General features: G+C 57.6%; 3 protein-coding genes and 1 long non-coding RNA gene across 21 annotated transcripts in view; 2 read left to right on the top strand and 2 right to left on the bottom strand.

Annotated features, from left to right (window-relative positions):
- The window catches only part of CFAP46 (cilia and flagella associated protein 46), an 89787-nt gene extending 7753 nt beyond the window's left edge, over window positions 1–82034 (top strand). Inside the window, exons 9-59 of one of the 4 annotated variants that reach the window (XM_082408567.1) lie at window positions 2354–2453; window positions 8308–8406; window positions 10193–10383; window positions 13653–13881; window positions 14045–14165; window positions 15423–15546; window positions 15757–15887; window positions 16413–16540; window positions 17555–17688; window positions 18933–19145; window positions 20374–20539; window positions 21249–21398; window positions 22263–22370; window positions 22892–23058; window positions 29681–29812; window positions 30187–30349; window positions 32157–32241; window positions 34414–34552; window positions 34927–35110; window positions 37805–37964; window positions 38811–39016; window positions 39872–40045; window positions 40660–40809; window positions 46024–46172; window positions 47085–47183; window positions 47818–47950; window positions 48671–48817; window positions 50483–50683; window positions 50789–50895; window positions 51993–52169; window positions 53048–53183; window positions 56456–56644; window positions 57382–57570; window positions 59129–59263; window positions 59344–59523; window positions 59916–60086; window positions 64675–64772; window positions 65253–65329; window positions 65490–65620; window positions 65940–66064; window positions 66868–66947; window positions 67918–68079; window positions 73929–73999; window positions 74101–74161; window positions 74232–74267; window positions 74759–74861; window positions 75391–75503; window positions 76823–76904; window positions 77557–77693; window positions 77793–77873; window positions 78895–82034. In XM_082408567.1, the coding sequence (XP_082264693.1) occupies window positions 2354–2453; window positions 8308–8406; window positions 10193–10383; window positions 13653–13881; window positions 14045–14165; window positions 15423–15546; window positions 15757–15887; window positions 16413–16540; window positions 17555–17688; window positions 18933–19145; window positions 20374–20539; window positions 21249–21398; window positions 22263–22370; window positions 22892–23058; window positions 29681–29812; window positions 30187–30349; window positions 32157–32241; window positions 34414–34552; window positions 34927–35110; window positions 37805–37964; window positions 38811–39016; window positions 39872–40045; window positions 40660–40809; window positions 46024–46172; window positions 47085–47183; window positions 47818–47950; window positions 48671–48817; window positions 50483–50683; window positions 50789–50895; window positions 51993–52169; window positions 53048–53183; window positions 56456–56644; window positions 57382–57570; window positions 59129–59263; window positions 59344–59523; window positions 59916–60086; window positions 64675–64772; window positions 65253–65329; window positions 65490–65620; window positions 65940–66064; window positions 66868–66947; window positions 67918–68079; window positions 73929–73999; window positions 74101–74161; window positions 74232–74267; window positions 74759–74861; window positions 75391–75503; window positions 76823–76904; window positions 77557–77693; window positions 77793–77873; window positions 78895–79019 (6949 nt within the window). In that variant the 3' untranslated portion in view covers window positions 79020–82034. Of the gene's footprint in view, window positions 1–2353; window positions 2454–8307; window positions 8407–10192; window positions 10384–13652; window positions 13882–14044; window positions 14166–15422; window positions 15547–15756; window positions 15888–16412; window positions 16541–17554; window positions 17689–18932; window positions 19146–20373; window positions 20540–21248; window positions 21399–22262; window positions 22371–22891; window positions 23059–29680; window positions 29813–30186; window positions 30350–32156; window positions 32242–34413; window positions 34553–34926; window positions 35111–37804; window positions 37965–38810; window positions 39017–39871; window positions 40046–40659; window positions 40810–46023; window positions 46173–47084; window positions 47184–47817; window positions 47951–48670; window positions 48818–50482; window positions 50684–50788; window positions 50896–51992; window positions 52170–53047; window positions 53184–56455; window positions 56645–57381; window positions 57571–59128; window positions 59264–59343; window positions 59524–59915; window positions 60087–64674; window positions 64773–65252; window positions 65330–65489; window positions 65621–65939; window positions 66065–66867; window positions 66948–67917; window positions 68080–73928; window positions 74000–74100; window positions 74162–74231; window positions 74268–74758; window positions 74862–75390; window positions 75504–76822; window positions 77458–77556; window positions 77694–77792; window positions 77874–78894 lie in introns of those variants that run through there. The other 3 variants (XM_082408568.1, XM_082408565.1, XM_082408566.1) reach the window with 3 other exon arrangements.
- Window positions 82035–95826: 13792 nt separating this feature from the next.
- Window positions 95827–99372, top strand: NKX6-2 (NK6 homeobox 2). Of its 2 annotated transcripts, XM_082407096.1 has the most exons (3): window positions 95827–96264; window positions 96355–96527; window positions 96798–99372. In XM_082407096.1, the coding sequence occupies exons 1-3, from the start codon at window positions 95859–95861 to the stop codon at window positions 97050–97052; spliced, it is 834 nt and encodes a 277-aa protein (XP_082263222.1). In that variant the 5' UTR covers window positions 95827–95858; the 3' UTR covers window positions 97053–99372. The 2 variants fall into 2 exon arrangements, with proteins under 2 accessions (XP_082263222.1, XP_082263221.1); XM_082407095.1 differs by having other exon boundaries at window positions 95827–96527.
- INPP5A (inositol polyphosphate-5-phosphatase A) lies at window positions 99073–280648 on the bottom strand. 14 transcript variants are annotated; one of them, XM_082407087.1, is made up of 17 exons: window positions 280275–280646; window positions 278894–279013; window positions 217505–217546; window positions 198352–198452; window positions 194767–194881; window positions 161661–161724; window positions 153452–153555; window positions 147214–147266; window positions 145701–145820; window positions 135280–135364; window positions 120104–120199; window positions 119937–120011; window positions 113980–114053; window positions 104160–104271; window positions 101465–101533; window positions 100595–100631; window positions 99073–100457 (listed from the first exon to the last, which is right to left on the bottom strand). In XM_082407087.1, the coding sequence occupies exons 1-17, from the start codon at window positions 280347–280349 to the stop codon at window positions 100348–100350; spliced, it is 1452 nt and encodes a 483-aa protein (XP_082263213.1). In that variant the 5' UTR covers window positions 280350–280646; the 3' UTR covers window positions 99073–100347. The 14 variants fall into 14 exon arrangements, with proteins under 14 accessions (XP_082263213.1, XP_082263215.1, XP_082263206.1 ...); XM_082407089.1 differs by having other exon boundaries at window positions 194794–194881; window positions 280275–280645; XM_082407091.1 differs by having other exon boundaries at window positions 100318–100457; window positions 100544–100631; window positions 280275–280645.
- Window positions 209984–217498, bottom strand: LOC309635601. Its single transcript, XR_014248927.1, has 2 exons — window positions 216515–217498; window positions 209984–216332 (listed from the first exon to the last, which is right to left on the bottom strand). It is a non-coding gene; the product is annotated as an uncharacterized lncRNA (long non-coding RNA).
- Window positions 280649–281153: the final 505 nt, after the last annotated feature.

Raw genomic sequence — 281153 nt, 5'->3', positions numbered from 1 at the left:
TTCTATTTCAAAATTTGAGCCCTCCAATTTCAGTATAATTATCAATTGTGTCAGTATGTTTACTTTTTAGGTCTTTTAAAACAATTTTTGATGTACAGATGTGTTTTATTTTTATTTTATTTATTTATTTATTTATTTTTGGCTGCATTGGGTCTTCGTTGCTGCGCATGGGCTTCTCATTGCGGCGGCTTCTCTTGTCGCGGAGCCTGGGCTCTAGGCGCGCGGGCTTCATTCAGTAGTTGTGGCGCACGGGCTTAGTTGCTCCGCGGCATGTGGGATCTTCCGGGACCAGAGCTCGAACCCGTGTCCCCTGCATTGGCAGGCAGATTCCTAACCACTGCGCCACCAGGCAAGTCCCCAGGTGTGTTTTATTTAAGATAAGAATGATTTGAGCTGACGTTCATCCCCCACCATCCTGGACCAGGCTCCATTTAGACCGTCAGGGAGTCCCCACACTCCTGGCCCAGCAGCCCGGTTGGTGGGCACTGACCCGGCTCCCCCAGGAGCCCCGGCGTGTGGCCCACACGGAGCCAGCTGCGCCCTGCTCCTGACCCCCCGCACCCGCCCCGGGCCTCTGTGCCTGCGCCCGCCACACGCCCCCTCTCCCCCCGCCTGTGGGTCTGTGGCTTCGCTGTTGCCAGTTTACTGTGTTGTGGCTCAGAGGCCAGCTGGGTGGCTTGTGGTGCGGCTTCCCGAGTGCTCAGCCCAGTTGCTGCTCCCAGGCCTGGAAGGGGCGTGTCCCCTGCTGCCCAGGGTCACAGGCTCAGCCGCTTGGAGATGCTGTCTGTGGGGTCAGGTCCTTCCTCAGCCCCGAGGCTCCAGCCGTCAGTGAGGGGCCCCTGGGCTTCTGTATCTGGAATTCTGGGTAGAAATAAAAGTTCTGTGAGTTTAAGACCAAAACAGGACTGAAAATCAGTGATGGCTCCCTTTGTGGGTTCTCCCTTCTTCCCTGCACAACAGGCCCAGGCGGCCGGAGCTCGGGGAGGCCAGAGGGGCTGTGGGTCTGGAGGCCCCGCCAGGGCCCTTGGAGGTCCAGGCTGCACGGGTCGGGGCAGAGGGCGGGGACCCTCACCCACCCCAGTGAAGGGAGAAGGGAGGGTGCCTATTACAGCGGACAAGCTGCTTGCTGCCAGCGTGAGTGTCGGGAGGCGGAGATACTGGACAATATTCTCCTGGCTGAGAAGTGTCTTTGAGACTGAAAAACGAAGCAGCAGCTCCATAAAGTACAGTTAGGAAGTTCATCAAGGGGACTGACACACAGGCAGGAACGGTCTGCGGACGACAATCCAGAGGCATCGCAGCTGTGCTCCGAGCCACCAAAAGGGGCACAGGGGACTTAAAGGAGGACTTAAAGGGGCCAGAGCTAAAAATGGCACCTGGCTACCAAGTGGGACCGAGGGTTTACCTCCCCTGGGGGTCCCGTGACCACTGACAACACAGGGCACTCTTCAGTTTTCATGTCAGGTGAAGGCAAACGTTAGCGTTGCCGGGGCTCCTCTGGCGGGGACGCGTTCCTTGTGAGTGGGCGGAAGCTGGGTCGCGGTCACGAGAAGGGGGTGGGGGTGGGGCTGCAGGCCTGAGAGGAGCTGACAAAGTGCAGTCCATGTGGTTCCGGCCACACTCAGATTGTGACACCTGCCTCGGAAAGAGCAGGGGGGTGTTGGCTTATCCCCAAGGGAGGCTGGCATGTCTGGGGACGCTGCTGGTGGCCACTGTTGCTGGTGACCAGGGGTGCTGCTAAACACTCCACCGTGTAGGACGGGTCCCCACCCAGCAGAGAATTGCCTCATCAAGACGTGATGGTGTCAGGCTGAGAAGCCTGGCCCATCTCCCACCAGAACCACTGCCTTGATTCCTGCAGTTTTATATTAAGTCTTAAAATCAGGCAGTTTAGTCCTCTGACTTTGTTCTTTTTCAGAGTTGCTTAGGATAGCCTAGGTCCTTTGCATTTCCATACACAGTTTAGCATCAACCTGCTGATTTCCACAAAGACCCCCATTGGCGATTGGTGACTGTGAATGCTCTGGTCACGGGATAGGAAGAGCCAGCCCCGAGGAAATGCGTGTCTGTCTCTTGTCACCCCTGCCCCCCACCAAGGGCTCAAGTGATGATGCCCAGGGCTCACAGCCCCTCATCAGGCTGCACCTGCACCTGTCCTGAGGCAGTGGAAGTCCCTCCACATCCTGTGTCAGGGCCAGAGGGGGCTGGGCTTAGGGACCCTCACCATGATTTCTCTTCTCTTCCATTTTATTCCTGCCTCCCCCTGAGTGACAGCTGAAGGCTTATTCTACCCACAGGTGGGTGTTTCTTGTTGCCTCCTATTGACCCGATGCTGTTTTGTTTCTGTTTCCAGAATTCTTTTGCTTTTTGAATTAGCTCATCTTTCTCTGATCTTGAAGTGTGGGGAGATCGCCTCTGACTGCCTCTCAGACTTGAAGAAGATGGACAGCAAAGTAGGTGGTCAGGGGCTGGGGGCACCACCCCCGCTCGCTGTGACCTGGGCATGAGAGGCAAACAAAAAAAAAAACAAAACGGGAAAGGAATTCAAAAGCCCCTCACCAGGAGGGCCTAAATTGTTGTGTTGGTAAATTTCCTTTCAGTCTTTTTTAAGTGCAATTCATACAGTTGAGATGATGTGATTTTTGCAGTTTTGCATCAATAATATCATTAATGATAAATGGATCAATTTGTCAAGAGAATATAACAATTGTACATGTATATGCATCCAACATCGGAGCACCTAAATATATTAAGCAAATACTAACAAATCTGAAAGCAGAAATAGACAGCAATGCAACAATAGTAGGAATCTTTAATACCCCACTTTCAACATGGATAGATCATCCAGACAGAAGATCAATAAGTATGTATTGGGCTTGAACTACACTTTAGACAAAATGAGCCTAATAGACATGTGTAGAACATTCCATTCAATGGAGGAAAATACACATTCTTCTCAAGCACACATGGAACATTCTCCAGGACAGATCATATATTGGATCAGCGGTACCCAACCTTTTGGGCACCAGGGACCAGTTTTGAGGAAGACAGTTCTTCCACGGACGGTGGGTGGGGGTTGTTCAGGCGGTAATGCGAGCGCTGGGGAGCGGCAGGTGACGCTTTGCTCGCTCGCCCGCCGCTCACCTCCAGCTGTGCGGCCTGGTTCCTAACAGGCTGTGGACTGGTACCGGTCCACAGACCGAGGGTTGGGGGCCCCTGTGTTAGATCATAAAACAAGTCTCAACAAGTTTAAGATGATTTTCTGACCACAGTGGTGTGAAACCAGAAATCAGCAACAGGAGGAAAGCTAGAAATTCAGAAAAGTGTGAAAATTAAACAGCATACTCCTGAACAAAGAAGAAATCAAAAGGGAAAAAAAGATTTTGAAACATAGGACAATGGAAACACAACATACCAAAACTTATAGAATATAGCAAAAGCAGTCCTAAGAGGGAAGTTCATAGCCAAAAACACCTACAATAAGAAAAAAGAAAGATTTCAAATAAATGACCTATATTTATACCTCAAGGAACTAAAAAAAAAAAAAACCAAAAGAACAGAACAAAGCCCAAAGTTAGCAGAAGGAAGGAAATAACAAAGATCAGAGCAAAAAACAAATGAAATAGAGACCAGAAAACAAATAGAAAAGATCATTGAAACTAACTGGTTTTTTGAAAAAATAAACAAAATTGACAAACAGCTAGACTAGGAAAAAAAGAGAAGACTCAGAATCAGAAATGAAAGAGGAGACATTACAACTGATAACACAGAAATACAAAGGACCATAGAGACTACTATGAACAATTATATGCCAGGAAGATGGGTAACCTATAAGAAATGGATAAATTCCCAGAAGCATACAACCTACCAAGACTGAATCATGGAGAAATAGAAAATCTGAATAGACCAATGAGTAAGGAGATTGTATCAGTAATCAAAAAAATCTCCCAACACGGACAAGATGACTTCACTGGTGAATTCTACCAAATATTTGAAGAAGAATTAATGCTAATCCTTCAAAAATTCTTCCAAAAAATTGAAGAGAAAGGAACACTCCCCAATTCAGTTCACAGGGTGAGCATTACCCTGATACCAAACCAGACGAAGACACTATAAGAAAAGAAAATTACAGGCCAATATCACAGATGAACACAGATGCAAAAATCCTCAACAAAATACTAGCAAATTGAATTCAGCAGAACATTGTATAGATCAAACACCATGATCAGAGAGATTTATCCTGAGGTTGAAAGGATGGTTTAACGTAGGCAAATCAATAAATGCGATATATCACGTTAACAGAATGAAGGGTAAATATACGATCATCTTAATAGATGCAGGAAAAGCATTTGACAAAATTCAACATCCTGTCATGATAAAAACTCTCAACAAATTGGGTATAGAAGGAATGTACCTCCACATAACAAAGACCACATATGACAAGCCCGCAGCTAACATTATATTCAATGGTGAAAGACTAAAAGCTTTTCTTCTAATATCAAGAATAAAACAAGGTTGCCCACTCTTGCCACTTCTGTGCAACATAGTACTGGAAGTTCTAGCCACAACAGTCAGACAAGAAAAAGAAAAGTCATCCAAATCAGAAAGGAAGAAGTAAATGTGTCCCTGTTTGCATTTGGCATAACCTGTTTATACAGAGGAAACTCTAAAGACCCCTCCAAAAACCATTAGAACTAACGAGCAAATTCAGTTAAGTTGCAGGATTCAAAATCATCATCCAAAAATCGGTTACGTTTCTGTTCACTAAAAATGAACTATCAGAGAAATTACAAAAACAATTCCATTTACAATAGCATCAAAAACAGTAAAATACTTAAGAATACATTTAACCGAAGAATTGAAAGACTTGTGCACTGAAAACTAGAAGACATTGATGAAAGAAATTGAAGAAGACACAAAGAATGGAAAGATATCCCATGTTCTTGGATTGCAAGAATGAAAATTGTTAAAATGTGTATACTACCCAAAATCACCAACAGATTCAATGCAATCCTTATCACAATTCCAATGACATTTCTCAAGAAATAGAAAAAAAAATTGTATGGAACCACAGAAGAGCCAAAGCACTCTTGAGAAAGAAGAACAAAACTGGAGTGGAGGCATCACACTTCCTTATTTCCAACTATACCACAAAGCCATAGTAATCAAAACATATGGTACTGGTACAAAAATAGACACATAGACCAATGGAACAGAATTGAGAGCCCAGAAAAAAGGCCACGCACATAATGTCAACTAATCTTTGACAAGGGCAACAAGAAAACACCATAGGGAAAGGACACCATTAAATAAACGGTGCTGGGAAAACTGAATGGCCACATACAGATGAATGAAATTGGACCCCTACCTTTTCACCACTCACAAAAATTAAATGGATTACAGACTTTAAGACCTGAAATCATAAAACTCCTATATGAATACATAGGGCAAAAACATATTGACATTGGTCTGGGCAATGATTTTTTGAATATGACAACAAAAGCAAAAGTAAACAAGTAGGACTACATCAAACTAAAAAGTGTCTGCACAGCAAAGGAAACAACACAATGAAAAGGCAACCTATGGCATAGGAGAAAAATATTTGCAAACCATGTATCTGATAAGGGTTTAATATCTAAAATATATAGGGAACTCATACATCAGTAGGAAATTATCATCATCCAATGGGAAACAATGGGCTAAGGACCTGAATAGACATTTTTCCAAAGAAGATACTCAAATCGTACATGAAAAGGTGCTCAACATCATCAGGGAGATAAAATCAAAACCTCAGTGAGTATCACCCCACACCTGTTAGAATGGCTGTTATCAAAAAGATGAGATAACAGGTGTTGGTGAGGATGTGGAGAAAAGGGAACCCTTGTGTTCTGTTGTTGGGAATGTAAATTGATACAGCTATTATGGAAAACAGTAGGGAAGTTCTTTAAAAAATTAAAAGTAGAACTACCATATGATCTAGCAATCCCACTTCTGTGTGTGTGTCCAAAGGAAATGAAATCAGGATCTCAAAGAGATACCTACACCCCCATGTTCACTGCAGCATTATTCACAAAAGCAAGATGTGGAAACAACCTAAGTGTCTGTTGATGGATGAATGGATAAAGAAAATTGTGTGTGTGTGTGTGTGCAATGCAGTGTTATTCAGCCATGAGAAAGGACATCCTGCCATTTGTGACTGTGGGTGAATATGGAGAGCATTACGGTCAGTGAAAGAAGCCAGACGGAGAGGCAGAATAGCATGGCGGTTGCCGGGGCCTGGGGCGCAGGAAGTGGGGAGGTGCTGATCAAAGGGGACAAGCTTTCAGCTGTAAGATGGAGACGTTTTGAGGATCTAATGTACAGTGTGGTGACTATAGCTCATAATTCTGTAGCGTATACTTGAGATTTGGTAAGAAAGATCTTAAGCATTCTCACCGAAAAGAAAACAAAACAACAATGAGGTGAGGTGATGGATGAATTAATTCATTTGATTATGGGAATCATTCCACAATGTATGCGCTTTTACACTTTATACATTTACTCTTTAAATATATACAATTTTATTTGTCAGTTATACCTAAATTAAAATTTTTACATAAAAATAAAGCAGAGCAGACTTTTCAGAAAAAAAGATTAGCAAACTTTCGAAGGTATAGTAATGCAAACTATCCAAAATGAAACAGAAAGGAGGATATAGAGAACATCAGTGAGCTTGGGACGACTGCAAGCAGACTAATGTGGATGTAATCGGAGTCCCTGAAGAATAGAGAAAGGAGGGAACAGAAAAAAATATTTTAAGAAATAACGGCTCAAAATTCTAAATTTAATCGTCTGTAAAGCGCAGGAAATTATGTCCTGAGGAACAGAGAGAAGAATGACAGCAGACTTTCTGTAGGAAATAATACAAGCCAAAAGACATAAGATCAACATCCTTACAATATTAAAATAAAATTAAAAAAACTATCAACCTAAAAAATCTACACTCAGAGAAAATATCTTTGAAAATCAGAGGCAAAATAAGTATTTATTAAAATATACAAAATCTGAAAGAGCCTGACTTGCACTACAAGAAATTTTAAAGGACTTTTTCAAGCAGAAGGAAAATGATGCCAGGCGGAAATCTGGATCCACACAAATAGTGAAGAGGACCAGCAAAGGGAGCCACATGAGTCACACAGAGACTGAAAAATATGTAAATCTCTTGAAAAGATAATTGGCTATTTAAGTCAAAGATAATAACATGGATCAAAAGACTCAATATTGTTAAGATGTCAGTTTTCTCCAGATTGAACTGTACATTCAATGCGATTCAAAGTCCCGGTGGGAGTGTTTCAAAAATTGACAAACTGAGTATAAAATTTACATGGAAATGCAAAGGATCTAGAATAGCTAAAAGCAGCTTTGAAAAAGCAGAACAATGTCAGAAGACGAGCATGACCTGATAGAAAGGCACCGTGGTTAAGACAGGGTGGCCTTGACATGGAGACTCACAGAGACTGAGGGACAGGACAGGGTCCAGAAAGAGACCCGCAAACTCGGGGCCTCCAACTTGGATGAGGTGCAGAGGCTTCCGGTGGGTGACAGAGCATCTTGTCCCCAAATGGTACCGGACAAGGAAACAACCACACGCGAGAAAGTGAGCGTCGGCCTGCGCTTCATACCGTGGACAGAAATTAACTCAAAATGCATCATAAACCAAAACGTGAGAGTTAAAATGATAAAACTTCTGGGAAAAACGTTAAGAGAAAAAAAACAAGAGGAAACTTTGTGAGCTGTTATCTCACAAGCACACACCTAGTAGATGGCTAGACTGGAGGCTGACCGTCCCAGATGGCCAGGAGTGGGATGGGAAATGGCAACCCCTTGGGAAAACAGTTGAGCAGTTTGTAAAAGTTAAGTGTGCCCCAGCCACCCACCCAGCAAATCCCAGGCCCCTGCCGCCCCGCCGCCTCCAGCAGGACGCCCTGTCCAAACCCGGCAGGGATTCAACGAAAGAAATTGCTGGCCAAATTTCATAACAGAGCGTTCGTCTGAAGTTGGTGTAGTTATTTAAAAGTTCTGTGTCCAGTGAAATTAACTATCAAAGGTGAAAAACAATTTTTTTTCTAGCTTTCTCATTTAAATCTTTGCATCTTTTGGAAACATTTTAAGTTTTTCTTATATATATTTGTATTATCTAGTTTTTATTTGTTAAATTTCTACCTAGTACACGAATTGTATTTTTAAATGGTCTTTGAAGTTAATGAACGTGCATGATCGCGTTCGTTAAAACTCTCCATCTTACACAACAACTCCTGTGCCCCGCAGGATCCTGGGAAGCTAATTGAAATCGAATGCCTGGAGTATGAATTGGAAGCTGTAGGACTTGCAAATAAAATTAAAATCTACACCCGAGAGGCTGTAGAGGTAAGTCCTCGACTAGGAGCCGCAGCAGATGCTGAACTGTTGTGCAGGTTCCCTGGACCCTGTGACTTGACTGGTGCCAGGTTTGCGGGGGAGACCTGACAGGCGCGGGCCAGCCCCCGTGCCCTGGTTTCCCACCCGCGACTGTGGCCTCGCTGGCAGGAGCTCCAGGGGCCTGGGTGGCCCTCAGCTGCCGAGGCCGGCTGCCGTCCTCCTCCGCGGCACGGAGCTGGGTCCCCCACGGCTCCCAGGGCCACCTTGGCCTGGCGGACGTCTGGGTTCATGCAGCCCATTCTCTGGGCTGGAAGCTGGGGTGAGACTGTCCTCTGGCCAAGCCCTCCTGCGGCCTGTGTGGAGTGGCCCACCCCAGCACACTGATAACGCTTGCCATTGGTGAACGCTGAGCCCCCATGAGAGCCCTTTGCCATCCTGACTCAGGTCCAGGAAGGCAGACGTTGCCCTGGCTCTAGTGCGGGGCTGCCGGCCTCGCTGGGCTTGGGAAACAGAGGGGCTCCAGTGAAGTGGTGAGGTCATCACAGGGGCTGGGGCAGGCGGGACCCCGGGAAGGGGGAGGGCAGGTCCAGAGGACCCCCACGAGCGTTCCTCCCTTGCTGCCCCCTTTGGAAACCCCTGACTTGTCTAGAATATTCCACTGGTACTTAGTGAGGAGGCAGCTGTCTCTCTGAGGAGTTGGCGTGCGGCAGCCTGGTGACAGACCACGTGAGCTCAGCGTCCTGTGTAATGCAGTCAGAGCTGGTCCAGCAGCCACCGCCAGAAGAGGAGTCCAGCGGTCATTTACGTTCTTTAATAAGAATCCTGCAGCTGAAAAAAGGGAACCAAAATACACTGAAGCAGAATGATGGCGGCTGGCATTTCTTTGGGGCCCAGGTGTCCGCCCCCTGGCTCAGCTCCTGGGACCCACGTCCCCGCCTGGCCCGGGGGGAGCGGGAGAGGCAGCGTCGGCGCTGTGAGCTCTGCCAGAGGACGAGCCGCTGGGCCGGGGCTCCGCCAGTTCGAGGCCACCTGGGGCATGTGCGTGTTCCCTTTGGCCTTGCCCAGGTGGCTGCCCCTGCCGGCGTTGACCTTCTCGAGGGAGGTCGTGGGCTACCTGTGGGCCGCGTGCTGCTGCTGGCAGGTGGTGGCACTGGGACTGCAGGGCTGTGTCCCTCTGCCTTTGTCGGCCTCGCACCTCGGGCCAGGGGCCCTTCAGTGGCACCGGTTCATGAGACTTTGATGGACGAATCTTGGCAGCCAGGAGGCACCGGGTCTGAACCCCAAGCCTGCGCTGGCCCCTGTGGCCTGGGAGCAGCACGAGGGGAGGCCCCCGGGTGCCAGAAGCCAGGGCCCACGGACATGGCTGAGCTTGGGAGCCCGGGCAGCCCTGGTGGGCGCTGAGGGTGGCGCGGAGCTGGTGAGGCCCCTTGCACAGGCTGAGGCCGGCCAGCGCCTGTCTGCTGGGCAGGCCGTGTGGGGCACAGACTGCAGGAGCTGTTCACTGGGTAGTGGACGTAACTGGGCGTGGGCCCCATAAATATACAGGGCCAGGAGATCAGCAGCCTCGCCCAGATGGGCTCACAGAGGAGAGACACACCCAGAGGGCGCAGAGCCCGTTCTAAGCCGGGCCCTTCTAGAAAAAATCACACAGGCCATTTCCACTGACAGACTCAGACTGTGGGCCCGGGCCCCACCTGCGGCCTCCTGGGCTCAGGGTCGGCCGGGGCTGCCCTGGCTCGCCCTGTGGTGCGCGTTGGCCCCCAGCCTCACACATGGGCCACTGTCCTTTGTGCAGACCCAGCTGAATATAGTACGGAGACTGGACACGGTGCTCCAGCGAGCTGTGCGCCTGGGCGACCCGCGGGTCATCCACGTGGTGTGCGCCACGCAGTGGGACACATGCCTCCCGCTGCTGCAGCACGACCTGCGGCGCCATCTGCGGAAGTCGCTGACCGCCATCGCGGAGGTCCTGGAGAAGGTGGACAGGTGGTGGCCCTGGGCTGTTCCCCCGGGAGGGGGACAAACGGGCGGGAGACCCTTGGGGTAAGGACGACGTCCGACTCATTTTCCCAAAAAGTGGGCAGGAAGGGCAGCAGGACTCCACGGCTCCCCGCAGAAGTGCCGGCTCGAGAGGCCGGCAGCCCGTGGGGGAGGTGCGTCTGGAGTGCGGGGGGCAGGGCCTTGCGGGGGGAGGCTGGGGGCACCCAGGCGGCGCCCATCTGAGGTCGAGAGGGTCCTGGGCTGCGTGGCAGGGGGGTGGCAGGGCACAGGGCCTGTGGGCACAGGCGCAGGAGGGAAGGTGGGGTGGGCGGTGAGTCGGTGAGGCCCCCAGGCTGGGGGTCGCAGCCCATGGGGACGCTGCAGATGGTCCCCGGCAGACAAGGGGGCTGGGAGACGGGGACTTGGTGTGTGGGCAGAGAAGAGGTGTGGAGGGTCACCCAGGAGGGGGGTGCAGCCTCAGGGAGGGGCAGTGGGGAGAGCTGCCCTGCCCCGTCTGCTCCTGTGATTAGTTAAGGTTGGGTTTCGTCACCTACTTGAGCCCTCGGAGCAGGGGTCTCGGCAGGGGAGCCAGGGGCCTGGTTGTCAGCCTGAGGGTGGGCAAGGGGGGTCCCCAGGCTCTCCAGTACGGTTCATTTCCTGCCGGCACCTGGGGGTCTTGGCTGTGAAGGGTTGCATCTCTCTTCAAATCTGGGATTTTTACCCATTTTAAAAGTAGTTTCTCCTTCTGGAATCCCATGGGGATGTATGACGGGCTCCTAGCCAGCTCCCGACCCTCCCCCTACCCCCAGCGAACCTTCCACACTCATGGCCCCACCCCCCGTGTGTGACACGCTGAATTCTGACCGATTTCCTCCAGGCCATTAGTACTCTTTTATTTTACAAATTCTCTAATTTTCCTTCCTTTCTTTAGCCTATATTTTAAATTTTTAATGACTATTCCTTCCAAAATATCCTTTTAGTTTATTTTCATATTTGCCTGATTTTTAAAAATAATGTCTTCCAGTTGCCCTCTTTTTCTCTGACAGTTCTTTTTCTGATTAACTTTATTGAGATACAATTGCACACAATAGAGTGCACACATTGTTAATGTCCCTTTGCTGTGTTGTTTTTTAATCAGGGGTGGGTGTTGAGTGCTGTCTAATGTTTCTTCTGCATCTATTAAAAGGTCTGTGACTTTTCTCTTTTGTTCTTTAATGTGGTGAATTACGCTGATTGAGTTTTGAGTGGTGAACCAGCCTTGCATTCTCTGCATGGTCCTGACATATGTCAGCGTGTTGTTAAAGATTTTTACGTGTAGGTTCATGAGGACGTTGGCCTGTGATTTTCTTCTTTTGTAATGTCTTTGTCAGGTTTTGACATCAAGGTCATGCTGAATTTATTAAATGAATTGGGAAGGTGGGAAGGATTCTTTCTCCTTTGCTTTCTGAAGGAGTTTGTGCAATACTGGTGTTTTCTTCCTTAAATGTTTGACAGAATCCAGTGAAACCACCTGGGCCCGTCTGAAGCGTTTCTTTTTCCATCCTTTCAATTCTCATCCTCTGTGGATCTTTCAATTTAAAGTGTAGAGCACAGCTTTTAAAAGCATGTAGTCTGCTGTTGGTCTCACTTCTTTCTGTCTAGTATGATAATCTCTGCCTTTTAACTGGAGTGTTGTCCCGCCTCCAGGGACCCCAGGCTCGTGCTGCCCACACCCAGTGCTGTGTTTGGTCCAGCTTTACAGTGGCTACTCATGGCAGAGACTTGATCACAGTTGGAAGCAGAAGGAACTCTGAAAATTACTCATTTCTAAGTCCTTTTCATCTGGTCCCATTCATCCTGTTTTGGCAGGGACGGAGTCTCTCATTCGAATCTGCTGTGCTTACTCACCATCGTCTCCTTGGCTTTCCTTGAGCCAATGGTTTACCAGGTTGTTCCTGATACTGGCTGTTCCGCTGTGTAGACCTCTCCGCCTGGCAGGTTGTTCCTGATGCTGGCTGTTCCGCTGTGTAGACCTCTCCGCCTGGCAGGTTGTTCCTGATGCTGGCTGTTCCGCTGTGTAGACCTCTCTGCCTGGCAGGTTGTTCCTGACCAGGGCTCTTCCACCGTGTAGACCTCTCTGTCTGGCAGGTTGTTGTTCCTGATGCTGGCTGTTCCGCTGTGTAGACCTCTCCGCCTGGCAGGTTGTTCCTGACCAGGGCTGTGCCTCTGTGTAGACCTCTCTGTGTGGCGTCGGCTTGCCTCAGCTCGCTCCTCGGGTGGTCCAGCCCTGGATGAGTCTCGCATTATGGATTCAAGGTCAGGCTGCCCAGAGCACACAGGTCGGTGCTGGTCCAGCTCCCATTCTGTGGGCCTCCTCTTCCCCTGCCTCAAGACAGAACGAAGTGCCCCTTTACTGGCTGCTGTCCAGACTTCCAGGCAGAGTCCGTGGAACCTGGGTCCCTGACGGGAGCGCAGACCTCACGCTTGGCATCAACCAGGTGTCCTCTCCCGCCCGCCACTCCTGCCCCCCGAGCAGCGGAGCGCCAGCCTCCAGGCGCCATGGGCACTGCATCCTCTTCCCTGAGGTCACAGGCCTAGCGTGTGACGCTCATGCCTTGTTGTGGCTGAGGGTCGGCTCGTGGGTCCCCTAGAACTTTAATTCGACCAAATTTGTTGGCTTCTCTGATGCTCGCGTCCAGGGTGGAGGCGTGGCGCGGGGCTCTGCGTGCTGCGGATGAAAGGCTTTGAGGAGACTGTATTACCGTCTTAGACAGGCCGTCTGCAGCCCCGCCCAGCCCAGGAGCCTCCAGCAGAGGCACCAGCAGGGGCAAACGCCAGGCAGGGCCCACGGGTCCACGGGAGGCGTTCTGAGCAGGGGTGTGTGTGCTTCGGCCGACGAGACGGAGAGAACTCAGAGCAGGGCCGAGAGGGCCCATCCCCTGAGGCGAAGCCTGGGCTTCGGTTGTACTAAATTCACTTGCTTGGCCACGCCAAGAGCCTCCCGGGGTGCTGGACGAGATGCAGCGTCGGGCGCCCCGTGTTTGCTGAGCCCGCCACCTGGCTTTCGTGTCACAGCTGGTCTCTGTAGCGTGGAGCCCGGCTGGGCCCAGCCGCTGCTCCTCGGCCCTGGCGCACCAGCGGGCTCTGGGGTCTCCTGTGGTCTGCAGGGACCTCCTCTTGGTCCTCCGTGGGTCCCTGGGGGAAGGCAGGGCAGAAGGCAGGGCTGGAAAGCCAGGCGCCGGGGGGCGTCCCGCGACAGCCCGGCCGGGCTCTTGTAATGCTGTCTGTCCCCCCAGCCTCATGGTCCTGTTCCGTTGCCAAGTGCACATGGAGATGGCGTACATTGAGGAGGATGAGGGCCGGCTGGAGGCTGCCATGGCGCACCTGAAGAAGGCCATGCTCCTGGACACCCTGGGCCTCCACCAGGACAAGCTCAAGATGGCCTTCAACCGCCTGCAGCTCTGCGCCACGCTGTACCAGGTCCCCGAGCGCGCCGAGGACAAGGCCACCTTGGCCATTGAGCAGGTGCGCCCCCCCCCCCCCCCGGACCTGGGCCCTGCGGCCTCTGCGCCTGGGGAGGGCAGGCGTCCTGGGCGGGGCCCCGTCAGGCCAGGAGCGCTCGGGAGAGATGGGCAGCGGCGCTGCTCCGGACGACGCGAGCGCTCATCACGCCGTCTCCCCTTCGCAGGCGAAGAAGGCGATGCCCGAGGACGGTGTGCGCAAGAAGCGGGCACTGCTGGTGAACGCAGGCCTGGCCCTGGCCCCTGACACCTTCCAGATCGTGCTCGACAGCGAGAACGAGGCCAGAGGTGTGCAGGCGCTCTCAGCAGCGCACACACGCCTGAACCCCCCCGCCCTCGACCTCCGCCGCACGGGCCTCAGGTGCTGGTGTGCAGCCTCGGGTCCCCACTCTGCGCGACAGAGCACCTCCCGTGGCGCGGGGGAGGCTCACGCAGCAGCGTTCGCCATCACACAGCCTGGAGGCCCGAAGCCTGAGACCGAGCGGCTGGAGGGAAGGGCTGCCTGGGCCTGCCTCCCGGGCCTGCACGGCTGGCTTTCCTCTGCGCCCGTTTCTCTCTGTGTCCAGCTTCCCCCTTTAAGGACACCCGTCATAATGGATTAGGGCCCACCCTAATGACCTCATTTTAACTTGATTTTTCCTGGTAAGATCCATCTCCAAATAAGGTCACATTCTGGGGTTCTGGGGGGTTAGGGCTTCCTCATATATTTTAGGGGGCACTCCCCCCATGCCACTGTCCCCCCCGAGGATGGGGTCCTGGGCTTCTCTGCATTACCCCCAAGTATATCGAACCCTTGCAGATGGCAGATGAGCGCCCGGCTCTGGAGCACCCCGGCGCCCTTCCTCTCAGCGTCCCCGCTGAGGTCGCCCAGGGCTCCCTTCATGTTGGCTCCCCCGACAGCCTTCAGCCGGGGGAGCCCCAGCCGTCCGCAGACAGGAGCCGCGGAGGGATCCCACGGTGGCCAGTGTGGTGGATCTGGGATGGGGACTGGGGGACGGCTCTAGGATGTGACCCTTGGCCTCGGTGGGCCACGGACCTTGTGCTGTCTCTGTGGCCGCCGCACGTCACCAGGTCCTGTTGTCACCCTGCCCGGGACGTGGCAGTGTCACCCCGTGCTTCCTTCTTGTCCCGCCGGGTGTGAGGGGCACGGGCCCAGTGGGCAGTCGCCCCGGACACGCTTGGGCTCTCTTGGTGCGTTTCACTCGGCGAGGGGCCGGGCAGGAGCAACTGGCCAGGCGGGGGCCTTCCGCGGGGTCTCCGCCAGTCGGCTGCTGAAGGCCGCCACTGTGCTGGGCGCGGGTGGGGGCTCTCGGGGCCGGCCCGGCGGGTGCAGAGGGGGGTCGTTCTGCGCACCAGCTGCCCCTGGTGCCCGGCGCCCCTCCCCCACAGAGGCACAGCTAGCGGGACCTAATCTTCATGAAAAGGTCAAAAGACGCCCGGGAGGCGCCACCACACCCGTCCAGAGTCCTGCGTGCTGGGGTTGCGGGAACGTGCCCTGACCCGAGACCCGCCGCGTCACTGCCCCGTCCCGCTGTCCACCCTCAGTTTCCACCGGGAAAAAGCGGGGCCGCTTCACCCACCTGTACGCGAAGGCGCGGCACCACTCCCTCAGCGTGGACGAGGCCGCGGGGCACGTGCGGCGCCTGCGGGGCCGGAACGACAAGGAGAGGTGAGCGGGCAGTGGCCGGGGGGTGTGCGGGGGCTTCTGGGTCGTCGCGGCGGGGGCACCGGACCGCTGCCCACCCCCTCGCCTGGCCCCGGGCAGCACCCCCGTGGGTCGTCCCGCCGCCCCGCGTCCGTGCTGGGGCGTCTGTTGGGCTCGCGGCAGGAGCGCTGCGCTGTTTCTCCCGAGCACAGAGCTCATGGCGCACCTGTGCAGGGTACAGATCTGGGCCGAGCTGGCCACGGTGGCCCGGAAGCAGGGCGTGTGGGACGTGTGCCGGACGGCCAGCCGCTTCTGCCTCGTGTATGACGTCGGCAAGGTGCAGCGGCAGGCGAGGCTCAAGCGAGGTAGGCCCCGGGCCACTGCTGGGCGCCCGCACTGGCAGGGTCTCCCCAGGCAACCTGGGGTCGCTGCGGGGCCCGCGGGGGCTCAGCGAGGGGACCCAGGGCTGCAGGCGGGGGGGCCTATGGGTGGAGGGTGGGCCTGGGCTGGCTCCCCCCGTCAGTGCTGGGTCCGCACGAGTCCGGCCTGCAGGTCCCTGGAAGAGGTTGGTCTTGCGGACGGTGAGGATGGGGGGACCTGCGGGCAGTCCCAGGAGGCCCGGGGCGTGGGTGTTGGGGGCGGGGCCGGGGCTTCTCGAGGGGCAGAACCAAGAGCCCAGCTGTCAGGGAATCGGCGGGAGATTGGCCGCGGCCGAGCTGGCTTTGGGGACACCTCGCCACCCCGTGGGGCCCCTGCGCTTGGGAGGTTTCTGCCAGCCCCTCCTGGGCACAGTGCCGCCTCGCAGAGACCCCGCCGCCGCACCGGGGCTGCGCCGCGTTCCCTGAAAGGCTGTTCGGGTTCCGAGCATCCTGCGGCTCTGCTCTTTCCAGGGAAGAAGAAAAAGGGCGAGGATGGCGCGGGGCAGGACTCCTCGGGCCAGTCGGACGCCACCCTGCAGAGGCAGGCGTCCCCCAGCCTGCTGCGCAAGTTCGCGGAGGTGGGGTTCATCAACGCCGAGGTGCGTCCCTGCCCACGGCCCCTCGGCCCCCGTGTCACCTCTGCACGGACGTGACCCTTGTACTCCAGCCCTGCTCCCAAAGGAGCCTGTCCTTTAGGGAAGTTTTCCCGGGTTCTTGGGAGACTTTCTGGGAGAAAAATATAAATCAGAACGTATCGTAAGGGGTGTAGATGTTAATTTTCCTTAGAAGTCATGTTTGAATTGTGAATCCACGGTGACATAGGTACTGCAGGCTGATGGTTGCTGGATTTGGGAGTGCCCTCTGCATGGGAGTCGCTTCAAAAGCACTCTGGCCCCGTTGTAAGGGAGGGGCGTGTGTTCTGACCCCATCCCCTCAGGGACCGCTGAAGGCTGCTGGGGACCATCCCCCTCAGCCCGACCTGGGGTCGCTACCGCCCCTGCAGTGAGCATGCAGAGACCCCAGCCTCGGCCAGGTGGCTTAGCTGGGTCCAGGCTGGCACTGGGATCCCTGCACCTGCACGTGGTGGTGATTTTGGTGATACTTTGTAACTTCGGGATTCTCGAGGCCATTTGAGGTTGTTTATTTTGGGGGTCGATGGGGTAACCCGGCCAGAACTCCCCGGCTCGTTCAGTGAGGGTTTGCTGAGCGCCTCCTGAGGGCCAGGCCATGCTGAGAGCTGGGGGCAGGTGACCGCAGAGCCAGGGCTGGAGCCGGCATCACCCCCGGGAGGCAGGCAAGGCCAGCTGCCCCCCATCCTTGGTCCTGTCAGCCCGCAGGGCTTCAGTGCACGGCCGTGGAGGGGCGGGGACCGGGATGCCGTGGGCGCCTGAGGTGTGACGAGGGGACGTTTGTGTCCCTGGGGGCTCAGGCTGTGCTCTCAAAAGGAGCCCGTCTCTCTCTGAGATGCCGCGTGTACGGGTGAAGCAACGGCGTGGGGCGGGGGACGTGTCGCTGCAGGCGGGGAGGGCCCAGGGGCCGGGAAGGCCCTGGGGGCATCGCGCTGGGTCTGTGCTCCCGGGACCTCTCCTCCACTCCACTCACTTCCTCTGCAGGCCACCGTCCACCTGCTGCGATCGGAGGGCGTGCAGCTAAATGACCGTCCCACGCCCCCCGACGACCTGAGTCAGCACCCGGTGGGCTACACGCCCGAGTCCCCAGAGGACCACGCCGAGTGGATCACGTACCGGTAGGGGAGCCGCAGGGACGCGTCCTGTGCGCCTGGCACCGCTCACGTGTGGCGCGGGGGCACAGGCCGGGACGGGGGCCGCACCCAGACGTGCGAGGGAAGCGGCCGGCTGTCCCGCGCGGCTCCCTAGCTCACGTCGTTGCTCGCTGTGGTTGGTCTTCCTCGTCATCGGTGGAAACGAGACGTGAGGGAGTTGGTGTCCGCGGAGGGAAGCGGTAGTCGGGGCTGGCCGTGGGACACAGTCCCGGGAAGTGTGTGAACGGAAAGAGGGTCCACAGGGAACCCCCCCAGAGACTTGCCCACGTGAGATGCCGAGTGCAGTTCAATCATGAAACCGAGGTGCTGTGGAAACAACCACAGTTTTTAGCCGTTGTTTCATCTAAAATTAAATATTTGAGAGGTGAACACGGTGGGGAGTGAATGTCCGCGTCGCGGTGTCGCAGGAGCTGAGGCTGTTGGCTGCTCCCCACTGAACGTGGAGAGGGACCTGCTTTCCTGTTTGTTGCACCCGGTGGACGGGCCCTCACACCCGCCTGCCGTGGAGGGAGTCGGGGACGCCGCCGGACTCCCTCTGCCCACGAGAGGCACAGGAAGGAGGGCCCTGACCTGGTGCAGATGGGGTTTGTCTTGGTGTTTTACGTCACCTGTGAGAGCGCAGCCCGGGGCCTTCCCCAGGGGCCGCTGCCGCTCCCGTCTGGGGCCGGACTCCTGACGCCTGGAGGAGGGCCCAGGCCACACCTGACCACTGCTTTTGTACAGCCCACCAGCTAACAGTGGTTTTGATGGTTTTTAAGTTTATGAAATTAAATAGCGAAAAACACACAACGGAGACTCCATGTAGCTGTCGAAGCCCAGGGTACTAACTGCCATCTGGCCCTTTAGAGAAAGGGCTTGCCAGGCACTGGCATCCACATGGCGTCCATGTGGACGGAGGAGGGCAGCCTGGGTGCGCTGGGCCGGGGAGACGGGGCACAGGCAGGTGCAGAGCCGGGCTGGCAGGGGTCCGTCGTCGGCCGGGGAGGGGCGGAGTGAGGGGCGTCCAGCAGGGAGATGGGAGAGCCAGGCGGATGGGGTGGAGGCGGGAGGAGCCGGGCAGGCCGGGTCCTTCAGCGGGAGCGGCGGGCAGCCCCGAGCAGGGCAACTCTCTGACCCCTGGGCTCTCAGGACGGCTTCACACTGGTGTCTTGGTGCTGGTTTGGGAAGGGTCTTGATCCCGGGGAGAGCCTGACGCACGCCTTCTGTAGGACCTGGATAGAGGGCCTGTCGCAGTACGCCATGAACAGCTGGCTGCGCTCGGCCGACATCGGGCAGAAGCTACAGGAGGCGTGGATCGTGCAGAACGCCGTGGTCTACGTCCTGAATCATAACCAGCACCTCCTCACAGCTGGGCGGCAGAGGGAGCTCGTGGACGCCTTGTACCACCTCCTGGGCACCGTCAAGGCCGTGGGCCACAGCGGGTGGGTGAGGCTGGCGGTCGCTGTGTGCATCCTGGCTTCCCAGGAGGGCCCCATCCTGCCCCCGCCAGAGACCCTGGGATCGGGCCGGGAGCTGTGGGGTGGGGCGTGCGGGGCCACCCTCACCTAGCGCCTAGCAGTGACAGGGCCTCTGTGTACTGGCCGTGCGCCCCGAGCAAGATACTCCCCCTGTCTAAGCCGCAGGGCAACGTGTGGGGATGGACGAGGTTGTCAGGCGCCCTCGGGCCCGCACACGGATTCCCAGCAACATCACTGCCACGCGGGTTCCCAGCCTGTCACACTCTTGTTTCAAACAGCACGATTCTGAGGGAGGATGGCTGAGGCCCAAGTCTCGTAGGAACGGGTGGAAACCGACCTTGGTCTGACTTGGGGCGGGTTGAAAATCAGTGTCCGCGAGTTTTCATATCCAGGTGGTGTGGACTCTTGAGAGACCGATGTTCTCACTCCCCGAAGTTAGAAATGTGAAAGCGTCAAGTCAGGTCAGACCTTTACGTAATGAGCGTCAAGTCAGGTCAGACCTGTACCTAATGAGTGTCAAGTCAGGTCAGACCTTTACCTAATGAGCGTCAAGTCAGGTCAGGCCTTTACCTAATGAGGACGACTTTTTGAAGCCCTCTTTGTGTTTTTTGTTGGTTGGGCTTTTAGTCTAAACACTCAAATTTAAAATTTGTCGCCAGATCCCGAAGCAGAAAGGCTTGAGTGAGTCAGGACGCAGCTACGTGTGCACATGGGGATTTTTACGCTGCGAACAGGACGGAGCAGCCGTGGAGGACGGGCCTGCCAGTGCCCTCACCTCTCCTCTGGGCGCGAGGCCCTGGCAGGGTCCCCAGGACCATAGGGGTTGCGGGAGCACCTCTCCTTCTAGGCGGGTGTCCGTGTCTCTGTCGTAGACACAGGTCGGACCGCGTTTGACGGTTTTAAATGTTTTGGTGCTGAGACGTTTCAGGAAGAAGCAGGGAGGTTCTGGTCCAAGCCCACTCCATCCGACGCCCAGTGGAGGGCCTGCTGGACGGCCCGGCAGCGGGCACGGTGGCCAGGTGGGCCTTTCTGTCCAGGCCCCGCGGGACCCCCTGAGGAGTCCAGCCCACCTGGCACAGGTGTCTCCCAGGCGTGAAGGCCGCCTGGTGGGGGACGAGCCTCCACCGCAGGCAGTCCCGTCACCACGGCTTCCTCCCGGGGACGGCCTGGCCCGGACCTGCTTCTCTTCCAGAGACTTGGTACTGCTGGCAATGCTCTGCGGCAGCCTGGCGCGAGGCCTGATCGCCGCCTGGATCCCAGCCCCGCCGCCGGAGAAGTCTAGAAGACAAGCACGCGCACACCCACTGCACACGCCGCTGGACCCCGAGGCCGCCTCTGAAGTCAGGACCGCAGTGGAGGTGCCGCGCCCGTGGGGGGGATCGGAGCCGGGGGGTGGCAGACCCCGGTCAGTGCAGGCGTCAGTGGGAGAGCAGTTGAGGAAGGGAAGCTGCAGGCATTCTCAACTGCCCGGAAATGGGGCGCGGGGTGGGGGACACGCTTTCTCTAAAAGCAAGGAAACAAGACGAGGACACCTGGGTGTCAGTGGTGGGGACATCCCTGCAAGGCCCAGAGCTTGGAAAAATGTGGACATAAGGCCAGAAAAATAGGACCAATGCCTGTTCAGAACAGGAAAGCCACAACATCAAATAAAAGATGCACAGACCAGGGATACGGACGGCTCCACGGTGACCGAGTGGGGTTGTTTGTCCCCTGATTGCGTCTCCCGGTGACGTGGACTGTGTGGTGGTCATCGCAGTCAAGGAGGAGGGATGTTGACGGGTGTTGACAGGCATCTGATGGCCCGTCACCCACTCCTAGTACACGTGAGAGAAAGTGAGTTCTGTAGTGAGTCTGAGGCACGTGCAGAGCCTGCGGCTGCCCCCAGTGCGGCCGAGAGCAGTGCCTCCTTCCTCCTGAGGCTGTGCCTCAGCCCCAGGACTAGTGCGTGTTTGGGCCACCTTCCCTTCTGGACCAAGAGCCAGGTCTGCTTGTTTCTGCAGCTTTGGGTCTTGGCTCGGGTTCCCTGTTTGGATTCAGGTGTCACGAACAAGGACACCGCCGTTTCAGGTCTGCGAGTTCGCCCTGAGCCTGACCAGCGGGACGGTGCCTGAGGAGGCGGTGCCCGTCAGCGCCCGGCAGCAGCTCGTTGCCACGTGGGTGAAGGCCAAGCAGCTGCTGCAGCAGCAGATCGGACCGCGCCTGGGCACGGACGAGCAGGTGCCGGCCGGGGGGCGCCCCCGCTGACGCCTTCCCCACCCGAGGGCGAGCAGCCTGGGGGACAGGGCAGCGGGGCTGCGGAAGCAGTGCTTCCCTTCGGGAGGGTCCGTCCTTGCCGAGCCCGACCCCCGAGAGATGGGGCACGAGGCCTCCTCTGCCCGCCTGGCCGCTGGAACATGTCCTCGTTCCTCCAGCCGACTGGCCACGGTTCTAACTGTCCACCAAGAGCCGCTGGGCCTCTGGGGGTGCTGTCCACCCTCGGTGACACCTTGCTGTGGCTTCATCTGGAGGTGCGTCTAGGCCAGAGGGGGGCACCTCCCTGGCAGGGCCCCACGGGCCACCTGAGCTGTGAACGCAAGGCCGTCGGGGTGAGGGGGCAGGGGAGCCACCAGGGGCCCAGAGGGGAGGGGGCAGGGCCAGCCCCACGGCTTCTGCTCCTGCAGACGTGGGCCGTGGATGGAGACCAGTGGGAGGTTCCCCGGGGCCCCAGCTGGGGCCAGGACACGTGGCTCCGGTGGGAGGTGCGGCTGGCAAGGCGGGGACCATCAGGGAGGGGCATCTGAGCCTGTCAGGAGTGAGCACGGGGTGGAGCAGGACCGGGGGAGGGGCCTCCAGGCAGAGGGCCGCCCGCCGCGCCTGGCCACCTGCCCTCCCCCTCGGGCCGGGTCAGCCAGCCGCCGGGCCGCCCTAGGGGCCGCCGCGCCTACTCCTCTTCGTTACGTGAGGAGGCAACGTGGAGACAAACAGCTACACAAATAGCTCCGATCGTTGCCACAGAGCTGATGTTTCACAGGGTCGCTTCCCGCTTAGTCCAGATCCTCCAGCCCCCGGGCTGACGGCCCCTCTGCACTCCCTTCCCACCAGAGCACCAACGAGGACGTCAACTCGGTGACCAGAGTCCTCGTTGCTCTGGAGATGTACTCCTGCAACGGGCTGGGCCTCATGGACTTCACTGTGCCCCCCTTGGCTCAGGTAGCTGTCGCTCCCTCACCCCACAGGTGTCCCGGTCCCCCCCATTGTCACCTCCCCCCAGAAGTCGCCTTCCTCCCCCTTGGCCCACGTAGGTGTCACTAGGCGCCTGGTAGGCATTCCAGGGGCTGTGCCCCGACAAGGCTCCCCACCCAGCTCGAGGTGCTTATTCGAATCCCGCTGTCGAGACAAGGAGCCCCAGGTGGCCAGAGGCCCTGCCGCGTTCTCAGCACAGCGCTCCCAACAGAGCCGCGCGGTCCCCTCAGGGCCCCTGAGCCTGGCCTCCCGGCTCGTCAGAGGGCAGGGCTGCCCGTGTGGCAGGAACGCGGTGTGGACACTGGGACGTTTGTCCCCGACCCGCCAGCCCCACCCAGGCTTGGCCGCAGTTGGCAGCTGGAGCCTCAACCTTGCAGGTGACTCAGCCTAGGCCGGGTGACCACTGGACCCGTCCATGTGATGTCAGCCGTGAGCTGGCAGCAGAGACGCCCCCCACTCACAGACGCCCCTCTCCCCGCCACCGGCAGCTGGTGAAGATGGCCTCGGAGTGCAGCTGGTCGGATCCCCTTGTGGAGGTGCAGACCCTGACGCGGCTGGCCCACTTCACCTACGTGGCCCGGGACCACGAGGCCACCGTGGCCTGCTCGCAGAAGGCCATCCAGATAGGCATGAAGCACCTGCAGGCCTGCAGTCCGTGAGTCACCCCAGCGCCCGACCTGCGTCCCTGTGGTGCGCTGCCTCCTCCGAGCCCACCGGGGGGGGCCCGCAGCCTCACCCGCTCGGCCCTGTAGCCGCCCCGCCAGCCCCGCGTCGGCCGGGGTGACGCCTCAGCTGCGGCCCCTGGAGAGCCGTGTTCAGCAGGATCCCGAGGCCCCACGAGCCTCGCCAGCTGTGGGCGTGACGGGGGCACAGAGGCGGAAAGGGCCTCAAGGCTCAACCATCGGCAGCTCCCCACAGGCAGGCAGCTTTGTTGAAAGTAGTTTTGAGCAGGCGACTTAGGAGGCCAAATAAATTCAGAAGTAATTGAAGGGTGATTTCAGTGAAAGGAAAATATCCCCCCACCACTGGCTCCTCTCCGCCTGAGCGCTGCTGGCGGCGGCTCTCCAGGGCCCCCGGACGGCCGCAGACGCGCCAGGCCACTTGGTCCTGTGCCTCGGGCCCCACTCAGCTCACCAGTAATCGGGGCTCCTGATCCTTCCCTCTTCCTGAACATGAGGCTCTTTTAAATTTGTTTCTGTTGTAAGCATTTCTGCTGTAAAGACTGTTTCCCTTGAGGCTCTTCTCTTTGCCTTACTTCTGAGTCTATTTCCTGAAAGACGGGATCCCGGCCCCCAGGCCAGGAAGACACCCATCGTGGCCGCACAGCCAAGCTGGCCGCTCGAGGCCGGATCCCAGGAGGCCTGGCCTCCTGCCTCTGGGTGATGGGAGTGGGAGCCTGAGCCTCCCTCGGTCAGGACCCCGGGGCCAGGTGCGGGAGCGCGGCCGCCATATCCTAGCGGCTGCTCTGGGGCCTGCGTGGGACACCCCCGTGGGTGTTTGGGGGCTGACGAGTGACCACGACCCAAGCTGTGGTCACCTGCCCTGCACGCAGCCAAGGCCACAGGCTGCTCAGAGCTCCCATGGAGGCCCCCCCACCTGCACTTCATCTGTCCCTGCAGTGGCTCCTGGGCAGGGGCTGCGGTGCCCCAACCGGGAGCAAGGAAACCAAGGCAGGCAGAGGCTGAGGCTCAGAAAAGCCAGAAGAAACAATAGGAGGTCCTACACCCAATTATTGGAATTCCAGAAAGAGGGAAGAAAGCGTTCTTAAGAAAGGAGTGAAACGCAGGAGCTTCCCTGAGCAGAGGACACCATCTCACGATTGACCCTCCCGCCAAATGACCGGCGAGAAGAATGAAGAGATACTCACATCCAGATACATCATGGGATCATCAGGTCACGGCAGATAAGGAGACTATCCTACAGCATTTAGAAGAAAAGAAAAAGAAGAAGGAAATCGAAACTCAACAGTCTTCTCAGAAACTATCACTAGAAGCTAAAAGCAAGTGGGACGTTCTAAGTGGAAGTAGTTTTCAACATGTAATTCTAACTCACCCAAACTTTCAAGTATCCCGGTAAAGAAAGCTACTTTTAAACAGATGAGGACCTAGAAAATGTATTTGTCACACACCTGTTTTTAGAAAGTTAATTGAGGATACACTCCAGAAAAACAAGGGAGTAACCCAGAAAAGAGAAAGATGTTGGATGCTGGAAATGGAGATGCAATCCAGAAAAGGTGCCGAGCTGCACTGCAAGGATGTAGGGGAGGGCCCTGGGGGTGCAGGCAGGGCCAAAGGAGGACCCAGTGTTGTGGAGAGTTTACAGGTATTGTGGTAAAGGAGGGAGGGAGAAAAGCCAGTTGGAAATGCCAGGAGATAACAAAGGTAATAGCTTGCCTCTTCAGTGAAAAACACAGACATTATCATGGTGTTTATTGATATGCCAGTGTTAGGATTAGCATTTTGACAAAGAAGACTTATTTGTGGTTACCTAATAAAATATCAGTGTTACCAATTTTGACAGTACAAAAGTAAAGTAAAAGCACAGATAACATACTTTAGCAGCGGGAAGGGGGAAGAGGACAGGTGGCGTGAGACCCTCATCTGAGAAGCTGAATAGTCGGGTGTCACTTGTTGAGGGTCCACAAGATATTCTGAGGTACAAAGATAATAAATAGGGGAATTAAAAGTAATGCTAGGACCAGCTATATTCATAAGTTGGGAAAAGGGACTTCTATAGGTAATGTTTAAAATTCATAAATTGGGAAATCAAGATAGAAGCCAGTTTTTTGAAGGAAAGCATATACCTGCTGGAAGACAGAGCTGAAGACCTAGGAGTCATTCCCTCTTGGGAACAGGACTGGGAGCTGGGTAGGGGAGTTCCTTTTAACCATGCGGTAGGTGCCACTTTGATAAAAATTACAAGGTTAATTTTAAAAGAAAGAAAAAGACTACATTCATAAAGAAAGAGTCGGCGTGTGAGGGCTGCTGCATCGTCTTCCTGTAACGGAGTTAAGGCTGATTTCACTACTTGTTGCGGGCACAGCAGAGCTTCTCAGGGGACGGGGTGGCAGGGTGCCCGCTGCGGTGACGGGTGTATGCCCCAGCTTCGCCGTTCTTTCCTCAGTGATTCTTAAATTGACTTTTATTTTAAAACAGCAATTCTTATAATAAAATAGGCTAAAACCATAAATGTTTACATATGGTAATAGGGAAAGGGGAAGTCGTACAAGACTATGTAAAAGTTTGGTTTTCACCTTAAGACCTTTGAGAACTCATTTGTAGACTGCTGCTGTCCTCTAGTGGTGATCGGTGTCACTACTCTCAGTGGGGTCACCCCCTACCCGGGTTTGACTGTGGACCTGCCCCGTTTCCTCCCCCGCACTGAGGGCCGGCTGTGTCCAGGCCTGGAGCTGGGCGCTAGGAGGCTGGACAGGCAGAGGCCAGCGGCCCTTGGCTCTCTAGGGGACGCCGACTGCACGGTGGTCTTGCTGGCCCCTCAGAGCCTTGGACCCTGTCCCCAGTTGGCAGGATCCACGGTCAACTTCAGCCGCGTGGCGTGTACTGCAGATGATTCACCTTTTTTTAAAAAAATTATACATATTTCAAATTTTTATGCTAATTTTTTCTATTTTGCAAGTTATGTAAAGAAACTCAGTGTGGAATTGGTCACAGAGTAATTTTTATGATAGCATTTCACAGTAATAGTGAAAATAGTTTTCAGATCTTGGTGAAAAATAGTGCAGTTACTAATCAATTAGTATTCTCACCTCTGAGTGTGTAATTACCAGAATCAGTTCATATTTATAGTATTAATGTAAAGGAATATATATTAATAAGGAATTTCATGTAGATCCCTAAAACAGACCCACAGAGATTAATTACCTTTCTGCTTTGTTTAGCACTTTTATTTAACATAATCATCATCGCTGCTGGGTTTTTATGTGAACTTAAAAGTCATTTTTTCTGCCAGTTCTGGCCATGACACACAATGGATCTCATACTCTTGTGCTATTTTAAAAACTGTAAAACGTGACAAAATACATGAAACAACCGCTTCCAGACATTGGCCAACAGATGGCCCAAGGCCGCGCTTCTTGCAAGAAGAGGCCGTCAGAAGTGAGCCCCACCTGCACCCTCGCGCTCTGCCTGGGGCCGCGGGGCGCTGCCCAAACTGCAGCACCGGGAGCTGGAGCCCAGACAGAAGAAATGCGTGCGGGAGACAGAGACCAAACCCCGGGCTGCTGGGGCCTCTGGACTCCACAGGATGCGAGACGAGTGAGGAGGTTCCTGGGCAGAGAAGGGCAGATCCCGCAGGCCGGCCAGAAGCGGGTGACAGAGATGCCAGAGGCCCCGTGCTGGCCCAGGAGAGTCAGGGAGCCCTCGCCGAACCGCCGGGGCATTCAGGAAGACCATGCCCTAGGGGCTAGGCTATAAGGGCCACGCGAGACTCGCCCTAAGACGCCTAATCCAAATCTCAGTAGGATAAGGATGAGCCACAGGTGAATTCACTGCCTGCCAGAAGGAAACCCCACCTTCCTTTAAAGGAAGGCAACATAATCCACACTCTCAGCAAGACAGCCCTCCACCCCCGCCCCCCGCCCAGTGCCCAGCATAACAGCAACCATCACCAGGCATGTGGAAAAACAAGAAACTGTGGCCCATACCAGGAGAAAAAGCAGTCAGCCGACTCAGACATGACACAAATGTTGGAATTAGCAGACGATGGATTTAAAACAGTTATTGTAAATACAAGAAAGGAAAGGAAGGATTTTAATGGGCAAATTACAGGTGGTGAATTCCAACAAAGAAATGGAAACTCTAATTAAAGAACTAAGTGGAAATTCTAGAAATGACAAGTACAATCTCTGACATGGAAATATCACTGGGAGAGCTTGACATTTGAACACTGGAGAAGTGATCAGTGACTCTGAATGCAGGTCAGCACACTATGGAAACTGAAGCACAGGGAGAAAGGCCTGAAAAACAGAGGAGCAGTGCCTTGGGGACCAGTGGGCTAGTGCCCACGGGCCAGCACAAGTGCAGGTATGGTCTCAGAAGGACAGAGGCCAGAGGGCGAGGTGGGAATACATATATTCAAAAATGTAATAGCTGAAATTGTTTCAAATTGAATTAAAAATATCAACCCAGAGATCCAAGATTTTCAATGAACTCCAAGCAGGCTATACACGAGGGAAACCACACCTATTTTTATTGTAGTCAAATCGCTGGAGACCAAGGTGACAAGAAAACCCTGGAAGGAAGGTGGAAGGGGAAAAAGATGCATTACACACAGGGAAACAGGGATGAGAGGCGAGTTCTCAACAGGAACAATGTAAACCATCTTAAGTGGTAAAAAAGAAAAAAACCCTGTCAATCTAGAATTCTATATACACCAAAAATAGCCTTTGAAAAATGAAGGCAAAATCAAGCCATTTTAGATTAATTAAAACTAAGAGAATCCATTCCCAGAAGACCCACAGAACAAGAAATGCTAAGGGAAGTTCTTCAGCCTGAAGGAAGATGGTACCAGCTGGAAACTCAGTTCAGGAAGTAGTGAAGAACGCCCCAAGTGGTGACTGTGTGGCCGAACGTAAAAGGTTTTTCCCCCTTCGGTTCTTAAATTCTGTAAAAGACATACGCCTGTTTCAAGCAAAAATACATTGTATTGTGGGATTATTAACAAATGTGGAAGTACAATGTATGAGAGTGATAACACAAAGGATGGGAATGGGAGAGATAGGGGTATATCGAGAGTTCTTACACCGTCTGTGAAGTGATATAATATTAATTCACCGTAGACTGTGATTAGTTAGTTAGGAATGTATGTTGCAGTCTCTAGAGCAAGTACTACAGAAACAATAAAACAAAGAATTATACCTAGACATCCAATGGAGAAGATAAAATTGAATACTAAAAATATTCAATTAGTCCAAAAGGGGAGGAAAAAAAGAAAGAACATATGGGACAAAAGGAAAGCGAATAGCAAAATAGAAGATTTAACCCAACCACATCAACAGATCTATTAAATGTAAATGGGCCAACACTCCAGTTAAAGTGCAGAGTTTATCCAACTGGACACAAAAAGCAAGACCCAGCTCAAAGCCATTTTCAAGAGACACTCTTCAAATACAAAGACACAGGTGAAAAGTAAAAGGAGGGGGAAAGATGGCGTCTGCAGCACCAGTTGCAAGAACACTGTGGGGGCTGTGGTAAAGCTCCCAGGATGTGGGATCAGAGATAGACATTTCACAATGATAAAAGGGTTCAATCAGCAAGAATCTTAAATGTGCATACACTTAACAGCAGAGCTTCAAAATTCAAGAAGCAAAAAGTTAGATACAGCCACAATTATAGCTGTAGATTTCAACATTCCTCTCTCAGTGGCTGATAGAACAAAGTAAGCCGTAAGCATGTAGATGGTCACCATCAGCAGATCACCCAGTGGTCATTGACAGACTCTCCCCAAGGACCATGCCCTAAAGATCCAGGTCTCCAGGACAGCAACGCCAGGGCCCAGGCAGGGCTCGGCTGTCCTCCACCTCCCGCTGGGTTGGCATGCCCATCCTGGGGGACGGGGCCAGCCTCCGATTCACCCCCAGAGCATGAGCTTGACCGTGCCCTGCAGATCCTTGCAGGCCGAGGGACAGCCTCTTTCTCCCCTAGACTCCTGACGGGCAGGGTGGTGGAGCAACGGGCTCCCGCAGGCAGGTACCTGGCTTTGGGGCCTCCCGGGCCATGGCGGGGGGTGGTCTACCCAGGAACCAGTGCTTTTCTCCTAGAGTAAGCCTGGTGCCCCCTGAGCCGAGTTGCGGGGACGTGCGTGCGGTTGTTATGTGCACAAGCCGCGGTTTGGCTGAGAGAAGAGAGCTCACGGCGCCCTTGACGTTGCTGAGTCTAAATTGTACGTTCTGAGCTCTCAGCGCAGAGCCTCGGCCCCCTGAACAAGACGTGCTCTGGGGCATGGGGAACGGGGCCCCATTGCTCCCGCAGGGCCCGGCCTCGCTTGGGGTGGGCGCCTTGTTCTGCTACTGCTGCTGCCGCACAAGGCACCCTACGTATTAGTCATTCAAACATCAGCTTATGATTCTGTCTCATGGTTCTGCGGGTTGACTGGACTCAGCCAGTTAGTTCTGGTTTGGGGACTTTCATGACGTTACTCTGGACTCCCCAGGGCTCTCTCCAGGGGGCGGGGTGGGGGGTCCCCAGGGCTCTCCCCTCTCGGCAGCACCTCCCTCCCCTGGGAGGCTCCGGTGAGCCGAGGCGCTTGTCTGTCTCCAGGGTGGAGGCTGAGCTGGTGGCAGAGGTGCTGAGCGCCGCAGCCTGCGTCCAGGGCAGGAGCATCGTGGACGACCTCAAGGGCCGGAAGCAGCTGCGCCTGACGGCCGCCGAGGCCTTCACAGAGAGTGCGAGGTGGGCTGCGGCCCCCGGAGGCCAGGGTCATGGTGCGCGCGGCGCGTCTGGGGTGCGTGTTGCGGGTGGGGATGATGGCGCCTGCGGCCCATGGTGCTCGCTGGGGGCTGTCCCCGAGGCCGGCCCCTCCCCCAGTGGCCCTGTGACCAGGGTCATCGCCTGCCCCGTGCGGTGACACCCACCTCACCCCCGGGGGTTCCCGGCAGCCCTGAGCGTCTGAGCCGGGACGGGCCCGAGGAACGGGGAGCCGAGGCCGTGAGCGGGTCACGGCAGGGCTGCCTGAGCGGAGCCCGTCCTGGTCCTGCAGAGCCGTCTTGGGGCCCCACCCCTCCCCTCGGCACCTACACCTGTCCAGGTCAGACCTTCCCTTCCAGGTTTGGGGGCCTCGCGGGGAGCAGCGCCCTGGTCATGCTGGCCGCCCGACACTTCTGGAACACCTGGCTCCCGCTGCTGCCCTCTGCCGTCAGCAGGAAGAAGTGCAAGAGTGCCACTCGGAGGGTCATCAGCATCATCAACGAGACGGAGGCCAGAAAGCAGGTGCGCTCCGGGCCGCCTCTCACGTCCTGCCTCCAGAAAGGCGGGCGAGGTTCCCGAGGAAAGACGGGCCCCATGGGACCACGCAAGCAGTGAACACGACGGCTGCATGGGGGGCAGGGGACGGTGACACCCGTGAGATCCCAGCGGGGCAGGCGGGGCGGCTCCTGGCTGCGCTCAGGGCTCAGCTCTGTCCTCCCCCATCCCCGAGGGAACCCTAACTCAGACCTGGAAAGCTCCGGTAGGAAAGGGGAGAGGAGGGAGGGGGCACAGACCCACTCAGGGCCCAGGGAGGTTTCGCCTGACGGTGGACAGGCATCTGGTGGGCCTCAGGGAGTAAGGCCCCCTTCCCCCTCCGCCGTCGCCCAGGAGTGCGGTAGGTCGTGGCCCGGGGACCTCCCTTGATCTGAGAGAGAAAGCGTCAGTCTGTCACCTTTGAGTATCACGCTAGCTGTGAGTTTTTCATAACTTTATTGTGTTGGGGAATTTTCCCACCACTCCTAGTTTTCTGAGAGATTTTGTGATGAAACGTTTTTGGATTTTGTCAAATGCCTTTTCTCCATCAATTGAGATGATCGTGTGGTTTTCTCCTTTATCCTATTAAGGTGATGTGTTACACTGATTGATCTCCTTATGTTGAACCACCCTTGTGTTCCTGCGATAAATCTCACTTGGTCATGGTGAATAATATTTTTACTGTGTTGTTGGATTTGATTTGCAATTCAGCAACTTACTTTGTTGAGAATTTTTGCATCTATATTCATAAAGGGTATTCATCTATAATTTTCTTTTCTTGTGATGTCTTTATCTGGACCCCCTATCAAAGTAATGCTAGCCTCATAGAATGAGTTAGGAAATGTTCCTTCCTCTTCAATTTTTTGAAGAATTGAGAAGGATAAGTGTTATTCTTCTTTTTTTTAATGTTTGGTAGAATTCACCTGGGAAGCCATCTGGTCCAGGAATTTTCTTAACTGGAAGGTTTCTGATTACTGATTCAGTCTTTACTGTTAGAAGTTTGTTGACATTTTTTATTTCTTCTTGAGTCAGCTTAGGCAACTTGAGTGTTTCAAGGGGTTTTTCCATTGCTCGTAGGTTATCTAATTTGTTGGAAGACAATTGCTAATAGGATTCTATTATAGTTCTTTTTATCATTGTAGGGTTGATAGTACTGTTTCCACTTTCGTTTCTGATTTTAGTTATTTCTTTCTTTGTGTCTTCTTTCATCTTTTCTTTGCCAGTCTAGCTAAAGGTTTGTCTATTTTGTTGATCTTTGCAGAGAATCGATTTTTGGTTTCATTGATTTTTTTTCCTATTATTTTTCTATGCTCTAATCCTTAACATTCCCTTCCTTCTGCTAACTTTGGATTTAGTTTGTTCTTTTTCAAGTTCCTTAAGGTGTAAACTTAGGTTGTTGGCTTGAGATCTTTCTTCTTTTTCAATGTCGGCATTTGCAGCTATAAACTTCCCTCTGAACCCTGCTTTTGCCGTGTCCCATAAGTTTTCCTAATATGCTTTTGATCCTATTGACTCAAAGCTATAAAACTGACTTGTCTGCTTCGTGTCATTAAAAGCCGTAGACTGTGTTGGCAGGGCTAGTCTGTGCATGTGTGTGTGTGTTTTAAGGTAGTGAACCTTGAACTGGAGTGCCTTCTCTTACAGGGGAAATGTGATTCCACGTTTTGTGACTTAGTATTTCAGAAATTTAGCTGCAGTTTCCGTAATTCAATGCTGAACCAAATGAAAAACAAACTGGTGAAAGAAGAAACTGCAACTTTCAAACGTCTGTATTGTTGATTTGTTTTTGCTTTAGGAAAAAGGGAAGACGCTGCTTCTGCACCAGTGGCCCACAGCCGACTTCCAAAGTGGAGAGACGACGGAAGGGTGTTTTCGCTCAGGTTTGTAGATGCAGGACAGACAGAGCGCCAGGCGTGAGGCCGGGCAGGGCCTGGTGCTGTTAGATCCCGAGCCTTGTGCAGAACAGGTGAAGTTGTGGCAGTGAACACGGGAAATGCCTGCTCAGCACTGAACTCGGGCAGGCACGGTGAGGGTGAGGGCTCCTCATGAGCAGTGAGGGACCCCCACTGTAAGCATGAGGAAACCCCCCAAGCCTAGATGGCCCCCCAGTTCAGGGCCACCCTGCGCCCTCCCAGGCAGCCTTGAAATCTAGCCTCTGGGTTTTTCTGACAGGTAAATCACACTTTTCCATTTCCATAAAGATGTGGAGATATACTTCTGCGAAAAAAAAGTAGTGACCTTAATAAAATAAAAATATATTGTATAATTTATTTCTAAAATAAAAAATGATCATCTGCTAAAAAATAATCATCCCTGTTAGTGTAAGGGCCACGGTGTGTACTGGGAAGCGTGCATGTGTGGATTAGAGCCGTGGCCCCTCCTTTGGGTGCCTCAGAGTCTACGAGGGAGAGAAACTCGATTTAAAATAGCGAACAAAGATGTGACCATGTGTAATTAAATACTGAGTTGCACTCTAGACCCCCGCAGGGAAGATCGTTTGCTGGTGCCAGAGGGAGATGCAGACGGCCGCCCAGACCCGCAGGCCTGCGAGGCCCGGTGAGGAGCCGGCTGCTTGGGGCCCCGGCGCCGCCCGGAGCGCGTGGAGCCCGTGACGCTTTGCTCCACGTGCTGAAACATACTCAGATAGCTAAAGGGGTTAGCAGCTTGAGCAAGTCAAATCGTAGGAGAAAATGAGAAAGTAGAATTGAGCAAAGCAATGTTTTGAGGAAAGATTACTGCCTAAAGTTTAGAGTGATCAAAGAGGCACACTTTCAAAATACATGGAAATTTAAATAATGAGAAATGCAGAAAATTAAAAAGTAAACACTGGGAAAGTACTGGCATCAAATTCGGCAGCTAAATGATCCATTTCTATAATGCATGAGCAGTCGCATTAGTCAGGTTACGAGATGCCACACTGCAGTAACAAATGACCCCGAAGGCTCAGCAGCTGAACTCGCACGGGCAGTCTCTCCCTCCTCGTCTGAGGCACCGTCTGGAATTTCTGGCAAGCGGGGTTGCCACGTCCAGGGGCATGTGCCCCTGCTGCCAACCAGGGGGTGCAGAGCCCTCACCACCCCGGCGTGTGGTTCCGAGTTGGCCTGGCCGAGATGAGAGGAGGAAAGCACGCTACGGAACCCACGTGGTTCCCAAGTGTCAGACGTTGACCAGTGTATCTGGTCACGTGCCTAAATCCACCTGCTCCTGGGCACCTGTATCCCGTGCCAGCGCTGGCAGTGGGGGGCCGCAGTGAGCCCTCAGGCCCCGAGTGGTGTGAGCTGGTGCTATCCTCTTAGCCAGCAGCCGGACAGCCTGCCGGCAGGATCCATGGGCGTGTTCGCCCCTTTGCTATAACGATTCAGAAACGGGAAAGAGAGCTACACGGTCAACGAGGTAAAACAGGACAAGCTGAGTGTCTGGTACCAGGGGCAGGGGCTCTGCTTTGATGGACGGTGGGGCTGAGGCGGCCCCCTCGAGCGGCCTGGGCGAGGGTGGTGGGGAGAGGCTTCTTCTTTCCTGACGCTCCCATTGTTTATTTTTAAAATTACGGAAGAGTAACGGGAGTTTCCGAAAGAGAAAGGGCTTGGAGGACTGCGGGGCCCGAGAAAGCCTGGCGGGGTGGGGCTGAGGGGCAGCCGGGGGCACCTGGTGCAGGTGAGGCAGGTGGGGGAGGGAGGACAGCAGCGCAGGTGTCGCTCAGGAGGAGCCCCTGAGCCTTCAGTCCCAAAAGGACTGATGTGTTTCCCACGATCAGGAGTCATTCCCGCTGCTCGAGGCCCGGCCCTGGAAGGGCAGCTCTGCATGTGTCTAAGGGACGCAGATGACGAGGTCACGTGGCTGGATCTCCACGCGGTCCCACCTGCTGTCCGGCTCTGCGGCAGGAGGCCCGGGGCGTCCCAGACAGGCGGCCGTGTCCCGAGTGCTCCCTGGGGGGACTCCCGGTCCTGTGGGCCTCAGGGTGGACCTCGAGCTGCCAGCACCCCCATTCCCAGACCCCCCAACCGGCGTCCCCGCGTTCCCAGGCCCCTCCTGAGCCCCCTCTCCCACGGCAGGGGCCGAGGATGACCTGACGCTGAGGGCCGCGCTCTACGGCCTGCTCTTCCACAGCCATGCCGACCAGGACGACTGGGAGGGCTGCCTCAAGGTGCTGGATGAGGCCCTGCAGGTGCTGCCGCGGACGGCGCACCGCCTGTGAGCGCCTGAGGCCCCCCGGGGCGCCTCCCCTCCCCGTGCCTCCCCCCCCCCACCCCCGGTCATGCCTCCCCCTGCAGTCCCCCAACAGGGCGGCTCCCTCCTCAGCCCCCCACCCTCCCCTTTCCCCTGGTGACTTTACTTCCCTACCAAGAAGTCAACACAAGAAGGGAGGGGATTTAAGCCCAACACACACAAATGATAAATGAAAAAAACAAAACACAGCACAACACAAGACCCCCAAGATACTCAGGTTTCATTTTGTTTTCTCTTTGTAAGTAGGAACATGCACAAATACTTTAGTTTGTGTGCATTCTATATAGTTACGATTTTTACCATTCAAGCATTAATTTCTCTCTTTTACTTTTCTTCAGCTTGATTTTCAAACATATGGTCATCGTGAAGGCTAGACTCGGCCAGAACTTTATGATGGAAATTCAGAAATTCAAAGACCAGAGTGAGGAGTATCTGGCACACATGTGGCAGCGCCTGGCCCTCAACTCCAACAGTGTCCCCGGGGAGCTGACCTGCTACCACCACGCCATCCAGGCCCTGCAGGTCTGGCTCTGACTGACCGTGTATCTGCGGATGAAGCCCCCGGGGGCGGGAAGGCGGGGGGGCGGTGCAGAGCGAAGCCCTGCCCCTCGGGAGGCCTGGAAGGAAGATGGGGGCAGCGGGACACGAGCCGGGGCGGCAGACGGACCCTGTCCTCCCACGTGAGGGACGTGGGCCTCGTGAGACTGTGTGGGGAGGGCAGGGGGTGGGCCGCGGGGCTCTGCAGCCTCTGGGGTTTCAGGGTCTTGGGGACAGCCCCCCCCCGAGAAGCTAAGACACATGTTCCTCTCGACGCGCTTGGAGATTTGGGGGAGGGCGGGCACCTTGATGTGATGCAGAGCTTGTGGGACTTGCCTCGGGGCAAAGAAGGCCCCTTGACGGTGGGACTGAAGCCGCCCCAAAGACGTGCCCTGCGGCAGGCACCTGATGGGCTTTTCTGTTGAGCAGAATGTCTCCCCTCGTGGAGCAGATCCCACCGAGGTTTCTGAGAGCTCCAGGGTTGGGGTGTCACCCGGGAAGGGGTCCAAACACAGGCTCCATCGCTGGCCCTGTGGTCATCACCCAGCGGTCAAGCAGAGGCCTGGGTCCACTACAAGTGGCCGTGGGTGCCCCTGCATCTCGCGCCTGGAGCCCAGGCCAGGATTCCTGGGGCCAGGCAGCTGTGCCGGGGAGCAGGCGGTGCTGTGGACAGGGCGGCTGCTGGCCGAGCCGAGCTGCCGGAACCCTCTGCCCAGACTCCGTGGAAAGGCTCTCTGCCCCTTCCTTCCTTCGTTTCTTTTATCTTAGGGGTACAAGGTGCTTTATAGTAAATTCACAGGGTTATGCAGCCATCATCACAATCAATTTTAGAACATTTCACCAGCCCCCCAAAACCCAGGTCCGTGGGCACTATGTCCCTCCCCCCACCCCCGCCAGCCCCAGTGAGCCAGCGTTACACGGATGGAACCAGACGAGGTGGGTCCTCTGCGTCCGGCTGCCCTCCCTGGACGTCACGTCCGAGCTCCATCTGTTGAAGCGCATGTCAGGGCTTCACTGCTGGTGGTTGAATAATCTTCCATCGTGTGGATGGATGTTGTGCCGATGGGCCTCTGTGTTGCTTCCACTTATGAGCTCTTGTGACGGGACTGCTGGAGACATCCGTGTGCAAGTGTTTGCACGGACACGTTACCGCTATTCTCTTGGGCACATACCTGGGAGTGAACTACCAGGTCATGTGATGGCTCTGTTTAGCTATTTGAATCGTGGTTTGACTTGCGTTTCCCTAGTAACTAACGCAGTAACTAGTAGCATTTTTTTCATGTGCTAATTGGCCATTTGTGCATCTTCTTTGGAGAAATGTCTATTCAGATCCTTTGCCCTTTTTTAAAAACAATTTGGTTTCTTGTCTGTTTATTGCTGAGTTGTAGGAATTCTTTATGTATTTTGGATACAAGTCCCTTATCAGATATATGATTTGTACATATTTTCTCTCATTCTGTGGGTTGTCTTTTCAACTACTTTCTCGTATTCTTGATGATGTCATTTGTAGCACAAAAGTGTATAGTCTTGATGAAGTCCAACTTACCTATTTCTTTTCTTCTGCTGCTGCTTATGCTTATGGCATCGTAGCTGAGAAACCAAAGTGTAATCCAAGGTCACGAAGACTTCTACGTTTTCTTCCAAGAGTTTCATAGTTTTAGCTCTTACATTTAAGTCTTTGATCCGTCTTGAGTTCAGCCTTGTGTTTGGTGTGAGGTAGGGGTCCTGCTCCTTTCCGCAGCCTGTGGCTGCCTGGTTTTCCCAGCACCGTTGTTGAAACGATGACCATTCTCTCTTCCACCTACCTTGTCCCCGTCATCTCTCTTGCACAGCTCTTGTCAAGGCCACCCGTGACCACATGGTCACAGTCATTCTGAGGCCGCATCTGACCCCTCCTCTGCACTGATGGTCATCTGTCACCTGGCTTCCAGGCCCCCACCTCTCAGGGCCGCTCCTAATGAGGGGGGAGGACCCCACTCAGGGCTGGGATGCCCCGTCCACGCCCCTCCCTCCCTGGTGACGTCAAGCAGTGTCCTGGGGAGAGTCCCCCCTGACCTTGCGTGTCCCACCGCCACCTGCCCCTTCCCTCACCTCCTGCACCTCCGGCTGCACACCCTCCTCCTCCTGGCGTGTGAGGCGTGAGGTGTGGGGCGTGGGGCCTGGGGCCCGGCAAGTGGAAGGCAGGCCGGCTCCGCTCTCGGGGGGGCGGGGGGGGCAGCGTCCTCCCTTCGTGCGGTGATGACTGACGAGCGATACGGGCTCTGACTCGGGACGGTGCAGCATCTTCCCTGCCCTCCGAGCCCTGGGAGCCACAGAACCGTCCACACCTCCGAGTGCCGGAGGAGACCCGGGGCTGACGGTGGAGTGCCGGCAGAGAGCCCCTCAGGCCGGCGTGCCCCGGAGGCGGGAGGGACACGCGGGGCCTGCGAGGGGCCCGGCGGGCAGGCGGCGGGGCGTCCACGGGGAGCAGAGGCCGGGGACACTCGCCTGGCTTTGGTCTTGCTGCCCGCTGCACGTGGGAGGTCTTGCTGAGCCTGGTGGTCTCGTGACGGTAGAGACGGGTGAGAAGGAGCCCCTGTGTTTCTAGAAGGTGGAGGCACACAACACCTGCACTGTGGTTCTCGGGCTGCTGAGTGGCAGGTGTGTGTCTTTACCATCCTTTTCTGTTTAACCCCAAAGAAGCCAGAGAGTGAGTGGCAGAAGGTTGACTACATCATGGAATTCAGCGAGTGGCTGTACCACAAACAGTTTCCTCTTGAAGACGTGATCTTCCACCTGAAGTGGGCGATCGACATCCTGCTGAGGATGCAGCCCGACAGGGGCTCCCCTGAGCCGGCAGGTGCGGGGGCCACAGGCGCGGGGGCCACAGGCGAGGGGCACAGTGGCTGGGGGAGGGGCCGCCCGCCGCGAGGGGCTCCTGGGCTCCGCTGTCCCTGCGACGCCCCCACCAGGCCAGTGCCCTGTGGACTTGGCGAGGTCAGGGCCCCGCCTCCCCGGGTGCTGGCCCTCCCCCTCCATCAGAGCACATCCACCAGGAAGGCCCAGCCCAGGGGTGATAGGGAGGTGGTGGGAGCAGCTGCCAGATGGGCGGAGGGAGGGCGGCAGCCGCCCGGCAGCCCCTCTGGTCCCCTGTCTGGGTCCGGCGTGAGAGCTGTCACCGAAAGGCGGGACAGAACTCCAGTCGGATGGGTGCTCCGGGCAGCAGAGGCGCCTCGGAACAGCGGGCCGACCTTCCCGGCACCGAAGCAGCCTCCTCCTGGGCCTGCAGAGCTCAGGGCCCCAGGAGAGGGGCCGCCTCCCTTCCGCACGTGCCGGAGGCTCGAGGACACGTCCACTCGACGGCCAGCCCTGTCTGGGTGCAGCCAGACGCCCAGCTCAGACCGGCTAGGGTGACCCATGGTGGGGAGGAGACTCTAAGTAGACCCCAGAGCCCAGGCCCCCAGCCCGGCCTGGGGCAGCGTCTCCTCACAGCCCCGACGGTGGGCGCGGCGTCCCTGTGGGTGGACCTGTCGTGTCCGCTGGGGGAACCCTGGGAGGCCCATCCCTGATGGTGCCCTTGGCCCCTGTGAGGGCTGCGCCCCCCCTGGAAGAGTCTCAACCCCAGGCCGGGTGACAGGGGCCTCTGGGGACCAGGCGGGCGCAGGGGGCGGGCAGGGAGGACACCCAGCGGCACCCTGTCTTCCAGAAGAGCAGGTGTCCACTCCGGCGGCCCCGGAGGGCCCGGGGGCCAAGGACTCGGGGCCCCCCTCCCTGGAGAAGCTTCGGAATGTACGGCAGCTTGAGACGCTGGCCCGCGCCTACACGCTGCTGGCCCTGGTGGTGACCCCGAGCGCCGCCTGCCACCAGGACTACTGCCTCATGGCCTACACCTTTCTCCGCCGCATCTGGCAGGTGAGGCCGCGGGAACCTGCACTTACACAGGTCCTGCGTCTCTCCCGGCACAGCGTCCCCCTCCCCTCCTTCCCAGCAGCACCCGCCCTGCTTTGGGGACTCAGGGGAGGAGAGAGGGCCTCGCTGCTCCCTACGAAGTGGCCCCTCCTCTCCAAGACTCACCCCAGCGCCTTTGCCCAACCACCCCCAGAACCCTGTCTTTCCACCGCGCTGCCACTGGGCTTCCAGAACCTTCTCTATGCCCCCTCCGCACGGCCTCCGAGCTGCCCTCCTTCTCACCACCTCTTTACGGGGCCCCCGGGGCAGCTCCTGGTCGACTCTTGTTCTCAGGGACCTCCCGCCGTCGGTGCCCGCCCCGTAGGACAGTGTTGGCAGGACAGGCCTTTCTTCTGGGGGCAGGTTTGCACCCTGCCCCCGGCCACGTGCTGGGGACAACAGGGCCATCGCCCTTTGGCAGCAGGAAGGGCTGGGAAGGCCGTCCTGGGACTTAAAGGTGCCCCAGGCCACTACCACCCACCACCCACCATGCAGCGACTCTTTGCGATTCTTTGAGAACCGCTAAAAGTCACTTGAGTGTGTTCTTCATTAGAGACATTAATTCATTTTATGGTGCTGACAAGCTCTTCTTAAGGGTCAGCTGTGCGTCCCCGCAGGCCCAGGGTCCTGGAGGAAGCCCCTCGAGTGCAGAGGAGGGCGGCCGCGTGTCCACCCACCAAGGGGCACTGCCGCCACCTCTGCGCCGGGTGGCTCATGGCCTGGCCACTCCCTCCCGACCTGCCCTCATATCTGAGTGCATGGGAGGAGGGGGACCCGCTTCTGTTATCAGTGCTGCAAATTCGGATTTTCTTTTCCCAGGTTTCTTTATTAACAGCAGGAAAGTCAATTTCAGAAAGTAGAATTCCAGCAGCAGCGAGTTCACATTCGTTGTTGCTTCAAAAGGAGAAGGAAAAGAGCAAAGACAGAGAAAAAGACAAGGACAGAGAGAAGGACAAGGGCAGAGAGAAGGACAAGGGCAGGGACACGAAGCAGGTGACGTGCCCTCCCGGGGGGCCAGGCTCTGCCCCAGCCGCCCTCGAGGCTCCTCGTCCCAGAGGCTGGGCAGCAGAGGGCAGGGCCGTCCCGGCTGCTCCGTCCGGTTTCCCCCCCGGGAAGTGGAGCCAGCGGTTCTGGTCCCCCTGCCCTGGGTGTTAGGAGGTGACACGGGGAGGGTCTGGCTTCTCCCTTGTGATCTGTCATCTGCGTTCCCAGAGCGGGTCCCTCCCTCCGCCCAGGTGCATCTGGGCCCTGGCCATGCGGGGCGGGACAGCACCTTCTCTCCATCCACTGGGGGCCTGTGCTGCACGTCACCTTGTCACCGGAGGAATTGCCCGTGTCCGGGGCTGTGCTCGCGGCAGCACCCCTCCCGGCTGTCCCGCCTCACTGTCCCCACTGGGGACGCCCCCGCCTCCCTCCCCCAGCACTGTGCTCTCCGGGAAGTGGAGACACGTGTGGCTCCGGCGTGGCTCGCCGTCGGACTGGCAGCCCAGGGAGGGCGCCACGCACGTCCCCAGAGGCGCTGCCGACCCGTCCTTTCCCGTGGGGCCACCTGGGTGTCTGCTTCCAGCTCCACCCCCTAAAGCAGAGCCTGGCTTCCTGCTTTGCAGTTTCAAAGCCCCACTCCTGGCAAACGCCTTGAAGACGTACCAGCAAGCATAGAAGAGTGGGCTTCCTACGCTTGCCCCGAAGAAGCCATAGCAGTATTTAAACAGGATCAGAGCAACTTTGCCGTCAACCCGTCAACTCTCCAGAAGCCGGTGAGTGGACCTGAAGATGCCGTCCCAGGCCTGTGTCCGTGTCCTGCCTCCTGGCTTGTTGTCACAGCTGACGCTTCCCGGTGTGAAGTGGGACCAGAGAGGGACGCACAGAAACAGGGCTCTGGTCGGGGAATTGTGAAGAAGGGCCTCCTGGGCATGAGCCCCCAGGCCCTCCCACAGGCCCGTCCCTGGCGTCCTGCCCCTCCCCGAGCACCTGCAGCGCCTGGGGGACTTTTCCTCACGCTCACGGGTCACACTCCTGACCATGAAATTCAGCCGTGCCTGGGAGTGCCCCCCGGCTGTGACAGGCCACTGCAAACCAGCTGCTTAAAGCAGCAGGAAGGTGTTCCCTCACAGTTCTGGAGGCCACAGGTTCAAAGTCAGTATCACTGGGCTGAAGTCAAGATGTCGGCGGGGCCACATTCCCTCTGGAGGCCCCAAGGGAGGGTCCTTCCTGCCTCTTCCAGCTCCTGGGGGCTCCTGGGCTTGTGGCCGCGTCAGCCCCGCCCCCCGCCTCCGTTGTCACGTGGCTTCTCCGCTGTGTCTGTGTCTCATCTCCCACGTACAGGGGCCCATACGATGACACGTGGGGCCCGCCTGTATCATCCAGGGCAACCTCCCCCGCTCGGCACCCTGACCTTGATCACACCTGCGCGCGGCTTGCAGGGCTAGCGCCGGGCAACTTCGGGGCTGTTTTCCAGCCCCGCACCTGCCTGGTTTCTGTGCTTGTGGAAATAGAGACCCTCGGCCTCTAACCGCCCGTGGCTGGCTTCTCCCTGGAGCGCGGCGTCTGCGGGAATCCTCCGCGCTGCCTCGTGTGTCTGGATGTGTTCACATTGTCGGTGTCGAGTATTCCGTCTGGTGACTCGACCACGGCCTGTCTGTCCTTCAGCCACGGGAGGCACAGGGCTGTTTCCATCATGCCTGTTACAGATGTCTCAGGGCCCACGTGCCCACGTGTCTGGAGGGCACACCAGCAGCGGGGTTTCTGGGTCACGGAGCACGTGTATCTCCAACTACAGCATGTTGACAAACTGCCTTCGGCAGCGGTCGTGCCAGTGAGGCCCGCCTTCTCACCTGGCCGTCTGGGGGGCGTGGGCCTGTCACTGGGCTCAGCCGGACACTCCCTGACTACGGCGAGGCCGAACGCCTCTCAGCGCCTTTGGGCCACTTGAGTGTCCTCTTTCGTGGCCTGCCTGTGCAATCGGTCGCCCACATTTTATTAAGCCTTCTGTCTTTTCCTTGTTGAATTGAAGGAGTTCCTTATCTCTCCTGGAAAAAACACTTTGACAGTTTATGACAGCAGGTCACCCTCCACTCTGTGCCTTGACTGTCTTGAGGTCTTCTCGTGAATACAGATTCCAAGTTTTAGTGTACTAAAAAGTATTAATCTTTCCCTTTATGACTAGTGCCTTGTTGTGTCCTGTTTAAAAAAAAATGTTTTCCTTCCCAAAGGTCATGAAAATGTTCTCTTAGGATATTTTCCCAAAATCTTTATACTTCTACATGTCAGATTTCGATCCACTTGAAATTGGTTCATGTGTGTGTTGTGAGGTGAAGGATCCGGGTTTGAGCGCTCCGATCTGGATATCTGAATGTTCTGACACCACTTATTGAAACATCGTTTGCCTGGCTTCTTTGCCACGCTTGTCATGAATCAGGCGTCCACACCTGCACCAACACCTCCCTGTCAGAGCTGCTGAGGTTCGTCACCTTGACTGCTTGGGAGAGAGCATGTCCCGACCTTGTTATCCAGGAAGGTCTCGGATGTCCTTTCCATCGTCCATGTGTTTCCATGTGTCTCTTAGAGTCAGCTTGTTGGCTTCCACCGGAAACCCTGGTGGAGTTTTGGCTGTGATTGCATTGAATCTCGAGACAAGTTTTAGGTTAGGGGGAGAACTGACGTCTTTGCCACGTTGAATATTCCAATCGGTGAGCACATTCTAGTTCCCTGTTGATGTAGGTCTCCTGCAACTTCTCTCGATGATGGATTTGAGCTTTATGCGTGGAGGTTACACACATTAGATTTGTTTCTATGTATTTGACGTTTGTGCTGCTGTTATAAATATACCTTTTTTGTTTCATTTTTTTAAACTCCAGACGAAATCTAGAAATATAATTGTTTTCATCTTGACCTTGCAGCCATCAGTTTAGTTAACTTCTAGATAAGTTTGGTAGTCGATCTGTAGATTCTTTTGATTTTATGTGTATACACAGAGTCTGCATTGCGTCCGCAAACATTTTTCCTCATTTCCGATCATTACACTTTTTATCTCCTTATTCCACTGGCTGCCACCGACCCAGTGCTGAACAGAGACGGTGATACCGCCGTATCTTGCTCCCTGTCTTAGCAAGGGGGTTTCAGCATGTCACTCAGTGTCACCGATGTTTGCTGTAGGTGCTTATAGGTATTCTTTATTGATTAAGGAAGTTCCTTTGTTTCTATTTGCTAAGAGTTTTAATCACAAATGGCTATAGATTTTTATCAAATATTTTTCTCCATCTATCAAATAATGGTTTTTTCTCTTTCCTTATTTTAATTGATTTTTTTCCCTAATGGTTTGAGAAGATTTTAAAATATGGATCCAATTTACTTAATAGTTACAGAACGCTTCAGATTTTATATTTCTTTTGTAATGTTGGTGGGTTGTGTTTTTCTAGGATGTTTCCAGTTAATATAAAATTTTAAATTTATTGGCATAATGTGGTTCTTAATATCCTATTATTATCTTTTAGTGTCTGTAGAATCTATAAATATTTCTGTGTCTCCCCCCACTCTCTTTCTTGAGCAGCCTCACCAGGAATGATCAATTATTAGTCTCTCAAAAAACCACACGCTTTCCAGGCCACGCAAATACCACTGGGCTGGGATGTAAGCCCTGACAGGGCTGTTTTACTTCATTGCCCTTAAGCCTCAGGTATGGGCTCTGGGGACCCAGTCGGGGCATTAGCCTTCAGTGGGCCCTCAACTCCACCTGCAAAGGAAAAGCCAGAGGTGCCGTTCAGGCTCTCAGCTGCCTCTGCTGTCAGCAGACATTCCAGGACACGTGTATCCCAATATGCCAGGTTCACATCTCTCAGTTCACATCTTCTTCCATGTCTCGGCCCAGGCGTTTTTGCCTGCATTGTTCACTCTTCAGTGCTTTTAAGCAGATTTTTTTTTTTTTTAAACATCTTTATTGAAGTATAATTGCCTTACAATGGTGTGTTAGCTTCTGCTTTATAACAAAGTTAATCAGTTATACATATACAATATGTTCCCATATCTCTTCCCTCTTGCATCTCCCCCCTTCCCACCCTCCCCATCCCACCCCTCTAGGTGGTCACAAAGCACCGAGCTGATCTCCCTGTGCTATGCGGCTGCTTCCCACTAGCTATCTATTTTACATTTGGTAGTGTATATATGTCCATGACACTCTCTCACCCTGTCACATCTCACCCCACCCCCTCCCCATATCCTCAAGTCCATTCTCTAGTAGGTCTGTGTCTTTATTCCCGTCTTGCCACTAGGTTCTTCATGGCTTTTTTTTTCGTTAGATTCCGTATATATGTGTTAGCATACTGTATTTGTTTTTCTCTTTCTGACTTACTTCACTCTGTATGACAGACTCTAACTCCATCCACCTCATTACAAATACCTCCATTTCATTTCTTTTTATGGCTGAGTAATATTCCATTGTATATATGTGCCACATCTTCTTTATCCATTCATCTGTCGATGGACATTTAGGTTGCTTCCATGTCCTGGCTATTGTAAATAGAGCTGCAATGAACATTTTGGTACATGACTCTTTTTGAACTATGGTTTTCTCAGGGTATATGCCCAGTAGTGGGATTGCTGGACCGTATGGTAGTTCTATTTGTAGTTTTTTAAGGAACCTCCATACTGTTCTCCATAGTGGCTGTATCAATTTACATTCCCACCAACAGTGCAAGAGAGTTCCCTTTCCTCCACACCCTCTCCAGCATTTATTGTTTCTAGATTTTTTGATGATGGCCATTCTGACCGGTGTGAGATGATATCTCATTGTAGTTTTGATTTGCATTTCTCTAATGATTAATGATGTTGAGCATTCTTTCATGTGTCTGTAGGCCATCTGTATATCTTCTTTGGAGAAATGTCTATTTAGGTCTTCTGCCCATTTTTGGATTGGGTTGTTCGTTTTTTTGTTATTGAGCTGCATGAGCTGCTTGTAAATCTTGGAGATTAATACTTTGTCAGTTGCTTCATTTGCAAATATTTTCTCCCATTCTGATGGTTGTCTTTTGGTCTTGTTTATGGTTTCCTTTGCTGTGAAAAAGCTTTTAAGTTTCATTAGGTCCCATTTGTTTATTTGTGTTCTTATTTCCATTTCTCTGGGAGCTGGGTCAAAAAGAATCTTGCTGTGATGTATGTCATAGAGTGTTCTGCCTATGTTTTCCTCTAAGAGTTTGATAGTGTCTGGTCTTACACTTAGGTCTTTAATCCATTTTGAGTTTATTTTTGTGCATGGTGTCAGGGAGTGTTCTAATTTCATACTTTTACATGTATCTGTCCAATTTTCCCAGCACCACTTATTGAAGAGGCTGTCTTTTCTCCACTGTATATGCTTGCCTCCTTTATCAAAGACAAGGTGACCATATGTGCGTGGGTTTATCTCTGGGCTTTCTATCCTGTTCCATTGATCAATATTTCTGTTTTTGTGCCAGTACCAAACTGTCTTGATTACTGTAGCTTTGTAATATAGTCTGAAGTCAGGGAGCCTGATTCCCCCAGCTCCATTTTTCGTTCTCAAGATTTAAGCAGATTTTTAAAATAGCTCATCCAACTTCTCTAATTTTCTACTGAAGAATAATTGTTTTATCAAACCTAGTCTGACATTATAAGAAGTATTAGTTTGTCTCTGTCTATATTAAATTTGAAAGCAATTGTATGTGTATATAAAGACATGAAACAAAGACATTAATTTGAATGAAAGCAGATGGATTTTTCTTGTGAGCATCTTTATGCTTGGGTGCTGAAGATTCCAGGAGGTTGCACACGACAAGCTGAAAGCCATGAACTGAAGGAAAGGAGGCAGAGAGCACATCACTCCTTCCCTCAACAGACACCGGTTCAGCACCCGTGTGTGCGTGGCACTGTGTGCACGGAGTTCCTGTAGGGAAGACCCTGGGAGCTGGGGGCCTACCCTTCCCCCATCTTTGACCTTACATGTTTGCTGTGTATTGATGTAGACGTACAGTTTATACTATCTGGACCACTTGGTCGAGGCCCTGCAGAAGGTGTTCCTTCACGAGCTCACCATCCCGGTCCTGCAGCTGGGGGCACTCATTGCAGCCTCCGTGGTCGAGAGCAAGAGCCTCAAGGACCTCTACCACCTCCGGTTGGTACACCTGCTTTATTTTCCAGGGAGCTGGGAGACATTTAGTGGCTAAAGTGAATATTTCCCAAAGCAATATAAAAACAAATAAGATTTTAAAATATTAATTCTGTAGTTGACTATTTATATAAATAATAAAGTCCCTAAGATTTGTAAAGCCAAATAAATCAGAATACTTAAACATAAAAATAGTATTTTTAGTTTTAAAATTTCTACCTGGTTCTTAAGAGAATATGATTATTCCAAGGAAATACACACTGAAGTAGAATAAGTAGAAAAAAGGAGCATTGTGTCTTCAGCTTACTCTCAAATAGTTCAGGAAAACATTTTATGTATATAAATTTTATATAAAATTTATGTGTAAATAATTTTTAATTATTTCCTGAACTATATATGAAAGTTTATATATAGTTCAGGAAATAATTTTTATATATACAATTTTTATATTTTTATATAAAATTTTAATAGATTTTTACATATATAAAATTGAGAGAGAGAGAGAACCTGGGTGGTGAAGGATGTAGTAATTCTTTGTAGTGTTTGTGTAACTTCTCTGGAAACTTGAAATCATTTCACAATACAACTGTTTTACACAAGAATCAAAGCAGAGCTTGTTTGCTTAAAGTTGTAATGGGTCAGAGCCCCACCCACTGTGCCTTGTCTTGACCTCGAAAGATGACCCTGAGACTATAAATGTGTATGGAGTAAAATATATGAATGAGTGTAGAAATGTGCTCTACCTGAAAGTTGATGGAGCCATCTGTTATTTTTCCCTAGTAATTTGGCTTAGCTTTACAACTTATAGAAAATATCCTCAGATTATCCTTTCCTTTTCCCGTTTACCAACTTGTATCAAGTTGGCTGAGCCCAGGGCAGCCCGACTCAGGGCTGATGCTCCTCTCGCCCCCCCCCTAGACTTGCCCTGGTTTGTTCTGATCTGAAGTTGAGGGAAGCGGCCGCTTTCCACGAGGAGGTGGTCGGGCACGCCTACATCTGCGCAGTGGAGCAGGCGAGGTAAGTCAGCTGGGGCCGTGGAGCTCCCCCTGCTGTGCTCAGGCACCCACCCTGCTCTCAGCCGCGTCTCCTCGGGCCCCAGGCCCCGTCTCCCACCACGGCTGGGCAGCAGGGGCAGTTCATTCCTCACTTGCCCTCCCGTGTGTGGGCATCTCCCGGGCTGGGGCTGCATGAGGGAGGGACACGGAGCACCAAGCGTGTGCAGGGGTCCAGGTGGAGCGGGAGGGGTGAAGGAGGTGGCATCCTGAGGGCACACGGGGAAGGAGGGTCCCACAGGAAGCAGGAGCTGGGCAGGGGCCTCTGTGGGCTGCCTTTCCAGATGGGGTGGAGTTCTGGCCTGGACGTAAGTTTGAGATTCATGTTAAACATCCAGGTCGGGATGTCAAATGAGTAGCTGGATGCATGAGCCTGGAGTTTGGAAGAGAGAATGGGCTAGGAGTGGAAATTTGGGAGTCATATATGCTGCTAAACCATGGGAATTTAAAAAAAATCTTTGTAAACACGTGAGTGAATAGAGGCTTCTTGTAGCTATTTTCATTTGTATTTCTTTGATTACTACTGAAATTGAACATTTTCAGGTGTCTCTGGCCATTGTATTTTTTCTTTGGCATAATGCCTGTTTTACTTATATTAGCTGCAGAAAAGAAATTGCCTTGAAAAAGGAGAAAAATAAGGAACCTCTACTAGAAGAAAGTCTGCCAACACTGAGCGAGCCCCCCACTCCAGCCCAGCAAGCAGAGATGAAGCCCCTCGTAGCAAAGGATAAGGTAGCCTTGCTCTGCAGAAGCACCTTGGTTCCTAGCCCAGCGGGGGCAGTGACAGGCCACGCTCCAGCCACTGAGCTCGGACTTGTCTTAACTGCCTGCTGCCTCCAAATCCTGGTGCCAGGTTTCCTGGGAAATCCAGGGATTGCTGGGATGTGTCTCCTCCCTGCGGGCCCTGGCAGTCCCCAGGGGGGATGGGACTGTAGGGCCTGAGCTGCAGTTCAGAGAGGACGGGCTGGGAGCAGCGGGTGCCCCCCCGGGGAGAGCTGCCGCACCAACCAGAAGGGGGAAAGGGCGAGGCCCTCGCAGCCAGGGCGGCCAGGAGGTCTGAGCGCCCACCGGCCCGCCCCCGACCCCGTCCGGTGGTGGGCTCGCCTCGCATGGGCTTGCCCGTAAAGGAACTAACCATCCCCACCGCCATGCTCCGAGGTCAGGAGCACTTGTTACCATGGGAGTGCCACACCTGGGACCCCCTTCGTGGGGGGAGATGGCCGGGCCCTGGAGCACGCAGAGCCCTCCCGCAGGACAGGCCAGGCGAGCCACCTGCACCCGGGGCTGCTTGGTGGGCCTGGTGGGTGAGGAGAGACAGACCTCCCGGGGACAGCCCGTCCACGGGCACCGGAGCGGGGGCTGGGCTCGGCGGGTGCGGGGCCGGTGGGCAACCTTGCTCGACAGTACGGGCCCTGCACCCACGCAGCACCCGCGGGTCTGCATGTCTTACAGACTTTGAAGATAGACGGAGAGACCGGCAGGGGCCTGGATGGAATGTCCTTCCCGCAGTTGTGGACCCTCAAGGCTGAAGTCCTGCTGGAGATGGACCTGTACCAGCCTGCGCGGCTGCTCCTGTCAGAGGCGTACCTGGCCTTCCAGGTGAGGCCACACCTGCCCGGCCCACTGCACCTGTGGGGCCTCTTCCCCCGAGAAGCAGCCCCCCAACTCCGCGCCCCCGCTGAGACACTTCTCTCCGGGAGGCAGGGACCTGTCTGTGCTGAAGCCTGTTCTAGAGCGCCCGTCCAACTCCCATGTGCAGATCCAGCTCTGCTGGAGGTCTGTCCTTCACGTCCTTTGTCTGTCTGCTCCTCTGGTTTCTCGAGCTCCTTCATCAGAGTGTGTTAGAGCCTCCGTTTCTCATAACCGCTGGCTCTTTTTCCTCCTGGGCTGGGGGGCCCCTTCTGTTTCTGAGCCGGCCTCTCGATGTGCGTGTGGACGGGAGCCCTGGAGAGGCTGGGGGCTTCGGTTTTGTTCTAAGAGGCAGACAGATGGTGCCCCAGGGCCCCGACCCGCTTGGTTGTTTGGTTCCCGCTCCTCGGTGTGGGCCTTGCAGGTGTCTGTGGCCTCTCCGGGGTCTCACTGGAAGCCTGGGGTTCGCCCGGCCCCCTCAGAGAGGCTTGACTCCAGCCTGGAAGCTCAGCTCTCAGCTCAGCCCCTCAGGCCCCTGCTACTGGCTGCTGGGTTCCTGAGCCTGCTCTGCCCCTGAGCACAGGTCTTTGGACCCTCCCCCCGGCCCCCGCCCCCTCCAGTGCCAACTTCTGGAAGCCCCAGGCTCCTGCCTCCTCCCCCAGCTCAGCTGTGGCTTTCTTCCTGGGCTCTGTCCCCCATGAGGACGGATGCCCTCGCGAAAAACCCAGGACAGAGCGGAGCCACCCGTGTGTGCGTCCCTCCCTCCCCAGAGGTGGCAGCTCAGCTGCAGCGTCAGCGGCTCCCAGGGCCTCAGACGGGTGCTTCTGTCTCCGGGCGGGTTCAGAATTGTTCCCTGGGAGGATGGGGCAAAGTTACAGAACCAGACAGGCTGGCACTTTCTTTGTAGAACTCCAGAGAGAGAAGCAGCCCTAATAAAGGTATAAAAAATGCACAGCCTTGGGAGGTTCAGCTCTCTGTCTTAGGCGGGGGGACAGGTGTGTACAGACCAGACTGAAGAGGGAGCGCGGCCTGGGAGGGGGCCGAGGAGGCCGTGTGGCTGCTGAAGGGAAGCGGCCAGGCTGGGCCCCAGGGGGATGCAGAGGCGCACGGGCACAGAAGGGCTCCCAGGGGCCGGGAATGGGGCGCCAGAGGGTGCACAGGTGGCCGAAGGAGGTGGGGGGCTGTGAGCGACACCCACATGCCACAGGCGCCGCAGTCCCGTCTCCTGGCCCGTGCCCGTGCATCCGTGGCCCTCCCTAGCCTCCCCCAGACCACGAAAGAGCCATCCACACGCTGCCCTCACCTCCCCCCGGCCGCCACCCAGCCCTCCTGCTGCCAGGAGCGGGCTTTCCAGGGCGTCAGTGCTTTCCAGACTCAGGGGAGTAGGTCTTAACACATGCCCGGGCACCCAGCCCAGCCCCTGTGCCCTCACACTGCAGGCATGTCGCCAGACAAGAGCTCACACAGTGTGTGCAGAGGCCTGGTGCCACGGCTGCCGTCTCTCTGTCTCTGTCTCTGTCTGTTTCTCTGTCTCTCTGCCTCTCTGTCTCTCTGTCTCTTTGTCTCTGTCTCTCTCTCTCGCTCACTCTCCCCCTGCCACTCCCCGTCCTATCTCAGCACGCACCTCTTTTTCAGGAGCTCGACGATCCTTGTGCAGAATCGAAATGCCTGCACCTGTTGGCACGGTTGGCAAATAAGGAAAAGAAGTACGGGCAAGCTAGGAAGATGATCGAGAGGGCCCAGCGCCTGGGGGGGAGTGAGCAGTTCTGGTACGATTCCACCCTGACCCTGGCGGACACGCTCCTGTCCACTGAGAACGAGAGGAGAGAGGAAGTGGTGAGGGGCTGGCCGCGTGCCCGCCCAGCGGTGCAGCCTGCGGGAGGTGTGGGGGGAAGGGGCGGGACAGCGGGGGCCGCTGTGACCCTGCTGGGCCTGCCTCAGGTCTGCCAGCTGTTCCAGAAGCTCATAGATACCTTCAACGTTCTTAAGAAGGAGAGACCGAACCGAATGCCCATACTGGAATTCATGACCGCAGACCTAGAAGCCAGGTAATTTTTTGTAAGAAAAAATGTTAATCAACATGAAAATAGTGGTTTACTTTTTTCCATCTATTAATTTTTAAGCCAAATTTCAAGCCTACGAAGTTCAGAGACTCACAGGACAAGGCCCTGTGCCCACAGCCTCCGCCCGCATCCCTTCCTGGAAGCAAGCATTTCTCTCGGGATGCGGCGGGTGGCCTTGTTTGTCCCGTGGATTCTCAGCTCCCGCGGAAGTGGCTCCGTCTCCGGGAAGCCTCTAGGCTGGGGCAGGCCCGGCCTCTCCTCTCCCCACGTTGCCAGGTGGTCAGACGTCCTCCTGCGGTCTGTTGGTCTGTCTGCTCCTCTGCTCGCCAGTTTTCCGGGCCGCGTGTCAGGTCCACAGAGACAGCACCAGGGTCTCTGCAGCTGCCTGGGAGGCGGGAGGCCACAGGAGAGAGACCCCAAGTAGGATCGTTAGCTTTCAGATCAGCAGCTTATCTTCGAGCCATCCTCCTGGTCGCTTATCTTCTCCTAGAAAGTGGTTTCCTCGCGGTTTCAGCACGGATGTTCATGGGTGCCTTTCTCGTAACTGTGCAAAGTCTCGAGGTCTGTCTCCTAAGTTGGATTTGCAGATTCCAACTGAATCCTCCTTCTCAGAGCAGCTTCTGCTTTACTGACCAAAGAATTGTGGATTTTGCCTGATTTTGGTTTTCTATATTCTCTCTTGGTCTTTGCTGAGTTCTTCCTGTGCTGCGAGAGGGCTTGTTCTGTCATGGCTGTTCTGTCTCCCCCTCTGGGGTGGGTTCCTTGGTCCCCGTGCTCTGTCTCTCCCCCTATAGCAAAGGCACTTCTGTCGCCCCCTGCAGCAGGGTTTGACCTGTGAACAGATTTCATTTCTGGTGGGTTTTCTTTTCTGCCCCTGAGTGTTTTAAGAGAGGGGCGGGGTGGGGAGTTGTTACTTTCTAATTTTATGGCATTGTGACCAAAGAACATGGCTTGTAGGATTTCTGGTGTCAAGAAACGCTGGGGAAGGTGTTTCTCCCTGCGCCCAGATGGAAGCTAGAGGTGGGCGGTGGCCTTGACCATGAGTCTCAGGGAAGCGCCTCCCCCGCCCCGCCCCCCCTCAGGTGTGTGAGCCTCCAGATCAAAGCCATCCTGGAGCCAGTGGGCTGTGAGCCCCTCCAGAACTCGTTTCTGCTGATGGAAATGGATGATCGCTTGTTGGAAATTGAGGAAAAGTTTACCAACATTGGCCACAAGGAGAAGTGTGTGGACATCAAGCTGGAGCGCGCCAAAATGAAGAGGTGGGTGGGCCCATGCCCCCCTCCCCGCCCTTCCGCTGCGCTTCCCTGCTTCCCCCACGCGCCCAGCCTTCCTCCTGGGCCAGCCCCCTCTCGGCCGCCAGCAGGGCCTCCACGCGGCTTGGCTTGGCCGCGGGGTTCCACGACCCTCCCCCAGAGACACGTACTGGGGTCCACAGTCTCTGGGGGGCGTCTGCCCACGTCATTCCGGCCCAGCCCTGGCCCCGGGCGCGCGCGTCTTCCCACGGCCCACAAGGGCGCAGACATGCGTGTGCACATGCGGCCACACACATGTCACCTCGGGAGGCCCGGGCGCTGACCCCGCCTCAGCGGGCCGGCACCCCTCCCATGTGATCCTCCCCTCTCCCCGCACCCCGCCCAGGGTCCCCACGCGGTCGGGGCCACGCAAGCGTCCAAGACACAACAAGCAAACCAAGGGCAGGGTATTACAAACAGACTTTATGCGGGAAAAGCAACCTGACACCTGTGAAACCTAACCTAACACAGTATTATCATAGAAGCAGTATATGTAGAACTTTAAAAAATGCAAAAAAACACAGACAGGAATATTAGGTGATTAAACCAGCACAACTAATACTGTGGCATTGCTTCACCTGATGTATCAAGCACCGATTTAATTATTTATAAACATAGTGTCATACTGTGTTTACCGCATTACTCCAGATCTCTCCTTTTTTTTTTTTTTGTCTGAGATATATTGAGAATATCTTTCCAGGTAAAACATCTAATTATAAAATTTAAAGTACTAATAAAATATACATCATAATTACAAGAAAATTACATGCTACACATTTTGTTAGTACTGATGACGTAATGCTTTGACATTTTTGTTCTAAATTCCACTCTTCCATCCAATAAAGGTTATCTGCCCAAAATGAGAAAGATGAAGAACGGAAAACTGCATGTTACTTGGAAGCATACGACCTGGTCCAGAGAGCTGCTGCCGAAGAGGAAGAGCAATTTCACCGTATTCAGGGCTTACTGTCCCTTCAGGGTGTAAGTGTGTTATGTGATTTTTACCTCAATTTAAAAAAACCTAGAAAGCTATGGAGGAAATGCCCAAATGTTTGGAAAGTAAGTAGCATACATCGAAATAACTATGGGCCAGAGAAGAAATCAAAAGGGAAATTATTTTGAACTGTAGTGCTGCAGGGGGTGCATACCAAAGTGTTTAAGGTATCTCTAATGCAATACTTAGGGGAAACTTTGTGCCACTAAACACCTGTATGAGAAGAGAAAAAGATCCCAAATCAGTGATCTCACCCTCTGCGATGTGAAAGGAGAAAAAGAGCAAATCAAACTCAAAATAAGTAGAAGAAAGGAAATTGAAGATCACAGTACAAATCAATGAAATAGAAAACACAAAAATTAAAAAGAAAATCAATAAAGCCAAAAGCTGTTTCTTTAAGAAGATCTGTAAAGTGATAAACTTGTAGCCAGACTGATCAAAAAAAAAAAAAAAAAAAAAGAAAGAGAGAGGACATAAATAAGCAAGATCAGAAATAAGAGCTGTGGCATCACCATAGACTCTACACATATTAAAAAGATAATAAGGGAATATCATGAACAACTCTATGCCAATATATTTGACAACTTAGATGAAATGGAAAAATTCCTTGGAAGACACAATCTACCAAAGCTCACTCAAAAAGAAATAGATAACTGAATAGCCTTCTATCTATTAAATAAATTGAATTTGTAGTTAAAAGATTTTCCACAAAGAAAATGTCAGACTCATATGGCTTTAATGGTGAATCCCACCAAACATTTAAGGAAAAATAATACCAATTCTGCACAAATTCTTTGAGAAAATTGAAAAGGAGGGAATACATCCCAACTCTTCTATGAGGCTGGTGTCACTATGATACCAAAACAAGGTAAAGATATTTAAAAAATTAGAAAAACCTACAGGCCATTATTCTTCATGAATATAGATGGAAAAAATTTTAAACAAAATTTAGAAAATTAAGTGCAACAATGTATAAAAAGGATTATATACCAAGTTGAGGTTATCCCAGGACATAACATTCAAAAATCAATCAATTTGGTTCACCATATATTTTTAAAAATTAAAAATAAATTATCATCTTAATAGATGCAGGAAAAGCATTTGGCAAGATCCAACATCCATTTCTGATTTAAAAAAAAAAACTCTTAGCAAACTATTAATAGAAGGGATCTTCCTCAATCTGATAAAGGGCATCTATGAAAAGAACTAGAGCTCACATGTTGAAAGATTGAATGCTTTCCCCTTAGGTGAAGAATAAGACAGCAATGTGTCCTCTACCACTTTGATGCAGAATTTTATTAGAGTTCTAGCCAATTCAACAAAGCAAGAAAAAGAAAAGCGTCCAGACTGGAAAGGAAAAAGTAAAACTGTCTTTGTTCACAGCGAACATGGTCGTCTGTATAGAAAATCCTGTGTAATCTACAAAATAATAAAGCTATTAGTACTAAGAAATGAGCTTAGTAAGGTTGCAGGATACAAGAACAATATACAAATATTAATTGTATATTTCCATATACTAGGAATGATCAATTGGATATTAAAAATTTTAAAACAACACCATTTATGACAGCATAAATATGAAATTTGACAAAAAAGTGAAAACTCGTACCCCGAGAACTACAAAACATTGCTGAGAAAAATTAAACAATACCTAGATAAATGGAAAGATCTATCAAGTGCATGGCTCAGAAAACTTGACGTTATTAAGATGTCAGTTCCCCCCTAAATTATCTGCAATCCTGATCAAGATACTGTGGGGGTTTTGTTTTGTTTTGTTTTGTTTTAGAAATTGACAAAGTGATTTTTAAATTTATATGGAATTTCAAAAGACCTAACATAGCCAACACAACTTTGAAAAAGAAGAACAAAGTCGGAGGACTAACACTACCTGATTTTAAGACTTACTGTAAAGCTACAGGAATTGAGACAGTGTGGTTTTAGTGTTAAAAATACACAAACATCAGTGGAACGTAATAGAGAATCCAGAAATAGACACACGCACATAGACAGAAAACTGACTTTCAGCAAAGGTGCAGAGAGTTCAGTGAACAAAGTCCCATCATTAGAACAGTGGTGCTGGAGCAACTGGACGTCTGCATCCAAAAAATAAACTTCAGTTCTTACCTCACACCATATGTAAAAATTAACTCAAAATGGATCATAGGCCTAAATGTAAGAGCTAAAACTATCAAACTTCTAGAAGAAAACAGGAAAATACCTTTGCGGCCTTAGGTTTAGCAGATGAAGATTTCTTATGTATGACACCAAAAGCATGATCCATCAAACAATAAATTTATAAATTGGACTCTGCTCTTCAAAGACACTATTAAGAGAATGAAAAGACAGTCGACAACTGGGAGAAAACATTTGCAAATCATTTATCCGACAAAGGTCTTGTCTCCAGAGTATAGAAAGAACTTGCAAAACTTAGTAAGACATAAACAACCCAATAAAAACAGACCAAACATTTGAACAGACATTTCTCCAAAGAAAATATGTGGATGGTAGATAATCAGGTGAAAAGATGGCCAACGTTATTAGTGAGTCAGGGAAACGCCGATTATAACCACAGTGAGAAGCCGCCGCACACCTGTTAACATGGTTACAACTTGAAGGACCGACCACACTGAACATTAGCAACGACCTGAGGAACTGGGGCCCTCCTACGCTGTTGTGTTGGGGACACAGCGCGTGCAGCCACCTTGGAAAATGGTTGGGCGGTTTCCTGAAGAGTTGAGCACGGGCCCGCCGTATGCCCCAGCCATCCCGCTCCTAGCCGTTTACCCAAGAGACATGAAAGCACGTGTTCACACACAGACGTGTGCGTGAATGCTCACAGCAGTGGTATTTGTAACAGCCCCAGACTGCGAGTGGGTAAACACACTGGCGCATCGACACGACGGAACACTGCTCAGCTGTACGAAGGGAGTGACATACAGGCGACAACGTGGACGGACCCTAACATAACCACGCTGAGTGAAGCACGCCAGGCAGAGAGCACGTGCTGTACGATTCCATTCATGTAAAATCCGAGAAAGTGCAAGCTAACCTGTAGACCCAGAAAGTAGCCACACGTTTGCCTAAGAAGGAGGAGGTTGAGGAGGAGCAGGGAGGAGGGTTTGGGGGCGAGGGTGCAGCCGTCATCCTCGTGGGTATGGACGAGGATGGACGTGGGTATCCACACATCAGGACGCGCGCGCCTGTCGGGGCTGAGCCTCGGCAGGAGCGCCCGCGCCGTGACCGCCCGCGCGCGTCTCAGTTGCAGAATGTCAGCACCCCTCGGATGAGGAGGCTGGCGCACCTCAAGCTCAGCCTCGTGGAGGTGTGTCTGGACACGCTCCAGCTCACGTGGGAGGAGACGCTGGAGCAGCAGCTGGAGCAGGGCTCCGTGCACAAGCTGCTGGCCGACTACCTGCACAGCCCCAGCGACTACACTTCTGTCGGCCTGGTAACTGTCCACGGACACTCGCTGGTCCCCCGGGGCCCCCACCCATGGGGGCTGTCGTGCTGTGGTGGGGTCTCCACCTCCGTGTGCCTGACGTGCAGACCAGCCACTGGGACTCCAGGAGGCCAGGTTTCACAGGCCTCCCCCTGAGGTCTCTGACCAGGGTGGGCTCCCTGCCCCGGCAGCTTCCGGCAGCTCCCAGCAGCCCCCAGCAGCCCCCAGCAGCTCGGTGGGCCTCAGAAAGGCCCCGTCTAATTGGCTAATGAAAGCGGGGTCGTACTTGGCGGGGGAGGCCCCCTGTGCACAGACGGCTTCCCTTCCCAAGGCGCGAGTTTGCTCTGACGGTTATGTCGTCACAGTAAGGGGTCCATAAAGGTCAACTGCAGTCTGTTAAGAAAATAAGCTACATTTGCGAAATACTTGTTTTAGGGAAACATGTCCTGGCATTTTAGACTTTGTCTTAGATTTCATGAAGTATGAATCTAATTAATTTGATGTAACTCTAAATGGATCAAATTAGTCCTAAAATGGAACTGCATACAAACTCATGTCCTTGTCAGTCAGCCCCAAATTAAGGTTCTATCAGCAGACTTCAGACCCTCCTAACACCTGAGGCTTGGAGACCCTTGCCACAATGCATGGGGTGTTAGAGGGTGGGTCCCCGTGGGGAGGGGCAGCAGCGGTGGGCCTATTGCGTTTCCGGGCGGGGATGAGGTAATCGAGGCGGTTTGTCCCTGAAGAAGTGGTTCACCCTGAAGCGGACCCTGGCGCACACCGTGCTGGCCCAGCTGGGGAGCTTGCAGCCACTGTGCGCCGGCTGCGTGGAGCTCCGCGCCCAGCTCCTGGGCCTGGCCGGGAAGGCCCTGCACCTGTTGGCCGTGCACGCAGACCCCCTGCGCCCCGCCTTCTACTGGGAGGAGAGCCTCTTGGTACGTGCTTCTGCTTCTGGCTGGTTCACAACCTACCACCTACGCTTAAAAAACAGAAACAGGATATTCAGAGCTCACCTGACCTCAGTAAGAACTGAGGTAGCAAACAGGTCTCGAATCATCCCCGTCAAGAAGGGCGATGTGGGCTATGGCAGGAAGGAAAGGGCAGCAGCAGCCCGGCCTGGGGCCCGCAGGGAAGGACAGAGACAGGGACTTCAGGGACAGGCCCGAGGAGGGGTGGCGAACGGGTGGGAGAGGAAGGGCAGGCACGCGGCTGGTGCTGGTCCGAGGGCAGGACGGACCCATCCTAAGTGGGGCATCCCACCCCACCCCAAATGTGTCTCCCTCACCCTGGCAGCTCTGCATCTGGGCGTCTGGCCTGTACCTGAGCACTGGGCCTGCATCCTATAGCACAGTGGGGGGCCCCGCCCCCCTCGCTCCCTCCCCTGCCCCGTCACTCCCCTCCACCCCCGCCCCCCTCACTCCCCTCCCCCGCCCATACGGTCTGGTCTGGTGAAGCCCTGACCCCAGCAGCTGCTTCAGTGCACGGAAGCCACACGCTTCCCTCCAGCACTCCCTACCCCCACAAGTCTGCCCAGCAGGCCCGGTGCGCCTCGGAAGGGGCTCTGGTGGCAGCCGCCACCCCCGCTGGCCGTGGAAGCTCCAGGTCACGGTCCTAACCACCTCGGCAGATGCCACCTCCTCCAGCTGGAAGGCACCTGCTTGGCGGTGCAGCCGGGCTCATGCCCGTAGACGCTGCTCTTTTAGGAGAACCCCAGCCCCGAGCAGCCAGGCGCCACACCCCTGTGTGATTTGGGGCTGGTGCTTCCACTTCCCTGACCCAGCTGGGTGTGCAGGCCCTGGGGTCAGCCCGTGACTGTCTGTCCTGGGTCTCCAGGCCGCAGGACGTGACTCCCATTTGGGTGAATTGATGGCGTTTGGCCCCTTGTCCAACCAGAGCAGGTGTCTCTGAGTTAGGCAGACGTGGACCAGATACACAGCTGCTTTCCACGCGGGCGTCCCGTCTACGAAGTGGCCCTCACCACACCCCGACTCGGAGGCGCCGCTGGGGAAACGTGCCCCCCAGGCCCCGCTTTGTGTCGTGTCCCCTCAAACCCAGGGCTCCCCTTCAACCCGAGTCCTCCTGGGCCTGCTGCCCCCTAGGCAGGTTCCCTTGGCATCCTGAGGACCGCGTCAGGGTGGCTGGTCCTGCAGACAGGAGGGCCTCGTTTGTGCCTTTGTCCCCCGGGCCGCTGGGGCAGACTGGCAGCTGGCTCCCCGGGTCCTGGCCGGCCTGACGCCGGGGGAGGTGATTTTCAAGGACTGAAGGGGAGTGAGCACAGAAGGCCATTGACCTGAGCCTGCCGAGGCCCCACCCTGGCTGCACCTGCCAAACGCCAGGCTCTTGGGCCAGGGTCCTGCTGGTTACCTAAATCAGCGAGATGCCGGCCCAGCACCCACAGCGCCCTGACCCAGGGATCCTACAGAGACGCCTGGCCTTGGTGGGCACTGCCGTCCGTGCCAACGTGCGGGCCGACCGGAGGTGCGTGTTCCGTAGGGGGGCGCTGAGCTGAGCAGCCTCAAGTGTCTGGAGGTCATCCAGGAGGATGAGGAGCGCGAGGGGCCCTACGGCGACCTGCTGGCCTTCAGGGCCACCCCCGAGGAGCACGGCGGGAAAGGCTGGGATCTGAAGGTACCCCTGCCCCAGCCCCAGCCCCGCCCCGGGCGCGCCCTGCCCTCAGAGCCGCCCTGAGCCTGAGCCTCGCCCCGCAGAGGAGGATGGCGCTGGCCCGGCGGTACCTGGCCCAGGCGTCCGAGGTGCTGCTGCAGAGCCTGCAGGTAGCCCTGGGCAGCAACCTCCTGGACATCGCCGCAGCCGCCAGCCTGGAGATGGTGGGGTGCGTCGGCACCCTGGACCCCGCGACCACCTGCCAGTTCCTGGCGCTGTCTCAGGTGTGCTCTGCTCTGGGAGGGTCCCCAAGACCCCAGTGCTCCCTCCATTGGTGGCCCCGCCAGCCAGGCTGCAACTGGGCTCTGCCTTAAGGATGGCACTCATTGGAGGAAGCACCGTGGGCACCAGGAGAAGGGGTCCGGCCCCCCGAGGTTGCCCGGAGGCTCGTGGGTGCGCGTGCAGCGGAAGCCCTCCAAGCTCGTGTTCCTGAGACTTAGGGCAAGAGCGCCGAGCCCTCCTCCCTGCGTCCTGAGCTGCAGGCCTGCGGGCACAGCGGTGAAGGTCCGGCCTGGCCTTGCCCCGCGGCTGGGCCGGCTGCCAGGAGGAGCACCTGGGCGCCCACCCGCCCTGGACGGCGCCCGGGCCCCTCGGCAGCCTCCGTGGTCTGTTTCAGAGCTGCTCGGCCTCGGAGTGGATGCGAGATGTCCTGCTCACGGCCACGGCCAGCACCAGCAGCTCCCAGCTGGCCGCGCTGCTGCAGCTCCGGCACAGGCTGAGGCGCCAGGAGAGGACGTCCACCAGCCTGTTTGCCAGCGTGGAGCAGAGACTGGCCGCCACATCCAAGGTGCCCAAGCTAGGGACGCCCTTGACCCTGCCCCTGGCCCCACGGCTCTGCAGACACACTCGGGCCGAGTCCAAATCCTGGCTTGCTGTGTGGTTCTGGGAGGGTCACTCAACCTCTCTGAGCTGCAGCTTCCTCATGGGCCCGGTGGGGGGCTAGCAGCCCACCTCCTCGGTGACAGCGACAGTCAGCGAGCTCGCAAGTACAAATGCCCAGGGGCTGCAGCAGGCCGCGGAGGGGACGGTACCCCGGGGCTCTGCTTTCAGCCCTCGCTGTGTTTGAAGAAAAGTTTTATACTCAGTCAAGTCTTACAGTTTAATTTTGAAAGAAATTTGCAGAGCATGGTAGCTAATAGCACCTCTGCTTTTATTTGGACTAGCAAATATGAATTGAAGATTTAAAGAAATTAAACTTGATGAAACTCAACAGAGAAAACAGGCCCGGATGCTCTGGTCAAGTCCACCCTCCTCCTTCATGGGGCTTCCATGGTTACTCGCATGGGCCGACCTCCTATCCCTTGACCCAGGCTGCTTTCCTCCTCTTGACCTCTGAGGACGGGGTGACTGTGGCGGGGCCGTCCTGTGCGCCGTGGGTTTTATGAGGACGGGGTGACTGTGGCGGGGCCGTCCTGTGCGCCGTGGGTTTTATGAGGACAGGGTGACTGGCGGGGCCGTCCTGTGCGCCGTGGGTTTTATGAGGACGGGGTGACTGTGGCGGGGCCGTCCTGTGCGCCGTGGGTTTTATGAGGACGGGGTGACTGTGGCGGGGCCGTCCTGTGCGCCGTGGGTTTTATGAGGACGGGGTGACTGTGGCGGGGCCGTCCTGTGCGCCGTGGCTGTTTAGCGGCAGCCTGGCCCCCAGCACCTCCCCAGGTGTGACAACCAAAAACGTCTCCAGGCCGAGAGCCAGTGCCGTGACCCAGGGACGGGAATCCTCCCTCCTGCGGGGCGGAGGCAAGACGGGGTGCAGGCTGCTCTGGGCCAGGCCAGCCTGGAGGAGGCGAGAAGCAGTGCGTGAGCCGTGAAGACACTAACAGGTGAGAACCCGTGAGCGTTCTGCTCAGATGCCTCGCTGGAGGGAAACGGCCCAGGAGCCGGTCAGCGCCGACCACCGTCCTGAATCCGTGAGCACCAGTGATGCAGCTTCAGAGGCACAAGAGAGAACTGCCAGAGGCAGAACAGCCGCAGACAGACCCCCGGCTCTGCGGGGAGGCTGCAGCCGCCCTCTTGGCTGCTGGCACCATGAGCAGATGAAGAGGCAGTGGCCTGCAGAAGCGTGTGGGGCGTCCGCGAGTGCAGGAGGTGTGGACAGACCCAGCCTGGAACCTGCGCCAGCGTGACCAGCCCCGGGCCACGAGAGGCCTCAACAAGTTCCAAAGCACTGAAGTCATTCAGTTTGCTTTCTAACCACAAGGAAATTAAAACAGAAATGAGTAACTAAGAGATACCTGTAAAACACACAATTGCCTTGAAATTAACCAGTATGTCTATCATCATCAGTTGGTCAAAGAGGAAATCACGATGGAATTTAGAAAATACTTTAAATTGACTTAGAGAATAAAAATACTATATATCAAAACCTAGGAGACTTGTCTAAAACAGCGCGTGGAGGAAAAATACAGCCTTGAATACAAGAGAGTCTTAAAAACAGTGATTTAAGCTGTAATTTCAAGAAGCTAGAGTAAAAAAACACCTAAGAAAAATGGAAAACAAATAAGAACGAGAACAGCAGAAGCCATGAAATTAAAACACACTTACGGCAGAGGAAATCAGTCATGGCAAGTGTTGGTTCCAAAGAGGAGACTAATAAAATTGATAAACACTTAGAAAGACCTGATAAAGAAAAAAGAGAAAGAAAACAAAAATTTCAGTATCGGTAATAAAAAGACATCACGAGATCCTTCAGACATCAAGAAGCTAATAAGAGACTATTTTTTTATAACCTTACTCTAATAAATTTGACAATTTGGATGAAATGGACAAATTCCTCCAAAAATATTACCTACCAAAGCGGACAGAATGGAAAATCTGAATAATATCGCTTCAAGAAATGGAAGCTTTTATTAAAAACATTCCCACAAAGAAAATCCCAGACCCAGCTGGCTTCGCCAATAAATTCTTCCAAACATTGAAGGAAGAAATAATCCTTCAAAACACTTCCAGAGGATAGGAATAAAAGGAATACTTCCTGTCTTTAAAGAGGCCCAGTGAGCCTCGATACTAGAAACCTAGCAAGGACGTTACATGGAAGGAAAATCTCTCTCATCAACGTGGACACAGAGTATTAGCAAGTAAAATCCAGCAATTATAAAAGGGATAATACGTGAGGATCGAATGGCTGTGTTCCATGTGGTTTAATACTTTTAAATCATTCAATATAATTCACCGTATTAACAGGAGGAAAAGGAGAAAATCACAATATCATTTTGATAGATGCAAAAAAACCATTTGTCAAAATTCAGCACCAGTCTGTGATTTCAAAAAATCAAGATAGAAGATAATTTTCTTAATTTGATAAAGAATGTCTTTAAAACTCCATACCAAACATCACACTATATACTAAAATTTTGAAAAATTTTCTCGAGTCAAAATGACACAAGAACGCTATCACTGCTTCTATTCAATGGAACAATAAGACTCGAAAAAGGAATAAAGGGCAGAAGCACTGAAAAGGAAGAAGTAAAACGGATTATTCACAATCAACATGATTGTGGGCCTTGAAAATCATACTCTCGATAACAGATTTAACATGCAGATTTGGCAGGTCACTGCTGAGGGCTGTAAACATGAGTTGCATCTCTACATGCCAGTTACAAACAAGCAATGACAATGTCTGAATAATACCGTTTTCAGTAACATCAAAAACAATCAAATACCTAAGGAAAATCTAACAAAAGATACACGTGACTTCTACCCTGAAAACTGCAAACCTTCCTAAGGAAAATTCAAGAACTATGTAAGCACAGAGGCAGCTGTGTTTGTGGGGGAAGGCTCCGTATTAAGATGTTTGTAAGGAAATGCCAGCTTACTATACAAGATACCAAGACCTATTTAAAGCTGTAGAAGGTAAGACAGCGTGGCATTGGCACACAAATGGAGAAAATGACCGATGGGACAAGAAAACGCCCAGAAACAGACCCACCACCCACACCTGACAGATGTCAAGCGCGACACTTAGGGCAGAAGAGCGGATGGTGCAGCCCTGCACGAAGGGCAGCTCTACCTGAGAAGGTAACACAGCAGAGCTTTCAGAAGAAGCTTTAAGGGGACCTCTTCATGCCTTCGGAGTAGGTAAGACTTACTACGCAGGAGACAGAGGTGCTAACCATCAAAGGGGGAACGATCAGTTGTACTGCGTTGACAGGAGGAACTTGTGTTCATCAAAACCATATACCCAGGAGTCAAAAGGCAAGCCCCAGAGGAGATACAACACACCTGAGAGGCCAGGGGCTGGTGTCCTGTGTGTAGACAGGAGGTGTCCCCTCTCGGCAGGAGAAAGACTGACTCTCCCACAGAAGACAATCACAAGACTGGAATTTCACAAAAGATACTCAAGTGGCCAGTAAACTTTTTAAATGACGCGCAAGTTCACGGGTCATCAGGAAAATGGAAAAATTAAAACCCCATTCACGGACTGCTAGACATCCACCGGAAGGGCTGAAAGGGAACAGGTGCCAAGCCCCAAGGGCGGGAGAGGAGGCGGGGCCCTGCCGGGGGTGGGGCCCGGCGGCCCCTTCGGAAGCGACGTCCCCCAGCAACTCTCGCCTGCGGCCGGTGGTCCCCAAAGAACAGACGTCACAGCAGCATTTGTGGCGCTAAAAGGGAGGCCACCCGGGTGCCCAATGGCCACAGAAGGGATGAGAAGTGGTGCCCTCCCGATGGGACACTCTGCAGGCAGCAGAGGGCAGCAGGGCCAGCCGCCACGTGCGCCAGCCCGGAGGGGCGCGGGCCCCGCACAGCGGGCCGCCCGAGCTGCGGAAGCCTGCGGCCCCTCCGAGCAGCCCGCAGCCTCCCGAGCGCGGCTCCCACGGCTTCCTGTGTCCGCGCCGCCGGGCCGAGCGTCCCAGAACCCGCTCCGCACCGCCGTGGGCTGGAGCGCGGACGCTGGTCGGCTTCGGCAAAGCTGAAGCTCATTTCATCCGAAAGTGGGGAATGGGCTTCTGAGCAGCCGCTCCTCTTTGGGGAGGCGGCCCGCGGGGTGCTGTGCGGCCCCCGCTGCGGACCCTTCCCCCGCAGAGAAGGGGGACCCGGGTCAGGGCAGGGGGAACCGCCGGCCGCCCCCGCGCCCCGCGGCCTGCGGGCCGGGAAGCGCGGGTCCTGCGCCTGCCCTGCCAGGTGTCTGCGCGGGGGGCGCCGGGACCGCGGGGAGCGGAGAGGGCGGCGGCTGTGCTGCCGGACGTGCCGGGGCTTTTCCGTGCGCCTTTGGGCTCGGTGCCTTTGCCGGTGTGCGCGGCGGGTCGCGCTCTGGCGGTACCAGCGGAGACAGTGTCCGGGGCAGCGGTGAAGTCCGCGTGCGTCTGCTGCCCCCTTGTGGCGGCGCCCGGCCCCGCAGCCGCCGCACGGCGCTGACTCCTGACTCCCCCCTCCCGCAGGCTTGGCAGAATCTCCGGGTCACCGAAGAGCATTTTAACTTCTTGAGTGAAATCCCTCCCACTTTTCGGATCCTCTTTCTGCACCACTCACGGGACAGGTGAGGCCTCCTCTCTCGTGTTCTCGGGCCTGCTACCCAGGCTTCTGCCCGCTAAGGTCCCTGTGGACACAGAGCAGGGGCTGCCAAGCCGAGGGACAGACACAGGCCGGCGGGGGCTGCCCGCTGGGAGGTGGGGGGACCGTCCCTCTGCCACGATGGCCAGGCTGGCCCGTACGACCCGGGGAGGGGAGAGGGCACGGTGCCAGCTCCCGCCAGCGCGTGGCCGTGGTCTGAAGTTCACTGCTCAAGTGGGGCAGAACCCACGGGTCTGGGGAGAAGCCGGTGCCCCAGCCTCCGGCAGCGCCGCACACAGAGCCCCCAGGGGCCTGTTTGAACCCTGTGTCTGACTTGGCCGGGGCGCCGCAGGGAGGGGGCTCCTGCTCCCGGCAGAGTGGGTACGTGGCACAGAGTCGGCCTGGCAGGGGCTCCTCTGGGACCCCCGGAGCTGGGCTTTGACCCCACCCTGCGTCCTGCCGACAGGACCCATCTGTACGGCGCTGCCTACGAGAAACCCAAGCTCATCCCTGCAGCCAAAGGCAAAGCGCTCCAGGTCGGGGGTGAGTTCTGCCGGAGCACCGCCCTCGGGGTGCGTGCAGGGGTGCGCCCACCGGCGCCAAGGCCGAGCGTGCGCACGCGTTCCCACCCGCGGTCCCCTCAGCCCCGGGGGGCGTTCTGCGAAGCCGCGTGTGGGGACAGCGGCGGCGTCTGTCTCTGCAGGCTCCTGCAAGGTGGCTCGGGTGGCCGTGAGCCCGGCCGCCTTCTCCTCCCTGTTGGCCAGTGCCCGGCGGTTCCGGGAGCACGCCCAGGCCGAGGCGCACAGTGAGGACACGGCCCCGAGCCCAGGCTTGGTGAGGCCCCGAGCCCGGTGCCAGGGCTGCTCCCACCCGGCAGGGCAGGGTGGCGAGGCCTGGGCGAGGCCTGGGCGAGGACCCCCCCCCCACCAGGCGCTGCTGGACCCCGGGTCAGGCTCCCCGACCAGGCACGGGGCCAATCCTGCTCTGAATCCTTGAGCCAAGTGTGATGCAGACGCCTCCACGATGCTGGCCGAGGGGGCGGGGAGGGGGGCGCCTGGCTGCTGAGCTGGGCCTGTCCTGGGGGGTCGCCGGCAGGGTCCCGCCCCTCTTCCCCTCTGACACCTCTGACTGCGGCTGTCTTTGGGTTGAGGAGGAGTCAGAAGGCGTGCCCCTGAGAAGGGAAGAACACTCTTTGCAGAGGTTCGCGGAGGTCGTGAAGCCCATGGAGGAGTATCTGAGGCCGCTCTTCCCGCTGCTCAGCTGCCCCCCGGAAGCCAGGTACCCACCCATCAAGGGCTGATTCCTGAGGCTTCAGGGACTGAGGGTGCGGAGAGCGGGCGCCGTCTGGATTGCCCGAGCCCTCGGGGTGCAGGGTCGTGTCGTCTCTCTGTCCCCACAGGTGCACACAGGTACAGGGAGCGATGGGCGTTGTGACACCCAGGGTTGGGGTGGGCGGTCTGGGGGGCGTGGCCTGGAAGCACTCCCTGAGTCCCAGGGCCAGCCGAGCGACTGGCTGTGGGCGTGTGAAAGTCAGAGCTGTTTCCTTCGTGGAAACTCGCATCTCTGAGGCCACAGCGCCATAGGCTTAGTGGGCTTCTCTCTGCGCTGAATTGGACCATTCGATTAAACGGGAGACGTGCACAGGCTCTCTGAGAACAGAAGCCCGGGCTCTGTCCGCCTGCCGTCGGGAGGAAGTCTGGCCCTGCTTGAAACCTTTTCTGGGGGTGTCCCCGCCGGGCAGGCCCCTGCCGCCCTCTGAGCCGCTGGCCTGGGTGTGGGAAGGAGGGGAGAGCACGGTGAAGCGCCTGGCCCCTTGGGTCTATGTTGGTGGGAGAGAAGGTAGAGGGGTCGGGCACGTGAACTTCCCTGATTGGCCGGCAGGTCAGAGCATCCTGAGTCCTGTGTGTTCACGTCCTGCGTGTTTTCCCTGCCCCATCTCCGGAGACCGGTCCCCAGCAGCGGGCCGGGAGAGTCTTGTGGCCCTCACTGCCCTGGTGGGAACAGCCTGAGGAGATGCTGTCCTTGTTCTCAGTGATTCTCATGGAGTTTTTAAAACCTGAATCTCTGCCTTTGCCTTTCAGAGCACCGATTCCCACAGTTGTTGGGGATTTGGGAAAATACAAGGGCAAAGACAAGGAGAGGAAAGTGTCCCTGCCGCAGGGTGAGTGGGGCCCCAGGTCCGCGTCTGTGGGCTGGAGGCCGGCAGAGCTGCGCTCTCTGTGCTGCAGCGGGGCTAGCGGGGACAGCCTTCCGGAAGGTTCGCGCCACCCCGCCGCTGCCCACGCGGCCACAGATGCCCTGCCCTGCCGGATGCCCAGGTGAAAACCATGGTGACGTCCCCGTCACCCTCCTGAGCACGTCAGACGGCAGGAGGGCAGCTGGGCCTCCCGGGTCAGCAGTCTGCTGATTTCCTCAGTGGAAGGTGAAATGCCCTTGTTTTGCTCCCCGCCACCCGCCCCGTGGCTGAGGCACCCAGTGCCCAAGGTCCCAGCGCCGTGCCGAGTGTGCGCAGCTGTCAGGAACGCAGTGACCACTGGGGTGACCTGAGCTTCTGCCCTAAGAGTTCCCAGATGAAAACCTGCTGGATTTTAAGTAACTCGACTTGACTTTGCAAACACATCAACTCCATTGACATGTCTGGGGGCCTCAGCCTTTGCACCGGTGTCCCGATGGCTGGAGAAGCCGTGGTGTCACGGGGGCACCCCTACCCTCCCCCTAACGGAGCTGTCCCCAGAGGCCGTGGCCCCTGTCTGGGCAGTCCTTGGGGAGGGGGGTTAGTGCAGATGTTCGTCCCTTGGAGGGGCTCCCTGGTGAGGGGAGCTGTGGCTCCAGCACCTGCTTCCGGAGTGGCCGCGGAGCCTGGGCGGCCCTCAGAACCACAGAGGACCCGACGTCCCCATGGCCTGGGCTCTGTCCAGTCCTGGCTGTGACCCGGCCGCTCCATCAAAACCAGCGTGTACCCCCAAGACGGCGCTGGCATGTCTGCGAGCGGTGCCCAGTTCAGACTCCTTTCCGCGTCTCCCGCCGGGCGGGGGCTGCACAGCGGCCAGACGGCCTCAGTGGTGAGGGGCGGAGCTTGGCCACCAGGTGTCTGCCGCTGCCTCGGTAGCCGCTGGCGTTCCCGCCCACAGTGCAGCCCGAGGTCGCAGACGACGTCATCCTGATCGCTGACAGGCATCTTCTGGAGCTGCCGTTAGAAGGTCTCTCTGTGTTCGATGAAGGGATGGTCTCCTCCGTGTCACGAGAGTTTTCCCTCCAGATGCTGTGGAACCGCCTGCATAGAACGGAGACGGGTGAGAGCTGCGCTGATACTTGACTTCAAAATGCAGATATTTAAGTGACTTTCACGATGAGAGAATGTAACTCTTGTCAAAAAATAGTTAGCAGATGTTGCCATACTTTTCGAGGCCCTGGTTCATTCAGAGAACACCTACTATGTGCCGGTGCTCTGTTAGGTGCCAAACGTGCCCTGAACAGGAAACTTAACTTTGTTCTTGGCTTCACATACTTCTATTTCAAAGGAGGGGACTGGTGGTCGCCAACCGACTACACAGTTAATCATCAATCAGATGGTGAGAGGCAATGAGGGAGAGGACGAGGGGGACCTGGCTTGGCCTGGGGGCGGCTGGGGACTCAGGCATGATCATGTTCTGTGACATGGATGTGCCTGGGGTGTGAAAATTCTCCAGGCCGTACACTGGTGCTGTGTGCAGTTTTCTGCGTGTGTGTTGCACTACGATAAATATCAAATTACGTTAAAAGTAGATAGATTGGACTTTTGTTTTCATCCAAGATGAGGTGACAGGGACCAAATTTGCCTTTCCAGCTGGAACAACAAAAACTCAGACAAAAATACATGAAACAGGGACTTCCTTGGAGGTCTAGTGGTTCAGGCTTCACCTTCCAATGCAGGGAGTGCGGGTTCAATCCCTGGTCGGGGAGCTAAGATCCCTGGTCGGGGAGCTAATATTGAATTGTAACAAATTCAATAAAGACTTTAAAAATGGTCCACATCAAATAAATAAATAAATAAATAATTTGAAAAATATATGAAACAGCGGTTTTCAGATATTGGAGAACAGGCAGTGGGGGACAGCAATCCCCAAAAGAGAGAAATAAGCAGGTGAGCCCCAGCTTTCTGCCTGGAGAGAGTCTACAGGCTGCAGCACATGGTAGGGGGGGGACCAGGCAGAGCCTGGCGGTCTCCCTGAGGTGAGGAGACGAGGGACTGGGGACCCAAGGCGGTCCTGGGAGGAGAGACCTGCAGAGGGTCCCCCTCAGTCTTCTGCTGGGAGCCGGTCAGTGCAGGCATGCGTGGAGACTACAGCCAGAATGGAACATCTTATAATTCACAGGTATCAGGTACAGGAACCAGAGGGCATTGCCTCTCTGCACTAGGGAGACTGGCTTTCGTCCCACCAACAGAACTTAAAAATAGGCCTCAAGGGATCAACCTATTTCCAGGTAACTTAACTGCATCTCAAAATAAAGCTCAAGATGTATAGAATTTTTGTAAAAATCCAGGACCCAACAAGGAAAAATTCATAATGTCTGACGTCCAATCAAAAATCACCTGGCATGCAAAGACCCGTGGTTAAGAGAAAAGGCAATCAAAAGCAGACCCAGAGGTGACACAGGTGATAATTCCTGTAACTATAATCCACGTGTTCCAGGAGGTGGTAAGCAAAGACACGGAAGATGTAAAACGGACCAGAACTGAACTTCTGCTGAGAAGGGACATGCCCTGGGCAGCATTAATGCAACTCGACATGACAGGAGAAGAAACTAGTGAGCTTGAAGAAGTAACAGCAGGAAAAAGCTGAAAAAAAAACAAAAACAAAAACAGAGCATCAGTGAGCTGTTGGACAAAGTGAAGCGGCCGAATCTGCCTGTAACTGGAGTCTTTGCAGGGGGAACATTTGAGTTAAAAATGGCCAATTTTTCCCAATTTTGATGAAAACTGTAATCCTGCAGACCCAAGAAGTTCAATGAATCCCAAACACAAGAAATAAAACCATACCAGGGGGCTTCCCTGGTGGCGCAGTGGTTGAGAGTCTGCCTGCCAATGCAGGGGACACAGGTTCGAGCCCTGGTCTGAGAAGATCCCACATGCCGCGGAGCAACTAAGCCCGTGAGCCACAATTACTGAGCCTGTGCGTCTGGAGCCTGTGCTCCGCAACAAGAGAGGCCGCGACAGTGAGAGGCCCGCGCACCGTGATGAAGAGTGGCCCCTGCTTGCCACAACTAGAGAAAGCCCTCGCACAGAAACGAAGACCCAACACAGCCAAAAATAAATAAATAAACAAATACTTTTTAAAAAAAAATCTCTTTAAAAGATTTTGACAGCTTAGAGCGAAAAATAATAGCAACGTGTCGTGGAGTATGGGGTACTGGACCAGCACAGCCACTGAAAACAGAAACAAAGAGGTACAGCTAGTACACAATGAGGAAGTCCAAATGGAATCATAAAAAAAAATACGATTAATCAGAAAAAGGCAGAAAAAAGAGGAGACATGGAACAAAGACCAGACAGGACAAATAGAAAACAAACAGCAAGATGGTGTGTTTCCACCCAACCACATCAATAATCACAGTCTCCGTACAAGGTCAAAACACCCCAGTTAAAAGGTAAAGATCACCTTTGGGAATGGAAATGCAAGGTCCAAAACATGCTTCTTTAAGGAAATCGGCTTAAATAAAAGGACGCTAATGGGCCAGATATAAAGCATGGGAGAGAACAGGCCTTGCGCCTCCAAGAGGCCGCGGTGCTGGGCCCACCAGGAGCAGCTGGCGGGGCCTCGGGCTCAAGCCCCACTGATCTGCACCCCCTGCTGCCGAGGAACCCAGCCCCTTTCACATTTTATGGGCCATTTGATGTTCTCACTTGTGAAAATCCGTTCAAGTCTTTGGCCAGTTTTTCTCTTGGGTTATCTGGCTTTTGTTCTTTAGGTTTGTATAAATTTTCCGATCATTTTATGAACTACAGATCTCCTCCAAGTCTGCAGCTGGTCTTGTCACTCCTCTGCGTGGTACCTCTTGGTGAACAAAATATTTGACTATAGTCCAATGTATCCGTCTTCTCTTAACAGCTGGTGCTTTTGGGGTCTTTTTAAAAAGAATATTTTCTTACCTGAAGATCATGAAGATGTTCTATGATGTCTTCTAAATATGTCTCTCCTTTTTTGTCCTTCACGTCTTTACGTACCTTCCATCCGAAATCGGCTTTGCGCACAGTGTGAGACAAGGGGCAGGTCTCTCTTTCCCCTGTGAGTCCCCCGCTGTGCGCGCCCCATTTACTGAAAGGGCCTTCCTGTCCCCACCGCTCTGTGCTGCCAACGTTGTCTGGAAGAGCAGACCCACCCCCTGGTGGGGTTAGCAGAATAGCAGCTGCAAAGGCGCCCACACCCTGACCCCAGGCCCAAGAGGAGGTGCCCTGATGTGACAAAAGGGCCTTTGCAGATGTGATTCAGTGAAGGGTCCTGAGATGGGGAGACTGTCCTGATTGTCCGGGTGGCCCAGTGTCATCGCCAGGGTCCTGAAAAGAGGGAGGCAGGAGGGTGCGGAGGTAGTGGAAGGAGCTCATGGCGCCTCTGGAGGCTGGAAAAGGCAAGGGAGCCGATTCTCCTCTGGAGCCTCCCAAAGGAAACAGCCTCGCTCACACCTGGATTTTAATCCAGTGGGACCCCTTTCGACTCCTGCCTCCAGAACTGTAAGGTAATAAATTCGTGTTGTTTTAAGCCCCAACATTTGTGGTAATTTGTTACAGCAGCAACTAGACCCTAATACAAACTCTCACCATAAAATAACAAAAATACTGCGTAAATGTGAGTGAAGTCTTTTCAATGCATTACGGAGTGGGGATAAAAAGAAGGATTCTGCAGGTCCCAGAGTGAAGTGTTCTCAGAGCCTTGAACCCTTCAGGCTGGAGGAATGCCCTTTGAGTGTTAAATATTCACGGCAAACCTTTAAGGATAATCACGAAAGAGCATAACTGGTGTATAAATTCCAAACCAATAAAGAGGGAAAATGAATAAGAAAAACAAGTGAACCAACCCCTCAGTCGAGTTACAAAGAGCCAGTGATGGAGACGCACACACGGAACAGGGAGGGCGGAGAACCCACGGGCAAGGTGCTGTGGCCCATCCATTAGATCAGGAATCAAACAAGTGAGTGCACCACACCTGCCGACGAAAGACACAGTAAACAAGAGCATGTCAATAGGATGCCGGCCACGTGAGACTCTCCTGAACAGAAAGAAGGCACAAAAGCCAGAAAACAGAAGAACGGAAAGAGAGGTGCCGGGCGGGCGAGCCACCAAAAGGGCCTCCATCTCACCGTCCGCCGGAGTCGACTTTACAGCCATGGGCATCAGTAGGGCAGGGTCATCACACAGTGATAACGGTGAAGTTCGTCGGGAGGATCAAAGAGCCTCAAATACGGGAAGCAGCAAGTAACAAGCACCTGGGGCGAGGCTGGTGGGCACACTCCCACGATGGGAGACTCCAGCACGCCTCCACGACTGAAAGGTCAGCCAAGCAGAAAGAGCACAAATAGAGAGAACTGGGGCAGCACACTTAACAGACTTGGCTTATTGGACACATGGGCCCTGTGCCTAAAAATTAGAGACTCACGTTCTTTTCAAGTACACGTGAAACAGTCACAGAAACTGGCTGAGGCCACATGTGATTAGGTTAGAAACCAATTCCCAAAAGATGGATTTTTTAAATTCCCATACATTTGGAAATTTTAAACCACTGACTTCTAAAAACTCATGGGACTCAGAAGAAGCGATCATAGAAATGTCAAAGACTGTCTGGTTGTTACTACAGCAGAATCTAGAAGGATCCTTTAGCTTTAAAGGCTTAAAGGATCATGAACAAATCCCAACAAAATAGGAAGCAAAGACAAAAATTAGTTGTTTGGGAAAAAATAACCTCATAAAATAGACACATTTGGGTGAGAATGATCCAGGGAAAAATAGACAAGGCACAAATAAACAATATGAGAAATAAAAGAGACACCAACTCTAAAGAGCCTCAGAGATTTAAGAGAATAAGAGAATATTATGAACAACTTTTTGACAATATATTCAAAAATTTAAGCAAAGTGGACAAAGTCCTAGGAAAAAAAGAACTCGGAGACTCAAGAAGGAAAGAAAACCCAATGGCCTCATAGTGAAGAAAGGAAGATCAATAGATTTACATTTCCCCACAAAAAATACTGGTTTTACCATTTTTCTGTTGAATTCTACCAAAATTTTAAGAAACCGTTCATGTCAGTCTACACATCTCCCCAAGTAGAAGAAAAAAAAAGCCATCCTTCTGCTGGCCAGTCCAGACCCTGACACCCAAACTACTCAAGAGTAGCAAAGAAAGAAAGAAACATGTAACATTTCATCACCCAGTCTGACCTTAAAAATTTACAGATATCACAGAGGAACAGATTAAAGGGAAAATGAACTTATAAACATCTCAGATGATGCAGGAAAAAAAGCATTTGATAAAACGCATGCATCCGTAATAGAAATTCTTAGCAAACCAGGAGTTCTCCTCATCCTGGTGGAGCAAGCCATCCAAATCTAGGGCAAGCTGCTTCCCAGTGGTGCCCCCGTAAAGCTGGGACATGGCAGAGAGGCCCACATCAGCGCTTACATCTCTGAGGCAGCCGGACGGGAATGAAGGAAACTGGCATTATTTTCGGTTACCTTCACCAGAACGGGAGTGCAGCGGGGGCAGGGTGTAAATCCTCCTGCAAGAGGGAGAGGGGCCAGCAGGGCCCAGCCCTCTGCGACTGGGCCAGCTCAGCAGGCGCACCGGTAGGTGCCCAGCGGCGTGTGTGACTGGGCAGCCGCGTGGGCCCGGGAACCTCTGGCAGCCGTTCCTTTCTTGAGGTCTCCTGGCCCGGGCCTTTCCCAGCCCTGTGAGCCTTTACCTTTGAGAGATTACTGCCATTTCAACTTTACAAAAATGAAAATCAACTGTTCACACCACTTCTTGTTTTTTCATTGAGGTGAGATTCACATAATATAAAATTAACCATTTTCGAGTGAACAATTCAGCGGCATGTAATGCCTTCGAACGTCGTGGACCACGGCCTGTGCCTAGTTCCAGGGCGTCACCACTTCTCGTTATTGTCTCAACAGAAGGGAGCGTGAAAAAGGAGAGCAGAGGTAAAGATCACGGAAAGAGAGGCTTAGCAAAGAAGGGAGCAAAGGTAGGTGGTCGAGGCCCCGCTGAGGCGGAGAGCCGGAGGGGGCCCGAGGTCCGGCCCCGCCCCCAGGACGCATCCCCAAGGACCCCTGCCTGTCCTTGCAGGGCACCGTGTCCCAGATCATCCCCCCCCACTGCATCACGGTCGATGCGGACAACTTCAGATGTATCCTTTGCTGCCGCTTCTGCCCCAGACAGCGAGCGTGTGGTCCTGTCTCTCCTTAACCAAGGCCCAGTCGCTGTGGACCCCTACGAGGAGGCCCGGGGCCCGGGTGAGCCCTCCCGCCCACGCACAAGCCGTGCACCGCCCACAGCACTCGGAGCATGTGGACCGAGTGCCTCGGCCTCTGCTGCCTCCCGGCCCTCCGTCACCTCCTGCTACGCTGACGGTGGGCGGGAGAGGGACACTGGTGTGCTCCGAGACCCCGCCCTCACCGTCTGCAGCCGAGTCAGCGCGAGGGCTGTGTGACATGGGCCCTGAGGCGGCACCGCTGCCCCCTCGGGGCCTGCAGGTGTGGCTGAGGGCTGCCTCTGCGGCTGCACGACCGGATTCCTCGGCTCCGCTTTTGCTGAGCTGGTTTTTTCATCTCTCCACAAAGGAGGGAAGGAGCACGAAGATTTCCACGCCCCCGGGGCCCCCGTCTGTGCGGGGCCAAGGCCCAGGCCGCCCTGCCACGCCAAGGGCCACCAAGGGCACAGGGACCACCCGTGCCCACACGCGCAGTGCTCCTAAGTTTTGTCCACCATCCGATTCTGGCTGCAGAAATGCTGACTCCTGTCTCCGTGACCCGGGAAATTTTGGAAAGATTCCGAGACACGTTCACTGCGAGATGGGCGGGGCATCTGGGGAATAAGCAGTTTCCCAGGTTGGCATCTGGGTTCCCGGGACGCGGTCCTGCGGTGGCTGCGTTGCGCCAGCCCGAGGGGCGCTCCGCATGCGGCCCCTTCCCCCCTCCCCGTCCCGCTGAGGCTCCCTCCTGCCCTGACCCCCACTTCTGTCCTGTCAGACCCTTCCCTCTGGTGCACGGAGGCGCCTAGATCCCCAGATCCTGGATGCGGACCTGGGCCCCTGCGGCGTGTGCGCCCCTGCACAAGGGCCGGGCCCGTCCGTCGCGGGTGTGCGGGCTCAACCTCCAGGAGGGGCCTCGCGGAGGGGGCGGGGCCCCCAGGAGGGCGGGGCGCGATGGAGGGGAGGGGCTCTGTCGGGGTGGGGCCTGAAGGAGGGGAGGGGCTCTGTCGGGGCGGGGCCCAGGAGGGGCGGGGCCATCTGGGGCAGGGACCTGGGCTCCTTGGCCGGATGGAAGACCCTCTGCGGCTTTTTAGCCCGCGGCTCCAGCAGACGCGGGGCTGTCCCCGCCATCTTCCCACCCCGGGTCTCTCTCCTTCCCTTGGCAGCCAGGCCGAGTGGGAGCAGCTCCTGGGCAGCTGCGGAGGCTTTTTCTTCTACGGGATGGAGAGCTTCCTGTCCCACATATTGGTAGAAAGGTTGGCCGCCATGAACTTAGAAGGTGAGACCACCCCCCCCCCCCCGCAAAAGCCCGCCTCTCCGCCAGACCCGCCGGCACAAGTCGAATACACACGGGGACAGAGCAGGGCGCCCCTGTGTCTTATCAGGTGTCTCCCCTGTCCTCTGATGGAGGGCAGGGGGGGGGCGGCGCTTTAGGAAGGCACAGTAGGGCCTGGGTTGGGGGGCCGGTGTGGACTGAGGGCCCCTCCTGCCCTCAGTCCCCCTCTTCCGTTTCTCTGAGAGGCCTGGCCAGGGTCAAGCGTTGGAAGGGTCACCCCTCGAGGGCTGGGCCTGCAGAGTGGAGGAAGGCTGGGCCGGCGTTTCTGGAAAGTGCTGGTCACAGTCCCTTCCCACCAGTTCTTCTACTTGAGTTGCAGGCACTCTGGCCCCGTTTTCCCTCTCATTGTCTGCTGGCCCCTGTGTCACCCAGCCCACCCCAGGGTGCCCGTGAGTGTCGTCTGGCCTGCCCTCACGTGACCTTTTCCTGAGGGGATTGCTGGGTAGCTGGCCACTGTGCGTGGTTGAGTGGGGGCCTTTTCAGCGATCCTTCAGAGAGGCCGCTACGCTTGGGGTGCGTGGCACAGGCGGACACTGTCCGTGGTCGGGATACCTGAACCCAGCCCGTCACCCCGTCTCCTCCCCAGGCCCTGCCGATATGGGTGGGGTCCGCACGTTCTTACCCCAGGAGAAGGTAGAAACAGGCTTCTTTGAAACTTGAATTCCAGACCTCAGACGAGCTGGTGAGTGACGCTGAAGAAATCATAGGCTCCCAGGCACCTGTAGGGGTGACAGCGTCGCTGGGTGCCCCCGCCGTTCCCAGCCAGGACTGTCCTCACACAGCTGGAGGCTCTGCCCCCTCTGGGGACGGCCCCTGACGCTTGGCCTCTGCATCTGTGGGGCTTTCCGCACACCCACATCCAAGAGCTGCATTTCGGACATTGGCCCCGTTTCAGTGGGCACACGGGGCCAGGGCCACCGACGCCCAGCCCCTGGCAAGCCGGGGTGCCTCATGGGTGGCCTCTGGGAGCCAAGACCCCTCTGCGAGGCAGGGAGAGCCGTGGCAGGCCCCGGGGTGGGCTTCCCTCCCTCGCCCGGCCCAGTCGCCCAAGGAGGATGTGAAGGGTGTGGGTCCACCGAGGCAAATAACGGCCGGCTTGCCCGTGCAGCCCACGCGACCCGGAAAGGGGACTAGTGGATTCGGAGCCTCGGTCAGGTCGGGCTGAGTTCCCGCTATCCTCCCTCGCCCTGGGCGACACCCCGCCTGCACGGCGCCCTCACCCTGGGTGCCCCGCCTCTGAGCCGCCCCTCCTGTGACCACAGAGTGCCAGATGGTGGTCCTGCTGGACCTGGCGCGGTCCTACGAGAGCATGCGGCGCCACGTGGAGTCCTCGGAGAACAAGAGGTGCCCGGGTCCCCTCCGCTCGGTCTCAAGCCTGCAGCCTGGCCTCCAGCAGCTGACGAGGAACCTGGGGGCGGCATATGAGCCACGGCTGTCCGCCTGGGGCGTCGTCCTTGCACCCCCTGGGCAGCTGGGATGCCGTGATCCGGCCCCCAGACCCTGCCCTGGCAAAGTCCCGGGGTGGGGGGATGGAGAGTGCCAGCACAGACCACGGGCCTGGCTGGAACTTCAGGCAGCTGGGCTTGGGCCAGGAAACAGACGGCTGGCAACTGGGAGGACACCCTGGCTTCAGGGCTCCCCGCGTCACCTGTCACACACACCCCAGGGCCTCTGTGGGCTGCAGGCAGGCAGAGCAGAGGACCACCCTCTGGGGGGAGGGGGGAGGTGGTTCCAGGGGGTTCCCCTCCTGGCTCCACACCCCATGGCTGGGAGCGTCCAGAGGGATTTGGCAGTACTCTGAAATGACTTTTCTTGTTAAATGGTATTTAATTGTGTGTGGGGCTGGGGCGGGGGCGGGGGAGGAATTCTTGGTTCTTTCGAGAACTCTAAGAGCTCTCAGTCCAAATACAACACTTGGTGCTCCTCGTGCTGCGGGTGGAGGAGGGCTCGGACCGGGCCCTTTGGTGCCGGCCCACGGGAGCTCGGTCCCCCGCAGTGCACGCCAACTGTCCTTGGAGGGGCCCATCGAGACGGCCGTCCTCCTGAGTCTGGTGGGGGTCAGGAGCATCGTGGCGAACCAGTGGCCGACGGTCCTGCAGGACAACGCGATGCGGGCCAGCGTCCTGTGGGAAAGTGAGTCGTGCCAGCAGCCGGCCCGTCCTGCAGCCCCGCGGGGCTCCCGGAAGCCTGTGGGGTGTTAACGGCCCCTCTGAAGGGGTGTTTCTTCTCTAGATCTGTTGACAAATGGCAAGCCGATTGGGAGAACGACCCGCCTCCTTCAGAAGAGAGGAACCAGTGAAACTGTCAACCACGGTAACTAGAAACACCCCCACCTCCTTGCTCGTCCCTCAGGCTACAGGGTCAGGGGTCCCCCACTTCTCCTGTTTCTGCACGGCCTCCGAAGGTCAGCCTGCACTGACAAAGACCTTCAGCCTCCTACAGACCACTGCCTACAGTGAGATCTGGCGTCGAATGTCTTTACGGAAACACACATGGGTCATTGGAACATCTTCATCTTCAAAACAGCTCAAGCCCCACAAACTCCAGAAGCCCTGGTGTGTCCTGTGGGGGGGGGGGGGAGCCCACCCACTCCTCCTTCAAGGCAAATGGAGCCCTGAGGTCCACATGTAGCAGCAGGCTTACACACGGATTCTGGTGTGAAAAACTTAAATGCAGCACGAGGTAGTCTAAGCTTTAGCAATACGTTGATGGGAGAATCTACCGTAACTAAGGTTTATCCCAGGGTGATTTAAATCATGAAATTTTCAAATATACAAGGCGAGAGGGGCTTAAAATTCAAAACTCACATGGTCCACGGTGCCCGGGAGGTAGTTGCCAAACAATAAATGCTTGTAGAGCGAGCGAGCAGACCGAGCGAGTAAATGTGGGAGTGAGCGGGCGAGGGCCGGCCTGTGGCCGCTGCCTCCGCGCCCGGCGCCCCCGCCTGTAGGGACAAGTGGCGGCGCCCCCATCTGTAGGGACGAGTGGCGGCGCCCCCGTCTGTAGGGACGAGTGGCGGCGCCCCCGCCTGTAGGGACGAGTGGCGGCGCCCCCGCCTGTAGGGACGAGTGGCGGCGCCCCCGCCTGTCTGTAGGGACGAGTGGCGGCGCCCCTGTCTGTAGGGACGAGTGGCGGCGCCCCTGTCTGTAAGGACGAGTGGCAGTGCCCCCATCTGTAAGGACAGTGTCCCCGTCCGGGCTGCGACCAGAGGCAGAGCCGGCAGCACCCTCACCTCTGCTGTGCTCCCCGCACGCGCCGTGAGCCTTGGCCGGGCCCCAGGCATCCTGCCCCCGCGAGCCCCGCGTTTCGCGAGCCCCGTCTGCTCTCCCCGCAGGTGAGTCTCTGCAGACCTGGGAGGACAGGCTGGCGGTCTTCCGGCCACAGCCGCGGGGCTCGGAGCGGCGCCCCGTCGCCCTCAACCTGGTCCTCTACGGGCTGCCGCACCAGGCCATCGTGTGACGGGGCCGCGCCTCCCCACAGCCCGTCCCCACCCTCCGCCAGCCCCCTCCCCGTGTCCCCGGCCCCTCCGCCCCTGACCTCCTCCCAGGCTGCGCTGCCAGAGCACCCCCCCCCCGCCCCCGTTCTGCAGGGCGGCACCTGCCCCTCCCTCCACGGTGAAGCCAGGGCCCCGTCGGGGGGAGGAGAGCATCTCGGGGGCTGGGCAGCGCGGGTCGGGGGAGGAACGCGTCCAGGCCCACCCCACAGCGGCCTGGGCCCCCGGGCCCCTCGCGGCTCCGTGCTCTCCCTGGGGTCCCCGTGTCGGGCGCTGGGCGAGGGGGTGTGTGCCTTCCATGGGCTTCCGCAGCTGGCGGGCCCCGGCCCCCAGCCCCTCGTGCCCCGGCTCCTAGACCAGAAACGCTGGGAGGACAGAGTCTGTTGAAGTGCTTTAGTAAACAGCTGCGTCACCTCCGAGCTGTGTTTCTGTGCCTCTGGAAGCAGGGAGCAGCTCTGGTTCTGCACCCCCGGCCGACGCAGACGCCAGCACCGCCCAGCACCTCAAAACTCAAAGAGAGGACGTGGCTGTGTGAAATGAGCCCCCAGGCCTCTCCTCCCTGCCCAGAGCTTTCCACGGGGTGGGGACTCACGTCCCGGGCAGAGGCGACCGTGTCCCCAGGGCTCCCAGGGTCCCAGCCCGGGACCTCGCCCACTCAGTTCCACGGGGCTTTGCCGAGGAGATGTGAGGGGGTGGAATGTCCGCTCCAAATGCCTCTCAGTGGAGTGGCCAGCACTAGACTTGCCAGCCCTGGCGTCCCGGGCAGGGGGCAGGCGGGAAGAGCCAGTGGGCAGACTGGGTCCAGGACCTCGTTTCCCCTGAATCAAGGGACCAGAAATGGCCGTGTGAACACGCCAGGGATCCTCGGGGAGGCGGGGGCGGGCCTGAGACGCCCTGTTTGTCTTGTTCCTCGCTGACCACTCTTGGTGCGTCACAGTCTGTGGTCACCTCCAGCCACTGGGCTGGGAGTCCCTGGAGAGGGGCACTCTGTCCAGCGCCAGGCTGTGGCGGGGCAGCAGGTGTTTGCCGAGGGAAGGGACGAACGGGCGTGCCTTGGAGGCTGAGCCCAGGAGGCTGAGGGCATCGCTGGGGCTGCAGGGTGACTGCCGGCTCCGGAGACGGGAGTTGGGAGGGGCCCCATCCCTGATCTCAGAGCTCTCACTGCTATGGCACGTGTGGCAGAGCCACCTCCACCAGAGCTGGACGTCCAGCCACCACCTGTGGTCACCGCTCTGGGCGAAGTGAGCCCTGGGAGAGTCCACTGTCCCCAGAGGTGGACACTCAGCTGGAGTTGAAGGTGGCCGTAGGAGGACAGATGCCCACGGTCACTGGGACAGCTCCTCACACCACGCCCAGGCCAGCCTGGCCCACATGTGGGCAGCAAGACTGGCCAGGACCCTGCGTCCCGAGAGCCCCCCAGGTCTGTGGCTGAGGGTCGAGGGTGAGCCCACTCCTGGCCTCTCTGGGGTGGAGCCAGCCCATGAGAGGGTGCATAGGCGGGGGCCGGGGAGGGTCAGAGCCCCTTCTGGCATGGGTCCTGGCAGGCAGCCCCTCAGATCCGCTGAGGCTAGGCCACAGAGTGCACGGTCTGGGCCGCTGGCCCCAGGGCTGCTCGGGCTGCCGTCTGCAGGGCGCCCAGGTGTTCCTGGGGCTCCCGGGCCTGTCCTGCCAGGCTCCGAGCACAGGTGCAGTGTCCGCACAGAAGTCATGTCCCCAAGCAGGCCTCAAGTCCCCTGCCTGCCTCGCCTACCTCTGGGGCCACGTGGCAGACAGAAGAAGCCACCCAATGGCCAGAGGATGCCAAGTCCCAGGCTGACTGACCCTGGTCACTGTCCGGGCTGGGAGGCCCAGGAGCTGAGCAGATGCGAGGCGGCACAGCAGGGGAAGGTCCCCTGGTACGTGAGCAGACACGGAGCTCCATCCTGACCTCGTGCCCCGGACACCAGCTGGCAAGACTGCATCCCCGCAGCATGGCGTCCCTGCTCTTAGGTGCAGAGTGAGCAGTACTGAGACTTCCTGGGCCGAGACACACAGCAGTCCAAATAGTAAAAAAAAAAAAAAAAAAAAGCCCAAATTAAGACCGAGATAAGATATCACTACCATGTCTACTAAAACAGCTAAAATGAAAAATAGTGACAAACACCAAATGCTGGGGAAGATGCAGAGAAACTGGGTCTCCCATACGTTGCTGTTGGGAATCTAAAATGGTGCAGACCCTCTGCAAAAGAGTTTGGCAGGTTCTCATAAACTGTGTGTGCAGTTAGCATATGACCCAGCCTCTGCATTTATCCCAGAGAAATGGGAACTTAGGTTCACACAAACACATGCATGAATGTTTATAGCAGCTCCATCCCCTTAGAGCAAAAACTAGAAACAACCCAAATGCCTTCACCTCGAACAGTTAAGCAAACAGCACATTTACTTGCTGGAAAGCCCACGACAGAAAGGAAGCCAACCAGGGCTGGATGGACCTCAAGGGCGTCGTGCTGAGTGGAGAAGCCAACACCAATGAGATCACGCCCTGTGGTATCGTTTATACAACATCCTCAAAGGACAGAACAGCAGAGATGCAGAACGGGCCCACTGGAGCCTTGGGGCAAAGCCAGGTTCTGTACCTCGGTTGTGACAGTGACACAAATCTGTACATGGGATAACATTTCACAGTGCCCCTCCCACACACACAGACACACAGAGACAGACACGCAGAACACACACATACAGACACACACAGATACAAGACACACAGACGCACAGGCATACAGACACACGCACACACACGAATGCCTGTTGAAGTGGTGGACACAGAACCGGGTCCACAGCCCGGGTTGCAGCACCAGCCTGGGCTCCTGGTTTGCCGCTATCTGGGGCAACCCCCCCGGGGGCGTGTGTGCGGTGTAGGGCGCACTGCACTGCCTTTGCTGTTTCTGCAACTTGCTGTGAATCTATAATTAATTCACCATAAACATTTTTTTAAAAGCTCATCTTTGATTAGATTGAGAGGTGGTGATTCCCCTCTTTTGTGTCTGATTTTTTTTTTCCTTTTTTCAAATATATACACATACTTGTTCCAGTTTTTTTTTTTTTTAAAGCACTAACTAATGACCAGGGAATAAATTCAAATCAAGCAGCGTTGGAAATATGAGCTTTCTTCTAGAACGATGTTGGCACCCACCCAAACAACAAGAATAAAAGCTTCTGGAAATATTTCATCTGTGCAGCGTCACATTTACCTGATGCTGTATCTGCCCCTGTGAGACATGTTCAACAGTGAGTGCCGTTCCGTGCATCAAAGCCTCTACGGTAACTTTCTGAATTATGTCCCAGCAACATAACAAATCACAGTATCAATTAGCTCCTATAACAGAAGTGGCATTCTGTAATATATTCAAGCATGAAAGAACTGCGTAGGTGAAATTTATGTAACCCTAAAAACTATAAGGAGAAGAAAGATGACTTGGAATTTATTGGTAATAATAGGAGACAGAATGCAATTTGAATGGTGGACAGCCCTTCAGCCCTCTGAGAAAGGACGACCAGATCTGCAAGTTCTAAACATTCCAGAAAGGACGCAGGTGGATGATGGGGCGCCCTGGCACGGGGCACGGGGGGCCGGGGGCCCCGGGAGACCCAGGGAGACCTTCCCACTGCCCTCGCCCAGCCTCCGACTTCCCCATTGACAGTCGGCTCTGGTCCAAGCTGAGCTCCAGACTCCGGATGGGCTCCACGCCCTTGAGCTGGTCACCCAGGAGCCCCACCCCCTCCCCCGGAAAGTGCAGCACCCAGGGCGAGCCGGATGGGGAGGAGAGGGGCCCAGCGTCGTCCTCGCAGCCGCTCTGCCTGCGTCCAGGCCCCCGGGTCCCGGGCGGCAGCGTCGGTCCCTCACCCGCGGCAGGCGGCGAATCGGACCAGTCGGTTCCTGCTCGTCAGTCACCTACTTAAAAGTTCAGTTTGTTTTCCAAATTTATGTCTTGGAAATAGTGATTTTCATATTTTTAAAATATGGAGTTTCTTTTAACAATATGTTTTATTGTAGGAAATTCGGGGGGGGGGGATTAAAGGGAGAAAAGCACTCAGAGCCACACAAAGGCAGAAACCCATGTTTTGATAGTTTCTGGATTTTCCTCTGTGTTTTTGCACAGTGAGCTCCTGGTGGTCTCGCACAACATGGTAAAGGACTTCCCGTTTCAAGATTTTAATCAGAAACCTTGTTTAAAGCATTCCTACCCTCAAACAGGCTGCTTGCAAACACGACAGATCTGATGCACCGGGACGAGGGCCCTTCGGGCTTGGAGGGGGCCTCTCCGGATGGGGCAAGGCAGCCTGGGGTCCCGCTCATCACTGGGGAAGCGGGGGCACCGGAGGGTGAGTGGGGGCAGCAGCAGACTGGGCTGGGGGCCTGGGGACGGTGGGCTCTGGAGCTGGGCCAGCCGGGGTGTGGGGGGCTCATGCTCATAGTACCTGCCTCGTGGGTGGTCCCAGCTCCCGGCCGGGTCAGCACCTCCTTCCTCATCGAATCCCACGGAACAGCATCGCCAGGCACAGACCAAGGTCCATCTTCCATGACGTGGCCACCGCTTTGGCCGCGTGGGAGACCCTGGCCTTGGTCTGCCATGGCCCCCGGGCTCAAACCTCCAGGCACAGGCTCTCTGAGCTCCTGGACCGCCCCCCACCCCGCCCCGGGATTCCCAGTGGGGTGTTCCAGTGCCCACCTGAGGGCGCGGCTGCCCCTCACCACGCTTCCCAGGAACCTGTGGTTCCGGCCAGCTCCCCCATCCACCTGGGGCCTGGGGAGCCTGGGCCCACCCTCCTCTGCAAGCGGTTAATTCACAATCACAGCTAAAGCAGCCCTTCCAGGTTGATCTGGATTAAGAAATTAGGCAGGTTAATAAAGCTAAAATGTTCACAGGCGCTTGTATATAAATTTCTATTAAGTTCCCTCATTCAACGCTGTCTCTAATAGTTTAATTTCTGTATTAAATAATTAAAACTCTATTTTCAATCACTGTGAACAATTGTTTTCCTTAATGATCGTCCTGGAGGAGCCAGTAATTTTATATCTTGTAAAAATGATTAACTGGCATCATTATCCCATATCTCTGAAATATAACCCAGCAACTTCAAGAAAGGCCATTTGTTTTCAATTAATGTTCCCTTGCATTGACATACAGTATTACTTCATGCCGTGCATAGCCCACTGTCCTCTCATTTTATTATGACGATGATGGAGATAGAAACAACCAGTTTAATTATCCCATTTCCAGCAGAGAAATCAATTTTCAATACGTCTCCACCCTTATAAAGAAGAAGGCAGCATGGTTCCTGGGAAGTGGCGCCTGCAAACTCCCTCCCGGCTCGGGCCTGACTGCAGACCCCGGGGCGTCTCCATGGGCCAGCCCTTCCGTGTAGAGCGTTTCCGTGGGGCAGACTCTGGGAGGGGCCTGTGACCCCCGCCTCCAGGGGTCTGTCCTGTGCGGGTGCTGCCTGCTCCTCCCCTCCCCCCCGAGCATCACTCTGGTCCCCAAGGCCCCCACGCCCAGCAGCAGGTTTCCCTAGGGACAGCCCTGCTCACTGGACCAACGCCAGCCTCGGATGGACCGGGTGCCCACACAGAATCGGAGGGGGGCCCGGGGGGTGTACTGCAGCGTGCAGCCCGCCCCCTCGGTCAGGGTGATTCCAGGGACGCGCCCTGCCTTGCCGGTCAATCACACGGCTCTCTCGGCCAATATAATCTCATTGTTTGACATTTTTATCACAATTCATCGAGACCAAGGGGAGATGAGGAGATTAATACCCCCGTGCGGTTGGCTAATGGCCGGGAAGGAGCTGATGGGGAGCTCTTAAATTTTCTTATTATAGATTTTAATTCTTTGTGACGCGAGGTGAGAGGTGGCATCAGGATAATAAGGTAGAGGCCTCCTCTGCCCCGGTGCCCTGAGATCAGGGGGTCTGCTGGGCCTGCGGAGCCCCTCCCCAGGGGGCGAGACTGTGGCCTCTGCAGGAGGGGCAGCTGTGCCTGGACGGGCCCAGGCTCTGAGGAGAGGCTCCGGGTGGAGGCTGGGAACACTGGATACGGGGGCCGGGTCAGTGAGGACAGAGCCCCAGGCAGGCGGGCGGGGTGGCTGGAGGCAGGGAAAGCCCGGGGAGAAGGACACTGTTTGGCCTCTGCCGCTGCCTCTGGGGACCATGTCATGACACTGGCCGCGTGGCCATCACTGACACAGACAGCATCCTTTGGCTGTGGTGTAACCCGTCACACCTGACCCCTGAGGAACGACAGGGCAGTGACAGGCGATGGGGACAAGTTTCAGGAACCAGGACAAGTGTAGACAGAGATCCAGTCGTGGGCACAGGGGCAGCTATCCGCTGAGGAGCCGGAATCCTGGCCCAGGCCGCCGTCCACAAGGCTCCCACCCCGGGCCGCCTGTTGCCCCCCGAGCCCTTTCCTCAGATCCACCGCTCACAACAGATTATTTTGGATTTCCCTGGAAACTCAGCATAGACATCAGCCTTAGAGCCTAAATCTTAGCATTTGAGTAAAAAGTGGAAAGAAGATTTATCTGCAGCCTCTGCCGTCCTGGGGCCAACGTCCAAGCATCAGAGCTCTCAAGGCTCCAAACATCCAAGCATCCTGACCACTCAGGCATCCTGGCTCATTCCATCTGCCCAGCTGCAGTGCCAGTATTATAAAGCTACAGAATCACCACCTGATCTGCTGGCTCTGGAACCGGTTTAATGAGAAATTAAGATTAAAAACAAACGATTTTGCCCAGACGCAGAGCTCAGATCAGCTGGAGGAGAGCCGGCCTGGTCCCGATGGGAGCTTGTTCCAGGCAGGGCCGGGAGGGGTCAGATCCCGATGGGGGCCGTCCGCCTCCTGTGTGGCCCCTGCCCTGCCATCCAGGCCCCCTCCACCCCCGCGCAGTCCTCCTGCCCTCGCTGACCACCACCGTGTGTCCGTCGCCCCGCCCGGCTCCGCCTGCAGCCGGCCCCTCTAGCCGACTCTGCAGTGCGGGGTGAGGCGGCTCGCAGGCACATGCAGGGCGGTGCGCTCCCGGGAAGGGGCTCGGCCGCTGGCTGGCGGGGTCCTCCCCGGCACAGGCCTCTCCCAGCGCAGGGCGGCCCCGAGGAGGCTGCCCCGCTGCGGGGACCAGCCCCCAAGTCCTCGCACTCACGACAGCTCCCACGCAGGCACGGGGATGGCCTCGCGGCGAAGGTCACGCGGGGTGCAGTCCGCGGCGGAGGCTCGTGAAAGCCAGGGCCACGAGCGGGCGAGGCCGGCTCGTGGATAAGCCCGAGGCTGCGGCCCAGCAGGCTCGTGGTGCTCTTAGGAACCAGTCAGGGGGGACTTGCTCAGAGGACGGGGGCGTCACGGGCACCCCGTGGCCAGGACCACCTCGCCCCATGGCCTGCTTCGGGCAGTGCCCGACCGGCCACAACTCTCGGCCCGCTGACCCCACTGCCGCCCAGCCCCGTGGGCTCGGCCTTCCTCCTGCTGCGTTGCTGGTTTTGCCGACAGACCCACAACCAACAGGGCAGGCTGTTCCGAACTCACTTCGGCCGGAGAAAATGGTCCTCGAGCTCAAACAAACGCAGGTCTTCCCAGACCCCAGCCCGGCCTCATCAGTCATGACCAACGGCCACTCAGTTCCCAGGATGTGGGCCTTTGTCGTTTTTATTAATAAAAGTAATCCCTGCTCATAGAAAAAACCGAAGAGCGCAGCAGAGTCTACAAGAAGGCAGGCAAGATCTGCCCTCCCCTTCCTCTCCAAGCCCCGCCCCTCCTCCCCAGTCTCCGCCCCTCCTCCCCAGGCTCCTCCCTCTCCCCAGGCTGCTCCCCAGGGCAGGGTTTGGTGCCACGGGTACTTTCAGGACTTTTCTTTGGGTGAGTGTCCATATATTTAATGAAGAAACGACGCGCAGATTTCCCCAAAGTGCTAGTATATTAGAAGTGCTGTCATAGCAGGGTCCCCCCACTTTGCATGTCTTCGTGGGCGTCTCACACTTCATACATGGCCGCACCCCGGGTTACTGTGCTCCCAGGATACAAGCAATCTGTCTATTTTGGTGAAACTACTGATATCTTCTTTGTGAATAATGTATGGTCAACTCCTGTAACTCTGTCATGCCTCTGTGTTCAGGACGGAGAACTCGATATATTTATTAGATCCCAGCATTGATCATTTATCCTTCCAGTGTCTGCAACTGACGTGGGCCGTCATGGATGCGGAGGGTGAGTTAGGGTTCATGACCACAATTGGGTTTCTTTTTGCTTCTTTGTGCATTTCTGTCATTTTTTTTTAACTCTTAAGGATTTTGGTGCCAGGTTTGTCTTCAGAACAGCTTGTAGCTTCCACTGTTGTCAGCTGTAGCTTTGTCTTGAGATGAACCGTAGAGGCTTTACCGTCTGGCCCACGGTTTCTGCTCACAGACGTCTGTACGCAGCCACAAACTGCATTTGTTTGGCAGGGACAGCCCTACCTTTCTCGCCTGGACCGCCCAGGACTCCCAGGGGAGCTCCTGGGTCCCCACGTTGTGCCCAAGCCAAAAGAGACTAAAAAGCAGACCGGATGACAAAGGATGAGAACTGGGGGACCACAGGCGAGAAGGAAAGCAAGACACAACGTAAGATCACAGAAGGCCAAAGACACCTGCTGTAACTACACACACCAGCAGCATTAATACAGAAATCTTCAGATCCGGTCAGGGGCTTGCAGCAATTTATCCTAACAAGGATGTCAGAGGTTTTGCATGTGTACCCCGTGGTCTTCGCAGTATAACTGCTAAAGGTGACACCCTTTATGGGACACGCACAAAACTGGTCTGCAGGACCGAGCAATTCTGGGCCCTGAACAGCGGTTCCATGAAGATGCCGTGACACAGGCCCGGTGGGAGAAGGGGCACAGACGGGAGTGTGAGTGTGTGTGTTAGTTCTGTGGGGGCCGGATCTTATAGAGAGTGAGACCTCCCACATGTGGCGTCTTTTGTGCATTCCGTCCTTGGGGGTCGCTGTCCCCGGGGCCTGCGGCAGTGTCTGCCCCCAAATCCCGGTCTTCTCACCTGGGGCAGGTGAGAAAAGACACAAGGCCCCGTTCCTCCCCAAGGCCCCACCCCAGAGGGCCATCACCACCAAATCCCGGTCTTCTCACCTGGGGCAGGTCTGGGACACGCCGTTCTCATGGTGAGACAAAGAGCCAGGAAACTGGTGGACACGAGGGATCCTAAAGATTCCACTTGGGCTGGCATCTGTCCTCCCGCCCATCTTTCCCCGGCCACAGCAATCACATGGCCAAGCTGGTCATCAGGAGAGAGAGTGGGGTCCTCCCAGGAGAAGCAAAGCAAGTCCCCTGGGCCGGGCAGAGGAACTCCGGCTGGGAGGGTGGATTAGCTTCCTTAGCTGAATTAAATTAGGTACAGCCTCTCCTGGGCCCTTTGTAGGAAGAGGCAGCCAGACCATGAAATTCAGGCAGCTCACTGGGCCCCTACAGACCAAGCCACATACTGATGCCACAGGCCACCAGCGCCTGGGGGTGCCCGTACCCCCTAGCCCCGTGGCAGAGGGGTTCAGTGGCCTGGCAGCTGCACACAGCGCCTGAGCCTTTGGGGGTCATGTGCCAGACCAGCTCCCGGGCCCAGCTCGCTCCCCTGCCCAGCCCTGCCGGATGCACTGCCCGGACAGCTGGATGGCCAGGCAGCGGGCAGGCTGGGAGGGAGCCGGAAGCCCCTCACGTGCTGCAAGGGCCGTGGGGTGCTCTTTGCCTCAAAGTCGGGGGGTTTTCACAGCCTGGCTGTCCCTCGCGTATGGGAGGCTACAGGACAGGCTGCCCGGTCTACGGCAAGCAGTCGCCCCGACCTGTGCACCGGCTGTCAGGCTTTCCTTAGACCAAGGCCCCCAGTGTGCTGGCCCCTACCCGGGAACGGGGCGGGGACCCCATCACTCTTACCTGAAACCCCGCCTGGTCCAGCCCTCCATCCACAGCCCAGTGACCCTTTAAAAGTGCAAATTGGTTCCCATCATAGGCAGCTCCTTCCCTGAAGACTGAACCCCACTTCCTGGGCGGGTCTCCAAGGAAGCTGCCCCTCCCCCAGGTAGCCGCAAGCGCCCTCAGCAGCAGTGCAGGGGCCACCGTGTCAATAATGCTACCCTGCGTCTGTCAGGCTCGGTTATTAATTTGCCTCCTGTCTGCCCCTCTCCGCCACGAAAGGCACTTAATAAAGACCTGGGGGTACGAGGACAAAGACGTTGAGGCCCAAGCCCAGCCCCGCACGGCGGGTGATGGGAGGGCACTGGCCACGGCACAGCTGGACCCCTCACCCACCAGGAAGCCCCACCCGGGGGCCGGAGCGGCCTGGAGTGTAGCCAGGAGCCCTTCCGGAAGCGTCTCCTTGGCCAGCGCTGTCCGATCCCATCCTGGGAGCACAGCAGAGGTGCTGGAGCAGACGCCCTAACACAAATCTTGTACTTGGCGCCCAATTAGCGCGTTTGGCACGCGGTCAGACCCGCGGGAGAGCAGCCCCGGGAGAGAGCTCATTACCCACGACAGCGCATCTGGTGCCGCGACGCCCCAGGGATGAGCTCGGAGGCGGATTTACAGCTGCCGCTTTTTGTCCTTTCCTGAGGGAGACAAGAGTCTTGGGACCCCAGAAGAGTGCTTCTGAGGCGCCATGTGCCTGCCGCCTGCGGTCAGGGCAGAGGCCACCTCCCCCCGGGGCCCCTCGCCTGGCTCCCGTTTCCACAGCCACGGGCTGGGGGACGCCTTCCATCTCGGGTGAGAACATCTGGGGGCGCACGCCCCAGCCCGCCCCTCCCCAGCCGGAGGGAGTGGTGGCCCCGCTCCCGGGTGTGGAGAGGGGGCCGGAGCCCTCTCTGGGTCCAGCTTGGATGTGGCTGAGGGGAAAGGTGCCCACAGGTCTCCAGCCCAGAGCCAGGTGCCACCCAGAAGCAGGAATGCAGAGCAAAATGGCAACCCTAGGAAAGGTGCCCCAGAGCTGGGGCCAGGCAGGCCTGGAGGCGGGGCGAAGGGGGGACTGGGGGGCAGGTTCGTCCGAGCCTTTGGCCTGGACCAGACCCACACGGACGTTTCCCTCCTGAGCCCCAAATCCTCTCTGCCAGGGAGTTGTTCATCCAGCCATTCCTTCACTCAAGCTCTTAGCAGCCGGGGCCCCTGGTGGGTTGGAGCCTGTCCTGCACCAAGGACCCTGCAGGACACCCGGAAAGGAAGAGGCAGCACAGCCTTGATGCCTGTTGGACATTCACGTGGGGAATGCGAGATGGGTGGGGGTAGCAGACCTGGGGGAGGGACCCTGGAAGGGGAAGAAGAAGGAGGGAGGGGCCGGAGAGGGAGGAAGACGAGGCACGCAGGATGCCGGTAGCCGTGGAGTATGGCCAGTGCCGCCCCAAGCGCAGAGGCCGGGTGCCTGGAACCCGAGGCTGCCCATCAGATAGGGCAGGCCCGCTGAGCCCAGAGGCACTGGCCAGGGAGGGTGGAAGGTGCCACCTTCTTAAGAAGCTGCCTGAGAAGAGAAGGAAAATAATTGGACCTACATCAGCAAAGGGGTTCGTTCATATGTGGGCACCTCCCAGCAACCAGGAGAGGCCTGTGGCCACGTGCCCCAAAGAGAGAACGACCCAGAGTCGTGAGGTCAAGTCACCCAGTACCGGTGGCTTGCACAGCCACAGGTCCTGGGAGACGAGCATGTTGGCGGCTGCCCAGCCTCTGTGTCAGATCTCAACCTGGCAGCCGGGCTCTTCCTTCAGGAGGAGAAAGGTGAGGCCAGCACAGCAAAATGGTAAAAGAGACTCAGGTTTGTACGACAAGAACGTGTAGGGTAGCTCTGTACACTCCTCTATGGCTATTACATTTATCAAAATACATAACCTTTAAAGAAGTGAAGGAGCTGGGGTAGGGCGAGCTGGGGGTGTGGGGAGGGGCTCTGCAAGGTGGGAGACGCCCACCCGGCCCAGGCTGGGGGAGGGGCTTCAAGTCCAGTGAAGCCAGAGCATCACAGAGGATGGGGGAGGGGTAGGAGGTCCCCAGAGATGGGGGGGCACCTGGGGCCCCTCAGCCTCTGCTGCTTCTTTCATATACCTTCGGGCCCCCCCCCACCACCAACGGTCCCCGCCTCCCAGGGTCTTGCTAGGTGGGATCTTCCCAGGGACGTCCCTTCCGGGGCGCCACACGCCCATGGTGCCCTTTGGCTCAGGGCGCCTGGAGCCTCTTAGCAGTGCCATCTCCCTGGGGGAGCACGGGCTCCGGAAAACCCTCTGAAGCCTTGGACTGGGGTGCATGTTCAGTCCTTGACTCGGCAGCACTTATTCAGCCCTCCAGGTGGCCGGAGCACGGGGGCCCTGCACCCAGGTGCCGACTCTCTGGAAGGTGCCACCGTGCAGAGGGGCAGGCCAGCCTGGTGGAGGCTGGGGGTGAGGGTCCAGTCCAGAGCTGAGGGAGCAGGAAGTGCGCCACAGGAAGATGGGGGGACAGCGGTCCGGGGCCGGCGGAAGGCGGGTGGCAGCACACGGATCAGTGTGAGGGTCAGAGGGATGCGAGACCACAGGGGGCCTCGTTCTGAGGCACACGGGTCGCTACGTGGGGATTAGACCGGGTTGGAGCGCGGTGCGTGGCACTCGGCCCTAATGCAGGTGGGAGAGGGGTGAGGCGGGGCCCGGTGCCCAGCTGGGTCTCCCCTACCAGCCACCCGTGCCCCTCACCCCAGGCCCCGCACACCCTCAGCACTCAGTGCTCTCGCTGCCTTCAGTCACTGCCCTGGTGGCACTGGGAGTGAGCAGGGCAGCCTCCACTCGCGCCCCTGCGCAGTGATGGGTGTCTGCCAGCCACCTTTCGGGGGGTCAGCCAGTGGAGGGCGCCCAGTGGGATGGGCAGGGATCTGGTCTTTCTCTGTGGCCCGGGCGTTTGCTGGGAGGGGGTGGGATTTGCGCCAGCCGGGCTCCTTCAGCATCTCCAGAACCTGGGAGTTCCTGCAGCTCCAGGGCCCAGGTGACCGCGCCTCTGCCCCTTCATCCCAGAGCTGCGGGCGGCACTTGGTTCTCTTGACCCACCAACCCCTGGGTCAGCAGCCCCCTGAATCTGCCCCCAGGTGTGGTTGTGGTTGCCTCCTCGAGCTCCCAGAGGCCGAGAACTGCTTACACACGGGAGGACAAAGCCAGGGCCCTTTGCCCTTTGCAGGAAGCCACCGAGCAGGTAGCAGCTCCATGACTTGCCAGCCCCACAAAATGACAAATCTTTCCTTTGACAAGGTTTTTTGCCAACTCCAGGGGTACCTGTGTGGTTGGAGATAGAATCCAAGCTTCTTCTAGGTGCAAGCGCCCTTACCCCCCTCCCTCTCCGCCCCCACCCCCCCGCCCTTGCCGTCCAGGCTCTGACCCACCCTGGGCTTGAACACTTGTTGGCCCTGGCTGGCCCTCCAGGAGGACCACCTTCCCTGACCTCCCCCTTCCCAGCGATCATTGGTCCTGTTCCCCTCCTGCAGGGACTTCCAGAAGTTTTTTGGTTTATTGTTTATTACCCACTCCTCCCCTGGGGGCAGGGCGGGGTGCAGAGGTGGCTCTCCCAGGGCATGCCTGGCACCTAGTAGGTGCCCAATGAATAAACGTTGACTAAGTAAAGGTCTCTGTCAAACGCGCGCTCTGCGTGTCCCACAGCGTCTAAGTGTGAGCGCCGAAGTGCCCGCCGCCTTCCCAGGCAGGACTTTTCCTTCAGCACCAGGAGGTGGCATTCGCGAACCTCTCCACCCCGGTGGCAATCAGCGTGGGCTTCGGGAGCCGAGAGGCGCTCCTTCCCCGCAGGCGGCCACGGTACCTTCCCCGGAGGAGGGGGCGTTTCCCTTGATCCCACCCAGGGGGCGGCTCCCGGGAGCTCAGGAGGAGGGGGTGGCGTGGGAGCCGGGTAGAAGGTGGAGGGGCGCAGCCTCGGAGCGCCCAGAGATGGCGGGCAGGCAAGTCGAGCAAGTTAACAAGCCTACACACCCGGGACTGGGGCACTGGGGGAGGGTGTCCCGTGCCGTGGCGTCCTGGGGGGTTGAGGGGCTGCGCCCGGGGCTTGGGAACCCCCGCGCGCCGGGCAGGACAGGGCGCATGGGGAGGGCACCGAGACACCCACCGCCAGAGAGCATGGAGAAGAGGCCGCCCTCACCCCGCATCCCCCGCGCCCCCAATCCTCTCTGGGCCCTCCAAACCGCACTCCGGCCCCCCATCCTGCACCCAGGGCCACTGGCTCCCTGGAGAGCCGAGCACGCTGCGGCCAGGGGAGAAGCTGCCCCACTCGCGACCCCAAGCATTCCGGCCGTGGTCCAGGGAGGGCCCGGCGGCGCAGACAGACCCGGGGCGCAGGGCAGCGACTCGGGGTGTCCGTTTCCTCAGCGGTAAAAAGGGCTGCGGAGGCCCCAGCCCGGGTGCTCGAGGAGCCTCAGCGCGGCGCCCAGAGCTGCGGTGTTCCTCCTGCCACCGAGCCAGAGTCGCAGGGAGGATAGTGCGCCCTGTCGTCCCGTCCGGGCGCGCCACTCCCGGCCCGCCCCAGAGGACTGTCCGGCCACAGCTGCCCAGAGTCGGCTCCTTGGTGCCGGGAGTAGGGAACCGGCCCCGCCCCTCTCACTTGGCCCCGCCCCGCCTCCTTTGGCCCCGCCCCCAAGCCAGTAACTGCCACCCCCATCAGAGCCCGAGCCTTGGCCACCCCGTTAGCCGCTTCCGAGGAGCCCAGAGGGGCCCAAACCCTGCTGGGAAGGATCCTCCCTGCGGCTGGGCTCTCGGGGAGCACCTCCGCTGTGCCCGAGGCGGTGGGGCTCAAGCGAGGCCCGGGGCGGGTCTCGGGGCCTGGCCGCCCGTAGGTAGCGCGGGAATGCGAGAGGTGCGCGCTCGTTAGGTATCCCGGGCCTGGCTCCGCAGGTGCCGCTCGCCTGCGGGGCAGACACACCCGGATCCCGCGAGAGCGGCCCCGACCGAGGAAGCAGGAAGAGAGAAATTCCCATGCCCGCGGATTGCACCGCGCACGAAGCCGGGGCACCACGCGCCACGGCGCGCCGCCCGGGACAGCACGGTGCGCGCACACGCGGGCAGGGGCGGCCACCGAACGTCCGCCCAGCCCCGGCGGCCAATGGCTTTCTGAGCGGCGATCTGGTGTAAGGACTCGCAGCGCCAAGACCCGAAAACTAACCGCACAAAACGAAAATGGACCCCCCCAAAGGTCTCAGTGCCAGCGGACGCTGGGTCCCTGCACAGAGCCGAAAGGGTCGCCTTCGTCCGCGCCACAGAAACCCTGGCGGCCGGGGTGAAACGGAAACGTCGTTGCTAACCGACCACACCAGGCCCGAGAGAGGCCGGCCTGGCGCACACCGCCTCCCAGCCACGAAACTGCAGCCGTCGGTTCGCACACGTTCCCGTCACGTTCCCAACAGGCAGCGAATAATAATAATAGCCGCCACTTAGTAATTGCTATGTGACACCACCCAAGAGAACCAAGGAGGCGACGTCCAGAACTCTACGCAGCACTGGCTCTCCGCCGGCGCCCGCAGTCCACTGCGATCTTATTTGAACCCGCACAGCAATTCCACGGGGTGGGAGGCTTTTCCACCCACAGGAGGACACCATGGGCCCTGCGTGCCCGTCAAAAGGCCACGCTACTGCCCGCTGGCTGCACTTCGGGCGCGCACCCACGTTAAGGCCCTGAGCGTTGCCCCGCACGCCTTGGGACCCGGACTCTGAGCCTGCCAGGGTCCCCGACCGCCGGCTCGGGCCGCGCTTCACGAGGGAACGGCTGTGCCCTAGGTCGCGGCGCCCAGGTCCAAGCTCCGGACTCAGGTTGCCTCCGGGGAACAAGCTGCGACTTCGCGGCCGGGAAACGCCTGACCGGGAGGCCCGGGCGGTCCCCGCGCCCTGACCCGGCAGTGTACAGTCCCGAGGGCAGGGAGGGGACCGGAAACCGCCCCTCCGGCAAGCGCGCGCGACTCGGCAGCCTCGCGTGTGGCCCCGGGACAGGCCTCGCCACGGCGCCAGCCATTGGTTGGTGAAACCAGCGCAGATTCTCGCGGGCCAAGTCTAGCATTCGGCCCGTGGACTCTGACGTCCCGCTTCCTCCGCCCTTCTGCATCCCAGAGGAGAATGTTCCCGGAAATGTTTTCGTTCCTCCCTCAAACCTGAGCCCGGGGCGGCCGGGAAGCCGCAAGGCGGGGCGCGGACTGTGACCCCGAAGGTGCCTGCTGAATCCCCGCGCCCTCCCGCCTGTGCCTCTTCACCGAATGGGGCGCACGGAGTGTGCCAAGGGGATCCTCAAATCTGCATTCTTTCGGTGATATAATATGTTCTCGTATTTTTTCCTGATTTCCCACTAAAACCTTTGCCTAACTAAACTCCCATCCAACGGGATTTATTTCGTCCCCGGGGAGATAAATCAGGCAGCAAATTCACAGCCCGGGAGGCACCTGCCGGGCTAATGGGCCCTTCATGGAGTGCGCGGCCAGCGGGGGCGCGCGCAGACGGCGGGGGCGCTGGCCAATGGCCGGGCCGCGGTCGCCGGCAGCCAATCAGCGCGCGCGCCGCCTGGGGGCCCCGCGGTTATCAGCGCGTCCGGCCCGCGCGGCGCGGCGCCGCTCCGACCGGCCCCGGAGCCGCCACCGCCTACCCCGCGCCGGAGCCGCCGCCCGCCCTCGCGCCCGCCATCCGCGCCGTCGGCGCCCGCGCCCCGAGCCCCCGCTGCAGCCGGCGCCCGCCCGGGTCGCGCGCAAACTTCCCGGGCCGGCGGGCGCGGGCGGCGGCGGCGGGGCCTGGATGGGCGCCCGGGCCGGCGGCGGCGGCGCCCATGGACGCTAACCGCCCGGGCGCGTTCGTGCTGAGCAGCGCGCCGCTGGCCGCGCTACACAACATGGCCGAGATGAAGACGTCGCTGTTCCCGTACGCGCTGCAGGGCCCGGCCGGCTTCAAGGCGCCCGCGCTGGGCGGCCTGGGCGCGCAGCTGCCGCTCGGCACCCCGCACGGCATCAGCGACATCCTGGGGCGGCCCGTGGGCGCGGCGGGCGGCGGCCTCCTGGGCGGCCTGCCCCGTCTCAATGGGCTCGCCTCGTCGGCCGGCGTCTACTTCGGGCCCGCGGCCGCCGTGGCGCGCGGCTACCCCAAGCCTCTGGCCGAGCTGCCCGGGCGCCCGCCAATCTTCTGGCCCGGCGTGGTGCAGGGCTCGCCCTGGAGGGACCCGCGCCTGGCCGGCCCGGGTAAGTGGCCCACGCGCGGATTCGGCATGGGGCGGCGGGGCGGGCGGGGGCGCGGGGCCGCCGGCCGCGCTCACCCGCCCTCCTTTGCAGCCCAGGCCAGCGGGGTCCTGGACAAGGACGGCAAGAAGAAGCACTCGCGGCCGACCTTCTCGGGCCAGCAGATCTTCGCGCTGGAGAAGACTTTCGAGCAGACCAAGTACCTGGCGGGGCCGGAGCGCGCGCGCCTCGCCTACTCCCTGGGCATGACCGAGAGCCAAGTCAAGGTGAGGCGGCTGCGGCCCGGGCGGCCCCCCGAGGGTCCCGCTGCGCCGAGGCCCACCCGCTCCCCCGCGTCCTGCGAACGGCCTGCGAGCTGCCGCCGGCCTTGGCCCCGGTCCCTGGGGCGCCCAGCCCCGCGGCCGGGCCCGGGCAGAGGGGTGGCCTCGGGCGTCCCTCCGCGGCCGGCGGCGTCTCCGGCCGGGCCGCCGAGGGGCCAAGCTGCCGCGGGCCGGGTGCTTCGGGAGGCGCCGCCTGATGGGCACCCTCCACCCCAGGTGTGGTTCCAGAACCGGCGGACAAAGTGGCGCAAGCGGCACGCCGCGGAGATGGCGTCGGCCAAGAAGAAGCAGGACTCGGACGCAGAGAAGCTGAAGGTGGTCGGCTCGGACGCGGAGGACGACGACGAGTACAACCGGCCCCTGGACCCCAACTCGGACGACGAGAAGATCACGCGGCTGCTCAAGAAGCACAAACCCTCGAACTTGGCGCTGGTCAGCCCGTGCGGCGGCGGCGCGGGGGACGCCTCGTGAGGACGCGGCGGCGAGGCCGGACAACCAGGGTACGGGACGCGGGCCGGCGCCCCTCGCCAGCCGCCCGCGCCGGAGTGTGTATATATATTTTTACAGAATAAGTTATAAAGCGGTCTGGCTCGGGCTCGGCGTGCGGAGACCCCAGAGCGCCCGCGTCCCTGTCCTCGGCGTGGGCGCGGGATCGGGACCGCCGCTGCCGCGCGTCCTGAGAGGAATCACTTTGTATAATCAATAAATTATTTAACGCGTCCCCGTCGGAGCCGTGGCTCCCGAGGCTGCACCGCGTGTTTCTTCCTTATCGAAAACCGCGGGCGAGACGCCCTGCGCGGTGGCGCGGCCCTCTGCCTCTGCCGGGCCCGCTGTCCCGGGTCCCCTGTCCAGTCTTCAATGCCGCGGGGTCCGCGCCTTCTGCCGGAGGGGCGCCTGGGTCTGGCGCGGGTCCGGCTCGGGTCCGGCTCGGAATCGGGGCGTGATGGAGTCCCGGTCGCCTCGCGCCCCAGGTTGCCCGGGCGGCAGCAGCTCGCAGGACCGAGGGCACCGCGAGGCCCGGCACGGGGAAGGCGGCCCCGTCCGAGAACCTCGGGCCGCCCGGGGGCCGCGAAGAGCCAGGACTCAGCGAGCTGGAGCGGAGCCGACGGCGGGGGGATGGAGCGGGGCGCTGGGCGCTCGGCGGCGGCGGCTCCTCAGGCGCAGGCAGCTGTGGCGCGCGCGGGGCAGCAGGTAGGACCCCTTGTCCCCGTCCCTCTCCCCAACTCCACCGGCCCCAGCCCAGGGAGCCCTCCCCAGGGCTCTGGAGGCTCGCTGTTTTGCTGGCTTAGGTGGATGAGGGTTGGGCAGATTTAAACACATTTGGGGTTGCCGGAAAGGGCAGATGAACCCCCGCTCCTGCCCCACCCGGAGTGGTACCTTTCCCCTTTGGTGTGTGGGGGGGGGGCGGTGAGGGGCGCCGCTGGGCCCTAGTTCCTGCCTATGTGCTTTGCTCTGATTATGTAGGCTGAAACATGCCCAGCCTTAGTAGCTACATAATTTGAAGTAGCACTGAACTCACATTGGGTGAAATAAATCAGGTTTTAAATTCATCAGCACCATAGCCCTTCTGCTGCCGTTTAATAGATTTTTTTCATCGGTGGAAAGCAGGGTTTAACTCAAACTGGGACTACAAAGAGAAATCCAAAATAATTTTGCTGCCCCGGTGGCATCAGTTCTCTCAGGGGCCCTGGAGTTTTTCTTTGCCCGTTTGACCCTGGGATGCGGGGAAGCACATCTGGCCGGTGCTTGGACTTTGTCCTCCTCCTGGGCAGCTCTGTCCTCCACCCGGCACCTCCCTGGATCGGCCAGCCCGACCCAGCCCCCCAGCCCCGCGGAGGCCCGGGAAGCCCTCCTCCCTCTGGCCGGTTCCTCACCCCAGAATCCAAGGGCCAGGATTCCAGTTAACAGCAGCCTGAGTCTGCTCTGGTTCACAGACCACCCCATCCGTTCAGACTCTGGACGCTCCACGTGGTTGCGTAACGGTTGTGTTAATTTTAAAAATTGAATACATAAAGGGTGGTATTACTGTAAGATTTCTCTTGGAAGGCATTATTGAAAATGTTAAAGAGAAATGTAAAAGGCTGAAGTTTTGGTTTTTGGGTTTTTTTTGCCACATGGCTGCATCAATTTAAAAAACAGACTTTTTCACTGGCTGGTTTTCTTTCTAAGGGAGCATTAATTTTTTTTCAAAATTTATGTGAGTGAACTATTCTTTCAGCTCAAGTTAAGAGCAAAGGAATTTCCAGTTTTAAAGTTTTGAGGAAAGCAATGCATTTATGTAATCTCATTTAAAAAATGCTGAGGGGTAAATCCCAGTAGTTACCTCTGCAGTAAAAATCCAAAAGAAGCGCTCTCTGCTCTCGCGCCATAGCTCAGTTCTGTAACAGTGTCCGACAGAACGGGTCCAGGAGTGCCGAGGAGTGCAGACTGCCTGCGCTGCAGGCTACAAAGGGCCCGGAGCACGGGAGGAGGAAATGCAAAGCAGACGCGATATTTTCACCACGATCGATTTTATTGCTTAGGGACCGGAGCGGTCATTTCCAAAGGCCTCCTGAGTGACCAACAGCTGAAACCCCGCTGCACAGAATCACCGTGGGCCGGCCAGAGCAGAGCGACCACAGCTTGACACAGACCCTGACGGTACTGTCAAGGACACAGATTCGGCACGTGGACGCCAGCTCACTCGCAACGGTTGTGATTTATCCAAAACAAGCTTCCACCCAGCGCCTTCACCCAGCCCAGGAGTTCTGTAGTGTTAAAGCAAATCAATAAAACGTTCGTTTGTGTTTCATCCACGGGCCCTGGGACCACCTCTCACTGCTCCGCCGGGTGCCAGGAGCAAGTACGTGCAGCAGGGTTACGACAGGTCGTTAGAGGTTCAGCATCCAAGGACGTGTACAGTTTGTTTCTCTGAATATTTTTATATACAGGCCACGTTACAAGCAGTTTCTATCAGAAGCAGACTAGCTATTTTTATTTCTCCCATGATATTATTGTTTTATGTAGAATACTTGGCACCATAGAACAGTAACAAAAGACAGACAAAACGGTTTACAAAATTCTTAAAAGGTACACCCGAGCTAGCTATAAACTTCACATTCAGTTCTTAATATTAGGCAGAAAAAGGCCTAGGAGTCTCCAACTGCTCGTATGGATGTGCTGTGGTCGGTCTGACCCCTGACGGCTCTGCTGGGTCGTAGTACTTGTTTTATAGCTTTGTGTGTTGACGTGCACGTAACCAAACTCCTAGACGCCAATTCTACCCTGCTGATATGACACTCAAGCGTTCATACTGGAAAGTATATTTAGCGTAAGTTTTGGTAAGTTTATAAATTATTTTTAAAAAGTATATATTTATATATATTTATATATATAAAAATGGAAAGCAGCTGCAGTGTGATTCAAAAACCATGTAACATGGCAGTAGAGTGACTAACAGGGAAGGGGCCTCCAGAAGTGAAAGCGAGGGCCACGCCGCCGGCCGGCAGAGCCCCGGCCGCCCCGCCACAGAGGGGACTCCAAGCCCTGTGGGGTTTCTACGCCGGAGAAGCTCCTCCACGCTGACAATGATTAAAAATCGAAAACCGTGAAGTCTAAAATGCAGAATCTCTTTGCTGTCTATTAGAGTTTTGGCGACAGGACTGTGACTTATTTAAAAAAATCCCCATGTTTCTACTTGATGTCACACGAACAGACACGACAGTGAGGTATGTGAGGCTTGTCCGGAGCGCCGTCCGGGGCAGAAGCGACGTGTGGGGCCGGCCGTCTAGCGGTGGCGCGCAGGCGGGCCTGTCGACGCAGCTGTCGGAGGACGTGGCTCCTCGTGCTGCAGGGGGGTCTCGCCGGGGGTCCCCTCGTGGCGCTGGCATCGCTTCCCTGCCGTGGAATCAGCCGTTTGTTAAGGGGACAGACACACCACGAAAAGCTCAGAAAGGTGAACTCGAGGGAGGAGGCATATTTACCACCAGTTCACTGCACCACACAACACTTGTGCACACGTGCGTGAGGTTTACCTGCCCCGGGCGCCATGCGGAAGGCCAGGAACACGGGCTGCAGCGGGAGAAGAGAGGCCGTCAGAACCGGGCGCCCAGACCCCGCTCCCGGGATACCCGACCGCGGCCCGCGGGTCCAGCGCAGGGCCCCAGTTCCCGAGGAGCTGGTGGGACTGGGCGACCAGAGGCTAGAGGCAAAGGGCCTTCGCGTTCTCTAAAGACGCTGTTGTTTCCAGATAAAGACAACGGGAAAGCTGATTTCAGGCCCGAAGAACACGGGGAAGGACAGAGCCCGTCCTGGGATCCGGCCCCCTGGGCAGTGTGGGCGACCGCCCAGAGGCCCTGAAAATGGGAAACGGTGAACATCTCTCATGTGGCTGATGGTGACACACGACCCGTCACCACACGCCCCTCGGAGGGGCCCGGGCCAGTCACACGTACAAAGTTAGTCCCGGAACAAATACTCGGTGTTTCCCCCAAGGCACTGGGTCGGTGACACGCCCGTCTCCCACCGCCCATCTCCCACCTGCACTGGCGGTGGGTGCTTGCCCCAGAAGCCAGGAAAATACTTGAGTGCACGTTCAGGAAACGGCCTCCAGAAATAGCCAGCGGTGGACACAGCCTCCTTTTACAAATAGTAAAACTGTGTATTTTATTCTGTGACCAGTCACTTCTGCCTTATCTACCTGCCTATCTAGCCCCTACCTACCTACCTTCTGGTATTTTATTAAAGTTAAATAAAAACAGACCAACTTGGCCTCCTCCGTGCAGTAGACTAAGGAGGCGGAGAAGAGGGGCAGTAGAAGGAGTCCACCACAGCCCCCAGCCTGCAAAGCCCGCCTCGGCCCGCCCCTCGGGCCCAGCCCCCAGACCGCGGCGCGGCTCCGTCACCTTGTGGTCTCCCATGCAGACACTGGGCCCGATGTGGTCGTAGGTGACAACCTTCTCCTCGCTCTCCGACTGGGAAAAGCAAACAGAGGGAGAGGCATGGGAGGCGGAAATGGGGGGGTTTCCTGGGAGAGCAGCGAGCGGGTGGCAGCCCAGTGGACGCTCCGCCCGCAGCCACTGTGCCCACGTCTCCGTGGGGCTCTGGCCGGCTCAGAGCCGCCAGTGTGCCTCTGGCCCCCAGGAGGGAGGTCCGGGCCGTCCGGGCAGCACGTCGGCACCCTGCTCTGCCAGGTGGGAGGGCTCCGGCCTTGGGAGGTGGCGACACGGGCGGTGGGTGTGGAGCCCGAGCTCCCCTCTGCCTCCGGGCCGGGCCCTGGGCCGCGCTCGCTCCAGTCGGGGCAGCTGTGACATTTCTTTCCAGCTGTGCCCCCGGCACAGAGGAAGCCCACCTGGTTCCTGTTTTCCCTGTTGCCATTTGTTTTGGACCCAGAACTCCCTGTTCAAACGAGAAGACTCCCCGAACGCCACGCTGCCGCACCCAGCGGTCTGCGCCCAGTGACGCAGGGCTGAGGGCGCCCTCCCGCCTCTGCCAGCCTGCAGGCACCTTAACGCCAGGTGTGCAGCCAAGGGTGTGTTCCCGCAGTCAGTCGGCTCTGGCTCCAACTGGGCCAGGATTTCACATCCTCGGCTGAAGCGTCTGAGACTATAAGCTGAATTATCTTTAATGCAGCAGGAAGCTTAAGGTCAGGTTTACTTTGCAGCATGGTCGCCTGCCAGAAGGCATAAAGACCCCTCTGCGCGTCTTTCGCCATCACAGAACCTCCCCGGAGTGGGGAAACGTTCATCAAGCGCAGCATGGTAATTCACAAAGGCAGCATAGAATTGTGGATTTCCAAGTGCACAATCGTGAGACAGATAAACAAATTAAGCGGGCGCCGCTCACCTCGCTGCAACTCATCACCACGCCTGCCACCTCCGTGTTCCGGGGCCAGGAAGCAGGACGAACATGATGCCGAGGTGACCGAGCGTGGCGTGATGGATGACGCCGCGGGAGCTGCTCGCGCCACGGCCAGTGGCTGGTAACGCCTGCCGCCCGCCGGGCAGCCCCCAGGGGAGGGCCTGCCGGGGCTCCCACCCCCCCCCCCCAGAAGGGCGCTGGGCCCTCCCCACCCTGGGCCACCCAGCCGAGCTCTGTCCCCACTGTGTCTGCAGCATCAAATCTCGGGCCCCGAAGCTGACGTGATGTGAACACAGGTAAAACAGCCTGCAGTGCCGCCTTCTGCTGGACCCGTCTGCAGCCCTGGGCAACCCCCTTCACCATCCTACGCACTCCTGCTGTCTTGGTGGGGTTACCGCAGGATGCCTTTTTCCCTGGGAGAGGACACTGGCCTCTTCTCTGCGCCCCGAGGCCCCTGAGGCCCCCTCTCTGGACACAGCCCTGTGCTCAGCTCGCCTGCCGGCGTGAGCCGCTATGTCCACTGTCCACGCTCTGCTTCCTCACATGGCATCTCAGGGCCCCAAGGGCAGGCCCAGCAGAGACGGCTGCGTCCGAGGCCGGGCACCAGGCACGCTTGCCCGGGTCTGTGTGGTCAGGGCCAGTGTCCCGTGCAGCTCCCTTCGGGAAGGCTGCTTGTGGGAGCAGCCCAGCCAGCACCTGTCCTCCGCGATGGGCTCTGGGGGCGGGCGTGTCACAGCCGGGTGCAGGCCCTGCCCACAGGCCCCGGGGAGGGCTGCCGAGGCTGCCCCGGCCAGCCCCCAGGCCCCGTCAGAGCAAGCTCACTGCGGACCCGACGCGTCCCCATCTCCAACCCGGGCCCAGCGGCCTCCGTCCCCACGCACCCGGGGGCTCTGGCTCAAGGCAGAGCGCGGAGGGCCGGCCCGCCCCGGAAAGGCCAGCAGTGGGGCCTCCTGGAGGGGGCCTGCAGGAGCTGCCGAGCAGGGGGACGGGTGCGCACCTGGGCAGGTCGAGGGGGCTCTGCCCTCCCGGCTGCGTCTCTGCGCAAGGGCCTGGGGCCCAGGGGCGCAGACAGGGCTCCTCGCAGCAGCCTCGGGGGCTGTGGAGGGAGGTCACTAGAGCCCAAAACGTACTGGGTTGAGGTTGGGGGACGGCCTGGGCCGTGGGGACCTCCTGCCCCCTCCTAACTGGCTGCCCACATCACGCAGAGGCCAGACCGCTGCCCGGATGAATCAGTGCACCTCGTTATTATATTTTTTCACTGACGGGGTTGACAAAACCAATGCAGGTGTTGATTCTTTAGAGCAGTCCTTTTGTGTTACATGTGGGCATTGAAAATCCCCGGGAAATCAAGAGGCTCCAGGAAACTCAAACTCTCCCCGCACCCAGTCTCACGGGGCTGCCTCCTGAGTGCTGGACATTCATCTTTAACTTCTCAAGCCCCAGTGTGACTCTGGCTCTGATTTACAACTTAGGAAAATAAGGACGGACTTCATAGCTCCCAAGCTCTTTCGAGGACAAGAGCTCATTGACTCCCCCGAGGACACAATAAACTAAAACGATTCCTAAAGCACTGGCGACAGTTTGTGCCTGTTTTGAATCCAGAAAGACACTGGAGATCGGGCTCCATCCCAGCCCCGAGGACGGGGTCAGGGCTCATCCTGGGGCCGGCAGGAGGGCACGTCTCCTGGCCCGGGGCTCCCCACCCACCCGGGCTCTGGCCTGCGCGGCCCTCACACTTACCCTCAGAATCAGCTCCTTGGCGGACGGGGACATAAGGACACGGTCACACCAGGCGGGGCACCGGGTGTTCATGTACTGCCTGCCCTGGCTGGAGTCCTCACTGTATGGGTAGCTGGGGAGACAGGACAGGAAGGCACCGGTCAGCAGCCGCGGGGCCCCTCCTCCAGCCCCTCCTCCACGCCCGGGGGAGGGAGGCGTGGGCTCTGCCCCACGCACCTCAGAAAGGCCGAGCCTGTGCAGGGGGAGAACAGGCGGACAGAAGTTTCCAGAATAAAGTCAAAGGACTGTCCCACCCAGCACTTCAGATAAACCCTCCCCACGGACACGGACACGTCTATGAAACTTGGTTTTATTTTTGGGTGCGGCCTACAGCACAACGAAAACCTGCCCAGGAGCCTACGGAGGCCTGGGCCCAGACTGACGCCACACCCTTGTCCCACCGAGGCGTCCACCTCAGGAAGCGCCCAGGTGCCCAGGCCGTGGCCTTGGACCTTCGCTGTGGCGGAGTGTGTGCCTGGCCCTGACTTACTGCCCTGGCCGCACGGGCCCCGCTTCCCGCCCACCGGCCGGTGTGGCAGCGGGGAGAGGCCCGGAGCCCCTTGGGAATGCAGCCACCACAGCCGACCGACTGACACGGTGAGAAGCAGGTGGGGCCTGTGACCACCAGCTGAGCCCCCGACACCCTGGCACTAGCCGCCTGGCTGAGGCCCAGAACTCACCGGCACCTCCGGCTCCGGGCTCTGCACTGCCCAGCGGGTCCGCCCTGGTCCATGTAAAACTGCTCACCCCACCCCGTGGGCATTTTGATTGGGTTGCACTGAACTAACAGCAGGTGAATTTAACCAGAATGAACTAACTGGCTTTGGGGGACCCTCAGCCGTGCTCCCTGCACACCCATGAGGATGGCGGGTCTGCTTTCTCGTGGTGCATCTCCTATGGCCTTCGATACAGTCTAAAATTTTTCCTTGCAAAGGTCTAATGTGCTTTTTAGGTTAGTTCCAAAATACTACATAGTATTTGCTGTGAATGGCACTTCACTCTCTATTAAATTTTCCTGTGCTTTCAGCTGGAGGCGAAAAATGCCACTGTCTTCCTGGGCTGCTCTGTCCTGGGCACCTGCTCGCGTGGGGCCTCTGCCGCCCTCCCTCCCTCTGTGGCCCGTGGTCAGGATCCGCAGAACCTGAGTTAACGGTTCTCAGCCTCCACCATCCTCCAGAGCGTTCCACACACTCTCGCCAGAAACGGCGACTTACGGCCCCAGGCCCTGCAGGAATTTAGTTCATTGAAGACCCAAAGCAGCAAACACGGCTACAAACAAAACGTCCCTAATCTCTGCTTCAAACAGCATTACACGTGCTGACGGCATGGAGCACTGACCACCCTACAACTTCCTTCAGGGAAAAGGGGGGCCAACGGCGGGCTTGCTTGGCTGTGGTCCTGAAGGAGCGACGCTCGCCCGCCCCATCCTCCCGGGAGCTGCGGGAATCGGGGTCCGCACGGGCCGACCCTGAGTGTCCAGAGTAGGATGTGCTGAGCAGAGAGCAAGCCCCCAGCCCCCTCCACTGGAGGCAAAGGTCAGGGGAGAGGGCGGCCGGCAGGGCTGCGGCCAGGGCTGGGAAGGTCGTGTGTGCTCTGAGCCCACCCAAGCTGGTCCTTGACCGTGAGGCGGGGCAGGACAGGTTCACCCGGAGGGAAATCTGCGGTCAACAGCAGGTCTGGGAGGTGGAGCCGGCCACCCCGGGCCTCGCCCACGCTCCCCGTCGGGCAGGAGCCGCACAGACGCACGCTGCTCCAAGAGTGCTAAACGGGCCGGCTCGAAGCATCCCTCGGAGACGCAGCGCAGACGGGAGCAGGATCGAGTCCCGGGGGCTTCGGGAACCACCGCGTGACCCTCAGCTGCACCTATGACGTTGTTGCTACGGGAAAGCCCTCGGGAGCCCTGGCCATCGGACGTCCCGCTGAGGCTGCACCCCAATGCCCACAGAGCCCCCTGGGGACCTGCCTAGGGCAAGGTTCAGGGAAGTGCTGTGGGTCCTGGGTTAGAAACAGCACGAAAAGCCCACTCAGGTAAGTGATGGACAGTCCCCAAGCGCACCGCGGAGCCATCATCACAGGGCGCCAGGGCCCGCCCCCCGTCCACCGCCAGGAGCTGACGGGCCATCACGGGGACAGTCAGCGTGGTGAGGAGTAACACGGAAGGGCCCGGGAGGCCCGGAGCCGTGACAAGCTTCCCACCGGGCCTTCAGCCCGTGTTCTCAACCTTGCTGCTGCCGTGGGGCCTGCCCACGTGTGATCCAGCGGGCGAAAGAAGCTGGCCGTGAGGGGCGCCCTGGCCGGGATGGGCAGGGCGGGTGGGGGCGGCACCCTCACCCCACGGACCGGGGGCCCTTGCTGTGGACAGACTCCCGGAAGGGGCCAGCCACTCCCAGAGCCAGGCCAGGAGCGAGCAGGGCGGTGCTGGTGCAGACGGGCCGGGCAAGGCCGGCGTGGGCCCGGGAGGGGGGCCCTGCCCAGGCCACTCCGAGGATGGCCCAGCGCTGCCTGCCGGGGCTGCCGATGATTAATGCTCGCTGCACACGCGGACTTATCTGAAAGCAAACGCTGCGCAGGGCGGGGACGCGGGACGAGCCGCCGGCCTGGCCCCGCATGGTGGGGAGTGACCGCCACAACGAATGGCCCTGAGATAAAGCTAACAATCGCCCACCTGTCCTCCCAGCCCCTCGGGCTCCTTCCCGCAGGATGCAGGATGTGGGCAAGCGGCCCCTTTGCCAGGGCGCTGCCGACAAGGCTCGGCCTGCATCTGAGCGGCGGGCAGGCGGGCGGTGTCACCAGGGCCCGAGGCCAGCAGCCAGGCCGGGAAGGCACAAAGGCCCACTGTGCCGGCCGCCCGACTCCGCAGGGCCGGCCGCCGTGCACGAGAGACGCGGGCTCAGGAGGAGCCCGAGGGTGGAGGGGGCGGGGGCCCCTGAACCTGGCCAGACAGGCCCAGTTCTCACAGAAGCGGGAGGCGGAGAATTGGGCGTGCTGCGGGGGACCCTCCTGGGCTTCTCATGCGGGGAGAACACGAGTGTCCCCAAGTCACGGCCCTGCTGAGGGCGGACGGGCCCGCGCGGCCGGCGAATTGGCGGACCGTCCACCCGTGTATGACAGCCCCGGAGGCCGGCAGGCAGTGGCCATGCAGGAACTCAGTTTCCAAACACCTGAGACTCTTGGGAAAGAAAAGGAGGCGGAAGGAAGCTGCACCTGAGCTGGGCAATAACATTCACACTGTCGTGGGGAGGAGGAGCTCGGGGCCAAGGGGCCAGGATGGGCCCGTGGTCAGAGCCGTAGAGCTGACCCGGCTCTGTGGACACAGGTGCCCGCAGCGTCCCCGTGGGGTGACCGGCGGCTTCCCGAGTAACCGGTGCCCTGGCCCTCCGCCCCTCAGCGCTTGTCCCCGTGCCTCCGTGTGGGCCGTGTCCACCCGGGGCTCGGAGACCAGCTGGACAAGCTTCCTGGCTCCCTTCCCAAGAACGAGGCCGGGCACACAGCAGGGAGCTCAGCCTTTTTGTCCAAATGTCACCGTTTTATATTTATCGTTACAGACAGGAATCTACAGATGGTCCAAAGTTGAATTATGGCCCAAAAAGAAGTCTGAAAAGCACCTCCAAATCTTTAATATAAAAATAAATGTATCCACTGAAGAGAGACAGCCTTCTCTGGCCAGAGCCGTGTGATACATTTTATCCCCGTGTTATATATATTTTTGTCTTTTTCGAAAGCTCTCGCTGGATCTTTTTCTGTAATTAATTTGCCCAGTAAAAACCTCTTTCCCACCGTGGAGCGTTTTTGTCCGTCCTTGGGAAGGTGTGACTTTTCTCTGGCGAGGTGTGTACTCTGACTGTGCGTCTGTCCACCTCCCCGGTCAGCTTCACTCTGGGGCACACGTGTCACGCAGAGCCACAAGCGCAGGGGGCGCAGCAGCCCTCCACCCCCCGGCGGCTCCCGCGCCACACACAGCAGCCCCCGGCCCCCTGGTTCCCACTGCTCCCAGGCCCGCGGGGAGCAGGGGTCCGGCCGCTTCAGCAGCCAACATCTATCCGTTAAAGGTGGCGTTTTGGTTACTTCCAGGTTTGGGGAGTTCTCGGCCGTGACGTGTGGACCCCCAGGGGCCAGAGACCCTGTCAGGGGCTGGAAGGTAAGCTCTATGTTCGCGATTACACGGAGACGCTACTTGCTGTTGTCACGGTGTTGGGGGCGGCCCCCTCCTCAGCCCCACCCAGGCAAAGCCGCACGAATGCTTCCTTGATTGAATCTCAGGCCTGGGAGACACAGTTTAGGAGTCAGTGGGACGGGAGGGGAGCGTGTGGGGCGCATCCCGCCACCTCTGGGAATTCTCGGGCCTCAGGGACGGGAGGCTTCCTGCGGCGGCGGGGGCAGTTCCGAGGGCGCGGGTGGGCGGCAGCGCTCCACAGGGACTTGGGTCCAGGGCAGGGCCGCGTGCAGGGCTGGGGGAGGGTTCCACACCGCGGGAAGCCTGCTGCCACCGCGTTAGTGGAAAAGGCAGCTAAGCCGCCTCGTCTTCATACTTTGATCTCTTTATTTTAAAACCAACGACAGTAACTCAGAATGACACTCTACGTTAGAAACTCCCTGCTGGATGCACAGGACTGTCTTTGGTGGTCACCTCTGGGGCGTCCCAGATCACTGCCACTCAGGCGGGGCCTTCCTGGGGAGAGGCAAGGGGGGGCTCCCGCGATCGGCCCAAATCCGGGTTGAGAGTGGGAGCCGCCGGCGGACGCTGGGCCGGAGGGCAGGGAGGGTGGCCAGCATGACAGCACAGGACGCGGAAAGCTGACCGTCGCCCTGTCCACTGCACACAACCAGCCTCGCGGTTGGCTCTGCAGCCCCTCGAGGCCGCGCACACAGACAGACCAGGCGGGCACGGCTCACGCCAGCGCCAGCATCACGCTCTTTGCCCACCAGTTATTCTGAGCACGAGCTTAAAGCTTTTTATGTCACCAGCACGTGGAAACACCACGTGGCGTTAAAGGCCTTCATTTGGCCTGGTCCTGAGCGCCGTCCGTGGCCACTCGGGGTTGGCGGGCGTCATCTGGAGCGCAGAGTGGGGCCTGGAGGGTCTCTGTGGCGGGCACCCCCTGCGCCCACTAGCCTGGCCTGGCCGCGCTCCCTGCCTCTACCTCACCCCGCCGGTCACTTCGTGGTTGTCCCTCGCGAAGGTGCAAAACTGTGCCCGAGGCTGAGAAGAACGAGAACTGAAGGCTCTACAAACGCCTGAAATATTAGCACCTCTTCCAGCAAAGGGACACACAGCATTGACTTACAATCCATTAGGAGTGGAGTTCTGTTAGCCTGCGGAGAACAGTCACGAACGCCTCTGCCCAAGAAACACCCCCCCGCCCCCCTCGCTCTCCGTAGGAGACCTTTCTGCTCGAGCATCTCTGAGGACTGTCCCGGGTATGCGATTAGCCACAGCCTGGAGCCACGGGGGGCACGGTGGCCCCCACTCCAGGCTCTGCACTGACCCCGCCCCCAGCCCCTGGCCCCCAGCAGCTGAGAGCTCACCTCCACCAGGACAGGGACCAGGACTCCACAGCCAGTGTGCACTGAGTCCACTCCTGGATAACAAAGTCAAAGGCGCAGAAAGGTTCTGAAAACCAGGCGCGACGGCCAGAGGATGCCGCTCAGGACACCCTGCTCCCGTGGCACTGCCCGTTGGCACCAGGGATGCCCATGGCTCTTGCTAATTCCCTGGCTGACAAGCTGGAGCAAACAGGCCTCACAGAGAGGAAAGCTGGGTGAGGACAGGCACGACGGCCTGGGGTGCCCACTGCCCCTTGAATGGACACTGTCCACACCCACCTCGCCCCCAGGAGGTGCCAGAGTCCGGCAGCCAGTGAGGCACAGACCGTCCCCACAGACGCCCAGAGCCACGAGCGAGGGCCCACAGCCTCGGAGCCCACGCACCTTTGTCCCGACCGCCTGGCCCACGTGGGAGGGAAGGGCCGTTTTCACAGAACGGAGTCGTGAGGATGACACGGCCTTGGGAGCATGGGAAGGGGCTGGCGTGGCCCTTCTCTGTGACTGCAGGGCTGCCACATGCACACCCCGCCCTGCCCGAGGCCACGCAGACAAATGCAGACGTGGTGTCCCTCACTGACCAGCGCGGCTTCCGGAAAGGTCCCCACGGGGCTCAGCCTCACCAGTAGAAACAGAACGGGGAGGTTCCGCCTTTCCACCTCGAACAGGGCAGCGTGGTGGAGCCTGGATGCAGGACGGCCCCGTGGGCAGGAAGCGCAGCTGGCGGGCACCCCGGCAGACTCCCTGCCTCCGTCCAGGGCGGGGACGCTGGGCACACAGGACGCGACGGGCGCCTCCCCTGCCCACCTCCCCCCGCCTGCCCCTCCCCGCGCAGGACCAGGGCAGCCCCGGCGCCAGGCTCCTCGGCGGCTCCCACCCCTCAGCTCAGAGAGAAGCGGTAGACGGACGGTCAGTCTGCAGGGAACCGCTCCAGGCCAGAAGCCCCCGACAGCTTCCAAGAGCGGGAGATGGCCCTCGGCTGGCAGCTGTGCACAGAGGACGCCCCCTGCACACCCCAGCAACACGCCCACCCAGGCAGGCAATGCACACACCCAGGAAGCACACACGCATACACGTATACACACGAGTTTTGCACCACACGCACGAACTGCACACAAGCTCACGCACACACCCCCACGTAAACACCCATGTACGTGCAAACACCTATCCGCTCATATGTGCACATACCATGTACCTGTGCAAACACAGCTCATACACACACATACATCTCTGCAATGCACACCTGTACACAGCCATGTACTTGCACACACACACGCACACACAAGTAGGCCCATGCGTACACACACCGTGCACATGTGCATACACAACCCACCCCCACCCCAAGACACACTGCACACACCCATGCACATACACCCACATACCACCATGTATGCGTACGACTCTGCATGCACACGTGTACACCCACACCATGTACATACACTGCAACGTGTGCACACCCATATTCATGCATGTGTGGATACTATATGCACACACACAAACCCATGCACTGCACAAACACATGCAATCAGTCTATAATCCGAACGCATACATCCTGCACACACACCCACACAGGTACACACACACCCCTACACACACGTGCACATACTCTGCACACACATGCACCCACACCCATGCGGTGCCACATCCATGGACACATGCCTACACAGTGTGCACAAGTGAATACACCCATGCACAATCCTCTGTGCACACACCCTACACACGTGTGCACAGGAGCTCATGCTCCTGCACACACATACACACACACACACAGAGCACGCCTGAGATCACTTATTTTCCGGCAGAGTCAGAGAACACATCTGGGTACCAAACCACACAGCCACCGTTTCTAACCAAGTCCCTGCTGCTGTCCCGCTTCTGCTTCCGCTGATGTTGTCCCATGTCTGGAACAGCCCTCCAGACCCCACGTGGCAACCCAGGGGGGCTGTGAGCTCTACCCGATGGTCACAAACATGGTTTTAAAATGCAACAGAGCCAAAGGAGGGGGATGGGTGTGACCCAGGCACCAGAGGAGGGGGAAGATGGGCAGTGCGAGAGGGGAATGGATGACCCAGGAAGTGGGGGAGGGGTGGGTGACTTGGACAGTGGGGGGAGATGACCTGGGCGGTGGGGGAGGGATGGATGAGCCGGGCAGTGGCCGGAAAGGCCTCAGGAGCCTGTGACAGGACTGACAGGTCAGGTGTATTTCCTACTGTGAGCTGGACCCCCAGCTTTGGGAGCCGATGATTTAGTCTGTAAACCACGATTTTTCCCACCTCAGAAAACTTCGAATGCTACTTCCCAGTTAAAGGGAGAAAATCTGACCCCTAAAGTGATGGTCCTCCCAGGCCACCTCCCTCGGGTGGCAGCCGCCACCTCCAGGCAGAGGGGGACCTCTGCTGTGACGGGCTTGCGGGCGGGGTCCCGCGGCCCAGGACACCGCCCCTACAGTGCAGGCATGTTCCTAACGCACCTGCAAAGTCACAGGACGTCCACAGGTTCCCGGACAAGGGCGGGACCTCTCGGAGTCATTCTCCTGCCACACGAGCCCATCAAACCCCGAGGCAGGTGTGCCCCAGACTGAGCGCAGGTGACCTCGAGGTGCCCGCAGCCCCAGGTACCCTGATGAACCCCAGGCCCTCCCTGGAGTTCCTCCGGCTTGGCACCAAAGCATGCCCACCCCCACCTACCAGTGGGATCTCAGAGGCCGGGGCTACGGCCGCCTTCCGGGGGGATGGCCTGTGCTTCCTGGAGACTGCCAGCCGGGGCCTGGCTGGACCACGCAGCCTTGTCCCTCCTGACTCTGGACGTGCCAGTCTCTCCGCTGGCTAGGGGTGGGGGGCTCATCCCTTGGCCACCTGAGCACGGACCACGAGGTCCTGTGGCTGGTCCTGCCCGCATCTTCTGCGCCCTGCACCTGGGTGACCTTCAAGGCTGTGGCGTTTGGGAGAAGCCCGAGGGGCCGACGCCAGCTCAGGGCATACACGTGTCCACAGGGCTATGCCTTCGGCAGCCCCAGGCCCCCTCCCTCCTGGCCAGCTCCACAGCCCTGAGAGAGGCGCTGGACCCTGATCAAGCGGGAGGGACGCTCCGGACCCCGCACTACCCTCAGGAGGCGCGGGCTGAACAAGTCCCTCAGGACGTCTTTAGACTTTAGCTGTACCTGGGAGCACGGTTCACCGCACATCATATGTACGTTTAAAGTAGCGTCAGAGACTGAGGGCAACGTGGTGGTCAGCACCTGGACGGCATGGCTGAGGGCCGCCCTTTTGGTCCTGAGCTGCTGAGTCACGAGTTCACGGGTGTTGGAGCCGCTGCTGGGGGCCCACCAGGCACCCCAAAGGCCCAGGCCTCTGCTTCTCTGGCCCCTGAACCTCGCACCGCTGGTCTGGGCGCTGACCCTGAGCTGCGAGCGCCCGGCCGCCTTGGCCAGAGCCTGGACCTGCAGCGAGTCCCATGTCCAGTGGACGGTGGGGGGCCCTTCAAGCCTGCACACGTCTGACCACTGGAGTGTGGCCCAGGAAGCAGGGGGTGACCTTCAGAGGGAGCCTGAGAGGACCTGGCCCCCCAGCACGTTCTGGATGCCAACCGTTCCTCTGACGTGGATCTGACGCGTTTACTGCCAGGCCCGACACAGACGAGGGGGGCCAGGCGGCACCCTCGGCCCCACTTGCAGCTGCTCACCAGGTCCCGTCTACCTGAGAAAGCTTCCCTGAACCTGCCCAAGGCCCATTTTCTCCCAAGTGATAAGAATTTCTACTTGGAATCTATGAAAGGAGAGAGACGGGTAGGAGAAGCCCGTGATGGGGCATCTGTGTCTTTCCAGACGGGCCCGCGGGCCCAGCGCCCACCCGGTGTCCTGGCCACTTCGTAATCGTCTCTCTCCCCCAAGCCCGCCCCTCTGCAGCCCCGGGCTGGTCGGGAGGGAACGCACTGTTATTGCTGCAGATTTCAAGACTCTATGAACACCAGAGCAAAACCCAGCAAAAGCTTACATACCCGAGAAAGACAAACACAGACAAACCAAACCAAAACCCACCCCACGACGGTTCCAGCAAGATCCAGAACGTAGAGCTGCCTGTGTGGGCCCCTCGTAGGCGAATCTGAGAGGCCATGTTGGGAGAAAGGAGCGAACAGACCCCTGCTGTGCTCAGTGCGGGGGGGCGGGGGGAGGAGGCACAGGTGGCACGACGCACGGACAGGAGCACAGTTACCTGCTGGCCCAGCGAGCGGCGCTCCTTACCTGGGAGGGAACGAGATGTCCAGTTCGTACAGTCTGTCCTTAAAGACAGACAGCTCCTTGTCAAATTCTAAGAGCTGAAAAAAGAAACAGAAAAAAATAGTCACTTTGGGTTGCCTCCCAGGGGGCACCGAGAAGCCCTGGGGGAGGGTCTGTCTGCAGCAGGGACCTGCAACTTCTGGGAAACACGCGTTGCTCCAGCACCTGCCCTGCACATCACCCGGGCCGCGTGCAGGCCTCCCGAGGGCGGGCCCCCTGGGCGTGTGGCCGGAGAGACCCGGGGCACCCTGCAGGCCCTTCTGTGCGAAGCCTGCTCCAGACTCAGCCCCTCTGCTGCCGGCGCTGGACCCACACTGCCGGTGCTGACCGGCCACGCAGGGCCACCTCGCTCTGCTGAGACCACACGGTGCAGCCGCCGTGGGCACTGGTGTCGCCTCCGAGGTGCCCTCAGGCAGTGTCCAGCAGGGGGGACACCGTTTTCCCCAAACTAAGTCAACAGAGTAAGAGCGCTGACCTCATACAGAAAGACAAAAAACAGGAGCTGGCCCTGAGGGACTCTTCAGAGCCACACGCCCCGGGGCACCGTGCCCCCAGGAGGGAAGGGCACTGGCAGCGTCGGGCCACCACGGGCACGCACACCCCGGGGATGTGGTCATCACTCACGTCCCCTGCAGCTGTGCGGGAGCACGGCATCGTGCAGGCCCCCGAAGCCACACCCGTCCTCTCTTCTTCCGCTACCTCATCCACCACTCCCGAAGCGTGCAGTTAGCGGTGCCGTGTACGCGGTAATTACCGGGCGCCAGGCTGCTACCTGAGCCACATGCACGTGGGCCCTCCCCGCCGAGCCTGCGTGCACCAGGCCAGCCATCGGCCGGCCAGAGGGAGGCAGAGCTGACACCTCCCCCGGCAGGAGCCCTTGATGGTGTCTGTGGTCTGCGTGGGGGGATAAACCAAAGCTCCTTTTGCGTAAACGGGACCACTTCAGACACAGCTGCCTGATTTCAGTCTCACACAGGTTCCTGCAGCGTCCTGGACACCCGGAGACGGGGGCACAAAGAGCCTCGGACCCTGCCTGGGGAGGCTTGGATACCGGACCCCACAGGTGACACTTGTGAGCCCACATCTGCTGGGAAGAAGCGCCCGTGGCAAACCTCACCCAACTCAGCACCCCCTGACGGCCATGCCGGGGCCCTAGGGGTGCAGGGCCAGGAGTGGGGATGCAGGATGGGGAGGGGCATGGGGTGGAGGAAGGGGTTGGGGATGGGGGAGGGGACGCACAGGGCGGGAGCTGAGGGTGTGGGAGGGGGAGGGGCGGGGGAGGCATGGGGGGTGGCAGGGGCCCTCAGCTTCGCGGCCCCAGTGGCCCCTGCCTCTGCATCGAGGAGAAACACACCCCACTTCCAGGGAGCAGCCCAGGCCAAACAGCTTCCAGAAGGTTGCAGAGTTAGCACCTCAGGGGTGCCGGGGATGGAGGGGAAGTGTGTGTGTGTGAGAAGCATGAGCGTGGGGCCTGGACCAGTCCCGTGCTTACATGTGTTTGCACACACGTGTGTCTGGAGATGCCCTCACATCACACTCGCAGGCGCACACACCCCCCCGGAGGCCGGAGAGCACGTCTCATCCACAACACCCCAAGCATGAACTCCTGGCCTTCGCAGATCAGACAGGAAGGCAGCCGTGATGCTGCGGGGCGGCTGCAGGTGGGCGCGACCGTCAGGAGAGGCGCCGGCCTGGCGGCGAGGTCAGGCGAGGAGCAACCACGGCACCCCTGACGACCGGCCACCGACCCGATGCTGGCGGCGGCCTCCTCCCCCCAGGGGACTCGGTCCAGCACCCGGGAACCTGCAGGCGGTGAGCGGCCCGAGCCTCACCCACCGAGAGCTGCCAAGCCTTTCAATTTCTCCCAAATTTAACTCAAACTCTCGAGAGAAGAAAAGAAACATTCCGGACACAGTAATTCCGCGAGGCGCCCCGACGGGCTCACCTGCCCCGTCCTCCGCGTGACGGGCACACACGTGTCCGCAGAGCCCCACACGCACACTCTCCCTCCTGCTGCTCCGGCCCCCGGCCGCGTCCTCCCCGCTCCCCCCGCCGATCCCTCGGTCGTGGCGGCTCTGTCGCTCCCACAAGGCCCGCTGCCAACGTCCTTCCTGTGGAGACCTGGCGCTCGGGCTGCTCTCAAGTCTTCACGTTTGGCGTTCGGCTCAGGACTCGCCGAGCTCCTGAGGACCAGGCCTTCCAGCCCCGCTTGGAGCCTCCAGGCATTGCCTCCGAGCGGCCGCGAGGTCTGCGCTGCTCTGGGGTCTCAGCTCCGCCGTCCAGCTGCGTCTGTCCTGACACTTAACTCAGCTGTGGAGACTTCCACCTCAGTGACTGCTGCTAGCACTTCTCATACCTTTTCATCTGCCTGCTTTTTTCGGGGTACGGTATTTGTTTATGCTTCTGATTCTTTCACGTTTTCAATACCTTTAAATCTCATCTTATAATTTTTATCAAGTATTCAGTTATCTGATGTCTGTGGACTCTCGCTACTGTGGAGCGCTTCCTACACGCTTTGTACCCGGGGCTGTGTTCTGTTCCTGCTGCCCCACGGCCCCCAGGGCTCCACGTCCTGAGTCCACGGGAGCAATGGGGGGCTGGAGCCACGGCTGCTGCCGCAGGAGGCCAGCGTGAGGTGTTTCTGATTAGAAATGACAGTGCATTTCTGTTGAAATGGTAATCTGTACCTCTCTGAGATTTTTCACAAAGTGGTAACCAATTTCACATGTATCTTTAACATTCTTCTTGATTACAAAGTGAAAAACAGAGTAGGGCGTGTGTAGACAATGATTAAGCGGCCGGCTGATCGTACGTATCTGTCAGGCGCTGTCCCGGCTGCACACATTCCTCTGTTACTGCAGAGACGCCGCGCTGATAAAGGGAAAGAGGCCGGAAAATCGATGCGCCCTGAGCTGGAGCAGTTGCTACACACCCAGAAAACATCTCTATCCAACAGGCCAAGCGCGGTGAAAACTCACGCGCCCTGCCCTGGGACAGCCGCAGAAAATTTAATCTCTCCAAATCCTCACCAGGGCACTCCATCCTGCAGCCCTGACAGCCACACTTATAATTAATTATACAATTTCGATGGGAATATCGACTCAACAAAGCTATAAATCATAGAAAAAGTCAATAGGCATGGACACATTCAATCATGTCCCGGCCAATGATTACTACTCTTAAAATACAATAATTATTTTCAGAGCCAGCTTGAATTAAATTTCTGTCAGACGGGAACAAGACCGGTGGCTGATCAAGGATGCGATGGATTTGGGGGCCGAGGCCGGAGCAGCGCATCCATCGTGCTGTGGGCGTCTCGCATGAAGGTGAGACGTCCTCCGCGGGCTCCGAGGGCCATTCATCGTCCCCCAGGGGGGTCTGGACGCCCACCCCCAAGTGGGACTGACACGCCGAGCTGCCGGGGCAGTTACCGCTGAGCCCAGGCCCTGCACCAGGGGGACGCACGAGGCCACCCCCTTCCCCGGAGATGCCTGACCCGACAGGCGGGGCCCGCGGGCCTTCCAGAACCCACGTGGAGACCTCGTCTCTGCTTCGACTCCACTGCGTCTTCTCATCTGAGTCAGCCTCAAACCTCTCCCAGATGTTCAAACTAACTTTCCTCCACCTTAAAGGAGCACAGTTTCACATGGTAAATAAATAGAGCTAGAGCTTACGTCTAACGGTGACATCTGTAGTTTCCAGGGTGGTGACACATTCTCTAAGTGCTAACCGAGGGCAGCGGGGACTCTGGACCCACGTGTGACATCCCCGTGTCCGCCCGCCCCGCCCCGCCCCGCCCCGCACACCTGCCTCAGGACCCTGTTTCTCCCTCGCATAATGGACCTTCCTTCTCGCCAGGGTCCTGGCTCCTTCCGGAACGTTCTGGCCCCCTGGCCACCCCAGCGCCACTCTCTGTGTCCACTGTTCCCCTCCCAGGGCGTCTCCGCTTTCTGCTTGCCCTGGTAACCACACTGTCCCTGGCTTCGAGGGGCCGGCTCTGTGCTAGGGGCCCTCAAAGCCCACCCCGCCCGCCCTTCTCCAAGCTCAGAGGGTCGCACGGCTGCCCAGGGAGCAGACAGCACCCCGAGTCTCCTGGGCACCTCACCTCCACACAGACACACCGAACGCGTCGTGTCCCCAAACCTGCCCCACGTGCTCCGGGCCTGGGAAGTCACAGGACGGCAGCCAGACGCGGCCGCGCCCTACAGAGCCTCCCGTCCAGCCCAGCGGGGCCGCAGCTGAGCCGTGAGCGCCGTGTGCTGAGCCCAGGCGCTGCGGGACACAGCAGGAGCCCACCTCACCGGGACCCGAGACCCCCTGCGCAGCCGAGCCGGGACCGGGCCGCGGGGACGCGTGTCCGCAGCACGACAGGCAGGGGGAAGTGCGTGAGGAGGCTCGGGGCGTCCGCGGGGACAAAGGTGCCCCCCGTGCGGCTGGAGGAGGGGTGGGGGGTCAGCACAGGGGCCCCGGGCGTGAGCCGCGCCTCGGAGGAGAGGTCAGGGTCCCGGGCTTTACCCGACGGCGGTGGGAGGTGGCCAAGGGCCCAAAGCTGGGCCCGACTGGGTGGGCGTGTGACCGGCCCTGGGCGGGCTCCAGGCCGGGGGTGGACAGAGGGGCAGGGGTCGGGAAGGAGGCAGGGAGGGCGGCGGCCGGGGGCGGCAGCCTCAGGCGTGTGGCGAGTCCAGGCCCAGACGCCGCGGATGTGCAAGGCGAGGGAGGCCGGCGGGTGACGAGGGCTTCCGGGGAGGACAGGAACGCAGGGCGGGGACGGGCTGGCAGAGTCTGCTGGACATCTGCAGAGCCCCCGTCCGCTTAGACGTGAGCCCTCTTCTGCGCGCCTGGCACGGAGCTAGGGGCCCTCCCGCACGGAGGCACGGAGCCCCCAGCCGGGCCGGTGCGAGTGCTCGGAGGGGCCTGAGGCACACGCGAGACAGAGGCATCGTCCAGAGCTGGAAACTCAAGACCCAGCAGGTGACCAGGCCACTCAGGGGCGCCCAGAGCACAAGCGCTGAGCTGGGGGCGGAGGGGGACCAGGGAGCTGACCCATGAGGGGTGTGGTCCCGGGGGGGACGCTTCAGAGGCAGGCCCTGAAGTCCAAGCGCCATCCCTGGCCTTTGGGATAAAGACGTCCCTGAGGGGTGACGATGGTCTTGGTGGCAAGCAGGCAAGGTGGGGTGAACCGGGAACTGAAAATGGGGACAATGGTACAGACAGCCCCTTACCAGGGTGGGAAGAGCAGAAAGGCCCCCAGGAGGCGGGAGGGGGGAGGCACAGGTGCACACCTGGGCGTGCGGTGAGGCTGCCACAGGTGTCCCGACCGCCCTCAGGCGCTGATACAACACAGGCGTTGGATAAATGCGTCAAAAGCAGGCCCAACTGATGCACAAGAAGTAAAGGGCGCCGCAGGTGCAGGCCGCCCTAGGCTATCCCGCTGCAGGGACGGCGCTCACCGGGTGGTCTGAACTGCAGGCGTCCATTCACACATATCAATACTTCCCTCTGCACACACACACACGCACACACGTGCATTCGCGGCCACGGAGATGCCCCCACAAATTCGCATGGTGGTTTTCCAAAGGCAGCCCAGGCCTCTGTGGGCCAGCCCTGAACCAGGGGTTCCGCACCCAAAGCCCCTAGCCCTCTGCCTCCCACCGGGGAGGACCCCAGTGCTGAGGGCCACACTGGCCGGCACAGGCAGCGAGGCAGGTGGCCGCAGCCCAGCCGGCGGCAGGACGCCCCCCCCAGGAAGGGCCCAGTGGAGAAGTGAGGGGAGGGTGAGGGTTTGGAAGCCGACCCACAGGCTGTGACGGCACCGGGAACCATGGTCCTGGGAAAGCGGGGGCGTTGGGAGGGGCCGGGGGCCAGCGCCACCCCAGAGCAGCTGCCGGGGGACCAGCCACACGTCGGATGCCAGAACTCACCGCGGTGCCGTTGTCGTCCCGGAAAACCTCCTGGTTGAAGTAGTCAAAGAGCTTCTTCTCCAGCTGGAGCATCACCTGCCAGGGAAGGGCCATCAGAGCAGGGGGGCCCCACCCCTCCCGCCGCGGGGCCCCAGGGCGCGGCGCCCACCGCACCTGCAGGGCCTCACCTTCCGGTCGTTGTCCGACTCTCGGAAAATCAGCTTCACGACTTCGTTGGTGTCGGCGGCCCGGACGGTCTGCATCGTGGCCTTGGTGCAGAGAGTCTGGGAAAGAAATGGAAGGAGCTCAGTCCCCGGAAACATGCCAGCCCGCTGCCCGCCTCCACCCCTCCCCGACCTCGGCTCAGGGGCTCGCACCTCCCGTGGAGGGGCCCGCGGCTCCAGACACAGCGGGGCCGCACACCCGGCCGGCTGCCCCGAGGACTGGGGACCCAGGAAGCCTGCGGGGGTTCCGCAGGGAACAGTGTGAGCAGCGGTCCTCCGCAGCCACAGCGGGAGGGACGGTGAACGGGGGCAGCACGGGGGACACAGAGGCCACGGCGGGGGCCCTTTGCAGGGGCGCCCACCAGCCACGGCGGGGCAGACGGGAGGGCACAGGCGGCAGGCCGACTGCAACAGGCTGAAAACTCTATTAAATCCAGGCTCCTTTAGAAAAGCCTTCCTGTCCCAAGCTGGGTGTGGGGCGAGGAAAGGCAGCAGGACGGGGGCTACACAGGGTCGCTCCCCACAGTCAGCACGGGGCTGGAGGCTGGCGCAGGGGCCGCGAGGCCTGGCGCAGTTAGGGGCTCCGCAGGGCAGCGCTGACCACGCCAACACCGCAGAGACGAAGTATGGCTCTAAACGGGCCGGGAGACGCCCAGGTGCACAGCAAGTGCCGGCGAGGACGCGCGGAGGCCGGGGCCGCGCACGCCTCCCTTCAGGAAAGTCCATCCACGCGGAGTCCAGAGAGGGCAGAGCAGGGGCCGTGGGGGCCGGGCCGGTGGGGTGACAAGGTCACAGCTGGATTTCAGTTTGTGTGTAAGTTACACCTTGATGGGGCTGTTTTTAAAAAAGCACTAGGTGATTTTTATTTAAAAAAATAAAGACCACCGCAACTGAACTAACGTTGACTTAAAAAAAAAACCTCTTCGTCTAAGGAGCCCTCGTGAGGTCACTTCACGGCGGAGCCGCGGGGCTCAGAGGCCGCGGGGCTCAGAAGCTCAAAGCAGCCAGCGTTGGGGGGGACCCTCCCGCAACAGGCCCGAGGGCCCCGCGCAGCCCAGACGCCGATACCCCTTGGGCCGTGCGCTCCAGGACAGGCATTGACATTCAGAGCACAGACAGCTAATCAGGTCAAGCCCCCCACAGTGGCTTCTGGACTCATGTGTCACAAATCAGTCTGGCCGCCTTCAAACGGCCGGATTAGAACAAGCGCCTGGACCATCCGGCCAGCGCGGCCACCCTGCCCAGCCCCCGGTGAGGAGGTCGCCCCATCCAGATGCTAATGCGCTTAAGTGGCTTAAGCGCAGTGAATGGGGAGGGCTCGGCAGGCAGACGGCATTGTAGCCTCTCGGACGCGATTCAGGAAATTCATGGTCTTCTCCCAAAGGCATCTGCTGGAAACTTTTTAAAAAAATTGCTTTATCTCGCCACTTCAGACGGGCTCCCAAAGGATAAACATCTGGCCAGCCCAGCCCTTGGAGGGGCCTCCGCGTGCCTCGGGCCTCTCTCCCACACCCGCCAGGAGCCACCTCATTCACCCGCCTCCCGGGCCTTTCAATCCGCAGTCGTGACCACTCATGCATAAAACCCCGGGCCAGGGCCTTTCCGGCTCGCCTACTTACAGGAAGGCATTTTCCTCTTTTGAAAGGAGAAAAAAATTTCCCAAATGTTATTCTTAAAGAGCCGTCTAAGATTTATTTCACTATCAGCGGTGGCACGAAGGGCACAGGAGAGGCGGCCCAGCACTGTCTTACTGGCACCCGGAGCCCCTGGCTTTTCACTTGGAGTTTAGGGGCACGGGCTGCTGGGGTGGTGCCCGCGTGACCCGGCGCCGGTGTCAGCCCAGAAGTGCAGTGTGCAGCGTTTTCTGCGAGTCCCGCAGTTTTACAGCCACTGGATCCGCACAAACCCCTGGGGCTCAGGGCGCCGTGCAGCTGGCCCTGCTCCTCCCAGAGCTGCCTGCCCCATTGCCCCCATCCCGCCGTCACAAATGCTCCCCACCAGGGTCCAAATTCTATGCAGGCAGAGCCCCTTGGGTCCCCAGAGGCAAGCCCATGAGTGGCGCCTTACAGAACCCACTTCGCTCTCTGCCAGACTGGGGCGCGGGGGTGCGGACAGCCAGCCCCGTACCCGAGGACAGGCCCTGGGATCAGCCAGGAGCTGCTCAGGAACATTCCGAGTCTGAGAAGCCTGACCTGGGGGACACGGCGGGTTTCAGAGTCTGGGTCACGACGCGCCTTCTGGAAAGTTTGGGCGGTAAGTTTCCGTCTGTGGAGGTCAGAGGCACAGCGGTCGTTTTCTCATTGTGATTGCTAAGCTTCTAAATGGTAAATAAAAGCTGTAAGGCTCTCTTCTGTGCATCTACTTCGAGAGGTAGTAGGTATTTAAAAAAAGCATCTCAGTTTGTGTTTACTGATGGCTCGCCAGGCTTCAGACCCAGTTATTGTGATTCCAGAGACCCGGCTTCTGTCTGGACCCAGCACGCTCGGCCCAGAGGAAGGGGATCCCCCATGAGCCCCATCTGACACGCACCCCAAGTTTCCAAAGGACCCAGCGTAGGCCGGGCCGGCGGGCACCTGTGGTTGGCGTCCAGGACGTGCAGCGTATACAGGGGGGCACGCCTGGGGTTGGGTGTCGCGGTAACTAGAGAGACGGTGAGCGTGTAACAGAGTTAATGGAGCCGGGTTCCAGGTGGAGGGCCCTGGGGGGGCAAAGGCCGGGTGGCAGCGTGAGAGGTGGAGACAGGGCCTGAGGGGCGCTGGGGGCAGGGCAGGGAACGGCCGGCGGGCCGCGCGGTGTGGAGGAGAGCTGAGGGGACGCAGCCTGTCTTACAGAGCTCCTGGGCGGCCAGGACAGAAATTCGGGGCGTGCCCCGTCGTCACAGGCCTGCCCAGCGGCCCAGCAGGTTTGTTCTCTCCTCAGAGGCAAAATGGGAATCAGAACACACTTCCATTCTACTTTTTTTCTCCACCTGAGAAAACATAGGGAGCGATGAAAGTATTGGAAGCATATTTTGAATGAACACGAATAGCTGGTCTTGCTTCTGTCTGCAAAGCCCGGTGTGGGCTGGGGACCGCGTCTGGGTTTCTCTCCACCAGAGTCGGGAGTCCCGACAGGTGAGCGTGCAGGGGTCTCTGAGGGACCCCGAAGAAGCCCACCGGCCCACAGCCCGAGTGTGGGCCCTGCCCTGCGGGTTCTAGACCCCGCAGAGGGCGCAGGCGTGGGGAGGGGTCAGCAGACGCTGGGGCTCGCCCCCCAGGGTGCTCCCTGCCGGCCTGGGACGCGGCGCCGTCCCCTCGTGCCCCGCAGGACGCTCGGGCCTGCAGACAGGTTCTGGGCTCAGGGGGACGCCTCCTGCCCCAGCGACACCTCGTTCCCGAGTTATCCTGGTGGCGGTTTACGAGTCTGACACAGACTGGGTGTTGGTGGAGGCACGGACTCCCTTCCTGCAGCCGGTGCCCCACGTTCGCAGCGACGGGCCTCACGCCCTGGCCTCTGGGAGGCTCCGAGGAGCACCTGGGTCCCCGGGACGGCTGGGCACAGCCAGGTGACCAGGAGTCCAAGCTGCGGAGCCCGGGGGGCGGCGGGGGACGTGCGTGCAGATTCGGCCCCGCGGCCTCCTGACCTCTGCTGCTCTGGTTCCCCACACACCCCTGCGCCCGGGGAAGGGGCCTCGTCAGGGCCTGAGCCCAGAAGGGGCGAGCGGGGTCGCTGTCCGGCGCCCGTCACTCGTGGGGCTGCACAGAGGGTGGGGCAGGTTTAATCCTGATGTCGGGCAGCGAGGGAAACCAGTCTGGCCGGACGCCTGAGGCTGTTTCAGGTGCAGGCAGTGACCGACCCCGTGCATCTCTCCCCCGAGCCCTCTCTGCCTTCTTCCCCTCCACGTGGGGAGCAAGGAGGTTTAAACAAAATCAAAATGAACCACCAAGCCAGTCCGGCACCCAGATTTAGACGCTACCAGCAGATACTGGAAATATTCCAGTTCATTCTGAGCAAGAGGGCTGCACTCCTCTTTTTGTTCAAACACAGACCCCCTGAAGGACGTAACGCGTAGCCCCCATATCTGCCTGGGCCCCCAGGAGAGGCTCACACCACGGAACGGGCCCCCAGAAACAGGGACCAGCGGGACCAAGGGCGTCCAGCCCCCTGGAGGTCCAGCATTCTCTCGGCGGTGCCCACCTGCCGGTGACAAAGACGCTTCCAGTCAAGGGCGTGGGTGGCAAGCCGGCACCTACACGGGGTCCTCCGTCCCCTGCCTAGACCTTGGGGGCTGGATTAACTCTTTTTTCCATCAAATGGAAAATACAACAGCCTTAAAATGAAAAATAACCAAAAGAGCGGCTTCCTGAAGTTGTGAAGCCCCCAGCCCTGCAGGGTCCACCTGGTCCCCGTGGTGGCATCCCGCCGCCTGGGGCCTGGTCCCCAGTGTCTCTGTTTGGACGTGGGCCCTCGGGAAGGACAGCCAGCAGCCTCCAATGTGAGGCCCGCTGCACACTGCGTCCCACCAGACTGGACACAGCTTCTGCGCCGCTGGGGTTCTTCCCGAGTGAGGACGGACGGGAACTCCACCTGCCCCATCACAGAGCCACGTGTTCCCGAAAACACAGGGAGCTGGTAGCGCCCTCCCTCCCCCTCCCCTGACCATGTCAGGGACCCAGCTCGGCCGTCCGCGCCGGGGCAGTGGGTCACCGCTGGGGAGGGTGAGCTAGCCGCCCTGTTTTAGCTTTGGACGAGGCTCCTTCTGGCCCCATGAAAGAGGAATGAGCCGGTCTGGACGGAAGCGCTGGTTCTGCAGCGAAGGGCCGGGCCGGCCTGCTCGACACCGTTACTGTGCGGAGGGGCCGGGGGGAGGGCGGGAGGCTGGCGGGTGGGCTCCGAGCCCGGCCCTTGGCGTGCGACCCCGCTCCGGACCTTTCATCCCCTGACAACTTCACGCAGGAAAACACGCGGACCCGCTGATAGCATGAAATCGGAAACAAAGCCAGGGCACAAAGAGGCCGACTGGCCGTGGCCGCCAGTTCTCTCTTCGGCCACAAACGTGCTCGTAGGACCGACCCCCGAGAAGCTGAGAGGAAAAGCACATAAAAGAAACACGTCCTCAGGGGCTCTAAACACAGCCCGGACGTGGCGTGCCCCTGGGGGAGGACGGTCGGCGGGGCCGCCGGCCTGGCCGCTGGCATCTTGGGGGTGTCGCGGGGGAGCCCTGACCCCGCCCGGCCCCTCGGGGACCCTCACCCACTGAAATCTGTGCCCTCGTCTCCGGCAAAACGTCACAAGGACAGGGACCCTGACCTGGAGGCCCCGCGCGAAGGGTGGGTGCTCTGGGCTGCGTTTCAGACGCGCGGAGCGAGGCCACAAAGGCCCAGACCTCAGACGGGGGTGGGGCGCCGGGGCTCCGCTGCCGCCTTCCGCAGGACGGAGCGCGCTGGTGTGGGGAGCCCGGCCTCCACTCGCCACGGCCCGGGGACGGGCGGGGCGCACACAGGGCCGCCTCGGCGGCCCCGAGCTCTGGCCACTCCCGTGGGACTCGGCTCTGGGTCCACCTGCTGGAAGCAGAAGCGGGAACAGAGCAGGTGCTTCATCAGCTGTGTCTGCAGCCCCGGTGCCGGCACCTCCCGGGAGCAGGGGCCGGAGACCCGCCCGCCCACCTGCACCCACGCACGGCCGGCCTTGAACCCGGCTTCCCGCGGGCCCGTGCGCTCAGCTCCTCGTCCTCTGCGCAGAGGGGGTCCGCACTCCGGGAACGGAGGCCGTCAGGGAGCTGGAACAGTGTCAGCTCCTGGTGCAAGCAAGCCGCAGCCACAAGCAGCTTCTCCTTCCTGCGGGGGCGGCCATCTCCTCCCCAGGCACTCGGACACCCTCGCCGTCTCTGTGCTGTGTGTCCAGCAGGAACCAGGCCGAGGCCAGCAATTTGCACCCGAGGAGCTCGGCATGGAGCTGCCGCCCCAGCTGGGCTGCAGGGCCCTGAGTCCTTGGGGTCCCCCCCCAATATCACGGAGATGTCAGAGAAACCGGGCCTCGGCATCCACGCCCTTCACTGAAAACCAGCCAACAAAGGGCGTCAGGGAGAAATTCACCCCGTCCCATGGTTGCTCTCGTCATCCTGTTACTTTTGGTTAAATTCTAGCCATAAAAATGTCTAAAAATAAACAGGTGTACAAATAAACGTTCCGTCTGCATCCTCCTGCAGCACAGACCACAGAAAGAGAAGGATTTCTAAACGACGGTGTGCAAAGGAAGACCTGAGTTCTTTACATAGGTTTTCTTTAGAACAAGTTAATGGAAAATCATTACCTTTTACATTTAGATTGTTTTCAAATGACTGGAAAACAGCTCCCACTCTAGAGGATAAACGTGGCCTTTTCTGCGATGACTCTCCCCGTGACACTGGACCTTAACCCGGGTCTGCCTCCTGCTGTGCTGCGTCCCCTTAACCCCACACCTGCCTGAGCTCTGGAAGGAGAACGGGGTCTCCAGGACCCACGGTGCCGCGGCCCCGACCCGGGCTGCCCAGATCCACCTCTTGGAATCGAGGGGTTAAAGGCTGCCTCTGGCACCTCACTCACAAGTCAGCGTGTGGGAGGTCTGGGTCCAACGCTGGGTCACTGTGAGGTGGGTACGGAGAATCAGCCAGCCAGCCCTGTGCCCTGGACGCCCACCCACCCGCCAGGAACAGGAGAGAAGCACCATCCGTCCCAGGGATGGGCCAGTCCTCGGTCACCAGCGTCTACAGACGTCATTTCAGTCCTAAAGGCGTCCAGGGAGCAGAGAAGAAGGGGCGCCGAGTGAGTCAGCAGCTTCAGAACCTGCCTTGGTCACAGGTAACTCATGGCTCCGCAGGAAAGTGCTCAGAAAAAGTCTCCACGAACCCTCTGACCATACCCATCGGGGCAGACACGTGCCACGGCCTGAAAAGTAGGCGCTGGGCAGACAGACAGACATGCGTCTCGGAGCCGCCCATACCGCCTGTGGCCAAGTGAGCAGGTCCCAGGGTACACGCTGCCGTGGGAGCCCCCGTGGGACAGCCGGGGCCACTCAGCCTGCGACAGGAACAGTGCACGGACATGTGGCCCAACGAGCTCCAGCCAGACCTTCAGCCTCCTTCCCTGACACATGCACACACCTACCCTCGGCGCACACACATGCCCATGCACGCATGGTGTGCACAACACACTTGCACACACACACACATCTTCTGGAGAGCAAGAGCCCTGGCTTGCCTGGCCCGCGTGCAGCTCCAGGGCCCCTCCTGTGGCGGCCAGGCCGGCCCGAGGCCCAGGAGGTCACCGTGCTCTAGGGGGAGGTCTGCGGCCAGGTGCCGGGCCGTGACTGCTGTCCCTGGGTGGCGGGGGGCGGGGGGAGCTCGTGTGGTTAAGACGAGGCCACTGGGCAGCGTCTTGCCTCTCAGCTGCACCAAGTGGGGCCCAGAGCAGGCGCCCGCGAGAACGATGAAAAAACCCACACCCTGCGGCCTCGGCCGCAGGAGGGCCTGGCAGGGACCCTGCCCTCGGGGGAGCTCATCAGAGTGCTAACTTCCTCGGTTTTCAGGGTCCGAGTGGCCTGCCTGACACAGAGAAGGTCCATCCTGGGTGCGCGCCGAGGACCTGAGGCCGAGCAGGGGCGGAGGTCGCGTCGAGCTTTCACCGCGAAGCACCGTGGGGTGGTCGTCCTGCATCGGGCGGGAGCGACCCTAAACAGCCCCCATTCCGTTTACTCTGACTTCCCCAAGGAAGACCCTTCTGGAGAACCGCAGCTTTTCAGAGGTTTTCCTGGCAAACCCCGGCCCCCGGGAGGAGGGACATCCTCGGTGGCCGAGAGCACACGGACTCTGAGGGCCTGAAGGTGCGGACGTCGCCGGGCGGGCGCGGGCGGGCTGCAGGCCGCTGGCCGGGGTCCGTGAGAGGCGCTGTTGTGAGGCCGTGTCAGCGTCAGAGGCGCCTTCGTCCTTTTTGTTCTGTATCATCAGCTGTTCACGAGAACAACAACTGCCATAAAGACCCTTTCATCTCCTCCCCAAGACGCCCCGCCAGCTCCCTACCCGCTGACGGAGGGGCGACAGCGCCCGCCCGCGGCCGGCTGGGCAAACCAGGGGAGCTCGACTGATTTTTCTAGAAGGAAGCAGCGCGGGCTCTTTCTAGGCTCGTGTCCAGCAGGACCGGACTGCCGCTCGGGGGGTCGCCCTGCCCGCAGGGGGAACGGCCGGGGGACCTGCCACGCTCCTGGTTTGGCCTCTTGAGAGCGTCCCCGGCCTTCCACAGACACACCAGGGCTCAGACCTGCCGGGCAGTGGGGCACAAGGGGCAGGGGGAGAGCAGGACCCCTTGTCACCTCCTTCTGGAACCGAGCAGGACGCTCCGGGGCCTTCCCGGGACAGACCCCCTGCCCCTGTCCCCTGCCTGCCTCTGTTTGCAGAAAAACTTTAGCCTCCTAGGCCTTCCCTGAGTTCCAAAGAATAAATTTAGTCAGAGAAGTGAGAAAATGCAGAAACAGGCTGGGGGCAGTTCACGGGGCCTTCCGAAGGGCCGGCACAGGTAACGACCAGGTGCGATGCCCCCTCCTGGCTGAGTGGGAACCCACCCTCGCCAGGTCGCATGTGCAGCCAGAGGGCAGGAGGCTGGGTGGCAGAAACGCCCGTGGTCTGGGGCAGGGGCTCAGGCCACCGGGCCGCCTGCCTAGTCTCCCTGGCCGGCGCTGGGACGCGGGGCGGGCTCTGCAGCGCCCCCTGGTCCTCTTCCACGGCGGGCGCGGTTAGTGCTGGGACTCCGGCTGTTGGGGCACCGCCTGGGCACCCACCCCCGCCCCCCGCCCCGCCCCGCGAACGTGAGCGCAGGGACGGCTGCTACCTCCGAGAAGCCAGGGTCCTCACAGGCCCCACTGGCACCTGAACCTGTACCTGTCAGCAACCGGCAACCGGTTTTTAAAAACAGCCGCCAGCCTCCAAAAACGCATCCATCACCACGGCTGCCAGCGGTGACGGACGGCAGGTGGGCGCGGCTGGGCCACGCGGAGATGGGAGCGCCTGGCACTGCTGTCACTCTTTGTCACTGGCCAGCTGAGCGCCCAGCTGCCAGTTGCCACCGCGCAAGGCATGAAACATACTCTCTGAGCAATCCCGCCGGCGGGGCTGAGCGGGAGGCTGCATCGTTAATTAGTTCGGGACGCACAGCCCATTAGACGGCACATGATCATCGTGTTTAATTTGTCTGTTTTAATTATGGCTTAAGAGGTGCCAAGTTTGATCACAGGATCATCTTTTCAGTTCTGCTCTGCAAGCATGTTTGTATTAATTTGCATCTGAAACGAGAAGCTCTAATTCCGGGGGTGGGAGGGGCAGCCGTTCACTTTGCACAAAGCACTTCTTTCCGACACTGGTGCCAGCAAGATGCCCGCGACCCCTTGCTGCAAAGGACCGGCGGGTCTCCAACTTGCCCTGGAGCCCCTGGGAGACTTGTCCTTCCAGAAGCCCCTGCCCGCTGCAGCCCAGGGTGAGCAGTCGCGGCCTCTTTCTCCCTGCTGGTCAGGACGCTCGTGTTTCCGGAAGGACCTGACTCCCCTCTGGGAGCTTCCAGGAGCTTGGCGGGGTGAGCTCCAGAGGCAGGGCGTCCCTGGGCATCCCAGGGGCCCAGGGCTGGGGAGGGCGTACATGCCGCTCTAGTGGGGGACCAGCAACCAACACCAAAGCCCAGCCAAGCCGGCTTCTCGTTGGGCCGGCACAACTTTGATGACCTCAACTTTCCTCTTCAAGGGGGTCACCTGCCACCTCCAGACAAGACGACGCCGGCAGACGGAGGTCCCGCATCCCCATCCCTGCGTCTCCTCGGACCTTCTGACCCGCACGACTGCAGTGCTGTCTGGCGCACTCGTGGTCACCTTGGGTGCTACACTGACCTTGGGCAATCTGGAAACCGTTTGTGGGGTGACCCACGAGCTGAGGACACCGGCCTCCCCAGGAACACGGGTCGGGGCCAGCATGGCCTCTCCCACCCCAGGACCCGGTCCGTAGGCACGAAACGCCGGTGTCTCTAGAGGGTCACCGCTGAGGGCAGCCGCGCACCCGGGGAAGGGACAGTTCCAGGCCTGGGCCCCGGCTCAAGCCTTGGTGCGCCTCACTCTGACCGGTGCTCTTTCCTGGGCCGTGTTGTCTGGAAGGAAAGGGCAGGTGGCTGCACCTCCTGGGCACAGTCCTTGGCGGGGGTGGGCGGAGGATGAGCTGCCTGCCTCCCAGCCCCCTCCCCCTCTTCCCGGTGCCCCAGTGCCCGCCTGGAGGCCGCCTGCCACCCGCAGTGATGCCCCCGAGCACTGCCTGAGGACCTGCAGGACCCTGTGGCCCCAGGCAGGCCTTGCCAACCGGGCGGCCCTTCCCCACATGTGCCCCGCTGACCCCTGGCTGTGCAAGTCCCAAGAAGCGGCCGCCTTCGCCTCCGTACAAGGCTCTCCTGTAACAGGCAAAGCCCCTGAAGAGGTGCCCCGGAGCCACGGACACCCGGGCGGCCTTGTTCTCACGCTGCTCCGCACATTCTGGGAGCTGGGACGGCTGGTAGGCCTCGAGACGCCATCCACTCGGTCTGACAGCCTTTCGGGAAAATTGGAGACCTTTTCTCTGGTGTCCACAGAGTTTCCCTAAGTTGTTTCTACAGTTAGAAACCCTTTCAAAAAGCCATGCCCGCCGGCAGACTGTGATGTTCCAAGAGGTGCTTCCATGGTGTTTTAAAATTCAAGACCTTAACAGGTAGCTTAATGAATGCTACTGAAATTAATCTTCAATAAAAGAAACTTGGTCTTTTTCAGTTAAACTCTTAGATCTAGCTTTGCCCACAAGGATGTTTTCTGAGTTAGCATCGATCTCTCCAGTGGTGGGAGAGGAAACGGGGCTCTGGCAGGAAGGGGGCTGCAGAGCGTCCCCAAGTTCACGTCCACCCAGACCTCAGCCCACGACTGTTTTGACAACTAGGGCCTTGGCAGATGTGATTGGTCAACGTTCTCGGCCGAGCTCACCCTGGATTCAGGGTGGCCCAAGTCCAGCGACTGTCCTCACAAGGAAAGTGAGGCAGGGAGGAGCCACGTGAGGACGGGGCAGAGGCTGTGGAGCCGAGGAGGCAGGAGGGAGCCCCCCCGACCTTAGACTTCTGCCTCGAGACTGGTGTCCCAGCCGCCCGGTCTGTCCCGGAACACTGGCGCAGGCGGGGACACGAAACACAGCACAGGAAGGTGCCACCAGGCACAAGCTGTGTCTTCCGTGGGAACTTCAGAACATACCAAGTTCATTATAATTTTCTTGATCAGCTGGACACGTCTGGGGCCAAAGGTGACGTGGCAACCTGGAGGGGACACGCGGGCGCAAGGGTGGGGTCCGGGTGTCACGCGCCACGCTCTCTGCCTACGATTCCCCCGTTGGATCCCTGCTTCTCCGCCAGGGCGCTCAGCCTCGGGACCACCTGGCAGCTTCCTGCACAGCCTGGACGTTTCGTGAACAGCTGATGACTGCATTGATGGGGCGTGAGGAGGAGACGGTCCTTACTTCCTAGGGCTAAAGTCTTCATTTGACCAAACAGTCCTAAAAACTCGCTATACCAAAAACCGTACTCCACGTGTTGGGAATAAAAATCATTTCCCATTGGTTTGCTTTACTTACATAATAAACTGTGCGCAGAGATGTAAGTTTTCATCAACTGAACAGCCATTTATCCACAGGATAGACGGACCGTATGGTTTGAAGAACCACGTGCACAAGAAAACCCTCCAAAAATTAATGCACGAATCTTAGACACATCTGTTTATTCATCGAGCAAATAATTCAATTAAACACTATTGATTCCTCCCTCCTTTGAAAGTGCCAAATTCACAGCCCTGGACAACGGGGCGCTGGGTTTCTCACGTGTGCGGTGCACAGCCAGGGCAAACACTCCCTGGCAGCAGCGGGGCAGGGGCAGTGTCCAGCGAGCTGTCGAGGGCGAGCCCAGAGCTCGGGGGTGCGGGGGCGTCCTGGTGGCATTCAGGTCCACTTAGATGCGCTGCCACACTCCGGGCGGCTCCCAGAAGAGGCTGCGAGGAGGCTGAACGGAGCCCTGGGTGAAGCCGCCGATTCCGCGAGGGAGACTCCGTGTGCCCGGAGGACGAGGGTCTCCTGGAGCCGCCCCGCTCCGCCAAGCCCGACGCCTACAACCAGGCCCGCTGGGAAGAGCGGCTGCTCAAAACGACCACGTCCGGTTGGGGTGCAGTGGGACCTCCTCGGGCCCGAGACCGTCCTGGCCACGCCCCCTCACCGGAACCCGCTCTCCCGAGCACGCGTGGGGCGGGGCGGGCGGGGCGGAGGGCCCCTGCTTCCTGCCCCCCTGTGGTGGGCGGCCCGCCTGGGTCAGCCCTTGCGTGCCCAGGACCTGTCCCTGCCGTGGGTCCCTCTGGCCTCTCAGCACCACTGACATGGGGTCCCCAGTACAGTCCAAGGGGCTTCCGATTAAGGCACATGGAAATGCCTAGCCTAGAGCGGACGGATGATTGTTTAGGAAATGACCTCCTGGGGGAAGGGGCCACACAAATGCATAACGTCTGTGACTCTTACCAGCAGCGGAACTGCTGCTCTGCACCTGACCTCACACACAGCCGCCCACAGAGGGAAGGCTCAGACACCCCGCACCCCACACCTTCCCAGGTGTGCTCACCAGCTGCCCAGACAGCGGGACACCAAGGCCGGGGGCAGGTCCAGGGGCGGCCAGGCCGAGGGAAGCCGAGGGCCGGGGAGGCCAAGGCGGGGTCCGCAGGGGCCCAGGAGGGGAAGCTTGTGCACATAGTTCCGCTCCCCTGAAAAATCAGCTGTTTGTGAGAACTGCCTACAAAAACAGCATTTCACGTAGTTCCTTATTTAAGTCAATTAGTTGGAAAAGCACTCAAGAACGAAGACCCCCTGTACTTTCCTGAAGGAAGAGGAACTTATTAAAACCTGGGCAGCCCACCAAATACTGAGGCTTTTGGCCTGGCACCTTCAGGCTGTTGGTCCTTGGAGACGCTTGGGGCCCCGGGTGGCCTTCAGAACAATGCGCCCACTCTCGGGGGTCTCACTGTGGATCCACAGACCAGGCAGCCCCTCAGCACTCGGGGGAGAGCCCTCTCCCTCCTCCGCGGTCTGGTCCCCAAAGCTCTGCTGCTCGGGGGACGACCTTGGGCTGTTCCTGACCAGGAAGTGAGCGCCTGCGTCCCTGCTCGGGCTCTGCCCCCTCTCACTCACGGTCAAGGACGTGCGGCCGCGGGTCCTGTACCAGCAGCCCCGACATCCTGATGGTACCGGGGCCGGGCTGCCAACTCTGGGAGGAAACACAGAAGGATAGAGCATCCCAGCCGTGGCAGCGCCTCCCCGGCCGAGTCCAGGGTCCATCATGACCCCGGCCAGCAGCGGCCACCTGTGCGGTCACCGTGTGGCAGGAATCCTTCCTCTAGGGGACGGGACGGGTCCCTGAGGTCAAGCCAAGATCTGAAGGTGGAGGGTCAGGAAAAAGGGCGCCGGGCAGAGAAGTCTGGGGAAGGGGAGGGGGTCACGTGATCAGCGGCAGCCACGCGTGTCACGACCGTGCGTACTCAGCCCAGCTCCGCTCACGCCCAGGGCCGTGTCCTCCCGCTTCCCACTCAGTAAGAACAGGAAACCACGACTCTGCGGGAGCCTCCCCGCCGGCCATGCGCCCAGCTCGGCGCCCCCCACGGAAACCGGAGCCCCGCACGCGCCACACATCCCGTGACAATTCCGCTCGCGTCCAGAGCCGCTGCCCTTTTTGTGGCATTTGTTCTGCTGGCAAAGAAAAGGCCACTTTGGAAACCTCCCGGACCTGTTCCCAATGCGCCGGCGGCTGGCGGCTCCCGTCCATCAGCTCCGGTCTGTCCAGGGCCCTTCACGCGGGGCCCTCGGGCGAGCAGAGGCCGTTCTGGCACAGCAGGCTCACTGGGCCCAAGTACCAGCCAGAAGCGACCTGCGCTCGGGGGCTCACCCCGGGAAAACCAGCGCGGCTAAAATTCCCAGAGGAGGCGCTGTTGGTGAGGGCGCCTGGCCTGCGGGCACCGGGCCGGGCTCCCGGCGCCCCTCACAGCATCACACGTGCACCGGCGGATTTCAACAGGCGGCGTCGCACCTGTGGCTCGAAGGCGCAGAACCCATGGGACCCTGGATCTAGGTTGCTGATTGAGCCAAACTCAAAATGAGGGGGAAAAAAGTCAGCAGAACCAAATGCAGGATTTTATGGTCCTCAGTGGAATTCATTTGTCTATTTGAAAACACTCCGAGTGGTCGAAAGCCCCCTCCCCACACTCAGGCACCTCTCGCTGCTCAGTTTTAAGAGAGAATCTTCTGCCGAGAAGGGAGGATTACTTGTACCTGAGACGCCAAAGGAAGATGACAAGAGGGGACCACCGGGGTCTCCCCCTGCTGTTTGCACCATCACTGCACACGCACGCCTTGTGTGCCCCGCTCTGGACAGGCCTGGGCTGGACCCTGCACGCTGTGGTCTCCCTCCTGCACCCGGGCCTGGGTGGACCCGCTCACCTTGGGCGGCTGGCGGGCCCCCCTTTGCTGCGGCCTGGGGCACTGCCATCAGAACTGCAGCCCCAGGAGAGAGGGGCAGGCGCGGCAGCGGGGCTCACGGCCCCGGACCGTCTGGGAGAAGCCAGCCCCACGCAGAGGAGACCACGCTCCAGGCCACGTGGCGGGACCTGGTGGGGCTGACGAGCTGGCCTTCCGACCCGGGCGCCTCGTGGCTGGTGCCCATCCAGGATCCCCCTGCACCTGCTACTCAGGGGAGCGTCACCCAGGGGCCTGAGGGCGCCCAGGAGATTCCCACAGCTGGGAGGAACCGGCGCGTACGGCTGACCAGGGGCTGCCTTCTCACGGGCAGCTTCCTCCTCTTTCCTCTCCCGACGGTCAACAGCAGAACCTCCAGGCTCAGCACGTGTGCCAACAGCTGGCGACCCACCGCTACCCAACTACTCGTTCTGAGGGGTTCCCATAACAGCCCCCTTTTGACAGTAAAACGTTCTCCATTAGGAGTTTCTGCCTTAAATAGAACCAGTGAGCAGGACGGTGGGAACGCGCCCGTCGAGGACCACGGGCTTCCGCTGTTTTCCCAACACGACCGAACACGCGTGAGGCTCCCAGCGTGGCCTACCTCCACCACGGACTTGGAATCCAGCCGGAAGTTGAAATCGCCAAAGACAAAGTAGGACGCTTTCTCGAATCGCTGGTCAATGATTCTGGGAGGAGAGAAGGAGAGGGGGTTACTGAGGCACCACGCCCGCCACGCCTGGCCTCTCCCCAGGCTCCCCACCACGCACTTCCTACCGCCTCCTGCTGAAGGAGACTTGCACCCCAGTGACCGTGATCAACACGCGTTCCCCAGACGGCGCCCAGCTTGCCAGCACTGAGGTGTGCGCCAGTGCGGTCCCATCCGCTGGGCCGGGGCCGTGAAAACCACGTTTGGCGGGAAACGACAGCCTGCGCCAGGGAAGGAAAAGGGCCACGCCACACGCCAGACACGGGAGAGCCGCCAGGAGCGGGTGACCCACATGAGCCCAGGACGCCTCCGTGTGGCCCGTGGATGGTTCCTCCCATCGGTGGTGGACACCTGACCTCATTCTCAGTGTTGTAGCTTATCCCCATGTGGATGTTTGGAAGCTACAAAGTAAGAGCGACTATGTCTTTTTTTTTAAGCTAGGTATTGCCTTGCTCAAAAAACCTTTTCCACGTATTTTAAATCAATCACAATTTATTTCGTAGAGATTTTTCAGCTGAGAAACACACACGGCAAACGTGACAGTGATATGTCGGCGCCCCCCCGCCCGGCCCCGTACAGACCTCTCTTTCCCCGGTAAGAGGCCAGGACACCACCCAACCCCGATCCTCCACTCACTCACTTCCCGCCCCCTCCCCGCCCTTGGTGGCAGCAGGGTCCCGGCTGCACTGGCCTCAAGGGCAAAGGAAGCAAGCGCGGGTCACTTCCAACTCAAAGCAGAATGCGAACCATGGCTAACAAGACAACCCGCGGAGCAGACGTGTGGTCTGGGCAGAAGGGAAGGGAGGTTCGGTGACCCAGGTCCCCAGTTCCGCTGCCCGTTGGTGGCTGCACTGACACCCCCGCTGGGACGGAGCAGCAGGGCCCGCGGGCACAGGGTGGGGCGCCGTCCCCAAGGCCCACGTGCTGCGATGGACTCAGAAAATAAATATTAAAGGCGGGCAAAGCCAGGGAGCACCCCTCACCCAGATCAGCTCAGAAGTTTCTGGCCGGCACCGAGACACCCGGGTGCCGCTGGCCCTGCCCTGTCCGGCCCCCAGTGCGGAGCGAGCAGGCGTGGCCCCAACCCCGGGGAGCGGCCTTCCCAACCTGATCCATTAGCCTGAGAAAGGAAAGGTGACTGACAGCGACGACATCACCGCTGTTTCACGACGGTGGCCGCTGGGCTGGAGGGACAGTCCCGTCCGCACCCCCGGGGACGGCGAGCTGGTCGCTCCTGGCTCGCGCCTGGCCTGCTTTCCTGTCTGGTTCCTCGCCTCCTGCTTTTCCAGCTCCAAGAGTTTCCCTGTAAAGCGTGACGGCGATGCTGCCTGCGCTCACGGTACTCGTCACGCGCGAGCCTTGACTTTCACGCAGGAAACACGCCCACGTCCCCCCCGCTGCTGGCCCTTCCCCCCCCCCCCCCAAGGCTGATTCCCGACAAGTCCTTCTCTCGTCTTCCTGGCAGAGTCTGTAGGGCAGACTTTAATCCATCTGGAATTACGTGTGAAGAAGGGATCTTAGTTTATCGATTTCCCCAACAGTCGACTGACCCAAACCCTTTATTAAACATTCAATCCTCTTCCCCTTGAGTTTGTACAGAACCGGAGTCCCTAGATTACATGGGTCTTTTTGAGACTCTCCTTTTCTGAAGATCTTTTATCCATTCCTGTATGCTTTTAAATCATAGGACTTCTTATGGGGAAGCCCTGCTTGTTGAAATTCTTCTAGGAATTGTCTCAGCTGTTTTCATATTTTCTTGCACGTTAATTGCTGTATCATGTAGCTAAATTCCACAAAAAGTCTTGTTTTCCTGTTTAGTTGGATTGATTCTCACACATGTGAATTTGAAGACAAAGGACGTATTTTAACAGACTGTCATTAACAGTGCAGATAACCAGCAATGTCACTTGTTGTGTTACAGTTAAATCTTCCTATGGAGGAGACGTCGCGCAGGGATGAGAACACAGGGGGGCCGGCGGGTCGGCCCCGGGGTTGCAGTGCATCCAGGAACGGCTGTGTACCCCACCCCGTCCCACCCGCCTGGCACCCGCCTGGCACCCGCCTGGCACCCGCCTGGCACCTGCGGGTGAGGGGAGGAACCCGCCCCCACCGACTGTCTGTCAGCAGGAGGCTATCCGAGCCATCTTGAAGAACGTTAATCTTTTTCTGCCCTTAAACAACTTTAGAAGAAGAAAATACCTCAGAGAACCTGCACAGGTTCCTGGAAAGGCCGACAGGGTGTCCTGCCATCAGGACATCGGGGCACGGACTCCGTGGTTGCCCATCTTCTGGGAGGGGGACCCGGTGCACAAGCCCCACCAGGAAAGGAGAAGCAGCAACGTGCCTCCCGGCCCCGCCTCCCAGGACCAGTGAGCAGATGAGAGAGACACAACCATTGGGGTTCCGCCACACTGTTCTTTAAAAAACCCCCAAACGGAACTATTCACTGCAGGCCTGCTGAGTGACTGCTGGCTGTGTGCAGAGGCCAGAGACAACTGCGGCCCCGGGGCCTGTCCCTGGGGGTGGGCACGGGGGCTGCCCCCCGTGCCCTCACCCTCCAGCCTCACGGCTCTGCGACCCCACGTCACCCGCTCTGCGCCCAGCAGCCACATAGCCCCAGCGCGAGGACCGCTGGTCCCTGCAGCTCCCCGAGGACTGTGGGCCCCAGCCCTCCCAGAGGCCCTCGGGGGCACCTCCCGGCCTCAGCCCCCGCCCCCCGCGCCAGCGGCCCAGCAAGGCTGCCTCCAAACAGGGGCCTGGGGGGTGCCCGTCGGGGTGTCCCCGGGGCAGGGGGCTGGGGTGCAAGCTGGCACCGCGCCTGGGACCCCGCGAGGTCTGGGCTCAGCGGTCACACGGCACCTCCTCACCGCCGCCTCTCGGACCTCAGGCCACTCAAGGGGACTTCTCTTTTCTTTCGTTCTTTTTATTTATTCTTTAAGAAAAACTAAACCAAAGCAAAGCTTCGACTTGATTTGCTGAACGAAGGAGGGCGAGCTGTCACGCTTCCTGGGCAGAAACACTTTAAATTTCCACTTTAAACCTACACATTTTATCCTGATGGTGTATCAGCTTCTGTTTATTAAGAAGCCCAGAGCACAACGTCCTCGAGAAAAGTCAGTGTGGCCAGTGGAGAAACCTCTGCATTCACAGGCGAACCGGCTGCTCTCTCGCGGCTTCTTACACTTAACGTGGTGTCGGGTCACACGCAACACCTGAGCAAGAAGACGGGGACACGGCTCAGACGTGAGGCCAGAGCGCTCACAGCGCTCCTCGATCCTGAACTGTTTCTCGAGCCAGAGCATTTGCCTTAAATATTGGCTTGGAAAGCCAGGCTCCAGCCCTGCGGCAGGAAAGGCTGGAGCTCCACGTTTCCTGGGGTCGAAGCCTTGGAAGGTGCCTGAAGGCGCTGGAGGTCACGGCCACGCTAGCTCTCCTGCTCCAGGGGGCCACGAGGGATCCGCGGGGGAGGCGGCCAGGGGCCCAGGAGCCGAGGGACGCACAGGAGGTCCGGCCCGGGCCTGGGCCCCAGTCCCCACGTGGGCGGTTTCCTGGGAGGCGTGTGGAGGCAGGCGGGTGTCGGACGATCTGGGTGAAGCACGAGCCCGGCTGACCGTCCTCGCCGTTGACGGACGGGCGGGAAACGAGGGACCAGGGAGCAGTGCAGACAGCCGACGCTGCACCGGGGAAGCAAAAGACTATTTGGCTAATTAAATGGCAGAATCCATTTAGAGGTAATTTCCTTTTTAAAGGACAACAAATTTCAGATTTAATATGGGACTAAATCAACTTTAAAGAGCTCTGGGGGTTCGGAGGGAGAGAACGCTGCATCTGGTGGCCTTCCTGGAACCCGGCCCCCGCGGCCTCTTTCTGGTGATGGACGGGGTGGCCCGCGGTGACTGGTGACGTGATTTCATCAGCTTGTCTCGGATCTTGTAATTCTATCATTAAAATCCTAAACTTTATCATCTTTCCGTGCCCTGCTCCTTTTGATGTAATGGCCTGAGCCCATTAATAACATCGCCGTCCGAGGTGAGATGGAAGGGCTGTCACGGGGAAGCAGTCGCCCGAGTGCCAGACCGCGGCCCGCAGCCCTCACTTTTAATTTCAACATAGTGCCATTTGGGCCAGCAGGAAAAAAGCGTTGTTTTAAAATTAATTACCTTGTCAGTAGCTATTATGATTAAAAAGTAAGCCCACATCGATACCATGTGCCTAATTCAGAAAGAGAATTACAAGAAGGGCCATAAAAATCAATGCTTTAGGCCCTGAAAACGGAGCCTCTTTCTGTTTTGACAGGCGATTTCATGACGCAAGGAACCTTGCTGTGCCGAAGTGTCCACACCCGCTCAGGCTGCCCGTGAAGAAGGAAGGCGCCAAGGACGCCTCGCGGCTTGAAGAGCCTGATGGCAGAGGCGACAGCCCTGAAGGGGCCACAGATCGAATACCTGAGGTCACACGTTTCTACCAGGGGCGGCTCGAGCCTTGGACAGGACGCCCGGCGGCGGGGCAGACAAGGGGCCGTCGGGCCTGCCCACCAGGCTGCACTCCAGGATCCTTCCTTTGTTATTTTTAGCTACTGAACGTGGTGGAAACCGACCTCAGGTTTCGTCTCAGATCTGGGAGAGGCCGTGTGCTCAGGTCAAACAAGTTGAAATAGCGAAGCATGGACGGCAGGAGGTTCCTACGACTGGCCGCCGACTTCAGGGTCTTCGGAGTTTCCCTTAGTCTTAAAGCATCGGATTGAAGGATTTATCACACGTGCATCTAAGCCGCCTTCTACAGACCGACCTTCCTGGAAGCTATTCTCAGGACTGCACGCTTCACTCTGCCCCGCGTGCTGGCCTCAGGCTTGAGCCAGTGGGGCTGGCAGCCCCGGGGGACAGTCCCCTATTGTGACAGCTGCAGGCACGAGGGAGCCTGTGGGGAGGTGGGCTGTCCCAGACGCACCAGAGGCAGAGACAGAGGAGGAGGAAGGACACATCTGGGGGACAGAATCTGAGCCAAGTCCCAGCGACGCGTGCGCCCTGCCAGCCGGCACCACGCGCTCCTCCAGCCCGGCGTCTCCCAGGCCTGGCGCCCCAGCGACCTGGGAGGTCACCCACACCTCCTGCAGCAGCAGGCACCCTGGGGCTGGGCCGAGGGCTCGCCAGCACGGGTGACACACGAACCCTCAGCCACCTGCGTGGGGTGGAGCACAGTGGGGCCACACCCTCAAGCAGCAGAACATGCGGAGCACCGGGGCAGCCGCTGTGGCTGGTTACAAAACCCACCCTTTCCCGTAAGCTTCCAGGGACCGCGCCCCGTTCTGAAATGCCCCTCTGGTCTCAGCTGGCTGGTGGCCGGAGCTCGGCTCTTGGAATGAGGCCATGAGGCCCGGCGGGCGCTGGACTGTCCCTGAAGTCTTACGTTGAAGCCCAGCCCCTTGAGACAGTACTGGAGACGGAGCTCTAAGGAGATGATCAAGGTCAAATGGGGCCGTGAGGGTGGGCCCTGATCCGATGGGACAGGTGTCCTTGTAAGAAGAGGCACCAGGGCTTCTTCTGCCACCTGAGAACACAGCAAGAAGGCAGCCAGCGGCGTCCAGCAGGAAGGGGCCTCTCCAGAGCCGGACCACGCTGGCCCCTGACCCCAGACCTGTTGCCTCCAGAGCTGAGGGCAACGAAGTGCATCGTGGCCCCGGGCTCTCCAGTAATCTGCACGGTTGCTCCGGCTCCAGCCTGGGCCTGAGTTTCCTGTCTGGGCACGGAGATGTCCTCCAGCCCACGAGGCTGCCTCTGTCGGGGGGCCAGGTCACAGGAGGGGTTCAGGCCCCACCATCGCCGGCACTTCTCAATCAAATCGCTGCTTGTCACCCTCTGGATGTCCATGCTCCCTTTGATGACAACGGTCTCCAGGGCAGGGCTGTGGGTGGAGACCTCCTGCAGGCGTCAGGCTGAGCTTCCCGTCAGCAGTTCTCTCATTCGTTCTTTAAATAGCATCATAATATTAAATACGTCTTTTCTGCTCAGATGCCACCACAAGCCAGAGAAGCAGAGAAAACCCCTAGCCTCCTGGGGCCACTCAGTTCCCCCACGTACTCGGAAGAGAAAACAAGAGCCGGAAGCTCAGAAAGCCGAGGGAGGCTTTAAGACTTTTGATACCAAAGAACGTCGGAAACAATGCTGAATGTCAGCGGCTTTCGGGAGATGCAGACCATCCCGCGGTCCCCAGCCCGGGTGAGCACGCAGCTGGCGGGGCCACAGTCCGGCGGAGAAGGACGAGACGTCCTGAATGCTAGCGAAGCCCTGAGAACACCCCAGAGGAAGGCCAGCAAGATAGTGGACAAGCACGGATGGAGCTGCCACGAGGGACATGGAGCTGGAGTGTGGGAGTGACGAAGCCAGGATACGAGCCATAGAGGGAGGCGGCGCCCGTGCTGCCGTCCACGTGACGCTCCAGGATGTCGTGTAAGGGGCTCACGGAAGCCTGCATCCCCCAAAACAACAGAGGATGCAAACATGCAGTAAAAACATATGCAATACTGCACACATGTTAACGCACACGGGGGCCCAGGGATGTGCACGGGGTCCAGGAAAGACAGGCACTGGATCAAGACGGCGCGGGGTCGGGGGGGGCGCGGGTACGACGAGGGTTCAGGACGCAGAACACAGGGGCACCGACGGCACCCTCGTTTCACCTCTGAACAGAAGGACAAGCACGGAAAAACGTAAACCTGACACTGCCGAGTGGAGGGCGCGTGACTTTCATCGTAGCCTCCCACACCTCGCTGGATGCCTGACGCCAGGAGCACGCGGGAGCCCAGCGCTGGGGCTGAGGAGGAGCCGGGGCGGCGAGGACACTGCCTGGCGGGCCCGGGACTCCCGCCTCCGAGCTGGGCTCCAAACAGACACGGGACGGCGGCCACCCGGGCCTCCAGGCTGAGGGACGCCTGAGTGGGGAGGCGGGAGCCACAGGCACCAGAGCCCGCTCTCGGGGCCACCGGCCACGTGGGGCGTCCCGATGAGACCCGCATCCTTAGCACAGAGCCTGTCTTTGCCTGGAGACCGGCGGCTTTCCTTCTGCTGGCTGACCAGCGAGGCGAGTTCTGGGAACGGCCCTAAGAGAAACCCTGAGACGAGGGTCTTTGAGCAGCTGACAGCTGACGGATGACCGCCCGCAGAATGACAAAGGGGAGCTGTGTGGCGGCCGCATCACACCGCTGCGCCCTGGGAAACTAATTGCTCCGAATTGTCCCGGGCAGCATTATTTTTCTGGCAATCATTTTCTTTGAAAGCCCAAAATGAGCATGAAACGACTCTTTTGACCGGACATAAAAGTTAAATGTCCCAATGTTGATCAAATTAACTTCAGTGCTGTGACAATGGACTGTATTTGTGAAGAGATACTGGGGGACAAAGGGGCGCTTTATGCGAAGATTTCACAGTTGTGATGTAAAAATGTTCCTGAGGACCTGGCCCGCCGCATTGCACAGGGAGACACAAGAGCCCTGTCACTTGTGGAAAAAAATCTCACTTCACGGCCGAAAGCTTGGGAGAGGAGAGTCCAGGAAGGGCTGTGTGAGCTGCAGTCTCTGCTGCCGACTTAATGCCCCAAACGCTCCCCGAGAGCGTGACTGTGCGCCTGGAGAGGGACCACCTGTCCCCACGGTGGGTACAAAGGTGCACGTGGCCCTCACAGCCCCCCCCCAGAGCCCCGGGGAGGGTCTGAGCCACCCCTCTAGGTGGACAGGAATCCAGGCCCCATGCAGAGGCCCCAACACAGCCCACGGCAGAGTCTCCGAGCCTGATGCCCTTTGCTAATTAGAGGTTTGTCTTCTTTTAACCTTGCAGAGCGAGAGGGTTTTTTTTTTAATTTTCTTTTTTTTTTTTTTTGGCCCCGACTCGCGGCATGTGGGATCTTAGTTCCCTGACCAGGGGTCAAACCCACACCCCCTGCATTGAATGCACAGAGTCTTAACCACTGGACCGCCAGGGAAGTCCCAGAACAAGAGATTTAAAGCAAAATATTATTGCACAAAAACATCAGTTATAACTTATCATAAAAACCCAGACGAACCCACTGGCCGCCCTTTATTAACACCGGAAATCCTATTTTCCAGCGTCTCCGAGGGGAATCCTTCCCACTAGGCCCGCCACAGCAAGGGCGTCATGGGCCACAGCAAGGGCCTCATGGGCCACAGCAAGGGCGTCATGGGCCACAGCAAGGGCGTCATGGGCCACAGCAAGGGCGTCATGGGCGCGGCGCTCTGCAGGGGACACGCGTGGCGGGCGCTGCTCGTAGCGTAGACACTTCGGAAAGTTCACACACTTCAGACGAGAGTTTGACTCTCAGGGTTTGTTTTTTTTTTTTTTAAATAGGCTTTTTATTTTGGAATAATCTCCGATTCACAGAAAAACTGCAAACACAGCACCGGGTGCCTCTCGGTTTTAACCCGAGGTCCCCCCACCAGCTCGTGGGGACAGGACCTGGGCTGACGTGCCACCTTTCCCGGGCCTGACACCCTCGCTCGGATGGAAACGCGAGCCTGCGAGGCTTTACAGGGAGATTAAGCCGGGAAGGCGGGCTCCCCTCGGACCCCGCGCTGTTTCCCTGCGTCCACGCCGGCCGCAGACAATGTTCCCAGAGGTTCCCAACGCCCTGAATGGGAAACTGTTGGTGGCAGCGTCCATTCAAAGGGCCAGCATGGCATTGTCCTCGCAGTCGGCAGAGAGAATGCGGGCTGCTGGTGGCTGCCAAAAGGTTAGCACCCCGATGAAAGGGCGGCCCGTCATTCACCGCCGACAGAGCGGCCCTTTGTGCGGGCGGCCCGGCCCCGCGCGGCGGAGGTCCGGATGCGGCTGGCTGAGCGCCCCACAGAAGCCCTCCATGGGAACGCAGAGCCAGGGAAGGGCCCAAAACCCAGAGGCCGCTTTCCCGGGGGCCGCAGAGCACAGGCGGTCTGGGGCAGTGACACATCCTCGGGCCATCCGTCTGACGACCTGACCACAGCCGCCAAGCCCAGCTCATTCCCCATCCGGCCGGCTCCGGCCCCGAAGGAGGCCCCAGAGAGGGCCCGGGGATCGCAGGGCCCCAGCCGCGCCCCAGCCGAGCAGCCCCGGGGGGCCGGTCTGGCCGCTGCGAGGTGACCCCTCCCAGGAGGGCCGCTCCCAAGTCTGATGTGACCGCACGCGCCCCTGGGCCTCCTCCTGAACCAAGGCACCATGCGCGTCGGGCCGGTGCCACGAGGGCGGACAGCCCGGGGCCTCAGCACAGACTGGGCGATGCTGGCGCCTGGCTGCAGACAGGGTGAGGGCAAGCAGACCCCCGTGTCCCCCACATGGGGGCCTCGGACGGGGCAAGGGGCCTGGTCTCCGGCAGCCCGGAGGCGAACTGGCGGCCACTGTCTCGCCCCGCTGAACGGCGGCACGGGGACAGGCTCCTGGCCTTCCGGCTCCGTCCAGGGCGCGTCTCGGCCGAGCACGTGCACAGAAGGAACGGGCACAACTCGTGGTCCGGGCAGGCTGGCGAGGTCCTGGGGAATCTGAGACCCCGCCCCAAGCCCAAGCGGACCAAAGGCCCCATTTAGGGCACGGGTGCTGGTGGGAGAGGCCTCCAGCTGAGGACTCGGCCGCTGGACGTGCTCCGGCAAATCAGGGCCAAACACAGCCTGTTAATCGGGTGTGAGGGGCTCCCTTTCTTTCCCAGATGACAGCCCATCAGCGGCGACCCCGTGAAAGGTCACATGAGACCATCACAGACAGATGGAGGGCCCCAGAGGGCCCGGGGGGAGGGTCCTGAAAACCAGCTGTGATGGGGGTCGGGGCGGTCGGAGGGGGTGCTGGGAGCCTGGGCAGGTGACGGGAGGAGCTCACACACTCTGACGACCACTGAGGCTGCCTCCCCTCTGGCCAGACACCCGCAGCCAGGCCGGGAAGCTGGGGCAGAGCAGTGCGGGAGGCGGCGCTCGGCCGGGCAGGGCAGACCTGCCCAGCCAGCCGCTCCAAGGGGCCTAGAGCCGGGGCCCGGCGGGTGGGCCAGAGTCTGGGAAGACTCAGCCCCCGGCCAGCGGGACCCCAGGCCAAAGGAGACCTCCGTCTGCCGTGGCTCATCTTCCCCCCCAGACGGAAAAGAAAGTGAGGCCACCCACCGTCCAGCGCGTCTGGACGGGACAGCGGGAGCCTTGGGGCAGGGGTCGGGCTTTGTGCATTATCCCTGTCGACGTCGGCAAGTTTCGTATTTTTGGTAAATAGGAAAACGCTAACTAGGAAAAGTGGCTTGAAGAGCAAGCCGCGATCCTCCCCGGAGGTGGGCGGGGGGAGGCCCCCCTCAGCACCTACCTGTCGAGCACGTAGCCCAGGGCCTTGTGCCGGATCCCCGAGTACACAGAAGGGCTGGTCTCCCAGGCAACCAGGTTGGAAGCATCGTGGAAAAGATGGATGTTCACCAGGTCAAAGGCACTGCGGGGACAGAGACAGAAAGCTCGCAGGAGGGCTGGGGCTGCCGGGCCGCCTGCGCGGCCCCCCCCACACCACCCCACTTGGCTCCTCAGGGCAGGCGCACCCGCGCTGCCCAGGCGCGTCCTCCTCCGAGGCGGGGTCAGAGAGGACACACGAGACCTGGAGTCCCCACACAGTCAAGTCCCCACAGGGACGCGGGTGCTTGGCCCACGGAAAAGGGAGCTGTTTCTCGGAAGAAAGGGACCTACACAGGATCCCAGGAACTTTCCTCAGAACGGGGGGCGGGGGGCCGGGGGAGGGGGGAGGGGGGAGGGGGACAGGGGGGAGGGGGAGGGGACAAGGCCCCGCCCCAGGCCTCAGCTCCCTCCGCGGGCAGCTGGTGCTACAGCCCGAAGCCCCCTGTGCCGCTCAGTGTTCACCATGGGGTCCCCGTGCCACGGGGGTCACTAAGGGATTCATTTCACTCTCCAGAAGAAGCCCCAAGCTCACAGCCCTTGGAAAACCCTTGGGGAAACCCTGGCAGCCCAGTGTCGCCTGGGCTTCTGCAGGGACGTGGTGAGGCGGGTTTGGCCCGTCAGCCTCTCGTGCCCAGGGAGCCCTGGGGCATCGCTGCAGCCTGTCTGCCGCACAGCGAGGCGGGGGCCATCTGCAGAGCTGGGACCACCGGGCCCCGAATTCCAGATAAAGAGCTCGAAATCTCTCCTATGGCCTCATGAGGACCCACTGACCCCAGGCGGCCACCCCGTGCCCCTCCCATGCTGGACCGGGGTGGGGCCGTGGGACTGAGGGCAAGGGCAGAAGTGGGGGGGTCAGGTCACGAAGGCTGCGGCTGTCTCAGCTCCCCTGGCCCCAGGGAACGCCCTGACCTGCGTGGCCCCAAGGAGGGGCCCGCGTGGAAATAGCAGGGGGGCCGCGGTCACTGGCTGACGCTGGCACCTGACGGGGGTGCGGCTCCTGAGGATGGGCTGCAGCTTTGGCCTGAACAAGCGGCCAGCTAGCGGCAGGTCGGGCCTCTCCCCAGGGAGACACCCCAACCCCAGGACCTCGCAGTGCAGACCGCGGCCCTCAGTCCCCCGGGACCGACCCCAGGTGGCCGAGCGCACGTCAGGGAGGCAGGACCCGCTGCTGGATGCAGCAGCAGGGGGCCACCATGGGGAGGGGCTGCCAGGGCACCCACAGGGCGGGGAGGCGGGCGGAAGTGAGTGCTGGGACACCAGAGTCATGGGCCCGGCAACCACGCTCTGTGTCACACGGAGTCGCCAGAACAAAAAGGGTCAAAGAGTAGAGGGTCGGCTCAGGTTGGGCAGCCTTAGACGGAAGTGCCCCCCGCACCGCTTGTGTCCAGTACTAAAGGGGGAGCGTCCTGGGACGCAGGGGACCACGGTGGACGTACCAGTCCGCAAGGCACCACCTCGTCCGGATGAAGCCTTTCCTCGACCACTTGCACTGAAAAACAAACAGGTCACACTGGTCAGCAGTGAGGGGGGAGGAGGGCACGCCTGGCTCACAGGCAGTCGGGGCGCCGAGAAAAGTGGGACCACACGGGCTCCGCACTGGCCGCGGGCAGGGAGGGCACCATGAGGCATGACCACCACCATCCCCCAGACCGGAGGAGGCTGCAGGGGCTCGGCCGGCCAGGCCGCGGGGAGCCCCAGTGGACAGGAGGACGCCCTTGGCCAAGTTCAGGGGCCCCGCGCGGCGGCTCCAGCAAGACCTCCTACACGGCTAGCAGGCCTGGCGGGTGACAGGACGCGTCTGAGCCGGAAGGAAGCTGCGCGGTCTGCGTGGAGAGGCCGCCACTAGCGGGCTCGGGGCCTGTGGCGTCATGGCCGCGAGAGAGCCATGTGGGAGCCCGGGAGGCAGACGGGGGGTCAGACCACGGAAACCCCATCTTTACTTCTCCACCGACCCCGCCTCAAAGAAAAGAACTTCTGCTGGAGAAGCTGGGAGAAGCCTCGCTGAGCCGCCACCCGTCCTGCTGTCCCGCAGCTGGGGTGGCACCTGCCCCGTCCAGCGTCAGCGGCCACCTCGTCCCCTCGGGCTCACGCTGGGCGGGGAGGAGGGCGGGGCGCAGCCGGGCTGACCAGCGGCCGCTCTGTGACGAAGGACGTTCTGTGTCGGGGGCCGCGTGTGACGGTGTCATAATCAACTGCCACTTCAATGGCCACACAGCACCGGGCAGCTCACGACCTGAGCGGTTTTGGGAGTGGGGCTCCTCCCGGCACCCCTTGCAAGTCCCGGGAGGCACCGGGGACCTTCCTGAATCCCTGGTGGCAAGCTTTAGGGCGCTGGAGGGAGCGTCTGTCTTCTCCGGGACCCTCCGCCCACACCCCAGGGCAGCGCGTCAAGCGTCCCCGGAGCACAGGGGCTGGTCCTCGGGCGGGGGGCATGTGGGGCTGTGCCGTGGTGACAGGCGGGGGCAGAGGGCGGAGACCGTGTGGTCCCGGAGATGGGAACCGAGTGGCACCCAGAGACCAACGCGGCGAAAAGCACTGCCTCCTGACGGCCATGTCCAGGGAAGCAGGGGCCCAGGTCAGCCATGCGTTTCTTTACTTAGTGCAGACGGTTCAGCGGCTAAAGCGTTCTCCACCCGCCTCCCTAACCCCCGTCCCGTTTGTTTCTACTCCCCCGACAGAAAGGCCGTCACGAGGGGCTCCTCACTTTTCTGCCCCATTCGGCACCCCGTGGGCTCCTAACCCCCACCCCCTGCCCAGACTGCTCTCGCAAGGTCACCACGGCCTTGGGTTCTGGACGAGTCCTCAACCGGACTGCTGATTCACTGACCCTCTCTCTGACCACGTGTGGTTCAGAATCCAGCCCACTGTTCAGCGCAGCGCCTGCGGGACCCAGGAGCCCTCGAGGTTGAGAATCGCACCCAAGGTCACATGGCAAGTGGTCACCCGCTGGGGCAGGCCGCAGGGGAGCAAGGCCGGACGTGGGCCCGGTCAAATCCACCCGAAGGTCCGTCGCCTTCTCCCACTGCCGCAGCAGGAGTGGGAGGAGGTCGCCACGCGCACCGGCGGTCGAGGGCGCCCCGCCCCCCCTCAGCCTCTCCGGGAGAACCAGCGACTTGTCTTCCGCCTGGAGCCACATCCTCCTGCAGAGAGTGGGAAGCGGGCGCCGCCACCCTGGTGCCCTCGTGCACACTCGGAAACCAGGAGCCGCAGCACAGGGCGGCCCGACTCCTGGGCTCAGGGCGAGCCTCCAGAAGCGGGACCAGGGTCTGGGCCGGTTCCCCGGGAGCAGCCAGCCGGGCAGCCTGCAGTCAGCACACATGTCGGGAGGCTGGGGCCTCCAGCACAGAAGCTTCCGGATGCAGATGCTCGTTGCAAACGGAGGCGGGGTGCATGCGGGCGGGGCGGGGCCTCCTCTGCCTCCGCCCAGCCCAGTGCACGCTCCCAGGCTCACTGGTCATCGGCTGCCTTCTCAAGCCACCGAAGGCTCCAGGCGACGGTAGACGGGACGGCAGTGGCTGGGGTGCCCACCCCGGTTCTCAGAGAGGCTCTCACACTGGAGTGGGAACCATGTCACGCCTGGGCCGGGGCGGGGGCGGCAGGGGGGGACTGCCACATCGTTCACCTGACAATATTAAGTCTCTGCTCAGATGCCCTGTTAATAGGATTCCTTTACCAGCAGATGGATGGCGAATACAGGCGGTTTCATCTACTAAAAGACGGCATAAATCACGGTGAGAAAAGGGAGGCTGCAGGAAGGTTATCACCACCCAGCCTCCCCGTGAAAGGCCCGCTTCAGAGCATTAGTGAAATTAATTCATCTTTCATAAGAGCTTGGAGCGGTCCCTGTGATGTATGGTAACAACCAATTTCTCACTACAGGCAAGAGGAAAAAAATGCCTCGGCCCCAACTGACTACACAGACCTGCTTTTTTTTTTTTTTTTTTTTTTTTAATTTTTATTTTTTAAATATATTTATTTATTTTTGGCTGCGTTGGGTCTTCGTTGCTGCGCGCAGGCTTTTCTCTGGTTTCCGTGTCTTTGTTGCGGTGCGCGGGCTTCTCATTGCAGTGGCTTCTCTTGTTGCAGAGCACGGGCTCTAGGCGTGCAAGCTTCAGTAGTTGTGCAGTGCGCAGGCTTTAGTTGTGTGGCATGCAGGCTTAGTTGTTCCGTGGCATGTGGGATCTTCCCGGATCAGGGCTCGAACCCGTGTCCTGTGCAGTGGCAGGCGGATTCTTAACCACTGTGCCACCAGGGAAGCCCCAGACTTTTTAAAAATGGTCTCACGTTGTCTGGAATGCTTCCCCCAGAGGCAGCATGTGGAAATCGCGTCGAGCCAAGAGCGCCCACAAGCCACCAGGGAAAGTTCTGTCGGTTTTATATGCAGTGGGCTGTAATTATTTGGAATTGCATCATGCCTCCATCACGGTAATTACGTTTAGATTACCCTTAAGTGACGGTAATAAAAGAAAGAGAAATCAGTCTTAAACTAATTCCCTCCCCCAAAACGTGTTCCAATAAAGCTAAAGGCCTGGCCTGCAGGCCCAGCAGGAGGGGAGCTGCCACAGTGCAGCCTCCTGGGCACCGCGGCCCTGCCCGGCAGCCTGCTGGCCTGACACACGCCGGGCAGAGGCTTCTAGTAGGACACGTGAGCCCGTCAACGGTCCTGGAGTTCCTTACACCTGAGAAATTCCACGCAGTTGACAGAAACATCAGAAGCATTTGTATTCTTCTCAATAAGATTTTCCTTCTGTTAATTTATCGAGATGAGAGGAAAATGAACAAGCCCTGAAAACTCATACGTCGTCAGACCCAGCGGACCGCACACTCAGGCAATTCCGCGGAGCAGAACGGGGCCCCCAGGAAAGCCAGCACCCCGGGGCAGGGGTCACCTTGTCCCAGCAACACGCCGCTCTAGTCGAGACATCGGGACACTCCCCCCTCTGCCTGCGGATGACAGTGAGGCCGCCTGGAGTTGGGTCTGAGGAGGGCTCAGCACCCCCAGCCGGCACCGGCCAGCACCTCGGAGGGCACAGCGCACGGGGTGCGCAGGGAGGTGGGAACCACAGCTGAGGTTCCCACACCTGCCCCCCCCACCCCACCCACAGGTCAACCTCAGCCCAAGCTGCACAGCCGCCTGGGCCCTGGAGGGAAGAGAGATGCAGGGAGACCCCCAGACATGCCATGGTCTGGGGAGGGAGTCCACGCAGGGCAGAGCCTGAGGGCCGGGGGGGCAGGGAGCCCCTCAGAAGGAGACCGCGGTCCAGGGAGGGATGGAGGCCAGAGCCGCAGGTCCAGGGGGGCAGCGGGCAAGCCGGGCACGCAGAGGCTCCCGCCCAGGTGCCGGACACCTTCTCCAGAGGAAGCAGTGGGGCCCCCTCTGCCCACCCAGGAGGACACGGTGACTCTGTCACACAGTCTGTGTCACACAGAAGCCTCCTCTTCGGCAGCGTCACAGCTCCTGGACGACAGACGCTGGGAGCCCCCGGTGAGCCCAGCTCCGAGGGCACAGGTGAAGGGAGAGGACCCCGCATTCTGGAGTCATCGGCAAGTGACGAGAGGATGAGGGGCGGCTGTGGGCTGAGCGAGCGCCTGGGGTGACGGGGGCCGCGCGCTGGGCGTCCACCTCGAGCCAGGTCGCCCAGGTGCGCCCCAGTCCTTGGCGGGGGCCGCGGAGCGGGAAGTCCATCCCAGGCACCAGGCGTCCCCGGGTGGGCAGCGGCCTGGGGGAGCAGCGCCTCGAGGGCACGGGCGGGTCCGGGAAGAGCAGAGGCCCGCCTGCCATCCCTGCCACTGCCAGTCACGGGCCAGGGGCTCGCCTTGGCACCGGCCGCGGCTCAGGACTTCAGTGGCAGTTAGAGGGGAGAGCTGCAAAGACACTCCACTGCTCAGAGGGCTGCCCCAAATGCTCCCCGCCCAGCCCCACGCAGGCCCGGGCCCCCACTGCCCGCCAGCCAGCCGGCCCCTGCGCTGATCTGGGCGAGGCTGGCTCCGTGGCCGTCCCAGCGGCCCTGCCTTCCCTGCCAGGTGCGTGGACCCTGGACATCAGCAGGGGCGTCAGGGGTCCCTCCTGCAGAGAAGCGGCTGCAATGCCAGAGCCTCGTCCTTGGACCGTTCAGGGCTGTGCCCAGCGGGCCTCTGTAAGCTGGCTCTCCTGCTTTTAAGGTGCCCGCGTGGGGGAAGAGGCCGAGACCCTATCCGTGGTGCTGCAGGCCCCGCCCCCGGCCCCCCGCAGCCTGCACCGTTTTCACCGGGGTCCCTGGCTGCTCTCAGGCCCGGGCCAGTGCTGGCGCCTGTGCTGCCTGCAGGGGAGCGAGGGTGAGTCTGGACCGGGATGGGCCAGGAGACCGGCACTGACGGCCTCTGACGCCGACTTCTCAGCCCTCGCCCTGATCCGGGGAACCTTGGGCCGGCCTCCTGCTGGACACGTCCACTGGCCAACGTCCCGGGAGGACTGCGGGACTCATGGGCTCGGCCGCACTCATGGGAGGCTGAGAACGAAAGCTTCCGGAGCTTTCCAGCCACACCCTCCTCCAACCTTGGAGGCAGAGCAGAGGGGAGCAGTGCCGAGGGCCAGGGGCAGCGGCGGGCGGGGCGGGAGGCGGGCCCCTGACACCGCGTCCTTGGCCGGGGACGCGGCCCATCCTTCAAGGCGGCGGCTACCTTTCCTCGGGTCATAAAGCGAGTTAATAAAGTTGCGGCTTTGCTGAAATCAGCTCCCAGTGCCGCAGGAGGGGCGGCTCCGCAGAGCCACGGCGGGCAATCCTCGGCCAAGCAGACCTGCTCCGTGGGGGTTCGGGGGCCGTGTGGAAACGCAGCTGTGAGGAGGGGCCGCCCGGCTCTCAGTCTCACCCCCGAATGCTTCAGTCACGGGTCACTTCCTACTGCGAGTCAGCAGGCCCCGAAAGGGAAGGTGATCCAGTCTAGATCAACACGTGGACCACACAGGTCACGAGACTCCAAAAACGCTGGTCACGACAGTACTCACTAAAGATACCAGAATCCAAAATTATGTGTGCAGCGGAGCGGCAACATAAAAATAACAAAACTACACAAAAATGCACCGAAACCCAGAGGAAACACATCCACGCTTTCTGATTGTGTCTGAGCAGAGGGTGAGAAGTAATCCTGCACCTCCCTCCGCTGAAGCGCACAGGGTGGGGACACCCGGCTCCGAGCCCGCGGCTGCGCCTCTCTGGCCACACCCAAGGCTTTCCCCGGGGGAGAGCCGGGGGCTCACTCAGCGGCCTGGGGATGGGGAGAGCCCCCCGAGGGCCACTGTCCCAGCACGCCCGAGCTCTTTGGTGGGGTTGCATCACTGGCCAGATCGACCTGCTCACACTGAGGTTTGCTGGGAGGCCCCTGGCACACCCCAGGCCCCAAACGAACAGATTATTGTGTTTCTACCTCTCTGGGGGAAGGTTCCTTTGCCTGGAAACGATGATGATTGGAAAATTTACCTGCCGACGTAACGATAAACACCACGGACTCTCCCAGCCCTCATCTAAGACCACCCAGATGAACCCACGTGGGTTTTAGAACCTCCCAGAAGGACAGAATACTGGAGCATGACGGCAGCCGGGGATCCCCACTGTGAAGTATGAAGATTTCACGTCCTAAAGTCCACCTGAAAGTAAACGCACTAGTACGAGTGTGGCCGGCGGGGCCCCGACGTACCTCGGGGAAGTAGTCCTGCGGGAACTTCTCTTTTTCCAGCATGGGCGTGCTCTCCAGCGTGTCTGAGTAGATCTCCTTACCAGTGACTTTTGTATACTTCTTGGCTAGGAAAGAGCAGAAGAAGAACCCGGGGGTGACTTCAGCTCTTCGCGCCCTCCCCCCAGCTCAGGGCCACGCGGGGTCCCGCGCCCCGCCCGGGCAGTGCTGTGGGGCCGAGGGAGGCCCCAGGAGGCAGACCCCGCGAGGGCCACGACCCCGGCAGGGCAGCTGCTCCCGGAGACGCCGTGGCGCATGCATCCCCATCCCTGGACCTGGAATCCGACACTGGGCTTCACTGCCACCTCCGAGCTCCCAGCCTGCAGATTCACAGGGGCTAATCGGCATCCTCTGAGCAAACTGCAACTGTACTTAAAAGGGCCGTGGAGCTACCGTCCACTCACACTTAGGATGAATTTATTTAATAACATCGATTTCCTCCTTGCATCCAGCCAACATCCCTCATAACCAGGGAAGGGAAGTCCTTACGTGAGACAGCGGAAAGGAAAGATGGCCGGGCACTCTGGGCCAGCGCTCCCTGGCCACCCGCCCCGCCCAGTGTCCCGCGGGCTCTCCCCGCATCTGGCTGACGCCCCGCACACAGGGCCTGCTCTGGTCCTTTTACACCCAGACCTGGGATCGTTCCTTTTCAGAGACCACCGTGGGGTTTAATGCACAAATGTGTCTATTCCTCAAACTCTTACTTGTCTGGTGGGTGGGAAGGCTGTCAGCCTCCCCAGGAGATGCCGGCAGAGAGCCCAGGCAGCGGGGGGGCCTGCCGAGACCGCCACGGGGAGACCCCAGCCCAGGCGGTCGCCGGACTGCCCCCACCGGCTGCCGGAGCATCACCTGTCCCCTGCTCCCGGGCCAGGACACTGGGGTGAGGGTCCTGGGGCGTGAGGAGATCCCTGGTGTTTGGGACGAAGGACGAGCCGTCCCGTCAGAGTGTCTGTGGAGGCCCTGCTCCGCGTCCCACGGGCAGCCCCGCCTGCAGTCTCTGGGCCGCCTGCCCCCACGGGCCCACTGACAGCACGTGGCGTGGACCCCTCCCCCCGGGCGGCGCTGCGCTGTACCCACTGCCCCTCTGACCTGGCTCCCAAACCACGGAGACGAGCCTCAGATGACAGGGGCATCTGGCTCTGAGGCTACCCTCCCACCCCCGGGGTTGCCCATCGGGGGAAACGCAGGCGAACCCACGAGCCAGGAGGCTGGTGCCTGGGAAGGTGGGCACAGGCCGGTGTAAACAAACAAGGCACGAAGCCACGACCCACTCGCAACACCCACCTGCGGTGGGAAATGACGCAGAAGTGTGTTAATCACAGGAGGCACTTACTGTAACCACCCATCCATCTCCGTGGAAGGACAGCGTTTATCAAACCTCACCCCGCACAGCCGGCATCAGGGTGGCGGGGGGCGGGGGGGAGTGCTGTCTGCGACACACCTGCCGTCGCTGGCACGTCGTGTCCAGCTCCCCTTCACGAGGGCGGACGGGCCACCCCGGCCCCGGAGCGGAGCAGCTGACCACTCCTGCTGACGGCAGGCCTGTCCTGCACAGACCGCCCGGGGCGCCAGGCTCTCAGGCGGCTGCAGCCTGCGGTGTGGACCCACCCGCCTCGCCCCTCCCTCCACCCCGCCCGGGCCTCGAACTCCCCTCCTGGGCCCTCCCGGCACCAGTGGGCACCAGGACGTCCACTGAGTGCCGCGGGGCCCGGCCAGAAGCTGAGGACGCAGACATGGGACGCAGACGCGACCCGGAGAGTGGGCCTGGGCGTGAGGCAGGGAGACGGACGTGGATTAGGACACGGGACGTGGATACTCCCCGAGTGTGGCCGCCTGGAGGCCAGAGCCGGGTCTTGCTGACGAGCCTGAGGCAGTGGGAAGGAGGAGGGAGGCCGCTCAGACCCGGGAGCGCGGCGGCCGAGTGTGGAGGGCGGGAGGGTGCCACGTGGGGGGCGGGCGGGGGAGCCCCGGAGCAGGGCGGCGCTGAGCCTGATGGAGGAGCGGGGGTGGCCCTGGGCCCCCGCGAGGCCTCTGCGGAGGGTGAGGGCCGGGCGGAGGTCCAGCCCCTGGCAGTGGCCGGCCTCTGCCGGGTCCTAGGGACGCCCCTCCTCCCGACATCCGGGCTCGTCCCTGGGAGGCGCCGAGCTGCTGCTGGGGCCATGCGGGCCCACCGTCCGGGCGCCCTGCAGGGGGTTACTTATCCCTCCTTCCTACGCCCCTTTGCTAACCGCCACGGCCCGAGTATCTCCTGGACCTGAGAATAAAGAAAGTTCTTTCTAAAGGTCTGTTCAGGATGGGGATCCTCGTAGCAAAGGCTGAATCACCAAAACAGCCCACTGCGGGCATCGGTTCATGAGCTGCAGAGGGGTGGACGCCCCCCCAAACGGACATCCTCAGGACGGATGGATGTCCACAGGGCAGACGCGCCAACCGTCGGTGAGCCAGGCGGGCACAGGTGCAGGAGCAGCCCTGAGGCATGGGCAGCCCCCTGAGGGCTCTCAGAAGTGAGGACAGGGCAGGGGCTGCAGCAGCAGGCAGTTCTGCTGAGATGAAACCCCAGTTCCCTTGAGGAAAGAGGAGACTGGGGAGGGGTGGGGGGGAGGAGGCCTCTTTCTTAAAAATGAGACTGTATTTTTAGAGCAGTTTGGGGATTACAAAAACTGAGCTGCAAGTGGAGAGCTCCCACCCTCCCCCCGAACAGCTTCCCAACATCTCGTGTTGGTGGGCTCGCACGCGCTAGGGGTCCTGACAAACGCAGGTCATGTATCCACCGCTGCAGTGGCACGCAGAGCACCTCCACGGCCCTAACCCCCCGTGCTCCCCCTGTCCATCCCTCCCTCCCCCAGCGCCTGTCAACCAGCCATGCTTTCACTGTCTCCCTCGTTTCCTCAGTCGCTGACCACATACTGCAGGCGGCCTCCTCCAGTGGGCTGCCTTTCGTCAGGAACACACATTTTAGGTTCCTCCTAAAAGGTTCCTCCATGAGTTTTTGTATCTTGATAGCTCATTCTGTTTTACTGCTGAATAATATTCCATTGTCTCTGGACCACAGCTTGTTTATTTGTTCATCTATGAAGGACAGATTCTGGTTACTTCCAGTTTTTGCTAATTACGAATAAAGTTGCTATAAACATTGCTGTAAAGGTTTTTGTGCGGACATTAGTTTTCAACTCATTTGGGTAAATGCCAAGGGATGTGTAAGAGTATGTCTAGCTTTGCAAGAAATTGCCAACCTGTCTTCCAAAGTGGCTGGACCATTCTGCATTCCCACCCGCAATGAGTGAGAGTTCCTGTTGCTCCACGTCCTTGCTAGCACGGTGTTGTCAAGTTTTCAGATTTTAGCCATTCTCATAGGTGTGTAGTGGTTTTAATTTTTTTAATTTGCATTTCCCTGGTGACATATGATGTTGAATATCTTTTCATCATATGTCTGCTATTTGTATATCTTCCTGGGTGAGAAGTCTGTTTAAATCTTTAGCTCACTTTTAAATTGGGTTGCTTTCTTATTGTTGAGTCTTAAGAGCTCTTTGTATATGTTGGATAACAGTCCTTTATCACACGTGTCTTTTGCAATATTTTCTCCCATCTCTGGCTTGTCTTCTCATTCTCTTAAAAGTGTCTTTTGCAGAATGCAAGTTTTTCACTTTAGTAAAGTCCAACTTAAAATTATTTCTTTCATGGATCATGCTTTTGGTGTTGCATCTAAAAAGTCATCACTGAACCCAAGGTTCACCTACATTTTCTCCTATGTTATCGTCTAGGAGTTTTATAGTTTCACATTTTACATTTAGGTCTATGATCCATTTTAAGTTTTTGTGAAGGTGTAAGGTCTGTGACTAGATTCCTTTTTGTGTGTGTGGATGTCCAGCAGGTTCCAGCACCATTTGTTGAGAAGAGTATCTTTGCTCTGTTTTGTTACCTTTGCTCATGTGTCAAAGATCAGTTGACTGTATTTGTGTGGGTCCATTTCTGGGCTCTCTCTTCTGTTCCATTGATCTGTCTCTTCTTTTACCAGCACCACACTGTCTTTTTTTTTTTTTTTTTTTAGAATTTTTTTTTTTAAGGCATTGCTTACTTTGTTTATTTATTTATTTTTGGCTGTGTTGGGTCTTCGTTTCTCTGCGAGGGCTTTCTGTAGTTGTGGCAAGCGGGGGCCACTCTTCATCGCGGTGCGCGGGCCTCTCACCATCGCGGCTCCTCCCGTTGCGGGGCACAGGCTCCAGACGCGCAGGCTCAGTAATTGTGGCTCACGGGCCCAGTTGCTCCGCGGCATGTGGGATCTTCCCAGACCAGGGCTCGAACCTGTGTCCCCTGCATTGGCAGGCAGACTCTCAACCACTGCGCCACCAGGGAAGCCCCACCACACTGTCTTGATTACTGCAACTTTATAGAAAGTCTTGAAGTTGAGTAGTGTCAGTCCTCCGACTTTGTTCTTCTTCAATATTGTGTTGGCTATTCTGGGTCTTTTGCCTCTCCACATAAACTTTAGAATCAGTTTGTCAATATCCACAAAATAACTTGCTGGGATTTTGAATGAGCTTGTGTTGAATCTATGGATCAAGTTGGGAAGAACTTGACAATACTGAGTCTTCCTATCCATGAACATGAACTATCTCTCCACTTATTTGGGTCTTTTTTGATTCCTTCAACCAGATTCTGTAGTTTTCCTCATGTAGATATTATACATATCTTGTCAGATTTATTCCTAAGTACTTCTTTTTGTATGTGTGCTAAGGTAAATGATATTGTGTTTTTAATTTCAAATTCTACCTGTTCAATGCTGGTATTGAGAAAAGCCACTGACTTATGCTTATTAACCTCATATCCTGCAACCTTGCTTATTGGTACCAGTTTTTGTTGCTACTGTTGTTGTTGTTGGTTCCTTGGGATTTTCTATGTAAACATGTCACCTAAGAATTAAGACAGCCCCTTCCCATGAATAAGCCTTTAATATCCTTTTTTTTTTTTCATCTTATTGTATTAGCCAAGATTTCCAGTATGATGTTGAAGAGAAATGGTGAGAGTGGACACCCCCTCCTTGTTACTGACCTTAGGGTAAAAGTATCTAGTTTCTCACCATTAATTTTGATGTTAGTGTAGAATCCCTGTAGATGTTCTTTACTGAGTTGAGGAAGATCTCCTCTATTCCTAGTTTGCTGAGAGTTTTTATTACAAATGGGTGTTGGATTTTATCAAATGCTTTTTCTACATCTATTGATATAATCATGTGATTTTCTTCTTTAGCCTATTGATGTGATGGATTACATTAATTGATTTTTTGGATGTTGAATCAGGCTTGCATACCTGGGATAAATCTGAATTGGTCATAGTGTATAATTTTTCTTATACATTGTTAGTTTTGAGTTGCTAATATTATATTGAGGAATTTGCATTTTCTGTCCATGAGAGATACTGGCCTACAGTTTTCCTTTTTTGTAATACCTTTATCTAGTTTTGTTATTAGGGTAATGCTGGCCTCATAGAATGAATTAGGAAGTTTTCCCTCTGCCTTTATTTTCTGGGCGAGATTGTAGAGAATTGGTAAAATTTCTTCCTTAAATGTTTGGTGGAATTCACCAGGGAAACCATCTGGGCCTGATGCTTTTAGAAGGTTATTAATTATTGACTGAATTCCTTTTAATAGACAAAGGCCCATGCATACTATCTAGTCCTCCTTGAATGAGTTTTGGTGGATCGTATCTTTCAAAGAAGTGGGTCATCTAAGTTATCAAATCTATAGGCATAGACTTGTTCACAATATACCTTTATCATCCTTTTAATGTCCATAGGATCAGTACTGATGACCCCTTTCTCATTTCTAATACTAGTAATTTGTGTCTTCTTTTTTTCTTGGTTAGCCTGGCTAAAGGTTTACCAAGTTTTTCATCTTTTCAAAGAACCAGCTTTTGGTTTCATTGATTTTCTCTACTGAGTGTCTGTTTTCAATTTCATTGATGTATGCTCCAATTTTATTATTTCTTTTCTTCTGCTTATTTTGGATTTAATTTGTTCTTCTTCTTGTTTTCTCAGGTTGCACAGGAAGGCTAGAGGAGGCTGCAGTCGTCTATCTTCCTCCCCCCATTGGTTAGGCCCTGATCAGACCCCAGTGGGCTGGGCTCAGGGTTTCCCTGAGGGCAGGCCTTTAAGAAGAACAGAGTTGTCTGGGCATATTTCACAATAGCTCCTTTCCCCTCCCCTGACAGAAATGGGGATTTTTCTTTGATCTGCGGCGTGAGGACCCGGTTAGCTTCCAGGAGGTAAAGCCCGCAACAGCGTAGGCCCTGAGCCTGGGTGCGCTTCCCCCGCCAGCTGCCCGCGCTCGGCCTCTCTTAGTGTCCCGACCGTGTGGTGCTCTCTGCTCAGTGGGCTCTGACTCTCTGGGCCCGTCTGTCTGTCTCCCTGGTTTGGGGGGCAGCAGTTTGCCCTGTGACTTTGCTCCTCTGAGGAACCTAAGAAGAATCATCTATTTTCAGCTTGTTTGGATTGTCTCTCGTGAGGATTGAGTGACAGCTTCCAAGCTCATCACATGCTGGACCAGAAACTGGAGTCCCTTTCATCCCTTTTCATCTCAAGTTTCTAAGTAGGAACATATTTGTTAAAATTCTGGCTGTTTCTTTTCAAAAGTTGATTCAAACTTCACAAACCTGGATTGCTTTTGCTGTAGTTCAATTCCAGGCAGAAGTGCGAGCCTCAAAGAGCCGGGGCTGCGGAGAGGGGGCCGGCAGCCCACGCCTGCCCGACACCCTGGCCTCGCCCGCGCCGTGGATCGGTCGGCAGCAACACCTGCCACGCCGCGCCCAGTGGTGTTTTCAGACTCGACACAGCCTCCCGCCAGGTTCGCCTGCTCAGGGCATGGCCGCTGCCCGTTTTATCATGGTTCTTGTCACTGACAACGTGGAGGTTTTGCTAGAGTCAAACGTACATCGAAGGTACAGCTGTAAATAAACTGCGGGCTAGCCAGGTACTTTAGGACGAGTTTGATTTAGTAATAAAGTATGTCTGCAAATGGTTTCTTGGAAAAAGGAAAAGTTCAACAGACGTGGCACCTGTGGAGCTTGAGGTGCAGGTTTACTAGAAGCGCAACCTGTTCTGTTTCAGCTTCGTCTGGAGCCGCTGTGTCTGCACGGCCCCTCTGCTCACAGCCCTGCGGCCCGAGGACAGGACACTCGACGTCCAGCGGCTGCTAGGGTCGTGGGAAGAGCAGCCCTGGCCCCGGCTCCCGCCAGGGCTGCTGGGCCGCTCCAAGCTCCTCGGCAGGAAAGGCAGACGCTGCGTCTCAAGCGCAGAGAAAGCTCAGGCTACGGGGCCGGGGAACGATCACCTGCTGGCTGGGACCCTGCTCTCAACGCTGATGGAATCACTGCTTCCCAACTTGGTGAGTGTGATCCGCCTCCCGAGTGAGTGGTGATCATGAATCTGAACAAACCGACATAATCAGCCGCTCCCACAGTTATCACACCTGGGGAGGCATCTCAGATTAATGTGATCCGGCTCAACAGCCCAAGTGGAGCTCAGACGGCTTTACGTGTAACATGAAGAGACAACCCTGCGTGGATGAGAAACGCACACCGAATGGCGCGGGGACGGCAGCTCCTCAGATCAGGGGACAGACTCACGCCCGCGTGTCATGAGCACCTTGGGTGACTCTTCTCAGCACAGACACACCGTGTTGACCCATTAAACACGGGGCTACGTTTTCTGCTCTGCCACAAACATATGCTCTCGCCCATTTTTTTCTGAAATATGCTATCCTCCGGTTGTGTTTTTCATTTTTTTTACTTTCTCACGTTCGGCAGGAACGCAGATACAAAACACTCCCCTCTCCTCTTAACTGTATTATAGGAAAGCTAGAGTCACCTGGCAGAGCCGTGAGGGGTGGCAGAGATGCGGTAACGGGCTGGGACGGCCGCAGGCGGGGCGGGACGGGACGGGGAGGGGGAAGCCGCCCAGCACAGGCCGGCCACCTCGGCCTCAGAGAAGCCAGAGAGCAGGTGTCCTCACGACTCCCTGCTTAGTGACTGCACAAACCCCTCGATCAAACCCAGACCATGTGGTGCTCTCGCAGGAACACTGGGTGGGAGGGACCAGGAGAAGCCAGACTAGCGGGCAGGGGGTCGGGGGTCCACCAAGACGGAGAATCCCAGAAGACAGCAGAGCACTCATGGAGTCTTACCTTTAAAGTCAAACTGGGAGATGTTTTTTAAGGATTCGTGAAGAAAGTAAAAGCTTCCTAGTGCCTGTAGAGCAAACAGAGAAATGGAGTGAGGCCAGCACGGGAGCGTTTCTAAAGCAGTCCTGAGCGGTGACTAAGAAGCTCTGCGGGTGAGAAAAAGAGCTCAGCTCACTGCAGCCCAATCGCAGCCCCCAAACTCAACAGTCAGCCGCAGACACTTTCCGACCCAGGACACCAGGAGCGCCGGCCGCTAGCCAACCCCGAGGGGGCATCTCCCCTGTGGGCGCACCCGCCCCCCCCCCACCTCCCGTCTGCTGCAGGGTCCAGCAGTCCAGCGGGCGAGGGTCGGGGCAGAGTGGATGGCTGCTGAGTGCAGGACACGGCTCCGTTCCGGGCGGCACAGCCTCGCCGCGGTGCCCCCTGCCCCTCGGCAGGCCAGCCGCCCGCTGCCCGGTCCAATCCCTCCCCGCTCACCGGCTCGTCCTTCAGGACTGAGCTGCAACCTCAGAGCCTCCGGAGCCACCGGCCCAGCCCATCCACGATCAACAGCGCAAGCAGTCACGGAGCGCCCGCTGGGCGCCAGGAGCTGTTCTGGGCGATGAGGCCGGTCCTGCTCGCCCCGCTCAGGGAAAGGCCACAGTGCAGCGACCGGGCTGGGGTGGGGATGGGGCATCTGGCGCCAAAAGTCACTTGTTTACCTGGGATTCAGACTTAACTGCGTGTGTATGTGCGTGTGTAGTTACACATCTTTTTCGTGTGTATCCATGCATGTGACGGGGACTCAGGCACGCGGTCAGTGCCGACAGGCTCCCCACGGCGCAGGCACAAAATAAACGGAGCGCACGTGCTGCTTGCCTGACTCACCCATCAGGTCTCTGCCCCGAATCCTCTCCGAGAGGAGCTGGGCACCTTGGCGCACACACCCGAGGACCAGCCTCCGCTCTCTGTTCTGACTGCGGACAGTCAAGGCCCCTCCAAGAAGAGGGACGTGGGCAGCACTGGGCCCTGGAAAGCTGCAGGACCACACCCATGAGCGAACGGATATCTTCCCGTTTGCTTGGGTAAAGAAAGCACTCAGAAAAAGCGTAAGTAAATAACGCAACTGCAAAGATTTGAACTATTGCCTCATTGGATGTGATAAAGCTAACATAATATTAAGAAGTTTACAATAAATAAATGGAAAATAAATTGCCAATGCAGGTACAGAGCTGTAACTCATAGAGTCAGAAAATCCATAATTAGCTCTAATGAATATTTCAAGTCAAAGTTCAACTCAACTTTTTCAACGTCTGACCGACTCCATCGATACAGTTCAGGGCCCATTTGTCACAGGCTGTGAGGACAGGGGGCAGGAAGCAGCCTGCCGACGGACGCCGGCTCGCGGGTCCTCTGACCCCGCACCTGTCAGCAGTGTGTTCGTCACGTCTCAGAGTATTGACTCCTTGCCTGTTTTGCTAGAAACAATTAAAATACTTTTTACATATTTATAAACCTGACTGTCAAGAGTGCTTATTAATTCTCCATTAGCGAAATACAGTCCAGCCGCTACTGTGTCCCCGGAGCAGCAGACACAGGGCGGGCGCCCTGACCTCTGGCAGCAGGATGGCCTCAGGGGCGGCCTCGCCCCGCGGCTACGGGGACCCAAGGCCAGAGTTCTCGCGACAGGGCTCTGAAGGGGTGCCGGGTGCGGGCCGGATGCGGCCCGCGTGGCTCCTGGTCCCAGCTGCCCGGCTCCACCGGATCCTCGAGGGTCTGCAGGGCTGCGAAGCCAGTCCCCTGCCTGTAGCGGGTCAGCTAACGGCTAACGGGACCACAGGCCACGCCTGGGCGCTCGTTTGCCTGCGGGAGCTGAGCTCTGAAAGCCGCAGGCCGCTCTGCAGATACACAGGGCCAGGGCACGGGACGGGGCCGCAGGCAGACGGACCCCATGCTGGTCAGGAAGCCACGCATCCGCAGATGTCAGTGAAGAGTGGATCTGCAGAGGGCACCACGGACGGAGCCGCCGCCCACCCGCCGCGGCCCGGGGACTCACCGGCAAAAGCTACTCCTTGGAAACACCCCTCCACCTTTTATTTGCAAACAGATCAGACATTCATTAACCGATTATTTCTGCGCCGACGTTAGCGGCCCAGGTACAGGTTAGCCCTCGGCCCCCGCGTCCAGTTGGCTTTCAGACAGTTCCGAACCCTCAAGTCAAATCGCCTGAGCAGGAAGGGGCACAGGAGCGAAATTTTCTTCTCCAGATACAATGAAAGAGGAAACCATACACGTGCTTCTCGCACACGACCCCAGGGCGCTAACTGTGCCTCTTAGGGCACCGTGGGGGCGGGAAGGCCGGGTCTCAGCTCCCAGGGCGCCTGCAGAAGGGAGCTGCCCTCCTCGAAGTCCCAGGGAACACCCCCCGCCGTCCCCCAGGCAGGGGCTCCCCGAGAAGCCAGCTGCCGCATTCTAGGACAGGAGAGGGCGTACCAGGGGGCCACACACAGCCCAGGGCCGGGGAATCTGCCCATCAGGAGGGCCAACTGCCTTTAAGTGCAACACTGCTCCTCCAGGAAGGCACTGCACTACGTTGTTTCTACAGATACAGCATTTTCAACATGTCATTTTCTAAAAAAATAAAATAAATGCATCTGAGAAGAGGATAAAAACTTCCTAAGACACTGCTGATAACCAATCCTCAAGTCTGCAGCAAACCACAGAACGTGAGCCGCTCTACGTTAGAATCAATGGGCGTGAATGACTCACGGCTGGAAAGGCCCCTTGGTTTGGAGATTATGATGAACCCCTGACACGTCACCTGCTCTATCCCATGGAGCAGACAGCGCCCCCAAATGAGGTACGGCCCTGCATGTGCACACGCGCTGTGGCGTCAGGGAAGCAGCTGTGCTCAGCTCAGCGCTGACATTCCAGTCAGGATCAGATGCAAACATCTCCACCCTCGGAGAACAAAGTTCAGGACACGAGAGGCTGTGATGTGGACCCAGGCTGGCTGTGAGTCCCTCGTAACACGGGGGGCCTGCAAGCTCTGAGCACACAGCCATGGGGAGACGGACAGCTCCACGGCCTCCCAGCTAGTTTACACCCAAGGGAAGCCGTGCATAAACGCACACACAGAGCTCTCTCTCAGAAGCCGGGGCTCTCAGGACACACGCACGGGAAGGCAGGCGGCACTGCCAGAAACACCAACAGACCCAGCAACCAAATGCCTAACAACGTGCAGACAGACACACGTGATCCACTCCTACAGTGGAGCACTAGCAAGGAGAACAAGCAAATCACACGGAAAACCACACAGGGGCTTCGCAATGTTGAGAAAGAGGAAAGTTCCTGAAACTTCACGGGGCATGGTGCCAAGATAACAGAAACACAATCAAAAGAGTGCATTTAAACAGAACGAAGGAATAAAGTGATCGGCACAAAACTCAGCATGGGGGTTACGGGGGGAGCAGGGCGATAAGCAGGTGCACACGGGGTGTCACTGCTCTAGAAAGGCCTTAGGTTGTGTGGGGACTTCCAAGGTGTCTGCTGTGCTGGACACTCCCAACACAACTGTCCCCCCAGAGGTGGCTGCCATCCTGAGTGTCAAAGGCACCCCTGGAAGGGCTCAGAGCCTTCACCAACTTTATCTGCGCCATCGTACCTACTCCCTCCTCAGGAACTTGTTTTGATGACTGTAGCTTTGTAGTATAGTCTTAAGTCAGGGAGTCTGATCCCTCCAGCTCCGTTTCTTTTCCTCAAGATTGCTTTGGCTAAGGAACTTGTTTTATTTTACATTCAAAATTCTATTTTAGAAACGTTTGATGTTGCAACATGTAACATTAGCTTATTTTTAATGCTACAAGATTCAATATACAATAATACTGCAAGTTATTTATCCAGTTTTGCTGTTGGACATGAAGACTGCTTCCAAAGTTTTCACTATTAGAACCAATACTGAAACGAACATTGCACTGTGTCCTTGAGCACATGGGAGAGATACACACCCGTGTGTATTAAATGTGCGTGTGTGTATGTGACATGCGGCTGGGGTTTCTGGGTCACAGTGGATGGGCATCTTCCACGCAGGTTTCTACACGGCGCCCAGCAGTGCCTGCTGCCCCACACCCTTGCCAGGACCTGGTGCCGGCACACCTAGATCTCTGCCAGCCGACTGGGGTGAAATCACACATCACTGTTGTCTTATTTGCATTTTCCTTAGACTAGCACAGCTGAGCACCTCTTTTTAAGAGGAGTGGAAACTTGGGTTTCTCCTGTGAACACCTTATTCTTATCCTTTGCTTATTTTCTATTTCCCTTGTCTACTACTTGCATTACAAAGAATTCCCCCACTCTCTGTGGCTTACCTAGTCAATTTTTATGGTATCTTTCATGAAATGAAAGCCTTTATTTTTAAGGTAGTCAAATTAGCCAACATAGTCCTTTATGGTTTCGCCTTTATGTCTTGTTTGGAAACAGTTCCCTAGTCTGACCCCACAATGAGTCTCAATATTCCATGTAAAACGTGTAAGGTTGTTTCTTTCCCATTTAGGTTTTTACAATAACAGGGACTTATTCGTGGGTATGGCGCAAGGTGAGATCTAGCGTTACTTCATTCCATATGCAATTCCATACTGCCGGTTTCCCCGTTACGTATGTGACGACTCATTTACCACATTTCCATCCGCTTGGGGATCTGTTCTCTGGGCTCTCGGTTCTGTTCCATTGGTCTATTTCTAATAGCACTTTTTCCTAGTTTAGCTTTATAATAAGTCTTGATATTTAGTAGCATAAATAAATGCCCCGTTTTGCTTTTCTTCACAATTGCTTTTGTGGTTTTTGGACCTTTATACTTGCATTAAAACTCCAGAACAACTGCCAGATTATACCCAAAACATCCTGCTGGGGTTAGGATTACAAACACAGATTGACTTGGGGACAGCTGACATCTTTGTGATACTCAGTCTTTCTGCCCATAAACATGATATATCTTTAACCATATTGAGGTCTGGTTTCTGGTTAGTTAAAGCAGTGAATTGCTTTAAGAGATTTTAAAATGTTAAGCCAGCCTTGCACTCTTGGCACCGGCCTGGCTTGATCACAATGCACAGGTTTACAGCTCGCTGGATCCTGTCTGCGGTGCCGTGTCCAGGGTTTTGCCTGTTCCCAACCTTTTCTCTGTCCTCACCACCCGGTGAAATCACTAAGCCAAGTCTTCGTGACGGCCCAGCTGCAAATCCGAAGGAGACTTTCTGGGACCCTCAGCTTCCCAGCAACACGGGACCTGTCCTCCTGTCACCGACCTGTCCTCCTGCACGGGCCTTCATTTCGGGTGTCAGGACACCACCCTCGGCCTCCCCGGGGTCTCTTCCCCAGGTCCACGTGGCAGCAGCCGCCAGCTCACCGTGCAGCGCCCGCCCCGGAGGCCAGCCTCAGGTGCAGGGCACTCAGTCCCCACGCGGACTTCCCGCAAGAGTCCAGCCTCTCCGACTCAGGACATTACGGCGTCGGTCCCCCTCCTGCTCCCACTGGAAACCTCGTTCTCTCTGGACGCCTCCCGCTGCTTCTCCACCACCACGTCCCCCCCAAACGTCCACTCCCCGCGTGAACTCCACAATCACAGAAACGTGTCTCTAACCTCCCCTGCCCCCCACCAGGTGGGACCCCTGCTTCCTCCACTGCTTCCCCGCCTCTCCCCCACCTGCTGCCGAGGCCACCAGAAGTCTGGCCCTGTGCCCCTCTGCTCTCCAGTCAGCCTTCCTCACAACAAGCCCGCCCAGCTCACAAAGCTCTGGCCACACTGGCCCTTCCAGGCCTGGAGATGGCCCAGTTCTGCCATCGTCAAGGCATTACCTGCTATGCCAGCTTCTTCTCACAAGAGCCCGAGGCCACAGATTTCCATGGAAATAGAGCCCTGAGGCCGCAGGTTTCCATGGAAATGCTGCCTCCTCTGAGCAGCCCTCCCGGACTGCAGCCCTGCAGAGCCCTGTCCTTCTGCGGTGCTGCCCACTCTGGCTGTGTGCTTATTCCCTTCTTTACCGGGCGTGGAGGGAGCTCCTTGAGGGTGGTCTGGTCACCTCTGAGTCCCCAGCACAAGGCCTGGCACATGGCAGGAATCCACCGGTCAGACGAGAGAGTCGCAGAGGCGCAGGGCACCCCGATGAGAGACGGGTCCGTGGCTCTGGAGCCAACGTGCAAATTTCAAAGGACAACCTAACACGCAGACTCCAGTGCCTCCAAGAAGCTGAGCCTGACTGCGAAAAATAACGCACTTTCACCAATAAGGGGAACAACCGTTTCACAAGAGTAAGCCCCAAGACTCCGGGTTTTAAAACAATTTAATAGATTGAGTAATAAATCAAAGCAAAGTTACTATAACATTCATTAGATTATAAACAATAATAAATGAAACAAGGCTCTTGCTTCCATCAGTGCAGAGCTTCATTGATCTTCTCCGTATAATAAACTCTCGGACGGGCAGCCTAACTGGCCGAGGAGGCCCGACTGGCCGTGCCAGCCCGCGTCACCAGAAGGCGGCTGCGGGGACGCTGCGTTTCGGTGTTGCTGCTTCTCCGAGCAGCTCTGCGACCTCAAACAGGAACTGCCTGACCCTCCACGTCAGCCTGTGGGCGAAACGCGCAAGGACGCCCCCCGGACCCCCGCTGACCCTGCGGCCCCGCTCCAGGCAGCCGGCCTGCGCCAGGGACGCGTAATGTCATCTGGTCTCCCGCCGACTGCGGCATCAGAAGTTAATCAAATCGGTTGTCCACTGTATTCATCCACTTACGAAGTTAATGATATTCCGTTGCTGAATTAAAAAGCATTTTACGAAGCGTGCAGCAGGGCGGCTGGCGTGCTGTGCCCCGGGCGCTGAGCCCTGTCACATCCGGGCTGTGCTGTCCCGCGTTGGGCTGCCCAGTACCCAGTGCAGGCCCTGCTGTCCTGACGGGGGGCAAACCGCGGCGACGGCCGCTCCGCGTCCCCTGGCCCGCGACAAGCCCGCTGCTAACCCTTCCAGTCGCCGCGTGAAGAGGGCTGGCGTGTCACCAGACGGCCTCGCAGGCAGGCTGCGGGGAGGGCACATCGCCATGGCCCCGCGCTGCAAGGACGCTGGTCCCACCCCGACCTGCGCACGGCGACCTTGGACCCAGGACAGCCCTCCCAGAGAACCCACCCACCCCGCAAACCGTCCGCACCATCTCGACCGCGCTCGGGCAGCACGAAGTCTGGCCTGAGAGCCTGAGGGCGGCGCAGGGCGTGGGGCGGTGACGGGGGCCTCGGAGGGACGGTCAGCTTCTGAGCGGGGGGCGTCATCCCCAGGACGTCCTGACAGAACAGGTGGAGCCGGGGTTCTGCCCAGGCAGCTGGAGGTGGGCTCTGCCATCGCCTGAGACGGGGAGGGTTCGGGAGGGAAGGCGTCCAGCTTTGGACAAACTGGGGCTGAAATGGCCCTAAGACACCTCAGGGGGACATCAGGCGCGGAGTCCAGGACAGACGTTTGGGCCCAGATGTAAATGGGGTGGTTGGTGTGTGGAGAGCCCCTCAGGAGGGACAAGAGCCAGTGCAAAGGGAAGGGGACAGGGGGCCGTCAGCAGGGACATGGCGGGTCAGCAGGGGCACAGGGAGGCCAGTAAGGACACGGGAGGTCAGCGGGGACAAGGGGAGGTCAGCAGGGACATGGGGGGTCAGCAAGGACATGGGGAGGTCAGTGGGGACATGGGGGTGGTCATGGGGATACAGGGAGGTCATGGGAACAGGGGGTCAGTGGGGACCAGGAATGGTCAGCGGCGACCAGGCACAGTCAGGGAAGAGGACAGGACAAGGGCAGGAGGCGTCCTGGGGGTGGTCTTGAGGGGGCATGGCCACGGGGCCTGACCCGCCGGCACACCGAGTGCGCGGGGCTGGGCACCGAGCCCGGATCCCACAGCTCGGGGCAGTGGCGACGTGGAAGAAATTCTGGCAGGATGCCGCGGCCGAGGAGCCCAGGCAGCTGCTGCACCCCGAGGGCAGGGACTCGTGGGGGCCCCAGACCCGCCCAGCACCTGGGAGACGCTCTCAGACGCCCCCGTCCACGACCCGACACCCTCCTCCCCCCACAGAATCACTCGCTTTTGTTCAAGGCAGTATCTTGGACCCTCCTTTTCAAAAGGGAAATGCTACAGACTTCGCCTGATTTAACAAGTTCCAGGAGCCGACGCCTGGCAGCAGGTGGGAAAGTAAATCCGTCCACGAGACAGAATTCACGCTGTGGGCCCATCAACCTCCAAGGCGGCGGTGAGAAACGCCGCAGACCCCGAGTCCCTCGGCAAGCACCCCCAAACCATCTTTAACTTTACATCACCTAAGTACTTCGTCTCAAAATGAGATTCCTTTGCCGTATGAATGTTCTTTTCAATAATAATACCTTGCAAATGGAAAGTTTTGATAATGAGCAAAGAAAAATATCAGACTTAAAATAACAACTAGTTTTAATTATGAAATTTGTTGCCATACTTCCATGTCTAAATGATTACCAAAGTAAATCAATAAACTTTTATGCCAATTAAATTATGTAGAGAGTTTGCATCATAATTATTAAAACAGCTCTGACTCTCATCTTTTGTCTTCTAAAAATCATTAGCTTTTCAATTACAATTTCATTCCTACAAATGTGCTGGAGAAATAGGCTATGAGCATTATGGATGTAGGATTAAGTAAAGTAAAATGCACTTTAAGAGCCAGCCAACACGATGCACGCTGTTTACAAACTACCTTCTGCCATCAGAAAAGCCTGGGCATACAAAATGCTATTAAAAAGGTTTAATTGATTTTTAAACTTCAATTATATTGGGAAACTGCCATCTACTTCTGTTTCAAATAATTTACCCCAGTCCTGAGCCCACAGAAATGCTAAAACAGCAGCATCTGCAAAGGGCATAGCTCCCAGGGACCCCAGCCGCTCAAGCCTCACAGCCCTTTGTCAACACGGCAGGGTCCTGCGGACACTGATTCCACTGACACCACCGCCTGCTGGCGCTGGTGCTGGTGGGTTTCAACCCCGCGTCTACACTGCAGGCGCTCTTTCCCCACCACGTTCGCCCCACACCTGCTCACTGCTCTCGGTCCTTCTGCCTCTACTTTCCACCTGGGGTCCTTTTCCTTCCGCAAGAAGAATGCCCTTCAGGATTTATCGCCCCTTGGGTGGGTCTGCTGGTGACAAATCCTTTTTGGTTTCATTTGAATAAAAACATCGATTTCGCCTTCCATCCTGAAGGTATTCTGTGGATCCGGGATCCTATGCCGGCAGCTTTCTTCTGGGACGCGGCCTCGGCTGGGAAGGCGGCCGTCAGCGTCACCGCTGCCCCTTGGGAAGGACCCCGTCTTTTCCCCACGGCAGCTTTTAAAGAGTCCCCTTTGTCCAGGGTTCTGTTCAGTTTTACTATGATCTGTCTGGACACAGATTTTTTTTTTTTAATCCTGTTTGGGGCTCTTTGGGATTGCTGAGTTTGTGTGTTTGTCTCTTACATGCCAGAAACTGTCACTTATTATCTGTTCAAACACGACTTCTGATGCCCTCAGTGTTCCCCTCGGCTCCAATTCCACGTCTGTCAGACCACACACCTCCCACCCCACCCTTTGTCTTTCCACGATTCCTTTCACCATTTTCTGCTGGCCCACTGGCAGTTCATTAATCTTTTCTTCAACTCTGCAGTTTCTAGCCTTGTGATCTGGGCAAACACACCAGGAAAGCCTCATTTGTAGGGATGCCTGGCCCAATCTGCCTGCCAAGGTCTGTGACCACCACGTACAACAGTGTCCTTAAAGGAGCACCAGCTGCACGGCCCCCTGTCCTTTCCTGGAGTCAGGGCCCCGGCCAGCTCCAAACACCGGTCCTCAGGCTTCGGAGCCCGCGTTCACCTGACCGGCCTCTAGGTCGCACCCCGACGCTGACCGTCCCCCACTGCGCCCTGGCTCCAGCCCACCTTCCTCCCCTCCCCCTCTTCTGGGCGTGAGCAGCCCAGGGGCTCAGAGCGCGGCTCCGGAGCAGAGCCCCGAGCTCAGATCCCGCACCTGCTCTCCCGGATTTGGGGACCCCAGTCCCGTTACTGGGCCCCCCTCGGTGGCGTGGGAGGTGCGCCCTGTGTCTGCTTTTTAGGGCCGCTCTGACCCGCAGCGGGCGGTGCTGGACCGGGACACAGCCGCTCTGAGTTCACCACCAGGCCGGTCAGATGGTGAGAATCCTCTCCCACCACCCGGGGCCCCGGCCGCGCCGCGAGAGCGGAGCACAGCTCAAAGGCGTCCTCGCTGCCCGGGGAATACGGCGGCACAGCAGGGAGGGGCGGTCAGCCGGGAGAGGCTCCCACCTGCCTCTGCGTCACCCCCTCGGCGAGCCTGCTGCCCCCCCTCCGCTGCGCCAGGAGCCCTCACTGACCGCCAGCCACCCCGGCCAGACAAAGGCAGGAAGGAGGTGGTTCCCACACGCCCCACGTCTCACATCACGCGGGCAGCGCGGTGCCCATGACGTGAAAGCAAGGCCCCTCCTCCCTCGCCTCTCTCTGAGGCCAGGTCACAACAGCCGCCCCCCACGGCCTCGACGGGAAGGGGACCTACTGACCCTACTGACCCTACTGACGAGGTCACGAGGTCACGGAGAAGCAGCAGGACCACCACTCCTCGCCTGCACTCCCCGGGCGCCGCAGGGCTCCCTTCCCTTAGAAAGTAAGAGAAATCAGTGTTTCCCCAGGACGGAGGATCTAGGCGGGGAGAAGGTCAGGAGAGCTTTTACCCACAAAAGAGGGAAACACCGGCCTGTGTGCTGATGCGGACAGTCGGGCCCAATGGGAGAAACCGATGGTGGGGGGGCTCCTGACGGCACCTCCAGGGAGGCCGGTGGGGACACCGAGCCCCCCCAGCCGTGAGCCCGACGCCCCTGCACGGCCGGGGAGGACGAGGCCCAGGTGCGCCCTCTCCTCAGTGGCCGGGGGCTCACACGTCTTGCCTGCCCACTGGCCACACAGTCACTGGCAAACGACTGCGGGGAGGGTCTGACACGCGGGTGGATGCCGGTGGGAAGGGGACGGGGCTTGAAGTGGGGAGGGGGACACAGGGGCACCGGGGCCGGGGCCGGGCCCGGGGCAGGAGGCGGATCGGGAGGCCTGGGGGCAGTGCCAGGCTCTGGCGGGAGAGGGGATTCTCGGGAGGAGGTCTGGGGGCCTGGGATTTGCCAGGGGTGGCCCGAGGACCCGGGGGCTTAGGGGCTGCAGAGACTGTAGGGAGGGCGGGGGCCGCGTGGGCAGGGCCGGAGGACGCCCCTCGGGCGCTGGGGGCTGTGAGCGCACGGAGGGCAGGTCCTCCTGTGTGCACGCGCGACACTACATGCCCTGGGGGCCGCTGAGTCACTGTGTAACATGCAGCCTCAGCCCCCGACCCCGACGAGGAGGAGCTGGGGCCACCTCGGGAAACACAGGTAACGAGAGCAGGGAGAGCCGTGATGGAGCACAGCTGCCCTGGGCTCACAGCAAAGACCCCAGCGCCGCGAGCCTGTCACCCCCACGCCCGGACGGTCTCAATGAGCCTCTGGTGGCACCTCGTCCCGTGTCAGAGAGGAGAGCCCTCCTGGGGTCCGGCCTGCCGGCCGCCTCGCACCCCGCCCTTGACCAGCTGACGGGCGCGTCAGTGCCACTCCAATGGGGCTTGGCGAGCGCACGGAGGACTGGCCGTCACTCTCCCACGGCTGTCGAGGAGAAGGGCCCGACAGAGCACGGCCACCTGTCCCAGGAGTGTCCTTGGGAATCGTCCTGACTAGTTTATGAACCCGGGTCACTGAGGCCCCGTCCTCCTCTGTAAGGATGCGCTGGCAGGTCTAAAAGCGCAGGGTTAAGATAACGCGCGTGTGCGTTCCCTCTCTTTACCGTCTATCTGCGCCTCGGGCGGGGCTGCAGGGGCCGTGCCTGTGACCCTCTGGACTGCCCACCGGGTCCAGTCACTAGTGTTTCTGGGCCTTTCTGTCCCCAAGTCCCCAGCTATAAAATGGGGGAATCATGGTCGCACTCTCAGAACAATCCTGGCAAACAGCAGGTGCCCAATAAAAGCGAGTAGTGCTTGCGATGCATCAGAGCGCGGCCGTTTTTGCAGAAAGCCACAGAACTCAACCAAACAAAACGTGCTACTGTTAAGGGCTGAAGATCAGTGAGCTAGTCAAGAATAAGTAAAACGGAAAACAAGCTTTTAAGTCACACTGAAGAGAAACGATAAGCCCTTGTAACGCTCCCAAGTGCAAATCCACGCGTCTCCTGAGCAAGGGAGCAGCGTTTCTTCACTTCCCTGATCGGGCGCTAATTAAATCTCTAGGCCGCTGTTTAAAATAAGGCCGTCATGAACAGTGATCGAGGTTTTCATTGTTCCCTGCTGAGCGATAAAATCAATCACGTTAAGTTTTTATTACGTAACCTCTACAAAGTGAAACGTTTGAGGTTAAGATATTTGATGTGCCCCGGCATGAGCCGGGAGGTGTCTGGCAACGTGCCTGCTTCTGAAAAGGGGATGTTCTGCTTCATTTCCACGCTCTCTCCACCAGCAGCACCTGCACGGTCGGGGGTCGCCCTGACTACAAGGAAACTTAAAGACGAACTGGAAGGAGACAAAGGGCCAAGACTTCCTTGGTGAACGTGCAAGACTCTCAAGTCACGTCGTCCAAAAAGGGACCGGTGACACTTAAACCGGCCCTGCCACTCCCGCTGTCGCCACGCGGCCCAGATCCCGAGTGCATCTGAAAGACGGAGGCGTCTGTTGGGTGTGACCGAGACATAAGGAAACATAACAAATACTTAGAAAAGTTACACCTGAAAAATCTCCACTCCAACTTCTGGTCGATGTGCTCAGCCAAAAGGTCACAGCTCGGAATTTGCTAGATAAATAAATGTTGGTGAGGCAGATGAATCACCGGAGAATTGATGCATGGCAGTGAATGAATAACCTGCAAATGCCTCCCCAACCCCATTATTTCCACTCTTCCAGGAGCCCGAGATTCATGCCCCCGCATGCTGCCAGTTCGTTACCGAGAAGCACCATCCCTCTTCGGCTCTCGCCGGGCAGCGCGCAGCCCCTGGAGGGCCCTTTCATGTTTAATTTCCCATCATCCGCTCCACTGAACAGCTTAATCTCTGCTTGTATGATCAATACTATATCAGTGTAAATTAAAATGACAATTTTAAAGTAATTAAGCCTGTTAATGCTCGATTCAAATGTCATTATTTGCACAAGGGATTGAGGAGAAATTACAGCGTGTCCAGGGTGACAGGAAGATGTCTGAGCTGCCCGGATCGGCCTCGTGGAGCCACCGGGGGCTTCAGCAAAGCGGATTAACTCTGCCGCGCCCTGCCAGGCTACCTCTCCAATTTCTAAAGAGGATAACACAATTTGATAAATTTAATTCCAGCTACAAACTCAATTATTGTGATAATAGATGAAAACTGGGAGGAGATCCTATACAAGGCCCACATTTTAAAAAATACACTTAACTCCGGAATGAGATACAACAGTTGTGATTTGATTTGATTTGTTCTCTCTCTTTTGAAAACCCTTTAAATAATTTCGATGGTTGGAACAAGAGCGCACATTTATTAAATAGCGTAGCTCTGACCCAAATGGGGCCGCAGCCCCGCCGATTCAGGTCACAGTGTAACGTCTGCTGCCGCTCGTAGCAGCCATTATTAGACAGGCACAATCACATCATGCATTACTGGCTCTCGTAAACTGATAAATAAACCTCAGCCTTGCCCATTCCCGGCTGGTCTGGCCCCAGCCTGGAAAGATGCGTCCAGCCGTGTTTTTCCTGAGTGGCGGGTGGGAGTGGAGGATTAATTTAAAAAAATTAAACAAACAAAACATCACCTTTGCCCGCCCAGTACCTGGGGCACTGGGCACAGAGTACGAGTCAGAGCCTCTGACTGATTCTCCTGCACAGGTGTTTCTCCACCTGAGCCACTTACGGGGGGGGGGGGGGGGGGGGGGACCACACACGGGGGACGGTGTCCACAGCACTGGAGGGGCTGCTCCAAGGGGACGCCCGCCGTCCCTGGGCCTCATCCTTCAAATCACCAATAAAAGCTGACAACCAAACATTAATATCAAGATGAAGAGAGAAGTGTAGCAGTTTCCGTCTGAAAGATGTGTAAGCGCCCTGCGGCCCATCTCTCAGGGCCTCCTTGGACCATTGCGGACACTGTGCCGCCCGAAGGTGGCCGGGAGGAGCAGGAGAGCCACAGCAGGGGGCCAGGGCCTCCCCGTTCCAGGGGAGCTGACCGGGGCTCGGTAGCCTTCCGTCGCCTGAAGGTCCCTCCACTTTCTGCAGAGGAGGGAGGCTGTGGTTGGCACTTCCCCACCATGTCCTGCATGTTGAACGGGCCCTGCCTGCTGCCCGTCTGTCGATGTGACAACCTCCCGGTCCTCGCCGTCCCGCCAGCAGGATGGTGGAAAATCCACGCAATCGTAGAAGCATGTCTGCGCGTGGCTCTCCTCTTTGGCTTCTGACTACAAACATCCCGACTACAGATTATCATGTGCGAAGGTGAGGAACTAGACAGGAAGGAATTTTTAACGATGCATTAAAATTAACCACAACGTGGAGGAGAGTCGGGCACATGATTATTTGATTTTAAGGCAAACGCGGGGAGGGGCCATCAGGGTGCTGACATTCCTCCCTTTCAACCCGGAAAACAATCATACAACGAGGAAAACCCCAAATCTCAACCCACTTTTCCTTGTAATAGTTAAAAAGCAGGACTTCTGAAAGGCAAGGGATACAAAATCCAGGGAAAACCATGGGACACGCTGATTTTCAGGACAGGTATTTGTGTGTGTCTCGGAGGTGGTGCCCTGGGCTCTCGGGACACAAGGCACCCGGGAGGGCGGCTCTAGGTGAAGGTGACGGGCTCGGCACTGTCGGCCTTTTCTGAGAACACCAGGAATCCTGCAGGAACACGGGACGCGGATACAGTTTCCGGGCTCCGTCCGCTTTTCAGCTCCTCTTGTCCGACAGGCCTGGAGCAGGAATAGCTCCGTTGGCGGGTTCACCCTGAGGCGGCACAGTCCGGAGACGCTGGCGCCCAGCCACTGCCTCGGAAAGGTCTGGGCAGGACGGGGCGGCCTCTTGACGGCTCGGCACCCGGCTGCAAAGGGGGGTGTGGCGCCCCTGCCAACAAGCCCCCCGCTGACGGGGGCCCTGATCCAGCACCAGCCCTGAGAGCCACGCCCCGCCCCGCAGACGGCAGCCACAGCGGCCCCCATCGGGACCCCTGCACCGGGCTTGCCTGACGCCACTTCCTCTCGTTCGGGGGCAGGGCTGGGGCCAACAGGAAGCAGCACAGTCTGGGTGGGTGAGTCGAACAGACATAAATCCAGAAAGGATGTGGCCGACAGGCGGAGCCCGATGGCCACGTCCCCCGCTGAGTTACAGCCCACGGGCACCGCGAGGCACGGACAGGGAGCGGGACCTCTGCCAGCTGGCTGCGCGTGGCGGGCACCAGGCTGTGCTGTTTGCCCACGTGGGCCTGGGGATGAAGGCACAGGACAACCGGAGACCGGCCAGCGAAGCCCAGCACTGGCCACCCTCACGGTCCAGCGTGAGGACTAACGCCCGGACGGCGGATGCAGCTCCGTGCACGCAGCGGGCATGAGCCGGGCGCTGGCCCACGGCAGGCTGTCCTTCCCCGGAGACCCTGCACCTCGCTCTCCTCAACGGGCTGCGGACGGTCTACAAGGCAGAGCCCAGCCACCCCACACCACCCCGAGCTCCGCCTGGACCCCGGCCCGTCACAGGAACTCAGGCGTCGTCCATGCGGGAGGCTGGCCGATGCCCACCTCCCCGGGAGCCCCTCCTCACCAGGCCTTCACGGTGCCCTGTGCCCACCCTCCTCTGGGGACGGGCTCTGAAGCCCGGTGGGCCACACCCCTGGGGCTCAGCTCCCGGAGTCCACTGTCCAACTGCAGGCGTCGGGGGGGGTCTGCTCGGAGGTCCCCCGGCAGCAATAGGCTGGAGCCCCGGCGCAGCGGCGCAGGGTCCCGGGAGAAGGGTGGGGGGCCTGGTGATCTGGGGGAGCTCGGGGCTGGGGGGCGGGGGCGTGCCACACAGGCTGAATGAGCGGACAACAGGTGAACTGTGCGTCGCCGGGACCACTCTTCATGTTCACTGCTTCACTGATTTCCTGTCAAAACATGCTAACAAGCCTGAAAGTCCTTAAGAGCTTTACAATTTTTCAGTTGTTCACCAGGACATTCCAGGAGCTGCATTTGTTTCCAGGCAGCGGGTGACACGCGCTCCATCACACCTGTCTGCCCCTGACCGATCGCCACCCGGGCCCTGTCGCTGCCACCGAGAGCCCGGCCCGATTCCCACCCAGAGAGCCGGCCGAGGGTGCGGGAAGGGCCCTGCCAGCGGCCCGCAGTGGTGGGAGGGAAGCAGAGACAAACAACCACCTGGACCAGGAAAACTGCCCCAAGCGGGGCTTTGGGCAAAGGAACAGGGGCCCCTTCACCAAGGAATCACACCAATACGGCCACGACCCTGCACACACAGTGAGCGCTATGTAGGTGGGGGACAGCCGGGGGACACCGGGGCGGGCAAGCGCAGGCAGCTGTGTGATCAGCCTGTGGCGGGCGGGGGAGCCGCGGCCGCGATGGGGACCACTCCTTACACCACGCGGCTGCGTGTGGGCCACTTCCTGCACCCCCCGCCCCAGGGGCTTCTTCCTAGCCCCTCCCCACACCCAGCCTGCAGACCCCACGCCCGTCTCACAGGCCTCATCACAGGAACGTAAATCACGTGCAAACGGACTGGGCAACTACACACCAAAAGACAGCGCCCGCCAGCCCAAAGTAAGGAGAAAATGCGCACCAAAGTCAACACTAATTATTTCATTGAGTTGGAACAATGTTACATTCAAAATCAATAAAGCCTTATTTAACCTAAAGAATGAATTTTATACTGATAATGTCTGCATAGGGCACATGTGAAATTGAAAATTATTCACACTCTGCTGTTACTTCTTGCGGAACGTTAAGTTTCCTCAATCATAAGACATACAGAACGATTCGTATGGCTTTTACCTGGAGTCAGCTTGTAATGGAAATATCCTTTTTCAGTTAAATCATTTAAAGTTTGACTGCTTATCAGCCATTAACCACATGACTAGATATTTTTCACAGTGTTATTGATGGATATAGAAAACTGTATAGACTTAAAGTTTGCAATTAATTGAGGCGTGACATATCTACACACCTGTGAAACCATCACCACAATCAAGGTAACAAGCACATCCGTCACCCGGGGGGGTTTCCCTGTGTCCCTTGGTCCCCGGATAATCCCCTCCTCCAGTCCCTGTCTGAGGAAACCACTAACTACTTTCTGTCATTGTAGATCAGTTTTCGTTTTCAAAATTATACAAACGGAGTCACACAGAATATGTGTTTCGTCTGGCGTCTCTCACTTGGCATAATCCCTGACATCCATCCGTACCATCTCCTGTATCAACAGTTCTTCACCTTCCACTGCCGAGTGGTACTGTAGCTGGTCTATCCACTGACCTGCTGTTGGCTGTTTGGGTCGTCCACAGTTTGGGGGTAAAGTTGCCATAAACACTTATGTACAGTCCTTGTGTGGACATGTGCTTTCATCTCGCCTAGGTGGGTACCTAGTGGTGGAAAGGCTAGGTCACATGGTAGGTGTAATTTTAAAACTTAAGACACTCCCCACGTGTTTTCCCCAGTGGTTGTGTGACCTGACATTTCCGCTGTAGCAACATCTGAGAGTTTGGCTCTTCCTCACCCTCTCCAGCACCTGACATGGTCAGTCTTTTCACTTAAGTCTTTTCACTTAATAGTGGAACATTTGTGATCTTTAACAAACAATGTGCTCTTCATCGCATTGCTCTAGCGACTGATGGTGTTGAGTGTATGTTCACATGCTTATTTGCCATTTCTATACTTCATCCGGTGAACTGTCTGTTCAGATCTTTCAGAAATTCAGTTGTCTGGTTAGTACTGATTTGTAACAGTTCTTTATATGTAGTACTCTAGATAAAGTCCTTTATCAGAGATATTTTACAAATATTTTCTCTTTGGCTGTGAACAATTTTTGTATCTTTTGAAGAACAAGTGTTTTTCATTTCGATGATAGCTTAATGTTTTCTTTAGTAGTAGTTTGTGCTTTTTGTGTCATATTTAAGGACTCTTTGCCGAAGCCAAAGTCACTAAGATTTCCTCCTATGTATTCCTATAGAACTTTTACGGTTTTAGCTCTTACACTAGGTCTGTAGTCTGTTTGGGTTAAATTTTCATAAGTTTTGAAGTAAGGATTGAGGCTTTGTTGTTGTACATGGCCATCTGTTACAGCACCAGCTGGGAAAAGATTATTGTCCCCACACTGAGTTGTCCCAATACCTTCGTCAAAGATCAATGGTGGGGGCTTCCCTGGTGGCGCAGTGGTTGAGAATCTGCCTGCTAATGCAGGGGACACGGGTTTGAGCCCTGGTCTGGGAAGATCCCACATGCCGCGGAGCAACTGGGCCCGTGAGCCACAACTACTGAGCCTGCGTGTCTGGAGCCTGTGCTCCGCAACGGGAGAGGCTGCCACAGTGAGAGGCCCGCGCACCGCAATGAAGAGTGGCCCCCGCTCGCCGCAACTAGAGAAAGCCCTCGCACAGAAACGAAGACCCAACACAGCCAAAAATAAATAAAAAAAAAAAAAAAAAAAAAAAATCAATGGTGGGTGGGCCTGTTTCTAGATTCTCCATTTTGGTCCATGATCGATTTCTCTGGTTTTACAAGACTACACTGTCCTGAGTACTGTAGATTTATAATAAATCTTAATCAGGTAGTATAACTCCTCCATCTTTGTTCATTTTCAAAGTTGTTTTGGCTAATCTAGGTTCTTTACATTTCCATATAAATTTTAGAACCAGTTTGTCAATTTCTATTTAAAAAAAGAGTCTACTCTGATTTGGATTGGTACTGCACTGAATCTTTACATAGATTTTGGGAGAAATGACATCTTAACAATACTGAGTTTCAATCCATGAACATGGTATATCTCTCCATTCTTCTTTAATTTCTCTCAACAGTATGCTGTAGTGCTTATCTTTGGCCTAAGTTATTCTAAATATTTCATATTTTGGTGCTACTATAAATGGTAATGTTATTTGAATTTCATTTTCCACCTAAATCATTTACAAGTTGACAGCTTACAAGCTATAACTACATTACTAGATTTTAAAGACATAAACAAAATACTTTTCCATTAGCAAATCCATTCTGACTATTCATGAAAGCACTGCATTTTGTATTGTTTTTCCCTGAAGGAGATATTGTCCTCATTACATTCAATGCAGTCAATTCAGTAAAGTTGATCTCAAGCCTCAAACAATTTGCCCTTGGCTCTGGACTGTGTTTTCAAAACTACAGCACAGAGGGGTGGAGATATGCATTGGAAGGTGCAGTGTGGTTTGGCTGGAGTGAAAGGGTGTGTGTGCAGGGACGGGGGATGTAAGCTGTACTCCAGGACTGGTCACACCCTGGCTTCCTCATCCCAGGAGACTCAGAGTCTGCACTGTCTTCACCTCCTGGATTCGGCCCATTTCTCCTTAGTGTTCGCTAGGGGACATGCCCTGGATGGCTCAGGCTCAGAGAGAGGAAGGCACAGAGTCAAGAAAATAAAACCCAAGTGGGTCACTACTTCTGGTGCGCTCTGGGTACTGATTTCAACAAGAACTTCAAAGCCACATCTATAGGCCTTTCACATTCCAAACAACCCGCCCATCCCTTCCCTGCCTCTCTGATGGCCTTACCTCTTTTCCCAAAACTCTGCAATGGTTCCCTGCCAACCACTCAAATTCCTCTGCCTGATGCTCAAGGAATCTCCAGGATGCTAGCCTCCTCCCTCACTGTAATCTCTCTCAGACAGCCTGTGTTCAACGGCCAGAACTACCCCCATGCACTGCCCACAGCCGCCTCTGTGCATCAGCGCACAAATCCACATGCCATCTCCCTGAGGCCAGGCCGCCTGAGCACCAGCTCCACCTGCTCCTCGGCACGTCTCCTCTGAGGTCACCAGTAAGGGAAGGAATCTTTTCCTGCTATTTCTTTTTTTTAAAGTTTGTCTAAAAAAGTCACAGTTCTGCAAAGCTTATTATGGAAAAATAGCAGTGCCCTGACCATTTCAAGTTTCACTCCCCAGAGGCTATTACTCTCTTTTAATTGTTTCCTTTGGCATGTCCCTCCGTATCTCTAAAGCTTACAATGCTATTTCTTGATTTTCTAGTCTTCAATATTGACTACTGATTTTTCCACTGTGGAAGATGAGGATTTAATCCCTTTACACCACCTTCCTCCTTCATTCACATGACACACACACACACATACACACACACACACTATCCCTCATCCCCATCCTCCGGATAAAAACACATTTTTACTTAAATTAATAATCAGTATTTATATCATTATAACTTTGAAAATGCTCTTCACAACAGAACCACTTATTTCATTACAACTGCTTTTCGTCTCTTGAACAGCTCTTTGTTTTCCCTGGAGTTCATCACTGCCTTCTTTTTTTGTTAACTGAGTTCTTTAATATACATTTATCATAAGTCATTCACACACTCTCTAAACCTCACCTCAGTATGTTTCCACATCAATCTCACCTGCTTGGAGACTCTCTCTCAGAAACTTAACCAGCTGCATGACTGCTCTCTTGCCTGTTACACGATTATCCTCCTGGGATCTGCCTTCACTACTGACCTGGGGGTTCCCTTGAGAGCTGAGAATCAGGCCTAGCACAGAGGAGCACACATCAGTGTTTCCCAAGCTGAACAGAAAGGGCATCCACCCTTCACGCCCAGGGAGCCAGGTAAGGCCCTCTGCTAAGAGCCCAGCAGACACCTGGTCAGGGCGGAGGTAACCAGCCCTCACGTCTGAGCTCTCTGCTCCCGCCCTCAAGGGAGCTGGTGTGCTCAAACCGCTGCTTCCTGTGCTTCCTGGATCTTTGGGTAGAGAACCAAAGCTTCCTGACAGAGGGCACTGGGGACATACTATTTTAAAAGGCCTTACATATCTGAAGTACCATTTTCATTTTTCCCTACCTGCACGTTTATAAGCCGGCTGGATGGGAATTCTGGATGGGAATTCCGGCATGCCACAGGTTAAGGTCTGTCCTTTGCCTTCCAGTGTGGCCTTGGAAGTGGGCACTGCCAGGGTCCCTGCTCCTCTGGCCCTTGCCCTTCCCTCTCTTCCCTCAGAGTTGCCCCATGGGGCCTCGATGCTGGGTCTTTATGCCCTCACTCCCTCAGTCACCAGGGTGGGCTGCCCAGGCAGGACATGGCCTCAGGGGGAGGCAGGCAGGGGAGGCCACCCAGGGCCACGTGCCCCACGGCCAGCAGCAGGCCATCCCCAAAGGGGCCCAGGGGGCACATCCCCGAGTCTGCCCTGGTCTTGTGCCCACATGACTGCCCTGCCTGGACTGCCCTTTGCCCCTTCCTTCCCCGCCCACTCCCGCACGTCCTTCAGGGTCCCACTAAACGCCGCCCTCAGAGCGGCCTGCTCTCCACTCCTGTCACCATCGGGCCCCGCGGGCGCTTCTGAGCAGCAGACACGGGCACATCAGCTCTCTTCTCACCTCCTAACTGCACAGCTGTGGGCCTGCCCCAGCGTCCACGAGGGCAGAGAGTGCAAGGATGTCAGGTCACGTGTAGGGTCACATGCAGCATGTCACACGCTGTGGGCTGAGTGTCGCGTGTCTGCATGTTTGCTCACTGGAGTGTGCAAGCTCCACGAGGGCAACGAGCGTGAGTGCGCTGTGTGTAGCGCACGGGGAATCGCAGGCAGCGCGGCGTGTGTCCTGTGTCTCTGCGTCCGTGGCACCCGCGGTAGACCCAGCACACAGAGCACAGCACGCGTGTCCTGCAGCAAACAGAAGGGCTCCACCGCACCTTCGAGCCCCTGCCGAGGACAGCAGACTCCGCTCTCAGAAGGCCGACCCCTGTGGTCTCGGCTCCGCGGTGCCGGCACACCAGAGGACCGGGCCGCGCCTGCCGCGAGGAGCCTTCTTCAGCTGCCCCCGGCAGTCTTCTCGGTCTTCGGTGGGAAATGGCGGGCAGTGTTCCGAACTTCCTACGGCAGCCAGCGAGCCTCCCGGGTGCACCTGAAGGGCACGTCATCCTCCGAGACACGTGTTCGCATCTGAAACGTGGCTTCTGGGGGGAAGTGGTGCCCGAAGCGAGGGGCGGTACCAGTGCTCCAGAAATGGGCATTACGGCTGGAAAATATGACCCAGGACTGGACACTCAGGGGTGTCTGGCACTCAGACAAGCTCCCCGCTAGAGAGAGGTCGTCTCAGCCCCCAGAGAGCAGGCCACGTGTCCAGGATGGCGGGGCTCCTCCCACCTCCCACCCAAAACCCCGACTGGCCGACGCCACACCTGGGGGTCCTGCACCCTGCCACCATGCTGGTACAGCAGCAGCCATTGCCACGTCCCCCTCAAACCACCACCTCCAAACAGGATGGAGAAAAGCAGTTCCTTCCTCCCGGACCCTCCATCCCTCCCAAACAGGCCCGCCTAGACCCCCGAGGACTCTGGCCTCTGTGGGACCCAGTGACACCTCCGTGCCCCAGCCAGTGGCCCTCCTTCCCTCTGGCCAGCACGCCAGCCACTCTCAGAAATGTCTCCAGCCTCCCCGAACTGTCCTGGCCTGGGCGATGGTCAGGACCCCAGGCCCTCGGGCGAGGCACTGAGGCAGCCTCGTGGCCTGGGATTCAAGTCCACGTGGGGCAGAGAAGCCTCCACGGCCTGGGCCTCCTCCTCCACCCAGTATGGGCAACCGTGGGCCGCGTGAGGATCCCGGGAGAGGCCTTCCGTGGAGGGCTCCCACTGGAGCAGACACGGGGCCCTGCACACGTGTTTTCCGTGTCACCAGCACTCAGCATCACCAGTGGGACGGCCCACACAGGACCTGCAGCCACTGCTTCCCACGGCCATGAGCAGGCACACAGGGGCCCTCCTGGAACTAAGCGCCGCACGGTGGCCTTGAGCACACAGAGCACGGGGTGGGGCAGCGCACCGCCCCCCCAGGGCCCCAGGCACAGCCCCCTTCTTCCTGCCACCCCGGGGTCCAGCCCAGGGAGCTCCCACGCCTGGCGGTGCCCTGTTCCAGCCACCAGTGGGAACGGTCACTGGCTCTCGGGGCAGCAGGACCGCTGTCGGCCACGAGACGCGTTTAAAGTCTGCGGTCTTTCCAGGTGAGTTTTCATCCCACAACGGCCCCACAGAAGGCGCCACACAGCACCTCCTCTGTCCTTCCCGAGTGGCCCCCAGCCCCCAGCCCTCCCGCCTTTCTGCCAGGCCCGCGGACCCAGACTGTGCGGCGACCCGATGCGCCCAAGCTTTCGGTGCCTCTGGAGGGGAGAGCCTCCGGAAGCACCCGGCCCGGCGTCTCCTCGGCTCCCGGAAAATCACCGCATCCAAGACTCAAGCCGCGTGGTTGCAGACGGCTCTCGGACCCCCGGGGTCACACCCCGGTGGGCAAGCGGGTTTTCAGAGGCCCCGGAGGGCTCTGCCCCCGCCGCTGGCCCTCAGCCAGGACACAGCCAGCTCCGCGGAACGCAGAGCGGATCAAACTAGCCCGGCAACTGTCCTCCCCGCTTGATAGCCCAACGCCAGCTCATCCGTTAGAGGGAAATAAAAGTCGAGCCTAAATGCATAAAAAATTATGACGGAAGCCCTAAATAAGGCCCAGGCTGCAAGCTTATTGAGTCAAAAATCAATCAATCAATGAACGAGTGGATTAGGCGCACCTCATAAGCCCCAAAGAAATAATTTGCCCAAACACTGGGATTTAACAGTTGAGGACCAAATTCCAACACTTTTAGGAAGTAAATAATGAAAAATCAATTTAAAGAAAAAACAGATCAAGAACCCTGGACCCTGGCATGCGGACACATTTATTGCCGAGTGCCGTCTCTCGGCTGACCCGAAAACTTCGGAAGGTGTTTATTTACTTTCAGCACCTTCCAGAGATCAATATTTTTAATTTGGATCCGAGTTATTATTTTTCACATCACAGCAGCGGGGAGCAGAGTAAAGTGGCCCATATTTTAGCGCTAAAAAGATCGATATGACAGTTTCACCTTCCCTGCAGCCCCCGCCGCTGCCAGGCCGCACATCACCACGTCCCACGGGGCTGCAGGGGCCGCAGCGGGAGTGGCCGTCCCCCTCCCCCGAGGCCGACAGCCGTGATTTAGCTGAGCGTGGAGGGCCCGGTGCCCTCGGAAAACCAATCTTGCTTCCCTCACTTTATCAGGCCTGTCTGGACCCACAGGCGGGGCGAGAGGCTGGGAGACGGGGCGGGGCCGGAGGGGGCCCCCTAAAGCAGGTCGGTTCCCTCATCAGGATGCATTTGCCCTCCTCCCCTCCCCTGGATCAGAGAACATCAGTAAGCTCCTTACTTTTCTATAAATTTCCCCTAAAATCTTATCCAGGAGAGCAGAGACAGGGAAGGGGCAGGTGTCGGAGCAAGGAGCCAGGAGGGTCCGGGAGGGCGTCTCCTCGGAAGGAGTGTGGCTTCCGGCCTGCACCCCGCACAGGCACTGGGCCACCTGGGGCCAGTGGAGGGCCCTGGGACCACGACAGAAAAAAGCAGCTGCCACCACGGCTGGAAGGCAGGCCCAGACCCCCCTGCAGAAGGAGACCACCGAGGCCAGCGCGGACCCTCCAGACTTGTGCTCCCCTGGTGAGGAGGGGAAGGAGCCCCCAAAGCAGGGAGGAGAAGGAAGAAGAGGGGACTGCTTTGTTGGTGACCTGCCTTCAAGGGGTCCCGGGCCCAGGAGCCACCAGCATGGACAGTGGAGCGAGTGGGAACGCGGATGGACCCTCCAGGGCGAGGACCTCCTCGGGGCACGCACAGACCCCCATGCCCACCCGAGGCGCCACGGCCTGTCCCTGGGCCTCCTGGTCCGACGTGGAGGGAGCAATGCCGCCAGGCCACTGCGCCCTTCTGGCCTGGGGACCCGTGGACGGGTGGGTTTGCAAAGCGCAGCTTTAGGCCAGGGATGGAGAGGCGCTTCCTGGAGGGGCCTGAAAGGGTCGCTTCTCCCAACTTCGACTTCATCCCCCCGACCAGCGAGGCCACGGTCCCGGGAAACCTTTGTGAGCCTTGAATTTGCGTCAGTGGGTTTCTGGTCTGGCCGCACTCTCACCCCACAGGAAATGAAGCCCACCCGTGCGCCTCCTTCCAGGGGCCAAGTTAACCGCGGATGAAGGTGGAGGCCGGCGGTGGGAAGCGGAGTGGGGCGAGCCTGGGACCCTGGGCAGCGCGGGGCCTCCATCTCCCAGGCGCAGCCCCGGAGCCCCCTTCCTCGCCGGCCTTCCTGGTGCCCTGGGGACACAGGTGCCGGCCGCTGACGGGCGCTGACCCATCTGCCCAGACGCAACCCCACTTTCCGAGCTTTGAGGGGAAGTTGGAACCACCGCGTGTTCAGGCAATGCCACGGTCACCAAAGCCGTCCTGGGCGCCCGTGCTGGGCACTCTCCCAGCCCGCGGAAGCCCGCGTGGCTGCCCCGACCACATGGCTCCCCCTGGGCCCACGACACCGGCCCGGCGCCAGCAGGAGGAGCCCCCTGCCAGCCTCCGGCCCGCGCTCCCCGGGCGTCACGTCCACTGGACAGACGGCCACGCGGCTCAGGTCCCGCAGGCTGACACCGGACAAGGGGGACTCGTGAAGGCGCCGCCAGAAAGGCCCCTCCCACCACGGACGCGCGCGGGGCTGACGCGGTGCCACTGCGGGAGGGGAGAGGAGGGGAGGGGTGAGGCCACGGCACGGGGCAGCCATGCCCGCCCCGCCACAGAGACGGTGGGGGCCGCCTGCCCTCTGAGGGGGCGACGCCCCCCAGGCTCCCTGCCCAGTCGCCCGAGCAGGCCGGGTCGGGAGGCTCTGGGGGGTCCTGCCCAGCAGGCTGGAGCTGATGCCCGTGGCCACCAGCTGCTCCACCAACAGGTGCTTCGGGGAGAAGACCAAGCAAGGGCCTGCGCCTGCACCTCGCATGCTCGGAGCACCAACCCTCTGTCCCGGGGGGGCTCCCCAGGGACTGGCGTCAGCCCCACCCCTCAGGTGGCCCCCCTGGTACTGCACGTTGGGGTCTCTGGGCCAGGCTGTGTGTCCTGCCTCAGGAGCGAGGCGCCCACCCCATTCTCCTCCTCTTCTCCATCACAGGTGACCAGGTGAGGGGGGGAGGATGCGGGGTCCCCAGGTGAGGGGGGCTCATGAGTGGCCACTGGCTGTGCCTGCTTGGAGCCTTCACCAGCCCTGAGAAGCCCTGAATTTACACGATAAACAGCCCGCTCTCTTTCCTCTGAGGAAAGTCCCAACCCACCTTGGGGCCCATCCTTGTAACTGAGAAGGTTTCTTCCAAGCATTCTTGCACGAATCACTTTTCTGACAAAATCACAGATTCACATCACGTGCCCGACTACTAACGCTCTTCCACCGGACTCCATGGTTAAATCCAGTGACGTACGGGGGCGCTCACACTGCCACTGCTGGCGCTTCTGTCACGAGCACGCGTGACACACGTGGGGAGCCAGGCCCTGGGACAGGGCAGGATGTGCGTATGAAAAGGAGGGGCATTGGAGGGAGGAGGGAAGGGAGAGGCCCAGGAGGAGGAAGGCTAGCACTTCTGATCTCTCCTGGGGCAGCCGGCCCGCGGGGCCTGCGAAGGAAGGGCACCCAGGGAGGACAGGGCTGGTGCAAAGGGCCTGCAGTAGCTGCCGGGGCTGGAGGAGGGAAAGAGCGGGACGGAGGGCGCGCAAAGGGCCTGCAGTAGCTGCCGGGGCCGGAGGAGGGAAAGAGCGGGACGGAGGGTGCGCAAAGGGCCTGCAGTAGCTGCCGGGGCCGGAGGAGGAGCCCTTCCTCGGCACGCGGGCTGCAGAACGCGGTACCATCGCGGTCCGGGAGGGACGGCTGAGCGACGGCAGTGCCCCCTTCTCTTGGTCTCCTCTGTATTTTTTTTTTAAAGGCATTTTTTTTTAAGATTTTTTTTTTTGCATGTGGACCATTTTTAAAGTCTTTATTGAATTTGTTACAACATTGCTTCTGTTTTACATTTTGGTTTTTTGGCTGCCAAGCATGTGGGATCTAGTTCCCCGACCAGGGATCGAACCCACACCCCCTGCGCTGGAAGCGCAGAGTCTTAACCACTGGACCACCAGGCAGGGAAGTCCCCTCTCCTCTGTGTTTGCAAACGTCCTACAGGCACAGGTGAGGGTCAGCCGGGTGTGCGGGACGCGGCCCCTGGCTTCACCCCATGCGTGGGGTCCCAACAATAACGGGGCTCATCCCACCACGTGGTGCCTGGGAGGGACTCGGGAGCCGCCCAGCAGCGGCACTGGGAACAGGGAGCGCGTGGGTCAGGCCTTGCGGGTCCCCCGCAGTCACACCTCAAGGGACCCCGCAAGGGGCTCACCGGGTGCCCTCTTCTGGGCACTCCTGCTTGCAGTGAACACGACCCTAGAGACGTTCACCTTCCGTGAGCGCACCTGGCATGGCAGGAACAGAACCCGCGTCTGAACTCTCACCGGGGGATTAAAACTGGGCCACCTTGCCTCTTTCAGGCAAACACAGAATCACTGGGGGACGTCGGGCGTCGACGTCGGCCAGGAGACCTAGGGTGTTTACCACCTCACCACGGAAAACGCTTGGGCGAAGGCCGTCCAGGGCGCTGGCTGCACAGCCCCACCCTTCCTCTGCTGGGCGCCCCGTCCAGAAGCCCACGTCCGCTCCGGCAGCCTTGGGCAGGGGGCGGGGCCGGGGAGGGCGGGTGCCTGGGGGCAGCTCCTCCCTCGGGGGTTGTCGCGTGCCCTCCAGCCCGCCCCTGCCCCCACCTCCCCAACTATGCCCTGCATGAGCCTTCTGTCTTCCCAGCCTCCACTCGGGGAAACTCACCCAACCCGCGGTCTTCAATGCACATACACCCCGATGGCCTCGAGGTCTGTCCTCAGGCCGGCACCCCCCGTGAGCTCACACTGGTGCATCCGTGGCTCTGGCCCCACGCTGGGGGCGCCCAGGGGCATCCACGTCCAACCCACCACTGCATCCTGACCCCTCTGGCCCAGGACGCCTCCTTCCCTGCTCAGAGCACGTCTGCCGAGCACCGGCCCGCGCTGGCACAAGCCCAGGCCCCGGGCAGCACAGGAACAAGGCAGCTGCTCCCGGGCTCTGGATTTGAGGAGGAAGACACAGTCATCGGAAGGCCAACCCCAAGCACACCAAGGTGGCCGGTGCCCGGAGACGAGGGGGGCCCGGGGTCGGAGGGGCTGCAGCAGCCTGTGAGCTCCCGCCATCCCGTCCGGCTCACCTGTGGCTCTGTCCACGCCCAGGGCCAGGTCCTTGGCCCATGATGGCGGTTAATGAGCTCCTGGGAGCAGGACGCGCGATGTCAGCACGCAAGCCTGCTGGCACCTCTGAACGAACAGACTTCCAACTCGACTTTCCCGAAGGAAATGCAGGTGGGCAGGGACCCGGCCAGCGGGCAGGGCCTGAGGGAGGGTGGCCCGCTGCAGGACGCCCAGTGGGGGACACTCTGTCTCCTCAGGCCTGAGTAGACCAGACGAACCACGTGCTTAAGTGAGTGGCCACTCGGGATGGTTCTTAGGAGCAGACAAAATTTACCATAATCATTTTATTTAAGTCTAAAAATTGCCCTTAGATCAGCTCCTGGGCCGGATGGGAAATGCTGCTTTGCCGCCATCTCCTGGTGAAGATGAGCAACTGCAGGCTCCTGGTGTGCCACTGCGCCCAAGGCCACGCCCCCCAGCTCGCTGCCCACCCAGCCACAGCTCCTCCAGGCTGCAGACCCTGCTGGCCCAGAGCTCCCCCAGGACGCCGACCCCCAGGACACAGCACCCCAGGACGCTGACCCCCAGGACACAGCCCCCCCAGGACGCCGACCCCCAGGACACAGCCCCCCAGGACGCCGACCCCCAGGACACAGCCCCCCAGGACGCCGACCCCCAGGACACAGGCCCCCCAGGACACACGGCCCCCCATGTTTCCGTGAGCCCCCCCACCGTTATTCTCATCACCAGGTGCAGCTGCAGGTTCAGCTCTTTCTGGGAACAGGCTGCAATTTTCTGATCCCTATTAATACCTGTGACAGCATTTATGTACAAGATAAATTCATTTCAATTTCCTTTTTCAATTAATGGCCTATTATTTGAACCACACTCAGCTAAAAATATCACTCCAATACTATTCATCTTGTAAAAATTAAATTTTCCTCCCTCTGACAGCCAGAGGCCACCAGGCTGGGGCGAGAGGGTGGCCAGGTACCCGGCCAGTGCTGCCCAGGTCCCCTCCAACGGGACGTCCAGGGGCCCCGGCAAAGGCGGTTCCACGCACGACGCACTGAAGGGGCGAGGGACAGGCATGACGGGGCCGGGGCCGCAGGGCCAGGGCCAAGCAGGATTTTATCACAAACCATTTCGGTCCCAGTCAGGAGACGGGTGACAAACACACGCCTCCCCCGGGGAAGAGTCAGGGATGAGGTCCAGACCCGGAGCGTGGAGCACCGCTGGCCATTCCCATCCCCCCACCCCGGGAAACATGCCCGCACTGGACTGTGGTTGTAGGAGGGGACCGCCGGCAGGACAGCAACCCTGGAAGGCAAGCCAGGCCACAGCCTCGCAGGGCCAGCCGACGCACCCACCCCTCCTTGGGCAGGCTGGGCCTTCATCCTCAACTCCCAGACACTGCCCAGTCCTGCAGACACCTGCAGCCACAGCCTCAGGGCCTCACACCTGGGCTTATCCCCATGTCTGATGCGGTGCTGTCCCGTGTCCCTGCCCAGGGAGGTGCCAGCCCTGAGCGCCGTCCCAGACTGGAACCTAGCAGGATGGCCCTGTCACCAACTAACGTGCCATCAGCGTACTTAAGACCAAGAGAGGAAAACGCTGCCGGTTCTAATTGAGAGATGCCGTGGGTGTTAGATGCACCCTGGTCTCAGATGTAAATGTGACAATCGACTCGTGGAAGAACAGGCTGGATGTAATATCGTCCTTAGGTATCTCAATGCACCAACCGGACAGGAAAATCTTCCGGGCGTGTCATTTGTAGTGTTTGCAGTGGTTGCAGATTACTCAGCATGTGGCTGGTCCACAGTGTAAAAATACCTAATTCTGGGTACTTAAAATTACTTCCAACTTTTGTTATCCAATAATTTTTGATGACCATCCTTATACACACCAGTTTGCAAGACGGCTACTTGTCCAGTGAAGCTGCTGAGTGATGGGAAAGCTCTTTGGCAGGTTTCTGTTTTCCATTGCAAATCGTGAAATCACATTTTAAGATAAATCTCCAGGGATGAGGAAGGCCAAAATGGAGCTCTCAGCCCCCAGGCGCCTCCAACGCAAACCATTTCTCAGCCCACCAAGCATTTGGCTGGAGGAGAGACGCAGGTATTACATCAGCATGTCACGACAGGTGACACAAAACAGACCACGGAGAACTAGAAAACTCAGCATTTCAAAAAACTATGGAAAACTTCCACAGACAGACAAAGACAGTGGGAGCTCCCGGCCTTCCTGAGGCTGCAGTTTTTGTGCACAAGAACCAAGGCCCTGTCCACTAACAAGCTGATACCCACGCTTCACTGTTGACTCAGCCCCAAGCGCACATAGGGCCCCGCGGGGCACGGAGGCCGGCGCCAGAATAACTCCCTCAGCGGATGGACGGCCTCCGCCCCAGGGAAACAAACGCCTCCACTCTCCCTCGGCCACCCACCCCTGCCTCAGTCTCTGGTCCACTGGGGAAGGTGTATCAGATATGTCAGCCTTTCTGAGGAATCAGTTTGATTTCATTGATTTTCTCTAATATTCTATTTTCTATTTCACTGACTTCTGTCTTATTTTATGATTTCCTTTCCTGTACGGGCATTGGTTAAATTTGCTCTTCGTTTTAAAAACTTCTAATGTAAGCATTTAATGCTAGAAATTTCCCTCTAAGCACTACTTTAGGTGCATCTCACAAATTTTGAAGGTTTTTAGTTTGTTTTTCGTGTAATTGGAAATAATTTCTAATGTCCTTTGTGACTCATGGGTTATTTACGAGTTTCTTGTTTATTCCCAAATATTTGGGACTTTTTCAGATACCGTTTTTGTTTACTCCTAATTTAGTTCCTCTGTGTGACCTCAATCTCCCACACGTGCTGAGCTGCGTTTTCGGCCCAGATTTCAGTGTGTGGAATGTTCCATGTGCATACGCAGGCCAAGACTCGTCCAGGCCCCAGACCGCCTGTGCTCTGGCCGCCAGGGTGGGAATGCCCGAGTCCTCGGGACGGACCCCCTCCCAACCACAGGCCACCCTGCACCCACCCCGACAAACGTCAGAGCAAGACTCGCCTTCCCAGGGAAGAGAGTGGAAGCCGACAGCCCCGCCTCGCCCCTCGGCGTGCCGCGTGCCACGTGCCACGTGCCATGTCCCCGTCCCAGGGCTGCGCGTGCAGCCGCCAGCCCCGTGTCCCACGGAGGCCCGTGAGCTCACGCCGGCTGTCAGGGACTCTGCCAGCTTTCCCGTACACGTAGCTGTGACACGGGTACCCACACGATGGGCTGCCACATCCCCTTGGGGAGCTGCGCCCTGCGCCCTGGCCCCGTCACAGCCCTCGCTCTGAAGGCTCCTTCGATATCAACTCGGCCACTCCTACCTTCTCAGAACCCACGCGGATGGTCTTTTTCTTCATCCTTTTACTTGTAAAATACCCATCTTGCCACCTAAAGGAGGCTGTGAGGACCCGAGCACGGTGTCCACAAGGCAGAGGTGACCAGGGCCACGGTGGGCCATGGCGGCTCTACTGGCCGAGCAGGGACCGAGGCCTCTGAGACGGGGAGGCGAGGAGGGGCCCCGCTAACCCGCCAGCAGCAACCCGGGGACGGTGCTGACCGCCGGACGCTTGTCACAGTGACTGAGTCTATGCGTTTACACACGTATCAAACTCGGACAGAGTCCAGCCACGACCTTTTCAAGCCCTTTCCTCTTCCTCTCCCGGCCCTCCTGGGGCTCCAGAGACACCACCTGACGCCCTGGCGCTGGGCGACACCCCTCGCCAAGTCCTTCCTTCTGCACATCTGCTGCGGCTGCTGCCCTTCAGGGAGCCCTTCCTGACGCTGTGGCCCTAACCTGCTGATAACGGTGTGGTTCTCATTCCAGACACTGCAGTTTTCATCTGAGTAAGTCCCACTTGGGGAAAGCATTTTTATTTGCAGGACGAGCGGAGGAGAAGGAGCCGTCAGGGAGAAAGGGGAGAGAGAGGAGGGGGCTGTGTCCCTGCCCTCGAGGCCTTGCTGGGCCCATCACTGTGGGGTGAGGCCCCTGCGAATGTGGGGAGGGTCCCCCCGCCGAGCAGCGTGGCAGAGGCAAGACCCCGGGATGCAGGATCTCACAGACGCAGCTAAAGGCAGAGACACGAATCTGCAGTCCGTGACTACCCCATAACTGGCATCAGACGCCCCGAATTTAAAGACTGAAACCTGGCAGGAGCCTCTCTAAACAGAGGGGAAGCGCGGTGGCATCTCTGCCCCGGCCACTCTACACAGGACGCTCTTCTCAGCCCCCGGTCCCCGCACACAACCCCCGGTCCAGGCAGCAGGCGTACGGTCACCTGCTGCCAGATCCCTGGGCCAGGGATACATTGAGGAGGGGACCCGGCAACCAGCACCTGCACCTGCAGCAGGGGGACGGCGTGAGGGGAAGGCCGCGGAGGACAGATGACACAAGACACTAAGGAGCACAGGTGACCTCAGGGCTCCCCAAACACGGGGCCTCCAGACGGTGAACCTCACACCAGCAACGGCCACTCAAAGCCGACCAACCTCGCTGCTTCGAGACGCCCCTGCCTGTCCCTGCACCCGGCACACCCGTGGCCACCACGCCAGCCGGGGCTGCTTCCCCGGGCATCCGCCGTCCCCCAGACCACTGTCGCGCTGTAATTCCGGCACGGCCGCCTGTGCCCGTGACAGAGCTGCCCACCGAGTCTCTTTACGTACTCAGAGGACGGCAGCTGCAGCAGACGCTTGGCTTGTCCCACGCTTACCGCACGGAGGGAAGAGCACTCACCGATTCCACGGAGGGAAGAGCACTCACCGTGAAGTGCTCCTGGGACTTGTAGTCCTCATCCAGGTAGACCCGCGCCCTGCTGTACTCTGTCATCGCGTCACTGGACAGCAGTTCTCTGCAAGGAGAGAGGGAGCTCGTTAGCGCACAGCCACACGCACACCTCGGCCTCCGACGGGAGCGCTTGCGAAGCACAGGAATGGCAGCTTGGAAACCATGCTTTACGTTGTCCTGAAAACAACAGCAACAGCGGGGAAGGAAGGAAGGGGGGGAGGGGGAAGAGAGGCGGAGGTGGCATAAACTGAGACCCACTACGCGCCCTCAGCGCAGGCCGCTCCGTGCCGGCCATGAGATGAGCAGGATGGGGGCCCCTCAGGAAGGCGACACTGGGAACTCACCCAGGGCCACACGCCAGGAAAGTTCGAGTCCACAGCCTGTGGGGCGTCCTGGCTGTCTGCGCCCGGTCCTCACAGAGGCCACACAGGCGCCCCCAGGCCTGGGCAGTCCCGCCCGCATTCGCTCCTCACGGGAGGGAAGCTGAGGACCGTGACCAAGTGGCCGCGGCTTTGCAGCAAGGAGGGAAGGGTCTCCAGACGTCCCTTATGAACAGGCTCCAGCCCTGACTGCACACCTCATGGCCACACTTTGTCACCAGAAGAGCCTTCAGCAGGCGACCTCGCCGCCACCTCTACAGACGTGGCCGGGGCAGAGCTGCCGTGCACCCTCGAGTTCTGTGATGGCGCCGAATGGACAGAGGCACCTGACCCCCCCACAACCAGCGCCCCGGCAGGGGGTGGAGGCCATGGGCACCGTGTGACCAGCCAGCACTCAGGGCAGGAAGAAGAGGGGCTCCAGCTTTAAGGAGTGACAATGAGGAAGGCAGGAAGGAACAGGGAGGAGGGGAAGGAAGAAGATAAGCCTTGAGGGGATCAAACTAGTCCTCAAGCACCTACCTGCCTGCTGGGATGAACCCCAACATGCTTTAGGGGCGAGGCAAGACGCAGACACCAAACACACACAGTAGCAGAATCAAAATTACTGACATGTGAAGAAGCAACAAATATGGCCCATAATCTACAAAAAAAAGCAACAGAAACAGATGTAGAAAGGATAAAAGTGATGGAATTTGCTGAAAAGAAACTTGAAACAGCTATTATAAATGTAACCAAAGATTTAAAGGAAAACATGGACACAACTGTAAGTTCCAGAGCTGAAAAATACAGCAACAGAAATAAATTCACTGAATAGGCCTAACAGCAGATTAAAACGTAAAGAAGAACAGACACAACTATCCAAACTGAAGCAAAGAGGAAAAATGAACTGAAAAAAAAAAAAAAAAACTGAAAGAGCTGTAGAGACCTGTGTGATAGTCTAACATCGGGAAGCCAGAGTCCAAGAACAAAAGAGAAGGGAAGAAACCATGCAAAAGCTTTTCCCAAATCTCAGTAAAGTCATAAACCTGCAGGTTGAAAAAGCTCAAAGAACCCCAAGCAAAATAAACACAAAGAAAATCAAACTAAAGCAAAACAATCAAGTTGCTGCTAACCAGCTAGAAAGACAAACTTAGCAGTCAGGAAAAAAGACACACTATATACAGAAAATTAAGACGAGAACAACAGCCCAGTTCTCCCCAGAAACAATGGCACACAGAAGACAATGGAACAATATCCTTAAAGCACTGAAAGGAAAAAAATGGACAAGCTAGAATTCTGTTTACAACAAAAGTATCTTTCAAAAACAAAGACAAAGACTTTTTTCAGATAAACAAAAGCTGAGAGAATTGATCAGCAGCAACTTGTGTTGAGATAAATGTTCAAGTCCTCAGGCTGAAGGAAAACGGTGCTGGAGAGAAAGCTGACTGTATGGAGAAAGACTCACCCTGGGAACGGCAGGTGACTAGTCAAACAGGTGACATGTTCTCTCACTTTTTAACCTTTTCAAGAGGCAACTGACTGTTTAAAGCAAAAATAACAACATGTATGTGACGCGGAGCACAGGCAGGAGACAACAGCAGGGGGACGGCAGGGGACGGGAGCCGTGGGATCCCACGAGCGCGGACGCACGGCCCTGCCGGGCACTGCCCGTCACCCGTGTCTGCTTGTCGCTGACGTGCCCAGCTTCTCCAAAGGTGTTCTTTTCTTACTGACTTACTGCAGTTCTTTATATATTTAAATACTGATGATTTCTGTCAGTAAAATATGTTGCAGATACCTTTTCCCAAGTGTGGCTAAACTTTTACTTTGTTTATAGTGTCTTTTGATAAAGCTTTTAACTTCAACATGGTCAAATGCGTCAGTCTTTTCTCTTGTGGGCTGCACTTTTGCACCTTTTTAAAGAAATGTCTCCCTAGATACTCTCCTACACTTTACTCTCAAATTGTCCTCGGGCCTTTTACATTGATTGACTCGGTAATAACTGAAATTCACCCCTGTGTGTGGAGAGAACTACGACGTGCTGGGGACCCAGCTTCATGGTTTCCTGGCCCAGGACACCAGGTGGTGCCGCCCCCCGACCCAGTTGCCACCTGCCACACACCGGGGTGAAGCGGGGCAGGGGCTCCGCTGCCGCGCATCTAGGTGCCGCCCGCACACACACACACACACACACACACACACACACACACACACACACAGGAGGCCCGCGGGCCGGGGGAGTTGAGGACACCCCCCTTGCTGTGCTTCAGAATTACTGCAGCGAGTCCTGCCTCTCTGCACTTCCATATTAATCCTAGTGTTAGTTTAAGTGTTAAGAAAACATTTTGATTGAAATTGCCTTAAATTATAGATTATTTGGGGAAAGTCTAGTAGCTTTTAAAAATTTGCCTTTTAACAAAGGACCCCACAATTTGAAGGCTGGAAACACGGATGGCTTGTGTCATTCCACGCCGCTGGGGACTCTGACAGGGGCTGAGGCCTGGGGCAGCCGCTGGACTCAGCCTCAGGCGGGGCCCCAGGCTGAGGGCGTATAGAGGCCACCCACCCGCAGACCTGCACGTGGCCCCGGCCCACCCCGCCCACAGCCGCCTTCAACGACCAGCCTCACGAGTGGCACGTGTCACCTCCCCACACTCGGCCAGGGCCCGGGGTCCGGGGTCGGGGAGGACAGGGCCACATCACAGGGGACACAGTGCAGAGAGGGTGCCCCAGGCAGGAAGGACGCTCCGGCGGCTGCCGATACCCAGGGCTGTCCGGCACGCAGCCTCTTGGCCCAGGCCTGCCGTCCCACCTGTCCTGCCCCCGCCCCTGCGTCCACCTCCCGAGGCCCGGGCCCTCGCTTCCCGTGCGGCGCCGGGCAGGCCAGCCGTCCAGAGCCACGCCGACGATGGCGCTCTGTGCCCCTCCCACTGTGACAGAGAAGCTGTGAGCTGCTGCGTGGACGTCAGCCCCCTCTGTCCCCGGCCGCAGCAGCAGCAGCAGAAACAGCAGGCTCACGGCCATCGGGCCACGCGACCGCATCTCGGCCTGGACCCGGGGCTGACGCTTCCGGGCCCGGGGGACGCGGTCACCCCACCCCGGGCCTCGCGCTCACACGAGCGTGCCCCCCCACCCAGGCGGAAGCAGAGGGGCAAGCAGCTGCCCCGGGACGTACCTGACAAACTTGTCCACGTGCGACATGGAGGCTTCATAGTTCTTCCCTCCGAACTCCTGGCAGTGCAGGGCCAGGAAGTGCGGCCTGTGCGCGTGGACAACCTGGGGAGGGACACACGGCAGCGTCAGGGCCCCGCGGGGCTCCTGCCGCAGCGCTTTCCCCGCAAATCCTGAGGATCACGGTCCCCGGGGCCGTTCCCTCCCCGTTGCCACAAATCCTCAGAACCTTCCTCAGTAATCTGGGCATTTCCTCCCGACTACGGAGTCCCACGTGTCAGCTGCAGAGAGCCTGCAAAGGCTCAGAGGAACAAACACACTTCCTAACCTCACACGTAAGGGCAGCCATCACTGATGCTGCTACGGCCCCCGTGAGGGTGCAAGCACACCCGTGTCGTGTGCGTGTCAGCGCTGTGCATGTGTGTGTGCGCGCGTCTCTCACCGTCCGGGAGGGAGCAAAGCTGGCCGTGCAAGGAGCGGGCGCCATCTCACGCCCGACCCGCACATCGCCTCCCCAACCCCACGGGGCAGGCTGGACACGGGACACGGGACACGGCTGCGGCCATCAGTGGGACCCGGTCCAGCCACGCGGCCCCTGGGCAGCGGAGCCAGCTCGGCCCACCTCCTCTCAGCGCCGCCCGCCCGCCACAGCCCACAGGGCCAGGCCCGCCGCGTCTCCCTGGTCACCAGGGTCCCCTGCCCCCTGGGCTCCGACTAAACTGGCCCCGAGGCAGCGCCCAACCCGCCCACACTTCGGTCACTCGACCTGGAGTCGGCCTCGAAGCTGCGGCTGCTGACCGCCCCCAGTGGCTCCTCCAGGAAGCTCACAGGGATGGTCCTGAGAGCACCATCCAGCTGCCCCCCGCTGCCCACACCCAACCCAGCACGGACCCAACCACCCCCAGGTGGTGGCACGGACCTGCGTCTCACCCCTGCCGTAAGCCACGTTGGGCATCTCAGGGCAACCCACAGGTCACCTGAGCAGGTGTCGACCCGCACGGGCTCAGGAGGGGGCCAGGCACCCACGGCCCTGCCCTCCTAGGGTGCTGGGGGCAGTGAGTCACCGAGGGGGCACGCTGTGTGGTGACGAGGCAGCCGTGCCAGGACACGCACCGGGGCGGGGGGGTGGTCAGCACAGCCTGGGGGAGCAGCAAGGGCAAGGGCTCCCGGGAGTGGAGAGAGGCCGCTGGGGCCCGACGGCCAAGGGCAGCGATGGAGGCATACCAGGAGGCCAGGCAGGGCACTTGGAGGCCCAGAGGCTGCCTGTCCCCGCCTGCGCCCGGCCCCTGCCCTTCCTCGGCTCTGCGCTTCTCCGCCCCCTCCCTGGTACCTGCTGACACGGCAACACTGCCGGCTCTGAAGCCCTCACCAAAACCCACAGAACTACCTTGTCCCTCCCCAAGCCCACCATCCCAGAGGCAGGTCCCCTACACAAGGCCATCCACGTCTAAGGCCACAGTGTCAGCGCCTGAACCCGACCTCGGCCACCACCGCGTCCTGCCCAGAGGTCAGCGCACCGTGGACAGGTGAGGGCTGCATCCAACGGGCCTTGCAGAGATGGGTGCTCTGGGAACAACGGCTGTGTGGTCCCTGATGGGCAGTGGCTGCATCTAGGGTTCAGCCAGGCCACGCCAGAAAGTCAGCCACGGGGACAGAGGACGCAGGGCATCAGGCCCTGGGTGCCACGCTTCTGCGAGTCTCAGAAGGAAGCGTTGCCCAGCAGTAGCTGGCCCTGACCTGCAGGCGGCAGGCAGCACGTCCAGCCTCGGGGAGGGAGACTGGACCTGGTCCTGCTCCAGCTGTGACATCAAAACACAATCCCCAAGACGGGGAGGTTCCTTAAAAAGGAGGAGAATTCAGACCAGAAAGTGTATTTCAGCCGCGTGGGAAAGGCACCCAGGTGATACCAGCGGGTAGAGTGGGCTGCCCTGGCTCGCACCCTATGCCCCGTTTAAGTGGGTTTATGGGACGTCCACCAGGTGCTTCCGCTTCCCACTGAACACAGGTGTGGACTCTCTCTGTTCCTGGTCACCAGCCTCAGGGCTCAGGCTCTCGGGGACGGGGACCAGAACAGGCCCAGACGTTTCCCCAGCTGGCGGCGCCACAGCCCTGCCCGGGGGGAGTGGGACCAGGCAGCTTGCCTCGTGCAAGCTCAGTCCCGCTCCGCGCAGGCGCTAAAACACAGACTCCGAGACAAGCTGGAGGCTGCCCACCAGCGGCCCCCTGGCAGGCGCCCTCACACACGATGCTCCCCGTGCAGCCCTTGCCGGCGTGGAATGATCACAAGACAAAGTTCAGGAATCCCAGGGGTGTCCACGCAGCAAATCACATTCACCAACCAGAAAAGACTGCAGAATGGTCTCCAGGCCTGAAGCCTCGATGCAAAGGGCACAAGGGACCCCAGTCAGGAGAGGCTCCGGGCCAGCCTGGGTCAGGTCACCAGACCGATCTGCCCTCAGGCCCAGGGTCGAGTGTGCACAATGCCAGCCACGCCCACAGGCGCACACAGCAGCCTGGTCACGCGGAAGCCACCAAAGGCTCCGTGATGTGTGCAGCTCTGTCACCCACCCTCTGCAGTACCTGGAACAACATATAAAACCAGACCTTCACAAAGGGGGCACAGAATTCCCCCGGGAGCAGTTCCTCCCTGGGAAGCTGGTGACTTCACACGAAGTGAACGCGACGCTCTGACACAGGCAGATCGTCACGAGCGTGACTCCAAGGTCCGTGACACCAGTTCCTGTAATTCTGCAGCGTGCTCTCTGCCCAGCTCCACAACGGGGTGGGGGGAAAGGAGAAGGAAGCCCCAGAGATGCTTGGGTTTTGTGGGCGAAGACGGGGCCCCGAGTCGGTGACAGGTTCCTGCAGTTCACGCCGTCACCTCTTGTAACTGAGGCTGCAGGTCACCAGATCGCGGCTGGGACCACGACCCAAATCCCCAGGAAAAGCCAAGCGGAGCCGCCTTCCAAGGACTTTCCATTATGAATTAGGGCAGCGAGGACGAGGGGCCCACGTGCGGCCGCGTTAAGTCACAGACACACGGGGTCTCTCTGGGCAGGCCTGCCCACCTGTCTGCCTTCACCCGAATCCCATACATGTCTCCTTCGTAAGACGTCTGCTGTGGTTTAAACTGAAATAGCCGTTTATGGCACAGAATTCACGCTTTAAATCACAAGAAACTCCTCAGACATTTGACTCTGACCCCACAAATCTCAGAAAATGGAGAAATCCGAAACTAGCAGCTCCTTGGGAGTGGGCGGACGCCCCTCATGCGGACTCCAGAGCACCGGGCAGCGCCCAGCAGACGGGTCCCTTCCTGGGACGTGGCGCCGTCTCCGCCGTGGTTTATCTCTGAAACCCGTGGTGGTCTTGCCTGAGCTACAGGGCCTGGAGGAGCAGGGGCCCAGGGCAGCCCCTGCCTGCCCGCCAGAGCCTCAGCTGCAAAGGAGAGACGAGGCCTGCGTACGGATGGCAGGGGGACAGGGCACCGGCGAGAGAAGGGGCCTGGCGGTACCACCGAGGTGGGCACTCCGGGAGCTGCCAGGGCTCCGGCCCTGCTGTGGGCCAGGGAAGCCCCGTCACAGCCACAGCTGAGGAAGCAAACGCCGGCCCGGGGGTGGGCGGGCTGGGACCTCGTGCCCGTGGGGGGCCGCGCCTGAGCTTACAGAGGCACCGGGGGACGCATGGGGCAGGCACCACCCCGATGGGCACGCTGTGGGCTTCCCGGGCACTCACGGGGCCGGACAGCCCACTCCTCTCAGTCTGAGGTCACCCTGCCCAGAGCGCGTCTCCCTACAGCACTGCCAACATTCTTCCCGAAGGACCAGCCCGTCCACTTGGGCTTTGCCTTAAACAACTGGTAAGAGGCGACACTCAGCATCAACCTGGCGGGTCTGCCGGCTCCTGGACGCACGGCTCCATCTCGCCCTGGCATGCGAGGCTGGGGTCCGGGGCCTGCACCACGGAGCGCCCAGAGCAAGAGCAGAGCTGGCGTTCCTCTGCCTCTCGTCTTCCAGGCCCGCACATCTGTGCACCAAGTCCGTCTGACCCCAGGCTCATCTCCACCTGTGTCTCCCCTGCCCCACCGTGCTCCTTCCAGGGCCTCTTGCATCTCCACCTCCAAGAAAAGACGTGGTGCTGAAAAGCCCTCCAGGAGCACTTCTTCGTGCTATAAACTCACAAAGGAAAGTGACAAAGTGAAGAGCTGAGCTTTATCAGTAAATAAACTGATCAGGTAAATGAGTTTTATTCACAATTCTCAGAAAAGCTGGCTTACGAGGTTTCCATTGGGATTGCGCTTGGCCAACAACAGAAAACCAACAACCAGCCGCTTGCATAAGGAGGCCGGGCTGGCAGGCAGAGACGGTGCACCTGCTCGCAGACGGCGGCCAGGAACCAGCTGCTTCCACCATGTCTGCTCTGCCACTGCGAGCACTGGCTGTCATCCTCGTGACTGCAACATGGCTGCAAAGCCCCCAGGCCTCGTGCCTACATTCCAGGCAGGAAGAAGTGGAAAGGGCCTAAGGTTAAAGGAAAAGGGGAAAGGGCTTCTTTTCTAGTGCTTTGCCTACTTTATTTAGACAAGAAGGCTCTCGCCGGAGACTTCTGCCTACACGCTGTGTCACAGGACGCACCCAGAAGCCACGCACAGGTGGCACTGGCTAGCACTCTGCAAGCAACAGAGCCCGGTGTGGGTCACGTGCAACCGCACGTCGGGGGGTGCCGTCTGCCCCCTCTGCCGCCGCCCCCGCCGCACCACGTACCCACCTTCCAGTCTCCCGAGTCTCAGGCTGAAGGACGATTGCAGGGTGGCCACATCTGTGACCCCCTTTAGTGCCATGGTCTCTGAAGACCACCGGTTTGCAAAGCCCTGGGCACAGACGAAGGGCTCGCTTACCAAGGAACCTGTTGTCCCTCTTCTCCTGACAACTCCCAACCTGAGCCCCTCTTCAGAAGGCCGCGCTCCAGCCCGGCCAAGGTGCTGGGTGCGAACGCGCCACAGACACACAGGTGCTTCTGGCCTGCCCGGCGCCAGCGCCTGCGACTCGGCACACAGCCAGGGCCGCGTGTCCGCATGTCCCCATGTGTCCTTGGCCTGGAGCCGTGCGGGCAGCTCCCGCCCCTCCACCCTGTGCCCTCCGGTCCCCGCCACTGCGTTCCGGTCTTACCCAAACACCAAGTCATCTGTCCTAGCTCAGCGGGAGGGAGACTTTCTGGCTGGACTCCCTGCACCACAGCTCTGCCCGGACAGAGGCTGGGGAGCCCCACCCAGCAGAGGCGAAGCCCCTGTGTGCCTGCAACACCGTCCCCGACTGAGCCACTTTCTGGGGAAGGATGACCTCTATCCAACACATTTTAATTGGTAATCACAATTAGATTTAGATTTAAACACAATTAAACTAAATTTAATTCCAAATTTAAATTATAGTGAAATTAAATTAACCTGAAACTGAATTTCAATTGATCATCAGTTTAAATCAACAGCCAAATAAAATGACTGATATTATTTTAACTGTTGAAACTCAGCGTCTTCTACACAATGACCCGAACGACACTTCCCGATGGCCGAGCACGATCACCCTTAGGGACAGCAGGCACACCTGCCCTGAGCGCACACGTGTGAAGTCAGATCATGAGCAGTTACGTCACGACGGTTATGAACTTCCCAGCCAGTGCGTATCTTGCTCGAGTTCCCCTCTGCGTGGAGAAGCACGTGCAGGAGGCCTCAGCACGTGCTTCCGCCCGGCTATTGACAAAGGTCCCGTCCTCCTAAACCTGAGCCACCTGCATTACATGGACGCACCTGGAGGAGCGCCTGCCAGCGGAGCCTGGGCGGCAGGTGCAGGGAACCCGATGGGGACACAGGGGAGGAGGGGAGGCCCTCGCTACCCCCCAGGAGAGCGGGTGGCCAAGGGGTGCAGGGAGAAGCAACCCTGGAAAACCAAGCCCCAGGGAGCAGTGCAGCCCTGTCGAACCACAGTGACCTCAAGTGGCGTGGACACAGGCCCCAAGTTCAGGGCTGCTAAGAGATCGCCCCACATGCCACCTACCGGGACCCCGCACACGTCGGTGACCTCGAGGGCCGCTCGCCAGGCCCGGCCATGCCTGGTCGCAGGTCCCAGCTGGCGTGGCCTCAGGTGCCCCCTGCACACACAGCGGGCATGAGAGGATGTTTCAAAAGCCAAAAGGAGGCATTTAGATGAAATCATGCCGAAATGTAACACAAAGAGGCCAAAGTCACGTCTCACTTGAAAACGAAGCTATTAAAATGACAAGATCCTTATCATGAAACATTTCAGAAGAAAAGTAACGAATGATCGTGGAAACGAACAGCGTACACCGAGGGACACGCCGCTGCCATTTCTCTACGCCCACAAGTCGCACGTTTCATTTATAACCAAAGGTGACGGAACAGATCCACACGAGGCTTTCCCTGAACAGCCGGAGATAAACTTGCAGCCAAGTACGGGGAGCTCCTGCTGAAAGAGCAGACTTGGAAGAGCCTCACTCCCACCTCCGGCAGCAAAAGCACAAGCGGGGCAGCGCGGGGCTTCACCAGGGGAAGGAGGAGGCTGACAGCGTCACCTGGATGGCCGGACGCCTTCCTGCACGTTAAGCGCAGTGCCTAGCGCTCCAACTCCATCCAGGACGGGCCACCAGGGTGTAAACTGGACTGAAAATCACAGACACCAATACATTTGTATGCACGAGTTCACAGCGATACTAAAAACCCCACATGTTAGTCGTCTTGGAGTCAGGACATTCTTTTGAAAACTGGTAGATAAAGAGGATGAGGCAAGAATTTATCCTGCCTCGCTCCGTATCTGTGCCTCTGGGGAAGGAAATCAAGGAGGGCAAGCCTCTCCTGAGGAAAGCATCCCAGCTACCTAGCCAGTTGCGACCACACGGGGAACCTGGAGGGCATCCCACCAAGCGAAGCGAGTCACAGAGAGACCCCCTGTATGACCTCACTCACACGCAGAATCTAAACAAGCCAAACTCAGAGAAACAGAGGATAGAAAGGCAGTATCCGGGGCTGGGGAGGGAGGAGGGGAATGGGAGATGTAGGTCAAAGGGCACAAGCCTCAAGTGATAAGATAACAAGTTCCGGATCTAGTGCACAGCCTGGTGATCAGTCCACAATGCGCAGTTGCACGCCCCAGGCCCTGCGGGCGCGGGAGGTGCTGGGGGAGGGGCTGGAAGCCAGGAACCCTCGAGGGAAAATCCCCGGAAGCACCGGCCCACAGGACCAGGTTGCAGGGCGCCAGTGAGACTCTGCTTCTGGAGAGAAAAAGGGACAGCCAAGAGGGCAGGTGGGCTTGGCAACCGGATAAAGGAGCAGAGGAGAAAGGGGGAGACAGAAACCCTGAGACAGAGGAGAGGCTGCCCCTTCGCTGCCCGACGCCAGGCAGGGTGGCCCCCGCGCTCCGGACTTCGCCGGACGGACAGAAGAGGGCGCTGTGAAGCTAGGAATCCTACCCATGCCGACACCCTGGGGACAAGCCAGAGGAAGTTCAAGTCCCTACAAAGCTGCTGTGAACAAGTCAGCAAAAATGTACACATCCTACCCCAGGAAAAGGCCCTCCGCCCCTGAGAAAGAATCACGAAGCAGCACAGAATTACAGGCCGACATTGCAAACAGAGTTAAACACACTCAAACAAGCATTGAGGTGATGAAAAAACACTTGGAATTAGAAACACAAAACTAAAACAGAAATGGACCCAAAAGAGAGAAAGAAAAGTGCTGATTAACCTCAGGAAAGAAATGGGAGAAAAAGACAAAATCATCACAGAGAAGAAGAGCAAATTACAAAGTGCCCAAGGGAGAATCAGCTTCAAGGAAAATTCAGCAAGAAAGTGAAAACAGCGTCATGAAGAGAGCAGGGGAGAAAGGAGTGAACGTGGCCGACAGGCAGCAAAAGAAGAACATCTGCCACCGCGGTCCCCAGAGAAGAAGAGCAAAACCATGGACCAGAACTAATACTTAAAATCTTAACGCAAGAAAACTTTCCAAAAATAGGACAAGATCTGAACTCACACACTGAAGGGCTTTCTAAGCACCTGAGAAAATTAACCCAAAACAACTGACTCCTGGACATATCCTAGTGAAACTACTAGATTTCAAAGGTAAAGACACCATCCTCCAGGTCTCCAGGAAACAAAACCAATGAGACCCTCACCAGACTTACAGGACCAACGTACAAGTCAAGGCAGCAGCAGAACAACCTTTACTGAAAACCTCAGTGAGACAAAGTGTAAGGCAAGGATTACATACATATCAGCCAACTGTCCTTCAAACGTCAAAGCCAGAGAAAAACAGTTTTCCACATACAAAATCTGGTCAGTTCTGTCCCCATGAGCCCTTCATGAGGGATCTACTAGAGCAGGGCTGGGCAAACGTTAACCTCAAGAGCCAGATAAAACGGTAGGCTCTGCAGGCCAGCGGTCTCCGCGGCAACGCCACCGGGCAGGTGTGGACAAGATGCTGTGTGCGTGGGCGTGGCCGCCCCCCAGGAACTTGATCCCAAACCAGGCAGCAGGCGGGATGGGCTGGGGGGCGGGGAGGTGGTGCTGACTCCTACTTAAAGCAGCAATGATAATACCGCCTGCCGGAGTCCTCCACGCGTGTGGACCTAAAGCACACGCCACACGAAACCCATACGATGCCAACGTTTATACATCATACGTGAAGAAGCATAATGTTAACCAGAAGCAGGGGGAAAGCTTTAGGCCCGTGTATCGGAACCTACAGCAACCACTTTAAAATAGTTTACAAAAGGCAAGAAGCCAATAAGCAAATTTAAATAGAATGCAAAAAAAAAGAAAGAAAGAATCCAAAAGAAAGCAGAAATGGGGAAACAAAGGGACAAAGCAGGAGGTGCAAACATAAAACAGATAATTAAACGGCAGACCCCAAATCAACCGTATCAATGGTTACGTTAAATGTGGATGGCCTGGGCCCACGCTGAGCAGTAGGGCTGCAGTGGCCCCCGTACGGGACAGCATGGAAGGTTCTGCGGGACGAGGCAGCGCCGGCACCAGGGGAGATGGGCGTGCAGAGTCACACGCGGAAGGGAATGGGCAGAAGGACACACGGGAAGCCTGGGAGGCCGCCTCAGCGACGGCAAGGGGACCCAGGGGGTGAAGAGCATGCGTGGTAACCGGACAGAACTCGTCAGAAGACACACAACCACACGTGTGTACGTGGCCAGTAACAGAAACTCCCACTCACAGGAGCACACACACGCGTGCACACACACGCGTGTGCACGCTGCCCTAACAGACCGCACGGAACAGTCCAGGCCACAGCTGCACGGCGCACCCGCTTCCGTGGCCCACTCACCAAGAAGGGTCATCGCTGGGCCACAGAATAAGCCCCTGTGCCTGCTGCCCTGGGCTCTCTGAGCGTCCACGTCCCTACGCGCCTGCCTGGGACAGTCGCCGTGCACAGGCCAGACACAGAGCAAGCACCAGACGGCATGTCAGTTCGACGCCACCACAAATGCTGCGGTGCCAGGACCGGCTGTGGGGATGTCCCCAGGCCCCGGGGCCGCGCAGTCATTCCCGCCCCAGACCACACGCGCCAGTTCCGGCCCAGAGCTCTCTGGGCAGCTGAGGACGGAGCTGCTGGCCTTCCCCGGCCTCTGGGAAGGCGCTCTGGAACCTGAATGAGCCCAGACAGAGATCCCTTTGGGGCCGACGGCACAGACATCTTGAGGAAGGACAGGAAAGTCCCTCCAAGGTGTGGGCAGCACGCTCGGGTCACGTCTGGCTGGAAGGAACCAGTAAAGCGGGCACTGGACGGGGCAGAGGGCTCCAGGCCCCCGGGAGGGTCACTGTCTGGCGCCTCCGCCCTCCTGGGCTCTAGCTTGGCTCCCACCCTGCCCACCTGGGACAAGGTCACTGCCCAAACTGCACACATGCTCGGCCAAAATTCTTTACCAAAAAAAGGAGCTTCTGCGAACTTCAGGGAAAAAGTAGCCAACTGATAAAAATAGGTGAGCTCGTTCATAGGAAGGCTCAAGAAAAATATTTTGGAAAAAGGCGAAGTAGAGATTTTGGCAAGGAAGAGCCTACGGAATTAAAAAAAACAAAAAATACACCCCATGCGGCCAAAAAGCAGCGCCTTCCTGATGCTGCGCAGGTGGCCTGGTGAGAAGCTGCCCTCGGCTCCCAGGACGCAGGAGAGCGGCCCTGCCCCTCCCCTCCCCCCCACTAAAAATAGAAACAGCCAGGCCTGGTTAGCCTTTCTCCAAAGAGAAGTATCTGAGTGACCTAAAAAGGAATTACATCCTACAAACAACCCAGTGGAAGCCGGGAGAGCCAAGATAAGGAGCCGAAAAGGGACAAAGGAATTCCTCCAGAGGAAAGATGGCTGCTATTTACCAACTACGCCTGAAAACACCCTGCAGACAACGTCTGCCCACCCTTGGCCTGGGCAGCCGGGGGTGTCCTCTGGACACCCAGACTGGCCCCCGCTCTGCCCCAGGGCTGCGCTGGGACTGGCTGTGGGTGGAGGCTGGGTGCCTGTCCCAGGAGGCCCAGACTCAGCTCCTGGTGACGGGACGCCGTCCCAGAGTCCAGGCCCCATAGCAGCTGCCGGCCAGCGCCCAGGACACCACGAGTTTCCGTGACCTCACCAGCAGGCAGAGGGCCTGGCTGTCTGATCAGCGAGGTTGTCTCCCTGGCCCCGTGTGGGGCAGGAGGGCCGTTCCGCGTCCTTGGGGTGGGTGCGGGCCAGCCATCCAGCCCAAAGTGCAGGGCTGGAGTTTTCTTAGTGAGCCCCCCCAATATCCACCTCGGAGGGGGTCCCGGGGTCAGGGGTCAGAGCACTTTCCAGAAGGGCAGCCTGGACACACCGGTGCCACCACGTCAGTGGGCTCCGAGGGGGTGGGCCTTCGTCTCAGTATCAGGGGCAACGAATGCAGCCACACTGACACCAGCGAGCGAGTGGCTCTTCAAGGGTCAATGAGGATTCTCCGCTGGGCACCACGGGGTCCCCCCAGAGCCGCCGTGCTGTGCCTCACACGCCGTAAGGACGAGCCGGCGTCCGCGGGCACAGCACAGGCGATGAACGTCTGCAGCCTGTCACCAGCTCTGTGTCTCTGTAAAGAACCTCAAACGCTGACGCATCGGGTGAGGCTGGGCACGGGGTGAGGGGGGGCAGCTGCAGACCCACGGCGGCCGAGCCCGCAGCAGGGGGCGGAGGGAAGAACTGGCACTTCCTGCGCCCCCAGCGCCACCCAGAACCCGAGCAGGGCCCGTGCCCCTGGGCTCGCCTCCTCCAGGCCCCCGTCCTTCCTGTAGGAGTGCGTCGTTCCTGTCCCCACGAGCCACATTAGCAGATCAGGGCACACGCCGGAGTCTGGCTCGCAGAGGACGACAAGGAAAGCAGCGGAAACACCGCCTCAGGTTTCGTGCGAACATACGTGTCCACGTCAGGTGGGTAAACAGGGTGGGAATCTTGGGTCACGTGGTGGGCATGTGTTGACTTCACAGAAATGGACAGACAGGCTTCCCCACAGTGGCCTCACCGCCCTGCGTTCCTGCCAGCGGGCTCCACACGTGCTGCATCCTCGTCAACACAGGACGTGGCCAGGGTTCTGTTAATTGTATCCAGTCTGACACATAGGAACTGATATCTCACTGTGGTTTTAATCTGCATTTCCTGAAAGACTAGTGATGTTGAGCACCTTTTCACACGTTTACCATTTGTGTATCTTCTTCCGTAAAGTGTCTATTCAAATCCTTTGCTCATTTGTAAACTGGGTTCTCTGCTTTCTTATTATTGACTTTTGAGAGCTCCTTGTACTTTCTGGATACAAGCCCTTCATCAAATGTGATTTACAAATATCCCTCCCACATCTGGGGTGCCTTTTCATTCCTCTAACAGTGTCTTACAAAGAGCAAAAGTTCCTAATTATGCAAAGTTCTAATTTATCAGCATTTTTCTTTTATGAGTTGTGCTTTTGGTGTTGTATCTAAGAAATCGTTGCCTAACCAAGCTCATAAAGATTTGGGAGGGGACGGGGACGGGGGGCGGGGGACTTAGAGCTAAATTAATTAATTAGTTTGTTTGTTTAATGTAACTTTCAGGTGTGCAGCATTGTAATCCGACACCTGTATACACTACAGAGTGATCACCACCGCAAGTCTAGTTGCCATCCACAACATTTTTGTCTTAAGTTTTCTTCTAGAAATTTCATAATTTTAAGTTTTACATTTAAGTCTACAACGTATTTCATTTTTTGTGTATGGTGCGAAATATGGAAAAAATTTTTTTTGCAAATGGATGTCTGATTGGTCCAGCACCATTTGTTGAAAAGACTGTCCCTTATCTAATGAATAGCCTTTATAGCCTTTGTCAATCACTTAGACATATTTGTGGGTCTGTTTCTGCATCTCTTTTCTGTTCCACTAATCCACATCTCTGTCCTTTTCCCAAAAACACACTGTCTTGATTGCAGTAGCTTTGTAGTAAGTCTTGAAATCAGAAAGTGAGACTCCTTAAACTTAACTGTTTTTTTTCCAATGCTGTTTTGGCTATTCTAGTTCCTTTGCTCTGCCATACACATTTTACATTTTAGAATCATCTTGCAGTCTTCTACCAAAATGTCCTGCAGAGATTTTGATTGGAACTGCAAAACTGGTGGATCAATTAGTGGAGTTGACATGTTAACATAATTGAGTCTTGCAGTCCATGAACATGGTACACCTCTCCATTTCTTTGTATCTTCCCTGATTTCTTTCATCAGTGTTTTATGTTTTCAGTGTACAGACATTAACATATTTCATTAGCTTTATATCCAAGTATTTCATTTTGGTGCTACTCTAAGTGATCATATCTAACAGAAAAAGATGTTTTCAAATTGATCTTGTACGTTGCAAACTAAATAAGTTGACATATTTGTAATAGTAAAGTTTCTGTAGATTCCTCATGATTTCCAGTCATGCCTTCGGCCCAGACACAGTCTAACCTCTTCCTTTCAGATCCGTGTGGCTCTATTTCCTTTCTTGCCTGGCGGCACTGGCTAGGACCTTCCTTCACTGCCACGCTGAACAGAGAGGTGAAACCAGGCATCCTTGCTCTACTCCCACTCTCGAGGCAAAAAAGCATCGCGTCAGCTGTGGGGTTCGTAGTGCCCTTTACAGAAGCTCCTGCGCAAGCTCCTCTCTATTCTTAGTTTGCTGGGAGTTTTCATCAGAGATGGTTGTAGAATTTTGGCAAATGCTTTTTGTGCATCTACCGAGATAATCATGTGGTTTGCCTTCCTCAATCGGTTGACATGGGTAATCTTATTTATTAATTTTGTATGTTAGTGCCAGGCTTGTGTTCCTTTGTACTGATGCATTAACTTTTTGATATGTTGTTGTTTATATGCATGCGTGTGTCGCTTGTGTCTTTATATATATATATATATAGTTTCATATATTCGATTTGCTAAAGTTCCATGAATTTTGGCATTTACTCCATGGGGGATACGGATCTTTTTATTCTGTGACGCCTCTGTCTGCCTTTGCTGTCAGGGCACTGCTTGCATCACAGGATGAGTTAGGAAGCATCACCCATGCGTTAGTCTTCTTGAAAAGTTTCTGTAGAATTGTTGTTGTTTCTTGCTTAAATGTTTGACAGAATTCGTCAGTGAAACCATCTGGTTCTGGAGAGGTTTTTTTGTGGGAAAGTGTTTAGCAAAATTTTAATTTAATAGAGAGCTCATTTATTTCTTCTTGACTTAGCTTTGATCCTTTGTTTTTCCAAAAACATCTTCCTTTCATATAAGTGTCCAAATTTACTGGCAAAAAGTTGTTCATGATATTTCCCTTACTATCTTTTTATCGTCTGCAGGATTTTTAGTGATGATTCCCCAATGTCAAATTTCTAAAATTGGTCACTGTTGTCTTCTCCTTTCAGAAACTACATATAGAAGAGCAAATTAAACCCAAAGTGATGAAAAGAAAGGAAAACATAAAGAGCAGAAATCAGTGGAAGAGAAAACAGAAAACAACATTGGCGCGATCAATAAAACCAAAAGCAGGTTCTCCAAGGTCAATAAAACTGATAAACCTCTAGCCATACCGTTGACTGACTTTTCTCCTCTTTAAGGGCTTCTTTGCCTGCATGGTCATTTTTTATTGGTTGTAAACTATCAAATTGTAAATTTCGTCTTGCTGGACACTAGCCTAGAAGTTCTCTCTGGCTGTAAACTGGGGTGAGTACAGGCTTCCTTCTCGTCCCCTCAGTTCTGCCTGCTGCTTGAGGTCTGAAAACTACTGTTTCATATATGTTTTCTGGTCTTAATTTGTTTAAGGCAGGAGGGTAAATTTGGTACCTGTTTCTCCATGTTAGCTGGAAGCAGATATTACTCATCCCATTATTCTTTAAGTTATTGTCAGGGAAAATCATGAAAGACTTTCAGATGGGCATAAAAGATTAGAGGTGCCCTGTCCCTGTTCGGATTATCTCTGTCTTTAATGATCTCTGAGCTGTTTTACAGTTCTGTGAATTCTAAACACCAGCAGTGATGCAAAGATTCTTGACCTCAAGACGCCAGTGTCGGGCTTCCCTGGTGGCGCAGTGGTTAAGAATCCACCTGCCAATGCAGGGGACATGGGTTCGAGCCCTGGTCCGGGAAGATCCCACATGCCGTGGAGCAACTAAGCCCGTGTGCCACAACTACTGAGCCTGTGCTCTAGAGCCCGCGAGCACAGCTACTGAGCCCGCGTGCCACAACTACTGAAGCCTGCGCACCTAGAGCCCGTGCTCGGCAACAAGAGAAGCCACGGCAATGAGAAGCCCGCACACGGCAACGAAAGGTAGCCCCTGCTCACTGCAACTAGAGAAAGCCTGCGCACAGCAACGAAGACCCAACACAGCCATAAATAAATAAATAAATATATTTATTTATTTAAAAAAAATAAAAGAACGCCAGTGTCTGGTGGCGCACAGCTCATTCCTGGTCAGCCCTGCATCCTTTCTGCAAAGTCATCTCAGCACCGCAGACAGGAGAGTCCACACGTTTGCTCTTTGGATTCTTCTTTGAACCAGTTCTAACATCTTACTGGATCTCTCATTAGTAAATAACAAATATTTATTATCTCAATAAAAAATCATCAATACTTGCTCATTTTTCATGTTTGGATGTGAGCCAGCATCATCCCTGTTTTATAATTTATCTATAGCATTACTATAAATTTGAAACAAGCTAAGGGCCATCGATAGAAAAATGACTTTAAAACATGATGGCCTATCCATCCATTTGATGAAATACCCTGAAGCCATTAAAAGAGAGAGTGTATATTAATCTACATAGAAAGATTTCCCAGTTTACCAAACAAAGAGTAAGCTGTCCAAGTGCGCTGACCTGCGACTGGCTAAGGAAAGTACCTTTTCCCCGGGACACAGAGACATTAGACATGAGGGTGTGACATCAAGCAGAGGCAGAACTGGGGTGGGGACACTTATTTATCCTCCTCTGCTTTGTGCTGTTTCCCCACTGTTATTCAGCTGAGAGCTGAGCACACACCACGTGAAGACACACTCCAGGCTCTAGGGATGCAGCAGCAGGACGGGCCCTGCCCCAAGTGCACCGTCTCTGTAAACTGGAAATTTAAAATCGACTTCCCACCGACCTGGCCTGCAGTCACTAGGATTAGTGACCATCAGAGGCAGAATGGCTGCGCCTGCCCATCCTCAGGTCTGGCTGCAGCCTCGTCCAAGGCCTTCCTGAGGACCCTGTAAGCCAGTTCCTGCACCCCAGCCCAGAGCGGCCCTGAGCCACCCTGGGCTGTTTCCGGCTGTACCTTGGCAGCACCGTGGAAGTTCCCGAGGGCGGGGTGTCTGGCGCACTCCCCTCTGGCCCCCAGCACCCTGCACGGTGGCTGGCACCTCCCAAGCCATGGTCTCTTCCTCTTTGTATAAGGGCACTTATCCCATGATGGTCCCCACCCTCATGACCTCATCTGAACCTAATCACCTCACAAAGGACCCACCTCAAATGCCATCACATTGGGGATGAGGCTTCCGCACATGAATTTGGGGGCAGGGGACACAAACATCCAGGCCACGGCAGAGGTGGAGGCTGCGTTTCCAGAACACAAGTTCAGACAGTGATGAATCCACAGAGCAAGATAAGGCTGGGGGAGGCCAAGAGGGTGACCGGGAGGGGCCTCTCCGAGGGGCCGCAACCGCAAGGGCCGGGAGAGCGGGGCGGGGGAGCGAGGGCAGAGGCCCGAACCCCAGGCATGCCCAGGGACAGAGCGGGGCCAGAAGGAGGCAGCGGGGGGAGTGGGGCCGCCTGGAGGCCCCGCATGGACCCTGGGCCCTCAGCCCGTGAGACAGGAAGCAGGAGGGCAGCAGGACCTGGGTTCCATTTGCAGGGCACTCCGCTGCTCACAGAGAAAGCGCGGGGGTGTGGCGGCCCCGAGGGAGATTCCTGAGGGCCCATGAAGGGGGCTGGCAAGGCTGCCGCTGGCCTGGAAGTGGGTGAGGGTCGCTGGCGATGGTTCCAGGAGTCTGAGGCCTGGGGAGAGGTCAGAGCTGGGATGGGCACAGAGGGCAGGGAAGCACGGGGAGGCCAGCAGGGGTGACGCCAGGCTCTGCGTCTTCTGGAAGGTTGATCACCCTCTCTGGTGCCGTGGCCACGTTCGGGACAGAGCACATGAAAATCCTAGTTCAGAACTAAGGATGGGAACACAAACGGTATTTTCTCCTGTCTCCTGCATTTTTACGGTGATCAAGTTTGACAAAAAAGCAAAAATTATTCCAAGGGTTCTAGAAAACATGAAGGTTGTATTCAGCTCTCCTGTTTATAAAAGCAGATCATTAAAAGCCTACTTTGAAAAATATCACAACTGCATAATAGACTCTAGGATTTTTTAAAGACGTACAGCCACCCAGCACCCTGTGTCTCAAGGCCCTGCCCCCTGGGCCCTGGGCCAGCGCCGGCCTTGCTCTGGGTGGGGCCGCTCGGCTTCCCGACCCACAGCCGCTGGGCTGCGGGCAGGGGGCTGAGAACCCCACTGACCAAGTCGGCCCAAGAAAGGCAGGGGGGGCTTGTGTTAAAATCTTACTTTTAAGAATTGCCACTGAAATTGCTTCCTCCTCCAGAGGCTTCTGCGCGCAAACCGGGAAGAACGTCCGCAGCTCTCATCACTCCTTACGTTCCATGCCCTTCGCCGAGGCGGAGTGTCCCAGCAAGGACGCAGGCGCCCTGCACATGGACCTCGAGAGGAGCACCGAGCTGCCTGCCCGCCGGCCGGGCTCTGGCTCCGGAAGCAGCCCGACGCGGCCGAGCGCGCAGCCAGGAGGCTCAGAAACGAGGAGGTCTGTGTTTCCCGGGGGTCAGAGTTCACAAAAGGTGGAGCTGCCGCCCTCTGAACTCACCCCCAGACCACCGGCTACTCACTGTCCTCACTGCACCGAGGCTCCAGGTCATCAGTGAAACAGGAGGGGAAAGGAAGGCTGGACGTGAGCCCCAAGCCTCCAGTCTGGGGCCTGTCAAGTCGGGGTCTCACCCTGGCTCCCCGTGACCGCTCCCAGGGGCCTCTCACCGAGGGCAGCCCGGCACCCGAACAGGCCTCCCGCCTGCATCCTTGAGGCCGTCACCGCCAAGACCCCTCCCAGCCCGGGGCCAGGCCCGCTATCCACCACATCTCACACCCTGTGCTCCTCGGGCACTGCCGAGGCCCAGCCATGAAAAACAAACGAACTAACGTGACAGCTGCTCTGGCCGAAACTCACACAGACCAGGGAACAGACAGAGCTGGACGGATGGCTCCGGCCACACGCCAGGGCCTCTCACTCCACGGCCACAGGCAGAAGGAGCCGCTGGAGCCGGACCGCGCCCCCGAGGTGAGCCCTCGGCCAGGAAGGCGGTCTCGCCCTGCCCCCTCGGACAGCTGCCTGCCTGGAGCTGACGCGACGGCTCTGCCAGGCCAGGCTTCGGCCGGGGCCCTGAGGTCAGCTCTCCACCTGGGCAGGGCAGACTGTGGGGAAGGAAGAGCTCAGAACCCCCAGGTGACGGGGAAACGAGCCCCACTCACTACCACAGACACCCCCCCCCATGGCCTCTTGCCACCCCCACCCTCCAGGGCCTCAGATGCTCCCCAGGGACCCACCTCCCTGGCCAAGACCACCGCCCGCCTCCAAACAGCCCAGGCAGACACACCTCACTGGACTCTTCCCTCTGGATCCGGCTGCCTCTCCAGAGCGGGAGCGGGACCCGCACCCCACCCCCGTCCCCACCAGTGGCCTGAGCATCTGGTGGGGTCGGGCGTGGAGACTTGACAGGTGGCCACCCCCCCGTGCCAGCAGGGACGGCAGGAGCCCAGGGCTGCCCAGTGGCCCATGTGTCCCGCATGGGATGGTCAGGACACCGAGCGCCCCCGAGGGGACCCGCCAGGTGCCACCCCTCAGCCCCTGGGGCCTCAGCAGCCCTGAGGCCGGCCCCCAATACCTGCACTTCCTCCTGTTCACAGAACACATGTGCTGGGCTCGTCACGCTGTCCCTACCCCGGGCTCTGCGGGCTGCGGCCACACTGGCCTCCTGGTGGCCCACAGGCAGCCTGCAGCCCCGCTGAGCGGAATGCCCCACTCGTCCACCAGTTCCCAGAGTGGCCTCTCAACGCCCCGTCAGGGCCCCACGCGCTCCGCCAAGGACCCCGCTACGGCGAGGCTGGTCCTCGTGGGGGGACGTCTGAGCTGGTCCTGGCTGTGCTCCTCGCCAGTCCCCGTGGAGCACGGGCTCCAGGAGCAGAGTCCTCTGTCGTCCCTCCAGAGCGGCCCCCCGGCATCCAGGACAGAACTGACCAAGACGAGGGGCCCGACCAACAGCTGCTCCACGCAAGGTGCCGGGAACAGGCTTCCCCCAGAGCCTCCGGCCAGCGTCCACCCGCCAGCCAGTCACCGCGCTTTCTGCCCAGAGCCCAGGGCCCCCCGAAACGCACCCAAATGTCCCCACCAGCTTTTGACAGCCTCCCCTCCGACAACCAGAGACCCCGGCGGGGGTGGGGGCATCTGAGAAGGGAGGGGCCTCCGAGAAGGAACCGGGAAGTGGATGGGACCCCCGGCTGCCCGCGCGAGGCCACAGGACGAAACGTGATCTCTCGCAACGTGAGCCGCTCCCCTCCCGTGGGCCCGGCCGCCACGGGGCTCTTACCTGATAAAATTCCCGCAGCCAGTTCTTCTGGAGGTTTTCTGGCTGTAAATTAAGAAGAAAAGACAGTCAGGCCAGTGACACAGCCCTGACGGCCGCGAGCAGACGCCAATGTGATGGCCTATCTGCCGTCCTCACCAAGGGGCTAGGGCACGACACGGGGCGGGGGACACCCTGCTCCACTCGGGAGACCCCGTTCTGCACAGGGGGCTGGTCCGCAGCTCGTCCAGGGAAAAGGGGCGGAGCGAGGACAAGCCTCGCCCGGTGATGGGCAGGCACCACAGCCCTGGATCCACAGCTGACGTCCAGCCCTGCTCTGTCCCCGGGGCGGGCGGGCGGGGGGCTTGGGAGGGGCTGCCCGCAGCCAGGCGGGGGTGTCCGGCAGGACCTAGCGGCAGGGGGCCCGGGACAGGCTCTGAGAACGTGGAAAGAGCCACGCGGCACCAAGTGCTGGTTTCGGGCTTGCGGACACCCCAGGGCACAGCCAACACAGGGTGCCCGGTCCCTGAGAAAACAGGACGCCGCCTTTTCCCACACGGCCTGCCGGGGTCCTGGACCACCAGGCCAGCCAGCCGAGTGAGGGGCGTGGTCCAACGCAACCCCACGTGGCCAAGGTGCTGAGAGGTCACGGCAGGCCTGGACAGGGACGGGAGACACGGCAGGGACGTATGTCCAGTGGGTGCAGAGTTTCAGACACGGGAGACGAAAAGTTCCTGAGATCGGTGACATCAGTGTGAACGCCCCTGACACTGCTGGACCACGCTTAAGAACAGCGAAGATGATAAATCTAATGTTATGTGTTTTCTGCCACAATTCAAAACAAAAGAAACAAAACCCCACCCACCACGCCTCAGGACCCAGACCCCCGATCCGAGCAGAGCTCTGGACGCGGAGGCTGTGGGCCCGGAGCCAGGGTCCAGGCTGACCACAGCTGGGCCCAAACACGTCACCCACGGCCCAAGACGCCGGCGTGCACGGCTGCCACGCGGGAGGTGCTGTCACCCGCTGATGTTCCTGTGTGTCCCGGGGGCAGGAGGACTGAACTGCCGGCAGAGCAACGAACGAAGGGAAAAACGGTTGGGAAACCAGAGCCTTGCAGACCGCAGAGCAGGGTGTGGAGGAGGCTCCGCGCCTCCGCCCAACAGAGACGGTGGCCAGAGTCCAGCCGGGTGTGGGGCCTTCCAGTCTCCAAGGCCAAGCTCGGGGCCGGGGCCCAGCCTCCAGCCCCCACGTGCTGCACGGGGAGGAGGGCACGCCGTGCCTCTGTCACCCTCCCAGGTGAGCAAAGAAAAGCCCAAGCAGGCAGGCCGCCCACGGAAAGACCAGGCAGCGGGTCTGAACAGACTGACAGCCAGCCCGCGGACGATGCCAAACATCACTAGGCGTCAGGGGAACGCAAACCCGAAGCACGGCGAGCTTCCGCCCACACCCCCGGGACGCTGACACGGAGAGAAGACGGCCAGTCTGCGGAGACTGCGCAGAAGCGGACCCTCAGACACGGCTGGGGGCGGGGGAGGAGGGTGCGGGCGGTGCAGCCGCTGTGCCAAACAGCCTGGCGCTGCCTCAAAACGCTGGCCGTGGCCCAGCAATGCGCCCAAGAGACGTGGAAACGCTTGTCCACGCAGAGGCTCGGCCACGAGCACTTGCAGCCGCGGAATCCCGGCAGGCGAAAGGCAGGAACTGCCCAAAGGCCAGCCCAGCATGGACGGAGAGACAAAGCGTGGTCCAAGCGAACACGGCGGCCACTGACATGGGCTACGGCGTGGACGAGCCTCAGGAACACTGTGCTCAGTGAAAGAAACCCGCCACCAAAGGACAGGCGACGTCTGACTCCAGTTTACGGAGCTCCAGAGCAGGCAGGTCCGCCGAGACAGGCAGCAGGCTGTGGCCGGGCCCCGGGTGTGGCTGAGGGGTGGAGGTGGTCCGAGCTGACGGTGGTGACGGCGGCACAGCTCCGAGAGCATGGGAAGCACCGCGCACCCCTCTCCCCCCGACCCGAACGATCCCCCACCTGAACCAGGGACGCGGGGCAACCCGCGCCGTGGCCAGGACGCGACCAGGGGCGGCCGGTCAGTTGGCCTCGGGCCCCGGGGTGATCCAAGACAGAGGACTTCGAGTGCAAAGTCCCAGATGCCCTGACCAGGAACGAGCAAATGGGGAGGGCAGCCCCCCACGCCCGTCCTGGGCTGAGGGCAAGGGTGCTGGTTTTGGGGCGCAGAGGGCCCCCCAGCATTTCAGCAACCTTTCCACGCCAGAGCTCGTGGGCTCAGCCTGGAGACAGGGCAAAGAGATTCAGCTTCAAGTCCCGACGTCCACAAGCACAGTCGGATGTGAGCTCCCGTGCTGACCCCGCCCACCTCGCACTCAGCCCTGCGGCGGCCCCGCCCACCATCCTCCCCGAAGCCCTGTCCTAAGTGGCCGTAGGCAATCCAAGGCACGCTCTCATACACACACATGCACACACACACATTCATACACACACGCTCTCACGCACATGCACACACGCATTCATGCACACACGCATTCATACACACTCTCACGCACATGCACACACGCATTCGTGCACACACGCATTCATACACACGTTCTCACACACACGCATTCATACACACATGCTCACACACATACACGCTCTCACATGCACACACGCGCACACACACATTAATGCACACACGTTCTCATACGCACACACGCATTCATACGCACACACTCTCACAAACATGCACACACACATTCATATGCACACGCTCTCACATGCACACACGCATTCATACACACGCTCACACGCATTCATACACACGCTCACACACATTCATACACACGCACTCACATGCACACACGCATTCATACACACGCTCACACACACGCATTCATACACACGCACACGCATTCATACACGTTCTCACATACGCACACACACGCATTTCTACACACACGCTCACACACATGCACACACACGCATTCACACACACGCTCTCACACATACGCACACGCTCTCACACACATACGCACACACTCACACACATGCACACAAGCACTCATACACGCTCACACATGCATTTATACACACACGCTCACACACATTCATACGTACACGCTCTCATACATGCACATACACGCATTCATACACACGCACTCTCACACATGCACACACACGTATTCATACAAACATGCACACACACGCATTAATGCACACACGCTCTCACACACACACATTCATACACGCACACACACGCATTCATACACACGCTCTGACACACACATGCATTCAAACACACCCGCTCTCACCCATGCATTCATACACACGCATTCATACACACACGCTTTCACACACATGCATTCATATGCACACGCTCACATACACACGCACACACAAGCATTCATACACATGCAATCACACACATGCACACACACATTCATACGCGCACACGCATGCACACACATTCATACACTCTCACACATGCACACGTATTCATACACACACACTCACACACACATTCATACACACACGTTCTCACACACATGCATTCATACACACATGCTTTCACACACACACACGCCTGCACCCTGCCCCCAGCCCCTCCCCATCTCTGTCAATGGCAACTCCATCCACCCATCCTTCCACCTGCAGAGGCTAAATGAACCCCTCTCTCTCCCCCTGTATCCAGCTCCCGTCACACCGTTGCCCCTGCTGCCAAAGCACTTCCAGACTCGCCCTCCTCCGCCCCCACACCCTCCTCTGCTGCCCTGGTCCAAGCGCCACTGCCGCTTCCTCCTGAGGTTCCCCTGCTTCTGCCCTCAGCCTTTCCCAGGTCACTCTACACTCTGCACCCAGGGCGGTGCTCTGAAAACGCGTCAGATCCACCTCCAGTGTCCCCCCCACCTCCCTTGAGGGGAAGGTCAGTCCCTCTCTGATCTGCACGGCCACCTGGGGTCTGAGCTCTCTGCCCCCTTCCCCTGTCTCTGCTCTTGGAGGGCGGCACCTTCCGCTCTCCAGCCTCAGGGCCTTTGCACCTGCTCTTCCTGCAGATTCTCAGTGGCCCCCACGCCTTCACTGCCCTCAGGTCAGCCCCGCTTTCCTCAGTCATAGAGCCCCCCAGCCTGGACACCAGCTCTCACATTCTTCCCTGTCCTCCCTCAAGGACTGTCACCAGGAAAAGACGGTCCCCCTCCCAGCCTGCACACCACAGTATGCGTACCCTGTACAAGCAGGACACCTTTAAAGTCAATATGACAATAACAACTCTCTAAACCACTGGGGCCAAGATGATCAATAAAGTTGGGTCAAGAGCTCTTTCCCCACAAACTAACAAAATACCAAACGGGGTGACAGAGGGGGACTCCCTCGTAGCAACACGACACAGAAAGGGTCCAACCCTGAAAAGTGGCCGCCAAGGGAAGGAGAGGGAACCACCTCCAGGGGACCAGACGGATGAGCCTGAGGGTGGGGAGCAGCAGGAATGGGGGTCCCCGAGGAGGGAGCTGGAAAACAGGACAAAAAAGATCCAGAAGCAGATGCAGAGCAAATGCCTCCCTAAAAGGGAAGGAAAACTGACCAAGCTTGAAAGGGAACAGTATTCTGAGAAAAGGGGATTTGGAAAGATGGACAGCAAGACCAACCCGGTCACTGACGGACAGACGGACGCGGAACCCGTAGGCCCAGAACTCAGGAACAGAAACAGAAACCGAAAGACCACAGAGACGAGGCCGGCGTCCACCTACGCACAGGACTAAGGACTAGATGTGGAGAGACGTGATGTCAGAAACCTGACAAAATGCACATACTAAATTTATACCAGGTGGGGGGGGGGTGGGGGGCAAGCAAAGAACCACTGCAGAATAAGAGTGATTTCTTTACAGCAGGCAGTTCACAAACATGGTCTAAAGTTAAGATGTATTTTCAAACTACAAATTCTTAAAGTTTGTTTTTAAGTTTTCATATACTTAGGAGAATTTTAGAGAGATATATAGTTTGCATTTTTCTCAAGTTGAGAAGTTCCTTCAGTTTCAAGCCAGTATTTTCTCCTGAAAATTCCAGTAGAATTCAATTTTACATTGGACTGAAGACAGCAGTGCTGTGTGGCCCCTGGTCACTCAGCCCACCCTGCTCACTGCAGCTCCCTGCACACAGAGAGCTGGGGACACGTGGATAATGGCTCCTTCTGGGTTGTGGGGTGATCTGTACTTTTCTATAATGCTTAGACTTTAAGGGAAATAAAAAAGGACCTTATAAAAGAATTCTATTTCGGCGGGAAGCATGAAGGAATTGAGAATCATTTTAGCATGCTTGCCTCATGCCCCCTGACAGAGAAAGGCACCCAGACCCTCGAAGACACAGCAACCCCCTTCCTAACTACAGGACTGAGGCAGCTGCAGGAAGTAATGGGGCATGTCACACTGGTGAGGGCCAAGGCAGTAGTCAACTAGTTCAACGCTTATTTTTAAACTGCTATATTAGATCCTTTCTTTACTTTGCAAACAAAATAAGCTCTACATGACTTCAGGAGATAAACACAAAACTTGAAACAGGAAAAATTATCAGAAGAAGACATAAGCAAATAGCTGTCCTTATGGTAGAAAGATAGCCTTCCTAGACATAAAAGCACAGAAAGGAACCTAAGGGGGGAAATGCCTATAGATTCTAACACTCAAAATTGAAGTAACCCACAGCCAACATTATTCTCAATGGTGAAAAATGGAAAGCTTCTCCCCTAAGATCAGGAATAAGACAAGGATGACCACTCTCACCACTTGTATTCAACACAGTTCTGGAAGTCCTGGCCACAGCATTAGGCAAGGAAAAGAAACAACAGGCATCCAAATTGGAAAGGAAGAAATAAAATTATCTTTGCTCACAGATGACATGATCTTATATATAGTGAGCCCTAAAGATGCTACCAAAAAACCATAATTGTTAGAACTAATAAATGAATTATAGCAAAGTAGTAGGGCACAAAATTAACACACAAAAATCAGTGGTGTTTCTATAGACTAACAATGAACAATCCAAAAAGGAGATAAAGAAAATTCCATCTACCATACCATCAAAAAGAATAAGATAACCAAGGCAAGACTTGTACACTGAAAACTACAAAACATTTCTGCAGGAAATTAGATATCAGTAAATGGAAACACATCCCGAGCTCATGGATTGGAAGACAGTATTGTTAAGATGTTGATACCATCCCAAGCAATCTGCAGATTCAATGCCATCCCTACTGAAATTCCAACTACTTTTTTTACAGAAATAGAAAAACCCATCCTAAAATTCATATGAAATCTCAAGGGACCATAAACAGTCAAAACAATCTTGAAGAAGAAGAACAAATTAGAGGTCTTACACTTCCTGATTTCACAGCCACAGTCATCAAAACAGCATGGGACGGGCAAAAAGACAGACGTATAGACAGACCAGTGGAACAGAAAAGAGAGCCCGGAAATAAACCATCACGTGTGTGTCGAATGATTTTTCACAAAGGTGCCAAGACCATGAAATAAGGAAAAGACAGTAATTTCAACACATAATTTTGGGAAAACCGGGTATCTGCATACAAAAGAATAAAGTTGGACTATTACTTAGCACCATATATAAAAATTAACTCAAAATGGATCAAAGACCTAAACATAAGACCTAAATCTATAAAATTTTTAGAAGAAAACATTGGGGAAAAGCTTCGTGACACTGGATTTGGCAACGATTCCTTGGATTATGACACCAAAAGCACGGGCAACCAAAGAAAAAGTAAACTGGCCTACACCAAAATTTAAAACTTTTGTGCATCAAAAGACGCCATCAATAGAGTGAAGAGGCAACCCACAGAATGTAAGAAAATATTGGCAAATCATATATCTGATAGTGGGTTAACATCCAGAATATATATTTTTAAAACTCTTACAACTCAACAACAAAAAGACAAATAAGACTATTCAAAACAGGCACAGGGCTTCCCTGGTGGCGCAGTGGTTGAGATTCCGCCTGCCAATGCAGGGGACACAGGTTCGAGCCCTGGTCCGGAGGATCCCACATGCCGCGGAGCAACTGGGCCCGTGAGCCACAACTGCTGAGCCTGCACGTCTGGAGCCCGTGCTCCGCAACAAGAGAGGCCGCGATAGTGAGAGGCCAGCGCACCGCGATGAAGAGTGGCCCCCACTTGCCGCAACTAGAGAAAGCCCTCGCACAGAAACGAAGACCCAACACAGCCAAAAATAAATAAATAAATTAATTAATTTAAAAAAAAAACAAAAAAAAAACAGGCACAGGACTGGAATAGACATTTCTCCAAGGAAGGTGCAAAAACGGTCAATAAGCACATGAAAAGATGCTCAACATCACTTAGTCATTAAGGAAATGCAAATCGAAACCACAATGATGTATCACTTCATACCCATTATTTTAAAATAAATAAGTAAAATAACAAGTGTTGGTGAGAACGTGGGGAAGTTAGAACCCTTGTGCACTGTTGGTGGGAATGTAAAATGGTGCAGCCACTTTGGAAAATAGTATGGTGGTCCCTCAAAATATTAAAAATAGAATTCACCATATGATTCTGCAATTCCACGTTGGGTATTTATCCAAAGGAATCAAAAGCAGAAACTCAAACAGCCATCTGCACACCCATGTTCACAGCAGCATTTGTTATTCACAATCAGCCAAAAGGTGGAAGTAGCGCAAGTGTCCGCTGGTGGATGAAAGGACAAGCACAATGTGGTATTATGCACACACTGCGCTATTATTCCGCCTCGAAAAAGAAGGAAATTCTGACATGCTCCACCATGGATGACTCTTAAAGACATTACGCTATGTAAAACAAGCCAGTCACAAAAGGGCAAGTGCTGCCTAACTCTATTCATGCTGGGTCCCAACAGCAGTCAAGTCCCTAGGGACAGAAAGCAGATGGTGGGGGCCAGGGGTGGTGGGGAGGGGATGCAGAGTGTTTAATGGGGGCAGAGTTTCAGTCTGGGAAGATGAAAAAGTCCTGGAGCTGATGGTGGCGACGCCTGCACAACGATGTGAATGTACCTGATGCCACTGAGCCTGGCACTCGGGTCACGTGGTAAGTCGTATGTTATGTGTATCTGACCACAACAAAACTAAAGAGAAACAAGTCTGAAGTAGCTGCAGCTCCACTGGAGCAAGGCCCCCAAGGCTGCGGCTCGGCAGTCTCTGGGGCTGTTCTATGTACGTTATTGCATTTTACTCTTATTTTATTTAAAAAAAAAATGAAAGTTTCAAGCCCAGTGATAAGAAGGGGAAGTCCCATAGGTCCACACGATGGAGACACACAGAAAACTCTGGGGCTGCCCAACACAGCACAATGTCACCACGTACCGTGACCACACAACACACATCAAAAGGACGAACACTGGAAACAAAAGTAAGAATGAGAAGACGGTCTGCAATGCCAACATAATACATAATTTTTAAACTCTACAGATAAGAATGTCCCCACCCAACATATAGCCTTATTGTTTCCCTTTCTTAATGCATTCCTGAAGATGTGTGGAAAAACACTAATTTCTTGAAGTTACAACTGGAATTACAGTCTGAAATCCTAATATCTGCCTCAAATCTTATCTCACAGAAGGTAAGGAGTTTAACAACAGACCACGATGTCCTCCAGGAGGTAAATCAGGGCGACCGAAAGCTCCTGCTACCGGAGGAGCGGAGGCGATGCCGCCCAGGGCCTGTCCTGGGTAAGCGCACAGCAGCACAACCGCACGTGCACACGCCTGACACACCTCCCACGGCGCCGTGGGAGAAAGGGAAGGTACAGCAGAAACACCGGAAAAGCTCTGTCACCGTGGTTCCAAATATCTAGAAAATAGACGCTCACACATTAAAACGTGAGTGCGTGTGCATGTACACACACACACACAGACACACACACACACACACAGAGGCCTGCTTTTCTGCCAAGACCAAACACAAAAATGATTTTTTCAAATGTACGTATCCCAGAATTTTCTATAAAATTAGACCTACCTTAGCACGGCAACCTTTAACGGAGAGCCCCACCCAAACAGGTCTTGCTGGGCTGCAATCACGGCGCCACTTATGTCCCAGCGGCTAAATTAACAAACTGGTGACTCTGAGCGGCTCTCGGCAAGGCCTGGAGGCCTGCTCGGAGTTGCAGCCCATATCTGGCTAGTGCAGAGTGATTTTTAAAGCCACTAAAGTAAGAATAAAAGATAAACACACGTACTAGCTCTTAAAGAAATACTCTCATTTCAGCCCAAAGCGTGAGACAGGCAGGGCTCTGTGTGTATTCGAAGAAAGCACACACCTTACTTACCTCTTAAACACCCTCAATTTGCTCTCATGACCTTGCAGAATAATACAAAAACTATCAAAATGTGGCTGGGAAAAATGTTAAAAATGCTCATTCCTTCCAAATGTGAAATTCTATTTCTGGACGTTGATCCTAAAAAAAGTAATTCTAAACAACAAAAACGCTCTGCACACAAAGAAGTTCACGATAACGTCATTTACAAGAGAATTACAATTAAGAATATTCCAGAATAGTACTGCAGACGGCCCATTGATAAGGAAAGTCATGTAGTATGTCTGCTGAAGGAAAGGAGGAGGCAACAGAAAGAAATCCATGAGATGATAAAGAAGTTCTGGGTATAGATAGTGGTGACGATCACACAGCACTGTAAATGGATGTAATGCCAATGAACGGTACGTTTACAAAATTAAAATGATAAATACTATGCTAGGTGTATTTTACCAAAAAATACAACATCTAATGAGCACATATTAACATGGAAGCAGTTTATACCTTAACAGAGATGGAAGGAACACAAAATAATTCGTGCCCATGCACAAGCCCAACGGCAAGGACCAGACCAGCACAACCATCTGAAGAGGAGCCCCTGCAGAAACGGGCCGCCCTCGCCCTCCACTTCCTCACCCACGAGCCAAGGCTAACGCAGGACGGACAGACCCACGTGGGTCCATGAGGAATGAATGGCTGAGCGGAAGGTAGCCGTGGGCCCTCCCTGTGGGGCAGCTGCTTTGAACCCTCTTATCACAGTAAGAAAAAAAGACTGAGAAAAAAAAACACCAAAATTTGAGTAGTTGTATTTGAAGCAATTTCTTTTTCTTTTCTTTTCTTCATTTTTAATATGCTTATAATTATTACCATGCGTTACTTTCATGTTTTCAACTGTTAATTTTAAAAGCTTGAGGAAGAGAAAAACAATGAAAGCTCTCAGAATATTTTGGCAACATTTGAAACAACTACTATTCACTATCAACAACAGAAAAAAAAAAGGCAAATGACAAACAGGGAAAACTATTTGCAGCTTACATGAAAGCTATTGGGCTAATTTGCATATTACTGCACAAAAAGCCACTGTAAGTCAGAAGACCAATAACTCACATACCACACACACCAAACACACACCACACACACACACCATACACACACATACACTACACACACCATACACACACACACAAGCACACCACACACACACACCACAAGCACACCACACAAACAATACACACACATACACCACACATACCACAAACACACCACACATACACTACACACACCATACATATACTACACACACCATACACACACCACACACACAAGCACACCACACACACACTCCACAAGCATACCACACACACCACACATACCACAAACACACCACAAACACACCACACGTACAAACCTGCTCAAAAACCACCTGTGGCTAGTGACCACTGGCCTGGACAGTGCAGATTTCAGAGACATGGGAAGTTTTTCTGACTCTAGATCAGCACTGTCCAGTGGAACTTCATGTGACAATAAAAATGTTCTCTATTGGCACCAGCTAAATTTCCACTTGAAATGTGGCTAGTGTGGACTAAATAACTGAATTTTTTAATTTTTATTTTATTTTGATTAATTTAAGTATAACAGTCACATATAATTAGCCATTATTAGACAGTACAGCTCTAGGTCACAGAAAAAGAAGAAAAACTTTATAAAGTCTCTATCATGAAAAAAAGATATAATACTGACATATACACAAGATCAAGACAGCATACATAAAAAAGGGGAACTTCAAGCCAGTCTCACATATGGCTATCAGTGCAAATACCCTACAGTAAAGAATGCAGCAGCACATTGAAAATTCACAATCAGAACTAAGTGCAATAAACCATGAATGCATGGACGGTTCAATATGAGGAAAGCCCCTAATACAACCGGCCATACTAACGACTAAGAAAATCAAATGATTATCTCTAAAATGAACCGAAACATTAACTAGAAACTTGCAGCTGCAGCCCATGACGTAAAGAGCTTGCAAATCCTCACTCCTATCCTTACAACGTCTTTTCTTGGACCCATCAGAGTGCTGAAATGGCTAGGAAACCACCCCCCTGAGACCTGGAAGAGAAGCTGCTTGATTCAGAACCTCATTGGAAGACTTATAATAGATGGTAATTTTGAAGAAATGCTGGAGGCTGAGTGCAGACAGCGTGAACGTGGGAAGCTCCTTGGACCGCAATTTTAAGCAGGCCGCCACATTTTCCTAGGTTTTACTTCCAGGCACCCCACAGAGTACTCACAGTGAAGATCCCCTCTTGGCTCTGGCAGAGGGAGGGAAAGAGTAACCTTTGTGAAATACACCCAATGCGTTCTCAAAAGCCCACTCGGCAGAGAGGGACTTTGCCAGAACCTTAGCCCACCTGCGGGAAGGACGTTTCCCCCTCCTAGCCTCCCTACCTCATCTAAGGGATGGGGAGAAGGAAATAAGAAATGTGTGAGGGTCACAGCCCAGGGACACAGGGCCACTAGCAGACTGTAGAACACCCCTTCCCCCACTCCTTACCACCTCACCAGGAGGGCTCCAGTGCAATGGCAGTGACTCCAGCCAAAACAGGGGCAAGACGCAGGAGGAGTCCTTAGGGGAGCCCCAAAGCCAGGACACTGGGGGATGTGAAGTCTCTGACACCACAGCTACAGCAAACAGTAAACACAGTCCAGCTCCTGCCTCACACTGAAGGCCTCAGTCCCTATTACCCAATACATCAGGTCCAGGTTTTAACAAAAAAATTACAAGGCATAGTAAAAGGCAAGAAAAAAAAAAAAAAAACAGTCTGAAGACATTTTATTTTTTTTATTTATTTATTTATTGGCTGCACCTCGCAGCTTGCAGGATCTTAGTTCCCTAACCAGGGATCAAACCCAGGCCCCCGGCAGTGGAAGTGCACAGTCCTAATCACTGGACCGCCAGGGAATTCCCTAAAGACATTTTTAAAAATGCATCAGAATCAGACTCAATTGCGACACAGATTTTGGAATTACCAGAAAGGGAGTTTAAAATAACTGTGATGCAAAAAGTGGACAAGACGCAAGAACAGACGGGTAATATAAGCAGAGTGATGGAAACGCTTAGAGTCAAAAGGAAATACTAGAAATCAAAAACAGTAACAAAATGAAGAATGCCTTTGATGGGCTCATTAACAGACTAGACACAACCAAGGAAACAATTAGTGAGCTTGAAGATACGTCAACAGAAACTTCCAAAACTGAAATGCGGAGATTAAAAAAATGAAAAAATTACAGAACATCCAAGAACTGTAGGACAATTTCAAAAGATAAAACATACATGTAACAGGAATACCAGAAGGAGAAAGTGAGAAGAGAGCAGAAGAAAAGTTTGAAGAAACAATGGCCAAGAACTTTGCAAAATTTATGACAGACACCAAACCACAGATCCAAAAGCCTTAGAGAACACCAAGTAGGATAAATACCAAAATGTCTGAACCTAGGCACAAACTGCTGAAAGCCAAAGACAAGGAGAAACTTTGAAAGAAGGAAGGGGGAAAAAAGTCACCTAATCTATGGAAGAACAAGGATGAAAATTACGTGAACTTCTCGACAGAAAGTGAAATCTTTCAAGTGGTGAAAGAAGAAAACCGAAACACCAACCTAGAATTATGTATCCAGCAAAATCATCTTTCAAAAGTGAAGGGGAAATAGACTTACTTGGACAAACAAAACTGAGGAAATTCATCACAGGTAGACATGACCTGAAAGTAATGTTTTCAAAAGTTTTTCAGGGAGAAGGAAAATTATATAGGTCAAATATTTGGATTTAAATGAGGGAAAAATGATGGAGAAGAAATAAATGAAGGTTAAAAAAATGAAATGAAAAGTTTTTCAATAAAAGCAACATTTATGATAAAACTGTAATGAACCAGGATGATAGGTGCTCCCTGAGCAGACAGAATCCCAACAAGCCTGCAGGTGCCCCACCCAGGCATTCACTCCTGCACCACCCCTCTCCCTCAAGAGTGGGGGGGGGGGCTGTGAATATGGTAAGATGTCACTCTCATGATTGGGTAACGTATAGCAAAGGTGAAGGGATTTTGCAGATGTAATGAAATCCCGTAATTAGCTGACCTTAAGTTAATCAAAGGGGGATTATTCTGGGTAAGTCCGACCTTATCAGATATCGGGTGAGCCATTTTAAAGAGGATCTAAAGGTCAGAGGCTGGGACCAAAGGGCTCTCTCTCTCTCTCTCTCTCTCTTTCTCTTTCTCTCTCCTGCTGGCCCCGAAGAAGCAAGATGCCATGAATTCTACAGCCACAAGGAAATGATTTCTGCTAACAGCCTGAGGGAGCTGACCCACAGACCTTCCCTCCTGGGGTCTCCAGATGAGACCCTGTGCAGAGGACCCAGCTCAGCTGTCCCGACTCCTGCCCCACAGAAACTTGACACAGTGAACGGGTGCTTATTCTAACCACAGGTCTGTGATGATTTGTTACACAGCATAGAAAACCCATACATGTCCGTGATATTATAAACATGTCTGTGTGTGTGTAACGAAATGAAACGTGTCACTCTAAACATTTTTCCCAGCTCAGATTTTATTTTGGTATAACGTCTAGGGTAAGGATCTAATTTACAATGCAATCCAAATGGTTAAACTGTATGAGGAATCCTTGTCCCCAAGTGCTACTGTGTGGTCAGTCTATCTGCCTGTCCCTTCCTTCCTCTCTCCCTCCGATAATCAGCCTTATCAAATATTTATTTCACTTAACGTATTCAAACAACTCAACATTTCCTTAATTTACTGTTTTCCTGGGTTTTTCCTGTTTTCTTATTCAATAATATTTGGATTTATGTTTATCCTTCCTATGTTCCTTCAGTTAATGGCATAGTTCTGTATTTTATTTTGGACTGAAAAGCTTTCTTTATTTTTATTACTTCTTATTTAATAGCAACAACTTTGAATATCACAGAATATATGTATTGGAAAAGTTATACACCACGCACACCTTTGCACCTCATCCTAAAGCTAGCCCCTTCTCTGTGGGGGAAATACTAGCCCCTCCCACTAAGGTCAAGAACTTGGCAAAGATGCCCATTATTCCCACGTCCACGTAACCTTATATCGAAGATACTACGGAATGAGATCAAAGCGAGAAAACAACTACGGGTATAACAGCTGAACGGAAGGTGGGGCTGCCTACATCCACAGATGACGTGACAGTGCATCTGGGAAACCCAGGGAATCAACGGTAAAACTAAAACAAACAACAGAAGAATTCAGGGAAAATAGCAGGATATAAAGTTAACATAGCAAAATCAACAGCCATCATAAATACAGACAATAGCCAGTAGGAAGATGTGTTGGGAAAGAAAGCCCCATTTATAACAGCAATGTAAGAAAAGGTACAAGTTAGGAATAAATTTTAAAATGTGACAATTTTATAAGAGAAAAGTGTTAAGACATTCCTGGCAGAGACAAGAAACAGACGTGAATCACTGGAGAGCCCTCTCTGGTCCTCAGAGAGTGACTCAGCACCATAAAGTCAGCAGTTCTCCCCCAGACAATGCCAATAAGTGACCCGTCCGCACCCAGCTCGAATAGATAAGTTGATTCTAAAGTTCATTCGGAGAAACAAACTATGACTCAAATCCAAATACAATTTTTAAAGAGAATGATATGTTTGTCTACAATTTTAAAAAAAACTTTTGCATGGCAAAAAAATTAGCAAAATCAAAAACTATCAAACCGATTGAAAATATCTGTCATATATATCACAGATGAAGAGTTAATCTTCCTAATATTTGAAGACCTCTTAAAATCCAGGAAAAAAAAAAAGGCAAAATATGAGAAAACCCAAACAGAGCATCGCAAAAAAGACCTCTGACTGACCTTCTGTGTGCAAGGAGGTCGCCCTCCTCCTGGACGGGAGCAGCTGGGCTCCCGAGGTGGGGCAGGGGGCATCTGGCCCCCAATATCTAACCCGAAACCAAGAGGGAGAGACAACCAGGGACCCAAACTACGGACCCCCTGCAGGACGAGCAGCCTCCACGGTCAGCGGCAGAAGGACCCGGGGGGGGACGGGACTGAAAGACAAAACCGTGACCCCAGGCCAACAGAGCGCGAGCAGGGCGCGTGCATCCCGACAGCAGCTGTGACCCTCAGCGGAGGTCCCAGCTCTCGCCGAGCGCCCCCTCCATCCCCCTCCCTCTCCCACCCCGACCCCCTCGGTGCTCACCTGGGGTGACAGCCTGGCCAGCCATAGGGCGGCACTGGTCCTGGCGCCTCATCCTGCCCACGCCAGCCAGTGGTCTGTCTGAGCAACTGCCGCCCAGCATTCTGAGGGGGCCTCTTGCTTCCCGCTGGCCTGGGCCCCCCAGCTTCTGCACCCGCCCTCCCAGCCGGGGGCTCAGCTGAGCCTGTGCGGCCGCCCGCTTTCCCAGCCCCGCTCTCTCCGCGGCCCAGGGCCCCGCGTCGCGGAGGGAACCAGGCTGAGAGCGGCAGAGGGACGCCTAGGACGAGGCACCAGGGAGCCAGGGGCCAGATCCCAGCTCCCCCACCCCAGGGCCCTAGAAAGGCACTGCCCCGCCAGCCCAGGGCCCCCTCTTCCCGCAGGGTAGACTCGGGCCGCATGAGAAGGCCGCCAGCTCTGGGATGGTCCCTCCGCCGCGGCACGCCTCCGCCAGGGGTGAGGGCCACGCTCACGCATCCAAGACGCCCCTACCTCAGCCACCCCACGAGGTTTGGAACTCTGAAGACTAGTCTCAATTCAGACAGGTGGAAAATGTGGAAAACGTACTTTGAGAATCCACGAAACGTGGCTTCAGGATTCTGAGGGAGCTGCGCTGGCAGCACACGTGCCCGGGCATCCACCCATCACACGGCCACCCCGACTCCTTCTTCGCTGGTGCCGTCCCGGAGGAGGAGGCTGCAGGGCGCCAGACGGGCGACGGGGAGCCACCGTCCACCCCAGGCACCGCGCACACGCACCAGGCGCGGGGGGCGGCCCAGAGAGCCCCCTGACACGCGAGCACCTCGGCTCGGTCGCTTCAGGGCCAGGAGAGGACAGGATGGGCCCTGCCCCCTCTGTCCCTCTGTCCCTCTGTCCCTGCCTGGGCCTCGCGGGCAGGGAACACAGCAGGGGCTCAAACATCGACCGGCTGACTGCAGTGTCGTGCAACCTGCAGACGCGTCCGGAAGGAGGGGTCCCCGAAGAGGCCAGCAGCCGGGGCCGCGAGAGCCCGCGGGCTCCGGGGAGGACAGTGCTGGCCGCAGCGGCGGCTGCGCACCCCCTCCGCCCGGAAGGCCTGAGGACGGACGCGGGGAGCAGGGGCAGCGCTGGCAGAGGGAGGCCCTCGGGGAGAGGACGCCAGGGCAGGCGGCCGGCGGGACGGGGCCGGGGCCGCGCGGCCGCAAAGGCGCCAGAGAGCCGCCGGCAGGCCACCTCTGCAGCTGACCGGCCCCTGGGGCGTCACGTCCTCCCGGGGGGTCCCAGGGCCGGGAAGCAGGAGGCCCCCACCCACCTCTGACCCTTCCCCCGCCTCCCGAGACCCGTCTCCTCTGGGACCCGCGGGAAGAGGAGGGGGCCTGCCCACTTGCTGGGCGGGGCGCTGTCCCTCCGCCGGGAAGCACAGCTGTGACCGTCAGGAACGGGTCTGCGTGGCGCTGGAGCCCGGGCTCAGGGCAGATGTGGACTCAAGGCCGCCAGAGTCCCAGCATCCCGGCGGCAGCAGCCCCGCCCGCGAGAGCGCTGCGCGAACCTGCCTTCCGAGAGAACAGGGACAAGCCAGCGCCGTGGACACAGGACACAAGCTCGTCCTTCTCAAGCGCTTCCTAACACTTTCAAACGGGAGTCATTCAGAAATGAACGAGGGCCCTGGGCTCCCTCACCCTGCGGGCAAGGCCTCTGGGGACGCGCCCCGAGGCGGGCACCGGTCCTGCTGCCCGATTCCTCAGGAAATCCTGCCCCACGCCACCCGCTTATCCCTGCGGAAAACCGTTTCCTTTCAAGAGAAAGGAAATCTTGTCTGTGCGGTCACAAATACTGAGGCTAAAAATAGTTCTGCAGACGGAAGTAACGATGGGCCTTCCACCAAACGGCAAGGGCAAACCGGCCTGGGCTGCGCGCAGCGCCCGGTGGCTCGGGGCCGGGGAGGCCGAGCGGTCCGGCCTGCAGCCCACACGCCCTGCAAGCCGCCTCTCCTCTTCACACGTTGTGCCTTTAGATAAACCTGGCAGAGTAAGAGACTCAGGAAAAAATGACAATAAGAACTGCGAGAGAGGTTTTCCCATGAAGGATAACTCAGCGACATCCTCCTTCAATTAAAGAAAAACAGAAAGCCAGTGTACGTCTCTATAGATTACGCCAAAACCTCTCACAAAGATGGATACTCTGAGAACCGTAGTCATTGGGAAGGAGGGCTTGGGGACTTTTATAACAAAATAAACACTTTCCCCTAAAGAGTGCCCTAGAACACAGTATATTTAAATGACAGTAAATCATCAAACAGGATCAAATTCTAAGACACAAAGCAAGTTTAACTTTGAAATAACGGCCTATAAAAAATGAAATTATCCACCTTTCAGGCCAGCCATTAGCGCTAAGACCGAACTGAGCCCGTTGAACAGAGACCTGTCCAGCTAGACTCTAAGCAGCAGATGCTGAAGGAAACAGACTAAAAGGCTGACACCTGAGGCAGGTGTGCACGTCAGCATGGAGACACACCTCAGCTCCCGACCTGAGCACGTCCACATTGCAGAGCCTCATGCGTGTGCACCTCTCCCCAGGACCAAGGCTTCCCTCTGGCACCACGACATCCTTCCAGGACGTCGCTCTGGCTAGAACAGCAAGTGGGGCACGCCAGGACCCCTGGCCAGCACTGCCGGGGCACAGGGCGCGGTGCCTGGGGACGCAGAGGAGGGGTGGGGCTCCTCTCGGGCACCTGGCCGCCGCTGCCCATCCTGCCCCGCACCCGCCTCCCGCAGGCCCGCCTCCGTCCTGCTGCCCCCGCGTGGCATCAGCAGGTGCAGGGGCCCACACCTGAGCTGCCGTCCAGCCGTCTCCTTCCCACCCTCCAAATCCCGTTAACGCGGTTCATGTGCTGTTCTCCTCCCACTGCTTCTGTTTTCTTTTTAATAAAAAGGTGATTGAGCAGAAATAAAATGAGGGCAGGCCACGCAGCTGAGCCATGAACAGCGTGTGCGTGGTCCCAAGGACCTCAGACCTGACGGTGCCCTGGCCCAGAACTGCATGGGCGGGCGGGGCTCAGAGCAGCTCAGTCCACAGACGCCACAGACCCCAAACAAGAGCCTGTACTTAGAAACACGGGAGGGCACCAGAGGAAACCCCGAGGGGAGGGGGGCTGCCTGGGGAAGAGACGGGTGGCGGTCCAACTGCCCCTCTCCCGAGTTAGGGCACCGATGCCTTTCTGTCTGATTCATAAGGAGGTTTCTTTTCAAAAGAGAATCACAGTCTTTTCAGAAATTTTGGGAAATTCAGCAAGAGGGGAGCCCAGAAAGACAATTAAGCTGCTGTCCGCCTGGGGACCTCAGACCCATCACCACACCATCGGTGGCGGTACAGTCCCCGGTCCCCTGCCCCCCACCCTTCCAGCTGGCTGTCCAGCGCGGCCGCTCAGTCAGGGGGCCTCCCAACCCCATGTGACAAGTGACAGCAGGCACCCTGCTGAGTGCGGGGCGAGGAGTCCCCGCAGGATTCCGGGGACAGGCCCACACATCCCTCTCCGGGAGGGGACTGTCCAGGTGACCGTCGCGAGGACAGCACTCCACGGCGGCCCTGTCGGTGGGCTTGAGGGCCCCTCACCCCTGCCAGGTGGACCCAGGTGCAGCACGAGAGCCAGAGACGGTCCTGGGAGGACGGGAGATGCCGTGACCTCCGACGGAGCTCCCTCTGCCTCTCTGAAGACCCCGAGGGGAGAACAGGCCCAGCCCCGCCTGGCCAGGCAGCCCCTACCCGGCTCTCCCGCAGGACACACCCCACGCTCAGCGACAGGCTTTCCCACCTGCAACACACCACCATCCCTTGTCTGCACACAAACACGGACGCTGGGGTCTGGGGACACGTGGCCAGTTCCCGGCTCTGATCACGGTGGACTGACGCTGTCGTGGGGACCGTGGGGAGGCCAGCCGTCCCGTGTGACCTCCCGCCGCAGCGTGTGGCCTGGCTCAGGGCCAGGAGAAGCGATCGCGGAGCAAGGGCGAGACTCCCGCCGGGCTGGACTGCAGACCGTCCATGTCAGGAGGAAAGCGTTCCCCGGGAAAATTACAAAATGCACAGAGTTCAGGGGAAAAGGCAGCGTGGGTGTCTGAAGAACACGATCGCAGGTCCACGGAAAAGTGCGAGGAGAGAACTCGCCCTGGTCCAGCCAGAGCCAGAACCCCAGCAAGCGCCCACCCTGCCACACGGATGGCTTGGTCACAGGCAGAAATTCAGGCAGCAGGACGGTCTTTCCTGGGAGCAGCCGCAGGCAGGCCCGGGAGGGATGGCGAGGACGCAGGGCCAACACTCAGTTCACTTTGGCTTGTAAACAAGCCGCATTCTACACTAGAAACATTAAAGTGGAGCCCAGACCCTCCACTTCAACCTACAAAAACAAAGCAGCCCCAGCCGGGCCGGGGAGTCCTGAGCAGAAAGAAGCTGCCATCACCACCCTCAACCAAGACAGCAGCAAGAGGACAGACTAGTAAGACTGATAAGCCCTGAGTAGAATGAGCAAGAAGAAAAGGACACAAATGATCAGTGCCAGGAATCAAAAAGGAGCCATTAGTACAGACATTAAAGTAATAACAAGAGAAGGCGAGCATCACACCAACGAAGGTGGCAATGCAGGCGAAATGAACAAATTCCTTAAAAACAAAACAACACACAACGAAACACTTTTATCTGTTAAAGAAATTGGATTTGTACCAAAAACCGTCCCACAAAACACAGACTAGTGCTTCTAATTTCACTAGTGAATTTCACTAACTTCACTAGTGAATTCCGCTGATCACTTAAGGAAGAAACACCAACCATCTCACACAGCTCTTTGAAAATATAGATGAGAGAATACTTTCCAATTTCTTCTAAGAAGCCAACACAACCCTAATACCAAAGGCCTTCAAAAGCATGGCAAAGAAAGAAAATTACAGACCAATGTCTCTTATGAATACATACAGAAAGCAAGTGCAGAAATACATTTTAAAAAAAGAAAAATGAAAGAATATAACATGACAAAGTAGCCCAGGAATGCAGTAGTTTGGTTCAACATCTGAAAAACTGATATAATCCACCAAATTTACAGACTAAAAAAGAAAAACTACAGGATCATTTCAATAGATGCAGAAAAAGCATTTTACAGCATTCAACATTCTTTCATGGTTAAAAAAAAAACTCTCAGCAAAGTAAGAATTAGAAACTTCCTCAGTTTGATATGGGACAACTGAAAAAAAAGAAGAAAAAAACAATCCTCCAGCCACCAGCACTGTTACTGATGAGCTACCAAATACTTTCCCCTAAAAGAAGAGAGGGATGTGGGGGCCCACACTCGCTACCTGATTCACGCGGTGTGGAAGGTCCTGACTGGGCAGGGAGGCGGAGCGAGGGAGCGACAGCCCGTCTGTCTGCAGATGTGGAGCTGACATAGAGTCCTAACGTCTCTAAAGAGCTACAATTTAGCAAGGTCACAGGATACGAGATTCATACACAAAAACTCATTTGCATTTTTATGTAACAACAGCAAACAACTGGAATATGAAATGTTTAAAAATACCATTCACAGCAGCATCCAAAAAATGTAAATTACATACGAATACATTTAACAAAAGCCGTGCAAGCACTCTACACTGAAAACCATGAAATACTGCGGGAAAAATTAACGACCTACCTAAAGGAAGTGACGCCTGGTCCACGAGCAGAGGACACAGAATAGCTAAGATGTCAATTCTCCCCGCACTGGCCCGTGGATTCAGTGCAACCCCACAGCCACGATCTCAGCAGGTTTTCTGCAGAAACTGACACACCAACTCTAAAACATGCACGGAAATGCAACAGGCCTAGAATACCCAAAGCAATCTTCAAAGAATAACAGTTAGAGGACTTGCCCTGACATTTTAAGACTTCAAGCTACAGTCATCAAGACAGGTGGTCCTGCAGTAAAACTCGCTGAACAGATCAATGGGACGGAACAGAGTCCAGAAAGAGACACACACCGATACTGTGATTTTCCACAAAGGTGCCAGGGCAATGCACAGGGGAAAACAAACTCTTATAACAGATAGCAATGAACCAGCTGACGTCCATGTGGAGACAAAGCACCTCAACCCAGACCTCACATCACACACAAAATTAATCTGGGATGAATGGAACCCATAAATGCAGAGTTCCTGAAAGAAGCAAGAAGAACGTCCTCACGACTTGCTGGTAAGCCAAGATTTCTTAGGGCATGGAAAGCCAGAATCACTCATGCAAGAGTCACAGGTAAGAACTTCCGGGGGTTGAAATCACCGTTAAGAAAATGAGCAGGCAAACCACAGTCTGGGAGAACTTGCAAAACATGCACCTGACAAAGGACTGGCATCCAGGATACGTAGAGAACTCGTACAACTCAGTAATAAAAACAAACAGCAAAAAAATGGGCAAAAGATAGCAACAGATACTTTACCCCCCCCAAAATACACGAATAGCTAACAAGCCCCTGAAAAGACGCCTACAATCATTAGTCGTCAGGGAGACACCAAACAAAGCCAACGAGGTGCCAGAGCACACCCCCCGGAAGGGCTGAGACTACAAAGACCTGAGCCCCGGGCGCGCGGGTAACGGTGAGGACCAACACAACGTCCACAGTGCTGGCGGGGCAGGGGTGCAGGGGGAGGATGGCTGGATCACTTTGGAAAAGAGCTTCGGCAGCTTCTGACGAAACTAAACCCACACCCACCCCATGACAACCCAATTCAACTCCCAGGTGGAACTGCCGAAGACAAGTGAAAACATACGCTCACAAAAAGATCTGTACAAGGACATTCACGGTGTCTTTGCCCCTAATGGCCACACGTGGAAACAGTGCAGGTGTGTGTCTCCGGGAGAAGAGCCAAAGCCACCACAGCACGAGGGGAACTCGGCAGAGGGATCTGCCCGGCAAGACAGTGGAAGGAGCCCGGCCGGTGCTGGGACTCCCACCGCGACGGGCTGAGGCTGACAGAGCAGGAGCACAGGTGGGACCCCTGACGCGACGTCCCAGGATGGGCCAAACTAGCCACGGAGGGGAAGTCAGAGCCCGCCTGCCTGCGGTGGGGGAGGGCAAGGGGGACCTTCTGGGGTGACGGGTGACGGTCATATTCTGTATTTTGATAATGGTTTGGGTTAAACATAAGCATCTGTCAAAACTCAGCGAATGTATGCTTAAATGTGCACATTTCACTGTACATAAATTTTATGTCAAAGAAAGAACTAAAGCAATATTGAATTAGAGCAAATGATATTCCTACTGAGGTATTTAGAGGGAAGTATACTGATGTCTGCAGTTGGCTTTGAAATGCATAAAAGACAAGAATGATTGATGGATGAATAGGTGGGTAATAAACATGTAATAAAACAAGCCTAGTGATATGTTAATGACAGAATCTAGGTGGTTGACAAACAAGTGCTAATGATAAAAGTTTCAACTTGATTGCATTCTTGGAATCTGTATAACAGAATGTTGGAAAAGAGTTTAAAAGAAAAACTAAAGGGCTGACGTTGATGGTCTCCAAGGTCCTCTCTGTGACTTTTGCCACAGAGCATGGCCAGCTCCAGGACAATAGATTTTGCTTTTCTTTTTCTCAAACTGAATGAACCCTCCTCTCACACCAAGCAGACACAGCCCCGGGGACCTCTGGGCAGGTTACTTGATAAAGCTGATCCAGCCCCAACCCAAGAGCCACCGTCAGTCCCCACCAGGAGGAGAGCGCCGCAGCGGGGGTGGGCGTCTTTCGGGCAGGGGGCTCTCTGCAGCCCATGCTGGGGGACGGAGGGAGCGGCGCCCGTGAGCCTGGACAGCTGGGGGCCGAAAAGGAGGCCAGGAGTTGGGAGCCACGGAAGGAAGGACAGTCAGGGTCACGAAGCGTCAAAGCCCGACATCCTGCCTGCGACCATCAGACATGCTAATTCTGAGTCTCGGGAGAGTTCTGAAAATTTTTAAATTCAAGTCCAAAGTAACTTAAGTCTAAAAATAGGGCCGCTGTAAAATAAACACACGCAAAATGTTTCCAGCTTCTCCTTTCCTTCTCACTGGCAATCACCACAGCGCGAGGCCCTGAGCAGTGCTGAGTGTCACAGCCCCACCCCAAGCCCCGCAGGGTCCCCAGGATGAAGAGGGACAGGGCTACAGTGCTGCGGGTCCCCTGAAGCCCCCAGCTGCAGGCAGGGCTGGTTCACGCGCACAAGCATCTCCCAAGCCCCAGCTTTCCCGCTGGGCACAGCAGGCGGGAATCAGGCCGCAGAGGAGGAGGCGCACTGGCCCCAAAGGGCCAGGCTAATGAGCAGGAGAGACGTGGCAGTCCCCAGGGGCACGGTCCCTCAAGTCCCCCCGGCCCACCGCCAGCACTGGCCCACCTAAGCACAACTCGGCAAGAGGGGCGCCAGCTCTGTGCGCTGCAGGCCCTTTCCCGGGCTCAGGGAAGGCAGACCCTCAGCGGTGGGCGACCTCCGAGGTCAAGGGCTGGCACCCTCCCCTTGACCTTCCCCCTCCCTCCCTCCACCCCCCGCCCACACCGTCCCTCCTGTGAGGGAGCCAGATCGCCCCAGGTACTTCTCGGGCGCTGTCCCTCTGACCTTCCCACAGCTGGAGCCAAGGAGCCCCAGTCGCCCGACCCCAGTTTTCGGTGGCCCTGCCATCAGCGCTCAGCTGAAAAACCGCAGGGCCGCGTGCGCTCAGGGTAGCGGCACCCACACGAGCCTGCCCACTGCCAAGGGAGAGGCCCGCTCTCCACACAAGGGCCCGCCGGGGACGAGAGAAGGGACGGCGAGGGCAGCCGAGACGTGGAACGGGGGGCAGGGGAGATCGGGGGCCGGGCCTCCCCACGTGCGACGACCATCTGACCAGCCCAGCCCGCGGGGCTCTCGCCAGCGCACGGGAGGCCCTGCCTCTTCCCCGCATTGTCCTCCGTGGCCTCTGACACACACACGCGGGGAAATGCGTAAACCAGCTGCGCACTCGCCCGCCTGCCCCGCCGGCCCCCGGCCCAGGACCACCACTGTCAGCGCTGCATGGCCTTCCTGGCGGGAAACCACGGCTACCACCCTGCGCCACCCCTGCCAGGGTGGCTCTGCACGCGCCCTCGAGCTACCGGGAGTGCTGGGAGCCGGCTCAGAGCCCCCAGAGCCCGATGCCCGAGCCCAGGTCCAGAAAGGGTCAAGACCCGGGGGACGGGGGCGGCAGGGGGTGCGGTGGGAGTCCCGCGCACGGCCTTGGGCTCCCCCGCCCCGAGGGATGCCCCAGCAAACACTAAACACCCGATGTGCAGCCCGGTCCCGAAACAGGCAGCACACAACTGCTGAGGGACAGGGGGCGTCCTGGGACTGTGTTCTGGGCAGGAAAGGCAGAGCAGGGTGCCCTGGGTGGCTGAGCCCCACGACCGGCCATCCGGTCAGTGTGAAGCCCTGGGGGCCAAGGACTCCCTGCCTCTATCTCCCCACCCCGCCCTGGGTGATATGGTGAGTGTAGCTCAGTTTGCAAGGCTGCAGCCACTTTGCAACCAGGAGGCAGGACAGCCTGTGGCCCAAGCCAACCCAGAGTGGAGACAGTCACACGAGCCAGGAGATCCCACGTGGACTCGAGCCTCTCCAAGTCGGCGCTCCTGCCCCTCTCACCCAAAGCTGCCTGACTGATAGAGAATATGGTGCCCAGAGTGCACTGTTACAAAGAGCCTGAACCGTGGAAGGAAAGGAAGGCAGGTGGGGAGGAGGGCACGTGGGCAGCTGGAGCACAGGCTCGGGCAGGGATCGGGGTCGGTCCCACCTGTGGCCGCAGCACGTGAGGCCACCGACACCTGTGACGTAGGGTGTGTGCACATGTGCATCTGTGGAAGGGTGGCCCGGCAGGATCTCACCCACCGCTGTCCCCGGCAGACGAAGCCCGCGTGAACGTGCCCTGCAGACGACACGCCAGACTCAGCATCCCACCCGCTGTGTCCCCAGAGTCCCCCCACCCCCCGGGAGACAGGAGCTTTCAGAACCCACTCAGACAAGGCCTCTCCTTCTGAGGAATTCTATGCAGACATCGGCTTTCTGAGGGGCCAGGGCCCCCCTCTGGGGAGCTAGACTGCAGCCGGGTAAGCAGGCACTGGCGGAGTCACCGACTCCCCTAAACCATGTGAATCCGTCAGGACTAGATCTGATGCACGGAACACAAAACCCGAAACACCTGTCACATAACACAACCTGGAGGCCACTCCTGGGGCGCCCACCTCTGCCCGGCCGGCCTGGCTGGCAGCCTCCTCCTCAGGGCTGGGCGCCCCAGGCTGCCCCCGAGTCTCAGCAGAGAGGAGGCCCTGAGCGGAGCCAGCTCCCACCGGAACCCTTGACGGCGTCCGTGGCACCGGCCTCCTGGTGCACGTGGAGGCTCGTGACCACGGCAGCAGCGGGGCGGGCTCCAAGCTGGCAGGCTTCGCCCCGTCCAGCTCTAAATGTAGGCCTGGAAAAAATCTGTGCTTTCCCCAAATCATGGTTTTGTTTTCAGAGTAATCAGATGGTCAATACAAGACAAGGCCCCTGCTGTCCACACGTTCCCGAACAAACAAGCACCGCCCGCTGCTTCCAGCCAGCACAGCCCTTCTTCTGGCCACCCGGCCGCGTGGAGAACGCCGCTCCAGACCAACAGCCTCTCCTGTTATTCACGATGTGTCCTGCAGCGGACCCTGCCCCTCCAGGCCTGCGGACTCCCAAGAGAATGCGTGACCTCGCGTGACCTCGTCCCAGCCCCTCAGGGTGCCCTCACCTTAGTAAGCCTCAGTCTTCCCTGAGGTCACCTGGAGGCCACCTGACGCCCAATCGCCCTCCCCTGGGACCCCCCTTCCCACCAGCTCACTCTCCAGAGCGACCCTTCCGCACTCCCACCCTTACACTCTTACTGAAAACCCCCAACAGGCCCCCACTGCTTTTGGGGGGACTAAGTCAAAACTGCACCAGTTCAAAGAATGTGCACCGCATCCCACGGCCCAGGCGCACAGCTGAGTGCTGGGCTGACAAAGCACAGAGGCCAGGGCTGGGGGAGGGGGGCCACAGGGGCAGCGCAGCACCGAGGTCCGGGCCCCGCCTGGAAGCCCCCCCCCCTCCAGGGCTCCCTCAACCTGCAACACTCCCTGCCCAGACCTAGAACCCCTGGACTCAGGACATTCCTCCCTGGACCTAGAGCGTCTCTCCAGACCTGGAGCATCTCCCCACTCCTCCTACACCTAGAAGACCCCTTGGACACAGAACGCACAACAGCCCCCCAAGGACTTAGGCGTCCCCTCCCCTGACCTAGAACACTCTGGGACCCGCGCCCAGCACTGGCCGGTGCCCTCCCTGTGCCCCAGGTGCAGGGCAGAGGTGAGCGCCCCAGTCAATACACACAACGGGCCCGAATGGGGACTGAGGGACCCGCTGTCCCCAGCTCCACTGAGCTCTAGGTGGACAGTCTTCCCCTCCAACCCTGATGCGCACGGGACCCAGCGCCGTGTCACGTGACGCCCGCTTCCTGGTCCCCTGCCCCGCAAGTCCACAGTGGTACCCCCAACCTCGGACCAGACGGGGTGGGGGACGAGGATGGGGCAGGAGTGGGGGGCAGGGGTGAAGGGGCGTGGAGTGGGGGTCGGGCGAGACCGGGGCAGGAAAGGCGTGGGGTCCTGAGGGACAAGGCTGCCTGGGGGAGGGGGAGGGGATGAGAGGCCGGCACAGGGGCAGGAGGATGTCAACGTTTTCCAAACGCCTGAAACATACGCTTTTACAAATCTTATCGTATTTCCAAAGCAAAAGGTAGAAAACATCTTCCTGAAAATAAAGTGAATTCATAAAACATGCACTTTTCCAAAATCACTATTAAGTAAAGGAGCAATCACGAACAATGAGTGAGGGGGGAGTGGGGTCAGTGACTGAGCCGGGGAGGCCACAGACGACGGGCGCCACCCCGCCTGCCCCCGGGAGCAGAAAGCTTCCAGCCATAGCGAGAGAGGCTGCAGAACTGCAGACGTGTGATCCCGACATGCAAACGGGTAACAGGCTAGAAGAAAGCCTGGATGGAGCAGCTTCCTGAAATGAAGCGTCACCCCCTCAGGTCAGCAAAGGCCCAGCCGACACAGACCAGCCCCGGAGGAGCGGTACGGGTGACAGCATCACTCCTGGAGCCCAGCAGCGGCCCCCCAGGGACCACGGGACACAAACCACGCCTACTCTGCTCAGGACACCCGCGGGACGCACAGAGTCACGGCGGGCGCCTCCACGATGGCGGGTCAACCCTCCGGGGCCCTCCGGACGGCGGGCGGTAAGGAACAGAGAACCCTGAAAATCACGAACTCTCTCCCCCACCCCCATCCCCACCCATGGAGAACTCTGGAAGCGCCCAGGGCCTGCCACGCGCCCTTCCCCGCGGGTTTCAACCCTGCACAGAGAACGCAAGGCCACCCGGGACCGCTCTTCCTGCCGCTGCAGGGGGCCGGTCTTGCATCCCTGGCCGGGCATGTGCTTCTGCCCCTTTCTCTGCCTGCTCCTTAGACCCGGCCCCTCCTGCGGCCCCAGCACCCCCTTGGCTCCCACGTGGCTCCCACCGGCTCTCACACAGCGGCCGGGATCTGTGACCTTACTTCCCAGGAGCACTCCCACCCCAGGGGCCCCCCAGCTGCCCCGCTCGCCCCTCCCGCTGCACCCCACCAGCGCCACCACCCCCAGGGGAGCATGGAGCTGCTCTCGCCGCCACTTGGGGGATGGGTCCTCGGACCCCCGCTGTACACGGAGGAAACCCAGGGTCACAGCCAGGAAGAGGCGCTACAGGATGTGAACCCAGGCAGCCCTAAGCTTCCCCGGCTCGCCTCAGCCACAGCGGGACTGAGCTCGCCAGCAGGCTTTGGGAGACCCTTCCCAGGGCCACAGCCCCGCGGCCGGGCCATCCCGCGCTGCACCGCTCCCCCACCCCCTGCCCTCGCCCCGGCCCCCTAACTCCCGGCTGCCCACCCTGCTCTCCAGGACCTGCGGCCCAGCCCCTCCGCACACCTTCCCGGCTGTCGGTCACAACCCACCCTCCTCCTCCCGGGCCTCCACCCTGCCCCAGCCAGAGCCCCTGCAGCCCGGGGCCTCACTCCCTCCGGCTTCCAGAGGCCAGCAGAGGGATACGAGCAGCACGTGTCACCAGCGTTCACCGAAGCGCCCCCCACACACGCGCGGGCCCCCGTAAAGTTCTGTGTGCGCTGCAGAACCTACCGTAACAATGTGCAGGGCAATCCGAGGCTGAGTTTGGGGGCGGGAGGTGGAGCTACTCAGTTTTGGTCCCGTGCAGGGTCACGTGCCACGGCATCAAAAACAGACACAAAAACGCGAGGGTGCTTGTCTTTCTTTATTGATGCGGAATCTAAGTTTGCAACATATTTTGTTGGGGGTATAATTACCTCCCGAGGATAAAATAACTTTTTCCCTACTATTTTAATTTGAGGGTCCTAGTTTTCTCCTTTCAATTCAAGTTCAATATTGAGTCTAATCTCAAAACAAATTTTGAGTGAAGCCAAACTGCTGACATTTAGCAAATACACCCACAACGAAAATAACCAGAAATCTCAGCGTCAGAGCCGCTCGCTGCCCGCTCTTCAGAGCTCGCCCCTAAGTAGCAGCCGCTGAGCCCCTAGAGGCCTGGAAACCCACGCTTCTCTCTCACATCAGGAGGTCCAAGGCTGCCCAGGAACCAGGGAGAGAGAGGGGCCCGAGGAGGACGGAGGGGGACGGAGAGAGCCGCCCAGCATCCAGGAGAAGCGCCGGGAACGACACCTTACCCACGGGACCGGATCTCCGCCGCCCACCTCTTGGTCGGCCTCTCCCAGGCCCTGGTCCAAGAGAACAGACAGCGTGCACTCTGGTCAGTGAGGGCGGGGCATGAGCCCGTTGAGACATCCCCTTGATCTTGAAGGTGAACACAACACTTAAAAGTAACGCAGACGGTCCGTGTTCCAGGACAGCCCGGAACATTCCACGTGCACTGCTGGCCGAGCCGGTGAGAAGGCAGGTGTCCGTGTCTTGCAGTGCAGGCCCGGGGCGGGGCCGAGGGTCGGGGAGCGACGGAGGGGCAGGAGGAGGCGGCTGCCCTGGGGACCAGGCCAGGGGTCTCGCCCTCTTTCCACCCTGGCTGGAGGGACCCCCCGACTCCCCCAGGACTAGGTCCTAGAAACATAGGTCCCCCCACCCTGAACCTGCAAACAGAACCAAAACCCTACAAACCCAGAGCTCCATCTGCTGTGACCAGCACAGGAGAGAGGGGCCAGCCCTCAGGGAGAGAGATGGGACCCTCAGCACTCCCAGCCCGCAGCCCACTGCTGCGTCAGGGCTGCACACCCGGCCTGGCCTCCGCCAACACGACCAAGGGCGAGCGGGCAAGGGCAGAAAGAGGGCTGCTGCAGGGCCTTCGCGGGCGAGCCTGCAGCTGCGGTGCATAGAGGCCTGGGGCGGAGCAGGGAGAAACGCTTTCCCCAAAGTACCGTGTCCAGGAGCGGAGAGGAGCCACGGGTTTTTAAATTCACAAGAGCCACGACGTTAATTGCATCAGACGGCCCTTTGGCAGCAAGCAGCAAGCGATTCAACAAGAAAGAAAGAAGCCAAAGAGAGGTCGCCCGCTGGACCCGGGCGCGCGGACACGCGAGGCCACCGGGCACAAGCGGGGCAGCTGTGAGGGCCAGCAGCGGGGGCACCTGTGAGCCAAGGGCTCACGTTCATTCTTGGCCGCTCCTAGCCAGTGTAAACACTGCTTACAGAATTTCAAATAAATGGATTTCTACAGGAAAAAGCCTAGAAGTAAATACACTCAAATGCTGTGGTCGGGTGAGGAAGTGGGATGATGTGGTCTTTTCCCTTTCTCACTAGTTTCCAGATGACTGTGGATGTGGTCACATCGCTCGGTGACTCATCTTACGGTCTCTAGCCAGCCTGACGCTCCGACGGCGTGTCTGTCGAGGGTGCTGCTCCCTCCTGCGGCTCCCGCCGGGGCCTCTGCCTGTGCACCCCCAGCCCCCCACCTGCTTTGACCCCGTGAGCTCACGGGGCCAAAGCCAGCGGCCACCAAAAACCCTGCCTGGGACGGGGTTGTCCGTGGGCATCTGCAAGGGGCCCAGGTATCAGGTAAAAGCACCAACACTCAGAGGGCAGGTGCCGCCCACGCCACAGAGGCAGGCATCCGGCAACCCTTCAGAGGCCAGCAAACCCCAGGCCGCCAGGAAGACCTTTAGGTGACGCACAGAGGAGCCCGGACGGCCGTGTGGGCCTGCGACCCCGTCTGCAGGGGCTCCCTCCTCAAGTTACCGTTAAAACTGCCTAACCGGCTTTCAAAATTCCAGCAGCAGACCCCTCACCCGGCACGCCTGTGCTGGAGAGAAACCTCACCTGCCACGCTGCAGACGACGTCTGCTCGTGTGCACGGGCCCCGAAAGCAACCCGAGTCGTGCTTTGCACTTTTTATCATCCGTTCAGCTGTGAGGCTTCTGGACGGGAGGCTCCTCCCCACCGGGAAAGCACGGCGTCCCGCCTGCCACCCGTTCCCATGCCCGGAGCTTCAGGTGCTTCTCGCTGAAGCCGCCTTCACAGATCCCTTTAAATTAGAGGGAAAGACAGCCTCCCCCAGCCTGTGTCCACTGGGCCCATGCCAGCCCGGGGGCGCCCTAAACAGGAACGATGCCCGTCCTCACGGGGCCCACGTGCCACGTCCACCACAAGCAACAGCTCTAGGAAACCCAACGTCTGCAAGAAGCAGCATACACAAACTAAGCTCAGCTGACGTTTAAAAGGGACTTTCGTTCTGACTCAGGAGATGATCCAGGTCTCGACGTGTCAGCCCTCAGCACAACGAGGGAGCCCCCGGCTCCCTGCCTAGCCGCAGCCTCCCCTGAACTCTGTCCCGGTGACAAAAGTGACAGAGGAAAGCCAGATGAGCCCCTGAGCCAACGTGTGTGACCAGACAACCACACGCGACATTAAAATGCTTCAGGAAACCAGACGCACTGAAAAGAGCAAACGAGATGCACCTCACCGTGAACCCGTGGACTCGAGGGCAGAACGGTTCCGAGCATCCCTAACACCCCACCCTCTGCTTCTGCCGGCCGCTCGGACGTGGCTTCCCCCAAGACCCAACGCCTGCCTCGCCTACGAGAACCGCAGGAAAAAGCTCTCCGTCCAGCCGTCTTCAGCCCCACGCTAGGGGGTCACAGCAGCTGAGAAAGACACTCTCAGTGTTCTCCCAAAGGACACGCCACTGGGCCAAGGGCACTGTCCTGTCACTGACTTTCTCCACTGAAGCCTCCGGCCTCACATGGGAGCAGCACTGGGCCACACGCACGCAGGGCCGGACTCCCGGTACACCTGGGTCGGGGCAGGCCTCTCCGGGGCTCGAGGGTCAGGGTGCCCGGGTCCGGAGCCTGGAGTTTCCAGAGCCCTTGCTCCCTGGACGATGCTCTCACTGGATGACCCTCCTCAGCTGGGCGTCTGATGCGGACACGAGCTGCAACTCCCCACGCGCACTTGCACGGAGGCCCTCGTCCCGCAGCCCGACTCCACGGGGCCACAGAGGAGGGAGGAAGCCAGCAGCAGCGGAGAGGGTGGCCTGGCCCTGCCCCCGGCGCCACTCGGCCCAGGGCTCCCAGACTCACGCTGGCTATTTTGGTGTTGAGTCAGCTAAGCTCCCTAACAGCTCTTTGGGTCCGAGGTGGTGGTCCTGACTCTCCACGGTCTCGAGCGATCCGACGGTCCTGCCCACAGAAGCACGCGTGGCAGCACAGAGCGGCAGGCGGGCCGTCGGGCCAGCAGCGGGGCGCCCGGCCCGGCCCTGCGGGCTCAGGAGGCAGGTGCACACACGGGCGTCCGCCCACCCGCCCCACAGGCCGGCCCTGGACCTCAATCTGGAGACCCGCCCCCGCTCATCGTCTGTTCCCCCCTCCGCTCACCCACGGCCTCCAGCCCAGGGTCCCTGCCTCGTCGGCATTCCCAGGCGGCCGCCTGTCAGGGCCAGGCGACGTGCCCGAAGGACCCAGGGCCTGAGCCCGTGGCAGGAGAGCCGGCCCCGGCCGGGCAGCCGGGAGGAGCTGGAACATCGTCTCAGCCCTCAGCCCTCGGGATGCCGGCCTCGGCGGTGAGAGACAGCGCAGGAGGGAGGGGGACCGGCGTGTGCACCTGAGTACGTGCGTGGACACCCCTGAGGTCGGGGTCCAGCCTCCCGCTGTCCTGACAGCTGAGAGACACCCAGCTTCCGTCAGCTACCCTGTCCCTCCAGAAGAGTCACTCCCGCATCCACACCCCAAACTACAGTTACTGCCCCTTCCGGACGGTTTAGCTGGTCCCTTGGTTTTACCACCTGTGCTCTGGAATCTGGGGGGAAATGCGAGGATGCTGATACTTAGAAAGACAAGAACATCTAACAGAATGTTAAATGCAAACACCCAAAATGAAGAGACAGCGAAGGCCTCTGTGTGGGTAGGCGGCTCGTCCTCAGGTGCGCCAGGGGAGGGGTCCGAGGAGCCCGAGGGACACCGAAGGACAGGTCCCCGGCCCCAACCCCTCCCCGCGGCCTGCGACACTGCCCAGAAGTGCGGGGCACCAGGAAGAGTCTATGAACAGAATCTGGAAGGAAACCACCCCCCCCAAGGGACGCTGCTCCCCACGCTCATGCCGAGGGCCGGTGGTTCGCGGGTGTCCCGCTGCCCTGGGTCCCAGTCGGGGTCACGGCAAGAGTACAAACGGCGCTCACCAATGAGGAAGACCTTACAAGATTTATCCTAAGTCAGCCTCATAAAATGAGACATTTAAGTAAAACTTGAATTGTTCTTAACCACAGAGAATCAATGACAGTCCAAAAGAAAAAGATGCAGTATCAGAACTTAACAGTTTATTGCGTGATTAGAATTAATCAGGTGTTTTCAGATGTCCAGTATTTAAAAGAATTTCCAAAACATACAAATAATATACCATTGCAATCTACGTTTACTTTTGCAAATACGTGTAATGAATTTACACGTTTTTGGCAATAAAATTTCAATCTTTATTAACTAAGCTTCAATTGTTTCACAAAAATTCTTAACGATTTGCTTGAAATGGAAAACTCAGGGCTTACTTAAAGACAGGTTAAAAATCCTGTTGATCTCATGGAGCTGCTAGGCACTCTTCTGAACTATCAGGACAAACTTGACTATCAGCGCTCATGAAAACAGTCTCCGTGAGGACTTGGCCGCGAAACGTCAGCTGGACCTCACACGGGGGGCAGCAGACGAACACAAGGAAGAACAGCTGAGGTCTCGCCAAAATTTTCAGAAATGTTTTCCATATATTGTCATTGAGCACTAAGTTATCATGTGATGACTCACAAAAAAGTGGGAGTATAATTCACATTACAATAAACTTTGTATTTAGAGAAAATTAAATCATGTATTTTAAATAACCAGGCACTGGAATAAAGAAATTGGAAGGTCAGCTGGACCTCGGGGCAGATGGCAGGGCCTCGGGTGCAAGAGCCGCTTTGAGAAGCATACCAAGCCTTGCAGCCTCACCTTAACAGGCAGTTTTAAATGGAAATAATCATTCTGAACATGAACATGAGTTAGACACTGGCTGGAATATAAGATGCTCAAACACAAGGGCTTTCTGTTCTGTTCTGTTCTGTTCAGTTCACCAGCTTCTCCCCGGAGCCCAGAACGGGGCTAGAACAGAACAGACAGGCCAACACGTGCAGAACGAACGTATCGACCTTTCCTAAGATGACTGTGGATCCTGTGCGTGTGTGTGCACACATGTACGTGTGCGTGTGCGCATGTGCTACTCAGAGAGGTCTTCTCTATGCCTAGATTTTTAAAAATTATTTTGGTACTTCTGTTCCTGTTTCTCAAATTTGCTATATTTTATCTATTTTCACAGGCAAATTTACCACTCTTACGCATGGTGGGTGATCCTACTTTGGCAGTGGTTTTCTTTCTCCTTCCTGAGAACTTGGTGTAGAAAATCAAGGTCCCCCGCCCCAGTGACGCTCTCAGATGTGGTGAAATACAGTCAGCCTCTGACTCAGCTCTGCTCTTCACGGGCCACCAGGCCGCCTCAAAAACCCTCACTGAAACCTGTCTGCTGGGAGGGAAACGCCGCCTTCGTCACGTGGCAAGTTCTCGTGCACTTTTGTGTCTCTTTCTAGCACTGTCATGTCCCCCTGACCTACCTCTCTTTTCCCCCAGCTTTTCTGAGATATAATTGACACAAAACACTGTGTAAGTTTTCAGGTGTACAATGTGATGAATTGATATCTGTTAATGTTGCAAAATCATCACCACAGTAGGTTTAGTTGATAGCCATCGCCTCACAGAGTTACACATTTTCCCTTGTGACAAGAACGTTTAACCTCTACTCTCTTGGCGACTTTCAAATGTACAACTCGGCCTTGCCAACTGCAGTCCCCTGACCTCTGTTTGATATCAGTTCCAAACTGTCTGAGTCCCACAGCTCTGTGGTCCACTGTAACATCTGCTCAAGCATCCCTTCTGAGTCACCACTCTTCTTATAGCGTGTTCCTTGCTGCCACTGCATGTTCCTGTACCTGTCGAATTCCAAAGCAGTGCAGTAGAGATTTAAGACAGCACTGCGGGTAGTCTAGGGGGGCAAGGGCCCAGACGTTTGCAGATGCAAATGTGCCCACCCAGGGGTATCCCAGGGCTGTGCAATCCCACTTCCCTTGGCCGGCTGGCCTGGGGCAGGTAGCAGACAGTCTGGACGAGACCGGGGAATCCTGGGGTGCCTCCAGGAAGACTCCTTCCCTGATAGGAAGTTGCACGTGACACTGCTGGGGTAAACAGGCACACCAGCGCCCAGATCCTGTCTCTAAATACCATTCTCCAATGAAGAACCAGACTCTTTGGAGAAGTGGCCGACTCAGGGCTGGGCAGGGAAATTCCAAGCTGAGCTGTTCGGAGCATCTTGTCGGGCTGCAAAGTCAGGAAGTGCTCAGAAAACAGCAGGATGGGCGTGAACGCAGAGCCACGGCCAGAGTCGGGCCGTCTGAGCCCCCATGTATGACAGTGATGGGCTGTGACCCAGGAATAGGACAAATGTCCATGAATCCACACTGGCGTAAATGGACAACTGAAAGAATAAATAAACGGGAAGAACTGGGAGATACCCAAACAGTACACGTGGTTGCCCCAGGAGGTGAGGCTTGTTACCCCCTTGAGTGCGGGGGGGTGGGGACCTGGTGACCAGCCCCCACTGCAGGGCAGGACAGGAAGAGGGTCCCCTGATGGTGGGGAGAGGCAGGCACCAGATTAACTGGAGATGGGGGCCAGCATCATGGCCCCAACTCCCACCGACGTCACCCACCCTGACGTGACATAATGAGAGCATATTTCTTAAGTTCATGCCTGTGTATTTTATGATCATACATGGGATCTCCTCTGTTTACTGTTTGGATATATAAGAATGCTACCGACTTTATGGATTAAATTTACTACCAAATCCTTTTATTGTACACTGTAGGTTTGCAGTAGACTCTCTTGACTTTTCCAGATGTGAATCACTTTGTCCATTCTAACGTTCCAATAGCTACACTCCTCTTGTTTATTTGCTAATTACACTAGCTAGAGCTTCTAGAACATATTAAATAATCATGGTTATAGTAAATATCTTTGTCTTATCCCTGAATCTACTGCAGATGTTTGATTTCCAAGTTTTAAATCATATTAAGGAAATAGCTACCTGTTTCAATTTTATTATGAGTAATCAATTTTAAGCCAGAGATGTTGAACTTTATCAAATATATCTTTAGCAGCTATAGAGATGACCAAGCGAGGGGTTCTTCCTATTGATAAAGTATTAACTATAACATGCCGAACTACACGGCCCAACCTTTCTGAACATGAAGCAGTGCTTACGGGTCTAACCCCTCTTACTTGCTGCTGACCCTCTTTGGGGTCATGCCGCCACCAGGCAGAACGGGAACGGCCCTGCAGCTGTCTGCGGTCCTGCCTCCGTGGCCCCAGGGTCACTCTGGAGCTGGGGCAGGTCAAGCAGAACTGCAGGTGGCTGTTCCTTGACCGTTTGGTGGGACCCGCTCTGGAACATCTGCACCTGGAGGCTTTCCGGGGCCGTGGCCTTGACAAGTCGACTGATCTTTTCTCCTCAAATAACTGGCTGGTTCAGCTTTCCTCTCTCCTCCAGGGTCAACGTGGTCATGTATATTTTGCTAGAAAAATATCCCTTTCATTAATTTGTTCAAAATTATTTGAACGTATTTGAACAAATTAACGCCGTAGAGCGGTTTAAGGTTTGATAAGGGTCCCTGGAGAACCAAGGGGAGGAGTGCAGGTGGCAAGGTGGCAGCCATACCCCAAGACCACCCCGGCACGGCCTGCCCTGAGGCCCTGCTGAAGTCCCCTCCAAGACACAGGCCCAAACTGAGAGCCTCTAAATTAGGGGGAACAGCGGTATCCGTGTGTGTGGACAAGGCAATGCTGCTGATCTGAAGGTCTAGGCCAAAACGGATGCTCCAGCCCCGACCTTGCCCACCGTCTAACGCTCGAGTCCAGGGGCACCTGCGAGGGCCGCGCTCAGACCGACGGCAAACCCCAAACATCTGGAGTCTCGTCCACACCAGCCGGCGTGCCTCCACGGCTGTAGGTTGAAGACCAAGAGATGAAAAGTGCCTTAGAGGAAAGTCTGGCTCATTTCTTGTTTTTAGATTTGGAATTAAAATAAACCTTCAAATAGGCACCACTTAAAACAAGCTCTACGAAACACGTGAAGGCATGTCAAAGTCTGCTCAGCACAGAGGCTGTAGGACAGTGCCGTGTCCGCGCTGCTCCCCGCAGAGCAGGGGTGCCCCCGTGAGGCTCAGCCAGCGGCCTCTCCGAGCACAGCTTGCCCACAAGCACCACCCCGCGGGCCACGTGCGGTCCGGCACACAGCAGGCACACGGTACACACGTGCCGCGTGAAAAAACCCTGAACGTAGTACCTCAAAGGCTAGAATGCCCAGGCCCCGTGGAAAGTCACCCCGCTAACAGCTGTGCTGGGCGCCCAGAAATCACACTGCACACCCCTCTCCTTGCCCCCCCCCCCACTGTGGAGTTTTCATCAGGAGCTTCCAGCCGCTTAAACAACACTCTTGATATATACGTTCTATTCCAAATAACTCCAGAACTTTCAGAAGTGACTCTCAATCACATGGGTGCGTAAGGGCTGACCAGGTGACCGACAGGCGGGGGGGGCCCAGGAGCGGCATGAGAGGCGCTGGCCTGACAGCCAGGGACGACCCACGCCCTGAGTCACACGCCCACAGAGGCAGGGTCACAGCCGCCCAGACACACTCAAGATGCTCTTCACGACACGCAGAGCCGCCCAGGCCAAGGAGGAAGCCCAGCGCTTGACGAGGTCAGTGAGAGGCCCCCCCAGGACACACCGCCACACCCAGAGGACAGCGACCAGCACGACGACAGGAGAGGAGACCACAGACCCAGGGCCCGAAGCTGTGCCTGGCCCGCCCGCCAGTCCTCCGAGGTGGGGTCTGCGAGCCTGTGCTGGGGGCCCTCACTGATGAGCTTCGCGTGGATGTACGTCCTTGACGCCTGGCCCGAAACACAGAGTAATGAAGACCAGGCACCGAAGGCCCTGTGGGTCAGCCCCGACCAGCAATCACAGTGAAACCATAAAGCCGACGCCGTGTGCTGGGGAGAGTTTGGGTTTGTTTTCCTCTTTCTGCTCCTTTTTCTGGTGTCATCTTTCTGGGGACACCCCCTCATGCTTCGTTTTCAGTAGCAACCCTGAGAATTCTCTTTGATTTTAAAGTTATTCACTACGGCAACCCGTAATTATGATCCTTTCAGACTTGCTGATATTTTGTTGCTTTCCTGCCCTGTGCATGTTCTACACTCACTGACACATGAAACAAAACGTGAGCCTTTCTGTAAAACGAGCGAACACAGACACGCTCCTGTTTAATTCCCTTGCCTTAAATACGAAGCCAGCATCTGCACTTGAGACACCTGATCAGCCAGGAAAGATGGAGCCGCCCCCGCAGGGCTGCCCTCTGCGCGGAAACGCCAGAACCAGAACCCTGGGCCGGGGTGCGGGCAGGGGGCAGGGCAACAAGGAGACCCGGGCGCCGGCCTGACCCCTCGGCCGGCTCCAGGGGCCCCAGCGGCTTCACAGCCCGGACTCTGAACAAAGCTCACGCTGCCTTTCCGGTCCTGCCCAAGCTCCCAAGTCAGACTATTACCACCCATCACCTCTCTACTCGTACAGCCACAGCAGGGGTCCGGCGAACGTTTCAGAGAGAAAACATACATGTAGACCACAAGGACACAGGCCCCCATCATCTCCCCCTCCTCGTGGCCGGGGATCCTAGAAGCACCACACCCTCAGACCCCCACACCTCGCTGCAGCCCCGGGCCTGGGACACGGACGCCCAGCCCAGGCCGGCCAAGGAGACTCCGCCTCCCAGAAGCCCCTCCCACGCCCAGAGGGGCAGCAGCTCGGCCCTCCTCCTCGGACCTCCTGCAAGAGCTGCAGGTGCAGGCCTGCGGCTGGCGCCCTCCCCCGACGGGGCCCTCCACCCGGGGTGGGGTCTCCCCAGGTCCTCGGGCGCCTCCTCCCAGCGGGCCCTGCGGCTCCCGCTCGCCAGGGCCCCGGAGCTTGTCCTAACTCTGCCGTGTCCCCAAACGTCAGCACCACCAGAGACTGCGGGCCGCAGGGATCCCCCCGAAGGGGCCCCGGCCCAGTGCGGTCCACCGTCGCAAGCACTAAACACTGTTCCAGTCTGACGACAGTGCCTCTGAAGACTTTCCAGGAGGTTCTGCTCCACTCGCAACAGGCCGAGGGCAGCTCAGTTACGAGGACCAGGTGAGCCCAGGCTGAGCGGGGAGCAGGCCGGGCCCTGGGGGCTCGCGGGCCGGGAAGCGGGTGCCCCGCCGGACCTTCCTCCGTTCAGGCTCCTGCAGGAAGTGGTCCTCGGTGCCTCCCAGGGTCTGGCCTTGACCCCCGGTCCTTCCACGTCCCAGTGACAGCACAGCCCACCACGGTCAGCGGTCCAGGCCTGACAGGCGTCACCTCAAGGAAAGGCCACAGCCTTCGTCTCTGACTCAGGTTTTCTTCCCAGGGCTGGAGACCAAGATACAGAGCTGACATGATCAATGTCAAGACCTTTGCACGTCCCCAGTGAACTCCAGGATGTGCCCCCAGGTCCCGGCCCCACGGTGCACCTGCCAGGGGAGGGGGAGCGCTGACCGCCTCGGAGGGTCCTGCGGGGCCCCAGGCAGACGATGGCCCTGCGAGCTGGGAAGCGCTGCGCTAACAGACTGGATCTGGGAAAGAGCTGGTCAGCTCGTGAGTGAAGGAGCTGGCATGGCCTGGGCTGGGGGACGTCTGGGCCAGAGCTCGGGTGTGGACTGGCTGAGCACCTTGGGAAGTGGGGGACGGCTGCCGGGAGCTCGGGGGCAGGTCCGGACCGGGGGCAGTTCTGCGGGAGCGGCCTCGGGCACTGCTCCGCCTGTTGGCCCTCCCAGCCCCAGGAACCTGCCTGGGGCCGCGGCCCTCAGGAGAAGGTGCTGAGGAGAGGGGTCAGGGTCAGGAGGGGCCACAGCGGGGAGGAGGGCTGCCTGGGTGCAGGGGACCAGGGGGTGGGTGGACCAGTGAGCATTCCACTGGCCCGGGCTCAGCAGGGCGCCCACAGGGATGCCACGGTGCACTCTGCCAGGCTGGACTTAGAAGCTAACTCACAGACATTCACGTCTGAAACTTGTTCTCTTAAAAAGACAAAGGCGGGGGGCAACCAATCAAGCAGGGCCAGGAGTAACTCTCAAGTTCCTGCAGCTGGAAAACTGGCCAACTGACCCTGCGACACGAGTGGCCCTGACGGGGAGGACGGCACCAAAGGCCCCGGCCAGCCCAGCCATCCCTCCTAGCCCCGAGGTGCTCGAACTCCCAGGTGCCACCCCAGCACTCTGCACGTCTGGCCCACGGTCATGAGAGCTGGCCCACAGACGCCCGTGGACACAAGAGCTGGCCCGCGTACGTGAGAGCTGGCCCACAGACGCCCGTGGACACAAGAGCTGGCCCGCGTACGTGAGAGCTGGCCCACAGACGCCCGTGGACACAAGAGCTGGCCCGCGTACGTGAGAGCTGGCCCACAGACGCCCGTGGACACAAGAGCTGGCCCGCGTACGTGAGAGCTGGCCCACAGACGCCCGTGGACACAAGAGCTGGCCCGCGTACGTGAGACCTGGCCCACAGACGCCCGTGGACACAAGAGCTGGCCCGCGTACATGAGAGCTGGCCCACAGACGCCCGTGGACACAAGAGCTGGCCCGCGTACGTGAGACCTGGCCCACAGACGCCCGTGGACACAAGAGCTGGCCCGCGTACGTGACAGCTGGCCCACAGACGCCCGTGGACACAAGAGCTGGCCCGCGTACGTGAGAGCTGGCCCACAGACGCCCGTGGACACAAGAGCTGGCCCGCGTACGTGACAGCTGGCCCACAGACGCCCGTGGACACAAGAGCTCGTCCACAGACGAGAGCGGGTTGCACACAAGTGCAAGTTCATCCATTCCTGTCACGTCTTATCGGTCCACATCCTGTTATCGGTCCACATCCAGCTCAAAGCCGAAGTTCCCAACCTCAAAGTACTGGGCAAAGCCACCCCTCAGCCTCTGGCAGACTCTGGCTAAGCCTCTGAGGGCTTCCCAGCTGGCCAGCACACGCACAGACACCAGGGCGCCAGCCCCGCGAGCCCTAGCCCGCAGGTGGGTGCCCACAGGTGGGCGCCCCCAAGTGAGCCAAGTGCGGGAAGAAAGGCCCATGGCCGGCCAGCAGGCAACGGGAGAGCCTCGGCGAGCCGCAGAGGAGACAGCGTGCTGCTGCCAGGATAGCCCCTCAGGGCGCCCCCTTTCCTCAGGGATACCATCCCTCGCCCCCTTCTGAACAGTGGGTGTCACTGCCCTTTGCCTCAAGGGTGGGAGGCAGAGTAGCCGCCTCCAAACACGACCAGTTCTGGGACGGGCACGGACCCCCAGCAGCAAAGCGAGGCCTCCGTGGCGTCTAAGCCAGCTACGGTCGCCCGGCCCTCGCAGGGACATGAGGGAGGGGCCAGGTGGGCCGTCTGGGAACGCGCAGACGGCAGGTACACGTGGCGTGGCGGGGCAGAGGTGCTGGGTGTGGGCGCCACGTCTGCGCAGGCCTCTGGGAGGAGCCCAGACACAGGACAGTCCTGCTGGGGCGTTGCTGCTCCTCGAGACCCTGACCGGCAGGGGGGCCTCCCTCCTCCCTTCCCGGGTCAACGGCCTGGGCAAAACGTCCGGGATCTCGCCGCTCAGCGACGGTCCCCAGGCCACGTCTGAACCCAGGAACGATGTCCACGAGGCCCTGGCCGCCCGCTCCTTCTCGTGACACAGACTCAGGAAGGAGAGGCCCGAGGTGAAGGGCAAACACTTCCAGGCCTTCTAGCCCCGCCAGGACCAACGCCCCTCCTTAAAATCAACACTTAGCTCTGCGTCCTTTGTCACCCTGAAGTGAAACTCACAGAGACCACACTGCTCACCACTCATGTATTTTTAAAAACCAGTGTATACTAAGGAGCAATAAATGCAAGGTAGTTTATGTTTAAACGACACCTATTTACGTACAGATGTGTTAAATGTACACACACTCATGGGGTCTCCATCTCAGAGCCCAGCAAACGCCACTTTTAAAAATGTCTAGGAAAATACAAACACACACCCTGTGTTCCATCGCAAACCGATTCCAAACATCGCGGGTAGCAGAGGAGACACACGGGCAGCTCCGCGTGTGTCTGGGGCCCCCAAGGTCCTGACCGGGCCCCCAAGATGCCGAGGACACAGCCCTGCATTCGACCCCACGGTTGCTGTCTCAGGTGCTGCACAGGAGCACCTGTCAATCAAACAGGAGCCACGAAATGAGTTTTCACTTTCTGATTCTTCTTTTCACACTTTAGACTAAAATGCCTGTTTTCAGGCGGCTAAGCTGTTGGAAAAGAATATTTTAAGCCGAAGTATTACTGTCTTTCATAGTAACCAGAAGTTAAAACTGGGGTGTGTCAACGACCTACCAGTCAGGATGCCCGGAGGGGGAGAAGCGCAGCCTGATGGTGACGGTGCCCCTGGCAGTGCCCACGTGGCCGTCCTCCTGTCACTGTGGTTCCCTGGGCTCCACCCACACAGCCGAGCCCAACACCGGTGACGGGAGGAGGCCTGCCTGGCACCCACCTGAGCAAGGACAGGGGCGGAGGACCCAGTTGTCCGAAGCCGCCAGGCGGGGCCGGCAGCGGTGCCCTCTGCCCGACAGCAGTGCGAGGGCCCGAGGCGGGGCGGACTCGGCCTGACAAGGAAGCCACCTGTTTTATGTTAAAACTTCCGTTTCTGCTCAGACGTGCAAGAGCAGCTCTGCCTCCTGTACCTCGAGCCCTGCGCTGGCAGCAGGTAACCTGGCCGTGAGCCTCCCCCGACTCCGCCCCGCTGAGGGCAGGGCTCAGACCCCAGGTTAGCGGGGGCGGGCAGAGCCGCCCCCCCCCGGAGCGGGCTCCACTCCGAGGAGGCCCCAGTGCTCACCCTCAGACAGAACCCCCGCGCACTGGACAGAGCTCGGACCACCGAGGACCTCAAGTGCCAGGTGTGGATGCCAGGCTGACCAGGCGGGCTGAGGCGGGCCTCTTCCCAGGCCAGGCAGGGGCCAGGGCTGCGGTCGGCAAGAGCCAGCCCACCACTCCGGCCGAGCCTCAGAGCTGAGACCCCCTCAGGTCACCCCCAAAGGGACTCCACGCTGGGAGCTGTGACCTTAACCTTCAGGGCTCCTGGCAACCGTGCAGGAGCCGAGCAGCAGCAGGGGGCCGCCAACAGCCTCACTGGGAAAGGAAGAGCGGGGGACACTGGGGTCAGCGCGTTCCACGAAAAGCTCCATTTTTCGCGGATTCAAGTCGATCGCTTGCCCACACTGGTTAAGCAAGACCTGCCTCATTGCGAGAAGCCGGTTCCCTCCTGGGCAGACACACGGGGGAAGGACAGCGGGGTTCACGGCCACCTCTGGTCCCAATGGGCTCTAGAAAACTGCCCGAGTCAGGAAGTGCCCACACCCCCTGGGGACCGGGGCCGACTGCAGGGTCATCCTCTGGGGTCACCAAGCCCGCACTGTGCAGGCTCCTCTCGGTCCGCGGCCTCCGCGGGCCAACGGGAGGCCGGACAGAGCGCCTGGCGTCGTCCAAGTCCACCGCTGCAGACAACCCCAGGCACGCACCGCACCTTCCTACGTCGCAGAGGAGAGCCCGCACGCAGAAGGGAGCGTGTGACATCCGTGACGACCCTCAGGGTCTCAGAGCTGCCGGCACGGGGCCCAGGGACCCCAGAGTGCCCAGAGGGGCACCTGGCTGGAAGCAGACTCACGCTTACTTTGCATTCATTCAAGCAACAGGCACAGCCAACGAACCTGCAGTGAGGGCCACCTCACCCGGGCACAGAGGGAAACTGCCCCGAAGCTTGTCGCATGGGAAGAGGACCCAAAGTCAGAGCCACATGCCACCTGTGGCCACCACAAGCGGCTCAGGAGAAGGGCAGCCACTTGCCTCAGGAACAAGCAGAGGATGGCTCAGTGTCGACCAAACACAAGGCAAGGCAAGACAGAAGGAGAGAACGGAATCCTCCCCAGGAGCCGCGGCAGCAACGAGACTTCCAAGATAGGCTTCTGTGTGATCTACCCCGAAACGCAGCCAATGCAAAGAACACAAAAACAACAGAGAGAAGTCCACGGAACCAAGAGTTGGTCCTTTAAAAAGATCAGCGACGTTGACAAATCTTTAGCTACACTGACAAAAGTCAGACGACTCAAATTATTAAAATCGGGAATGAAAGAGAGAATACTACTACCAACCCTACAGAAATAAAAAGGATCACAAGGGAATAAGATGAACAAAGGTCTGCCAACAAACTGGTAACCTAGATGAGATGACAAATTCCCAGAAAGACAAACTCTGAAACTAACTCAGGAAAAAACAGGAAATCCGAGCAGACCTAATAACAAGTAAAAAGATTAGGAATAGGTTAAACAAAAGAAGTGTAAGACTTGTCCTGAAAAGTATAAACATCACTGGAAGAAATTAAAGAGACCTCAATAAATGGAAAGACATCCTGGGTCCATGGACAGCAAGACATAATGTTAAGATGGCAATGCTCCCCAAAGCAATCTACAGATTCAATGCCATCCCCATTAAAATTCCAGCTGCCTCTTCTGTGGAAAGTGACAAGCTAATCCTAGAATTCATGTGGAAATGGAAGACACCCAGAACAGACAAAAGAAGCTTGAAAAAGAACTACAAAGTTGGAGGACTCATACGTCCCCATTTCAAAACTTACTACAAACTACAGTTATCAAGACTCTGTGGTCCTGGCACAGGGACAGTCATACAGATGAAGAAAACAGAATTGAGAGTCCAGGAAAATAATCTATATATCTGTGATCAATAAATCTTCAAGAAGGCAATTCAACGGGGAAGACTAGTCTTTCCAACAAACGGTGCTGGGGCAGCTAGATATGCACACGCAAAGGAATGAGAGAGCAGCCCTACCTCACACCATATATAAAAATTAAATTCAAGATGGATCAAGGACGTGAATGTAAGAGCTGAAACTATAAGCCTTAGAAGAAAAGATGGGGTCTCTGTGACCTTGGATACGCAATGGTTTCCTTTTTCTTTGCTGTCTCTCTCTTTTTTTCCCTATGTGTATTTTTTTTTTAATATATCTTTATTGGTATTTTTTTAATTGAAGTATATTTCATTTACATTGTTTCAGGTGTATAGCAAAGTGATTCCGTCACATACATGTATATATATATACATACATATATACACACACACATACATACATATATCTATTCTTTTTCAGGTTCTTTTCCATTACAGGTTGTTACAAGATGTTGAATACAGTTCCCTGTGCTATACAGCAGGACCTTGTTGTTTATGTGTTTTATACATAGTAGTCTGTATCTGTTAATCCCAAATTCCCAAGTTATCCCTCCCCCCATTTCCCCTTTGTAACCATAAGTTTGTTTTCTGTGTCTATAAGTCTATTTCTGTTTTGTAAATAAGTTTATTTGTATCATTTTTTTAGATTCCACATATAAGAGATATCATATGATATTTGTCTTTCCCTGTCTGACCTACTTCACTTAGTATGATCATCTCTAGGTCCATTCATGTTGCTGCAAACGGCATTATTTCATTCTTCTTTATGGCTGAGTAATATTCCATTGTATATATGTACCACATCTTCTCTATCCATTCATCTGTCAATGGACATTTAGGTTGTTTCCAGGTCTTGGCTATTGTTAATAGTGCTGCTATGAATATAGGGGTGCACGTATCTTTTCAAATTAGAGTTTCTGTCTTTTCTGGACACATGCCCAGGAGTGGGATTGCAGGATCATATGATAGTTGTATTTTTAATTTTTGAAGGAACCTCCATTCTGTTCCCCATAGTGGCTGCACCAGTTTACATTCTCACCAACAGTGCAGGAGGGCTGGCAATGGTTTCTTAGATGTGACATGTGAAGCACAAGCAACCAAAGAAAAAACAGATAAATCGGACTTCATAGCAATTTTAAATGTTTGTGCTTCAAAGGACACTATCAAGGATGTGAAAAGACAGCACAAAGAACAGGAAAAAATATTTGCAAATCATAGTTATGATAAGAATCTAGTATCCAAAAAATATAAAGAAAAATTCAACAATTTTTTAAAATTTTAAAACAGGCAAAAGATTTAAATAAACATTTTTCCAAAGTAGATATACAAATACCTAATACGCACATGGAGGGAACACTCAATATCTACTATCAGTCATCTGGGAAACGCAAAACAACGCCACTTCACACCCACCAGGACAGCTAGACTCAAAGAGATGAACAATAACAAGGGTTGTTTTGGATGTGGAAAAATTGGAACCCTTGTGCATTGCTGGTAGGAATTCAAAATGGTACAGACACTTTGGAAAACAGTCTGGCAGTTCCTCGAGAAGTTATACACAGAGTTATCATATGACTCAGCAATTCCATGCCTAGATATATGCCCAAGGGCATTAAAAACACGTTCACACAAAAACTTGTACACAAACGTTCGTAGCAACACTATTCATAAAAGCCAAATGTCCATCAACTGCTGAATGGACAAAGCGCGGTCTGGCGTACAATGAAGCAGAGCTCAGTCATTAAATGGGGTGAGGTGCTGATACACGTACGACGTGGATGAGCCTTGAACACCTGATAAGAAAAAGAAGTCAGACATGTTGTCCGATTCCATGTATATGAGACGTCCAGAACAGGCCAATCCATAGACACAGAGTAGACTAGTGGTGGCCAGCGTTGCTGGGAGGGAGAAACGGGGAGTGACTGCTAGGGGTACTGCGTTTCTTTTAGGGGTGACGAAAAAATTCTGGGGTTAGTGGTGATGGTTGCCCAATCTTGAGAATATATTAAAACACTGAACTGTATGCACAAAAAGAGCGAACCTTACGGTACCTGAACTTTGTCTCAACTTTTACATAATAATAACAACAATAATAAACGCAGCCAATACAGCCCTCCAAACGGAATAACTTACCCTCCACCGTGGGAACCCTTTACAACGTGGGGTGCTGCTGTCCGGGGGCCGAGGCCGGATTGGAGTCCAGGCCTCAGGGCAGAGACGGGAGGGAGCTGCGTGTCACCCACCTGACAGCGCGCACCAAGGCTAGAGCACAGCACCCCACCCGTGGTGAGCCAGCTTTCCTCCGAAGCCAGGAGGGACTCCCCCAGCCACCCGCCCGGGCTCAGCAGCACCTCATCAGGTCCTCATCAGGGACCCTGAGACGGGGAGAGGCCGCTCAGGGGTCCGGGCGGAGCTGGGAGGCTCCAGGCGGAGGCCGGCTCGGGCTGAAGGGGGCTGGCGGGCACAGCGACGAGAGGCCTCACGTCGGGGACGCTGAGATGACTGGTTCCCACGAGGCCACAAGTCCACGGGCCCTGGTGCCTCCTGGACATGGGGCTTCCGCAGGGGCAGGCAGAGCCCCGGCTGGGGCCCTGGTGGGGCTGGACCTGCGCCGGAGCCAGCGAGCGCCCAGAAGCTCTGTCGACGGAGGGCACCGAGCTGCAGGGACGCGCCACCCGGGTCCCAATCTGCCTCTGAACGGTCCAGGAGCTCGAGTCAAGGCACGTCAACCACGGCGAGGTGGGTGAAAATGCGGCGACGTGGGCTGTGCTCGCCCCCCTCCCCGCCCCCGTAGAGAGAAGAGCAAAGGGATGCCTCACCGAACACTCCCCCGCACTGGAGCCGCCAGTGCCCTGTCCCCATCCTGCCGCCACGGGAGGGACCACACACACCCAGCCCCCGCCCTCCAAAGGCAGCCAGCCCGATGGGGACTCGGGTCTCCAGAGCAGAGGAGGGATGGCGACGTCGACCGTAGGCGCGTGCGCCACGCTGGGCTCAGGGTCCAGGCGGGAGATCCGAACCGGCGGGCACTACGGGACCACCCCGATCAGGGCGCTACCCCTCTCCGTGGAGCGAGAGCCTCGCGGGGCAGAGCAGGACGCACGGGTGGGGGGCAGGAAGGACCGCCCAGGGAAGGGGACCTCTGCAGTCCCTGCCCGCCCTGCAGAAACTCGACGTCTGGCAACCAGGCTGCTTCTTCTATAAGCTAAAGAGTCTTGGTTGTCACATGTATGTTCAATCACCCCTTATTTTGTGATTCATCGTGGGCGAGGACCTGCTCACTTTCGCAGTAACAGGCTCCCTGGGAAAGCAGTGACTGAAGCAGGAGGGGATGGAGGCCCATCTCGGAGGGCTCAGCCGGGCACCCCACCAGCCAGGCCGCGGGGGACCAGGAGGGCAGCCGGGGCAGCGGCTTCCACGCTCTGACAGACACCCGGGGTAAAAAGCCCATCTGAGGTTGTGACCCTGCACTCAGCCCCCCGTGTCCGACAGAAAACTGACACAGAGCTCCAGGTGGCCCTCGCCCACTGCAGGCCAGACTCGCTCTCGCTCACCTTTTAACTTGGATGCGGTCTGACCTCAGGACCATCACAACCCAAGGCTGACAAACAGCGGGCCTGCAGGCCCCCGGTGGCGTCCCTCGCCACCCCACAGTCACACCAACTCACGAAAGAGCCAGAAGAGACAATCTACTCAGCCCTACACAAAAGGAGCAAACTAAGCCCCAAAGTGACAAATGGACGTTGTCTTCAGATTTCTGCAGTCTCTCATTCAAGCTAAGGAGCCTCCAGGAGCCTGGAATCCTCCAGGCACAGCACTGGGGCCACTCACGGCTGGTGCTGGGGGACAGCAGGAAAGGGCCTCTCTTGTGGAGGGGTTGCTCCCAGGGCCGACACTCATCCCTAAGTTTACCTGCTCCAAGCGCACTCATCTGCCCCCGGCCAGATACAGAGACTCCTACTTCATCAGCAGGTCCCAAGCGCACTGCCCGAGGCTGCCCAGGTCTCAGGTCCGAGGAAGTCACCCGCGGCAGGAAACAGAAAGATGCCCTTGGACCAAGTGAGGAGGAGCGCTCGGAAACTCCGAGTGCTTTCAGGCGGGTAGACTGACCAAATCTCTGGTCAGGGACTTCCAAACAGTATCACGGCACAGGGAGGAAAAAACACAAGAAAGTTGCAAAATTTGGTGAACACAACATGAGATACAGGAAAGAACTTGCAGTCAAGAGTCCTATACAAACAGACCTCCCTGGACTTCTGTGTAATCGCAGCCCTGAGGAGATAAATGACCCCAAATGACAGTGTCAGTAACAAAAAGAATAGTAGCTCTTCTACAAACCCTATGATCACCTCCCTGTCCAAATAACTCTATCAATAATTTAGATACAAGATCCATAGGAGCTACATAATTCCAAAACAGAGATCCTGGAAAATCCAAGGAAAAAGGCTCAAAAATGATACTACAAGCAACCAGGGTAACAAAGTAAATGATAACAGATGCCATGTCATACCCATCTGACAGAACCAACAGCTGGTGCCATGTGATTACCAGGCGCCCCCACATCACTGGAGGCGTGGGTGCACGTGCATGTGTGTGACGCGCACACACATGTGCGTGGGCTGGACACGACACACAGGCACGTGACACTGCCCAGGCGCGCTGGACGGCGGCTCACACCAGCCCGTGGGCCGGGCCCTCCCGACGCCAGGGGCTCTGCGCAGGCGAGCGGGGAGGCCCGGGCTCGGCACTGTGACCGCAGGAAATGGGTGCTCACTGGCCCTCGGGGTCCCCCCGCGAAGGCAGTGCGCTGCGTGCGGGAGAGCGGATCCCAGGGCAGCTACAACGCCAAGGAAGTCGCGCGACATCCAGAGGGGATGCGGCGCAGGGTGGGAGTGGCGGGACTGCCCCGGGACCCACACGCTTTGTGACCTCAGCACGGGGACTCGGCGGCCCGCCTGCAACAAGGAAGGGCTGGCCTGGGGGTGCCTCCGCCCCAAGCTCTGCGCCCCAGGGCACACGGACGCCGCGACAGGTGTCTGGGCCCGGGTGCCCCCTCCTTCCCGAGGGAGCAGGCCCAGCACGGGTGCCCAGTTCCGCCGCCCGCTGGGCACCAGAGGCTCCCGCAGACCCCCAGGCGGCTCCGCCCAGCAGTAAGGGGGTGTCCATTCTCTGACAGAACAAAGTTAGAACTCTGTTTTCACACAGCACAGGTTCGGAATGCAGCCATTGCCACAAAACGCTGAAATCCTCCTGCGGTCTGTCCGGGCTGGTAGCGCTGACGGCAACACCGTGCAGAGTACGGAGGAGACAGTTCAGAGCCTCTGTGGGTCGCACCACGCACTCTTTCTCATTAGAGGAAACTAAAATTACCGAGGTTCTCAAGGCTCACAGGCGTCAGTTTTCTCCTAGGAACTAGCATCAATTTTTACATTTCTGAGTGGAGTTTTATTGTACTGGAAAAATAGCAATGGAAAGCACACACGTCGGTGCTTCCGCTCTGCCATCCCGGGTTCCTCAAGCGACATTCCCGACGGACCCCATCCTCAACGGCCCCTCCCGTACACCTCGGGGTGCACCTCTGGGGGCGCCAATAATCTCTGGCTGCATCTCCCTGAGTGGCTCAGAGCTCCTCACCCTCCCGGCTGGGCCCGGCCCTGAGTCCCCCCTTCTTCCCTTTCCGGACTGACTCACTTATCAGTCGTTAAAAAATACAGACAGGTCCCCGGCAGCTCCCTGGAGGAGGGAGCCGACTGTCCGCACCCAAGGCCTGTGCGGGAGACAGGCGGCCGGGGCAGCACCCCACCTCAGGGCCTCCTCCCGCCGGCTGCAGAAGCTGCATCACCAGCTGCGTCCCCCGTGCACTACAGAAGCAGGGGCTCCTGCACAATCAGAGGCACACGGCCTCTCAGCCTGCAGCGCTAGGCTTCCGCCGCTCACCACCCACGCCGGCCACGCCACGCCGCTCACCACCCACGCCGGCCACGTGGCTTCCCCAGCACACCCAGCTCCCCGTTTCCTGCCACTGCTCCTGCCCCACAGTGGCCCCAACGGGCCCCCCTTCCTTACTTCTCCCAAAGCCTTCAGGCCCGGCCCCTGCTTCTCGCCCCAGGGGGCCCCCCGTGCGTCCTAAGCCACCCCGAGTCACCACCCAGATCCCTGTTCACCTCCTGCTGACGCTCAGCAGCTGGGGCAGCCTGGGCCCCGCGCACAAGCCGTGAGCCAGGCGGCCCGGTGCGAGGTCCCCTGTGCCCTGAAGGTGGGCTGTGCCCGTCCCTGGACGGCCAGGACAGAGGCGCCCTGCCCCGGAGGGCAAAGCCCTGGTGACGGGCAGGCGCCTCAGGCTACACGCAGTCGGACCTGTCGGCTCCTGGGGCCGCCCGGGCCCCGCGCCTGAGACCCCCAGCACGCCCTTCCCGAAATACTCCTCCTCGAACTCCCCAAACGGCCCTCCCGGGGCCCTGCTCACCCTCCTCAGCTCTCCGGGCCTCCACCTGCCCGTGACCTCAGCTGCTCTCCAGCCTGGGCCTCTCCCTGAGCTGCGGACTCAGGGCCGCTTCCCGCCGACCCCCCCTCCTGCCTCAGTCAAGGATGGATGGGGAAGGCGCGGGAGGTGCAGGGCCAGGGAACAGCACGCCACGCGAGGGGCCTCGGGGAGGCCGCTCCCAGTGCTCGGCCGCCACGCGCGCCAGTTCAGAGGACGCCCCAGACGGGCCTGGCGGCCAGGCTGGCGGGAGCGCGGCGTGGGGAGGGGAGGCCCCGGGTGCCGCCTCCGGAGGCTCCAGCCCCTGGAAGAGGGCCCGGCTCTGGAGAGACGCGGGAGCCCGGGGCCCCTGGGGCCGCGCTACTAGGAGCCCTTAAAGACAAGCCCTCCTGGTCCCCGTGTCACTGTGCGCCTGCAATCTCGGCTGAGGCTGAACCCGGGGACGCAGCAGAACCCCATGGAACCTGGGAGCCCGAACGCCCCCCAGAAGCACCAAGCGTCCCCCGGGCCCCGTATGTAAGGCTGGAGTCCTGGGGGGCAGGGGTTCAGTAGCCGAGGTGAGACGCCGCCTGCCCTGGTGAGACAGCCCCCAGAGGGGCCTCCGGGCCCTGCTCTGGTTCCCCTGCTGGTCAGCTCTGGCCGCTCACCCACGTTCCGTCAGCACCACTACTAACCACGACCCTCGCCCCTCACGGCCCAGCCTGCCACCTCCCGCCTGGACCGCACACAGCGCGCCCCGCCTGGACGCAGCGGCGAGGGGAGCGGTCGTGCTACAGCAAAAACAGGAAGTTGCAACAGATCTGAAAAACCGTCACAGTGATGAAGGAGAAAATAAAAGCAAAACACATGTCCCCACAAATTTGTTTGTTACTTGGACAGATGTCATTCTTAACAGAACGAATCCAACTGAAAGTAAAGCCCACATCACCCCAAATTACAGTATATCGAACACAGAGCGTGCTCTGCCCTGAACTGGACACAGTAGGTGCCCCCTCGGGCACCCAATGAAGCCCTGGGAGCCAGAATAGGTACAGGACTTGAAAGCACCCAGGGCATCGTCAGGCAAACTAGGAGAGGAGGGGCTGTCCGCTCCCAAGCCTCTGCAGCGGCCTCTCAGTGCAGCGGCTCCGGGGACGCCGCAGAGGGAGCCTCGTGACGGTTTTCAAAGCACGGACCACTCGACCCAGGTCTGTTTCACACACACAGGCTCGCCCGCGTGGCCAGAGCTCCCCCCGCCCAGCTCTCTACTCAACACCCTACCACCGACAGCCGCCCCAAAGCGCACGTAGGCACGCTACGGTGCTCGGAGCTTGGGCCCGTGCTGGGGTCGGGGCAGCTGCCCCCAACTCGTCCTCAGGACCCCAGGACTAACGGGCAGTGCAGCTAACTAAGCCGCTGGTCCAAATGGACCCCAGTGCAGCCCCTTGCAGGTGGGCCCTGAGCACACGCCCCCCTGCCCCCCAAGGACAGCCAGGCCCCAGCACGGGGAGCTGCACCCCCAAAGGCCTCCATGAAGTCCAGCTGCAAAGAAACGACCGCCAGGTGTGACACAGACGGCAGGAGGCCAGGCCAGGCTGGGGACAGGCCTCTCAGAGCCTGAAGACCTGTCACCTCTGCGGTCACACAAGGTTCTCCCTGAAGGAGGAACAGGCCAAAGTGGCGCCTCTTGCTCTTCTACCGTGAAGTGGCTGCAAACATTGGCACCTGACACCCACTCCCACCGTCCTGCGGTGGCGCTGTCCTCACTGGACCTCGAGCCCAGACCAGGACGGCCACGTGCCTGCCAGGAGGTGACGCACCTGCAGGGCTGGGCTTCTGTCCCACAGGCAGGCGATCTTGGGCAGCTTCACGGAGACGCTCCACCTGAGAGCGTCCCCGCCGCCCAGGTGAGGGCCCCGAGGGATGGCAGCCTGGCAGGTGGCAGGCGATGCACCAGCAGGCCTATCGGAGACGTTCCGAGACCTGTACTGGGCTTAACAGCCACTCAGCCGGGTGAGAAAGGCAAAGGGGAGGGGGTGGAGGACAGCCCCGCAGATGGGCCATCACACCTCAGGGGCTGGGAGAAAAGAATTTCCCTGGGAGAGGCACGCTCTGCCCCTAACCTGGGGTGGTGTCCCCCGTGTCCGGGGGCGGTGGGCGGGGAGAAGAACACCCGAGTCCCTTCCAGGGAGCCCTCGCCACCACTGCCCCCTCGAACAGACTAATCAGCACCCTCCAGGGAGGGCGTAGGACTCGGCCAGCACACCAGCCCTGCAGGGAGATGTGCCGTCCCGCCATCCACACCGGGCCAAGGCGGAGCCCGAGACGGCGGCCCCGCGCCTGCATCCTCGCCCCGCCTCCCCCGCATAACTGTGCTCAGAGGTGCGCCATGACCACAGCCCCCTTCTGCCTGGGCAAAGCAGGCCTCTTGGTGGGGATTCTGGCACCCTCTGTCCGCCCCCCACCAGGAAGTGAGAAGGGCGACAGCCCCAAGGAGCCACCCCTGTCAACCCAGTCAACGGTTTGCCAAAAACCGTCACAAATATGGCAAACTGTCCATCTGAGTGGGAGGCCTACTGTTCAGAAGCAGAGGCCAGAAAATGCCAATGACGACCACAAGGAGATTCTGCCCGCACCCACCATCAAAGGGACGGCAGCACGCGTGGCCCGGCGTGGAGGGGCCGGAGCACACTTAGCTGGAGCCCACGCAGCCAGAGGCGTGAAGTGGAGCCGCCGCTCTGACAGCAGGTGAGCGGTGCCCAGAAAGAGTAAACATTCACCCGCCACACGACCAGCCCTGGCACCCAGGGGCTGCACCCTGCCGCGCGCAGCCGCCCAGCCGGGAACAACCCCGCGTCCGCTGCTGGTGCATCCGCCCAACAGCGCTCAGCAGGAGAAGCCCCACGAGGGCCACGGACTGTCTGTGCTGTGGGATCCGTGGTGAGGGCAGGTGGAGAGGAGAGCAGCCCAGGGGCTGGGGCTGAGCTCTGCGAAAGGCCGGGAGGGCAGTGTTTCAAGCTGGACCGTGGTGACAGCTGAGCGATGGCAAATATTTTCTGAAGACCATCGAACCGTACACTTACGCTGGGTGAACCGTGTGAGATGCAAATCGTGCCTCCACCAGACTGTCCCAGCGAGAAGGAACACCCAGCCGGAGCCCAGGCATCCACAGGCCTGTCCACCGACCACCGAGAGTGGCTCTAACACTGGCCCCCCGGTGCCCGCGAGGTGCCAGGCCAGTGGGGCATGCGCCTTTCCCAACTCAGCCCCCACCCAGCTCTGACAGGGGGTCCAGCAACCCAGCAGGCTGGCAGCAACTCTGGTTCCCTACGGCCATGTCCGCTCTGCCCCTGCGCTCATCAGGGCAGAGCCCCAAATCCCGCCCCTGCACTGCTGGTCAGAGGCCAGCACAACCGAATGTAATAAAACATGACAAAAGCCCAAAGCTTGTAATTACTGGAGGTGGGGAAGGGGTGTGGAGCAGACAAGGCGGCAGAGCTGGGCACCGTGACCCGTGCCGGGAGGGAGGTGCGATCCTGCCTTCCCGGGGGCTGGGGGGCTCCTGGGGGAAGAGGGGCTTGGGCCAAAGCATGGAGACGCGTGTTCCGTCCGGGCAGGGGGGACCGGTGTAGCTGCAGGTGCTCGTGGGAGGCGAGGGCAGGAGCCACACGTCAGGACCCCAGGCGGGGAGCAGCCGGGCCAGACCGGCTAAGCAGGCCGAGCGCAGCTCAGCCCTGGACGCAGGTGAGGACCAGACCGCCACCCACGGAGGCCTTGCGGGGAAGGAGCGGACGGGGGCCCCGCCAGCACAGGTGCCTCACGACTGCCAGGGCAACCACTCCCTCCTTGCCCCGCTGCGGCCACTGTGCCGCTGTCGTTCCGCACTCCCTGACGCGCAAATGGCCATAAGAGGCTGAATCACACGCCCCGTCACACGTGCACCGAGGTGGAGCTGCCCCGCGTCCCCGCTCGTCCCCGCAGGCCCTGGAGGGCGCCGCCTTGCACGGGCGCTAAAGGGGGAGCTGCCCTCCACCGAGACCCAGGCCCAAGCCGGGCCTTCTGCTTTCAAAGCCCTTTCAGTTCCTAGAATAACTGCTCATTATTCAGAGGCCCCGAGAGGCGGGGCAGAAACGGAGGGCTGTCTGAGGGCTGTCTTGAAAGCCGGGCCGTGGCCACACTCTGTCAAGGGGGACACGGGGGCGCCCGACCTCCAGGATGCAGCCCCAGACTCCAGCTCCAAGGCTCGCAGGCCGGATGAGCCGGGAAGGCCAGCACGACATGAAGTGACCAGGCCAGGATGCACACGGAGACGGATGAAGACCCAGCGTGGGCTCTGCAGCGCCCGGAGACCCAGGAGGCGTCCCGCGTGCTTCGGACGGGGCCAGAGCTCGGGGCGTTCCGCTCAGCAAAGGACCAGGAAAAAAGGGCCTAAGGTCACGATGACCCATCACGACCCCACAGCCATGCTCCCAGAAATGGAGTTGACTTATTCTTACTCAAGGGAAAACCAAAACTCCTTGAGCCTGGTCGGCACCAGTGTGCTTCCCTGATGGTCAAGGCACAACGTCAGCCCAGGAAACCCCCTGCTGTGTGCGAGCACAGAGAGCGGCCACGGGGCGAGGCCGGTCGCTCCCTGACCTGCTCCAATCCTCAGACTCCGACAGCCGTGCAGCCGAGCCGCCTCCTGGGGCATCTCAGGTCAGGTGTGCACAGCGCACGCCACGCCTCCACGGACCTCGCTGCTCCAGCCCCGCTCACCCTGCTCACCACCTCCTACGATGGCGCCGTGAGCCCTCCACACTGCCCCCACCCCCCGCAGCGCAGCGGATCCAAGGGGATGCCCTGTCCCAGGGCCACATCCATCTCCCAAAAGAAACCTCGTAAACTCAAAATTTAAGTTTTAGAAAACAGGTCTAATCACCAGAGGCCAAGCAGACGCAGGGACCATGACTAAACAAGGGCCTGGGTGCTCCCAAACAGAGGCCCACGTGTGCCCGGCCTTCCCCAGACGCACGAGGGACGGGGGTCCCACAGGCTACCCCGCCCCCTCCAACTCTGGAGTCACACGGCTGGGTGGTGGCTTTGTGCTGGTCCCACACTCCAGACATCCCAGACGAGCTGCTGCTTCACCCTCGCTCGTCCCCAGAGACGAGACCCGATGGCATTCTCGGCGGTACCTTCGTCAGGACGAGCTCTCCGACGAGCTCAGAGCCACGCTGGGAGTGGACCCGCCCAGCCCCGGCCTGCAGAGGAGCTCACGTCTGGACACTTCTCAGGCTCAGACAGGAGAGTCCCGTGAGCCCCGATTACCCGAAGCAGCAACAAAAGGGAGAAGCCGAAAGTCACCTCCGTGTCCACTTGCGGCACTCGCCACATTCTCTCCACTCCTCTCCTCCCCGGGCCCACGATCATCCTCCTTCAGCTCACTCACATCAGAAGGGTCCCCCTCCCCGCCCCGTAGAAACACAGGGAGAGCAGGGCCGCGTCCCGAGAAGCGACAACAGACAGGTGACCGATACGCCGCTCAGACCCTTCGTTGCCTTTCTGACTAGCCTCCTGGCCCTGTGCTGACCCCCACCTACTGGACCCCATTCCTGGACCAAGCTCACCTCCCAACACGAGATGCTCCCGCCCGCCCGCCGGGGCAAACACTGAGGAGGTCAACATTTAAGATGTCACCCCACCCTAGTCTCTTAGCAAGCCCTGCCCCCTCCCCCAGGCAGCCCCCCTGGCTTCCGCGTCCCTCCCTTCGGGTCAAACAGGGGGCTCTATAAACAAGGGCAAGCTGCGGGCAGGCAGGCCTGGTCCGAGTCCTGTAACTTCCGAATCATACCCGACGCACATGGCACCACCCCCAGCAGGGGCCTCTCTCCCCAGAAAGAGACACCCACCAGAGACGACCCCAGGGCAGCAGCGCCGGCCCCTCCTCCCCTGCCCGCTTGCTCCCATTAGGGCACGCAGTCCCCGTGCTGACGGAGTTCACGACGTGGGCCCGGAGCATGAGCTCGCGGAGTGGCGTGGGCTGAGAGGCAGTGGACGTGAACGCGCCCTGTATCAGCATCCTCCAGGGCTGTCCAGCAGGTCCCCCGGCAGTGCTCACTCCGCTGGACTCAAGACAAGCAAAGCATTTAAGACTTCACACCTAAGAAGTGCCTCCCCCACCAGTAACGTAAAGCCTCCCTCAGCATCTCCAGAGCCAGTAAATGCAGGAAGCACTGCAGATGAAAGTGCACTCCCGCGGCCGATCCAGGGCCGGCAGAGATCGGGGACGAGGGCAGGAGGGACCAGGAGGCAGGCATGGCCCTAAACGGATGACTGCACGTCGGTTTAAATTCCAGCCGCATCCAAGGCAGGCCTGACAGGAGCTCGTCGGGCTGCGTGGAGGCGTGCGGGGTGCAGGCAGGGCTTCCCAGCACGGAGGAAGCAGTGCTGAAATGCCACCAGTATGAGCCCACCGACTCCTCTGACCCCACCACCCTGGGCACGGGACGGGCAGGCCCCCATCTACGGAGAGTCCCCAGCTCGGGCAAACAGACCAAATTCTCACAGAGAAAGGACACTGAGGTCTCAGGTCAGAGGCAGTGATGCCAGAAGAATGTGGAGACACCTCCCCGCGGCCATCCCCATGGGACAGGGGCCGGGGGAGCCCGGAGGGGGGCCTGCGAAGAGGCCTGGCCCGCTCAGCCCCACCCCTGCCCCAGCACAGCGGAGCCCTTGGGGACTTCAGGGGCTGCATGGACAGTAGAGGAACCGCCGCCTCCGAAATTCAGAAAACCCAACGTCTTTGACGAGAACCGGCCCCTGCGTCACGGCACTGGCCGAAAGCGCTGGACCGTCCCAGGCAAAGGCAGGAGGAGGGAGGCGGTCCCCACTGGGTCGGGGTCTCCTCCCTCCTCCTGGGCATCCGCACAGGGATGCTAGTGAAAGACCTGCATCTAGAGAAACTAACTCCCCAGGAGGCCGGGAGGTGGGGGGCCCAATGCAAGTCTTCGAGAGAAGACAGGTAACACCTGGCACCGGAGCACGTGGAGAAATCGGAACCCTCGTGCGCCGCCGGTGGGAACACAGAACGGGGCCGACACGGGGAAACAGTGGGCAGTTCCTCAAGAGGTTAAACACGAGTCACCGCAGACCCAGCAGTCCCCACCCCAGGAACGTGCCCAGGAGAAGCAAAACACGTCCACACGAAGACTTGTAAGCCAATGTCCACGGCAGCCCAGAGGCGCGGGCTGCCCAAATACCCCTCACCTGGCGCTGGATAAACAGCAGGGCACAGCCGTACAGAGGAGCGGTGCTCGGCCACCAACAGGAGTGACGTGTGAGCTCTGAAAGCACAGTACCAGACGCAAAAGGCCGCGCGCGTGATGCCGCTTACACGAAACATCCAGAAGAGGCAGAGGCACAGAGACAGGAAGCAGACTGGTGATTCTCCGGGGAGGGGGTTTCAGGGGAGACGGAGGGAACTGGGGGGGCGGGGCGCGGCTAAGGCATACGGAGTTTCTTTTTCAGGTACAAAACAAGCTCTACAACTGACTGCGGTGATAGTCGCACAGCTCTGTGAACACACTGAAAACCACTGAGTCTACACTTTACACGGTGAAGTCCGTGCGTGTGAGTGACGCCTCAGTGAAGCCGTCACCAAACGAAATTCCTCAAAGAAGTGGAGGGATCCACACCATCAGAGCAAGTGAGAAGGCCTGGACCCGAGGCTGGTCCCGCATGAGGCCCCAGAGGGCCCCCCCGGCACCCTGGGCTGGAGCGGGGAGGCCCTACACACGGGGCTGGGGCAGGGGAGACAGAGGACACCCCACAGGAGCTGCAGGGGGACACAGGGCCAGGGAGCTTTCGGGGTGGGATGACAGTAGGGGCTAAAGGGCAAAACTGATAGTGCTGGAGAGAGAGGGACAAGTGCCCGAGGGGCCCGGCCCAGGGGAGGGGCTCGTGGACCCCCGACACAGAGCCGCGTGCGCAGCGAGCTGCCATCCCCAGGTCCAGGCGGAAAGAGGGTCTGCTCGGGAGCTGGCCCGGCAAAAAGGGAACCAGCTCCAAACTGACATTTAGCTCTGAACACGCAGCGGGACAACGGCCCTCCAGGCAGACACCCAAGAGCGAGCTGCGCTCTCAGAATCCTACCGCTTGGCTACGTCTCTTTCCCAAGAAACAGTCTTACCATGTAAGGGTGGGACTGAGTTCTGAAACGACAGCCTGCAAGAATCCACCTTCTCAGTTCACTTCTAGCAAAACAACAACAACAACAAAACCACGTAAAGAACCGAAAGCTAGAAACCTCCCTTGTCAGAAAGCCAGCCATCTCAAGCAAAGCAATTAGGTATGCAACCCTAGCCACCCTTTGCCAGCAACAGGATGGGGGTGGTGACAGCACAGTCCGACTGGGGACCGCCGGGAAGAGCTCCGGGCTCTCTGGGGGCCCCTGGAACAGGCCCAGGCAGCCCAGCCAGGCCAGGCCCCTCCCCGCAGGCTCAGGACGGGCCCCAGCTCAGACAGGGGCCCTGGAGGTCAGGGCTTCGGCAGGTCCCGGCTATGCCCTCAGCAGTGCAGCACCGCGGCTCGCTTTCCATCCCGCTGTCTCAGGCATGAACGGCGGAGCTATCCAGGGCTGTGACATGCGATGACATCACCCTTCTGAGAGCTCCTGAAACTGTCTCAGTTTCCACTTGCCTCAGGGTCTACCCACTGACCTGGCATACACTGGTGGTTACGACCGACGAGACCAATGACTCTGTGGGGCTCTCCATAATTTCTAAGGGGGTAAGGGGTAAAAGTTTGAGAACCAGTGTACTCTGGGCAGTGACCACCCCCTCGTGTGTAACATCACAGGGCGAGGAGCAACCCGAGGGCCCTGTGTGGGGACTAAAGTGGCCGCGCTATCCCAGACCCAACCAAGCCGGGCGGGCAGACGAGGAAAGAGCTGCCTGCCAGACAAGACGCCCTGTGGGTCTCAGGATGTCAGGGCCAAACCATGGTGAAAGTCCACATCCAGAGCTTTAACGGGATCGCCTCTGAAGGCGAAGAGGTAGCGAGGGGAGACCACGAAACTACGGAAGCAGACACGTATCACCTGTCACTTGAGCACAAAAGGCAACAGTGCCCGCCCTTCCCAGCAGAGCCTGTCTGTTTCTAACTCAGACCCCCTCTCCTCGGCCCGTACCCTCCAGGAAGAGGCCAATGCCACACACTGTGAGGCCTGGCCACACAGTGGAGCTTGGTTTCCAGACGATGAAACTGGGCAAGAACAAATCCCTGCGCAGGCCGGGCCACCGTCTGAATAGCTGGTCAACAGGGGCACACGTCACACAAAGACAGAGTCACCAAGCAGCTCTTCTGAAACCTACTATAAACCAAGGAGTTAAAATGTCCTTCACTCAAGAATCGGCTGCTTTCACCGGCCATGCTACAGGGGACTGGTTAACACCCACCCCTGCTTTTCCAGGCCACTGAGGAAGAACGGCCCCAGACCGAGCTGCACACATGAAGAAAGCTGTGGGTGAGGACAGATATGTCTCTACTGGCCCTTAAGTCAAAAGCCACCTTGCAGAATTAACCCACGCACTGCTTACCAAAACAAAGGTTCCTTCCCGATACAAACAAGATGCAAAACTCCATACAGCCTTTAAGAAAAATGAAAACTCGGAGAGAACCTGTTGCTAAACAAAAGTAAATTAAGTGATCCACTTTAACGTCCACAGAGAGAAGTGTGTGTATACAGTCAGAACACAACAAAAATGCTATAACTTGGAATCAAAGATTACTGGAAAGAATGTTTGCACAGCAAAATTCTTCTCCCTTTGAGACTGAAATGCCCCCACCGTACTTAATTTTCCTGACATTTCTGAGGCTTTGAAGCCACAGCTAACGGATCTGAATCATCTGAGTCAAACCATGTTAGCGTGGATGTTACTGCAAAGCCGAGAATAGAATGCTAAATATACAGACACACACCCATACCGGGCACTTTTGTAGAAAATGATCAATCACGAAACTAGATAAAGTTGTCCTGTCCGTGCCCAAGTCAGAGGGCCAGCAGTTCATCTCCAGCAGGGGAGTATAATACATGGCGCTTGGAAGCTAAAATAAGAAAAACACAGAAATAGCGCCTACCTTTGATTAATAAAATCACACCTCGCCTGTACATGAACTTAGCCTACAGAAACATCCCACCCATGCTCGCTGCCAGCAAAGGGAGGCTCGCAAGAGGCAGGGATGCAAGTCATGTTTGCATCAGTGGTCTGCGCGGTCAGTGGCCGCACCCACTGCTCACCTCGGGAGGGGCTGGGGGAGGAGGGGGCGGGTAGCGCGAGGCCGCCTCAGGCTCCATCTGGGCCATCACCCTTTTTCCTTAAACAAGCACGCCACTTGGAGCCGCATTCTGCTTTATTTGGGTTGGCAGTATAAGTACCCACAGCGGGGTGGCACCGTGGCTGCAACGCCGAACTAGGTCAGCCTCGGCCTGCCTGGGGAGCCGGGGGAGCGCCGGGCCTTGGCAGACTCTTCTCCCAAAGGCCTCGGGTGCCTGGGTGGGAGGTCCCAGAAGGTAAAGGACTTGGGCAGTCAGCATCCTTTTCTCTGGCCTTGAAAAGCTTCTTGCATCTTTCTCTTTAACAGACAAGAAACATAAAGTCCTCCAGGGCTTTCAACAGAAACCCCTTGTTTGAGAACTAGAGAGATACTAAGTTACAAGGTAAAATGAGGGTGCCTACACCTCCAAGCAGCCCCAGACAGCTCTGCAGACAAAGCAGGCAGACGGGCAGGGGCAAGGGCCACGGCGGGTCGGGAGTCAGAGGCCAGAAGTCAGGGGTTGGGGCTCGGGAGACACGGGCTGCGGTTTGGGAACCAGGATTCAGGGCTGAGCTTCTGGGGACAAAATTCAGTACCAGGGTTGGGACCAGGTTCAGGGTATGGGGCCCTCGGACTAGGGTTCGGGGGCCGGGATTTGGGGACCTTGGACAGGGATTAGGACTGCTGTTTAGGGACCTGGGTTCGGGGACTGGGCTCTGGGTTCAACCTATGGAGGGTGAAGGCTGGGACTTGGAGACCAGGAGACCAGGATTCCAGGGCCCAGGGCCAGGGTTCAGGGCTGGGGTCCTGGGTCCAGGGCTCAAGTCTCAGTGTCTCGGTTCCAGGGTCCCAGGGCTCAGGACTCAGTGTCTGGGTCTCAGGGTCCCAGGGTCCCAGAGTCTCAGGGTCCCAGGCTTCAGGCCTGAGTCCGGGGTCCCGGGGCTGTGGGGTCAGTGTCTGGGTCCCGGGATTTCGGGCTTCAGGACCGGGGTCCGGGGTCCCGGGGCTCAGGGTCCGGGGTCCAGGGTCCCGCGTCCGGCGCCGCACTTACGTCGTCGAAGAGCGAGCCCACGTTGGCCGTGACCAGCAGCACCGCGGTGCCCGGGGCGGCTGCCTTCCCCGCCATCGCGGCCTGGGCCGGGGTGGCCGCTCTCCGGGGCCGACCGGCCGGGGTCTCCGCGGGCCGCGGCGTCAGCTGCGCCGGGGGGCGACCCCGGGGCGCATCGCGGGCTCGGCCGGTCGGGCGGGGCCTGGCCAGGGTCCGGCCGCGCTCGCTCTCGCTCTCCGCAGCCCCACGCCCGTCGCTCTCCGCCCGCGCTCACCGCGGCCCGCTCGCAGCCATTAGGTTCGCGGCCGCCGGAGCTCCCGCAGCGCCGCCGCCGCCGATCTCTGAGAAGAGGCCCGCCCGGGCCGGGGGCGGGGCGACGGCGGGGGTGGGGCGGGACCGCGAGGGGGCGGGGCAGGCTTCGGAGGCGGGGCCTGCGGGAGGTGGGACGGGGATACGAGGGGCAGGGCGGAGCCTGAGGCGGGGCGGAACAGGGATGTGAGGGGCGGGGAGGGGCGGGGACTTGGGAGGGGAGGGGCATGTGGGCGGGGTGAGACTGAGGGGGCGGGGACTGCGGGGAGGGCGGAGAGGGTGTGGGAGGGGCGGGGTGTGGAATCGAGGCAGGGCCTGAGGGGCGGGGCCTGCGCGGGGCGCTCCTGCGCCGGCCTCGGCCGCTCGCAGCCACGCTCCTGTCAGTCAGCGGCCGCCCCGCCTCACCCCACGCCGCGGCTGCGCACTGACTCCTCCCGCACCCCTATGACGTCACGGCCCTGCTTCGACGGCGCTTCTTAAAGGGGCCGCGCGCTGCTCTGGGCTCGACCGGGCGCGACCCCCTTGCTCCCAGGCAGGAGTTGCGGTGGGAGCGCGTGGCTCTGTGCGGACTGC

Source organism: Balaenoptera borealis (genome assembly GCF_965194805.1).
Source record: "Balaenoptera borealis genome assembly, chromosome: 10".
NCBI classification, from domain to species: Eukaryota; Metazoa; Chordata; class Mammalia; order Artiodactyla; family Balaenopteridae; genus Balaenoptera; species Balaenoptera borealis.
Note: the sequence above shows the minus strand (reverse complement) of the source record. Positions and strands in the feature narration are given on the sequence as shown.

Coding starts and splice junctions, on each gene's coding strand:
- INPP5A (XM_082407080.1), bottom strand. CDS start 280,349: ATGGCGGGGAAGGCAGCCGCCCCGGGCACCGCGGTGCTGCTGGTCACG. Junction 161,725..194,766: donor CTCTTCCCTCCGTGGAATCG/GTGAGTGCTCTT, acceptor TTTGCTCTACAG/GCACTAGGAAGCTTTTACTT. Junction 104,272..113,979: donor GACATCTCGTTCCCTCCCAG/GTAAGGAGCGCC, acceptor CTGTCTCCCCAG/CTACCCATACAGTGAGGACT.
- NKX6-2 (XM_082407095.1), top strand. CDS start 95,859: ATGGACGCTAACCGCCCGGGCGCGTTCGTGCTGAGCAGCGCGCCGCTG. Junction 96,528..96,797: donor TGACCGAGAGCCAAGTCAAG/GTGAGGCGGCTG, acceptor CCTCCACCCCAG/GTGTGGTTCCAGAACCGGCG.